The sequence below is a fragment of the Gymnodraco acuticeps genome, unplaced genomic scaffold (assembly GCF_902827175.1).
Source record: "Gymnodraco acuticeps unplaced genomic scaffold, fGymAcu1.1, whole genome shotgun sequence".
Lineage (NCBI taxonomy): Eukaryota > Metazoa > Chordata > Actinopteri > Perciformes > Bathydraconidae > Gymnodraco > Gymnodraco acuticeps.
In genome coordinates this window covers 1,436,103-1,724,460 of record NW_022990341.1, presented here as the reverse complement: position 1 = coordinate 1,724,460, position 288,358 = coordinate 1,436,103, and the positions used below count along the sequence as shown (strand labels likewise).

The 288,358-nt window shown below is 41.0% G+C and overlaps 14 protein-coding genes and 1 pseudogene across 29 annotated transcripts in view; 10 read left to right on the top strand and 5 right to left on the bottom strand.

Moving 5' to 3' along the window:
- The first annotated feature begins 25,961 nt into the window (after window positions 1-25,961).
- Window positions 25,962-44,025, top strand: LOC117550977 (vitamin D3 hydroxylase-associated protein-like). 2 transcript variants are annotated; one of them, XM_034223611.1, is made up of 16 exons: window positions 25,962-26,208; window positions 26,736-26,953; window positions 35,777-35,890; window positions 36,219-36,359; window positions 36,713-36,846; window positions 37,458-37,664; window positions 37,744-37,784; window positions 37,870-37,994; window positions 39,320-39,445; window positions 39,568-39,665; window positions 39,871-39,970; window positions 40,128-40,171; window positions 40,283-40,322; window positions 40,414-40,522; window positions 42,831-42,976; window positions 43,125-44,025. In XM_034223611.1, the coding sequence occupies exons 2-16, from the start codon at window positions 26,744-26,746 to the stop codon at window positions 43,245-43,247; spliced, it is 1,758 nt and encodes a 585-aa protein (XP_034079502.1). In that variant the 5' UTR covers window positions 25,962-26,208; window positions 26,736-26,743; the 3' UTR covers window positions 43,248-44,025. The 2 variants fall into 2 exon arrangements, with proteins under 2 accessions (XP_034079502.1, XP_034079501.1); XM_034223610.1 differs by having other exon boundaries at window positions 26,730-26,953.
- A 15,763-nt stretch (window positions 44,026-59,788) lies between these two features.
- On the top strand, window positions 59,789-62,811 carry LOC117550902 (annotated as a pseudogene).
- A 9,052-nt stretch (window positions 62,812-71,863) lies between these two features.
- LOC117550900 (cytochrome P450 2J2-like) lies at window positions 71,864-87,493 on the top strand. Its single transcript, XM_034223482.1, has 9 exons — window positions 71,864-72,269; window positions 81,144-81,303; window positions 83,350-83,499; window positions 83,595-83,755; window positions 83,913-84,089; window positions 84,562-84,715; window positions 84,815-85,002; window positions 85,086-85,227; window positions 86,223-87,493. Exons 1-9 carry the CDS (start codon window positions 72,075-72,077, stop codon window positions 86,402-86,404), a joined length of 1,509 nt encoding a protein of 502 aa, XP_034079373.1. The 5' UTR covers window positions 71,864-72,074; the 3' UTR covers window positions 86,405-87,493.
- On the top strand, window positions 72,750-75,825 carry LOC117550901 (piggyBac transposable element-derived protein 4-like). Its single transcript, XM_034223483.1, has 3 exons — window positions 72,750-73,488; window positions 73,951-74,939; window positions 75,215-75,825. The coding sequence occupies exons 2-3, from the start codon at window positions 73,952-73,954 to the stop codon at window positions 75,685-75,687; spliced, it is 1,461 nt and encodes a 486-aa protein (XP_034079374.1). The 5' UTR covers window positions 72,750-73,488; window position 73,951; the 3' UTR covers window positions 75,688-75,825.
- A 3,887-nt stretch (window positions 87,494-91,380) lies between the features above and the next one.
- si:ch211-221n20.8 (fibrillin-2) lies at window positions 91,381-109,066 on the bottom strand. 7 transcript variants are annotated; one of them, XM_034223474.1, is made up of 23 exons: window positions 108,917-109,066; window positions 108,327-108,488; window positions 108,156-108,210; window positions 107,901-108,080; window positions 107,199-107,375; window positions 106,202-106,378; window positions 104,860-104,979; window positions 104,597-104,737; window positions 103,685-103,810; window positions 103,340-103,372; window positions 100,323-100,445; window positions 99,537-99,659; window positions 98,986-99,108; window positions 98,449-98,571; window positions 97,821-97,943; window positions 96,856-96,981; window positions 96,111-96,239; window positions 95,570-95,662; window positions 95,371-95,466; window positions 93,524-93,621; window positions 93,110-93,205; window positions 91,765-91,866; window positions 91,381-91,446 (listed from the first exon to the last, which is right to left on the bottom strand). In XM_034223474.1, the coding sequence occupies exons 2-20, from the start codon at window positions 108,453-108,455 to the stop codon at window positions 93,572-93,574; spliced, it is 2,247 nt and encodes a 748-aa protein (XP_034079365.1). In that variant the 5' UTR covers window positions 108,456-108,488; window positions 108,917-109,066; the 3' UTR covers window positions 91,381-91,446; window positions 91,765-91,866; window positions 93,110-93,205; window positions 93,524-93,571. The 7 variants fall into 7 exon arrangements, with proteins under 7 accessions (XP_034079365.1, XP_034079369.1, XP_034079368.1 ...); XM_034223478.1 differs by having other exon boundaries at window positions 107,199-107,372; XM_034223477.1 differs by having other exon boundaries at window positions 108,327-108,485.
- A 1,635-nt stretch (window positions 109,067-110,701) lies between these two features.
- ghrhrl (growth hormone releasing hormone receptor, like) lies at window positions 110,702-139,488 on the bottom strand. Of its 3 annotated transcripts, none has more exons than XM_034223642.1 (13): window positions 139,337-139,488; window positions 127,026-127,131; window positions 126,443-126,550; window positions 124,659-124,750; window positions 123,675-123,778; window positions 121,705-121,837; window positions 121,427-121,580; window positions 118,999-119,059; window positions 116,728-116,797; window positions 115,542-115,633; window positions 114,711-114,840; window positions 113,134-113,175; window positions 110,702-112,058 (listed from the first exon to the last, which is right to left on the bottom strand). In XM_034223642.1, exons 1-13 carry the CDS (start codon window positions 139,385-139,387, stop codon window positions 111,957-111,959), a joined length of 1,245 nt encoding a protein of 414 aa, XP_034079533.1. In that variant the 5' UTR covers window positions 139,388-139,488; the 3' UTR covers window positions 110,702-111,956. The 3 variants fall into 3 exon arrangements, with proteins under 3 accessions (XP_034079533.1, XP_034079534.1, XP_034079535.1); XM_034223643.1 differs by having other exon boundaries at window positions 124,659-124,744; XM_034223644.1 differs by lacking the exon at window positions 127,026-127,131 and having other exon boundaries at window positions 139,337-139,471.
- Window positions 139,489-142,862: 3,374 nt separating this feature from the next.
- fyco1a (FYVE and coiled-coil domain autophagy adaptor 1a) lies at window positions 142,863-164,164 on the bottom strand. 2 transcript variants are annotated; one of them, XM_034223544.1, is made up of 18 exons: window positions 164,097-164,164; window positions 161,763-161,864; window positions 160,830-160,936; window positions 160,552-160,677; window positions 160,142-160,248; window positions 159,203-159,346; window positions 158,438-158,525; window positions 155,783-158,185; window positions 154,149-154,241; window positions 151,980-152,098; window positions 151,717-151,884; window positions 150,623-150,772; window positions 149,283-149,512; window positions 148,413-148,566; window positions 146,724-146,816; window positions 146,419-146,629; window positions 145,237-145,346; window positions 142,863-144,465 (listed from the first exon to the last, which is right to left on the bottom strand). In XM_034223544.1, exons 2-18 carry the CDS (start codon window positions 161,821-161,823, stop codon window positions 144,381-144,383), a joined length of 4,449 nt encoding a protein of 1,482 aa, XP_034079435.1. In that variant the 5' UTR covers window positions 161,824-161,864; window positions 164,097-164,164; the 3' UTR covers window positions 142,863-144,380. The 2 variants fall into 2 exon arrangements, with proteins under 2 accessions (XP_034079435.1, XP_034079436.1); XM_034223545.1 differs by having other exon boundaries at window positions 161,763-161,861; window positions 164,097-164,151.
- Window positions 164,165-165,198: 1,034 nt separating this feature from the next.
- Window positions 165,199-167,218, top strand: xcr1a.1 (chemokine (C motif) receptor 1a, duplicate 1). The gene is made up of 2 exons (XM_034223565.1): window positions 165,199-165,287; window positions 165,493-167,218. The coding sequence occupies exon 2, from the start codon at window positions 165,509-165,511 to the stop codon at window positions 166,517-166,519; it is 1,011 nt and encodes a 336-aa protein (XP_034079456.1). The 5' UTR covers window positions 165,199-165,287; window positions 165,493-165,508; the 3' UTR covers window positions 166,520-167,218.
- A 670-nt stretch (window positions 167,219-167,888) lies between these two features.
- LOC117550914 (uncharacterized protein PB18E9.04c-like) lies at window positions 167,889-170,327 on the top strand. The gene is made up of 6 exons (XM_034223512.1): window positions 167,889-168,008; window positions 169,014-169,209; window positions 169,319-169,464; window positions 169,565-169,659; window positions 169,761-170,074; window positions 170,317-170,327. The coding sequence occupies exons 1-6, from the start codon at window positions 167,976-167,978 to the stop codon at window positions 170,325-170,327; spliced, it is 795 nt and encodes a 264-aa protein (XP_034079403.1). The 5' UTR covers window positions 167,889-167,975.
- On the top strand, window positions 170,090-173,342 carry LOC117550973. 3 transcript variants are annotated; one of them, XM_034223604.1, is made up of 9 exons: window positions 170,090-170,316; window positions 170,442-170,495; window positions 170,579-170,638; window positions 171,062-171,142; window positions 171,245-171,336; window positions 171,443-171,501; window positions 172,211-172,381; window positions 172,491-172,522; window positions 172,644-173,342. In XM_034223604.1, the coding sequence occupies exons 2-9, from the start codon at window positions 170,460-170,462 to the stop codon at window positions 172,749-172,751; spliced, it is 639 nt and encodes a 212-aa protein (XP_034079495.1). In that variant the 5' UTR covers window positions 170,090-170,316; window positions 170,442-170,459; the 3' UTR covers window positions 172,752-173,342. The 3 variants fall into 3 exon arrangements, with proteins under 3 accessions (XP_034079495.1, XP_034079494.1, XP_034079493.1); XM_034223603.1 differs by lacking the exon at window positions 170,090-170,316 and having other exon boundaries at window positions 170,469-170,638; window positions 172,647-173,342; XM_034223602.1 differs by lacking the exon at window positions 170,090-170,316 and having other exon boundaries at window positions 170,469-170,638.
- Window positions 173,343-178,744: 5,402 nt separating this feature from the next.
- On the bottom strand, window positions 178,745-183,148 carry si:dkeyp-82a1.6 (torsin-1A-interacting protein 2). 2 transcript variants are annotated; one of them, XM_034223588.1, is made up of 9 exons: window positions 182,934-183,148; window positions 182,520-182,642; window positions 182,247-182,420; window positions 181,618-181,716; window positions 181,365-181,427; window positions 181,133-181,267; window positions 180,876-180,992; window positions 180,723-180,773; window positions 178,745-180,627 (listed from the first exon to the last, which is right to left on the bottom strand). In XM_034223588.1, the coding sequence occupies exons 1-9, from the start codon at window positions 183,010-183,012 to the stop codon at window positions 179,843-179,845; spliced, it is 1,626 nt and encodes a 541-aa protein (XP_034079479.1). In that variant the 5' UTR covers window positions 183,013-183,148; the 3' UTR covers window positions 178,745-179,842. The 2 variants fall into 2 exon arrangements, with proteins under 2 accessions (XP_034079479.1, XP_034079480.1); XM_034223589.1 differs by having other exon boundaries at window positions 182,946-183,148.
- On the top strand, window positions 183,036-190,149 carry zgc:112962 (uncharacterized protein LOC548348 homolog). 3 transcript variants are annotated; one of them, XM_034223591.1, is made up of 9 exons: window positions 183,036-183,270; window positions 184,233-184,310; window positions 184,438-184,536; window positions 185,236-185,298; window positions 185,419-185,523; window positions 186,325-186,462; window positions 187,501-187,635; window positions 187,823-187,984; window positions 188,852-190,149. In XM_034223591.1, exons 2-9 carry the CDS (start codon window positions 184,274-184,276, stop codon window positions 189,607-189,609), a joined length of 1,497 nt encoding a protein of 498 aa, XP_034079482.1. In that variant the 5' UTR covers window positions 183,036-183,270; window positions 184,233-184,273; the 3' UTR covers window positions 189,610-190,149. The 3 variants fall into 3 exon arrangements, with proteins under 3 accessions (XP_034079482.1, XP_034079481.1, XP_034079483.1); XM_034223590.1 differs by having other exon boundaries at window positions 183,037-183,270; window positions 184,435-184,536; XM_034223592.1 differs by having other exon boundaries at window positions 183,191-183,270; window positions 184,500-184,536.
- Window positions 190,150-190,440: 291 nt separating this feature from the next.
- olfml2ba (olfactomedin-like 2Ba) lies at window positions 190,441-199,045 on the top strand. Its single transcript, XM_034223586.1, has 8 exons — window positions 190,441-190,856; window positions 190,966-191,229; window positions 191,490-191,597; window positions 192,279-192,404; window positions 193,301-193,529; window positions 193,990-194,937; window positions 196,482-196,658; window positions 197,930-199,045. Exons 1-8 carry the CDS (start codon window positions 190,695-190,697, stop codon window positions 198,541-198,543), a joined length of 2,628 nt encoding a protein of 875 aa, XP_034079477.1. The 5' UTR covers window positions 190,441-190,694; the 3' UTR covers window positions 198,544-199,045.
- Window positions 199,046-199,218: 173 nt separating this feature from the next.
- Window positions 199,219-248,557, bottom strand: atf6 (activating transcription factor 6). Its single transcript, XM_034223587.1, has 16 exons — window positions 248,337-248,557; window positions 245,283-245,359; window positions 243,717-243,792; window positions 240,008-240,105; window positions 238,684-238,807; window positions 236,635-236,835; window positions 234,829-234,998; window positions 224,066-224,251; window positions 223,841-223,932; window positions 220,391-220,540; window positions 217,981-218,076; window positions 217,258-217,360; window positions 215,748-215,812; window positions 214,581-214,692; window positions 209,398-209,482; window positions 199,219-200,970 (listed from the first exon to the last, which is right to left on the bottom strand). The coding sequence occupies exons 1-16, from the start codon at window positions 248,434-248,436 to the stop codon at window positions 200,774-200,776; spliced, it is 1,932 nt and encodes a 643-aa protein (XP_034079478.1). The 5' UTR covers window positions 248,437-248,557; the 3' UTR covers window positions 199,219-200,773.
- Window positions 248,558-263,528: 14,971 nt separating this feature from the next.
- rxrgb (retinoid X receptor, gamma b) overlaps window positions 263,529-288,358 on the top strand; it is a 35,901-nt gene continuing 11,071 nt past the window's right edge. Inside the window, 2 exon segments of the mRNA XM_034223531.1 lie at window positions 263,529-263,842; window positions 284,858-285,072. Coding sequence (XP_034079422.1) covers window positions 263,779-263,842; window positions 284,858-285,072 — 279 coding nt within the window. The 5' untranslated portion in view covers window positions 263,529-263,778.

Here is a 288,358-nt window from a genome sequence, read left to right as displayed (position 1 = left end):
TATAGAAAATGTTTTAGATCTTTGAGTTCATCTCAAATGGGAGCAAAAACAAAAGTGTTGCGTTTATATTTTTGTTCAGTGTATATACCATACTATTGCACAGTAGCTTACTGTTTATACCACAAAGTCACAAACATTTACAGTATGCAACCGTATTTACCAAAAATTGTAGATTACTATCAGAAATTATCCATATTTTTACAGTAATTTGTTACAGTGCAGTTTTCTGTGTACTGTTCAGAATAGTTTGAAGCCTTATCCAAGCCTTATCCATGACTATAGCATTATAATTAAAAGTCCACCTTTTAATGCTTTTTTAACTTTGTGTTTAAAGCAGGTATCTCTGCTGTCAGCTAAAATCAAGATACACTAATATAAGTATTATACTATTTGCATAATTAAATTATAGTGGGGATTAAGACATATATTTTTCAAAGTCATGTACTCCAAACATTTCCAATAATTCACAAATTCAACACGTTATTATGGCTATGGGTTATTACACAGTTTAGTTGAATACTCGATTCTGATATGTCTCGCCTGGTCCTTTTTTTCTTTTATGTCCTCAATATCTGCCTCCCTTGTTTTAATACTGCGTTTGGGTCCTGCCTTACAAATCCCAAATCCTTATTGTTATGAACCCACTAGAGATGAGGAATGCAACACACACCAGATGGTTTTGGTAATAATTATAAGTAGGTTTAATAAATAACAAAAAGGGCGCAGATTTACTGGCAAACAACAAAAGGAGGACTCTAGTAAGTGAGCCTATTTACACACATGAAATCAATACTAATTAAAACTGCGGTCACAGACGTGCACGCAGTTGTGGGCGGGCCTTCGCATCCGAGCGCCTGTAGGGGAGGGTCGCCGGTCGTCCCGGCGTCAAGCAGACGCGCGCGTGTCCTCCGAAATGAGCCGTTCGTCATTTCTCAAACGTTCGGGTCCCGGGCTCCCAGGTCTTCCGGCAGCGACCGGGAAACGTATGTGGGCTCGCCGCCTCGAAGGAAAACATATTTCCGTAAAGGCTCGTCGACGATCGATTATCGCGGAGGCTGTCTGGAGGAGCCTTAACCGTGGCGTGCGGTGCAGTGGGTTGTGCAGACGTTCTGCCCTTGACCGTTTGTTTACTCGATAAACGCATCTCCTCTGGATATTAGGCCATGTATGTTCCATACCAGTGGAGTTTGCTTTTTGTTGTTGTGTTTATTGATCAAAAAGCAAACCTTCAATACAGCTGTTATGTGGTCAAGGTAAGTAAAGCAATGATTGAAGCTGTGTATTGGTTAATATTAGCGTATGACTTAAAATGTAGTCTCAACATATGTATTGTACTGTATTACAGGATGAAAGTCATCAGATATAATTGTAAATAGCATGCTATGTAATTTAAAAGATCCTGTTAGCAGGGCAGTGGTGTTTGTTCTCGGCATGAAAGAGGTCTCCATTCCATTTCTAGTAAGACATGTAGGTGATTAGGTAAGGTGTGGGTGAGAAGAGAAATGAAGACAGTTTGTATGTGAAATGGAAAAAAAATGTATTTGGGCTTGAAATAGTGTATGCAATGAAACGGAATGATTGTTTTTGTCTGGGAAGTCAGATGTGTTATAGATTAGGTATAGAATATCTGGGAATGTGGATTGGTGCTGATAACGTCAGACCTTTTTGCTGACTGTGGAACAACCTGTGGAAATGACTGTAAAGTAAGTAGGGTTAGGTGCAAGATGTCACAGAGTTGGTTAGTGTTTGTTGTGGATGGAGTTGACAGTGTTGAAAGCAATGGTGTGCCTCTCCTTGTGTACGCATACATAAAGACATAACATATATATAGTCACACATTACTCCTAACAAGTCACTCTGGTACTGACAACAGTTATGTGGGACTCGGCAGGGATTAAGGCACTTTGTATACCTGTCCCTGCTTCCGTTGTGTACACACACACACACACACACAACCAAATCACATCAATACCAAGAAATTACTGTGAGTGTTCTTTGTCAGTTACAGAAATGGAACTGTTGAAGGTTAGGACTGCTTGGGTATGAAACATTGAACTGCTTCATGAGTACTGAAGTACATTGGCTTGACTTTGGTTTCTGACAGATATTGAGTTGTATTTGTGACATATAAAGATTGTAAAGATTAGTAATATGTTTATGTGATGACTTTGACACATTTAAACTCAATGAGGAAATGCAGTAGCATTCACGCTAGACTTAGCTTACATGGTGCCGTTGCCCATACTAAACAGATACATGCCTATTGCACAGCTAGTAGGGCTGCACGATATTGAAAAAAACTGACATCGCGATTTCCCCCCCCCCCCCCCCCCCTGTGGTATATATTGCGTTTTTTTTAACCTGTTAAGTCCCAAAGTCCCGGCGGGTCCTTTATTTTTTTTTTTCACGACACTGTGTCTCAGGGGATCTTAATATTTAAGAACCTATTAATGTGTTATACCAGATTAACGGAAATAATCTCAGCTAACTGACGATACAGACCATTTTTACCAAAACAAAACACAAGTCTCATAAGAAGCATCTAAATGACCCCTGAGCGAAAATGCTAACGCACTTTGGCACAGAACTCAAGATAAAAGTACGCTTATTACTAGTTATTGTAGCTGCACATACAAGATATCCCATTAAAGCTGAGGTTCCACAGATTATTTAGGTATATAGTATCATCACTGAGTGATCCGAACTCGGACAGGGGAAGCAAATACAGACATCACAACACGTACCTTTACGTAGCTTCGAGGGGAGATGTCTCACCGTAGCTGTCAATCTGATCAAAAGACGTGTTCAATAGCATTACAACGAGAAAAAACGCGGCTGAGTCGGTTAATCCATAGGTTTTTAACGTCTCTGTATAAAATAATTATTTCATTTATAAACCATAATTCCATTTGTATGTAAAAATCGCAGAGCAAAAGTTAGCTGCTAATGGTAGCTACCAGAGTGGCTGCTGCTTCCGGTCTTGGCTATGTGGCAGTCCAGCGCAGTCTAACACACACACATTACCAAATAAGGAGTGAGAGTGACGCGTAGCCAAAACCGGAAGCTGCATACACTCTGGTGGATACCATTAGCAGCTAACTTTTGTGCTCCGATTTTTACATAAAAATGGAATTATGGATTATAAACAATTGCTTCAAAGCCACATATACATTATCAACCTATGGATCAACCGATTCAGCCGCTTTTTTCTCGTTTTAATGCCATTGAACACGTATTTTGATCAGATTGACAGCTACAGTGAGACAATCTCCCGTAAAAGGTACGTGTTGTGATGTCTGTGTTTGCTTCCCCTGTTGCGAGATCGGATCGCTTAGATACTATACTTAAATAATCTGTGGAGTCTCAGCTTTAATCGGATATATTGTATGTGCAGTTTCGATAAGTAATACGGGTATTAACCCTTCGATTTCGAGAAAACTCTGTTATCCTCTTAGGCCCCACGGACCCGAAATCGCGTCATTTACAGGAAACAACGTCTAAGGAACCTTAATATTTAATAAACTATGAATATTTTATATCCATATAACGGGAAAAAACTCATTTAACTGATTGTTTTCATTTTTTTTTTTTTAAAACACACAATGCTAACAGTGAGCCTAAATCAGACCGGCTGTTCTCCTCTGTTTACATCCTGCTGGTTTAAATGATGTGTTCTATTGTATTGCATAGAAAGATGTGTTACTGTTCTGCTTTTAGTGGAAAGACTGTTTGTAGTCGTAGATAGAAAAACAAAGATGGAAAACATTTCACCATACATTGTTTAGGACTTTTATATGTATTGGGTGTTTATGGTTCATGTGGGAAATTAATAAGCAGAGCTGTTGCTGGTAAATTTGTGTGCCATCATAATAGCAATGTGTATACAGCGTTTCGTGAATATCTGGAAAAATATGCGAGTAGTTTGGAGTCATTTGAGAGATGTAAATCGTCAAAAATAGCTGACGTTCACCCCGATTGAGCTAGCAACTGTTTTATTCGCAATTTAACATGATATTGGATATGGGCTTAACTTGTCCTGGACTGGAATTTTTCCGATCTTTTCCCGAGGACGTGTTTGCGAAAATGCGCTGAAAATGCATGAATAACACAGTTTTTTCAAAATGGCCGACTTTCTGGGGGGCGGGGCTAATGGAAGCTATTTTGAAATATGTCCGCAATTCTATCAGTAATGTCTGTGGCAAGATTGGGGTAGTTTGGAGAAACTATATGCGACTATCGCACAATAGGGGGCGCTACTGAGCTGGTGTACAAAAACGTACGTTTTTTTTGTACAGTCTGGAAAAAGACGTGGGTTGTGACGTGTGTTTCAAGTTTTGCGTCCGAAAGTCATTTTAGCGATTTTGTGGCATTTAAATCGTCAAAATTGGTACATGTTCTGTTAGCTTACGAGCTCCCCGTTTGAGCAGTCGACTATTCATTCGCAATTTAGCATCACATTGGATATGGGCAGATCTTGTCCTGGTTTGGAATTTTTCCGATAATTTTCCTAGGAGAAGTATGCGAAAATGCGCTTAAAATGGACATATTTCAAAATGGCCGACTTCATGGGGGGCGGGGATAATGGAAGCCATTTTGAAATATGTCCGCATTTCCATGAGGAATCTCTGTGCCAAGTTTCGGGTAGTTCGAAGAAACTATATTTGATTACCGCACAATAGGGGGCGCTACTGAGCCATATTTGCTAAAACGTACGATTTTTTTCAACAGTCTGGAAAAGGTTGTGGGCTGTGACATGCGTTCCGAATTTAAAGGCCGTAACTCATTTTTTCCGCTACTTATGGGTCGGTAGTTTTTTTAACCCTTCGATTTGGAGACAAAACTGAATAGGACACGCCCACATTTTTCATTGGTTGTGACCCTTTAAATCTCAGTTTATACTCACCCTGCCAGTATGTCTATGACAACTTATATTTTTTTAGTCCATCGGTTCTTGAGATATACATTAGTTGTGTTTTTAGCGCCCCCTATTGTCCGAAATGAACATGCTTTTGTGTGCCTATTCCCCAAGACACACTGAACCTATCCACCGAAATCTGTGATATTTGGATACATTTTGGATTAATTGTGAGCATTTATGTGTAGGCCACACCCTTTTGCTAATACGTTTTGATTGATGTCGGCCACATTTTTCCACACCTCGTGCTCATTTTGTACGGTAATGTGTCTGACCCTCCATTGATGCTGTGCACTAAGTTTGGTTTGGAAAATCAAGAAATTGGAATTTAAGTTAATATTTCTATGTTTTTCACATTATGCTAATAATAAAAAAAATCAAAGTAGGCGGAGCTTCGGGATTTCATAGGGATTTTTAGATAATATGTAGAGCTGCTGCACCCGGATAAGTGTGCAAAATTTCAGGTCCGTCAGACTTACGCTGGGACTTTATAAATGTGTTCGAAAAACTGAATGTTCACAGGTGGCGCTAGAGAGCAAGTTTGAAATTTTTCACGCATCGAATCCAGAATGTCAACATTTTCACCCATCCTGGCGGCGTTGCCAAATGTCGCTAAATGAATAGTGTCGCAAGCACCTCAAAAACAGGTCGAAAGTGCAGATCAAGGAAAATAAGAATAATAATTTTAAGGATTTCAATAGGTCTTTGCACTTCGTGCTCAGGCCCTAATAATTTTAAGGATTTCAATAGGTCTTTGCACTTCGTGCTCAGGCCCTAACTAAAGGAAAACTAAACACACTAGGCCTACTCTAGACACATATATAATCACAACACTAAGCAACGTATATGATCACACGACTCTACTACACTAAACACGGACCACACGAGCCAAACACAGTCTAACAGCTTAATCTAAGTGTCCACGACACAAGAGAAAAATACCAGAGGGGTCTGATCACAGCAGAGCCTGAGTCCCGACCATAGACTGTATATATAAATGGACGTAGGGTCCGTGACGTCACCCTTAGGATTCTGCAGAGTTGCCGTGAAGCCCTTAGTAGGCGGAGTCGGCCACTAACGGCTCAACAGTGACGTCAGAGTTCAACTCCCGCCTTCTCCAGCCTGCTCCAAATAAGGGCAAAGAGGCGGAGCCGAGGCGGGACCTCCTGCCACCGAGTTGGAAGTTCCAGAGCTAGCTGAAGCTACCAAGCTACGCTAACATGCTCCCCATCTGCACACTGCCGTGGCATTTTACGTTTCTAAGGTAAGCGGACATGAAACTATTCAGCAAAACTATAAATAATAATCTAAGTTATTGAGTTTTTAGCATAATACTTCAGAATCTTAAAACCCCTTAACGTTTGTATGCAATTGTGCTAAATTCAACACTGGAATCAAGCAAATATTAATATGTTTGCATGACATTAGTTATTTATATTTTGATATCACTTAACTATACGTTTAATACATTTAAGTCAAGCTAAGGTACATGTGATGGTAGCTAGTTAGTGCTCTTAGCTGTGAGGCCTCCTCCAAACAGCATAATAACCAGACTGTATAATTCAAACTAAGTACCAGTTCTAGATCCTTGACTTTAGACAAACAATTCAAAAGACAACATGTATTTAAAGACCAATCTTTATTTGAAGGTGCCTCTTAACCTGAGATATTAGTTATACAGTAATAGTATTGACAATCTAAAAAAACTGAGCAACTCAACAGTCAACTTTATGTTTCTTATTGTCTAAAGCATTTATTATTTTCATTTTCCCCCTCTCATATTCAGTGTGGACGGATTGAGACAGCGTGGTGTCCAGAGAGCTGCAGAGACTTCAGGGAGAAACCTCCGTGTGATGGACGTCCAGTCTGTTGGTTTGGAGAGGACTGAGGGTCTTTCCTCTGCGAGGAGGACCAGGGCTGATGAAGGAGCCCATGCTGGGCAAAGCTGATACCAACTGCACAGGCCTAGTCTGTCACTTTATTTGACTAAATGTGTTTACTTATACATTTAATAGGTTTACACCTTCTGTCAATATGTGCTTTTTATTTAAAACATTTGATTAACTTTTGGTTCACATTTCAATAAATTGTATTTGTATTTGCACTCCTTTTGTCCATTATTCTTACTGAAAATGTTAGATTACACATTCACATCTGACTGAAGATTGGCCCCATTTATTTGTGACGTTGCAAACTCTGCGGTACAAGGCACAAGTGATGTGAAGCTCATAAAGTGAGGCAAATAGAAATAATCAGCTGATGGAGTGTAGATGTGGAAATGGCTGCATTCGATCAGCTGACTGTTTTTACAATATAAGTAGTTTCTTAGTGAATGTCCTGTACTGGTCTTAAAATCTCATAACATCAGCTTTTAATGTTCCTCTTGGATATTCTTCTTGACCCTCAGAGAAGGAGAAAATGTCGTGTCTTTCAGGCATGTCCTTTCCTAACAAAAATGACAGGAAACATAAAACATATTATTGCAGAACAAGTGTGTTATTTATGAAAGCGGTGTGTTTGTGTGTTTAGGGGCTGTAGATATAATTATTTTGTAATTGTAATGTTTTTTTGTTTTTTTTAACAGTGAGCTACAAAGACAATCAGATTATGAATGAACAGTATGAAGTTCATCAACATTGAAATATATGTTATTATCAAAATAATATTGAACTGTTACAAAACGTAGTGCAACTGTAGAAGCTTGCTCTGTTGTCTCACTGAAAGAATAACTTTTACCACGTTTTTTACAGACAATATTGAGAGATAAATAGTAGCAGTTCTCACTATGTGTTGAATATCTTTGCCATCAATACATTAAATTAGAAAGCTGACAGTCATATTGCTAAATATCTAAATGTAACCTTTTGCATGGAAAAAACCCTCAACTTAACTGATGTGTAGGTGATCTAGTATTTAGTATTGTTTAATGGAATACATATCAGTGTATTCAAGTCAATACTTCATTTATTTAAACCAATATCTTTCTTGATTCTTTGTACAGTATGAAGAAAAGAGTCTTTGTACCTGTGCTGAAGTTCACTGCTGTGAGGAGTCCAGTTCTGTCTCTCACTCTCTGGTCCAGCCTGTCTGCATCACCTGGACACCTTAAACAAACAGATATATATGTAAAGTACCATGTGTACAAACAATATAACTTATTCTCTTCTGTTGAACATGTTGGATTGTGTATTGTCCGAGTCAGGGTCCTTTTTATTTGACTGTAACTTTGGATGTTGTGTTACCAATGCTTACTGTTTATTTGATACCCATTTGGTAATGCAATTAATAAAAACAACAAGGTTTGGGTTCGTTCTTCAGATGACTGTGACGTTAACGTGTAAGCTCAATAATGAACTCCAGCTCAACCAACCAGGGGCGTCGCCTGGGGTAGGCATCCGGGGCTTTAGCCCCGGATGTTTTTTCTTTAGCCCCGGACAAATTCTCCCTCAATAATATAATACATTAACCTACTTTACCTATAGGACGGACGGCAGAAATGTAATTTCCCATGTTCAGTGAATGCAACACAGAGGCAAAGACGACGCCACCGGACCAATCAGAGAGTTGCATGGAAATAAACGTGTTTTATTGGCTGACAGGTACGTACCTCTCCTCTGTGACAATGTTTAAACTTTAAACTGTCAGCCCCGGACGCGGAGATTCTGAAGATGGACATTAGACATTTCTTTAATAAAAAAGACGGCAATTCTCAAGTGGTGGCTCACACAACAACCCCAGAGCCACCACCTGAGCCAGATGAACAAGGTATGTACCTGTCAGTAAACTTACAAGTTATGCGAACATGTAAGCAAAGCATACATTATAGCTACGTTGACGTTACTTTGAATCGCGCGGGTAAGCTAAACCGTTAGCAAGTAGCTATAGCTAGCCAGATATATTAAATAAACACTTTGTCATACAATCTAAATGTTGTGTTTTTTAGCGTTACTTGGTGATTTCAAAGAAAGCTGTCTGGGAAATGTTGACTTACTGTCTGTGTTCGACATGAAGCTAGAAGCTGCCTTACAGTAGTACACAGTTGATCCTGATTCCTGAGTCCTGTCAGTTAAAGTGTTTCATAGTTAGCTTAGCTAAGCATCAACCTAGCACTGAAATATATATATGGATGTTATGTGACAGTATTTCTGAGAAAAGGTCAGCTGAAATGGTGGCATGCCACTGCTTTACGTGTCGACAGCATGTTTGAACGTATTTGCAGCAGTAAATGTGGCTGTCTGGCCACTGACGTTGCCATAACAACACCTGCATTTAAATGTGCAACCTCTTTTTGTGACAGATTTTGCATGAAAATATAATTCTTCTGATTTATATTTCCTATTGACAGCTAGTTTCTATGTGAACATTATGAGATGGACAGCCAGCTAACAAGCTTTTTATACAAATATTTCAGATCAAAGCTAATCCAGTGGGGCTCCTGAAAGGGAGCAAGGGACACTATGCTCCCAAATATTAAGCCTTGACCCGCATCTTAAAATTGATATGATCAAAAAATGATCTGCATTGTCAGAGGCCTTTTTTCCTCATTATCATGTCAAATTGTACAGCTTTCCTTAGTGTTGAATGCAGAAATATGACTATATTAGAGTATTAAGTGAAAATGACTATATTAAAGTTTTAAGTAAATATATTAAGTGAATTACTCAAACTGCATTTGTATAGGAATGATTCTGTCCTATTGGCAGATAACTACTCTAACAGTGATATCTACAAGAGATGTAAATTTAACTATTTTCAATTGGTTAGTATTACATTTTGTGACAGTGTGGTGACACTCATTTTAATGAAGACAAATTTGTGTATCTTGAAATTCATTTATTTGACAGAGCTGGAAACTGATTGACTTACATACTTGTTTGTGTTTACCTACACAGTCATCACAGATGAGCCAAACAGAGTAGAGCAGGGGTACTCAAATACAAATCTTAAAGGTCCAAAATAAATGTTTCAATAAGACAAAGGTCCGTTTATTACGGTCTTTCAAACTTTTAAACAATTGCAACAAGATTCTTAACACGAGGTTGCAAAAACAAAAATAATCTGTATGCAGCAGTTTTCATTGTTATTGTGTCTGTGCTTGACCCCTCAGAGTCGCAGTGTAAGAGCTGCACAGTTATGAATAAAGGCAGCTGCACCCTCTTTCATTCAGCATTCCCATTATTGCTTTATAAATGTCTTGCCCCCTTGTGTGTCCACTGAGGTTCGTCAGGCCCAACACATCTTCAACAAACTCCCCCTTTGCCTCATCATAAAAACTCACAAACACCAGCAACTGAGCATTGTCAGTGGTGTCAGTGGACTCACCCACAGCTAAGGAAATGCACTGTGCATTTTTTATTCCATCACAAAGCTGATTAATCAAATCACCAGCCAGTATGTATGTTCTTCTGGTTGCTGTGGAATCTGAGAGGGGGATTTGCTTGATTTGACCTGTTATTTCCTCTTTTTGTTTGCCTTCAACATGGTCTCCATCAATTCAGTCATGCATTATTTTATACTTCAGTTATTATCCAGTGGAAAGCCCTTACCTACTGGCCTAGTTAAATCAAAGTGGTTACTTTATTTTGGCTGGGCAGTGAAGTTTTACACACCGTCTTATTTGACTTTCTCAGGACTTAAAACAGTTTTTTGGGGGCAGACCCCCTCAAAGAAAAAAATATATTTACACACGTAAGGTCATCATCTTAAAGGTGGGGTAGGTAAGTTTGAGAAACCGGCTCGAGATACACTTTTTGTTATATTCCATGGAATGCTCTTAACATCCCGATAGCAATGAATATCTGAAGTATTTGACAAAAAATCCATAAAAAAATGTCATCTGTGGAAGCCGTGGTACTGTAAAAAGTACAACCAATCCGTTTAGCCGGCCCGGCTAAACGTATTGGATTGCCGCCCTGTCTGTCAGCCTTCCATCTCGTGTACGCACAAATGTATCTCGTGCCCTCATTGGGCGTGCATTGCAGCAGTACTTCAATGACTCGCCAGGCGGCCACTTTCACCAGTCTGCAGACGTCATGTGCGCGTTCATGTGTGTTGGAGGAGGTGCTCTGTAAGGAAGTCTGAAGGAAGGGGCGGATTCTTTTCGGCTGTGTATTTTCAAATTTTAGTGCACTCGAGCCGGTTTCTGAAACTTACCTACCCCACCTTTAATAGTTGTGTATGCTCATCCATGAGCAGAGCATCAAGTTGACATGTCTATTACAGCTGAATGCGGCGATTACCATTTCACAAACGTATTAAGATCAACAGCTTTAGAGCGTTTTGATTCAATGCTGAGTGCAGCCAAACTGACAGTCTCTTCTCTGTCATTGTAGACCGCAAATACCTCATTCCTTCAGTGCTTGGGTCCGAATGCTTGTCGTTTTGCGCCGTCCAGTTCAAAATGAAATCGCCGCCAATCGTATGTCCACACTCGCGCCAGGACCGGGGGACGTGCATGACGTGCATCTTGTGCTGCATTCACTTGCACTCGGACATTAGAGACTTTCTCTCATAAATGTCCGATGAGCCACAACTTTTCTTTCAAAACAAAGCTGCCAACTGGGGTGGCAAGGCCTATTTTTAGGGTGTCAGTTGCCACCCCGGTAGGTGAAACTAGGCTACTAGCTACAGTACAGATGGAACTAGATGAGCTGTTAACTCTCGCTCTGAATTTTGTTTTTTTCAATTCTCGCTCTGACTTAGACAGGTTGAAAGAGACACACACATTTTTCCCACCCGCATTCCGCGAAGACCCGCCCTACTGTGCCTCTGATTCGCAGATTGTTTGGGGGGGAAAAACGCTGACTGGATGCTGAATGTGATTGGACCAAAGCATTGACACACACAGGTGGAACACAGTGGAACAGTCAGACATGCAGAGCGCTGTTTGCAGTGGACATAGCGGAGAATTTTGACTCTTTGCGAATGCGTTGTGGCGATGTCTCACATATAATACAGAGAGATAATACATATGAAAACTATAATTTGCTCAGAGTCCGGAGACAGTGGTGGTTCGGTCTGGATCCGAACCGGAGTCCGTAGTTTGAGGATGCCTGGAGTAGAGGATGAAGAAAGGAGAACAGGAGAAAGGGACACACAAGAAGGAGATGCAACAGACAAGAACGACAATGGAGACAACAATGAACAGGAACACCAGAACAGACAAGAGTCAATGAGTAACATGACTGATTTAGGGACTGCAGATACAGGGCCAAGGCAAGTGAGACATCACTGCTTTCCATCCAGCATGTTTGGCCAGCAAAAGAGATCATTTCAACCGCAAACAGCAAGAGATGAGGGATTATTATTTCCTCCTTCCATCCTTTTTTTCTGTTTAATCTGATTACTAACAACTTCTAATAATTTGACATAGTTTATGATTTAATTGGAAAATGAAGTGTTTTTAAATAATAAACCCATTTCTGATTCTTTGATTTCTTTTTGATGGGTGTTGAGAGATGTATCCATATCTCTTAATGTTGCTCTCAAAGTGCACAAGATTGATGCTTTTAACTTCAGTATTTAAAAAAAGTCTTCCTGGGGGACCCCAGAGGAGGTGAGTTCCCCCCAAAATAGCACTATCTCTGCTTATGTAACTCCGGTGTAGTGTCCCCTCGGCAACAGATCACTCAGAGCTGATTACTTTCCTGCATTTCAATGGACAGCATATAAAAAGGACACGTGAGCTGCATTGCTTAAGAGATCCTCTCATGCTATCTCTTTTACAAAATAAGTGTCCAGTCAACAACAAAAGTATATTTTTCACAAGCAATGTGAAACATTAAACTTATACAAACTGGTGTACAAAACTCACATACCTGCGTTGGTCTCCTGGAGTGTCTCTACTCTTTCTTCTCCACATCTCTTGTCCACCATCAGAGATTGCAAACATTTCAGAAACAGCTAGAGGTAGGGGACAAACAACTTGTTCGCTGGGCATGTCAAAAACCTCCCTGCTTTGATCAAGACTTTAGGGAGCCTTTCAGCCCCTCTAGTAAAGGGACTGGAAAGCAAGCTTTGAAAATGCAGTACCATCTACATGCTGTCATGTTCCAGACACTGCTCTCAACCACTCAGGGCCTGCACAAATACCTGCAGAAAGAAACAATTGACTTGGTGCAGGCAGTGGATTACAAAACAGCAGTTGAGAACACACTGAAAAGTTACCGAAGTAACGAGAAAGCACATGAGGTCTATGACAAGACCAAGGCCCTGTGCAATGATCTTGATATTCCCGAAACTGTGACGCAGAGGAAGAAGCGTAGAAACATGGAATACTTTGTAGTCAAGGCATCATGTGGAGCAATGTGAAACATTAAACATAAATAAACTGGTGTATAAAACTCGCATACCTGCATTTCAATGGACAGCATAAAAGGACTCGTGAGCTGGGTTCTGGTGCTCAGATTAACTCTTGATGATCACGTTGATAAATCATATAAAACAAATAGCCAATCACACTAAAAACATGTTGCTGTGACTGTGAGCATTAAACAATTAACATTAAACTAAACAAACACAACAGTACGTTATTGTCCTTATAAAATAAAAACATACATTTTGTCCACTGAGATAATACAGGCACCTTACCCTCAAGAGATCCTCATGTGCTATGAGAATCTCCCACAATCCATTGCCGTAACAAAGCTTTTTGTTTGTGACACCAGATGGCGCAATTGTGTATGTGCGTGTGGGGAGTCTTGCAGTAGAAAATGTGACTGTAGCGCCGCCACTGTGGGCTAAGCCCCGAATGTTTCCAGGTCCAGGCGACGCCCCTGCAACCAACCATATTGTAATATCTAAGTAATCATCTTGGAATATGACATTAATAATTGTAATATACACACATCTTATTGTGAGGTTGATTTCACATACACTACTTCGACATTAGCTTGTCTACATACTTGAGCATAGTAGTGATGTGTCGGTCGCGAACGAGCCGGCTCAAAGATCCGGCTCTTTTAAGTGAACGACGGGAGCCGGCTCTCGCCCGCGAACGAGCCATTTTTGCGGAGGGATCTAGATCGGCATGAAGGCACATTATGTAATGTGCAATGTGCACATTATCCCGCTTATTACATGGCCACATTCTCAACAAAGTAACGACATGACTCCCAATATTAATGGAAATGCTTTTATGGATTTAGAAAATGATTTTAGTGATTTAAAAAATAGTTTTATGTATTGATTTAAATTGACATGCATCCGCTAAGAAAAGTAATCCGTTGTTACTGTTTGAACTAACGTAGCAACGGCAGGAACTGCTTCGATAGTGTTTTTGAGGAGCTTTTTGATTACAGATTTGAAAACATCGTTGCTTGCTTTAAAAGTAGCACAATTCATTATGTCAGACCTTGGAAAGTATCTAGATATCCCTGCTCTAATGCCAAAGTAACTGGCAACTGAATATGTGTCGCCGTTTGATGTCTATGTCTGAACCGCTGCGTAAAAAGGAGGGTTTCTGCCCCATTACTTCTCTTCTTACTTCTATAAAAATAAAACACGGAGGACGGAGATTCTCCCCCTCTTCTGACAGCCCAGCAGCTGATCTCAGAGCACGCTCCCCTCTCCTGCAGGGGGGCGTGGTCAGCTGCAGCTCACAGAATCAGCCCTCTGCAAAAACAGCGCTGGAAAGAGCAAATAGAGCGAAATGAGGCATGGCTAAAATGCAGGATCTTTTTGGTATTTTGAAGGAAAAAAAAATATTTATATACTTTATATAGGTCGATACAGTAGCCCCTTTTTTAAAATAGTTTTATAGGTGTTGCTATCTGTTTTGTGTAGCGTGGTTCTACAAGCAAGTCAATGCATTCATTGGGTGGTATCAGAGAGTTGCACGTGTCTGTAAATGCAATGAAAACAATTGGCCACAGCAAATCATTTATATTAAACATGTAATTTTTACTTTTGAATACTTCAGTACAAAGGATGTATTGAATAATTTAAGTGATATATGTGTACACATATAAATCATTAGTCAAAACAGGGCTACATTTGATTTAATTAAAAGGTATAATAAGTGGTAAACTGAAGAGCCGTTTGGGAGCCGAAAGAGCCGGCTCTTGGTGAGCCGAGCCAAATGATCCGGCTCACCAAGAAGAGCCTGAATTCCCATCACTAGAGCATAGCCAATTTAAATTAACCTTAGATGCATACAGTCCTACCTACATAATAAAATATCTCTAAGAATGTAACCTTATTTTATCAACCTCAAACAGAAGCCGTTTGTTCAACAGTATTATCCCACTTAACGCTTAACACTTGTCTATTTCGTTTTAACCTTTATATATACAGTCTATGATTTTAACTTGGAGGCAACGATTAGCATCGTTAGCACCGATGTAGCTACCACTAGCTTACATGCTAACACCAAGCCTTACCATTAATTACGTAGCTGATTAAAATCATTAACACATAAATAAAGCACTCGAATTTCACTTACCGCAAAACCGCATTCATGCACCGTCTGTTTTAACCGCAGAGCGAGTCACAATAGTCCGATATATAAGCATGAAGAACAAACAACCACGGCCGGCTACAAGTTGTGTTTCCTGGATGAGCTGAGCAGGCAGAGTCCCTGTAGCTAGCTTTACGGAGCAGGTAGCAGAGAGACAAGAAGCTAACAGCGGCCGGCACTTGACAGAGCCGCCACTCAATGTGACCACGCCCTAATTTATGCACACAATTTAAGACCTAATATAAATAAAAGGGTCGCGTTAGAAAACAATTCACTCACAGATCCATAATCATGAAGGTGGAATCTAACTATATCGATAATAAAATGTATGGAGCCAGGGGTAGAAACATGTTTTTTTCTGCTGTAAAATTGGGCATTTTAAGATGGGGGTCTATGGAAATTGCTCCTTTCTGCAGCCATCGCCTATCGGCCAATATATGAACTGCAGTGTGTGGCACTTCCGTATTGGCTTCCCGGCTCTACCCAAGCCCCCAGGAAGTGCGCCGGACTCAGATGAAAATATTTGTGCTGGCCAAACGGCGGTACTACACTTCCGTTTGGTTGCCAGGCCCGGAAACACTTTTTCCCATTGACTTACATGGGGAAAGAGTGGTCTGTAACTCGTTGGATAATTTTTTTTAAACTAAATAAACTACCCAGTATGAACACTTGTATAGCCCTTATTAAAAACATTCGTTCCTCAAGTTGTAAAAATGTGCTAATAACGTTATTCTGAGAGTTATTTCCCTCTGCATTATGAACGCGCATCTAACCCAAGGGACCGCGCCGCCCGGCACGTTGAAGTTACGTGTCCCGACCAATCAGAGCACACTGTGCTCACAGGGAGGGTGGGGCTGGAGCTATTGGAGCTACAACGAGCCGTTAAAGGCAGAGAGTGAAATTCAGTGAATACACGTAGTTTACAGAGATGCTGTATGAGAAACCAATGTGAGTTGCGTTTATCTTTACCCCTGGATAAGAACGGATCCATATCGTCTTACTGCCATCCCACGGAGCTGTAATAATGGATATATTGCACATGTTTGCTGTAATTCATTATCATACTACATGGGCTGTATGATTAAATCTTGTACCGTAAATGTTGTATTAAATAAAGTTAATATTACCGACATTATTAACGTCCCTGTAGCTTCGTATTGCACTAAGAAGCTTATTGCACTGTATATAAATAGGCTATATATAAATATATATATATATATATATATATATATATATATATATATATATACAGTGCAATAATTATTTCATGCTAAATGAAGCTCTGTTGGATATCACTAGATCCTGTTACAGCGTAATATAAGTACATAACGATTGATGTGTACATTAGCATCATTACTAGCTAGCCGCTAGCTGCTAACTGCCGCCTCGTTCATATCAAATCCATGATAACAACAATTCATTACCATGCTGTCATGAACGCGCGGTGCTGTTACGTGTACGCAAATTGACGTGCTTGATGTGAACGAGCATTTTGGTTAAAGTTGCGCATGCTCTATGAGTGCACATACGGGTACTTCTCAGGCATGCTGGGTAATCTGTGACGTTTCACTCTCTCAAAAGTTGGGCCATTTTATCATCATGCGCTAATGAGCAGCTCTCATAGGAATGAATGAGGCCCCACCTCCCACGCTGTATCCAGTTCTTATTATACATCCATGGCTCTACCCCACAGTTTGCCGCTTGGTCCCGACTGATAGTTTTCCCCAGGCTTTGTAGTCATCTCTGGAAGGTGTGTGCCGGATGTACGCGGGGATTGGAGCCAAACCCCCAGGAAGTGCGCCGGACTCAGATGAAAATATTCGTGCTGGCCAAACGGCGGTACTACACTTCCGTTTGGTTGCCAGGCCCGGAAACACTTTTTCCCATTGACTTACATGGGGAAAGAGTGGTCTGTAACTCGTTGGATAATTTTTTTTAAACTAAATAAACTACCCAGTATGAACACTTGTATAGCCCTTATTAAAAACATTCGTTCCTCAAGTTGTAAAAATTAGCTAATAACGTTATTCTTGAGAGTTATTTCCCTCTGCATTATGAACACGCATCTAACCCACGGGACCGCGCCGCCCGGCACGTTCATGTTACGTGTCCCGACCAATCAGAGCACACTGTGCTCCCAGGGAGGGTGGGGCTGGAGCTATTGGAGCTACAACCTTATTATACATCCATGGCTACAACGAGCCGTTAAAGGCAGAGATGAAATTCAGTGAATACACGTAGTTTACAGAGATGCTGTATGAGAAACCAATGTGAGTTGCGTTTATCTTTACCCATGGATGCACAATAAGAACGGATCCATATCGTCTTACTGCCATTTCACGGAGCTGTAATAATGGATATATTGCACATGTTTGCTGTAATTCATTATGATACATGGGCTGTATGATTAAATCTTGTACCGTAAATGTTGTATTAAATAAAGTTAATATTACCGACATTATTAACGTCCCTGTAGCTTCGTATTGCACTAAGAAGCTTATTGCACTGTATATAAATATATATATTGTGGTGACACGTTATTGGACATAATTCACCTTGCTTATTGTGTTGCCACACGGACCCTTTAGTGGGGAACACCTGTAGCTTTAGCTGCCATTCCTGCTAGCTCATCAGGCAGAGCAGTGCATGTGTTTACCTCTCTGAAAGTAATGGATAATAAAGATTGGAACTCCATTCTTAATACACCGCCTCCGACTCTCTTTTCACGGCACTACACTGGTGACCCTGACTTTTCCGAGAAAGTTTCCGGAAAATTAACGAACATGGCTGAGCGCGATGTTTTCATAAAGCTGCCGGAATTCTGGGAGCATGCCGCGGAGGCATGGTGGAGGCACATTTCGCCTGCCGACAGGTCCGTGACGGGGACCTAAAATACTACCATGTGGTAGCAGCGCTGGGGAGCTCCACGTCGTCCAGGTTGGTGGGATTCATCGCAGCCCCCCCACATCATGGCAAATATGAGGCGATTAAGGCCCTTCTCCTTAAGACATTTAGCTTATCTGCTAAGGAGAGGGCCCACCAGATACTTGACATTCAAGGCCTAGGAGACAGCAAGCCATCCCAGCTAATGGAGAAAATGCTAAATCCGCTAGGGGGGTTAAGATCCCCGGATTTTATTCACGGAGATTTTCCTGCGTCACTTGCCTCCCCGGGTACAGACGGCGCTGGCCAACACGCCTGTCACGGAGCAGAGACGTTAGCCGCGACGCTCAGCGGCCCACCGGCAGTCAAGAAAGCGTGGCGGAGGCCGGACACGGCTGTGGCTAGCCGGCGTGGAGACGCCGGAGAGTGTGTTTACCACGCACGTTTCGGGACAAGGGCGAAGAGATGCATCGCTCCGTGCAGCTACAAACCCCCGGGAAACGGAGGGGCCGGCGCTCAGTAGTGGCTCTGAGCGTCGGCGGCACGTGCAGGCTCCTCTTCGTCAGCGACAGCGTTTCGGGGAGCCTGTTTCTGTGTGACACAGGCGCTCAACGGAGCGTAGTTCCAGCGTCGAGTGAAGACGTCGCCCGTGGGGGGCACGGACTGCGATTGACGACGGCTAACGGCAGTCCCATTCGCACGTACGGCGTGAGGCCTATGTGTTTGTGCATCGGAGGACAGCGTTTCAGCTGGGATTTTGTGACAGCGGACATTTCTTTTCCCCTCCTCGGAGCGGATTTTTTGTGTGCTCATGGACTCTTAGTGGACGTTAAGAATAGGCGTTTGGTTGATGCCTTAACGTTTTCTTCCCTCGTGTGCACACTTGGCAGCGCAGCGTACGACGGGCTGTCAGGCTCGCTGTCAGGTGCAGACACGTTTCTCAGACTGTTGGCCGAGTTTCCAGACCTGTCGCTACCCACCTTCTCTGCGCTTACCACTAAGCATGGCGTGGAACACCACGTCACTACCGGGGGGCCTCCTGTCTACGCCAGGGCCCGGCGGTTGAACCCTTCTAAGCTGGCTGTAGAGAGGGCGGAGTTCGCAACCATGGAGCGCCTGGGCATTGTCCGCCGCTCCGACAGTCCTTGGGCTTCCCCCCTGCACGTCGTTCCCAAATCGAACGGCGGGTTCCGCCCGTGCGGGGATTACCGCCGACTCAACAACGCCACTACGCCTGACCGCTATCCGGTGCCGCACATTCAGGACTTTTCGGCGCATCTGGCCGGTACGGGGGTGTTTTCCAAGGTGGACCTGGTGCGTGGATACCACCAGGTGCCCATGCACCCCCTGGACATTCCCAAGACAGCAGTGATAACGCCTTTTGGACTTTTTTGAGTTCCTGCGGATGCCTTCTGGACTCAAGAATGCCGCTCAGACGTTCCAGCGCCTGATGGATTCGGTGCTGCGGGACCTGCCGTTTGTGTTTGTTTACCTCGACGACATACTCGTCGCCAGCGCTTCAGTGCAGGAGCACCTGTCCCACCTCCGAGCCCTTTTCACACGGCTCAACGAACACGGATTAATCATCAATCCTGCAAAGTGCCAGTTCGGGGTGTCGGACATCAATTTCCTGGGGCACCGCGTCACCAAGGGCGGTGCGACACCTCTGCCAGCGAAGGTGGAGGCTGTTGCGGCGTTTCCTCGCCCGCTCACAGCCCGGTCGCTCCGTGAGTTTCTGGGGATGGTGACTTTCTACCACCGTTTCATCGCCCGGGCCGCACACATCATGCGGCCGCTGTATGAAGTGTTGAAAGGCAAGACCCCCGTCCAGGAGATCGACTGGACAGCAGAGGCGGACGGCGCTTTTGCTGAGGTCAAGACCGCGTTGGCTCAGGCGGCTTTGCTGGCACACCCATCATCTACGGCTCCCATCTCCATCATCACGGACGCGTCAGACTACGCGGTCGGCGCAGTGCACGAGCAGTGGGTGGAGGGCGCTTGGCAGCCGCTCGCCTTTTTCAGCCGCCAGCTGACGCCTAGAGAACGCAAATACAGCGCCTTTGACCGGGAGCTCCTCTGACTTTATTTGGCCGTGCGGCACTTCCGTTTCATGCTGGAAGGCCGTGAATTTACGGCGTTTCTCGACCACAAGCCGCTCACCTTCGCCATGTCAAAAGTGGCGGAGCCTTGGTCGGCACGTCAGCAGCGGCAGCTGTCCTACATATCGGAGTTCACTACGGACATTAAGCACGTGGCTGGCAAGTCGAACCTGGTTGCTGATTGCCTCTCCAGGGTCGTCATCGGTGCCGTCCAGTTGGGCCTGGACTATACTCGCATGGCGGCAGACCAGGTCACAGATCCCGGCGTCCAGGCCCTGAAGGTGGAGAGCGCGGGGCTGCGCTTGGAGGACGTGGTGTTCGGCAACGCGGGCATTACTCTCCTGTGTGACGTCTCTACGGGCCTGGCGCGGCCTGTCGTCCCTGCCAGCTGGAGGGGGCCTGTGTTCGAGGCTGTGCACGGCCTGTCACACCCCGGCGTTAAACCTTCGGTGCGTTTGGTAGCGGCGAAGTTCGTTTGGCAAGGACTGAAAAGGGACGTGAGGACTTGGGCCAGGGAGTGCGTGGCTTGTCAACGCGCTAAGGTGCACCGCCACACGAAGGCCCCGTTGGAGCGTTTCCTGGTGCCTGAGAGGAGGTTTGATCACGTCAACATTGACCTGGTTGGTCCGTTGCCTTCCTCTCAGGGGTTTTCCTACCTCCTCACCATGGTGGACAGAACGACCCGTTGGCCGGAGGCGGTTCCGCTCGTTTCGACATCAGCCGCAGACGTTGCCCGGGCCTTCATTGCAACGTGGGTGTGTCGTTTTGGCACCCCGTCAGACATTTCCTCAGACAGGGGCTCTCAGTTCACGTCCGAGCTCTGGAACGCTGTGGCAGGCGGTTTGGGGGTTAAGCTGCACAGGACTACCGCTTACCACCCTCAGGCTAACGGCCTCTGCGAGCGCTTTCATCGCTCCATGAAGGCGGCCCTCAAGGCCGGCCTTACGGACGGTAACTGGGTCGACAAGCTGCCCTGGGTGATGCTGGGCCTGAGGACCGCACCTAAGGAAGATCTGCAGTGTTCTACAGCGGAGATGGTCTACGGTCAGCCGCTGAGAGTTCCGGGGGATTTCCTCCCAAATGCATCGGCTCCCTGGTCGGCGTCGGCCCAGCGGGCTTTCCTGCGTGATGCCGCTGAGGCCTTTGCTCCGATCTCTACTACTCAGCACGGTACTCAGGTGTCCCAGGTTCCCGCAGAGCTCCGCTCGGCGGAGCACGTGTTCATCCGGCACGATGCGCACAGAGGCCCCCTGCAGCCCCCTTATGATGGGCCTTTCCGGGTCTTGGAGCACGGGAACAAGCACCTGGTGGTCGACCTGGGTGGCAAGGCCGAGCACGTCTCGGTGGACCGGGTGAAGGCTGCTCACCTGGACTTGGACCAGCCTGTGGTGCTGGCTCGACCTCCGCGACGGGGCTGCCCCCCCGGCCTCGTCCCCTGTCACGGATTTAAGACCTGTTGTTCCGGTCCCTCCCCTTCCGGGGGCCGCACAGGCGGGAGTCACTTTTCCGACTCCCGTGCTCAGGAGTCGTGGGGGTCGGCGTGTCGTTCCTCCCCGCCATGCTGATTTTGTTTATGTGTGAATTCTGGGGGGACACGTTATTGGACATAATTCACCTTGCTTATTGTGTTGCCACATGGACCCTTTAGTGGGGAACACCTGTAGCTTTAGCTGCCATTCCTGCTAGCTCATCAGGCAGAGCAGTGCATGTGTTAACCTCTCTGAAAGTAATGGATAATAAAGATTGGAACTCCATTCTTAATACACCGCCTCCGACTCTCTTTTCACGGCACTACAATATATACAGTGCAATAATAATTTCATGCTAAATGAAGCTCTGTTGGATATCACTAGATCCTGTTACAGCGTAATATAAGTACATAACCAGGGGTGCACATCACTTTTTTGCCCTGGTTCTCAAAGGAGCACCTGGAGATGTTGCTTGGTGCTCATCCTTAAAATGAAATAAATAAACCGGTCTTTATTTGTCAGACACACGGCACAGAACACACAGAGGTGAACACAGAACACACATGCAGAGGCGAACACAAGACAACATTAGCACGACCAGTAATCCTACAAGCTGTCATCACTGTTCTCCTGACTGTTCTCCTCACTGTCTTCCTCTCTGTCAGACATGGTAGCTGATGATGTAGGCCTACTACTTTCTCTCTGGTTGAGTCTGCGATTAGCTGCTTGCATCCACAAGTCAACAGCTGGTTTTGGGTCGAAAGTCCAGTTTTAAAAGGATATTTTTGGTTACTGTCCTATAGTAGCCTATACATTGGAATGATTTCAAACCTGTTTTTCCCAATAATTATAAAGGAGTGCCTTGAAAATATGTGTTTACATAAATTGTGACCAAACCGTTTGAACTATCTAAACACTCAGAGTCCTTTACCTCACTGAGCTGTAGTATCAGCCTCTCAGTCTGACTGGAGAGGACTCTCCATCTTCTTCTTATATCCGCAGCTAGCACCAGATTCTAATAACAACAGCGCCGCTACCGGTGCACCCTCCCTCTCTCCCTCGCTCACTCGCACTTTGGCTGTGAGCTGCGGGCGCCAGACAAGCCAACATCCCCCATTTTCATCACTTACAGCGCCCATCGTACAGGGCAAATGAAACGTGTAACCGGGGTGAAAAGGGTGTTACATTTACTTAATTATGAATGTTGTTACATCAAGGCCGAAAATTAGGATGAGCACCAACGGTCAAAAATGTTTTTTTTCCCTCCCAGAACTACCAGCGCAGCGCCTCCACAGATCTGGCGCCCTAGGCGAAAATCAACGCCAGTGCGACGGGCCGGCCCTGAGTTCATATGCAACTCGCAAATATCTTTCTCTCTCTCTCTTCTCTCTTTTCTCTTCTCCCTTCTCTCTCCCTCTCTCTCAATGTTGGTACGCAAATGCGCCTTTTTTCAAATGACCCGGTGCTCTTTTTTTGGCCGACGTGCGCATGCGCACATGCGCACCAGTTATGTGCAGCCCTGTACATAACGATTGATGTGTACATTAGCATCATTACTAGCTAGCCGCTAGCTGCTAACTGCCTTCTCATTCATATCAAATCCATGATAACAACAACCATTACCATGCTGTCATGAACGCACGGTGCTATTACGTGTACGCAAATTGACGTGCTTGATGTGAACGAGCATTTTGGTTAAAGTTGCGCATGCTCTATGAGTGCACATACGGGTACTTCTCAGGCATGCTGGGTAATCTGTGACGTTTCACTCTCTCAAAAATTGGGCCATTTTATCATCATGCGCTAATGAGCAGCTCTCATAGGAATGAATGAGGCCCCGCCTCCCACGCTGTATCCAGTTCTTATTATACATCCATGATTGGAGCGCGTCCGGCCTGGCGTGCTCCAATCAGAGTCTTCGGAGGCGGACCAGGAAATGGTACTCAATGATGTTAGGGCAAGCACACAAGCCCCCAGGAAGTGCGCCGGACTCAGATGAAAATATTCGTGCTGGCCAAACGGCGGTAAAACACTTCCGTTTGGTTGCCAGGCCCGGAAACACTTTTTCCCATTGACTTACATGGGGAAAGAGTGGTCTGTAACTCGTTGGATAATTTTTTTTAAACTAAATAAACTACCCAGTATGAACACTTGTATAGCCCTTATTAAAAACATTCGTTCCTCAAGTTGTAAAATGTGCTAATAACGTTATTCTGAGAGTTATTTCCCTCTGCATTATAAACGCGCATCTAACCCACGGGACCGCGCCGCCCGGCACGTTCATGTTACGTGTCCCGACCAATCAGAGCACACTGTGCTCACAGGGAGGGTGGGGCTGGAGCTATTGGAGCTACAACGAGCCGTTAAAGGCAGAGAGTGAAATTCAGTGAATACACGTAGTTTACAGAGATGCTGTTTGAGAAACCAATGTGAGTTGCGTTTGTCTTTACCCATGGATGCACAATAAGAACGGATCCATATCGTCTTACTGCCATCCCACGGAGCTGTAATAATGGATATATTGCTGTAATTCATCATCATACTACATGGGCTGTATGATTAAATCTTGTACCGTAAATGTTGTATTAAATAAAGTTAATATTACCGACATTATTAACGTCCCTGTAGCTTCGTATTGCACTAAGAAGCTTATTGCACTGTGTGTATATATATATATATATATATATATATATATATATATGTATATATATATATATATATATATATATATACGGTGCAATAACTATTTCAAGCTAAATGAAGCTCTGTTGGATATCACTAGATCCTGTTACAGCGTAATATAAGTACATGACGATTGATGTGTACGTTAGCATAATGACTAACTAGCCGCTAGCTGCTAACTGCCGCCTCGTTAATATCAAATCCATCAAAATAACAAATCATTACCATGCTGTCAAGAACGTGCGGTGCTGTTACGTGTACGCAAATTGACGTGCTTGATGTGAACGAGCATTTTGGTTAAAGTTGCGCATGCTCTATGAGTGCACATACGGTTACTTCTCAGGCATGCCGGGGCTGCTTCTCAGGTCGACTATTTTCATTTCCTCGCTCTTCGGTCCTCGGTCTCACCGGAAGTTGATTTGCCTGCGCCATCTTGAGTACCGTCCCATGGCTCTTATTTCTGCCGGAGGACCGAGGATCGAGGAGCGAGGAGCGATAATCGAGGAACCACCAGACCATCCTCAGATGAAATCCTCAGATACTCGCCCCGCCCCCTTACTGTGTATCGCTCACTGATTGGACGATGCAGTGCATGCACTGATCTCATGCTTCTTGACATGAGAGCAGAGTGAAGAAAATACATGAACCTCACGGGAGTCACTCCTCAGTTTATACCGTGTTTTGTTTCAATTCATGTTTCATTTAGTTACAAATATGTGATATATCTGAACAACAAAGTGGTCAAAAATCATTTTTATTCATTTGTTGGAAACATTTTCATGATCGCTTTTTTCGTTTTACATTTTCATTTATTGTCATTTCCATTCAGTCAGTCATTAAGTGCTATTAAAATGTTAATGTGCTACATATCCAAACAAACAAACAAACAAACAAAGTGTGCAATCCAATGAATGTTAATCTAACTGGGTTTTGATAGTTAACATATCTCTTTTTCTTCTCTCAATTATTTTATTTCTTTTGTGCACTCTAATCAATATTAATCAAACTATTGTTCGTTTATACATTTTAAGAATGGCGTTTATCTTTTTTGAGAATGAGTTCTTATTTTATTTTATTTATTGGGATCTACAACAGATGATACAAATGTTTGTGTCAGTAAATGTGTACTAACAGAGGCGGGGGTGTGTGTGGAAATAACGGGGACAGAGCTGGCTGCTGTCAGACGATCAGCTGTGCAGCGTCATCACAAACGGACGTCGCTTCACGTGACGCTCCGGAGGAAAGGACGTCCCATTGCTCTTAAAACTCATTTCCCTGCTTCTCGTGGTTTCCTTGCGTCCCTCCATGCTTCCCTGGTGGGAGGGACTAAACGCAGGGAAACGACGCAAGTGAGGGAAGCAAGGATTTCATTTAATCGACCTGAGAAGCAGCCCGGGTAATCTGTGACGTTTCGCTCTCTCAAAAGTTGAGCCATTTTATCATCATGCGCTAATGAGCAACTCTCATAGGAATGAATGAGGCCCCGCCTCCCACGCTGTATCCAGTTCTTATTATACATCCATGCAAGCACACAGCTGACGGTAAACGGGACGGTATGGACCGGGGAGGCGACGGCCGTCAAACTAATATATACCATTGTATTATCACCCTGAAGTGAAATAAGTATTTGATACTGGACAGTTTTTGTTTTATTCTTATCTAAAACATTATTATTCTTATCGGAAAATATTTCCCCAACAAGAGGTACGTGAATAATTCATATGACAGTGCTTGAATATATATATTTTCAAACAATAGAAATTGAAGGTTGTTAGTTTATAGTTTATATAATTTATAGTTTTATTGTGCAATTTATATAAAAGACTTAGATAGGTACTTTATTGATCCCAATTTGGGAACGGTTTGTTCTCAGTGTTATAACAGTAATTAACATTGATCCGTGTATCACACTTTTAGGAGTTAGGTGCTTGTATTTTAGGGATTTAGGCCTGGAAAGTCATTGAATTTGGTAAGGTTTTGAAACCCACACCCATTTGTGGCGCCCCCTTCCGTGCCTCAATGCAACAGCTCTATAGAAACCTATTATCCGGGTTCACGCCCTTGCAGTTAGTTTGTATGGATTTACAACGTTTTATTGACTCCATAGGCTAAATGATTAACACGATGAATCTTTGACATAACTCTTCTTCCGCGCCAAGTTGTTGATGTCTCCTTTAAAGCCAGCAGCTCACACCCTCAGCATCAGTGTGTTTGTTTTGTTTGAGCCTCAGTTAGCATCATGGAGGGCGTACAGCGGTATCTGGAGAATGTAGAGCCCCGGACAGCGGCTCTATTTACGTCTGCAGCCTGCATGATAGGGACCGTGGTGGTGCTGCTGCAGAAAGGCTACACTCAACGGGAGGCAAAGGCTAAGATCCAGAAGGCACATAACCGGAGGACCGACAGCCTGCAGCGGGCTGAGCATGCGGTGCTGCAGTACAACAAGTCGGTGAGATTTCAACACAGACAGTTACTAAGTGGATTTTGTAAGGATTTATTTAGCCCTGAGAGCAGGATAAACTGAAAAGAGTCAAGGGAAGCTTATAAAAGTTAACAGCATTTAATTAAACAAATTATGCGGTGATATACAATGAAATGTGCGAGTTGGTGGCTCCCCCCTGCCAGCTGTTGGTCCCGTTTGCGTTGGGTCAGCTGGAGGAAGAGGTCGATTCTTCCTGTCCATCCCGGGTTATCAACCAATTTACTCAAGTACTGTACTTAAGGTACATTCTGAGGTAGGCTACTTGTAGGCCTACTGAGTATTTCCATTTTGGACTTGGAAAATTCAGAAGTACATTACATTACATGTCACTTGTTAGACGCTTTTATCCAAAGCGACTTACATACTCAATACTGTGGGCAATCCCCACAGGAGCAATTTGGGGTGAAGAGTCTCAGGGACACAATGACATGCTGACTGCAGTGGGGTTTGAACCTTTGACCCCCTGATCCCAACACCAAGGCTCTATCCACTGCACCACACGCCTCCACAGTACAAAGTGTACATTTACTCCACTACAGTTGTTAAGTTCCTTTAGTTACTTTGCAGATTTGGATTGATGATGTTAAATATAATTAACACTTATATCAGACTTTAGTTACACCTGGAGTAAATTCACAAGCTACCCTGCAGTATACAAAGTCATTATAACTATTATATTATAAATTATAACATACTATTATAGATTAAGATATAAAATGAGCTCCGGCTTTTGAAGCTCCAAAATAGAAAAAATTAACACATTAGTGAATCAATAATGAAAATGGACATTCTTCAATACTTTTTGGTGATTCAAGTATTGAACTGAATGTTGTTACACTGGTTTTACTGAATTACAAGATGAGTACTTCTTTCACCACTTTTCACACTTTTCCCTGCAACTTAATTATAATTTTTAAGATACATTTTGTTCTTTTAATTACACTACACTTTGTTGTTTACTTAAAGGTGGGGTAGGTGCACTTAAGATATTCATTGCTATCGGGATGTTAAGAGCATTCCATGGAATATAACAAAAAGTGTATCTCGAGCCGGTTTCTCAAACTTACCTCCCCCACCTTTAATCACATTTGGATTAAGAATTCAATCTACAGTGTATCATGTGTTATTATAAATTACAATGACTAATCAATAATCACCAGATTTTATCTGCTTCCTTTCCAACTATTCAATTTAAACATGTCTGCATTGAAAATGGTCTAACAATTACTGTAGGTGTTTGGCAGAAAAGTAATTTATAACTACTTTGATCACCAACAAATATTGTCATTTTTAAAGTAAAAGTCCCCAAATTCCTATATTAGGGCTGCACAATTTTAACAAACAAACATATTTATTTTGACTGTAATTGCAGCTGCAATTTGATTCGCGACATAAGAGGGAATGATTATTTTGTATACATTATTCACATAATAACTGAAGTTACCTACTGTAACTCCAGCTTCTATTAGTATTGGCGTAGCCCTCTAAGGCTATTGGGTAATCCCCCTGCGCACCCGCGCAGCACTGAAACACTTGTAGTCCACGCCCACCCGCAAGGTGGGCCCCACCCTCGGGCTCCCTTCCGGTATAAATAGGAAGGAGGCCTGACAATCTGCTCCCACACAAAACAATTTTTCTTCAGCTATTCGTGGAGCCAGTGGGGCCCAGAACGTAGAGGGCTACGCCAATACTCATAGAAGCTGGAGTTACAGTAGGTAACTTCAGTTCTATTTCGTATATGGCTTCGCCCTCTAAGGCTATCGCTATTGGGTTAAGGGTGAAGCATGATGTAGTCTGCACCCCACTGGGTCCGCCCGGTACAAGAAGCACAGACACACCTGCTCAGATAATAACCCATGCCTATTGCGTCATGCGTAATGGCGCATCGCCGTCCCTGGAATATAGCATAACATGAATATTTTCCATGAGGGGACGAAGGCTGGGAACAATACATACCTGCCGCTGTGAAAAAGTAGAGACGAAGGTCATACTTTGCCCAGTGACAAAAAGAGGGGGAACAGTCAACAAGTCCTCCAACTTGTTGTGTAAATATTTTCCAAGGCCCATAACTTTGACCCAGTGTATCAGTTCAAACTGTCCTGACTGAGCACAGGCACCTGTAACCTTGGCTGCTGTGCTCTCAGTGTTTTGTCTCCCTGTTCCTGCCTGTTGGCGTCAGCTGATAGAGGTGTTATCATTCTATCTTGTTATGCAGCATGTTGATGATGCTCTCTGAACTAGCTAAATACATGGGTCTGGGGTAGAGTTCTTCAGAATTGACGTGGCAACTCTACCGTGAAGTCAGAACCTCTGACTCTTGGACTTGTGATGTGAATCCTCCGGCCGTTAACTCCAAATAAACCATCATGTGTTTGACATCAAAGCTACTGCTCTTCCCGTGTCTCCTTCCTGAGTCGGTGACTCCCACTGCATAGCTACACAGAAGTTTCCTCTACACAACTCATACGACCAAATATGCCGATTGTTAAAATCCTCTCTCTGTAAAATCCTAAATTGTAGGTTAGTTTGGCCATTAAAACGCTTTTTGATTAGATTTCTAGCGAGAAGTGTATATTGTACTTTTAGAATCCACGTCCAGTCGATATGTAGGATATATAGTTTGATAGATATTACGAAGATGATTTGAAGTATGCGGCAGCCTCCATGTAAAGTTATGGGTTGAAAACAGTATTTCCGGTCTCAACGTTTTCATAATAAAACCAATGATCAAATGAACATTTAATAAATAAAAAAAAGGGGCGGGTCCGCTCAGTGAAACGATAACAACGAAACATGGAGGAACAGAAGTCTGCGTTTAGTGTGTGTGTAGAGGTGTGTGTGTGTGGTTAAAACACATCAGCATGCGGTCGCTCTTAGCCTTTCTAATGATTCTGAAGGTAAACACAGTGAAGGCGGTGCGAAATGTCTTTAAAATAAAGTCCGAGTTCGACATTTTAATTAATTAATTAATTAATTACCTTTCCAACTCCTCATGCAGTTGACTGTTACAGGTCTATAGAGGTTCATGGTACAATGCATAAGCTTCAAATCGAGAGGCTGAAACTGTATTTTCCTTTACCGTTCTGTTTTAATTTCACCATAAAGTTAATAGTCATATTATGTTTGATATTATTATGTTTTATTAACTACACCACTGGTTTTTTAACCCGCGCCGCCTAGTGGTTAAAGCACGTTATTGAATTTTGTTGTTGAATACGTTTTATTTGATGAAAACATTTAAATATTAAGAGTAGCCTACATACAAAATTGAAAATTTCAAGAAGATACTGTAGTGATCTCTACAATAAAACAGTTTAGTGCAGGACGTCCAAAGATATTAACAGGAGGATGTACAAAACAGACCAACTAGGCTTTATTTAAACATTAAAGATTACTTTAAGATAAGGTCTTCTTTTGAATAAGAAAAAAACGTTGGGGTTATCCACAGATAAATATGAAGTCTGACAAAGTACTTAACGTCCAATATATTCCATAGTTTATTTTGGCACTTGACAATCACCTTCCCTGAATTTGAGTCAGGTGTAACTAAAGTCTGATTTAAGGGTTGTTTATATTTCACATCATTAATCAGAATCTGCAAAGTAACTAAAATAAATGTAGTAGAGTAAAAATACCAGGTTAACCTCTGAATTGTAGTGGAGTAGAACAAAGTAGTATGCTGCTGTTACAAAAACATTTCCCAACTTGGGATCAATAAAGTATATCTTATCTTATCTTAAGATGATCGATGGCTACTGCCATATTTGCAAAATTTGCCTCTGAACCTTGACAAGTGCATGTTTCAGGCTTATCAATGAACAACAGGAGGGGTCACAGACATAAGACCAGCTGTTAAATAAAGCTCTTCTGACCTTAGGTGTCATGTGGGTATATTATTTCACCCATTTATTAATTATATGTTTTACATTTGATAACACCACTGTGTTTCGTATCCCCTAAACCTCCAGGGTGTACACAGTTTAATACTGGCAACTTCTAATTGTGGGAAATACGAAAACGTCTTATAAAGAGACGTGCCATATAATGTTGCTAAACACTCAATAGCCAGCATGTGTAGTTCTGGGGGGGGGGGGGACCCGTCCAATTCCAGTTTTGGAAAGTCTGCCGTGGTTCCATTCCATTTCAAAGAGCTGTTGACGCTCAGCGTAACCTTGTCGCACTGCCACTCCAACATCCAATCACAGGGCTTGATGACTAATCACGGGGTTTGTAAAGCAAGGCGGATGTTGTAGTCCCAAACGATAGCTGGGGATTCTGGGTAGTGTAGTGTCTTCGGAAACTGTAGTGTCTAAACTCCTAAAAAACTATTTGTTTCTCTGAATCGAAGGTTAAAAACACAAAAGCATTGTACACCATTTAAACCAATCAATATTGTGTATATAACAAGGATAAACTGATGTTTTTTAGTGGATGAGTAATGCAGATATCACTGTGTAATCATTTGACAGTGAGGGGAATATATCCGGTTTTATTTTGAAAACTTCGAGACCGGAAAAACTGTTTTCACCCACGCTAACTTTACATGGAAGCTGCCGCATATACACGTTATCCTGGCGAGACCTCAAATCATCTTCGTAATATCTATCAAACTGTAGATCCTACACATCCACTGGACGTGGATTCTAAAAGTACAATATACACTTCTCTCTAGAAATCTGGTGAATGGAGGTGTGTGCAGTGCTGTCCACACGAGGCGTTATAACGGCGCTCATGGGTTTATTATGACCGTGTGTAGGAGGCGTAACTCGGACAGAGGAATGCCGCGAGCTCTGCAGGTTATTAACAGAGGTTAAAACCGGCAGGCTTCTGCAGCGAGCCCTGCTGTCTACTTAATCAACAGGTTAGTGGCAGCTGGCTTAATTACCGGCTCTGCTTCCTCTGAGGCTCTCGCGGAGCAGACCAGGAGCGGGGGAGCCTCACTCCCCTTTGACTCGCCGCCGGGAGACCCTGTCTCTGGGGTGGCGGGGAGCGGAGACGTGGGACGGAGCCCCTGCAGCCGCCGAAGGGCGAGCCTGACGCCGAGGCGGTTGCTGTGGGCGTTTCGCCGCTTGCGGCCTCCTGTGGACGCCGCGGCTGCTGCGGGCGTCTACGCCGCTGTGGGTGCTCAGCAGGCTGGAGCCAGCTGACATGCTGGCGAATGCCGTCCGCCTGTTCCGCGGCCATCTTCATGGACTCCACCATGGCGTGGAACTGGGGTCCGAACAGCCCGTCCGGGCTGATTGGAGCGTCCAGTAGCACTTTTCTGGCCGTCTCCGTAACAGACGCCTGCTGCAGCCAGAGGTGGCGCTGGATCTGTGTCACCCACGCGGAAATCCTTGCCTGGGAGACAGCGAAGGACGCGCACAGAGTGAGCGCCGTGCTGGCCGCCTTGCTGATTTCCTCTGCCTCGGTGGTGGACCGCTCTTCCAGCGTCACCACCGAGTTGGAGAGCAGCGCAATGTTATTCTCCGCCGCCTGAAAGGCACACTGGTGCACCCGGTCGGCCTGGCGGGTGACAGACTGGTCTCTGGGGGAGCTCAACGTAGGGCGCCGTCCGGTGATTATGTTGGCCTGTCTTACCCCAAAAAACGCCGTCAGACCCGGCTCCAGAGAAGGGGTGGCTAGGAAACCAGCATCTGTGAACCCCTCCACCTTGGTGAGGGGAACAAATGTGGCCACTGTAGCCTTCAAGGTCCTCGGTTTTGCCTCCGCCCCCTCCTGGAACCTCCTGATGGCCGAGAAGCGTGGCCATATCGGGTCACTCCTGACCGTCTGCAACCGCGAAAAAACTCTGGTCATGTCGTCCGGAGCACACCTCTCCTGAGCTAGGGGAACGGGGAGATCTCTGCTGGCGGCCGCCCTGCGTATGATCTCCGGCAGTTCCCCTAGGATGCCACCTATCGCCGGTAGCGCTGTGGTGACGGAGAGGGGGAAAGAATGTTCGGCCGCCAAGCTGGCATCCTGCTCCGACTCTGTCTCCCCCGTCCGGTGGAGAGGAGGGAGGGGAGAACCGAACGGTGAACCGTGGAGGGAGGCGGGGTAGGAGTTGTCGGACTCTTGCCCGGCACTCGGCCCCAGGGACACGAGGCCCCCGTCCGCAGGCTCGTAAGCCTGGACGGGACAATCGTCCTCCTCGGCCGCAGCAGCAAGAGCGTCCGCTCTCCGCTTCCTGTCACCCGAGGGGAGACGGGCACAGTCTGTGCATGCTACCTGCTGGTTTAGAGCCGCGTACGCGTGCTCTGACCCCAGGCAGGATTCGCATACTGTGTGTTGGTCATAACTCATTATGAACCCAGAGCCACATGAGGGACAATCTCTCACAATTGTTACTCATGTTTACTCTGCAATTGAAGTGTTTCTTGTGCTTCAGTAACGGTGTGCTGAAGAAAAGAGGGAGCAGATTGTCGGGCCTCCTTCCTATTTATACCGGAAGGGAGCCCGAGGGTGGGGCCCACCTTGCGGGTGGGCGTGGACTACAAGTGTTTCAGTAACCTTAGAGGGCGAAGCCATATACGAAATAGAAGTCAGTGTTACAAGCTGGCTCTGCTTGTAACAAAAAGGACAACAGTTCCACACAGGAGTTGCCAAAAACAATCATTTATGTATCCCAACGCGGTGGTTACAACCAACAATAAAACACAGAGGAGCGGTGGCCTGGTGCACCGAGCAGGGCAGCCGAGAGAGAGCGAGAGCCTGTTCTGCAGCCCTCTTAAATAGTGGAACCAGGTGCCACAGGTGGGTCTCATCACTGCTGATTACAAGGAAAACCCAGGTTACAACAGCACCACATGGTGGACAACCACAGGGTTTTCACCCCCCTCCCCCATACAAAAAGGGTCCCCAAGACACTGATAGATCAAATTATTAATAGAGCTTATACTTACATAGACTAAATTAAACATAGCTTACCCGGGTGTAAATGTTACCTTATTTTACCACTGCCTAATTTCCATATTCACCAACTCAGCAACTTGTTACATTTTCGGGAACCTTTGAGATGTCGGATGTCTAAATGGAAAGGCTGTAGAAACAGGGACCATCTCATTAACCGCTGGTTTGGGTTTGGTGATTTCCTTGGCGGGGTTAGTCCTGTCTCATTCTGACACACAATCACTCGCACACATACAAGGTATAAGGAGGTTTAATATGTAAGAGTGTGTATGAGTTTGGAAATGAGGGAGTGAGAGAGAAAGAGAGGGAGAGAGAGAAAGAAAGATATGAGGCGAAAACTGCGACTTGCTTTAAACCAAATCTACTGTATATTGTTGTCTCTTTACACACTGTACATCCAGACACACACACAGACAAACACACACATTTCTCAGCTGATACCACTCTTCCACATCCATACCAACACACCTACATCATATTAGTTGCATACATGTATTCCAATGGCTGGCAGGGCCCCATTATATTGAAATTGAACTATTTTCCTCCAATATAAAACCCTGACATTATAAAATGCATGATTATATACCGGTATGGCGGAGAGATCAAAATATGTGGTTATAATGGGAGTGGATGGGACATTTTTGTCCGTGAGTGGCTAATGTGTGAGTTTTTTGTTTAATCTGATTCTGTGCAAAAACTAATAATCCACCAAAATCAATGTTGTTGCTAATCTTTGACATATCCAAGACTGAAAAAAAAAAAGAGCCAGTCCCCAGATATGTATGTTATGGAAAATAACTAATTTTCTCTGTTTTCACCATGAAAAACAACAGCGGTTTCATGTATTCAAAATGGCATTTAAAGGGTTAAAATCCTGAAAATGATTACATTCTTGGTATTTTTGATTAGGGCGGAAGTTGCTTTAAAGATTCAACCCGAAAAAGTTGTGGAAAAAAAATTCCAAAAATAGATCGAGAAAATAGCCTTGTTAGAAAAGACCAGGCCATTTGCACCAACACAACCAAAGTTATTGCAAAATGAAAAGTGAAAAATTACCCATATGGACAAAAACGTCCACAGTGATACCGGAGGGTTAAAAGGATTTTATTTATTTTTTTAACTCTGGAATACCTCTCCCCTAGCTAACTGCCTACCCAATACTAACTATCTTGTCTCACCCTAGTCTTCATGCATGCCACGACAGGTGTTTTAAACACTTACCCAATGACCCGGTAAAGCCCCAGTGAAGCTGTTACTCACCAAGACAGCCACGGACGTGTACCCATGACAAAAATGTTGAATCATGTTTATGCACAAAAATAACAAACCAACAAGCTCCCCTAAAGGAGATGTTGCTTATGCCTATCAGGAAAGGTAATTCCAAAGCTACTCCTTAATGCCCTACACCAGGAACAAACTGTCTACACAATCAAGGCAAACAAATCAAGTAAACAAATATCACCTGGTTCTTGGCTCAGACGAACCCCCATATGTTACAAGCTGGCTCTGCTTGTAACAAAAGGACAACGGTTCCACACAGGAGTTGCCCAAAACAATCATTTATTTATCCAAATGCAGTGGCCTGGTGCACCGAGCAGGGCAGCCGAGAGAGAGCCTGTTCTGCAGCCCTCTTAAATAGTGGAACCAGGTGCCACAGGTGGGTCTCTCTTACAACAGCACTACATGGTGGACAACCACAGGGTTGTCACAGTCAGATATACATAAAAAATGATTATGGTGTGATTTTTTTCTTTTTAAATATTACATCCATGAAGAGCTTTTACATACTTATAAAAACTTAGATAAAAAGTAAGTATAATTATTGCCTAGTGTCCGAATTCACTTTCCACACATATGTTTCTACTGAATGCCTACCGTGTGTTTGTGTGTGCCCTCTAGCATCCAGAGACCGACTCCGCTCTCATCCTGACGCTGTCTCTCTCTGAGCTGACAAAGAAACTGCAGGAAGGCTCGCTCAACCCTGAGGAGGTGTTTTACTCTTACATGGAAAAGGTGAAAAAACATAACACAAGTCATACCGAAGAAAAAACACCTTTATTTTTTTCAAAATGCCTCGTAGATCTTAGTGTTACTCTTTAAGGTTTTCATCCCAAAACTGATATTTAAAACTTATCAGCAGACTTGTGTCTAATTAAAATAAATGCAATACATATATATGTTCAAGGCTTGTTGCTTAAATCGTCTATATGCACTGTTACAAAGTAAATATTGATGTACTTGCTTGCACATTTCTATATGACTTTCATGGTCTATAAAACCAAGCTTTTGGAGGAATGTGTTTGAAAAGGACCGGTCTGTGCTGTGTTTCCTCTTCCCACAGACTCTGGATTTGAATAAAGATCTGAACTGCTGCACTGGGATCCTGTTGGAGAGTTTCGATCAGATGAAAACTCTTGACTCTAACAGGAAAGGTCTCTTGTATGGAGTCCCAGTTAGCATCAAAGAAAACTATGGATACAAGGTATTCTGTAGTTGTGTATTACACTCGTCTTTCAAATGCTTTATTTTCATAAGCATAATAGCTACAGTGTAGTTTGGGCGATGAAAATCTTTCGTCTCAGGCTCTTCCAACAATGCAAAATTGTTTTGGAAACAGTGATCCAGGATTAAATTAAGGTTAGTTGATCAGTGATGAAGTGCAGGTTAGGTAACCATGCTCTTTGGATTTAGAATTGAATGATGCTATCTGTACTCGCATGTTCTGCAAATGATTATACATTCAACCCCTATCATGGCAATCATTGATAAAGCTTAGTTTGATGAGTTGATGCTCTCTTCTAACCATTCTCTTTTGTCTTTGTTTTACATCACAAGAATTCCGAATCTTCTTGTGGTGTTGTCATTAATCTGGACCACCCTGCCAAGAAAGACAGCGTTCTTGTTGAAGTTCTGAAGAAACAAGGGGCTATTCCTTTTGTGAAAACAAACATACCCCAAGCCCTACTAAAGTAAACATGCTTCTTGCCCGTGCTTATGTTCTCGTGTGTGATTTCTTTAAAGAGGCCCTTTTATGTTCATATTTGTTCCTCGACTGTGACATGTTTCCATGCTTTAATGAAGCACCTCTTTTCACCCTCTGTCTGAAACCAGAGCCCAGTCTGCTCTGATTGGTTAGCTAACGTAGTGATGTCACTATGTTACAGAAGTAAACAAAGGAGTCCAATGGAGGCGTTTCAGGCTGGGGGGGGGAGTGTGTGGGAGAGAAACTCTCCAGAGGGAACTGTTGAATTGTAGCCTTTGCAGACCATTATGCATAACAACCTACAGTATATAACACACTCCAGGAAAGGGGAAATCCCCAAAAGCCTAATATGGCCCCTTTAATTCCATGAACCTGCCAGGGACTGCAGAGGAAAATGTGCCTCTTTGGCTAAATCTGGCACATTTACAGGATTACAGGAAGTGCTCATGTTTATTAATGTGCATTGTCCTTTCGTGAATAAATAAATAAAAATATAATTTCTTAATAAAGGTATAAAGAGTGAACTGTGGTACAGGTGTGCTCTCATGTAATTATGTTTTGATGCTTATGTGTTTTTATTTTTGACCTAATATCTAGTTATGAATGCAGTAACCCTATCTTTGGGCAGACCTTGAACCCGCACAACCCCCTGAAGACCAGCGGAGGATCCTCCGGCGGGGAGGGGGCTCTCATCGGGGGAGGGGGCTCCCTGCTGGGGATGGGCAGTGATATAGGGGGTAGCATCCGTTTACCCGCCTCCTTCTGTGGGATCTGTGGCTTCAAGCCAACTCCAGGTCGACTCAGGTGAGTGTCTCTGCTTCAGTAGGTTTTGGATAATCATTCATTACATTAATATGTTTTCTTTGTTTTGTGTCTTATTCAGTACACAGGGTTTGAGCTCCATTTATCGAGGGCAAAAATCAAGTAAGTTGTATCATCATTGCCTATATACTACATGTGTTGTCTGAAAATCATTGGTTACTGTTTCCTATGTTTCTCATTACATTAGTGCCGTCTTGTGCTGGACCCATGGCGAGGGATGTGGACAGTCTGGCTCTGTGTATGCAGGCGCTGCTGTGTGACCACATGTTCTCTTTGGACCCCACTGTCCCACCCGTGCCTTTTAATGTGCAGGTTTGTCCACCTCAAAATAGGTTTATGTAACAGACTACTTCTTGGCTGGGACCCTTAACCTGGACAGACATGTTGTTTGCTGCTGCTATGGATTTGCTCATCTTTTCAGTGAGGGGGCACAGTATGCTTTGTGACAGTTACAATGTCAAATCAATCAGTCAAATACCCAATATCACAAATTACACATTTGGCTAAGGGGGCTTCACAGTGTGTACAATGACACACGATGTCCTTAGACCCTCACTATGAATTGCAATTAATGTGGGGGAAACTTGGGGAGAGCAATAGAGGAGGATCACTCTCCCAGGGCAATAGATAGTGGGTGTTTCTCAATGCGAGTAAAGCTGCTCCAGAGCCACTATTTCAAGCATACTACGTCATCGAGTGCCGCCGAAGTACTGTTCCAATCTCCAGCATACTTGGAATTCTACTGAGCCCGGCGTGCTTCATTTGGAGAAATTTCGAGGCTGCACATGTGTAGACTCCACAGTCTTAAAATCCCCACAATGCTTTGCGCACGGACCAGGCAGGGCCTCTCATATGAAGCACACCTGCACACTTGCTCGCCTGTTCCATTCCTTGTTTTCCGAGGCTAGGAAGTATTCTTGCCTCGCTTCTGAAGCAAGACGCCCGGAAGACATGTGCTACCAAGCAAGCGTACTCGAGATTGAGAAACACCCAGTGTGTGTCTAGATAAAACAAGATAATTTGTAACACTCATGCTTCTATTGGCCAGTGCTCCAACACATTTCACATAATAGGCTAAGGGGCGGGACATCTCTAAGCGGTTGACCAATCACAACAGAGCCGGCCAGCTAACCAATCAGAGCAGACTGTGCTGCAGCACAGGCAGTATGAAAAAATAAAGAGCTTTGTGAGCATTAAAGCATGGAAATAAGTCACAGTAGGGGCACAAAATACAGATATGAATCTGAAAATAAGCATATGTAGCCTACTCTACACTGTAGCTGTATAAATTACATTAAAATCTTTAAACCGTTGAAACTTTTTGAATCAAACTGTTCACCTTTTCCTTTACCTAGAAACTACTTTAGGCTACTTAAGTAAAGCTTTTAAATAAAGAAAAAACTTACTTAAAGAAAATGCTTCCTAAAAATATATATTAGTGACATTTCATTTTTTTAAATATACATTTTTTAGAATTTTTATAACAGTGGATACCAAAAGTTTTTACAACAAACAAAAGTAATACCTACACATAATGAAAGAGAAGAAGAGGAGAGAAAGAAGCATGTTGTGTTTGTATTGTTTCCACTCGGATGTCCCCCTATCGATTTGACAGAATGAAAACCTTTTGTCCTCAGATTTACCAGAGCTCCAAACGTCTCCGGATCGGTTACCAAGAAAGCGACGGCTACACACAACCGTCTCCAAGCATGGCCCGCAGCGTCAGAGAGGTCAAAGCTCTGTTAGAGGCAGCAGGGCACACGGTAAGACTTCTCCACTCAGACACACGGACACTGTATGATCTACTGCCACATAACATATGTGATGTGAGCCCTATGTTATTAATGCTGTTACCTTTTCCCCTGTCTGTCATTCGTGCCTGTAGTTGGTGCCCTACCGTCATCTGAATCTGGAATACGTTCTAGCTGAACTGGTTGTAAAAGGTATTCTGGCAGACGGAGCCACCACTCTGCTCCAAAAACTGTGAGTTAGAATCACCTTGCAGATGGAAATTAGCTATAAAATATAATCTGGCATAATTCATATCTTTTCTTTTCTGAAATTAATTTGTATGCATGGTCCTTGTTGAAATAACTTAACCTGTCTAACTATACCAATGAGCCAAGTTACAATCCCTATGAAACCGATAATGTTGTGTGCTAATGAACGCTTATATTTTCTGTTTCAGAGAGGGCAGCCCTGTGGACCCTTCTCTCAGAGCACAGATTGTACCGTACACTCTTCCTATATGGTTGAAGAAAACCCTCTCATTTCTGCTCAAGCCCTTTGTGAGTTCTCACCCTCTGACAAACATGCATACAGGCTAACATTATATCCTCAAGGTTGTTGAGTATAAAATTGGTTTAAATATTTATTTGGTAGATATTTCCTTAAACAGTTATTTTTTTATTTGAACGGTTTTTATGTCTTGCTTTTGTTTTTCAGTCTACTCGGGCTTCCGTTGTTCTAGGAGGTCTCTGTGGAGTTGGGTGAGAAATTAACTTAGTTCGTCATCGGTTTGCACTTATGGTTTTGTTACATTGCATGTGATGGGCAAAATGCAAAAAACAAACAGATTGTTTTGTCTGCCTTGTTTTTAGATCCATTCAAGATCTGTGGAAGCAGCATGCTGCAGTTGAGGTACTGTTAGTTGTCGGCTAATAACGCTTTTGCATCTAGGAATGCAGAACATTGAGTTCTCATTGTTTTTGCTCAATTGTGTTCTCATTAGGACTACATTCAGGAAACGATAGCAGAGTGGAGGAAATGCAACATAGACGCTCTGCTGTGCCCTGTGACCGGACCGGCCTACAACCACCTCTTCTGCGGCAAGCTCACCAGTACGGCACTCAAACTACTTCTATACTTAAAGGGGACCTATCATGCAAAATGCCCTTTGTGATGTCTTTTATACATAAATATGTGTCCCCGGTGCGTCGGGGAACTCACGCAGCGTCAGTACCCAAATCTCTAAAAACGGGGCTACAACGGAGCTGATCCAGATTTGCGTTCCAATAGTCCATTTAGCTTAGGAACCTTCCTAACCAAGTGAAATGACCCGGAAGTCCCTCAGTGGCAGCCATGTTAAGTGCCGTTCCAATTCTCTAAATGAAAGGAAAGGAGGTTTCAAACTTCCTTTATAACCTCCTTTAGCTTAGGAACCACTGGACCTCCCTTGACGAAAGGAGAGGAGAAAATGCTGCCCCACAATGCATTGCAGCCGCAGCATTTGCCGCCACTCAACAGTCGGCCGTTCACGGAAACAACCGATTATGACCGAGAAATTATATCATGAAAGTTACGGTGCTTATTAAGCATTTTAAAATGTATGTGGTAAGTTGCCAAAGTGCTTTGTTCTGAACGTTCATCAGTATTATAATCAAAAAGAGAAATATGAACGTTAGTTTTTACTGAAATGATCAAATAAAGTCAACATTTCACAGTGTTTACTGAGCTGTGTGGGGTTTGTTCAACTTTTAAAAGATGTTTGAATGGTGATATACACAGTGATAGATGTTAAGGACTAACGTTTATAATAAATACATTTGTATTTATTTTAAGATCTTTTCATAGTTCATACAATCATACGTATTGGGATCATTTGTATTAATGTGGACCGGAGGGAGAGGGTGACGAGCATAAGTTTCATTTCATTTTTTATTTCAATTCCAACTTTGGTCATGAAGAATATGTTTCTCTGTTGTCCACGTTCATAAAGCAAAGTAACAGAATCAGAGCACGGTGCAGAGTCTCTAGATGAGTTTACAGTAGTCCCTCGTTCTTATTAAACATCCATGTTGTAGTCCGCTGTATAGAAAACTGTAGTTTCCATGGTTTCCCCACAGCAGCAGACGCACAAAATGACGTCCGCTGGCGCATCATAAACACGTCGGATTCTCTAAAGTACCGCAGTCTCTTCTCCTAAGTCCTTTTGAATTCTCCTATCCACTATCCCTTAACCCCGTGACGTTTCACTCAGAGGTCAAGGAATAGATGATAGGGTTAGAATTTAGGAGCTGATTTTTGGATTATTGGAACGCAACCCAGATTTCCATCCGCTGTGACGTCGGCGGACCCACAGAAATTTGCTTTCAGAAATAATGCCTGACGTGTTTTGGACGTAATCTCGTCTGTGTTTACATTAGCTAGCCTCGTTAACACTCAGAGCTAACATGTACTGTAGAGCACGTGTTTAAAAAGCAGGAAATAAAAAAAGGAACTTACCTTGTGATAAACCCGCAAGAGAAAAGGCATTTGAGCTCCATACTGTTTCAGAAATAATCCTTGACGTGGTTTAAACAGGATGGCGTTTTATCACAACCGAATTTAACTTTATCTCTGGTAGAATTCTGATCTGTGATTAGCTCCGCCTCCTCGTCTTTTCTTTTTTTCAAGCTAAGGACCCAAAATCTGCGTTTCTCTAACAGGGCTGCAAAAGAGGGATTTGAGCAGTATGAGGCATGGCTACAATGGGTGATCTGTTTGATATTTTGAAAAAAAAAACTTCCAGACATGTTTTATATAGATATGGCCCTACAATATATTTTTCAAAAATAGCATGATAGGTCCACTTTAAGTTCAATAAAACTTAACTTAATAAAACACTTAAAAAAATCAAAGGAGAAACTCCCTCGGGAGGGAACTTTGAAAAAACAATAGTACACAGTACAGGAAAGGGATAATCCTGTAAAGCATAATAGGGCCTCTTTAAATCTTGTTACCTTGCTCGGATAATTGATTTGTGGCATAATGATTTTGCCTGAAATGGTATTGCCAAATCTCTACCGGTGGACATATTTGAACCCAGTAAATATATGTAAATATATATACATATACAGGATGGTTTAATGTCCTAGACAAAAAGGAGAAATATTATCTGTGTTAATTATTGAACTTTAAAACACTTCATAGGAAGGCTATATAAATAAAGGCTTACATGGTGTAATAGTATCCGTCCATTCATTCAAAGGTTTTTCCTCATATTTGTATCAATGATATTCAGTTTTGGCTGATACTTGATAGTAGAGAGGGCAATGCTGTTGTATTAGCAAAAGAGCTATCTCCCTGCAACAACAACAACAACAACAACAATAATATTACTCCTCTTCTTCTGTAACCTGGTGAATAACCTATTATCTGTCCTTCCAGGCGCTGTGTCTTACACGCTGATTTTCAATCTCCTACAATTTCCTGCCGGAGTTGTTCCTGTTTCCACTGTGACGGCAGAGGATGAGGAGGAACTGAAGCACTATAAAGGCGTTTATCAGGATCAGTGGGACAAGCTCTTCAAACAGGTAAGACACTCTGATGTGACTTACACAACAGTTGTTCCATACAGCACTTCAAAAACCTTCAGTGTGAAGCCGTAGTTCTGCAGTTGGTCAGTAGATGGAGGCAGGAGACTTTAGTGGTTCTCTGACTGGATGTTGTGTTTGTGTTCAGGCTGTGTGTGGAGGCGAGGGTCTGCCCGTGGGGGTGCAGTGCGTCACTCTGCCGTGGCAGGACGAGCTGTGCCTGCGCCTCATGAAGGAGGTGGAGCAGCTGGTCAAACAGAGCAAAGCGTAAAGGAGGACACAGAAGAAGTATGAGGAAAAACACAATCAATGTTTGGGAGAAGGAAGTGCTTTAATATTAGGAGTTTCACTGTTCTGCTATATAAGGATTAACTCAGGCATTTTCTGCTCATTGGCTTTTTTAGATCCATAATTAAGATTTGATAAATGTTAAAGGGAATATTCATGTTTACTGATTTGAAAACGGTACACCTTCTTTGTTTATCTGTTCGTTAACATTGTTTTAATTTGTCTTGCACTACTAAAACATGAACTTAGCTTTTACTGCTTTTAAATGTGGGTTTTCTCCAGAAGTTTTTCCTTGTACGATGTGAGGGTCTAAGGACAGAGGGTGTCGTATTGTCATACTGATATTCTGTACAAACTGTGAAGTCCACTGAGACAAATGTAACATTTGTGATATTGGGCTATAAACATTGATTGATTGAAATGAACAGTGTTACTGACATTGACAGGCTTGATTATAGGGTGTTTCGGCAAAATTCAGCATCCTGAACATTGAACATGAAACAGTGTTTTTTCAGTTGGCATAATGTTTAACATAATATCGCATGAGAATGAAATACATGCTGGAAAATAAATTGACCTCACAACAGCGTTATGCAAACAGTGCATAGCAACCACACACACAACGTTTTGTGAGTTAGGGTTTATAATGAATAATGTTGGCACCTAATTCATACAGTATGTGTCTTTTTTACAAGAACTGACAGATTTCTGTGATGTGATGACAAAAAATACAATAAAATGACTGATTTATCACAAGTAAACCATTGCTATTATTGGTTCCAAAAATAGAAATGTTGAAATGTGGTTTAGGCGGTGGTGGCGAAGTCGATAGGGAGTTGGCTTGGCAACTGGGAGTTCAAGTCACCAGTTCAAGTCCCGGCAAGACCAAGTGCTACCGAGGTGTCCCTGAGCAAGGCACCGTTCCCTACTATGCTCCCCGGGCAGATGGGGCTAATAGCCATGGAGCCCATCTAGGAGAAGGACACTGAACTAAAAACCAGGACTGAGAGGAGTTGCGCCCCCAGTCCTTAATCAGCATAGTAAAGCCAACCATGAAGAACAAAGTCATCCCAAAAATCCTATACGGAGAACCGGGATGACGTAGCGACGATGGAGGGCTCGTCTGAGGACGACCTAGAGAGAGAGGTTGGTACCAGATATCGATAATGCACTCTGTACAGGTAAGAAATAATCCTGCGTTCCTTCCTCTGCTCACCTGTAACATCACATGTAATGGTTTCTTTTGGTGTACCAGTTATAAGTTGATATTTATAGTATTTAAATCCTGCACAGTTAACATGTGTTGATAAGGAGTGTTTAACAAAAGGAGCTTATAGAGTGCTCTGTCCTTCTTCTTCCTCTCTTCCTCTCCATCACTGTGCCAGAGAGTGTGAGTGATTGTTGTCCATGCTTTTACAGGAAACAGAAAAGAGATAAAGGCAAGGCAAGGCAAGGCAAGGCAAGGCAAGGCAAGTTTATTTATATAGCACTTTTCAACACAAGGCAATTCAAAGTGCTTTACAAAAAATGAAAGAGATTAAGAAAATGGCATTTAAAATCAGTCATTAAAAAGAAAAGCTAATAAAATAAACATTACAAGAAAAAATACATGGATAAAAGTTACAGTGCTGTCAATTAAACATTAAAAGAAAAAAGTACATGGATAAAAGTTACAGTGCAGTCTAAGATATGAATAGTTCAATTAAAAGCAGCGACAAAAAGAAAAGTCTTCAGCCTGGATTTAAAAGTAGTAAGAGTTGCAGCGGACCTGCATGTTTCTGGGAGTTTGTTCCAGATATTTGGAGCATAATAACTGAACGCTGCTTTACCATGTTTAGTTCTGACTCTGGGGACAGAAAGCTGACCAGTCCCTGAAGACCTGAGAGATCTGGATGGTTCATAATTTAGCAGGAGGTCAGAAATGTATTTTGGGCCTAAACCATTCAGTGCTTTATAAACCAGCAGCAGTATTTTGAAATCTATTCTTTGACACACAGGAAGCCAGTGTAAAGACTTCAGAACTGGAGTGATGTGATCCACTTTCTTAGTGTTAGTGAGGACTCGAGCAGCAGCGTTCTGAATTAGCTGCAGCTTCCTAATAGATTTTTTAGTGAGACCTGTGAAGACACCATTGCAGTAGTCGAGTCTACTGAAGATAAAAGCATGGACAAGTTTTTCCAAATCCTGCTGTGACATTAGTCTTTTAATCCTAGATATATTCTTTAGGTGATAGTAGGCTGATTTAGTAACAGTTTTAATGTGACTGTTGAAACTCAGGTCAGAGTCCATGACTACACCTAGATTTCTGGCTTTATCTGTTGTTTTGAACATTGCACACTGAAGCTCAGCGCTAACTTTTATACGTTCTGCCTTGGCTCCAAAAACCATTACCTCAGTTTTATCTTTGTTTAATTGGAGAAAGTTCTGACACATCCAGTCATTGATTTGTTCAATGCACTTACTCAGTGTTTGAATTGGAGCATAGTCTCCTGGTGAAATTGTTACGTAAATGTGTGTGTCATCTGCATAGCTATGGTAACTTATTTTGTTGTTCTTCATTATCTGAGCCAGTGGTAGCATGTAGATGTTAAAGAGAAGAGGCCCCAAGATGGAGCCTTGAGGAACCCCACATGTCATATTTGTCAACTCAGATGTGTATTTACCTATAGAAACAAAGTTGTTTCTGTCCTTTTAAGTAGGATTCAAACCAATTCAGAACTGTTTCCGAAAGTCCCACCCAGTTTTCCAGTCGGTCTAGTAATATGCTGTGGTCAACAGTGTCAAACGCAGCACTGAGATCTAATAATACTAACACTTGTAGAGGAAACTTCTGTGTAGCATGCAGTGGAGTCACCGACTCAGGAAGGAGACACGGGAAGAGTCGGAGCTTTGATGTCAAACCACTGTGATTTATTTGGAGTTGGTACCAGAGTATTCACATCACAAATCCAAGAGTCAGAGGTTCTGACTCCACGGTAGAGTTGCCACGTCAATTCTGGAGAGCCTCTCTCTTGCCAGCCCATCTAACTGGTTTCGCAGAGAGTAAACAACATATTTGAGGAGATAGCCTAAACAGTGTGGGAACACAGAGCTACTTGCCTCGGACACTTATGACCTCGAAGATTTTACCTTGGAGTCCACAAATACAGAGAAGGAAGTGTCCCAGTGTACCCACAACACAGACCATCTGTATCCCAGTATTGACCGGTCACAGAATGGGAACAATAACATTATTGGCTAAGCCGCCTGTGTCCTTAAAGAAGGTAAACAGACATCGAGGTTTGTCCTGTATGTTACTAATTGGCGTCTTATGATAATTATTTCCACAACAACACTGAAGTTCTGCCACTGTCTGTGTTTAAGTGGATGTCATTAAAGACCTTTACAAGAGCAGTCTCAGTGCTGTGGTTTGGACGAAAGCCTGACTGGAACACATCGAAACAGTTATTTAAATGCAAGAAATTACTCAACTGTTGAAAACAACTTTTTCAATGATTTTACCTAGAAATGGGAGGTTTGATATGGGCCTGTAATTGTTCATTACTGAAGCATCTAGATTATTCTTTTTTAAGAGCGGTTTAATGACTGCAGTTTTCAGGGCCTGTGGAAAAATACCTGAGTGAAGAGATTTGTTTACTATATGAAGTAGATCTGAGGCCATGCAAGGCAAAACATCTTTGAAAAATCCTGTTGGAATAATATCAAGGCAGCAGGAGGAGGATTTCAGAAGTTGAATAATGTCCTCTAGGTTTTTATCATTAATCTGATGGAATTGTGTCATGGTGTTTGAATTGATGTTAAGTGGACACAGAGACAACACATTTGCTGTTCCTGATGCAGAGGCACTGACTGCTTGTCTGATTTTCTGAATTTTGTCAGTGAAAAAGGAGGCAAAATCATTGCACGCCCTGGTGGATAGAAATTCAGAGGCTACTGACACTGGGGGGTTAGTTAGTCTGTCGACGGTAGCAAACAAGGCACGTGCGTGGTTTTTGTTTTTGGTAATGATGTCAGAGAAGAACGATTGTCGTGCGTTTTTCAATTCCAAATTATAAAGGCCAAGTCTCTCTTTATAGATTTCAAAGTGAACCTGGAGATTTGTTTTTCGCCACCTGCGTTCAGCTTTTCGACATTCTCTTTTTTCTGTTTTCACGGTCATGGCCTTTCTCCATGGAGATATTTTCTTGCCAGACACTTCCTTTACCTTAGTTGGAGCAATGGCATCTATAACATTTTTAATTTTTGAATTAAAATGATCTACTAGCTCATTTACTGAGATGTTGGCAGGGGCAAGTGTGGAAGAGAAATTCTGAGTAAACATTTCCCTAGTGTTTTCAGTTAAATATCGCTTTGTGGTTACCTCTTTTTGAACATTTTTGTGACAGAAATAGAGCTCTCAAAGAAAACACAGGAATGGTCAGAGAGTGCAACATCAGTCACCACAACCTTAGAGATATTCAGACCCTTTGAGATAATTAAGGAGACTAATGACACATGACGCCTCCATCTACAAGGCCGGCGCACCGTGTCGTCATATTGTGATTTCCCTGTGCTATTGTAAATATGTGTTTCTGTTGGGTTTACATACATTTACATATGTTTTAAAACTCTCCTGGGATGGGAAACCATTAGGGACAATGTTAGCTTTTCCGATTACAATCGCCCACGTTTGCTCCGCAGTGTCATTGAATGGGAATGGCCGTGTGCGAGCGGCGGAGGAAGGAGGGTACATGAGGCGAGGAGGGGAGCTGGAATTGAGAGGTTGTTCTTAGCTTTATCTGTGGCACATAGAGAGAGAGTGTGTGGCTCTCGCTGTGCCACTCAGTCAGGGAGCATTAAGCTTTAAGAGGCAGCGAAGAGATTCAGGTCTTCAGAGGGAACTTGACATTGTTCATAAATCCCTCAGGATCTGAGACAGAGGCAATTACACCAGTGGCGTTTCCTCCTGGAGGCCAAGGGAAGCCAGGCTTCCCCTGTTTTTTCAGATTGTAGTTATAATTTTAATAAATAAATAAAAAACACTTAGTTTAGTTTCGAAATTTTTTGTTGTGTGTTGCTGCCGGCCCGTTTCTCCCCCATTCCATGCCCCATTCTCATTGATTATTTTACAAAGAGTGAAACAGCGCCCCTCTAGATGTTATGGTGAAACAGTAGATTGCACAGACTGGAGGCCAGCCGAAATTGGCTTCCCTTGGTGAAAAAAAATTGAGGGATTGACCAATCAGACAAGGCTCACGTCATGCCCCTTCCAACCTGTGATTAGTCAGGGCCATGCCAAGGGAAGCCAGAGGCGGCTGGCTTCCCTTGCCTCACAATCCAATCAAATCGCATCAATTTAGTGTTGCAGTGACGCATCCTAAAACCCGGAAGTAAGCTGCGCTCGGTTTCCCTCGACAAAAAAGCAATGGGATTTCTCCATAGGATTTTGGAAAATAGCTCTAAATAAGGTCAGTGGAAAACAAACCTGTTTGATAAATGCACGTTTTGTTCAGTCGGATAATATCCACATGTCTACCTTACTTTTATTATTTTCGAATCATAAATCTAATCGATATAAGATATATGAAGGTGCTGTGATACTACTGAATTGACCTGGGCATAGGCGGGGACTCAGACAATTTCAGGGTACAGCCTACTATTTGGGGAGGACACAGGTGCACAGCATTAGGGATTGGGAATCACCAGAGGGAAGCCACACAGTTTTTCAACCGTGCGTGTTTTCGCTTATTTTCTGTTTGTTTTGAGTTAATTTCGGTTTATTTCTTTATCACAGTTAGTTGTTTAGTTATCAGTTAAACACCCGGCTCTTGTTTTGCTGTCATCATCCTGCAATCCAAATAAACATCTTAAATGCACTCAAAGAGAAGACCTGATTTGCTGTCAACACCACACGTCTGGAAAAGCTTCACACCATATCCCTCACTGGCAAATATTTGTTGTTCGGTTGCCTTTACACTTCTTTTATAACCTCCTTTAGCTTAGGAACCACAGGACCTCCCTCACCGAAAGGAAAGGAGAAAATGCTGCCCCACAATGCATTGCAGCCGCAGCATTTGCCGTCACACAACAGTCGGCCGTTCACGGAAACAACCGATTATGACCGAGAAATTATATCATGAAAGTTACGGTGCTTATTAAGCATTTTAAAACGTATGTGGTAAGTTGCCAAAGTGCTTTGTTTTGAACGTTCATCAGTATTATAATCAAAAAGAGAAGTATGAACGTTAGTTTTTACTGAAATGATCAAATAAAGTCAACATTTCACAGTCTTTACTGAGCTGTGTGGGGTTTGTTCAACTTTTAAAAGATGTTTGAATGGTGATATACACAGTGATAGATGTTAAGGACTAGCGTTTATAATAAATACATTTGTATTGATTTTAAGATATTTTCATAGTTCATACAATCATACGTATTGGGATCATTTGTATTAATGTGGAGGGAGAGGGTGACGAGCATAAGTTTCACTTTCCTTTTTTATTTCATTTCCAACTTTGGTCATGAAGAATATGTTTCTCTGTTGTCCACGTTCATAAAGCAAAGCAACAGCATCAGAGCACGGTGCAGAGTCTCTAGATGAGTTTACAGGGTTAGGGTTAGCTGTAAGGACAGGTACCATATAATTGTCTTCAAAAGCTTTGTCTATGTCGTCACACGTTTTGGCGTATCCTTCGATGTAATGACAACCGATACTAGAATAGTATCCTCCAACAGTCTTTTAATACATGTTCTGGCACTGTCGCCAATTTGGGCAATTTCATAGTATCGTGCTTTTTCTCTCATTATATTGAAACAAAGCTCTGCCATTGCTTTTGGTATTTGCTCAACACATTCGCAGCAGTCGGTTAGCGGTAGATGTGATAAGATTATTATGATCCGGTAATGGCTCTACAACACCATCAGCATCCTCTATAGTTAGTTGAAATTTCTTCACTTTGTTCCTTTTTCTTTTCACCTTCCTTCTTTTTGTCTTTTTCGTTTTCCGTCCTTTTGCCCCTTTTCTTTTCATTCGCATTCTGCGTTTGCGTTTCATTTTTCTTTTTCTTCGTTTTTCTTTACTTTTTCTTTTCTGCTAATTGTTGTTTGCGATCTTGGCGAGTGGTATGAGATATATTGTTTCTATAAAGGTTATCTATAATACCATCTTTTAAAGAAAGATATTCTTCATATGTCATTTTATCATAGTCCTCTTTTGTCCTAAAGACCTTACATGGATATAATATAGAGGAGAGCTCTTCTTCAGGAACATCCTCTCCCCTACTTTGTAACATCCAGTCATTAAGCCCATATCCGTTATCCTGGTGATAATAAGGGTAGGCTACATCAGACTGGGTTTTTCTCAGATCCATGGCTAGTTTTCAACGGTCGTCTTACTGGGGTCCTTAGTTTTAGATGATTTGCTGAGTGGGGTGGGACTTATTGCGTTGAGTGGGGGGACTCATCTGTAGAATTGAGAGTTTCTTTCATCAGTATAATGTCCCTCGCTGTGTGACTCTTTTAAAAAAAATGTCACCAGTATAATGTCCCTCGCTGTTTGACTCTTTTTAAAAAGTTCTTTAAGGGCTATTGTTATTTTGGTTTATAAGGGGGGTAGGAGTTCAACCGTAAAAATGCATAGGATAAATTACTGTGGATAAATTACTGTGTCTTAAATCTTTAACTGCATACACAGTCATTTGTTTACCCTCTTCATTATACACCTCTGTTATAAGGAAGACAACAGTGCATGTGAAGGACTGTAATACACATATATCAGACACGCTCCCCTTGCTATAATGAAGACAACAGTTTTTAAATGTAAAAAACACTTTTTTAAATTATCTTTTTTATTTCCTATTTAAAAAAAAAAAAAAATGTTCACACCCCAAAATCAATAGTTATACTGATTGTAGCATCCCCAGGACCGTCTCCAGCTTAGAATTCCCCAGATTACTGGAAATATCATGGAGTTTTTTCACTTCAGTCAAAAATATTCATGTGTATGCTGTTTTTGACACGGTAAGGACATTTTCAAGTCTCTCCTTGAGGCGTCTGCAGTTTTTGAGCTTGTGCAGAAAAGCCTCCGAAGCGTGTCGGATCCTCCGTTCATCCTCGCAGATGCCTTTATCAATAAGACTCTGGTCAATCACAGTAGTGAAGTCGGCGAGCCAAAGTCTTTTCATTAACGCGTTGTAATTGTTTCTGAAGAGAAAATCGGGCATGTCATTCAGACAATCGTGTTGCCTCTGGCCGGGGTGACTGACTCGGCATCCGTTACATATTTCTTCTCTGTACCAATACAACACCCTCTCCAGAATATGAACCAACTCCGATTTCACTGTGTCCATAAACAGAGACGTCTTGGCCCCAGGAGTAACATCAGCAGCAGTAGTACTGCAAGATTCGGGTGTCCAAAATGGTGGTGATGATGGTAGTCCAGGAGTCTGCTCCTGGCTGCAACTCGCGGGGGGAGTCTTGGTTTTTCTCAGATCCATGGCTAGTTTTCAACGGTCGTCTTAGTGGGGTCCTTAGTTTTAGATGATTTGCTGAGTGGAGGGTGGGACTTATTGCGTTGAATAGGGGGAGTCATCTGTAGAATTGAGAGTTTTAAAAAAAGTTCTTTAAGCGTTGTAGCTTTTTCATCTATCATTTCCAACCAAGCAGCAATAGGTCAAATTTAAGAATAAGTAATAGTTTGTCAAGATTTTACGGAAAAAGTCAAAAGTATAGTTTGTCAGAAATATGGAAAAGTCATTGTGTACAAATAGTATGTTGAAAATCAAAAGAAAGAAACTCAATTCATTACAAATTAATTAATATTTTACCCAGTTCTAAAGTTGTGCACCCCTTAAAGAAAACCTCATTCCTTACAAAGTACTTCATATTATACCCTTTGTTAAGTGTTGCGTACATCAAAGTGTATCTTGGTAGCAGAAAATAACTAAAATATTTAAGGTTATCAGAAAAAAAAAGTTTATCTGAACAAGTGTTTTTTTTTTTTTAAACGGCCATTAAAAGAAACCGAATTCCTTACAAAGTACTTCATATTCTACCAGTTGTTAAGTGTTGCATACACCAAAGCGTGTCTAAAAGTATCTTAGTAACACAAGAAAAGAGAAAAAAGCATTGATGTTAACAAAAACTGGATTGTTCCACTGAAATAATAAATAAATAATTTCAAAAGTGCCTTTTAAAAGAAAATGTATTCATTTGATTTTCAGAAATGTTTAAGGTTTTGCATACATAAAAAGCGTATCTTACAGTTCCTTTGTGAGAGAATTACACACAAATCTGCAGAGTGTCCGTAAAAAGGTCAAAGATATGTTTACTGTATTATAAAAATGCTTGTCATGTAGGCATACTGGAGATGGAAAGGCTTTAGTCAGTGTTGTAGCTAAGATTCTTACCGTTCCAATGATGTATTAATAATAATTGGATACTTGGATTTATATAGCACCATTCATGAGACCCAAGGTCCCTTTTAAAAAGAAGAACAGGAGTAGAAACAAACATAACAAAAGGCAGTCAGACAAAACAACAAATAGATTTGGGGCCAAAGGCCTTGGCAGACAGATGGGACTTGAGGGCCTTTTTGAAGGCGTCAAGCGTGGGGATGTTGCAGATCTCCGCAGGGAGAGCGTTCCAGAGAGTGGGGGCTGCCATACTGAAGGCTCTGTCCCCGAAGGATCGCAGGTTGGTGCGGGGGGCCAGAGTCTGAAGACCGCAGGTTCCGGGGTAGGGCATGTGGGCAAGCCAGTGTTTCATTGTGTACTTTCAACTACAGTATATGGTCCGGCAAGTTCAGCATTCACTGTGATGAATATAAAATAAGACACTGATACCGTTTTCCTCAATGAACATTTATTGAACAGAACATCATGTGGAAAATCAGAGCTGGTCAACTTAAAAAAATATTGACCTGCAGGAGTTTAAAGCCTATTTTAAAAACTCCTCGGGAATCTTTCACAAGTCCTTCAGCCTTTGGTGCATTTCCTTCTTGGTGAGGTCATGAGAACAAAGTTCCATCTCACTGATAAGACAAGATGATATAAAGAAGTAATATATGTAATATTATAAAATCACATGCATCAGGGGTTGTACACTTTAATGCAGGGGAGGGGAGGCCTACCATTCACCTGGGTTACTTGGCTCTACCCAATAACTATCATTTAACTTTAAACCACATTTAAAATAATATAATTACACATATTTACATGTATACAGTATAGCAGCTAATACATGTTTTAAATAAAAAACATTCAAATGTGAAAGACACCTTCAATTAATATTTAAAACTTACACAAAATCAGATTCTTGTAAAAATTAGAGAACATGCATTGTTCCATCTGTCAAGCTAAGATATATACATATATCTTAGCTTGACATGCTAACTGAACCTGAACGAGCATGTTCAGTTAGCATATATGCTAACTGAACGTCGAGCATGTCAAGCTAAGATAAGGTGACCAGATTTTCAAAATTAAAACCGGGGACATTTTGAGTTCAAAATCTCATTAACATATCCAATTTTCTTCACTGTTAAAGAAAAAAGGAGGACCATTCTGGTTCAATGTAATTCGAACATTTTAACTGTTGGATACAAACAGAAGGACGATAGCGCATGAGACTTCAAAGGTCTTTAATTTTGAAACTGCACATCAGATTGTCCAGATTCTCTCTGAGTGACTATATGGGGTGTCCTGCTATCACCCTGAAGTGAAATAAGTATTTGATACTGGATAATGTTTGTTTTATTCTTATCTAAAAATAGAGGGATGATAGCTCATATGAGACTACAAAGGTATTTTATTTTGAAACTCTACATCAGATTGTCCTGATTCTCTCTGAGTGACTATATGGGGTGTCCTGCTATCACCCTGGAGTGAAATAAGTCTTTGATAATTTGACAGTTTTTTATTTATTCTTGTATAAAAACAGAAGGACGATAGTTCATGAGATTTCAAAAGTATTTGATTTTGAAACTCGACATCAGATTGTCCTGATTTTCTCTGATTGACTAGATGGGGTCTCCTGCTATCACCCTGAAGTGAAATAAGTATTTGATTGACTTCGAATGACTCTTTGATTATGGACGATTTCCATTAAATAATAATCAAAATATAGATGGACAATAGAACTAATTTGAGATTTTAAACAGCATACATTTGAAATTGTGCTTCAGAAAGTAATGTTATTTTAGTAGTGTTGTGAGATGTTGAAATGAGTCACCCAGTGGAAATGTCAGATATGTCTTCATAACTGTATCCTTACATTTTACATTCACTCAGTTATAATGTGGTAGTTATACGTAGTTTTTTTAAATTATTATTGATCACATTATATAGTACATATTTCTTAATTTAAGCTCCAGGGGACCCGAGGAAAAAAAGTGTCTTCCAATTTCCTTTTTTTTGTGATTTCCTACCTATTTAGGGTTAAAAAAATATCTTGCAATTTAGACTTTTTATTTTATTTTATTTTAAAATGTTACAGTATGTCCACTGTAGAGGACGTCGGGACCATATTAGTTCGAAAAGACAGCCAAAATTAACAGATGGACTATGTAACGTATTATGGTTATAGAGTGATATTAATACACCTTTATTTAAAACATGAATAAGTCATTGATCTGAACATTGCTGTTTATTTGGTCAATACAAAACTAGCTTGTTTTTTGGTGAATCTTTCCAGATCTTCAAAGACTTTGTAGTCAATGTACTGGGAAAGTACCTCATTGACTCCAGTCAGCACGGGCTGTAGGGTCATCTTGACTAGTTTTATGGATGTTGTCTCCATTTGACCATGCTCATAGAAACAAAGCTTGCATTCCTGAGGCAATTCTCATTTTTCATGGCTCCACTTAAAATAAAAACAACAATAAGACATACGTGCTACTCTTGGCCCACAGGGGCCATGTCTTTCCAGCTCGTCCCTATCTGTCTCTATGTGATCTATCTGTGCGCTCATGGAGCCTCCTGCATCTTTCCCCCCCCTTCTTCTTGACCCTCTTCTATCCCAGGTGTGAAAGCCTCATCTCTCTCATCATCTGAGAGCTCCAAATCTGAATCTCCCTGAACTATCTGGTACAGAAAATGTCTGCTTCAGTTCCGTCTCCTGCAACAATATTGAGTCATAAAGTCCATGAAGACGGTCCTGACGTCCACTAGGATGGACATTTATAAAAGGGCTGTTATTTGAAAACTTGAATTATTTAATTGCTTTCAGAACTAATTATATAGTTCCTCACATGTTAATAAACAAGAATATATATGATTTTCATGGTAAAAATGACAATTATTCAACAATATTTGACTTCTCCTCCTGCTTCTATACAATTTTGTTTTTCGTATGCCAGCCATTTTGGATGAAAAGAAAGAGGAATTTCCCAGCATGCAATTTTAACCAATGACATATCACTGGAAAGACCAGGATGTCCTCTGGACAGCACATCAGGGATTGATAGAGTAAAAGGAGATGCATGTTAACATCTCCTTGGAAGATGCATGTTAACAAAATGTCCACTACAGTGGACATTTTCAATGGGCTGGGTCCCAGGAGGATATATGAATATGTTTGGTGTGTTTTTTAGGTATATTTGCTTTTGACAGAGTAAACGCTTTTATTTTGAAGCCAGTTTTGACAGGCCTCTACCGTAATGCATAGGATATTCGCGCACCGCAATACAACGTGCGGGCTGGCTTGACTGTGTTTTCCGAAGTGGGGGCTGGCTTGACCACAGTCTGTAGTGTTTACCCAGTGCTTCCTGACATGAAACGTTTTATTTCACGTTGCCATGTGTTTTTAACGCATATTAAAAAACGGGGACATTTCCGGGGACAGTTTCAACCGGGGACAGGGCAATACAAACGGGGACGTCTGGTCACCCTAAGCTAAGAGCTAAGATATATATATATATATAAATTATATATGTTTTCCATTCCTTTACATTTAATATTTAAAATACAAATCAGCAAAATAAACACAATTACACTGCGCTAAACAGCCACATCGACAAACAAACGAGAACCTAAATAGTATGTAATTATATCTAAAACCACAATACGTTAATTACCTGTACTCGGTGCGCCATATTGTTTGTTGTCTGTCGTCTGTAAACTTCCATGTCTCCTTAAATATCCTTGCGTCAGCATCTCACGTGTTGGGCGTGCTCTCTTCTGACTATGGTCAGAGCGGAGGACTGAGGAGGGGAACCGAGGAGAGAGGAGTGGAAGCAGCAGGCGGTTAGAGAAATGAGAACTCCTCTCCTCTGAGCGGTCATTTTAAAGAGACGTCCATTAAAGGGATAGTGGAAATGGAACCTCAAATAGTTTCGTTTTAACTTATATACAAGCATAATTACGTACCAAAACAATCACACCTGATTAAAAATATATAATAATTGCCTTACGCATGTTAGAAGCACTTTATTGCAGCTTCCCCGAAGTTTTTTAGAAACGAAATGTTCGACTCAGTCAAACCGGAAGTGACGAAAACTTAGGAAGCCGATACGATAACAAACCATGGCGTCTATGCAGAATGAACGTGGAAGGGCAAATATACCAGACAAAGAAGAAGGATTGTACGAGGTATCCAGTGATGATAGCGAGTCAGAAACATCCTCTCGGCTTTCCTACGAAAATGTTGTTTTAGGAACTGAATCTGAATCCGGTTCAGTAAGCGACGATGGTGACAATATTGAGCCAGACGATGGACCATTACGTCCTTATTTGTTCGAGCCCGAGCCCGAGGTGATGGTTCACGGCATGGACAATGGCGAGGATGACCAGGACCAGGCGCCAGATGATGCACCCCTACGCACAAATAATCTTGACTGGTAGGTCCCTAAGCATAGCTCACGCATCTTAAGATCACCTGTAGCCTTTACAAATATTAATCATTGTTAACCAGTTAATCCCGAAGGTCCCCCCAGTGGACCCCTCCCACAGTTTTTTCTCTCTCACATGTCTCAGGGCTTCTTAACATTTATGAAACTATTAATGTTTCATACCCTTTTAAAAGGTAAGAAACTCCGCTAACTGACAATAAGAACAATTGTTAGCTAGAAAAAACACAAGAGTAATACCAAGCCTTTGAATTAGCATTGAGCGAAACACACAACACACGGTAGAAATGCCCTTATTACTATCTTAACTGCACAAACAAGATATACGATTTAAAGCTGAGACTCCACAGATTCCACACATGTAATGTCATCACTGTAAGACCTCGAATTCCTGGAGCTATCAGCCAGAAAAGAGAAAGTAAACAACATCCGGTTCCAAAAATATTACAATAATTACGTCTTACCTTTTTTGATTTGTGATCAAAAGTTGTGTTCAACGGAATAAAAACGCATCTCAAGGTTAATCCAATGTCGTTGTGTCACGTAGAATTGTTTACTGATAATCAATCATCATATTTATGGCAATATACTCGGTACCATAATAAAGGTCGGCTATGCACATAATAATTCCCACAGAGCTGTGAGCACTTATACATGTATGTGACGCTTTTCCACTCATCTTCCAGTTGTCGGTTTTCCTCTGTTGAAATGGACCAGCTGTGAAGGTGGGGGCGGGGCTTTTATACGCGAGTAGTGAAAACACTTCCGCATAGTCTGCTCTCGTGTATCCTCCCTTTCGTCTCCTCCCGCACCCCTCCTCGACTCCTCCTTGTGCATTTCAGCTATTGGGACGTCCTTCAAAATGGCGTGTCTTGATCGATTTCCGGGTCAAGTCCCGGAGGAGGGGAAGAGAGGAAACTGAAATGCACAAGAGAATTAAGATGTTTAAATAAATGTGTGTAATAAAACTACCAGCAGAAGCAATCTGGAAGGAAACCCAATAACCCGTGTCCTCATTGCTCCTGTCTCACCTGCTCATTACAGGTATCATTACTGTTACTGTGGTCCTCATATCGGGACCCGTAATCTTGGTCAGAAATTACCCTATCCTGTCATTCACACAGCTATTCTACTAGACAAATGTATGTTTGTTTCAGTTTAACTTTATTGGAAATATTCCTGTGAACTCGTTGACTACAGTATCACACAGACAGTCCTTATTATTTGACAATCAGTGACAACCTGACTGTAAAAAGTGTTCTTAATATTGTCACCATTTCAAGAAGTTTTATTAATTTCAGCTGCCATACACATGCATGACAAATAATGAATCCATTGCAAATTGTATATACTTATGAATATGTGTTCAAATTGTAAACATTTTAAATATAGTGGTGATTAAATAAACTTGTTGTTACAGTGATGTCCCCCTTTTTATTTTAACCCCTTTTGGATGAACTCGAACACAGACTGTGTCCCAGGTCTTATCGACCATTATCAGTGCATGTCCTCACTAATGTTCTTGTGGGTTGGTCTACAGTACATTACCTTAGTAAGGTGTTTGGTATGGGGAATAAGGGTATTTAAAGGGTCTAATTATCCTAAATCTAATAAGATTTCACTTGCCAGATTTACATGATTGAACAAATTATATTCCTATCTGCAAAATTTGAATAATTGTTTACGGGTCACTGATGAACTGTTTTTGATACCATCTTTATGTATAAAGAGGGCAAGGTCCAGAGCAACCAGTAGTCATTTGCTTTGTTGCAAAAAGTCAATAATATCAAGATAAAGGTACACTACATTATATTAACAGGTCCTGGCAAATAAAAAACAGCCTTTATTTCAGGGAAGCAAGGAAACACAGGATTCAGTTACAAAGGCTCGGACCCTGAAAGCAAATGGATCCTAATCATATTAGGGCATTGCGTTCCAAGAATGCAGGGTTGTTGGTTGTTCCTAGAGTCTCTAAAAGTACAATGGGAGCCAGAGCTTTTTCTTATCAAGCTCCACATTTGTGGAATCAGCTTCCAGTTTGTGTTCGGGCGGCAGACACCCTATCCGTTTTTAAGAGTGCGCTTAAGACCTTCCTTTTTGATAAAGCTTATAGTTAGGGCTGATTAGATTCAGCCCCTAGTTTTGCTGATATAGGCTTAGTTTGTCGGGGGACTTCTTCCTTCTCTCTGTCTATACCTGTGTACTCTCATGTTCCGATTAACCCAGCTTCCCCAAATTTCTTTCTTTTTGGTGTCTATATACGCCGGGATCCGGAGTCATGGATGATCCTGCGGTCCTGTGTCCTGGATCCCGAGCCCTGGATCTTGAGTCGTGGCTGTGGTCCTGGATCATAGGTCCTGGATGGATATCCTCGTGGATTCATCTTCCTATTATACACACATGCATTTCCAAACATTTGGACTACCTATGTTGCAAATGTATTATCTATTCAATTTACACACGGCATCTATTGCACGTCTGTCCGTCCTGGGAGAGGGATCCCTCCTCTGTTGCTCTCCCTGAGGTTTCTCCCATTTTTCCCTTTAAACTGTGGGGTTTTCTCTGGAAGTTTTTCCTTGTACGATGTGAGGGTCTAAGGACAGAGGGTGTCGTATTGTCATACTGATATTCTGTACACACTGTGAAGTCCACTGAGACAAATGTAACATTTGTGATATTGGGCTATATAAATAAACATTGATTGATTGATTTCTGTATTTGGGTCCTATGTTGACTGGGATGTTAACAGCCTGCTGCTCTTCTCTGTAATCTTCATCCTCACTGCGGATTACTTCAAGAACCGTCAGCCAGGCAGCTTCCCTCCAGGACCAAGGGCATTTCCCATTGTGGGCAACATATTCACTTTGGATTACAGCAGGAACCATGAATTTATGACGGAGGTAGATCGATCAAATATTAAAGATGCAGCTTATAGGTCTGTTTGTGATTTGTGTTATATGAAGCATCATGCTCTTCCTCTTCTCTCACAGCTAGCAGTGAAATATGGAGATGTGTACAGCCTGCGAATGGGCCAGTCGTGGGTGGTGGTGTTAAACAGGTTTGAGATTTTAAAAGAAGCTTTGGTTAATCAAAAAGACAGGTACCGCCGAAGTAACAGACAGAGAATTAGCACTTTTGATACAGGGCTGAAACAGAGGGATATAGAGAACAGAGATGATGTGGGTCATTGTGCAGTCATTACCTTGGAGGAGTTCCAAGGAAACTTATACTGAATTCCTGGTAAAACCATCACCAAAGCCAAATGAGTCCACACATCATGGGTGTGAGTGCTTTTTATCAGTTTTGAGGAAGTCACACACCCTTTCATTGGAAGAACATTGAGAAAGAATTGTGGTGCAAGAAGTAAAAAAAAAGCAGGACACACACACACACATATACAGTCTCCTAACTATTTATCAACTTTTCAGATTTGTATGTACTTCATGTTTAACTTATTTTGGTGTTTTAGTAATGGGAACTCGTGGAAGCAACAGAGACGCTTCGCACTAGTTTCAACCCCTCGTAATTTTGGATTTGGCATGAAGTCCATTGAAGCAGTCATCTTGGATGAATCCACACATTGCTCAAAAGTCACTGATGTGCAATATTATGCACATTTATAAATATGCAATTTACATGGAATGTTCTGTTTAACTGTGAAGGCAAGCCATTCAATCCACACCTTTTCATCAACAACGCTGTCTCCAACATAATCTGCTCGCTGGTTTTTGGTCATCGCTTTGAGTACAGTAATAAAGAAATCATGCAATTGATGGAGTTGTTTGGCAAAAGCCTCCAGATTCAAGCCTCCTTTTGGGCACAGGTACAGTATTTTCCATTTTATAATTAATAAAATCTTTATGCTGTGTACCTATTTTGTGCTAGACATTCCTCATTGTGAGAGTTTATCATTCATGCCTGTTTGCACAGGTATCTAATATGTACATAAAAAGCTCAACATAAAGAATGCACATGTTGCAAATGGATCAATTTGTATGATTTTTCCATTATTTACAGTAAAAACACCATCTGAAATGCCTTATCAATATGCAGTGTTTTTTCCAATCTGCTCTATACTGTTCAGCTCTTCAACTCGTTCCCTCGGCTGATGAGACGTTTGCCAGGGCCTCATCAGACAGTCCAGCACATGTTGAACGATGTGAAGGAATTCATAAGAGTAGAGATTCAGAAGCACAAACAGAACTGGGATCCCTCAGACCCAAGAGACTACATCGACTGCTTCCTGAACGAGATTCAAATGGTGATTTTCTCTAAATGTAGCTTTGTCATTCTTATAATGTGTTGTTCATAAAAATGCTTGTGGTTTCATTCCTGTTTACATCATATCCGATTGTTTTGCACAGTTGTTAGCATATATCAACACATGTGTTTACTTAGGGTAAGGTGCAGGCTGAAGATGCTTTTCATGATGAAAACCTGGTTATGTGTGTCATATGGATCTGTTTGTGGCTGGATCTGAGACCACTTCAACCACCCTGTGCTGGGGTTTCCTCTACATGGCAAAGTGCCCTGAGATGCAGGGTAAAAGTCAACACATTTTGTGTACTTACTTGATTATGTCCAAATGTGTGATGATATGACAATACAAAGATATGTAATGTTGGTTGGAGTAAAAATCTAATCAAATTAAAATCACAACAGACAGAATGGAAAGTGTCACGAACTTGGAAACAGTAAGGTATTGGACTCAAATGCACGACCCGGGAGCCAGAGGAAAAGCATAATTGATATACTTTATTTGCACAAAAAAGTTAACTAAAGGAAATCGCTCACAACGTGAAGGACTAAATTTAACATACATTTCAGGAGCAAAAAAAGGCATTGAATCCAAAGCAAATGCTGAAGAGCAGAGTACTGGCATGGGGACAGGACAAGACGAACTGACAAAGAACAAAGGGAAACTGGGAACTATAAACAAAAGGTAACTGGGCACAAGTGGAAACAATCAGAGGTGGGGCTGACGCTGATGAGGGCGGGAGACACACACCAGGATAGGAAGTGGAAGACTTTAACATTTTTGACGGGACACAACAGAAAGTGTCTATAACAGCAGTTCCCAACCTTCTTCAACTCAGGGCCCACATATGAATAAAATGTTCACGGCCCACATTCAACCATAAACAATACGGAGGCTAAATAAAGTTCTGATTAGTCAATTCAGAACATGTGACACGTTGATCCAGTAGTATAGAGCGCTGTCAAGGACTGTAATGCCTGTTGCTAAGGAGGATCAAGAAAGAGAAAGGAAAAGAGGTTGAAATAAAAAAAAATCTTTTAATAATGAAATGTTTCCACACAAATCATAATGTTTTCAAATTATTTGGCGGTTCACTTGCAATGCCTTCGCGGCCCACTAGGGAACCACGGCCAACAGGTTGGGAACCGCTGGTCTATAAGATGTTCTATTCCAGCATGTTAATGTTTCAACGTCGGCCTGTTCCCATCCTATTCCACAGCAAAGGTCCAGGCTGAGATAGACGGAGTGATTGGAGAGTCCAGACAGCCGTCTATGGAAGATCGTCCAAACATGCCTTACACTGATGCCGTCATACACGAGATCCAAAGGATGGGCAATGTAGGTCCTCTCAGCCTGCCTTATTTCACCAATAGGGAGATCCAGCTAGGAGGCTACACAATCCCAAAGGTCAGTATATGCAATGTCTAAAGGCAATTGTCACCAATCTGACAACAAATAACTGACACAGACGGACCCCGACTGTTGCGTCGCCTCGCGTCTCTGCATTTTGGCCAAGTGTCGCACTGGAACACACCGCAAAGACTTCAGCCGACGGCCAAGAATCACGTACAAACTGTGCATGCGTGAGTGGCAATAACTCTCCTTACCAGCAGGCGGCGGTAGTGTGTATTCGTCATTCAAAAGAGGCAACAACCGGAAGACAGACTGCGTGATAACCGAGAGAAGAAGAACAGACTGGCGTCGGCCCGGCTGAAAAGACCCGACGGTGCGGGACACACCAATCGGAGTAGGGCGTGTCAACGATAGTGGGACACAGCATTCCCACTATCTGTTATGCTACGCACACAATTCTTTATTATTCCGCCGGGTTATTTTGCGCTACTTCTCCTCCCGCATTGAACATCGCAGAAACTCCGTTCAAACATCAAAACGTTCAGCTCGGTCGGGATTCGATGGCTTTTACTTTTATCATTCATAACTTTCATAATTCCAGAGATACATCCCATAATTCATCACATTTTTAACATGGAAGTCAATGGAGAAACTCTTCAGACTTTAACAATCTTCATGCAACTTCAACTGCTAACTGCTCCTTCTTCAACTGCTAACTGTTCCTTCATACTTTCACTCAGAAACCTCATTCCAACTTTAAAATGTTACACATCTTTCTGACATTATTCGTGTAACACAACTTTTAAATCTAGTTCTTACTTTTAGAGATATTAAACATTGTTCAGACCTTGGTAAAGAGGCCTTCTTCAGAGGTTCTTCAGTGCGTGATGTCACAGCTAGAGTGGAGGACAGATTTAATTTTGCCTTCATATTTTCTTTTAAACCTGCCATAATTCCCAAATCCTACATTCCTGAGACATAATTTTTCATGACAAACTTAGGAAAACATCTCGTAGCTTGAAAAATAAAAAAATTAAGCAAAAATAATTAAACAAAATGCTTCTTGAGGGCATGAAGTGACAACAACTTTCAACATGTCTCCATTAAACCCCATTGTAACTTCAGCCTCACCTTTCCCCACCACAGCAGCCGCACACCTTTTGTTAATCTGCCAAAAAGGCCACATTATTAACCCGAAAGTACACAAAAAGTACACTTCAGATGCTCAAGTTCCTTGACATGCTTCACACTTTGAAATGTCACCGATATCTGTTACGGTTCTTCAACAAAACGTTCACATGTAAAGGCCCTGACACACCAAGCAGTCACCAGAGTGACGCCTGCGTCTTGGCCAAGTGTCGCACTGGAACACACCGCAAAGACTTCAGCCGAGCACGTACGAACTGCGCATGCGTGAGCGGCAATAACTCTCCTTACCAGCAGGCGGCGGTAGTGTGTATTCATCATTCAAAAGAGGCAACAACCGGAAGACAGAAGAAGAACAGACTACGCTTTTAATTGAACTATTCACATCTTAAACTGCACTGTAACTTTTATCTTTTAATGTTTCTTTTATTATCTTTTCTTTTTAATGACTGATTTTAAATGCCATTTTCTTAATGTCTTTCGTTTTTTGTAAAGCACTTTGAATTGCCTTGTGTTGAAAGGTGCTATATAAATAAACTTGCCTTGCCTTGCCTTGCCTTACGTGATATAAACAAACAACAAATAGCGTGTGCGTTCCATTTTTACTCTCGTCTATCGAAAACATGTTTCGTGCGGTACTGGAGCTATCAGCCATTGGAGTGTTGCTTGTGGAAGACATTCTCAAGCAACCGTTTTGCTTCTCATGCACTGATTCGCTAGCTGAACAGCCAATCAGAGTGATTTCTTTGTCCGACTGCCTCTGGCCGACGCACAACCGAATCGGCCGTGCGTCGGTCATGAAAGGCCAAATAAGGCGTGTCACGGCCGACGGTGTGGGACACACCAAATTGAGTTTGGGCGACAGGGCACGCTTCGTCGTCCGACTAACGAAAACGGCCGATTTCGGCCTGGTGTATCAGGGCCTTAACAGGTTTATCTCTCATTCAGAACAATGAAAATGCTCTCCACTCACTGATCACCATGGAAACCTTTGATCTCTGGACACGTTGTTAGCTCAAATATAAACACCTCTGTCATGGAACACGATGATGTCATAACTCCAATTGACATAATTAGAGCAGCAGACTAATGACGTGGTCACTGGAGTTTAACAGACTGTCTCAGCCTATTATTTTCCGTCTGATGGAGACTTCATACTGACTTCAACATGTTCCGCATATTTTAGACATTATTGGTGATGTATGCTTTTAGTTCTAAAGTTTTCAGTTCAAATATTCTGCTGCTTTTTCATGCATTTAGACTTTTATTTTCTTGTTCTTATTTCACATTCAAGTCCCCTCTATTCATGAACCCTTTAAAGTACTCAGCCACACCACTTATATACCAGGTGCGACTGTTGCTATGTGAGTTAATCTTTCAAATACAAGGTTGCTTGTTTGATTCAAGCTCTTGTCAATATATCAAGGTATTTATCCCTAACATTTTATCAGCTAACTAATGACACACACTCAGAGGATCTTTATAAACGTTTTAAGTATTGCACATCTTTAAACATGACTCGTATAAATCACTTTTAAAACCAGCGATGCACGACTACACTGTCAGCTTTTCTAAAATAGAAACTTCAATGTTCACATCTTTCTAAATGATTTTACTTTTCAATGACCTACAAATAATCCTAATAATAATCCCATTTTCAATCTTCCAACTGTTCATATTTTTTGGTCAATTAACAAACCTGTTACAAATGTGTTGTTCAACCAATTTGAGCCTTTGCCACATTTGTTTGAATTATTTATATAATTCCTACATAATGGGGAAGCTTCCCCATTATGTACAAGTCTTTGACTAGAAAATATGTGAATTTCTAAATATTTAATGTCAATCCCTGGTTTTGGTTCTAGTATGTTCACTGTACTGTAGGTTATTTAGTGGGAATGCTGATACATTCGCTCTAGCAAAGAGTTAGTGAATATATCTTAATGGTAGTTAGCTTTAATTTTTCATGACATGCCAGTGGGTAAACTTGAAGTTTTTATTTAATTGCATTGTATTTAAGTGTGTTCACCAGTGGGCTCTACACGATGGCTGTGAGACCTCTCGTTTTTAAGGGTATTTTAGCTAAGCCTGGCTAATTTTCAAGTTGCAAATGTTGTGGAAATTCCACACTTAATTACCTTCTGGTAAGAAAAGAACAAATATCCAAGCTTAAACCAAAGTTGTGTTATTTAATAAAGAGTTATAGCATTTAACAGAGTCAATCATATTTCCAGCTGGAAATATGAATATGAAATAAGCAGGCCCTGCTCGTCAGACCCGGCGTCATCCAGGATTTGGGCCCACTGTTTTTAATCAGGGCTGAATAATTGTTTTATTATTATGTTCAGTGGCGGCGCCAGGGTATACTGGGGTAGGCTACAGCCATACCAAGAAATGGCTTAGCCCCACCATGAAAAATGATTTTAAAGTAAGCAAAATAAAGTCTGCCAACTCGCGCGGAGTAAATTGCACAGACAGCAGTAAATACCGAAGACTAAACGGTTTGAAAACTTTTGTCACGTATAGTGATCATCTTCTCAATAGAACATCTTTGATAATGTCTTCTGGCCAATCAGAATCACGATAACGACGTGGTGTTGTTGCAGGAAGTCCCGACGGAGAATACTTTTGCTGTAGTACATCTCTATATACATCGATACAACATTACGTGTTGATAGAAATCAACACATAATTAAATAAGACCCCACGGTTTGATGATTGATAGGTGTGTGGGCTGTCTTTCATTTTGATACACAGAACAATGGGGGTTATCCACAATGTAAAGTCATTCACAGTGGCCTGTGTTCGTCGTCCATAACATACGCCTGCCCATACCATAACCCCACCACCACCATGGGCCACTCGATTCACAACATTACCCTCCCTAACCCTACCCCTCACACCAGATACTGACTGGTTTTCGGACCCCCCCAATAAAGCAAAAATGCACGTTTCAGAGTGGCCTTTTATTGTGGCCAGCCTAAGGCACACCTGTGCAATAATCATGCTGTCTAATCAGCATCTTGATATGCCACACCTGTGAGGTGGGATGGATTATCTCGGCAAAGGAGAAGTGCTCACTATGACAGATTTTTTCAGATTTGTGAACAATATTTGAGATAAATGGTTATTTTGTGTATTTAGAAAATGTTTTAGATCTTCTGAAATGCTGTTGTGTTTTGTGAAATGCTGCGGCGTTTTGTGAAATGCTGTTGTGTTTTGTGAAATGCTGTGGCGTTTTGTGAAATGCTGTGGTGTTTTCTGAAATGCTGTGGTGTTTTCTGAAATGCTGTGGCGTTTTGTGAAATGCTGTAGTGTTTTGTGAAATGCTGTAGTGTTTTGTGAAATGCTGTAGTGTTTTGTGAAATGCTGTGGTGTTTTGTGAAATACTGTAGTGTCTTGCACTTCAGGGCCACCGTACCATATAATAGAAGAGTTACGACAACGGAAGTCCAAAAACGGTTATCGTCACGTGGTTCATGTAGAAGAGGATCGTTCCCCGGAAGTTCATGGCGGGCAATGTGAATGCATTGATAACAGGAGATAGAACTACGATTTTTGGTAATTATTAGTGAATAAAGGTTTTGATTTGCAAAATGTATACAACAAATCGATATGTGTATGTATTTACATCAATATGTTTTTAAAAATAAAATAGAATTTGCTAATATTAAGTGATAATATTAGGATTAGTGTGAACAACTAGTTTACATGTTAGGCTAACAGTGCCTTGGTTAAAGAGCCTGTTGCTGTTTATTTATAGCTTTGAATTCTTTAAAACCAATAGTATCTTCTTAAACTTGTATGGTAGTCAGGAGCATCACTTTCTAATGTTTATTGATATATTTAGAGGGAGGGGATCTAAAGTAATGCTTTAAAATTCAGATTAGATTAATGTCTACCATTTTTTTAAATTCATGGTAGTTTCAGTAACCATGGTAATTGAGGACACAAGTTATCTAAATGACTATTGTCATCTTTATGGCTTTCAGAAAGGACAGGAGACCGACAGGTGACTATCAAAGGACTAGCAGCAGCAGCAGCATGATGATGTTAAATGTGTTGTTTTAGGAACATCCATTGCAAATACATGGAATTCAATAAACATTGAATAGCATATCATGCAGTTTGTCTGTGCCTTTTCCTCCGTGTTGTCCTGGTTTGCTGTGCTGCCTCCTAGTCGCCACCATGGTTTGCTGTGCTGCCTCCTAGTCGCCACCATGGTTTGCTGTGCTGCCTGGGGATGCTCCAATCGCTCAGAGAAAGGAGTACGAATGTACAGCTTCCCCACTGACACAGAGCGGAGGAAGCAGGAGCAATTTCACGACCAACAGCAAAAAAATATGTGATTTATATACAAACACTGCATTTGCACTTTTTCACAAAACGAAAACCACACCATTGGGAAAGCTTAATGTTTTGTTTAATACAAAAAACAGGGACAGGCTTGAAAAACACAGAGTTGAGACTCAGGGTGCAGGGTGAGGGTCTCAGTGCAGGTATTCAGGCTCCATTGAATCCCCCTCTGGTTCTTGTGCTGAAAGAGGGAGTAACAGACAGGAGAACGGGTTATACACACCTATATAGCACACCTATTGGATGGGAAATTGCCTTGGGGAGATAAGGTGTGGTCTTTGTTCCCAACTGAAGTTATGGAACTTTATTATTTGTGAGTTTAACAAAGTATGACAAATGGCATCAGTAACAGATGTGATATGAATTTCTATAAAGTTGTCTCACATTCTTGGTCATATTTTATATACAGTATGTAATGAGTGTAACATGTCCAGTAAGTATAAAGTGTTTCCTAATACTGTGTATTCAACCACTATGGAATATGTATGTGGGCAGACAAGATTCAGACACAGTTGTTCTGTGTGTGAAGTAACCTCAAATCACTCTGCAGGCACATTTTGATGCAGACCAGTTTGTCAAGACTAGGCTGAGAGCAGAGGCTATACCCACCATCTTCGTGCATCGCCCTGTGGTCAAAAAGAGAAGGGCCCCTGCACCACGATTCACCCCGGGACCTGTATCTACAAAGCCCATAGCTCATGATCACAGCGATAGTGTGAAAGGTGACACAGGTATAATAAGTATGAACTCTTAGTAACAAAAGTAATATTTCTTATTTTTAAGTGGTATAATATTTTAAATGTTCGAACATTTACAGTGCCATGTCTTCTACTTACATTAGTCTCAAAGATTGAGGGAAGAAGGGAAGGGATCACTGCCCTCCACCTGCCAGAGGAGCGCAAACAACAAAAACAAGCAAGGTGTCCCGTCATGTACCTGGAAGTTTGGGTTGGCCAAATGGAGTAAGAGAGGGACTTGAAAAACCTTGGTGGCTGTCTACTCATGTTGTTACAGTTGTCTTGGTTACAGCTCTCAAGTTTTTTTTTGTGCCATTTCCACATCTTTAGAAAATATAAAAAATTGAAGTGAAATCAACCTCGTCTCTGGAGAACAAACTTTGATTTCTCTGTCTTGTGAGTTTGCAGTCTTGCTCCTCCACCTGTAACATCACTGCCCCTCCACCTGCCATACAGTAGGTTACTAACAAGATTACTTATATAATACAGTGATAGAATACATGTTTAGTATGCTTACTTATATAAAACAGTCGTATTAAACTTACCTTGTGTTTTCACACTCACTTAAGTTCCTCTCCCTTTGCCATCAATCCAAAATCAGCTGAGCTGCAACATTATACAGGCAGGTAATAATCAACATAATCACAAGGACACAATATGGCTCTGCTAAAAACACTCACTCTTACACGCACCAAAGTTATATTTATCTAATATTTAACTCCCTCCACCCCCGCATACAATCCCGTTTAGAAGCCCCTCTTCTCTAATTCAACAACGTTGGACCAAATAGACATTAAGAGAACGGAATTTACAATTAAAAGGCTGTTCAACGTGTGTTGCTAACTTGCTTCGGTATCCTAGCTTGATCTGTTATCTGTAAACGTTCCCTAAATCTACTAATTTAGGGATAATCCACTGACATCCTTTAATACACATGTTCAATTGAATCAGATGTACTGATAATATCCGCAATATAAATCTTTAAACTTCTTCTTACCTTTAAAAGTCCGTCACGAACGGTTATTATGCTGCAACTCTACCGCTCTGCTAGCCTTGGCGCTAACTTCCGGGGAACGAATGAGAGGCTCCACGATCCGCCATTGCTGTAAAAAAGTGGTCCATTGGAGTGAACGGAGATGTCATAACTCTTCTATTATACGGCTCTGGTCCGAACATATCTGGTACTGACACCGGCTCTCTCACAAACTCCTGCTCTGTGCGCAAGCAGACCGCTGCACACGCTCTCTGCCTCGCTCAATCTCTCTCTCTCCCTTTCTCTCCATCGCTCAACCTCACCCCACCTCTCCACCCTGTGTGCGCTCAAGTTTGCCTGCGTGCTTGCCCAAGTTGGCACAGCGTTACAAATGTGCCACAAAACCAACCAATGGATGAAGCCTATAATAAGACCGTCAACAGCCTTATGGCAACCTAAACCCCCTTGACAAATCTCGAGATTTCCCGGGAAATGTAAGTTTCGGGATGGGCCGGCCATGGTACATCAAATGCCCGCCCAGAGACGTATGTCTGCCGCCGGGTCTGGCACTCGTAGCACCAGGATCTGACCCCGTTCCACCTAAAAGCAATGTCATTTATACAGATGAGACACAGGAAGGAAGACAATCCACATTACAGTCCCAAGAAGGGTGGGGGGCAGACAGAAGGGTAAGCAGTGTGTTAATTACAACCCTAACATCCATCTGCTAATTGCCTGACAATGGTCAGGGTGACACCCTTCTGTCTGAGAACATATTAAAACTATATGTATACATTCCCAGCACAGCAAACATGTGTTGTAGGAGCTATACAATCAGCTGTGGTCTAGAGAGAATAATCAGTTAGGTAACAAACGTACAGCAACACAATATTCATATTAAAGGCAATAAAGATATTTTATACTTGCAAGTATGACGTCTCCTCCAAAAGAGAACGTACTGGTCTGAGTGAAACAGGCTCTCTTTATAAGAGGACATCAAAGCAGATTTACATTACAACAACATTCTGGGAGGCCAGCTGTTACGGAGCGTCCACACTACAGCTTCAAAAAAAGCTTGGAGCTGGGCGTGTCTGAAGCTTGGGGATTTTATTCAAGCAACGCGACCAACAACCAATCACATGTATCTCCCGCCCCCGACATACAAAGCAAAAACCCCCGGGGATTTTATGGGAGCAATATATATATATAAACTCCCAAAACAGGCGAAAACCTACCAGTTTCACCCACTGTCTCTGCTACCTCCCTCCATGCCTGGTTCCTCCGGTTTGTATCCCGGTAGGTGAAGAGGGTCTGGTCATACAAAACCGGGTGATTTGCTACGGCGATAATTAGTTTCTCCTCCATCTTTTTTTGAAATATAGAAATGAACCGCGGGATATCTCTCCCAGCTTAGACGCGGTTTGATTGGCTACGGCTTGATCTGTCAGATTTTCCGAAACGGGATTTGATTGGCTGGCGCTGGCTACTCCGGCGTTCTGACGGCGGAGACCGACCGCTATGCTACCCACAATTCAGTTCGGCGAAAAAAAGCGGCAACGTGACGTCACCCCATTCAAAGTGAATGGGCAGATTGAAGCTGTCGACGCTGTCGACGCTGTAGTGTGGACGGGCCGTTACCCCCTCTGGCACTGTATGCAAAACCATCACAAACAAGACAATGGGATATACCCCTCAGACACATATGCAAACACCTCACCCCCTAAACACGTCTGTTGATCGTGGGATTACATGTTCTGACTTAATTATTCAACATTAGGTGGGGTATTCATCTTTTCTCTTGTGCAAAAACCCTGGGTGAATAGAGGATAAGTAGCCTACAAAGGATTAAACTGTTACACAATACAAAATCATGATAAAGGTCACGTAGTTCTTTCAAAGAAACTCATTGTGATGTCACAAAATGTGTGTCAAATGCAGTGGTTTAAAAGGTACATTCTTCACTTAAGTGCAAGATCTGAGCACTTCTCCACCTCAAATGTGCTTTCAACCTGTGTTTCACCGGAAATGACACCGCCTCTTTTGGTCAGGAATCAAACAGCCAACCAGTCCCCTAAAGAGGTGTAGCCTGCATGATGTCTCTTTGATACAACTCTGAAGCGAATACAACCAAACCCGAGTGGTTCCAGAAGCTGTTAATTGTAAGGATGGATCTATCCTGGGCTTTCTCCGTGTGTCTGGACAGCCGCAGCCTGCTCCTCTTCACCCTGGTCCTCCTGCTGGTGGCCCTGGGTCTGAGGTCCCGTCGGCCCAGAAGCTTTCCTCCAGGCCCCTGGGCTCTTCCTCTGGTGGGGAATATGCTCTCTCTTGACTTCAACAATCTCCACAACGACATGACCAAGGTAGGATTGCAATCCGTTTATGTTTATTACAGAGGAAAAAAACAGATAACAGTCATTAACCTTTAGTTGTTTTTTTAAGGTTAGATCAGGGTTGCCAACTTTGGGTACCTGCATGGCTGGAGTGAGATTTTGATATCATGGGTTTAATTACACATATGCGCACTAAATGACTGCTATCGTGTCAGCAGCGGGACCTTAGCATATATATAGGATGCATATACAATATATACAAATACACAATATTGGACACAGACTATAAAGGGCACACAGTTTCATTTACTAATGAAAGTCAAACACGTTTCCATTATATATTGTCCAAATATATTAATTAACACAGTCTCACTCTCATATACTCTTTGACTCTATTTTGGTCTAGTAGAACAATAAGCAGCAGACCTTTACTTTTTTATCATTTCTACTGGATCTTAGATCTGCGCATGCGCAATACGGGTCGGGGATTGACCAACCGGCTCCCACTGCTCTGCTGTCTGTTAACGTTGTTAACCCTTTGATACACAACATGGGTCAAAAGTGACCCGACAGGGTTTTAACCCTTTGATACACAACATGGGTCAAAAGTGACCCGACAGGGTTTTAACCCTTTGATACACAACATGGGTCAAAAGTGACCCGACAGGGTTTTAATTGTAAATATCTTTGCAATAAATTCATTTTACCATTCAGAATTCCAGGAATTCCTCAAGTAACTTGTTTTTGATCATCACAAATTCTTATTTTACTTTTTACTTTTTTAATTTTTTAATAAAAATCATTTTTGTACGACCCCTCTAAAACACAACATGGGTCAAAAATGACCCGCATTCATTTCCTATGTTATTTCATGCATGGCTGTGTTTCTTTGCTATATCTTTTAAAATCTATGTATTTAACCATTTAATATTGCAAAGTATTCATTAAATATCTTGTTTTTGATGACCATAAATCATTTTTTTTTCATTTTCTCTGTCTATATTTTGGAACTAAAATAGGTTTTGTATCACTACATCAAGTTTCCACACATGGGTCAGAAATGACCCGTGCAAGTGTGAATTTGATAGGAACCTTTGATTTATAAAATGTGTGCAGTTAGGAACATTTTTACTGTGGACAACTTTTCACTTGTCAGAATATGGCGCTGGTCAGAACTAAACAACTGGACAACATTTCACATTCCACTCTTGTCAGAAGGAAACAGGCTGCGTCTTCAGATCTGATTCATGTAAGTCTTGTTTTACAATTGTTTTACCTAAGATAACTGCACATAACATTTGAACATTATCCTTACCTGTTGGGAAAGAGAAATATTACATTAGCATATTCTATTCTAGCTAGCATTACATTAGCATATTCTATTCTAGCTAGCTAATGTTAGCTTGTGTTAGCTAGGTCCATTCTAGATCGTGGTCGCTAATATTAGCTAATGCATACATGCCAACTCTCTTGCCAGATCATGTATGAAATGTAATCATGTCTTACACAATAAATACGCTATACTATTTTCAACCCATTTGTCAATCTGGAAATACATACATAATAATAAATAAATACATTTAAATACAGTCATATAAAGGTATAAGCTAATGTCAGCTAGGGCAACAAAATAAAACTTGAATTAGAAAAGTGTACTGTATAATTTATCAACTGATGTTGTAAATATTATTTTGATTTTCTTCATCCACAGTATGGCTCGTCACACTCATTCACGTTTCACGGCTGAAATGGTCATCGAGATGTTACATCAAGAACAGGATAAGGAAGATGGAGCAATCCTTGATTCTGACTCTGAGTCTGACCTCTCTGATGATGACGTAGACTATGTGCCACAGGGTCAAGCTGAAGTTGCTGGTGATGAAGAAGACTCCTTGGACGAGCTAGAAGACTCGTCTGATGAGTCCTCTGAAGAGGAAACTCAGACCCAGGCCAATAGGCTAAGTAAAAAGGGGTCTTACTGGAATGAGCAACCCCCCACTCAAGGCAGAGCAAGAACCCATAACATCCTGAGGAGGTGTCCAGGACCCGTATCTGGTTCAACAATCATTTCACCAAAAGATGCCTGGGAGTTGTTCTTTAGTGATAACATCATAGAGGAGTTTTTAAGATGTACTAACTTAGAGGGACGAAGAGCCGCAGCAACAAAAGGAAAAGAGTGGAGATGCCTCGACAAAGTGGAATTCACGGCATTTATTGGTTTGACCCTCCTTGCAGGGGGGGACAAGAGCTGGGATGTGGCCTTGCGGGAGCTCTTTCTGGATCCCCTGCAAAATCCGATGTATAAAGCCACCATGGGGTTCCACAGATATGAGGATATCCGCCGCCTCATACGGTTTGATGATAAGAGGACTAGGGCTGTTAGACTGGAAACAGACCACATGGCTGCATTCAGATATGTGTGGGACTGTTTCCTGGCCAATTGCAAGAAAGTGTTCGTCCCCAGTGATTGTGTCACTATAGATGAGCAGCTTGTGCCATTCCGTGGAAGGTGCAAGTTCTTACAATACATGCCAAGCAAGCCAGCAAAATATGGGATCAAAATCTTTTGGATGTGCGATGCAAGGGCCCATTATGCATTCAATGGCATGATCTATACAGGGCGACAGCCAGGAGAGGATGTTCAGAGGAACCTTGGCGAGAATATTGTCCAACAGTTGTCCAGCGGAATAAGACACACAGGTGAATATAGAATACAGAGTATACATACAGTGAATATACTCTTGAAGTTCTAGCACAATATCTAGATCACTTTTCCACTCTCTCATAGTGTCTATTTCATTTTGTATTACCATTGTGAGAAATTGATTAATTTATAAGCATAGAATGGAATAAAATACAATGCAGTACTCCATAATAATAATAATCAATATTCCATCAGGTTTATTTTAATGTTAGAATTTAGAGAATTACATGTTGACTAAATTGACCATTAATGTTTTTTGTTCTGTTCATAGGTCGCAACATAACCATGGATAACTTCTTTACCAGCATTCCTTTGGCTGAGAAGCTCCTAGAGAAGAACCTTACGCTTGTGGGGACTCTTCGCCAGAACAAGCCAGACATACCACCTGTCATGAAGCCAAACAAACTGAGAGAGAAGTACAGCTCCAAATTTGGATTCTGTGGCAACATGACAATGGTGAGCTATGTCCCGAAAAAGGGGAAGGCTGTTGTGCTGCTAAGCACAATGCATGATGACACAGCAGTGGATGACCAGAGTGTTAAGAGGAAGCCAGAAGTGATCCAATATTACAACCACACAAAATCAGGAGTGGACACAATGGATCAAATGGTTCGCACGTACACCTGCAAGCGGAGAACACGGAGGTGGCCCATGGTGCTCTGGCACAATGTGCTGGATGTTGCCACCCTCAACGCCTTCACCAGACACTGCACAACACCCTGGTTACATGGGTGGTGTGACTAATGCACGGCAGCTCTTCATAAAGGAGCTGGGCAAAGAGCTGGTCATGCCACACATGAGAAGACGCTAACACTAACAGTTCAAAAAGTTCAAAATTAATTTTATCAGTTGTACGGTGTATGCTATGTGTGAGTGTGACAAAGTGACAAATAAACATTTCAAATATTAATTGTGTTATTCTTTGGTCCAAATCACTGCTAAAATGTTTTTTGACAAAATCATTATTATAGTATGTCTTTTTTTTTTTTAAATACCACACTTGCATACATGGGTCATTTTCGACCCATGTCTGTAAACTTGATGTAATATTATAAAAACTATTTTTAATGTAATAATTAACGAAGGAGAAACAAAAGTAATGATTTAGTGTTTTCAAAAACAAGATATTTAATGAATATTTTGAATATTTAATGATGAAATAAGTTGATTTAGAAAAATATAGCAGAGAAACACTCAACCATGCATTAAATAACACTGTAAGTCAATACGGGTCATTTTTTACCCATGTTGTGTCTTAGAGGAGGTTTCCATAGCTTGTGTATCAGAGGGTTAAGAGTGGTGGGGGCGGGGAGGGAGCGGATCGACAGCTTGAGCAGCTGTCAACTCAACATTGTAAATAACCAACTAAAAACGATAGCCGGTTCATCTTGTTTTTGGCGTGAGAATAGTTTGGGCAGCGTGAGAGCGTGAGATTGAGAGTGAAAGCGTGTGTGATTGATTGATTGATTGAAAAGTTTATTAACAGCTTGTATATTGGGTACAGTACAGTACAGCTCAAAACATACAATTGTTAAGGGGATGCAGACCAGAGAAAGACTTTTGTCTTGTTTACATCAGGGTCCCCCATTTCCAATTCATCATGTCATTTAAGACATATAAGACATATTTGACATACAGATGGCTTATTTACAATTTACATACAGGTGGTTTTTTACATACAGATTGCTTATTTACAATTTTCATTTTAGATTTCGTTCTAATACATCCTAACCGGACATTTAAGACATACCAAGTCTACAGATATACAGTTAGTAACAGAGTCTAAAATGCGAGTATATACATAGATGGGGGGGGGGGGGAAGCTGTCCATTGAACGACAGGTTGAGATTTGTACCATTACCGGGGCCAGTTTTGCAATGCTCTCCCCCGAAGGTGCTCTTTAAGAGAGGTTTTGAAGGTAAGTATAGTTTTACTTTCCTTTACAGTTGTGGGAAGAGCGTTCCACCTTGATGTGGCATAATTGCGAAACGTGTATTCCCCCTTTTTGTGCCAAATCTGGGTTTCACATGATTTGTGGAGCTCCCTCTGGTGTTATGATCATGGTATTCCTTGACCTTTGGGAAGAATTTTGACATGTACATGGGTACCATAGAGGTGTAGTGGATCTTGTAGACCAGTCCCATTGCAAGTAGCTGTACTCTGTCGTCTACTCTAAGCCATCCTAGGTTGTCAAAGTGGGCAGAGGTGAGGTGGGTTCTAGATGAAAGGTCAAGCAGTAGTCTGACCAGTTTATTTTGCGATGTTTGAAGTTTTATTTTTAGCGCCTTGGAGGTGCTATGGTACCATGACGTGCAAGCATAGTCATAGTACCCTTGAATGAGTGCTCCTGCCAGAGTTTTCAGGGTGTTTTTGTTAACCAGAGAGGAGATCCGGTATAGGAATCACGCCAGATGCGTGAGAGTTGGCAACCCTGCGGTTAGATGTAATGCTGCGTTCACACCGGACGCGATGCGATGTTTGGGGGCGGCGCGATTACATGTAAAGTCAATGCAGAGACGCGATCAGACGCGAATTCGCTCCGACGGCGCGCATGAAGCGGTGGACGCGGCGCGAATCACGCGATTGAGGCGATTGAAGGGGGCCGCGTCAAACGCGAGAGTTCAATTTTTTCAACTCGAATTCACGTGACGCGTTCTCGCGGAAGCCAATCAGCGGTGAGGATCTCAGCCTGCCGTCACTGACGTTCAACCAGAAAACATCAGCCATTAGCTGTTAGCAGTTAGCACACAGAGATCACAGCTCCTCATATCTGTTCAGAAACTGTACAAAAGTTAAACAAGAACAAACCACAGACTGTCTGTGTCATGGCGAATACAGTCGCTGGTTTATTTATGTCTGTAGGCCGTTCTTATGAGTGTGGCGTGAGCATATACAACGTTAGCTTAGCCTGGTTGACCCAATCTCCATTCAGAAAACAAGCATTTTAAAAGGTTTTTCGCCTGCCGTCTTGTCTGCAGACTTGTCAAGCATTAATTCATGATTTTTACTAACCGGTATCAGTATGTTGTTACGTCGGCATCATTTAGAAACGTGTATTATAATTTAATCACGGTAAAATATGTTCATTTTGTTGTAGTTGTAGCTCCCGAGCTAGCGCGTCTTGTTTGAATGATGCGAGTAAACTCATCTGGCAGCCGCGGTGAAACTCGAGCGACTAGAGCGATGCGATAGGAGCGTTTAGAGCGAAGCGAATATTCGCATCGCGTCCGGTGTGAACGTAGCATTAGACAGACATTTACGGTACGTCCACACAGCAGCGTTAAAAAAATCTTCCAACGCATCTGCCCATTCACTTTGAATGGGGTGACGTCACTTTTCCTCACTTTTCGCCGAACTGCATTGTGGGAAGCAAAACGGAGATTTCCAGGCATCTCAGGATTCAAAAGTTTAGCAATGTTCAACGTTTGAATCTTCTGAAGCTTTCGGTGGAAGCGTTAGCCAATCAAATCATATGCCAATACAAGCTCTAGCCAATCAAACCGCTGCTTGTGTGTCAGGGGCGGGAGATTCATGTGATTGGTTGTTGGTCGAGCTTCAGACACGCCCGCCGGTAAGCTTTTTCCAAAGCCGCTGTGTGGACGTCCCTCTACTCCGGTTCAGTTTCACAGACGCTATCTACAGGGTTTCACTTAGGGATCATCAACAAATGATCGTTCTAATGACTAGAAAACAATGTAAAACCTCCATAGTGAAATGACCATATTAGTAAAAAGATATGCTCATGATTTTGATAAATATGTCTTGTGCATCCTTCGCGTCGAAAGGAGCCAGTTGAGGTGGTTCGGGCGTCTAGATCAGTGGTTCTCAAACTTTTTTCAATAATGTACCCCCTTTGAAATTTTTTTTTAGCCAAGTACCCCCTGATCAGCGCAAACACAATTCGTTAAGGAAAATGCTTATAAAGAGGTAGCCTACAGTACAGCGCTGCACCATCGGTGTCTGATTTATTAAAACAACAACCTTGTAACTGAGAAACACTCCATCACTAAATTCATGGCAAACCAATTTTAACATCAAGCAATAACACTAAGACGACATTAGTTGCATTGAACTGATCTTTTTAATAAGTTGTACAATGTAGTGAGATACATGTGCTTCACTGAGGATCTTTGTCATTCTGACAGGGAGGCAAACTGCAGTTATAACACAGTTTTGAAATATGTGTAACTCTGTTCATATAAAACCCACACTGCTCAAACTTCCTTACTTTTCCTAAAATTGGTATATCTATTTATTTATTTATTTTTGGGGCGTGGGGAATGAAGAGAAAAAATATATGAGCATTTTATGAGCATGGGATTTTGACCCGGCCCTCCTATAAACATATGCATAATGCTGCGCTATACTTTGCAGCCACACGCCGTTGCCAAGCAACGCTTATTGTTTAGGTCCATTGATAAGCAGGCAGTCATATCATTAGCTAGAACTAGCTAGATCTGATAGATTTGGACATAAACGCGAGTGAAGTCTAACCGGACGCGAGAGAGAGATCAGATATCAGATCAGCTGCTGCTGACGGAGAACACGCAGCTCTGCATGATCACAGCTCCGTCCGCTGTGACGGACCGTTGAGTGGAGCAAAATACACTAAGAGTTAGACCTAACACACTTAGCTAGTTTATCTACTCTGGAACTAGCTAAACTAGTTATACATATATTTATTCTTTCCTGTCGGGTCACTTATTACAGGTTCAGCGAGCTGCACGAGACTGACGGGCTGTCAGGAGAGGGAGAGGAAAAGAGAGCACCCTGTTTATTGTTCCCATTTTATTATCCAGAATTACTGTAAACCTTTGAATAAAGTAGTTAATCTACTATTAGTAGTTTGTTTAAATGCATTACTTATGTTTTTTTCTTTCTCATTAACATAAAATAAATCTCACGTACCCCCTGCAGTACTCCAACGTACCCCTAGGGGTCCGCGTACCCCCATTTGAGAACCACTGGTCTAGGGGGGTGTTCCAGGCATGTCCAGCTGGGAAGAGACCGAGGGGTAGACCTAGGACCAGGTGGAGGGATTATATATCTTCGCTGGCCTGGGAGCGCCTTGGGATCCCCCAGTCAGAGCTGGTTGATGGGGTCAGGGAAAAGAAAGTGTGGGGCTCTCTGCTGGAACTGCTACCCCCGCGACCCGACCACGGATAAGCGGGAGAAGATGGATGGATGGATGGATGTCTTATGCATATAATTATATCATTCACTTTTTTGATTACTGATGTAATGATTTTCTTTTACAAAGATATTGAAGTTTTTTCAATATCTTCTATGTCTTGAAAATCCATTTCAGATATTATTACTACAATGTACTCGGACACACGTTTTTTAAATGATATTTTAGTGCATCTTCTCTATTTTATACATATTGTTATGAAGTTGTTTTCTTTTTTATAAACTATGGGATTCTTTCAATAGCTTCCATGGCACATGACAGTAAATGGAGCATTGTATACACTAAACAAAAGGACACACCTGTTTTATCGTGTTTTAGTCCCGCTTCTATTTTCGATAAATATTTCTATGAACCTTTTCTTCTTGAAGATATTCATATGAAATAGAAGTTTGACTGAAATACAATAAAAATACATGTGCCCCTCTAACCTAATCTAATCTAGAAAATATATCTCAATTAAATTGAGCTGATTTTTATAAAAGTATTAGAGGCGGTTTGAAATCCAATAAAGACAATACAGTGCAATACAATACAATTGGGCATTGACGTGGCGTCATTATGATAAGGAAGCTATGAGAAATATAAATAGCTTTGAATAGTTTTTCAGCACTGAAATCCAATATAAAGGGGTGTGTCCTGCTCCAGTGTAATAATGCAATGCTGCATTGTTTTTGGATTCATTAAGTCAGAGGATATGGAAGCTTTTGAGAAAAATCAAGACTTTTCAATGTAAAACTGCAGAATTTTACTGACAATAATCGTATAAAATAGAACCACTAAAATCTAATAAAAAGAGGTTTGTCCTACTTGTCCAATGTAGTAATACGATGCTGTATTGTATTTCTCACTGGGTCACCTGACATTAAAGCTTTTGAAAAACAAATAAACACTCAAAAGTCATTGTAATGTTATTTATGTATTTCTCCTGTCTTTGGGCATTTTCAAAAAATTCAAGGTAAAAGCTTCCTATTTGCTTTCCTCCCACTCACTTGTGTTCTCCCTCCCACAGTTGGCAGAGCAGTATGGGAACGTGTACAGCCTGAAGATGGGCCATGTGTGGACGGTGGTGTTGAACGGCTTCAGCACTCTGCAGGAGGGTCTCAGCAAAGGAGATCACATGAGCGACCGCCCTGCTTTCCCCATCCATACTGATGTGTTGCCTGATCTAGGTAAAGCACTTTTTCTATCCTTGTAGGAGGGAGGTTACCTACCTCATCAATTATTTTACGTGTACTAATAATTAGGGCCGGGACTTTAACGCGTTAATTAAGATTAATTAATTACACAAAAATTAACGCGTTAAAAAAATTAACGCATTTTAATCGCACTTATTTTTGCACCGCGGAACGTTTCTCACTGGATGAGTTTCAGGCGTACCGATTATACTGGAGCACCAACTAACGTTCATGACTTCAGACAACAACAAACCACAGTGAACAACAGTGGGAAATGTTGTTTTAAAAAACGGACGGATGGAAGCTTCGATAAGAGCACGGTTGTGTGCAAATTATGCAAAAAGGAATTCGCATATCACCGCAGCACATCAAGCCTCAAGTATCACCTCAATGCAAAACATATAGCAGCTAGCGTGGAAGCTAGCGTGGACGTTAGCCTCTTTTATCGCGTTCACACCATACAGTCTATGGTTCACACCAAAAAGAGCCGGTACTAAAATTAGTTCATGAGAACCTTTTTACCCCCACGAAAGTCCCTGCTAGAGAGCAGAGAGCTGCTAGAGAGCAGGGACTTTCGAACGGCTCTCTTGTGAGAAAAGAGCTATATTTCTGATTGGCTGGGCGGATTGCAAACCACGCCCCGTAAAACTCCCAAAAAGTTTGGTGAAGCCGCCATTTTATTATCCTCGCATTAGCATTATTAGCATTAGCATTAGCCCAGCGCAGAAACGCAGAGAGACTAACTTATGGCAACACAAAATAAAACATGGGAGCGGTGGAGATGAGGAGGTGTCGGCGTTCTGGCGATTTACTCGGAAGGCTTCAGTAGAAGCTGCTGGGACTCCCAGCAGCTTCTACTGAAGCCAGTCCCCAACTCCGGGGACTTCGGGCCGGGGACTTTGGGCGGCAGTATACGCCGTGAAGTGGTTTGCGGCCTGCCAGTAAACCCAAAGCAGAAGAAGAAGAAGTGACGTCAGCGGCTTCATTTGTTCTCATGAACTAAGTTCTCATGAACCTTTGTGGGAAAAGTACTGCGGTGTGAATGCGCCTAATGGTATACTAAAATCCATGTGAAAAAAATTGCTTCTCACTGTTCTCAGGTCAAATATTTATATGCGATTAAAAATGCGATTAATTTCGATTAATTCATTACAAAGCCTCTAATTAATTAGATTAATTTTTGTAATCGAGTCCCGGCCCTACTAATAATACGTAACAATATTTACACGGATGCTTTCATTATCAGTTAGCAGCGGTGTGGTTCATATTTTTACAATTTTTTGATTTTTACATTGCCTTTTTAGAGAGAAATCAAGTCATAGATTTGATTAGAACTTACTGATAATTAATTAATAATCCTAACATCTGATGTATTTACAGTACATTAAAACATTCATTTGACACTTATAACATTACTTTGCAAGGTACGCACAACCAAAATCAGTCTGTAAAAGCAGAATTTGAACACTGTTTCTGTGCTTCTACAATATTTTATTTACTGTTCGCAGAAGTTTTATTATACTCATAAGACTGTTAAACACCTGAACTTTTGAAAGAACATCGATAACATTCATCTGTTTGCAACTTATATATATCGATATTCCAATTACTTGTAGACTATTCTGCACTATTTCTATTATATTATATTTTTACTTGCACTATTGTATCTGTTTTATTGTGTTGCGCTGTTGGAGGAGCCTGGGACCTAAGATTTGCATTGTCATAACTACACTGTAGTTACTGTATGCACACATGACAATAAAAGCCTTGAATCATGGTGTGTGAAGAATAGTGACAGGCAATTATTTTGATCATACATTTGATGTCCCAATATTGCAAATTGTGGGACATCATATTGTGAAAGTTTTAAAATATGTTGTTGATTATAAAAACTACGGTTAATCATGTGTTTTTATTTGTTAATTTGGATATAAACTTAAAGATGCGTTTACTTCTACATACAGACTGTTTTTATGTGTCTCACTTATGTCACAAGCTGCATTTCTAAAGTTTTTATCTAAATTCACTTTTTCTCATCAGGTATTGTTTTTGCTAGTGGATATTCGTGGAAGCAACAAAGGCAGTTTGCCCTCTCCACTCTCAAATACTTTGGTGTTGGCAAGAAATCACATGAATCTTCCATACTGGAGGAATTTAGGTACATGTCCAAAGAAATCGCTAGTCATAAAGGTAAAGTGTACACATGTCTAAAGGTATTGAGAATACAGAAAAAAGCCTATTACTGATCACACTTTTCATTTTGATATGTTTGATCAACTGTCCAGGCAAACCCTTCAATCTACAGTTTTTAATGAAGAACGCCGTCTCCAACATCATCTGCTCCCTGATCTTTGGCCATCGCTTTGACTACAAGGATGAGAAGTTTCTGCAGTTGATAACGTTGTTGGACAAAGGGGTCCAGATTGAAGGATCCATTTGGGCACAGGTACATCCTTTCAAAACTATTTCAATCTTACTTCAGTGTACTGGTCTTGTTCCTGCATCTGGACACTCTTTTAAGTCTCTGATAGAGTTGAGTGTTTGCTCTTTGATACACATTTGCTCTAAGTCTTATTTACACTGTATGATAATGATATCAACAGCTGTACAACTCCTTTCCTGTGCTGATGAGGCGTTTGCCGGGGCCACACCACACTCTTCAAAAGGGTTATCGTGATATAATGGACTTCATAAAAACAGAAATTAATAAGCACAGGGAAGACTGGAACCCCTCTGATCCTCGAGACTTCATTGACTGTTTCCTGACTGAGATTCAGAAGGTTAGTGGACAAACTACGAGCAAATCAACCAGATACTAGCTGAATTGATAATATTTGTTTTGTTTTGCCTTATATGATTGTAAACCCAGATGCTGAATTGACAGTTTTTAGGGTTTCCTTAAGGCTGTGGGAAATCGTCATTGTGATTTTTAAAAATAAATTGACAACATAAAAGAAAATACAATCATTAGAAGCACTCTTAGTTGGACTTAATATTATTCAAATGTAAGTTAAAATCCAAAAAACGAAAAGGATTGCTATTTAGCATTTCAATGTAAAAACTGTAGTAAAACAATTATATATATTTATGAGAAATATAAATTAAAATGAATGGGCTCTCTTTGATATAATGACAATTAGGTAATCATTGTTTAATAATCCATTTCTTTCCCTGCCTTCCCCCCACACTAGACATTTGTTTGTAAACTGTACCTCTAAATTGACATCACAAGTGCATTTTCAAAATGTTCAGCATCAGGACAAGAGGGATGATGAGCTAGACGCTTGTTTTGATGAAGGCAACCTGGTGAAGTGTTCGTTTGATCTGTTCGGAGCTGGCACTGAGACCACCTCCATCACCCTGCGCTGGGGTGTGCTCTACATGGCAAAGTACACCGAGATTCAGGGTATGAGCTCACACATGAGGACAAGAAATCATCATAAGTTATATTGGCTCGTGTGTCTTGTCTTCCATTCATTCTCTCCTTGGCTCTCCTGTTGCACAGAGAAGGTCCAGGAGGAGATAGACAGCGTGATTGGACAGTCCAGAGAGCCGTCCATGGAAGATCGTCCAAACATGCCCTACACTGACGCCGTCATACACGAGATCCAGAGAATTGGAAACGTAGTTCCTTTCAACCTGCCTCATGTGACCAACAAGGACGTTCAGATAGGAGGCTACACAATCCCAAAGGTCAGTTCTCTAATTCAATATTTACGCAAATTGAACAACTATGTTGCATCTTCATAAATTACCATTATGGTTCCAATCACCAGGGAGTTATAGTAGTGCCCAACCTGACCTCGGTGCTGTTTGACAAGAATGAGTGGGAGACGCCCAACACCTTCAACCCAGGACACTTTCTGAACAAGGAGGGGAAGTTTGTGCAGCGAGCTGCTTTCATCCCTTTCTCTGTGGGCAAGTACCTTTTCTAATATTATATAGTGATGGTGCAGATAACCAAATCAGTGGTTGACTTTGATACACTGGAATCCTTTTAAGTAATATATTGTTTGTTATTATATAACATAGGTATTCAAGTTTAAGTTAAAGTTTCAAATATGGCCAGGTGAATATTAGGTGTAAATATTTCTTCTCAGATTAAATGTTTGTGTTTAATTCATAAAGATTGGCTTTTCCTGTCGAAAACAATCAAAAGTAGGCCTACATCCTGCAATGAACGCATAACAGGAACAAAAATTGGCGTTTACTGCACTGATTAAAGGTGGGGTATGTAATTTATTTCAGAAACACTTTTTGTTATATTCCATGGAATGCTCTTAACATCTCGATAGCAATGAATACATGAAATGCTTTGACAATAAATACATTAAAAAATTCATGACCAATCATTTTCACGGCCCGGCTAAAATAACTGGATGGCCTAGCTGCCTGTCAGCCTTCCATCTGGGCAAAACTTACCTCGTGCCCTCATTGGTCATGTGCCCGTTCGTGTGTGTTGGAGGAGGGGCTCTGTAAGGAAGTCTGAAGGAAGGGGCAGTTTTTCCGGTTGTGTATTTTCAAATTCTTGCACACTCGAGCTGGTTTCTCCAAAATTACCTACCCCACCCTTAAGCTCTGAAAACCTATAACACTGTCCCTGACTGTTGTGTCTGGCTATCGACAGTTAGTTTGGTTGGACAGTTGTGTTTGTTAAGCTGGAGTGAAATCACTTGATTCAATTTATTAGACTTTTTGATAAATGTCGGTAGATGCAAAAATATTTTTTACATGTGTAAATGTATAAATGTTAGTAATACTCCCTAAAGCCTGTTAACAAACCTTCATGTTTAATGTCGGTGAGGCAATTTTAAGTAAAACTGAATCGTCTCAGGTGAAGATAGCTCAGATGATAAATTGTTTCTTTTTTTTACTTATGTATTTGCATTTCTCTGATTATGTTTTTGCCGCAGGTAAACGGGTGTGTCTCGGGGAGAACCTGGCCAGGATAGAGCTCTTCCTCCTCTTCACCTCCTTCCTGCAGCGCTTCACCTTCTCCATGCCTCCGGGTGTGGAGGCTGTGTTCAAGCCCCGTGTCAGCATCTTCCTCTCACCCCAACCCTACCAAATCTGTGCCACTTTACGTGAAGAGTGACACACCTCATCAACACAATTTCCAGAAATATTAGAAAATATTCATTTATAAATATTTCTTGGAGCAGAAAAATACGACAGCGACGATGTAATTGCTAATGTTTAGGATAGATGTTGCCTATCTACATTGCACGTCCAGCAGAATTAGAGCTTTATTAGCATTCATTGGTATTTTCAATTTCAGACCAATATACACCCTTGCTTTGGTCTCTAACAACTTACCTTAAAACATATGGATGTATCGCTTAGTTGTGGTCTGCCATTTGATTATTTTCGGGTTAGGTGGAGGTTTAAGATAACAACAAAAACTGTATAATCAGGGATTCAGGGTCTCTGTAGACCGTGTTGTTTCTTTTGAATAAATGTCTTATATACTGTAATTGTACGAGGAGACGCATTAAATATTGTTGTGGGTCTGCAAGGTCTTTATTGTTAATTGTGCCTTGTCCCCTGGGGTTTCTTAAAGGCACGCATGGATTTGTATGACATTTAAAAAAAACAATATAATACAACTTTTTATAGTAACATCTGTAAAACCCTAAAGGAGGAAATCTCCCACGACATCTGGAGCTTCTGAATCAAAGAAGGTCATACTAAGGCCTCTTACATAAGACATAAAGAAATGCAATAGGCTAAACAAGGTCACCAAACTGGGTGCTAGGTAAGAGGGCAGATATCAGGACAACACGGTGATAAGAATAAAAAAGTCAGCCACACTGCAGTTCTGTTATATTGTGAGTATTTTAGTCAGAAATGATGTAAGCTTGGTCAGAAATTACCCTATCCTGTCATTCACACAGCTATTCTACTAGAAAAATGTATGTTTGTTTCAGTTTAACTTTATTGGAAATATTCCTGTGAACTCTTTGACTACAGTATCACACAGACAGTCCTTATTATTTGACAATCAGTGACAACCTGACTGTAAAAAGTGTTCTTAATATTGTCACCATTTCAAGAAGTTTTATTACTTTCAGCTGCCATACACATAAATGACAAATAATGAATCCATTGCAAATTTTATAGACTTATAAATATGTGCTCATGAAATTTTAAATATAGTGGTGATTAAATAAACTCGTTGTTACAGTGATGTCCCCCTTTTTATTTTAACATAACAGCTGAGAGAAGCCACAACACCCTCTCATTCATCCAATTTCAGTTTTTGTGTGTTACCCAAACTGTTGTCTGTGTTTACAACATGGCTCCTCAGCCCTTCCTCCCTGGACACTGTGTTTTGTAGCCCACCATGTAGGCCTGCAGGTACACACGAGCCTGGTTCAGCCTGGAAACACAAACACAAAACATTTAATATTATTTTAAATACTCACGGATCTAACTTCACCTTTAGTTATTTTTAAAGAGGACATACAATGCTCATTTTCAAGTTGATATTAGTATTTATTTAGTGCCTCTACTGTGACATGTTTACATTCTTTAATGTTCAAAAAGCTCTTTATTTTTCTCATACTGCCTGTGCTGCAGCACCTCTTTTCACCCTTTGTCTGAACCCAGAGCCCAGTCTGCTCTGATTGGTTAGCTGGCCGGCTCTGTTGTGATTGGTCAACCGCTTGGAGATGTCCCGCCCCTTAGCCTATCACTTACGATGTTTTGGAGCGCTAACCAATAGATGCAAAAGTGTTACATACTGATGTTACTATGTTACAGAAGTAAACAAAGGAGTCCAATGGAGGCGTTTCAGGCAGGGGGGGGGGGGGGAACTGTGTGGGAGAGAAACTCCCCACTTTTTTGCTTTTTCAGAACAATCACATGCACAAAAAACCCTAATAACACACTTCAGAAAAGGGAAAACCCCAAAAAGCATGATAGCGCCTCTTTAAAATAATGGTCAACACATGCTGCTACTACCTTTGTATTTCATAAGGCAATTATGTTTCATTCTGACAATAAATAACTATTAACTGATTGAATTAGTGATAGAAGTAGTGATCTAAATATGAACATCGATAGCTCCACCATCTTCAACTTTATGAACTACCTAATCAAGATCTAGAGCAGTGGTTCTCAACTGGTCAGGCCTCGGGACCCACTTTTTTCTTTGTCAATACATCGCGACCCGAAATGTTGAACCACTCAAATCTATTCAACAAAAAATCGTGCTATATATACGCTTTTCAGCATACAATATTAATTAAAGTGAAGTACAGTGCATATATCCCTTCACAGAACTAAAGTATGCTTTAAAAAAAGGTTTAATGAGATGATGGAATCAAAGCTTAAAGGTGGGGTAGGTAATTTTGGAGAAACCAGCTCGAGTGAGCTAGAATTTGAAAATACACAGCCAGAACAAATCTGCCAGTTCCTTACAGAGCCCCTCCTCCAACACACATGAACGCGCACATGACCAATGAGGGCACGAGGTAAGTTTGTGCACAGATGGAAGGCTGACAGGCAGGTAGGCCATCCAGTTATTTTAGCCGGGCCGGCTAAAATGATTGGTCCACAGATGACATTTTTTTATGGATTTTTTGTCAAAGCACTTTAAGATATTCATTGCTATCGGGATGTTAAGAGCATTTCATGGAATATAACAAAAAGTGTATCTCGAGCCGGTTTCTCAAACTTACCTACCCCACCTTTAACTGTATAACATAAAAAGGCACATGTGCTGAAAACCCAACCCCAGAAGGGGGGGTCTGGGGGGATTCTCCCCTAGGAGATTTTTATAAATACTAACATATAAACTACGCATTCTGGTACACTGAGAAGAAAATAAATAAATCTATTACTACCCGATATTTTAATCATATTTTATGCCATTGTTTGTTTTTCACTTTGTTCTAACAGCTGAACTTGCTGCTCCTCACGGAGAGAAGAATAAAGAGGAGATAGTCTGTGTGAATTACTTTAAATTGTGGGTAAGGTTAGATAGCCCCGATTGTTCTGTGGCTTGTCAATCATCAAACCGGGGGTCATATTTCATTATGTGTTCATTTTGATCTGAAGTTGTACCCAGGGCCGGCTCTAGACAATTGAGATTTTAGCTGGCGCCCCACCAGCCAGAAAATTATACAATAGAAAAGATAAAGATCGATAGAGTATCCAAGGAATACACAATGGTATGGGGGATGGACGTCACATCCTCTAGGGGGGTCCGGGGGTATGCTCCCCCGGGAAGAATTGTTTGAACATTTTAAAGTAAAATGCTTCAATCTGGTGTACTTTGAGCAGAATTACTACTAGATCTAGGGGGTACAACTCTAAAACACCCATATGAAAAAGATCGGTTTACATTTGAATAATCAAATAAGTATGTGAACATAACCAATAACCTACCATAGCCAATAACAAATAAATGTAACTTATTTTATTTTTGTTGTTCATTCATATCTTATTTTACTTCGTTAAATTTTTTTAATTTATACATATTTTTTTATCTCCAGTTGTAAACGATATTTTTGGTTTACTGTCCTATAGTATGCATTGAAATGATTTCAAACCTGTTTATCCCAATAATTATAAAGGAGTGCCTTGGAAATATGTGTTTACATAAATTGTGATCAAAACGTTTGAGACCCACTGAGATAACTTGGACTAAAGTTAACTATCTAAACACTGAGAGTCCTTTACCTCACTGAGCTGTAGTTATCAGCCTCTCAGTCTGACTGGAGAGGACTCTCCCTCCACATTATTGTAGAAACATCTTTTTCTTATATTCGTTAGAGCAGCTAGCACCAGATTCTAATAACAACAGCGTTGGTACCGGTGCACCCTCCCTTTCTCCCTCGCTCGCTCCCACGCTCGCATTTTGGCTGTGAGCTGCGGGCGCCTGATAAGCCAACATCCCCATTTTCATCACTTACAGCGCCCATCGTACAGGGCAAATAAAAAGTGTAACCGGGGTGAAAAGGGTGTTACATTTACATAATTAAGAATATTGTTACATCAAGGCCGAAAATTAGGATGAGCACCAACGGTCAAAATGTTTTTTTTTTCATCCCAGAGCTGTCAGCGCAGCGCCTCCCCAGATCTGGCGCCCTAGGCGAACATCTATAACGCCAGTGCTACGGGCCGGCCCTGGTTGTACCCATGGATGTATAAAGAATAGTTCTACCGCAAAGTTATTCTCCGTGGGGACTTCCGGCAACAATCTTGATTCTGATTGGCCAGAAGACTTGAAAAAACATCAGCAAAGATGTTTTATTGAGAAGATGATCACTACGTGACAGAAGTTTTCAAAACCGTTTATGGTCTCCGGTATTTCCAGTCCAACGCCTACTGCATGCACAGCGTTAGAAAAAAAAGATACTTTTTTTTTTCAATTTTCTTTTTCTTCACTCACACATCTGCGACCCACTTAAAACGGGTCCACGACCCACTTTTGGGTCGTGACCCACCAGTTGAGAACCACTGATCTAGAGGATGTAATAAGAAAACAAGTAAGAAACCTGTATTTAGTGCAGAGCCGAATCCCCAGGGGTCCGCAGCGGTCCACGTAACTCTCCCTGAACGCCTTTCTTACGGCTCGAGCCCTGCTGACCACCGTGGTGACCACAGGGCACGTCCTAGGACACAAACACACATTCATAACAATACAGTCAATAAGTCATTATCATAATATAAATCATATGACATTTTTACATTTGCACAGATTCATTAATACTTGAGAGAAATTGTGAAAATGACATGATCAGTGTTTAAAAAGTTGTGCAATTGTTAATATAATTCCGAATTGTATTTAGTTTTAAAAATGTGTTTTACTTTTATGTATGCACCATGACATCAAGTCAAATTCCTCGTACGTGTCAACCTACCCGGCAATAAACCTGTTTCTGATTCTGATTCTATAATGTGCTTGAGTGAAACAAACTTCCTGAAAAGGCAGACCAGTAATGAGCAGCAGACAGACCACACATGAATGAATCGTGGTGTTATTTGTGTATCTTGTTGTTGTTGTTGTTGTTGTTGATACTCACAGCTTCTCGCAGCGCAGGCCTGCCGTCCCCTCTGGACAGGTGCAGGTGTTGTGAGGACTGCAGGTGGCCCCGTGTTGGCAGGGCGGCACACAGGGCGTGGTCAGAGCTGCAGACACACAACACACAGCAAGAGTCTTAATGCAAGGTGACGGCAAAGAAAAGGTCTCTTAAACAAACACACACACACACACACACACACACACACACACACACACACACACACACACACAAACACATACACATACACACACACACACACACACACACACACACACACACACACACACACACACACACACACACACACACACACAAACACATACACATACACACACACACACCACACACACACACACACACACACACACACACACACACACACACACACACACACACACACACACACACATACACACACACAAACCCGTTTCACAGTGAATTCCAGTATATCCTTTGACGCAGCGGCACCTGTTGAGGCCGACACACACTCCACCGTTTTTACATGGTTTGTGACACTGAACGGGCTCTGAGGGAGACAGAAAAACATGCATTTAGATGTAATGGATCATCTTTTAGTGATATTGATGCAGGGGAAACTGGTGTTATGACTGATGAACAGTGACCTGGATCAGGGGCCAAGACAAACTGGACTGCACACTGACTGTTTGTTTTGAATACAACATGAGGAGGGAAGCCTTTCTCTTTCTTTTATTCACTATTAAAGATCCAACTCTGTTATACTCTGTAATCCCAAAATAAACCATCTTGAGTTTTTACTTCTGACCACACTTCAAGCTGTAGTGTTGAACACTTGTTATAGACGCTGTAAATTAAGCAACTTTCTCAAATATCAGTGAACATTAACTTTAGATATTCTGGTGCGGCTCTACAGCTCCACTTATTGGCAGCCTGTAGAGCTACATACTGTATCCAACCTTATCGGCTTATTTTAAATAAAGCCATGTCTACCAGGACATAAACATAATATTTTCATCATCAATTTATCTGTCAAGTAATTTAAAAGGTTGTCATTGGAGACAGTTAAAAGCGAAAGATAACTGGAGATCAATTACAAAAACAAATATGTAAGAAATAGCAACAAAAAAATCTCTTTTAATCGCTTGCCCTTTTTTATTTCTGTTCATTTACTTCTGGCAGCTCTATGTTCTTCAGTAGTAATGTTTTCTCTACCTTTCAGATTGTTTCAATTGAAGGGGTTTTTAGAGGACTAAGAACAGCGTTTCACAAAAAAGACACATCTTTGAAGAAAACAGACCAAAGTTAATACAGAAAAGTTCATCAATGGAAAAAAGACAAAACAAAATACAGAAAACACAGGTTAACACAGGTTAAAGCGAACATCACTGCTGTCTTTGTCCCCCAAAGAAAATCTGCATGAGGCAGCAAACACAAAATAATCTGAAAACAGGAAAACTGCTGCATCCATAACTAGTAACAACCAAAACCCCATTTTGTTCAAAGGCCCAATTTCTGGTGGAATAATGAAACCTCACATAGTGGCTTCTCTAGGAGGTCAAACCTGCCTCCTGATGAAGGTGAATTGAACTTTGTGTGTAAAAGGTAACAGGAGCTGAGAACAAATTCAGCACCTCGTTAAAGTAAAAGCTATTAGAAGTCATATGGTCTCATTGATTCAAAACACGTTCTATTCTGCAGACACAGACAATTAGGGAACAATTCTCATGAGATATTCATGAAATATATGATAATATTATTGCTTGATTGGTTTTGAGTAAGTGTAATGTCACCTATTTGGCAGCGAGCTCCTTGCCAACCACCAACACATGTGCATTTGTTGACATCCACACATCTTCCCCCGTTTCTGCAGACAGGACTGCACAAGGCTGCAAAACACAAACACACACACACACCACACACACACACACACACACACACACACACACACACACACACACACACACACACACACACACACACACACACACACACACACACACACACACACACACACACACACACACACACACACACAACACACACACATTGAAATAGAAGTGTTTATGTCGGAAAAAATGTCATTTAAAGTAACATTGTGTTGTCCAAAACATGATTTGTTTTTCCATCATGGTACAACACATTTTATTAGACCTGCATGGTGGCTGTAACTGGAGCCAGATGTGTTTTGTGCTTCTGTTACTCACGCAGGAGGCACTGGGGGCCGGTGTAGTCAGAGGGACACTGGCAGGTTTTCAGGCCCCCACACAGCGACCACCGTTAGCACAGGGCAGCTCACACACCGCTGAGAGAAGGACGATAAAAATGTGAGCATCTTGTAACTTTTTAAACAACAGGATTTTTTTTTGTTTACTGCATTCTGCTTTCTTTACTAAAATAGCTTCTATCCCAGCATGCTTATAGACTCTGCAGTGCTTGCTTGTACAGAAGTGATGCATAAAAGCTGGAGTGCAGAGCTTTTGTCTCCCCTCTCTGGCCGTAAGAGTAATTACTATACGGGGAAATGTGCCAATAGCCGCTTTCACACCAAGTACTTTGCCGTACTTAGTGCCGGCACTTTGTCTGGGGTACTAGGGTACTAGTACCCCAGGGCACTAAGTGCAGATCGCGTTCACACTGGAATAAATCGGAGATTACGCAAATGAGCCGCTGACGTCACTTCGTCTTCTTCTGCTTTGGGTTTACTGGCAGGCTGCAAACCACTTCACGGCGAGTACAGTAGGTGGCAGTATGCAGTGCACCTTAAAGTTGTTTGCAATCCGCCAAAAAAACGAGAGAAGAAGAACTTCACGGCGTATACTGCCACGCCCACCTTCCGACCTCAGACATGATGGAGATGGAGTTGACTGAAGTTGTGATTTTTGTGCTCATGTTATACAGCTTTGTAACTGGGTTATTGCAGCCAACTAGGGATTTGACACAAATGCGGAGCCACCCATCGAATGCTATAATTGCAACGCTGGTTCAGAATCGAAGGCGTTTAAAAAGCCTTGAGAAAAGGATTGGACGACGAAAAGCACGCACTATGGCCATATTTCGCCGTAGGGTAGCTGATTCTGATTCCACTTTTTCTGTCTGAAAATCTGTCCCCTCTGTGTAAAGAGATTCTGAAAGTTTCAGGAAAAAAGATTTGCTCACTTTTTGTCCTGATCCATTTATATAAAAACTTGGCGAATTTGTGATGTCATAATGTTTTTTTGTCTTGTGTAACCATTAGCCAATCACCAACCAAGGTAAGCCCCCCCCCCCACACCTTATCACCTGAATCTCCTCCTAGAGCACTATTGTGTTCTTTTTAACCAAATACCTCTCAGAGGGGCGTGGGGAGGGGCTCCTTATTTGCATCTAAAGTAACAGACAGAGAATCAGCACTTTTGAAACAGGGCTGAAACAGAGGGGATTATGGGATGCTGCAATCAGAGGTTGCGCTAGACTTTTTCGCTGCCCGTCATTTTGACGGACAGGATCGTAAAACTTCCGTCAAAATCCAGAATTACCTGTCGGCCTTTACACAACTCTGAAGAGGGGGGGGGGAAGCATGCTCGTGAACTGTCAACGGGGGGGGGGGGGAACGTGCACAGCGTAAAGCCACAACTCACAGACATTTCAATGATTTGTACGGCACAGTTAGGTTTGGAAACGGTATAATTTCCTTTTTGGAGAGCATGCATAACACCGGAGCCTCGCTGCAGGGAGACTTTGGCGCTGTTCCGAGTTTGTTCTAATCTGTCAAAATGACGGACTGCTTTCAGATTTGTCCGTCATTGTTAAAAAAAATCCGTCATAGACGGAAAATATTTGGTTAACGCGACCTCTGGCTGCAATGCATGATCTGTTTGGTATTTCAAGCCAAACACTTCAGAGACATGTTTTGTATATATCTGAGACCTACAATAAAGTAATGAAAAACAATATAGGGGACCTTTAAGCTTAATCACTGTTCCATGCAATCGTTTGGCAAAGGCTTGAATGTAAGGGACTTTCCCTATATGTAAAAGTCACTGATTCAGCTTTAATGTCAGAGGTGAGGTACCTGTGTGGCATCCTGCTCCCTTCCAGCCAGGAGGACACAGACATTTGTTCCAGCGCATACAGGTTCCTCCGTGAGCACAGGGTGGGGAGCACGAGGCTGAAACACATCATCAACAATAGTCTATTTCTCACAGCAGCAGTAAATAAATATATACACTTCTACATCAATGTTCTCCATGTCAAATAGTCAAGTTTTGTACCTGAGCAGCCCAGTCCAGGGTAGCCTGGAGGACAGTCACAGCTGTTTGGAGCCACACACACTCCATAGTTCTGACACTGAGTGTTACACACAGCTGTAACAGCAGGGACGTTAATAAGCATTTTATAATATTTAAATCCTTTAAAAAAACAGACTAAAGCAGTTCCTTTTGCTAATACTGTTGTAGGGCTGGGAAATATGTACGTATTATGTTGATATTGTGATATGAGACTACATATCATCTTATATTTTTGATATCGTAATATTACAAAAGTAGAGAACAATACAGTAAATTGATGTCGTTTTTTTATTCACTCAGTCATGATATCCTCATTACTGATGATTATTTACCAACAATCTCATTGTGTTCATATTTTTTAAAGCCCCAATAGTCAACCTTACAATATTATTGTAATATGATTACTTTCTCAATATTACACTTCCCCATACTGTTATCACTCATCCACATTTTGGTGGATCAGAAACATTTAGGTCCATTTTGTAAGCTGCCAGACATATTTTGTGTTTGATGTTTGACTCACGCTTGCACTTGGTGCGGTCGTCAGTTTGAACCTCGTAGCCCCCCCGGCAGCTGCAGTGAAACGCTCCAGGATGGTTCACACAGAGCTGCTCACAGCCTCCGTTTGTAAAGTCCCCGCACTCGTTCACATCTTATGACAAAAGGTTAAACAGTTAAACATTTCACAACATTAAAAAACACATATTATCTATGCAGTCTGTTCATTTCCTTTATGGCTCAGTGACAAGGAATGCTCGGCTGCTCACACACAGGCTTATCACACATGAAATTTGGCCGCAGCTAAACTGTTCAGAGTCATAAGGTCAATTATCAAATTTCGGCATTGGCCTTTTAACCGAGATACAGTTTATTTTAATTATCAACCTGGCACAAACTAAATAAAAGAGAAGTTGAGTGCAGCCATTTAAAGTCCTAAAAAGCAGTACAAAGCAATACACATTTGCAAATGAGCCTCTGGGGATCTTTGTATGGCTGTTTCATCATAAGGTTGTTTTGATTGTGAAGTCTGAAGGCATACAACTGAGTTATTTTAACATAAATACTTGAAATAAAAGAAAATCCTATCTAACGTTGCTGGATGTTAATGACCTCAAATGAAATAGCATTAAATGTTCCCAAAATCCTTTTAAAATGATGGTGAAATGTATAGACAGCTTAATTTCTGGGAGGAATTAAGTTCAGTCGAAGCCTACTAGGTCAGCAATTTAAAAACAAAGGTGGCAGTGAGGAGACAAAATGGATCTGACCGACGCAGCTCCTCTGGTCGTCGCCGAGCTTCCAGCCGGCTGTGCAGCTGCAGCGGATCTGACCCTCCGCTCTCACGCTGCAGACGTGTTCACAGCCACCGTTTCTCAGCTTACAAGAAGTGACATCTGTACAGGTGAAGAAGAAAAGGTTTTAACACTAAGTGTTTACAGATTATAATACTGGCTTGGGCAAAACTAAATAGATTCGTCAAGTAATAGTGAAATGACCTAATCTTACATTTTTCAAGCCAAAATGCCCCAAAAACCTTCTAATTCCAGACTTTAAATTGTGAGATTATTACATTGTTTTAATGTTCCAATTAAAATGCAATTTCCTTTAATAATATATATACTTTTAGTTGATAAATCACTGAAAGAGTGAATCGGCAACTAATCAACAATGAAAATAGTCACATTTAAAAATGACAGACCATATGAAAAAAGTAATAAAAATAATAAGTTAAAGCTGCTGTTTTAAGTATTTTTAAACAACTATTTAAACTACTTCAACCATTTGATCTGATAATTAGTGCTACTGTAACCAGTCCTAAAGAACGAATTATTGACAGAGTACATTTCTTTAAAGCTGTGTTGGATGGGCATCAGTAAAATCATGGAATACTAAAATGTAAGCAGTTTGACTTGCTATTTGATACGACTTTACATGATAATTAGTTGCAATTCATATTTCATAATTGATATTTGTCTATGTTGATGTCACACATTGAGCTGCTCTGATGCAAGTCAAATGTCAGACTTGATCTGACCATTAAAGGGTTATCATATCCTATTGAAATATTACATTACATTACATGTTACTTGTTAGACGCTTTTATCCAAAGCGACTTACATACTCAATACTGTGGGCAATCCCCACACCGACATGCTGACTCCACTGTGCCACACGCCTCCTATGAAATAGAATGCTTAATAATGTGATGTAGACACTGAAATGAGAGACGTACTGATGCAGGTGTGGTTGTCGCTGTGCAGCAGCAGGGGGGCAGGGCAGTGGCAGATGTGTCCTCCTGGAGAGTTGGTGCAGGTTTGAGAGCAGCCACCACGCTGGAGCTTACATTCATCAATATCTGAGCACACAGAAACACACACAGAAACTTTTTTTTTACATAAACTCACATATATAATATATATCAATATTCCAATTACTGTAGACTATTCTGCACAGTTTCTATCATATTCTGTTTCTATTATATCCTATTTTATTTACTTGTACTATCTTATCTGTTTGATTGTGTTGCACTGTTGGAGGAGCCTGTGACCTAAGCAGGTTGTCATAACTACACTGTAGCTATGTACACAGGACAATAAAAGCCTTGAAACTTGAAACAAGGTAAACATCTTTTTTGAACACCCATATTTCTGCTATGCAACACATTTCTCACTTTCTCTTCTCACTAATCCTTCAAAATGTGCCATTACGAGAGCCGTTTACATAAACAGACACACACAAAACTGCGAACATGAGATAGCATATTCATGGCAGTTTTCTTCTCTCTGCATGCTGGTAAATCAGCCGGTTTAAATGCCTATAATGAGTAGGTAAACAGTGGGAAGTGTGGCTGAGTGACTGACCCACGCAGGTGTGGCTGTCGATGTGCAGCTGGTATCCGGCCCTGCAGGAGCACTGGAAAGATCCCTGAGTGTTCATGCAAATGTGATCACAGGTCCCGTTCACTGCCAAACACTCATCCACATCTGTGGGATCGGAAACATTTAGTTAGCTCTTCTCTAGAGGCACAACACGACTCCATATGAAAGGCTCATTCTACAGTCGAACACTTTTTACAATTCATTTTAGAACTCGTTTTCAAAAGCTTAGAGGGTCAGGTGAGTGGGGTTTCAAAGAAGGAAATGTTAAAAGGAGGCAGCTTGTTTGGATCAAGAGACCAAAAAGGCTTCTTTGGATAATATACTGAAGAAGAGAAGATCCCTTTGATGATTAAACTACCCCGCACTATCAGAGGCCTTCAACATCATTTGAATTGGTTACAATGTCTCTGGTGTATGATAACATTTTGATCCACTGTTCCTTCACGTAGGAAGAACTGTTCCCTTCTTCACTTAGAGGTGTGAATGGATCGATACCTGACTCCTGCTCCAGTGTTTTACCTGTGCAGGTGAGTCCATCCTGCAGCAGCTGGTAGCCTGAGGCACACCGGCAGCTGAAGCTTCCTGGTTGGTTGGAGCAGTTGTGTTGGCAGTGGCCGTTGTTCAGAGCACACTCATCAATATCTGCACAGAAGGACAATCCTAAAGCACTCGTCTCTGGAGAGTGCTGTGTGCCCAAGTGCTGCTGGCACACGCAAGTTGCATGACACAAGTATCACTTCAAAGTCAAATTCAACTTTATTGTCAATCTCAACATATGTTTGTACACACAGAAAGATGGAAATACTGTTTCCCACAGTCCCGAGGTATAAAATAACACATTAAAATACAAGAACAATTATAACAACAACAAAATAACCGTTTACTTCAAGTAAGCAGGATATAACAAAAAGATGATGTGCATAGAGCAAAATATTTCCATAGCAGCGTAAAAGTGACTGGTGCTGGATTTGTTGTGTCTGTGTGTGTGGGGGGGGGGGTGTTAAAGTTTTTGGATACTGTGAACCACTAGTGGCAAGACCATGTGGAAAAGACACACACTGCTTACCCACCAAAACAAGAGTGGCCATCTCCATTGAAGCCCTGGTAGCATTGGCAGAAATAAGAGCCGATGATGTTCCCACAGCTAGCGTTGATGTCACACCCGTGATCACCTGACGCACACTCATTCTTATCTGCAAAGACAACATACTCACACACACACACACACACACACACACACACACACACACACACACACACACACACACACACACACACACACACACACACACACACACACACACACACACACACACACACACACACACACACACATCACTTCAGGGGACATTACATTGACTTACATGCATTTCCTGGAGACTTATCCTAACCTTAACCATAACCAACAATTGCCTAACCCTAACCCTTAACCTTAACCTTAACCTTAACCTTAACCCTAATCCTAGCCAAGTCTTCACCCTAAAATTAATGATTCCCCCCATGGGGACCTCCAATTTGTCCTCATAAGGGAGGCGAGTCCCCACACGTGACTGTGTAAACAGATTTAGGTCCCCACAAGTATAGTAATGCTAGGCCACACACACACACACACACACACACACACACACACACACACACACACACACACACACACACACACACACACACACCACACACACACTTTTTAAAAACCAGATCCGAAGATCATTACCATCTAATAATCATTAGTCAGCCACTCGGGATCTTTTGAATGAAAGATATAACTGCAGGCATTAAACCACGCGCACACACAGAGTCTGACCCCATCTACAGGAAACTAATTTCCCGTGGACGGACATTCAGCACTAATTACTTACCTGCGCAGTGTGTGCCGTTTCCCCGGTAACCTGGTCGACACACACACTTGTAGCTCCCAAGCGTGTTCTCACACACACCCTGACCATCACACACCGCAGGACTCTCTGAGCATTCGTCCATATCTGGAACACAGGAAGAGAATGCTACATAAAGTGTTTACATTTTTCATTCACTTGTTACTCTGACATAATCTGCAAAACATTATTACTGAGTGAAAAAACAACTGTTGTGCAATCCACCCTTATGTAACTGAATCATTTTCATGTCAACAAACCCCAGTAGGATCCCCCCTAATAAATCTTGTTTCTGCAACACTACGGGGATATGTTGTTTTAATAGAGGACAGTACTTCACATTGTCCAACTCTTCATTCACTACTCTCCTAAAGCCGTTTGTAATTATAGAAATATTATTAAAATATGGGTAGAAATAACAAGATATTACTGGAAACTCTTTTTAAGAATGTCCGCTTAACCCTTATAAGATTGCGTTAGCCAACAAGTGCAAAATCAAATCGATATCTTTCAGTACCTTGGCCTAACTCAGAGGCCATCCTTAACAGTACTTCAGGAGCATTACATACAGAAGGGAGCTGTGGTGGTGGTCGTGTCATTATCCTGGTCCTATTTGTTTAACTGTTTTGTTTTGAATTGCATCGCGTCTCTTTACTTTGTCTGATTCTCCTCACCTGCTACCCTTGTGTTTTTGCATGCCCTCCCCAGCAGTGTCCTGTCTTTGTGATTACCCCTGTGTATTTATACTTCTGTCCTTCCTTGTGTTCTCTGTCAGTTTGTGGTCAATGTTTCCCTGGTGCGGTTCGATTTGTCACTGTGTCTAGTTTCCTGTCTCCGCCTGAATCTTGATTTTTCTCGTCTGACCTCCTGGTTCTACAACCTGTGTTCTCCAAGTCTAACCAATTAGTTCCTCGTTTTGTTTTGCTGTTATCTTTTGTTATGTTTCAACTTGCCTGCTCCCCTTAGTATCTTACTTTTGTACCAGCTTTATTTCAACAAAGCACTTTTTTATACCTGACTCTCTCTTCAGTACACGTGTTGGTTCTGCCTTTCTTACCTCTGTGACTTCAGGTAATGTAAAAAAGTACCTCTCTCGAGCCAGAGTTTGGTTTGTCCATTCCAAGCTACAGTAGAAACATGGCAGACTCCTTGAAAAGAACCTGCTTCCTACGTAGTTATAAAGGGCTCATTTGTCCACTCATAAGATTAGTTTGTGCAGTAGTTTAGCCCTTATAGGAGGGATAGATTTCAAATGTTAAGGAAACAAAAACGCATTTCTTATTTTCAGGTGATTATACTTGAATGAAAACATAGCTATGAATATTATATTTCATTTCTGCTAATATACACTGAACAAAAATATAAATGCAACACTTTTGTTTTTGCTCCCATTTTTCATGATGAACTCAAAGATCTAAAACATTTTCTAAATACACAAAATAACCATTTCTCTCAAATATTGTTCACAAATCTGAAAAAATCTGTGATAGTGAGCACTTCTCCTTTGCCGAGATAATCCATCCCACCTCACAGGTGTGGCATATCAAGATGCTGATTAGACAGCATGATTATTGCACAGGTGTGCCTTAGGCTGGCCACAATAAAAGGCCACTCTGAAATGTTCAGTTTGATCACACAGCACAATGCCACAGATGTTTTGAGGGAGCGTGCAATTGGCATGCTGACAGCAGGAATGTCCACCAGAGTTGTTGCCCGTGAATTGAATGTTAATTTCTCTACCATAAGCCGTCTCCAAAGACGTTCCAGAGAATTTGGCAGTACATCCAACCGGCCTCACAACCGCAGACCACGTGTAACCACACCAGCCCAGGACCTCCACATCCAGCATGTTCACCTCCAAGATCGTCTGAGACCAGCCACTCGGACAGCTGCTGCAACAATCGGTTTGCATAACCAAAGAATTTCTGCACAAACTGTCAGAAACCGTCTCAGGGAAGCTCATCTGCATGCTCGTCGTCCTCATCGGGGTCTCGACCTGACGGTTCGTCGTCGTAACCGACTTGAGTGGGCAAATGCTCACATTCGATGGCGTCTGGCACGTTGGAGAGGTGTTCTCTTCACGGATGAATCCCGGTTTTCACTGTTCAGGGCAGATGGCAGACAGCGTGTGTGGCGTTGTGTGGGTGAGCGGTTTTCTGATGTCAATGTTGTGAATCGAGTGGCCCATGGTGGTGGTGGGGTTATGGTATGGGCAGGCGTATGGACGACGAACACAGGTGCATTTTATTGATGGCATTGTGAATGCACAGAGATACCGTGACGAGATCCTGAGGCCCATTGTTGTGCCATTCATCCACGACCATCACCTCATGTTGCAGCATGATAATGCACGGCCCCATGTTGCAAGGATCTGTACACAATTCCTGGAGGCTGAAAACATCCCAGTTCTTGCATGGCCAGCATACTCACCGGACATGTCACCCATTGAGCATGTTTGGGATGCTCTGGATCGGTGTATACGACAGCGTGTTCCAGTTCCTGCCAATATCCAGCAACTTCGCACAGCCATTGAAGAGGAGTGGACCAACATTCCACAGGCCACAATCAACAACCTGATCAACTCTATGCGAAGGAGATGTGTTGCACTGCGAGAGGCAAATGGTGGTCACACCAGATACTGACTGGTTTTCGGACCCCCCCAATAAAGCAAAACTGCACGTTTCAGAGTGGCCTTTTATTGTGGCCAGCCTAAGGCACACCTGTGCAATAATCATGCTGTCTAATCAGCATCTTGATTTGCCACACCTGTGAGGTGGGATGGATTATCTCGGCAAAGGAGAAGTGCTCACTATCACAGATTTTTTCAGATTTGTGAACAATATTTGAGAGAAATGGTTATTTTGTGTTTATAGAAAATGTTTTAGATCTTTGAGTTCATCTCATGAAAAATGGGAGCAAAAACAAAAGTGTTGCGTTTATATTTTTGTTCAGTGTATATCACACTACGCACGGGCCCTTTAAGCTTTGAAAGTGCATCATACCTTGACACACGTTGTAGTCTTGACACACAGGACCTGAGATTGGAAGTGCAGAAGAGTCACAGAGAAAACACAACAAGATGAAAAAAGAGGAAGCGTTGGGAGGATTTTAGAGCACAAGAGAGGAAATAGGTAATTAAAGAAAAAGTGAAGGAGCAAAAGAGTAAACAAAAAGTAATAACAACACAGGCAAGCAGCAAAGCAGGGGATTAAAGCTCTTCTCTCCTGCAAAGCCTTTCTGTCAGCAGAAGTTATTAAGTCTGGTTTAACTCTGGTTATTAGAAACACCCGATTAGATCTGTACATCAGTCTGACCCAGAGGAAGGGAAACGTTAACACCGGACTTACCCACGCAGGCGCGGGCCTCGGCTCTGAACCCCGGCCGGCAGCGGCACGTAAAGCTGCCGGGAATGTTCACACACTCGTTACCCAGCTCACGGCGACACTGATCCTCGAAGCTGCACTCATCCACATCTGTAAGAACGTGGACAAGAACTGTAATAGGAACACTTCACACTCCCGTATGGATTATATGGCATGGTGGTCAAGTATAATAACACCCCATATCCGGTCAAAGAGGAAGACATTTAACCCCTCACTGCTTCCCCAGGCGAGAAATACGAGATTTTGATGTATTTCGTTGACAGGGACAATACAGTTTAACCCTATGTGCCCCTATGTGCGATTTAACATGTACAGTTTAGTTGAAATATAAAGCTTTAAGTGTAATTAAAACAACACGTAAATAATTAACAGCATTAACCAGAAACTAGAAACAAAGGAATCAAATTAAACCCTTTTTATTTGTCACACACATGTCGTACTTCGGTTACTTTTAAAAAAATATGGAATTAATTGGATTTTAGTTGGTAATGTGTTTCAGAATTGACAGCTCTTTATGGAGAAAGCTGATCGTTGTTCATCAACCATCTACCATGCTCATAATTCCTCTGTTATCATCTTTCACTTTGGATATTTCTGAAAGAGGCTCTGGTGCTAGACTGTCAACCCATTGAACAGTTATTAACGTAAGCAGATTTGGCCTTTTTTGTATTCTGATGCTCTCGGACAGGCTTTTAATTAATTATTTTCTGAGTCTAATTGTACTAGCATGTAATGTGTGATTGTAGATGGTTTTACTGGATATGAAAAATAAGAGAAAATCACAGAGTCCATACAGCACATATCATGCTCCTGAACATCTCATTATACTTCCACATTCTACAGCCATACACCAGATAACATTAACATTGGCCTCACCTACACAACTTCGTCCATTTAGAGCCATTACATATCCTGCAGGACACGAGCAGGTGAAGGTGCCGGGTGTGTTTCTACATTCAGCATCGCCGTGACACGCCTGCAGGCCAGTCACCGCCGCCAGAGCACACTCATCTATATCTGTGACAAACATACAGAACACATGCATTTAATATACGGCAAAAGGGCAGGAAAATGATTTCAAACATGCACTCACACCCATTTATTCTTTCTCTCTCACACACACACAGATAATGACGCACCCTTGCACCCTCCAGCACCCATCAGGTAACCACGGAGACAGCTACAGGAGTAGGATCCGGGTGTGTTAGCGCAGTCGGCGTGGAGACCACATGGACCCCCCGCTTCACACTCATCAACATCTGTCGAGCAGAGAGAAGATAATGTGTTGCATCTAACGGACATCGCTGTGTATAAAAATAGGTGCTACAGTACATGATGGAAAATATTACGTGTCAAATCCTTTTTTTGTGCATAAAGAAGATTATAGTCAGAGAAGTTTGGGTTGTCTTCTTATAAAGACTGTTCCTGGTACTTTTCCTGGCATTATCGAAATCTTCTGTTTTACTTGGATGTTGTTTTTTGTTTGGCTGTGTATTATTGCTGAGTTCCTGCAAATAATAGCTTTGAATCGTTTAAATAGTGCTGCAAGGAGAGTTATCGAAAGTTTTTGATAATAGATTTAACGTTTAGGGCCAATTTTAGGCCCAATTGTGTTTTTGGAGGTTTTCCTTTCCAGTAGTGTGTTATTTAGGTTTTTGTGCATGTAAATGGTCTGCAAAGGCTAAAATCACGAAGTTCCCTCCTCATATTCATTTGATTATACTTGGGTTTGAAAGACATCACCATGTACATTTAGGGATGGGTGGCGCAGTGGTCTGTGCATCTGATCATCAGATCAAGGGGGGTGCTGGGGAACTCCAGTTCGAAACCCGCTCCTGCCGCCACTGCGTCAGGCCGTTGTGTCCTTGGGCAAGACACTTCACCCGGATTTGCTCCTGTGGGTAATGTCCACAGTACATGTATGATATCAATGTGTACTTGTAAAAGCGCCTCGATGACTTCGAGGCGTGAAGATGGACAGTGTGGCGCAGTGCGCTGTGCAATGATCATCAGATCAAGGGGTGAAACCCGCTGCTGCTGCGTCTGTAAAGCCGGTGTGTCCTTGGGCAAGACACTTCACCTGAACTTGCTCCTGTGGGTATTGTCCACAGTGACCATTGCATGTATAAAAAAATATGTGTGATATGTATTTGTAAAGCGCTTTGAGCATCTGGAAAAGCGCTATAATAAATGTAAGGAATTATTATTATTATTATTACATTGAATGTCCCATACTGTCCAGACTATGATGGACCTTTTGTCACTATTTTCTGACCCTTATCAACAAACTATTTATGTAAAATAATCAAGAAAATAATCTTCTCATTTAATTAAGTCAGTTGCAGCCATATTCAAATGCAGAGTAGAGACTGCTTGTCATTCTTCAGTAGCCTCATTTGTATACTTTAATTACAATTACTTCCCTTATTGAATGCAGAACTAGTATATTAGACATCACCTTCAGTTAAAGCCTCTCCTCACCTTTACACCCTGCGGCCCCCTCCAGAGTGAAGCCCCCAGGGCAGCTACAGTTGTCTCCGTCCTTCACCATGCCAGATGGACAGCTGCAGACGCTGCTGTTCTTCAGCTTCACCTGGTTCCCCGGACACTGAGGAGGAAGACTGGTGCTCGGAGGAACTGTGGTAGTCAGGCGAGCTGCTGATGTAAAAAGAAAAAAGGAGACATTTTAGGAAAATCTGAAAAGGTAAAAGAGAACACAGCAAAACAAAAACACTCTCTTACAGGACGTCTGTGGCCTGATATAATAGGTAAATAGGTATATTGTCTGTTACTTAAGCCCTTGTGAAACTGTAAATCTAACAAAGAAGATATACTTCGAACTATTGTGTTCATTAGTGAGTCTTCAAATTACGGTTGTATACAGTAGATAGTGTTACCTTTAGATGGAGCCACACTAACTTTTAACACTGTTTCCAGTCTTCTTTACATAAAGCTAAGCTAACTGGCTGCTAAGTGTAGCCCCCAAATGAACAGACATGAAAGTGGTATGGACATTCTAATCTTACTTTAAAACACAAGAAGCAATTAAACAGATTCTATATTTAAACTTAAAAAACAGGACCCACAAACTTAAAAGTTCACTTTTGAAAGGTCAAATAAAAAAATGAATTTGGTAACATTATTGGATATTAAGTCTATTGAGGTATTTATTCTGTATGTTGCTGGGTAACCGATTACTGTAAATACATAATATTTTTACCATGGCATCAGAAAATGTTTCATATATAAATCCCAGCTGGATTCTTTCCCGTTTTCTGTAAAGCTATCACAGGATAAATATGTAGATTTAATTAACTAACCCATACGTGTATATATACAATAATTGACGCCCTAGTTTGAAATGCAGAGTGCAGACTGCCTACCATTCTTTAATGGCCTAATTTGAATACTTGAATTACACACATTTTAATGCAGTTCTGATCACCTTCAGTTAAACGCTCATTCTGCCTCTCCTCACCTTTACACCCTAAGGCCCCCTCCAGAGTGAAGCCCCCAGGGCAGCTACAGTTGTCTCCGTCCTTCACCATGCCAGATGGACAGCTGCAGACGCTGCTGTTCTCCAGCTTCACCTGGTTCCCCGGACACTGAGGAGGAAGACTGGTGCTCGGAGGAACTGTGGTAGTCAGGGGAGCTGCTGATGTAAAAAGAAAAAAACTAGACATTTTAGGAAAATCTGAAAAGGTAAAAGAGAACGCAGCAAAATACTCTCTTGAAGGAAGTTTGTTGGTTGATATAGTAGCTAAATAGGCGAATTGTCTGTTACTTTAGCCCTTGTGAAACTAGAAATCTAACCATCGAGATAAACTGTCTACTGTTGTGTGAGTTTCAGAGGTGCTGAATGGTAGATTATGTAACCTTTAGACAGAGCCACGCTGACTTTGACCTGTTTCAAGTTTTATAAGCTATCACAAAATAAAGATGTATATTAAGGTAATTAACCGCTTGATCTACATGAGAATTGAAGCCCTGATTTAAAATGCAGAGTATAGGGACTGTCGACCATTCTTCAATGGCATTTTAAAATGCAGAGAAGAGACTGCTTGCCATTCTTCAGTGGCCTCATTTATATACTAAAATTACAATTAAATTCCCTAATTGAATGCAACACTGGCAATTTAGACATCACCTTCAGTTAAACTCTGGTTCTGCCTCTCCTCACCTTTACACCATGCGGCCCCCTCCAGAGTGAAGCCCCCAGGGCAGCTACAGTTGTCTCCGTCCTTCACCATGCCAGATGGACAGCTGCAGACGCTGCTGTTCTCCAGCTTCACCTGGTTTCCCGGACACTGAGGAGGAAGACTGGTGCTCGGAGGAACTGTGGTAGTCAGGGACTCTAAAGCTAATGTAAAAAAAAAAAAAGTTGTAAAAGGAACTGAAAGGGTAAAAGAGAGTGCAGCAAAAAACAAAAACTCACCTGTGCTCGGTGTAGGCTCACTGAGATTTCCAATGACATTTTCCATCACCTGATTCTAAAAAATGTAGAAACCAACACATTGATTTTAACTAATCCACCACATCACATCCAATAAGAACATTTCTAGCATAAGAAGCTAAACACTCAAGGAGGGTTTCTCTGGTCACTGGCCTGGCTCTTGGTGTGCTCCGCCTCTGGGTGTTTAAAGACTTCATTTTCATTTTCCTCTGGGCTGTTCAGAGGCTCAGACACAGACAGAACCAGCAGCAGGGCTGACAGCAGAGTCCTGAGGAGAGGCATCACCTGAATCTGTGTAGAGGAGGGGGTTATCTGCTGAGGAAAAGGAAGAAACCCCTCAGAGTGTTTCATAAATCGGAAAAGTTCAGATGAGAGCAGTTACCTAAGGGGAAATAGTTTGGAGCTAAATTGGACTCAGATGATGAATTGTGTGCAGATGCAGCCTTACAGTGCATGTCCAGGCAGGCAGAACAACAAAGGGTTAAGAGCACCCTGTTATTAAGTTAACATCACCCACATAACCCCCCCCCCCCCCCCCCCCCCCCCACACACAGAACAAAAGAAATGTACAGCAGCTGCAACAGGATTTACATTGAGCACATTGAAATTGAAAATATGAAAGCCACAAGAGCGACAAGAAACGTTGTTAAACATATAAACACGCTACTTCCGTGGAACTGACTTATAGAGTTGGCTAATGATGCGATATCAGAGTAAGAGTGCAACAAACTGAGCCAACTCACCCGGGTTAGATCTACTCGCAGTAATGAACCGGGTTGTGTCTCCAGGAGTTAGACGGAGACAGTTATCCAGATGCCAAAAATGCCCGTCCTATCTTCTCCAGATGCGGGGACTCGTGCAGCCTGAAGCAGCTCTGTGTCAGTGTGGGGGGGCTGAGGCTGTAGCAGTGACTCCACATCCTGTCTGAAAACTCTGCACTTCCCATTCCTCAAATCCCAAACCAGCGCTAAAGTGGAGCAGCAGCCAGGCCCGCAGGCGGATCACTGTCACCCTGCTGCCGCCTCTGAACCCTGACATGCGGGTCATAAAGCAGTCAGAGCCTCGGTCAGCCGGGGAACCAGGGAGGTCAGAGAGACTTCACATGCGAGTTCATTAGGTTAAAAAAAAGCCTATTACACCCTGCCTGATGGTGAACATCTGGGGGGCTTCATATTAGAGGGAAACTTTCCTTTAGGAAGTTCAGAGTACATTTACAAGAAGGCGTTTTACTAATTGGGGCTGCATGATTGCGTATTAAACACTAGTGAGTCATTTGTAGGCTATAGCCATTGTGCAGAAGTGCATTTTGCATCATTATGTTTGATCACATGACACACACTTTATATCTACTGTGAGGACAGAGATGGGAGAATAAGCCTTGTATTCTGCTGCAGCAGCCAACAACCTGGAATAATCTGCAAACGTAATTTGAGTTTAACCACAATGGGATTTTCCCTTTCCTGTCGTTTGTTGTTTAGGTTTTGATCTAAATTGTATTCAAAGGCTAAAATCTCTGTGTTCCCTCAAGAGGGAGTTTCTCTCCCCCCCCTGAAAAGCCTCCATTGGACTCCTTTGTTTACTTCTGCAACATAGTGTCATCACTGTGTAACACTCCCACTTCTATTGGCTAGCGCTCCAACACATTGTAGGCTACTTGATAGGCTAAGGGGTGGGACATCTCTAAGCGGTTTACCAATCACAACAGAGCCGGCCAGCTAACCAATCAGAGCAGACTGGGCTCTGGTTTCAGACAGAGGGTGAAAAGAGGTGCTGCAGCACAGGCAGTATGAGAAGAATAAAGAGCTTTTTGAACATTGAAGCATGGAGACATGTCACAGTAGAGACACTGAATACAAATATGAACCTGAAATGAGCGCAATACTGTTTAAAACTAATAAACAGTACTCTTTAATTATACAACTGGTACTAGTTTAACTGTAAATCATTTTAGATACATTGTCTAAAATATGTATTCAAACATATACAACAATATAAAGATTGTTAGCTTGAAAATGGTTTTGCCATTGCTTTAATGATAACATTTATTAAGGTTTTCCATATGAAGCACAACTGTAATTTTACTAAATACTCTCATATTGTTTTTTCTGAATGACATCCTTGGAAATGAAATCTACATGAATAACTATGATTTCAGTATTACATTACATTGCATTACATTTAGCTGACGCTTTTATCCAAAGCGACTTACAATAAGTACATTCGACCAAGAAGACACAACAGGTATCAGTGATTAGCGATTAGATAATTGATTTGACATTTCGTAGCTGCCAGCTGATGAGATTGCAGAGAGCCATAATCAAATCAAATCAAGTTTTATTTATATAGCACATTTATAAACGATTTTTGGTCGAGCCAAAGTGCTGCACATATAATAAAAATAGCCTACAGTAGAGACACTTTACTGATAATGAATCAGAATAAACATATTTATGCTTTAGCTCCTTCAAACCTGTTAATTTCACAAGGCAATACAACATCACAAAGAGAGGCACAAGAATAGCAGCAACTTCCAAATGTAACAACAGAGAAAGGTCTGACTTCTTTATACATTCAGTTTACACAAATGCTTTGTTTACATAAAATAAACGACACTAAGAGTATTGTGGCTTATAACACATACAAAGCCTGAACATCCATTTTAATTTCTAACAAAAATAGATCTGTAAACAAATTATGGCACTCACATATCAATTTGTATCGTTCTTCATATGCAGTACAAACCGCTGTATAATGTCAGCATCATATATATTGATGTAAAATAACTTTAAAATAATTACCATGATAAAGTTTATGTTCATGGTATTGTGTTCATGACATCAAACCATACAACAGGTGAGAAGCTGCTCAACTCTCATCAGTGTGTCAACGATCTAAAGGTTACAGGTGCAGGTTACACTGAACAAGCGAACAAAAAACACACACATATAGCAGCTGACACTAATGTGTATCATGAGCAGACTTTAAGATATTCATTCATTAAGCTGCTATTAAGGTATTAATTTGTACGCACTTTGAATTAATATATTAATATATAAAAACAAAGAAATAATTTTGCTCAGTGAATAAATATATACATACACACTTACAGTTCATCTCCCTGTGTACTAAACTCAAAATAATCAATCTAAGTTCAAATATGAATTATGTAGTACAATGTTATACTGCTGTTGAATTATATCAGTAATAACCCATTTTAATTTCTGTTTGAGTCAACTGGGTGATTAATATTTTGTGTATATTACATTTTCAACAGGTTACGCTACAGCAACAGTGATAAATGGAATTTAATCTACTGTATCTAACTTTAGCATCTACATAGAGACGACATCCACCACACTCAACAAGATAGTGTTTTTCTTGGTTCCTAAAAACCCATATCCGGTGAAACGGTTTACATAATTGATTATTCCTTAATCATCAGGGTAAGCGCTCAGCTTCACATACTCTTTATTCTTTACTAAAACCAGAGAGGGGCCCGAGGAAATCTGGAAGGTGAAGTTGTTGACACAGTGACTCAAGGGAAATTAAATTGGCAGGATCTGTTCTAAAATGCGTGTGGATAATGTCATGAAATGTTATCCTTCTTTCTGGAGCAGTCTTTAAAAAGGTCATCTTTTGAATGGTTTATAAACGTACAGACGTGGCATTAAACCACTATTGTGCATACTGTGCAGCCTATTGCAGAAAATGACACACACAAAGGCAATCCTGTGGGACTTCACAATGAGCAGAGGAGCTGTGGGTGGAGGGTGAAGACCATCACTAGAAGGGTGTGTCCATCTGACTGCATTTAGCAGCTGGTGACACCACACCATAGCTCCGCTCCAGCCACCTCAGCCACTGCATGTGCACCTCTTTCTGGACCTGTCAAGCGAACATAGACATACAGAAAACACAATATTGAGAGGATTTCAAACTTGTAAGATGATGCAGTTGCAACTCGTATATGAGTTTGAACAGTTATGTTATTGGTTTATGATTTAAAAAACAACAACCATAGCATATACTGTGATGTAATATACTGAAAAGCAATAGTTTGACGTTTAAGGACACACGTTTACTTTATTTTTTTTGAGAAAGTGTAATAATAAGATTGATTCCCCTCTCATATATTTCTGTTGTATGTAAGCAGCAGCTGGTTAGCTTATAGCTTAGCACACAGCTCTATCTGTCCAATGGTTACCCGTACCAGACAATTTTCCAAAAATATTAACGTATTTCATTAACTTCAAAGTACACACAATTTGAAAATGTATTTCCGTTTCACCACTCAAGTCATCTAAGGTATTTATTCGCCATGTTATTGGGGTATAGGTGAAATGTAAAGCATTAGATATCATACATTTCCCTAAAACATCCTTCACTAATAAACCCCAGCTGTATATACTAATAAAGGACTGGCTTATCTAAAGCCAGTTGAGTAGCACTTGAAATGTTTGGCTCTATGAAACCTGATGTACTTATATGATTCTGTTTTCTTCAAGGTTGTGTCTTCCTGGTCGAATGTACTTATTGTAAGTCGCTTTGGATAAAAGCGTCAGCTAAATGCAGTGTAATGTAATGATGTAATGTATTGTTTTACTCGATGTCTTGAATCTATCAGAGGATACAGATTTGGATTCCATTAGTGTGTGTAATAATTAAGTGTCTTCCAAGTACTACCCATGAGGCCCTAATACACAAGGCAGATGAGTTATTGTGTACTGAGACAGTGTCTGTGTACTTGCTGGTTAAATATGTTCTCAAGGTCCTTTGCTTATGCAATGAGGGAAAGAGAGGCGTAAATTATATAGTTTTTTCAGCCCTGAAATCTCTGACCCACTCATCCTCACTGGTATCATGTTACTCTTGTTTATTATGCAACAGAGAGCTGTAAATTATCCGCGTGCTTTGTTGAATATGTAATAGTAAATACATGAGTGTTGAGGCTTGTACTGACCTCTTTATTGAGAAAGCAATAGAGGATCGCAACAAGGAGCCCCTGTAAGAGAGATGGTTTTAGTCATACACATTTAGGAATAGTCCACATCATTAAAAGGGTTCATAGCCTAAATATCGATTGACAAATGACAGCTTCAAAGAGCTGGAAAAGTAAAAACAGGTCAGGAAAACTCTGCCATACAGACAGTATAATGACTGTAATAAATGTATAATGTGCTACTATAAGCAATGTATACTCTAAATAAAAAGCTGTAAACGAAAACATATAGAATTAAATTGGACTTACTTGTTAAACTCTTATACTGTATAACCAAAAGCCTAGGTCAGAGCAAATGATGCACCTTTGTTACTAGCCTACATGAAATACTTGTGGGACAATTACTATTAATAATCTTTAGAACAAATATGCAAGACCACCCCAGCATGAGTTTCTTTATCACTTTGGTGATCCCTTGACTCTAACAGCTCGAATTTCACTTCAAGGCAAGGCAAGTTTATTTATATAGCACCTTTCAACACAAGGCAATTCAAAGTGCTTTACAAAAAACGAAAGACATTAAGAAAATGGCATTTAAAAACAGTCATTAAAAAGAAAAGATAATAAAATAAACATTAAAAGAAAAAATACATGGATAAAAGTTACAGTGCAGTTTAAGATGTGAATATTTCAATTAAAAGCAGCGGCAAAAAGAAAAGTCTTATTTAAAAGTAGTTGCAGCGGACCTGCAGGTTTCTGGAAGTTTGTTCCAGATATTTGGAGCATAATAACTGAACGCTGCTTTTCCATGTTTAGTTCTGACTCTGGGGACAGAAAGCTCAAAACTTTTTTTTACAACCAAATACCTGGTAAAGTAGTGGCAATCCCAGCTTTTACTGTAAGTGCAAATTAGCTAAGACTACAGGCTACCTGAAATGTCAGCATGTTCATAATGCTGCTCATTAAAGCCACACAGTTAGCATGGCTGTAGACTCTAAGCCTGGTTTACATAAGCTGTCTGGGAGAAAAGACCATTTTAAGTTTAAGTTGTATTACCTTATTCAATAGATTTGGTAATGAGCACTTCTAATTTACTGCAAGTGCAGAAAAAAAAACGAATCCAATGAGTCTTTAACGTTATTCTCAATAAATAATGTCAACAATTGATCTAATGTATTGTTTAGAGTTGTAAGAGTTTTCCATTTATATAGCCCTTAAAAGGCAAACAACCCAAAGAGGTTAACAAAGAAACACATAGACCAACATACATGAGTGTGTGTGTGTGTGTGTGTGTGTGTGTGTGTGTGTGTGTGGTGTGTGTGTATGTGTGTGTGTGTGTGTGTGTGTGTGTGTGTGTGTGTGTGTGTGTGTGCGTGCGTGCGTGCATGCGTGTGAGTGTGTGAGTCTGTGTGTGTGTGTGTGTGTGTGTGTGTGTGTGTGTGTGTGTGTGTGTGTGTGTGTGTGTGTGTGTGCGTGTGTGAGTCTGTGAGTCTGTGTGTGTGTGTATGTGTGTGTGTGTTTTCATGGTATTTGAGCAGGCACAATATCTTCCTGTCAGCATATTGAGTGTTTATATATATGTTTATAGGTGTGTGTACCTGAAAGGATCCCATGCAGAGCTCGATACAGAGGCGCAGGTTGACATTGAAGTAGTCAGGCAGAAAATTGAAGACCATGTAGTGCGTACCGAACAAAGGGATGAGGAGGAGGGTCGACTTAGTGAGGCGCCTGTTGCACAGAGGGGGGGGGGGGGAGATGCAGAAGGTGAAGCTACCACAGGGAGTCTTTCTGTCTAATCTGAATGCTACTCTGGTTAGCATCCTCTACGCAGACACGCTAATCTTCAGGTGCCAGGAGAGGAGAGGATGTGTGTGTGTCTGCCAGTCTGCACACAGTGTTGTTGATGAGGTGCAAGGTGAGGCAGGTGCGTCGTTCAAAGTGAGGATAAACAAATGTGAGTGCACAGTTAATGTTCTTATATGGGGAAAATATCACTCTCAATTACTCTATTTACATGCCTTTGGTATCTCTTTTATACAATTTGCATATGCATGATGTCCCTGAACACTTTCAGCCAATTAGTTTCATTTACAAATTGTGATTCAATGAGGTGGAAAGGTAGACGTGGCCAGACTGACTAGTTTGAGTTGCAGTAGTGAGTGACTGAAGAATACATAGCAGAGTGTGGTGTATCAAACGTTTTCCCTCAATTTGCATCTCTCCCCACATCAAAGTGTCGCAGTAAAAAGGTTTCAAAGAGAGTGAAAACGATTTGAAAATGTGTCCGTCAGACTTAAAAAGCCTAATAGCTCAAGATAAACAAGTAACACAGCCGAATATTGAAAATCCAACTCTGTGTAAGATGAAAGTGAGACATGGTGTAATGACTGAGGGAGGAGGTACTGAATGATTCTGCAGACAAACATTACCTGTACTGAGACGAGTTGTTGAATTGGATCAGACGAGGATTCAGTTTCTGTATCAGGATCCTGATGATGTTCATGAGGAGCAGGAAATTAACCTGTTGATTCAAAGGTTACGAGAGAAAAATTAAGAAATGAACACTTAAGGGTAGTGGTGGTCTATGGATAGTGAGGTGGGCTGAAGATCGGAAGGTTGTGAGTTCAAATCCCACCAGGAACACCACCACTAGTGTGCCCTTGAGTAAGGCACTTAGCCCTTAGTTACTCCAGGGAGAATGTCTCGGTAATTGTAAGTCGCTTTGGATAAAAGCGTCAGCTAAATGAAATGTAATGTTAACAATTCATGTTTGCTGTTACCGTTTATTAAATCAAATAACTGGTTATATCTTACAAAGCACTGTAACTTTTATTCTTGTTTATGATATGTGTCTTAATCGTTTTCACTTTTTTAAGGTTGTATTCTTGACTTCCAATGAGTGTCTTTAATCAGATCCAGAATGACTTAGGGGGTGCTGTGGCTCAGTGGATAGTGTGATGGACTTCGAATCAGGGGATAGCAAGTTCAAGTCCCACTGCAGTCAGCATGTCGTTGTGTCCCTGGGCAAGACACTTCATCCCAAATTGCTCCTGTGGGGATTGCCAACAGTACTGAATGTATGTAAGTCGCTTTGGATAAAAGCGTCTAACAAAATGACATGTAATGTAACTTAATGAGTTCCTCAAAAGGGACATCTACATTGTTACAGCAAAAGACAATAATGATAAGACGAAATAAAATATTATATAGTAAAAGGGGAAGCACATGTGAATAGAAATGTAAAATAAAAAAAGAATTACAAATTCCAGGTATCAACAGGTAAGTAGCAGTATTATAAAAAGCAGTTCAAATTCCTTTGTTGTTGAAATGTGCTAAATAAATAAACTTGCCTTTCCGTGCCTAATGAAATAAGACTTTAACAGGTACTGGTTTAATTTCCACTTGCAATAAGTTGATTATTGAATACTGTGATAACAAATATGGGTAGCCAAGTGTGTAATTGATTAGGATTGATGTGAGGACACAAAAAAAAGGTCCCATATAATTTCTCATCTCTAAAAAGAAAGTAAACATCTGCATAGCAATCTGTAATCTGTCTCATGCATTGATAAGAGCCTGTCATTTAGCTGGTTTCCGCACAATGTGAGCATTTACCGCTATAGACACAACAATCGGTCCCTTGATGATCCACCAATAGGGCGAGTCCTCGTTGATATCCCAGCATCTAATATAGAAAGACATTATGAAATGCGCGCTTGAGTCCATTTGCAGTTATTTCAGGGTGTGATGTACAATGATGGTAAATCAATTCATAACCAGCAACAAATAGTAATGAGTACAAAGTGAGTGCAAATTACACATTTCCTCGTAAGGGTTTTTTTCTTCATCCTAAACTGATGCTAAAATGCTAAACACTGTTGTTAAGTTGCTGTGCTGTAAAAATAACATATATTTATAAGAAATAAATGGGGCGAAGCCTGCGAGCTAGTTCAGGCAGTCAACTCGAGCACTTATGCTGCATTCATACATAACGCCCCTTGCCGCTCTACAACTAACCAAACAGAGTCTCCTTAATAAGCCGCTGTGGTGACTACCTATTTAACCACTGGGACATAATTCAAACTTGGAACTACAGTTGCGGTTATTGTTCCCATACGGACATGTTATGGGTTACCTATAAATAGTGTGTGCCCTCTTGGCTCTCTCTCTTGTTGCCCCGGGCTGCGACCCGACAACATGTCCTTTGCAGCTTGTGAATAAATTACTATTCTTGCACCTTCCTTGCACCGCCTCTGACTCCATATCTCTCGGCACTACACCGCTCTATTTAACCTGCCAGATCTCTCTCTATTGCTGCAGCTACTTCCAAGTCGCTGCTGCTTGCCTGCCCCACCACCCCAGCTTCCACCTGTAGGCTCGAGGGGTTAGTTATTTAAAGGAGACATGTCATGCTTTTCCGGTTATCACCCGTCCCCTTGTGTGTTATGAAGGTTTTTATGCATGTAAACGGTCTGCAGAGTCATAAACCCTCAAAGTACACCCTGTAGGGAGTACAACTCTAACCCAAAACGCCTCGTTGGAGATTTCTCATGTTCTTCCTGGGCATTGTGACGTCCCAATACCCAGTAGCCACGCCGAGAGCTATGACCAGGCTGATTGGTCCAAATGAACCAATCCACGGACTTCCTCACACACACACACACACACCATCATCATCATCCACGGTCACTCGTAGTCGAGTATGACTGTCCTCCTTCTTGGTCCTTGTGGGTCTTCAGGTGGGCATAGAGGCCGATTCTGGACCCGATTATTCTTGTGCAATGTGGACAGGGGAATGTAGTGGTGGAGGGTTTGGGTTGGACCTGTTTGGTGGTTGATCTCTCCTTCCTGAGTCTGCGCTTGTCTTGTGCAGCATGGCAGAGATCATCATTATATAGTGCAGCACCCTCACGGACAAGGTTTCTCCAGGACGCCCTGTCTGTTGCCATGTCTTCCCAAGCTTTTAGGTCTATGTGGCACTTCTTTAGGTTTGTTTTTATGTTATCTTTGTACCTCTTCTTTTGGCCTCCAGGGGCCCGTTTCCCTTTAACATGGCCAGTCCATCTGAGCTGGTTTTAGGCAATGGTGGCAGTGATGGTGGGAATGTCAGTCTCCTCCAGGATGCTGGTGTTAGTGCGCCGACACACACACACACACACACACACACACCACACACACACACACACACACACACACACACACACACACACACACACACACACACACCACACACACACACACACACACACACACACACACACACACACACACACACACACACACAGCTCTGCTGATTTCTCCTCCCTGGCTGCAGGCTGATAACAGACAGTTGGGATCGCGGCGAAATTCTCTCTGCAGACCCATTCTCTCTGCAGACCCATTCTCACAGCGTTTATCAACCTTTTTCTTACTCAATATCAAGCCACACTTATTGTTTTTACTTCGGCTGTGACTTTGTGTGTGCTCAGTATGAGTTTGGCTGTGTTTCGATGTGTATCGCTAAACAAGGAAACCACACCTCCACGGAGCTGTGTGGGGGATGGAGCTATTGGAGCTACAACGAGCCGTTAAAGGCAGAGAGTGAAATTCAGTGAATACACGTAGTTTACAGAGATGCTGTATGAGAAACCAATGTGAGTTTGGAAAATTGCACAATATCAATCTATTCTAGTAGACCTCAACAATGGAATTATGATCAGTGGAAATGGCCATGACATGTCTCCTTCAATCATCACTCATCGTGCTATGTGTATCTGTGGAGTGATGAGGCCCGAGCCTAGACGCCAAACTCAACTATATGCTGCTTCTAATAAATATGTTAAAGAAACACGTGAGTTGTCTGACTGAACTGTGCTTGTGGCGATATAAATGGGAGTGTATACAAACTCTGTGTCCTCAAAATACACCCTGGATCCAATCCACATGACGATGAAGAGCACAGGTACACCTTTGGAAAAGCAGAGAAGCAAAACTAATGTCAGGGAGAGGCAATCAATACACATATTCATAGAGTTACCAGAGTGTGAGCCGGTTGAATGACATCCTTTGCAATATCTGTATTGATTTATTCAGTAAGAACTCAAAGCAAAGGGAATATTCTTTGCACTACAGATCTACAATATGTCTATTCCCTGCCTTGCAACCACTAGGACAAATTGCAGTATTTCTATTGTAATTGGGGAAAGTTTAGTGACAGAAACCACAATTTAATACATTAGCAGTGACTGCCATAGGGGTTCAAACTTTGATTCTGTTTGTTTCCTAATTACAGCTGATGCCATCGAGCCATGGCAGTTTCTGGCTGTTCAAAACTAAATCTGTCTGCCTCTTGTTGTCCCTAAAGACTGCTGGATCACAGCAGGACTGGAATACAAATCTAACTGTCCTGCAAAACGGGGTTTAAATCAGTCATCTGCTTTCTGGGGAGGAGGCATAATTAAAAGCACATCTTAGGCCCCATGCCATGATGTTGATGAGAGTGGTCAGTGTGATATATTTTAGCACTATGTTTGGAAATAAAGAAAAATAATAGAATTATTGGGAAATAATTCAAGGTGAAGAGGACATATTTTTGCTCTTTTCACCCTTGGTTAGCTTGCCGGCTTTGTGGTGATTGGTCAAACACTTAGAGATGCGAAAATGAATTGTCTATAATCATTTGTAGATTGAAACATAAAGAAACTGTTCATGTGAATTGAATTGGCAAATAGTTTCCAAAATAACTGGAAACTGCAAATCATGCAATGCGACTTTGTCTGCACCCTGAGAAGAAGAACAACCTGAAGCATCAAATTATAGACATATTAACAAACACACATCTTTTCTAAGATAACAAATATCAGAAATATATTCTGTGCAACATGTACTACTTGTTAGGGAATCATTTGCTTAGGTATTCAACATTCGACACAGTTCATCATTTTCTCTTCTCACTGTCTCCTTTCCCACGGCATAGGTCTACGGCCTCTGTATTGCTGCTATCTCTCTTAAGGAGGGGCAGCTTGGGCGCATTGTTGTTGCCAGTCTATGACAGAGCACAAGCCGCCATGAGGTAGTTTACTGTTCAGGGACTTAGGCTCCCTGGCGCACATTCTTTCCTATGGACGAGAGCTCTAGTTAGATTCAGGGTCCATCATTGTTTAGTCTCACTGATAAAGAATGTTGATTATTACACTCCGAACTAGTTGAAACCTCGAGCTACAGAAAGAGTTCTTCAGAATTGATTTGGCAGCCGCTGTGTCAACTCGTGACACACCACCTGTCTTGTCAATTCTCCGGCCGTAACTCCAAATAAACCGTCAGTGTTTGCCATCAAAGCTCCAGCTCTCTGAGTGTCTCTCTGAGTCCTGTTTCCAATTGCTTCAGAAGTTTCCCCCACACTACTAAGCTGCATGAACAGAATAAACAGTGTTTTGCTTACAAAAACCAACAAAGACTATTCAGGCAACAGTTATATCTTAGCATGTCTCTTCTTCTGTATAAGTGTAACTCGCATTGAGCTGAAATACATGTACAACTCAAGTATCTGTAAAATATAAATAACAGTCTTTTTATTTTTCTGTTGGTGTACTTTTTTTAACCCTTAAATCACCCGTTACCGACAAATGTTTTCTACCTTTTCCACTGCGGACCAAGTATAAAATAAATATGCCATATTTTTAGGATATCTCAAAAACTAACCAAACTCAGTGTGGAGCACAAATACTTATTCAGCCTGAGGTTATTATTTCTATTATTATCATCATAGAAATATGAAAATCAGCACAGACTTCTATTTTGTAACGAGTCAAGGGTATTAGCCAAACTTAGCCTCTTAGCGATTTAAAGATGTTCCAAACCACTTCAAGGATTATTTCTGAAACAGTATGGCGCTCAAATGCTTATTCTCTTGCGGGTTTACCACGAGGTGAGTTCCTTTTTTATTTCCTGCTTCTTTACACATGCTCTCTCCAGTACAGGTTAGCTCTGAGTGTTAGCGACGCTTGATAATGTAAACAAAGAACATATTACGTCCAAAACAGGTTGAGTATTGTTTCTGATAGTGCCGTGGGTCCACATTTCTGATATTACGTCATATTGGCAGCAAATCTGGATCAGCTCCGTTGTTCCTCCCCCGGTTCTAGAGATTTGGGTACGGAGGAAAAGAGAGAGGGTTTTGTTTTCGGACACTTTGTGAGTTCCCTGACACACCGGGGACACATATGTAAAGGACATTAAGGCATGTTGCATGATAGGAGACCTTTAAGTTATAGGAAGTGTTGTCGCTCAGTCAGCGTAACATAAGTGGAGGTAACTGCATATTAAGTTCTCTCACCCCATCCCAGCAGGCTGAAGCCCCAGAGGCATGGACGACTGTGATAAAAGGACGAAAGCAGCAGGGAATTGAGGTAAAGCGCCTCCACCAGGAGCCAGAAGAAATTGGACATTACACAATAGTGACAGAAGACCACAGAGGCCTTACAGGCAACCTGGAAAAAAGAAAGAAAGGAAGACACAGAGTGGATTATAAGGAGGGATATGCAATGAGATCAATGGGGAATCTGCCGATGGGAATTTCTTTATGCAACTAAGAACCTCTTTTCATTCTCCTACCGTGGAAAGGGTGCAGTGGTTTGTGTCTTCACTCGAGAAAAGAGTTGCATCCTTTATGAACACAGCCACAGCTTTCAGGATAAATGAGATGAAGAGCTGGATGTGAATGAAGTTCCTGGCACAACGCAGCCTCCTGTTGAAATATCAGGTAAGATACATGTAGTAAAAGTACGGCAGTGTTGTCTGATGCACAGACGTATCAACACCAAATGCTGTGATAAGCATATAAGTTGTCCAAATGGTCAAAATAAGTTCTGCTTCACAACAAATTGTTTCAGTACTTTGTTACGCTTACTAATAGCTCAATATGCCATGGTGTGCATGTTTTGAGAGGAAGTTTACACATTATATCAGCTCAGAGATAAAGATTCAGACCCTAAGAAAACCAAACCAGTGAAAAGGCCTAGTGTAAGGTCAAAATCAAAAACTGATAATTCAAAAAGACATGCAAGTTTTGATATTGCGAATTTAAATAGATTACACCAACAACTGATTAATGAAACCGCACAGCTGCACACAGAAAATGTCATGAGGGCTTTCTCTTCGCTTTGTTATTTGGCCTGGCTGTGTGGGATGAGAAGACCCTTGACTTTGTGCCAATCAGCTGCTAAGTGGACTATATCAGCTGTTAGACCATGTTAGATCCATTCATGTCAACGAGGGTCCAAATCCAAAACAGGAATTATTGAAACTGAGAAGCATGACACAGATAAAGGTGAAGCACGTATTGGATTATGAACGGAAATGATGGTATTATTCCTCATAACACCATGTCAACGGATTTAATTATAGTTATTTTTAGTTTTTTACTTTGACTTCTCACAACAGAAACGACCCTCTTCCACACATTTTGAGAAATATGTTTATATACTTTTTAGGCAACATTTAGTTGAGAAAATCAAAACCTGAAGCTATAGAACCAACCAGATTACACTATAGCTAGCAGCTAAGAAAGAAATGTACACAATGTAAACACAACTTTGCGTTTTCACATAACTGTTTGGGTACGAATTTAAAAAGTAGGATATACAACATTTGGAAAATGTAAAGGTATTGGTTTAATCACTTTTTGTACTATGGGGAGCACCAGGCTAGCTGCTTCCTCCTAAACTAAGCTCAAATAAGCTAGTCACCTGTTAGCTCTTGCTTGATTCTTAGAGTAAAGAAATAGGTTTCATTCTTCTCTTCCTACCCTTGACAAGAAAGTGCAAGCATAATCCAAATTAACCTATTTCTTTATTTATTTTTATTTGTTACTTCTCACAACAGACACGCCCTCTTCCACACATTGAGAAATATGTTTATATACTTTTGAGGCAACATTTAGATAAGAAAATAAAATCCTGAAGCTATGGAACCAACTACACTGCAGCTAAGAAATGTGCACCATGTAAACACAACTTTGCGTTTTCACATAACTGTTTGGGTACGAATTCAACAAATTAAGTCTCTAGCTGAAATGATGTGGAAGGAGTAGCATTTGAACAGGATATTGCATTTTTGGAAAATGTAGAGGTATTGGTTTAATCACTTTTTGTACTGTGGGGAGTACCAGCTCTTAACTCCTGATGTCAGTGTATTATGCTAAACTAAGCTAATCACCTGTTAGCTCTTGCTTCATTTTTTGCGTAAAGAAATATGTGTCAATCTTCTCTTCTTACTCCTTGACAAGAAAGTGCAAGCATAATCCAAATGAATCCTATTGTGTAAAACTATACTTGGACAACCTTTTAAATGTGCCAAAGGCTGGGCCCACACTAAGGCCACTAACTGAGTGAGTGAGTGTCATTCCCAGAACGTTGGCTAAGAGTGCCTTGGATTATCTAGTTTACGAGCAATAATATGTTCTGATTGCTTTTGCTTCGCTCTCTGTGGTAAATGGACTGAAGGGTTATCTCAAATGTACTGCACGCTGATAGAACTGAATTGAAGTCTACCAGTCTTATTTCTGAAATGTAATATGTTCTTACCTGAAGAGCAACAGGATGAACACAGCCACAGCCAGCACCGCTAGAGAGATGCTGTAGCCCACGGTGTAAATCATCTTCACCGTGGCAAAGTATGACTGCTCTGTCTGAAAGGAGATGGAAAGAGAAGATTTAGCATAAAACAGGATAATACTCCTAGTGAAATAAATGTAATATCTCAAAAAGGCACCAAATTGCAGAGACGTTTAGGACTCATTTGGCTTGAAGAGATCAAAAGATGCTTTAAAATGTTTTGGTAGAAGCGCTTCCTGGATTTAAAATGAGGTTCTGTTCGGATAAGGATATATGTAGATGTGTAATCACAGGAAAACTCCTGTACTCCAAAAGGTATTGTCGAGACGTCTGTGGCATTAAAGCATGAACGCTTTCTCCATATTTTGAGATATAACATGAATAGCAGTCTATTGAATCGACTCCAAAAAGCTACTGACATCATCACTTGTCAGTAGAGACTTTACACGATAGGAAGACTTCAAAGGTATTTTTTTTAACATACAACAAAAGCTCTTTCTCTAAAGCACCAAAAGTAGTTTTCTGATGATTATCCTCCAAAAGCACTGTTCAGCAAGATTAAGCCCAATCCTCTTTGTGAAATAGGATAATTTCCGCTATTACCGGATGTGTGACATTTGTTTCAGTCACTGCCTTGCAAAAGCATTTTTACATAAGACACATTTATAATATCTAATTAGAATAGATTTTCTCATCTGCTTCTGTGAGGCAGGTAGCATATATGTTTAAATCTAAACCAGGCTAAAAAGAAAATGGAATATGGGCAATTCAAGTGTGTCAGACTGTCCAATTATTTTTACAAGAACGTTTTGTAACACGGTATATTTATTTTTTAATTTAGCTTGTTTTGTCTCCTTGTTCCTTTTGCTTCTCTTCCTGTCTCGACCCCCACGCTCTCAATTTCCCATTCTGCGATCGGACGTCTTTATCTGCTTCGCCCCTGGCATTTCTCACCTCAGGGATGTCATCATCCACACTGCAGGCGATGTGGTACGGGGGGAAAGCTCTGGTCCATCCTCCGCTGGTGCAGTTACGGCTCACTGAACCTGCGGCGAAAGGTCAAGATATCAAAGAGATATCGACCATAAAGAGATCACCTTCAGATTATATTCACCCACTTGTCGAGATGAAGGAAGCAAATGTTTTTAACCTTCCTGGGAATGTAACAAAACCATTTCCAGCAGGGCCAGGAACCAGCATTTGGGGTATCTACGTTTTCTTTCTCTCATCTGAATGACACGCCTCCCTCGGTCGTACACTGTTCCATAACATTATCAGAATGATGTTGCACTTTTTGCTGATCGAGAACTGCACAATTGCACTAGTTATCAATGACGGTGAACCCTTGTTTGTTGTTAACGATCTTTCTGACTATCCTTCAATATAACATGAATGCAATATTTGGCAAGGCAGGTTTATTTATATAGCACCTTTAACAACACCTTTTGCTTTACAAAATAAAATAAAACATTAAGAGCATTTAGATTAAGCATGTAGGCTGAAAGCACCACTGGTTCTAAGGACAAGTGTTGTTTAGAAACTGTTATATATCCTCACCAACACATTTTACAATGCATTTTTTGCTGATTGACAGCACATGATTGATGTCCTCTCTGAGCCTCTTGGACCAAAGTCTTTCTCTGTAACATTACATTGGATTATTTGGCTGTTTTGACCCAAATATGGGTTCAACTTTTAGCCTGACATGAAGTATATTTAAGTCTGGTCTTCAACCTTCCGAAATGTTCCCACACCACTCCGCTCCTCCGCTCCCTTCACTGGCTTCCAGTAACTGCTGAATCCACTTCAAGACACTGGTACTTGCGTACCATGCTGTGAATGGATCTGGCCCTTCCTACATCCAGGACATGGTTAAACCGTACACCCCAGCACGTGCACTCCGCTCTGCATCAACCAAACGGCTCGCTGCACCCTCGCTGCGAGGGGGACCCAAGTTCCCATCAGCAAAAACACGTGGGTTTGCTATCCTGGCTCCAAAATGGTGGAATGAGCTCCCCATTGACATCAGGACAGCAGATAGCTTGCACATCTTCCGGTGCAGACTGAAAACTCATCTCTTTCGACTCCACTTCGAGCGATAGAATTACTAACAAAGAATTGCTAACAAAGCACTTATATACTAACAAAGGACTGGCTTATCTAAAGCCAGTTGAGTAGCACTTGAAATGTTTTAGCTCTATGAAACCTGATGTACTTATAAGATTCTCCTTTCTTCAAGTTTGGATCTTCTTGGTCGAATGCACTTATTGTAAGTCGCTTTGGATAAAAGCGTCAGCTAAATGCAATGTAAAAGTGCTGTGTGATAACCTCTTACTGTTTAAAACAATAGTTATCTCGTGATATTGAATCCTTGCTTGTTGTTAACAGGGGAATCTTTCTGTCCACTATAGGGCCCCTCACTGAAGACTCTTTTTTAGAAACTGTAACTTATATCCTCGCCAACAGATAACGCAAAAGGTACTCCTTGTTTGCTCATTTGTAAAACAATTGTATGGGTTTCCCAATCCACATACACTTCCATCGCTGCTAATCTATCTGTTCAGAAAAACTCATTTGATTTCAGTCAACTGTGACATGCCGGTGTAATAAATAAATAAACACGCTTCATGAAATGATCCGGATCGGAAACACTCTTTCATTAGAGCAACAATGTCCCTTTTGACTCCCGCTGCTCTCTTCATTATCACATCACTCCCCCCTCCTGCCCTTTTTGTCACCTGTGTTGTTGCTGAAGAGGGAGAAGACGGCAGGACATCCTCTCTCGACGGTTTCCCCGACGGCTGCGTGAGGCCAGCAGGCCACAGCATCCCAGAATGGCTGACAACCTTTTCATAAAGAAGGTTTAAAACAAAAAAGTTAGTTGGGTATCTATCAGGGTAGTACATCAAAAGAGAAACTCCATAAAGAGGTATTTACATGCGCTTTGCTCTGTCATACACCGCCGACACAAAGTTAAAATATATATGGGGAAACAGTGAAGGTAAATGGGGTGTATAATGCACGATACCACCAATTACATTTTTCAAAGACATAACATCTGCCTCTTTTTAAATTGTATTAAGACAAGGATGAGGAAGTACTGTAGGTTTCAAAGCGAGACCTTTCACTTGAGATAGATTACATACATACATCATTTTGTAACCAGCCGTAATGGTCTCCTATACAGATGCTACACAGTGATAGATCACCCAGTGCAGTGGGGACACTGTGACAACTGATGACTATGCAAAGCAATTATTCCAGCTTAAACTCTTGTACTCAACACGCCTGGATTCAAATGGGGGGGGTGAACACACACACCTTCTGAGCTGGTGTTGCCCTGCTCGACGATGAACTGATGGCAGAGACGCTCCTCTCTCTCCAGCTGGAATATTAACTCACATTCAGGGTGAAGGCTCGAGAAAACCTGGAGTCAGGAAAGAAAGAAGGAAGGAAGGAAGGAATGGAGGAAGGAAGATAGGAAGAATGAAAGAGAGAGAGACAGAGTTGAAGGAAGGAAGGAAAGTAGGACGAATGAAAGAGAAAGAAAAACAGAATCAAAGGAATGAAGTAAGAAAGGGTCGAAGGCAGTATAGGAAGAACAAAAGAAAGAAGGAAGGAAGAAAGGGAGGATGAAAGAATGAAAAAAGAGAGACATAATTGAAGGAAGGAAGGAACAAAGGAAGGATAAAGGAATGAAGGAAGAAAGGGTCGAAGGTATAGGAAGAACAAAATAAAGAAGGAAAGGCTTGAAAGAAGGAAGGAAGAAAGGGAGGAAGGAAGATAGGAAGGAAGAAAGGAAGGATGAAAGAATGAAAAAAAGAGAGACATAATCGAAGGAAGGAAGGAACAAAGGAAGAACAAAAAGAAAGAAGGAGGAAAGAAAGTAAGGGATGCTCTTTTCGACATTGAATCAGTGTCCACTCAGTCTTTAACCTCTTCTACAACGCACCCCCGATACCGGGGGGAAAAACACGTCATCTGCAGGAAACAGCATCTGAGGGCATCTTCAATAAAACTATGAATATTTGATATCCATGTAACGGGAAGAAACTCAGCTAACTGATCTTTTTTATTTAGTTTTTTTTTTTAAAAACACATAGCTAGCGCTGAGCCTATGAATTAGCCACGAGCGAAAAATGCTAACGGTTACCATAACTTTGAGAAAAAAGATGATTAATTTAACCCTTTTAGAAGGGAAGATATGGTCATTTGTTCTGGGAATGTCATTTTCGAGCTCAGGGCTTAACAGGTTAACTCCATACAAATGACATTTCATCTGTAGGTCAAATCATTTTAAATGCAGTAACTCACTTTTCCTTTACTGTGACCTCCTGGCAAAGCTCACCTGTTCCCTCTGTGGCATTAACTAACACGATCCCTCACTTCACTCCACAGAGAGGGGGGAGTGTATTGAACCCTACATGATTGCATCCTATGGACAGAGATGATTGTCCTGGCCTCCGAAAATTGTCTCTCTATCCATTTAGTGCCCGACAGAGATCATTCTGTTACTCTGCTCATTCCTCCGGTTCCCGATGCCAAATAAAAACGGAATAATTGTGTTGGCTGAAATGTATCTAAGACTAAAACTAATAAGGATGTCTTGTTTCTTGGAGAGGAGAAGGAAGGATGTAAGGCGGATGTTGGAGAGTAACGTGGGGAAGAGGGTGGATGGAGGGAGTCTGCACGAAAAGAGGTTATGCTTATGAAGACTGGTAATCATATGTTTGGCTGTACTGTAAATGTTGTGCATGTGGGTGAAAATAAACATCCATCCATCCATCCATCTTCTCCCGCTTATCCGTGGTCGGGTCGCGGGGGTAGCAGTTCCAGCAGAGAGCCCCAAACTTTCTTTTCCCTGGCGACATCAACCAGCTCTGACTGGGGGATCCCAAGGCGCTCCCAGGCCAGCGAAGAGATATAATCCCTCCACCTGGTCCTAGGTCTACCCCTTGGTCTCTTCCCAGCTGGACGTGCCTGGAACACCTCCCTAGGGAGGCGCCCAGGTGGCATCCTAACTAGGTGCCCGAACCACCTCAACTGGCTCCTTTCGACGCGAAGGAGGAGCGGCTCAACTCCGAGTCCCTCCCTGATGACCGAACTTCTCACCTTATCCCTAAGGGAGACACCAGCCACCCTGCGGAGAAAACCCATCTCGGCCGCTTGTATCCGCGATCTCGTTCTTTCGGTCATGACCCATCCTTCATGACCATAGGTGAGGGTAGGAACGAAAATGGCCCGGAAGACCGAGAGCTTTGCCTTCTGGCTCAGCTCCCTTTTCGTCACAACGGTGCGGTAAAGCGACTGCAGTACCACTCCCGCTGCTCCGATTCTCCGGCCCATCTCACGCTCCATTGTTCCCTCACTCGAGAACAAGACCCCGAGATACTTGAACTCCTTCACTTGGGGTAAGTACTCATTCCCTACCTGGAGTGGACAGTCCATCGGAACTATCGGAAAATAAACATGTTTTCCATAAAAGAGAGGTGATAGGGTCATATACATCACATTCATCTGGCTGCAACTAATATATCATATTCCAATACGTGTTAATAGACTGTCCTTGCACTATTTCTATTATATTTTATTTGTATTACTTGCACTATTTTGTCTGTTTTAGTATGTTCCACCATTGGAGGAGCTTGTGACCTAAGAATTTCATTGACATATCTACAATGTAGCTATGTTCAAATGACAGTAAAAGCCTTGAATCTTGAATCTCCTATAATAACGGAGAAGGCACAACCTTTTCTCTTTAAGGTCAGCCGTTTATGACGTATATGGATGTGTTTTTGAGCATTATTGCTTCCAAGCCGGATGTTGTTGTTGACAATGAGACGTGTAGATAGAGGAGGGGCTTTCTTTGATCATTGCATTACTTACTAAGGGTATAAAGCACAGTATGGATATGAATGTAAAATGCTTGTGTTTGTCAGAATGGGTCCATCGGTGGTGAAGGGTTTCCAGATGATAGGAAGGCAAAACAAAGGAGTCGAAGTGGCAAAACTGGCCAGATGTGAGTCCAATAGATCAATCTAAGATCACAATTCATCTTCCAGTCCATCAGCAGGGTGGTATTGGCAAGTGGAGGATCTTTTGTGAATAATACATTATTAAAAAACTATACACGATTAAATGTGCTTGATGTAATTTCTGCATTACAAATATTTTCCGTTTCATTTCATAGTTAAATAATTTAATGTTAGGTAATCCACTGATGAAAGCTGACAGTGTGCTCATATCCAACTCTCAAATCACTGAGTCTCTGAGGATCTTTAAAGTGTAATTGATGTTTTATCCCATGCTGCTGGTTGACTTAAATGGCATTGAATGTAAAGGTCAAACAGCAGGCAGCCGTAAGTCTGAAACATGCATCCTGTTTCTCATCCAGCAGGAGGCGACTGTCTCACTGTATAGAAGTATATGAAGAAATTACCCTACGTCTCGTGGAGGCGTGTGGCGCAGTGGATAGAGCCTTGGTGTTGGGATCAGGGGGTCACAGGTTCAAACCCCACTGCAGTCAGCATGTCGTTGTGTCCCTGGGACTCTTCACCCCAAATTGCTCCTGTGGGGATTGCCCACAGTATTGAGTATGTAAGTCGCTTTGGATAAAAGCGTCTAACATGTAATGTCTCACTTGACTTATTACCGCAGTAAACATATTCCTGTTGCATTTATGGTCTCAATCTTAGTCTATGAGCAAATGTAACACATGAGAATGGCCTGCACACTGTACAGATGTATTTGTGTAAAGTGCGGCAGCCTCAAGTTTATAGGTACTTTAGTTGAGAATTTGCCATGAAAAAGTAGTAGAAATATCTCTCAGAAATGTTCACGTATGGGAATATTGATTAAAACAAAAGCTTTTCAAAGCAATCATGTTCTTCAAATAGTGTCTAAGATTGTGTAGGATGATGCGGCAAGAATGAAGAAAGTGTTTGTCTGCGTGTGTGTAAATAAAAAGAGAGAAGCAAACACACAACATTATGAGAAAGATTTGCATTCAGTTTTTTTATAGTAGGAGTTTAGAGGCTGCACGTTGACACTCTATTTTTGTTTGAGAAGACGAATATTAATAAACACAGAGGACAACACAGAGGAAAAAACACAGACGTTTGTAAATACCTGAGGGAACTCCTAATGAAGGGAAACTTCAAAGGCTATACTCTTTTGGGATCACACACACTCCCTCTGGAGAGTTTCCCCCACAGCTTTCTGAATGCCTTCCAACAGCATGAACTAATTGTGTGTTGTAAACATTTCCATTAAAAAGATCTTTGAGTTACTCTCAGCAACATCTGCACCCAAACTAACCCACCTGGAGCCATTTCATGGAATTACATGAATGATTAAGCCTAGATATAACTTTTCATCATCATAATGTTGTGCATAACATTTGAACTGGGTGGAAAAAAGGTTTGGAAATTAAGAATTAAATGCTAAATGTGTGCTGGCAGGGCACATGCAGGATGTTTGCCCAAAATGCAGTGTTGTAGTCAAGTCACCAATTCACGAGTCCAAGTCACTCTCGAGCCCCCACTTTTCGAGTCAGAGTCCAAGTCCGAGTCACCCAGGGAGAGTCGGAGTCGAGTCCAAGTCTGAGTCCAAGTCCGAGTCCAAGTCCGAGTCCCAGTCCGAGTCCAAGTCCGAGTCACCCAGGGAGAGTCAGAGTCGAGTCCAAGTCCGAGTCCAAGTCCAAGTCCGAGTCCCAGTCCGAGTCCAAGTCCGAGTCACCCAGGGAGAGTCGGAGTCGAGTCCAAGTCTGAGTCCAAGTCCGAGTCCAAGTCCGAGTCCCAGTCCGAGTCCAAGTCCGAGTCCCAGTCCGAGTCCAAGTCCGAGTCACCCAGGGAGAGTCGGAGTCGAGTCCAAGTCTGAGTCCAAGTCCGAGTCCAAGTCCGAGTCCCAGTCCGAGTCCAAGTCCGAGTCACCCAGGGAGAGTCAGAGTCGAGTCCAAGTCCCAGTCCGAGTCCAAGTCCGAGTCACCCAGGGAGAGTCGGAGTCGAGTCCAAGTCCCAGTCCGAGTCCAAGTCCGAGTCACCCAGGGAGAGTCGGAGTCGAGTCCAAATCCGAGTCCAAGTCCGAGTCCAAGTCCGAGTCCAAGTCCGAGTCCCAGTCCGAGTCCGAGTCCAAGTCCGAGTCACCCAAGGAGTGTCCGAGTCGAGTCCGAGTCATCATTACCTGTGTTCGAGTCCGAGTCCAAGTCCGAGTCACCCAAGGAGTGTCCGAGTCACCCAGGGAGAGTCGGAGTCGAGTCCAAGTCCGAGTCCAAGTCCGAGTCCCAGTCCGAGTCCAAGTCCGAGTCCGAGTCCAAGTCCGAGTCACCCAAGGAGTGTCCGAGTCGAGTCCGAGTCATCATTACCTGTGTTCGAGTCCGAGTCTGAGTCACCCAAGGAATGTCCGAGTCGAGTCAGAGTCATCGTGTGCGAGAATTCACGAGTCCGAGTCGAGTCCGCGTCAATCAGTGCGTGAGTCCGAGTCGAGTCGCGAGTCCCGAGAATCGGCACTCGAGTCCGAGTCCAGGACTCGAGTACTCCATCTCTGCCAAAATGTAGATGTTTTGTCATCATGATTAGGTTAGAAAAATATAAATCAGTAGTTTCAAAAGGGCGTTTAGATTCAAACATATTAATTTCTTTGACACACTGATAAATATTCCTATAAAGTGCCGGTAGATAAAAAGCTAATCTCCTAATTTAATCGAGCTATAGTTGAACAGGTCCCTCTAGAAACACAGTCGGACTTCGAAAGTCACATTAAAGCCAAAGCATTTGAACGGTTTCAACACAAAACGCTGTGTATCCAATCAAAAATAAAGCTGCGCCTTGAACTTCGTCACAATACAATGAAAATTGCAATGTGTTCTGGACCGAAACTCGTCTTTCATGTTTCTCCAAAGCACCTCGGCCCCTTTCTCCTCGATTTGTTACTTCAACATGTTCCCAATATAATAACACACACACACATTCACACATAATAGTTTTTTAGAAAAGAAAAGCTTGTGTTTGTAACATATAACACACCACTTTATACAGAAAAGTAGTTGTAAATTACACACAACCCTCCTGAGAGTTGTAGCACAGGAAACATGTTTTCCCCCTATTTTCTAAAAATAAGTCGAAAGATAATGCAACCATCTGTCCCTCCATCAACGAGGAGCAAACATTTTTGAAGGCAACATGAGAAAATCGTTCCTAATGCAATGCTAATAACTTAATGAGAGGTGTCATTGTGCAATTTATGCCACAATTACTGCTCTTACTGTTCAAAGACAGGCGAGGGAGACAAAAAAACATGGTTTGCACTGCCTCCTGTATAGCTGGTTGGTGGTAAGTGTGTTTCAAGGTGGGACATGTTCTCTGATAAACTGTAGCTGTGTTGCATTTAAGTGTTGAGTAGAAAGAGCCAGAGTTAGGGCATTTATATTCAAAGCAGAAAGACGTGTGCACTCATGTTACAATAAAGCACATTGCACAAAAACACCAGCTGAAAGGCACACCATGGCTTTTCTGTTCATATACAAAGGCATGCTGTTAAGATATTTCATTCTACACAACAATAGTGTGCAGGTGAGAGGAAGCAAGGCGGGAGGGGAGGAACAAAGCAAGAGTCAATTGTTGCATGCATTTGAACTACTTGATGGAATAAAGGAAGATACTATGAAGCATTGAGACATAATAAATGGACATCAGGGTACAGAAAGATGGGGGGTTGCATAAGGTAAGGCTGGATATTATGTACCATGAAACAAAAAAACGAAAGGCCACTTCACGCTGCGAGGTTAGCGTGCAGTCTGCTGTAAAATGTTCTCTGAGAGCCCATTATCCACTAACTACCCCCCCTAAAAAAAGAGGCCATTGAATTTGGAGAAAATGAGGTGCACTTTTATACTAGCCGCCGCTGAACTGTGGCACAGGAGAGAAATATATAAAAGATTCAAACAGAAAGAGAGCACACAACAGTCTCTGAAGTTCGGTGAGGAAAGGAATTGTTTTACATATCATAAAATATAATGATATGGTTTATTCACTATGCACTTTATATATTCATCGTACAAATGCAAGAACTCCCTTCAAAAAAGGAACTATATATAGCCTATTGTATTTAAATATGTTGGTTACTTGTGAAGGGATTCAGATTGAGTTCAAATCTATATATATTTGGGAAAATTCAATATACAACCAAGAAGATGACCAGACAAATATTCCTCTCTAAAGTTTTGTATGAGACACAGAAGGACATGAGGGAGAAAGAGCTCTTACACCTCATTAAAACAATTATTTTGCACATAAATTAAGTTAATAACAAACACAATCAACATTAGAAAACAAGAGCAGCTAACATTCAGAAAGAACTGATGTGCCATAACATACTGGATGTTCTGATTCAATCATACCTGCACATTCTAAAAAGATCGTGCTCCAATGGGCTTGTTTGTGTTTCCTTTTGAAATGTGTGTGTGTGTGTGTGTGTGTGTGTGTGTGTGTGTGTGTGTGTGTGTGTGTGTGTATGTGTGTGTGTGTGTGTGTGTGTGTGGTGTGTGTGTGTGTGTGTGTGTGTGTGTGTTGTAATGGACTCTGGTGGTTCATTATGATTCTCCACAGTCCTGAGCAGTGACAGTGAATGGACTGAAGTGATGAGTTTCTGAACTGTTCCCTTCTCTCTCCGTCACACTGAACATGTCCGCCTGCTTCTCCCCTCTCTATTCTGTTATGGAAATTAGAGAGGTGGCCGTGTAATAATAACCCAATAAAGCTGTTTTGGTACAAATAAAAAAGGGCTGCTGGAATGGGGATATCGATACGAGTGTGTACGGTTTGTTGCACATCTTACTTATCACGGTTGATTTGCCAAGACAAGGCAGCACAGCAGACATAGTGAATACAACTGTAAAATCACAAAACTATAGTCACTCCAAGTTTCCGGATTTCAATAAAGTGTGTGTGTGTGTGTTTGAAAATAAAATAGCTAAACTAAATAAGACTAATACTTCTTTGTCTTTCACACACACACACACACATTACATTACATTACATTACATTTAGCTGACGCTTTTATCCAAAGCGACTTACAATAAGTACATTCGACCAGGAAGACACGACCTTGAAGAAAACAGAATCATATAAGTACATCAGGTTTCATAGAGCCAAACATTTCAAGTGCTACTCAACTGGCTTTAGATAAGCCAGTCCTTTATCTCACACACACACACACACACACACACACACACACACACACACACACACACACACACACACACACACACACACACACACACACACCACACACACACACACACACACACACACACACACACACACACACACACACACACACACACACACACACACACACACACACACACACACACACACACACACACACACACACACGCACTGTGAAGTCAACTTGAAAAATCCTCACAGGAGATCAAGGGGTTAAAAAGTCGGGCTGATTGACAGAGTGGCAGCTGTCTGAAATCAGTCTCTAATTGCTAATCAGCGTCGCTGCACCTTTAAAAGCAACGCACCTGAAAGAAGGGAGTAATCAAAGCTGGAGAGGGACAAACTAAAGAGCGTGCGTCCGTCCAGCAGCAGCAACGAACCAGCAGAATAAACGTCGAAGAAGCAGCACTGGTGCAGCCATAAAAAGCTGGAGAAGCGGCCGGTGAGAGACGAACTGTGTGTTTAGTTAAGTCATACAAACTTACCGTTCATGGCGCACGTTAGAACGTGCGTTCTAGTTCAGTGTCATTTGTTTGTTTGATGTCCTCAAGCTAAAGCAACATGATTGTTGATTTAAAAACGAGTGTGTTTTGTTTATTGAGATATGTAGATTGGTAAAAACGGTTTGCATGCTGCTAAGAATTCAGTCTATTATATTTGCATTTTTAATGAGACTGCATAAGTTAAAAACTGTTTAAAACATCATTCATAAAAATACATTAAGAAAGTAAGAACAATATTCACAAGTGTTAAAAAGTAATGTAAAGCATGTATTTTTTCATTTATTATTTGATGTGCATTGTATCTACAGTAATTATTTTTTATTTTTCATTTAAGGTTTTTTTACCTTCCAACTTCCAACCTAACAACATAAGCTGTACTGCAACAACAAATACCAAAGTAAAGAAGAACTCAAAAGAAACAAAGTTGTGGTCATTGTACGAGTGAAACCCAGTGAAAACCTCCTATGGACTGTACCATCCCTTTCAAGCAGGGAAAACTGCAAATATACCCAAGGGCTTGACACACACACACACACACACACACACACACACACACTCCACTTGTTCACATTATACAATCACATTTTTGGTGTCATTTTATATATATTGTTGTTATTTATAAATGATTTAATATATGTAAATCTAATGTTCTCTTGGCAACCGACTTTCCTTCAAGGCCACCCAACTCTCAATGAAGAGATGAGGCCCCCCCCCCTCTTAATATTTCCACATTTTATGACGTCCGCCCTTTGTAAATCTCCGCCTGCTCTTTCTTCTGAGGTCTGAGAAAGTGCTTTTCTCCTCTTAACCAAATCCTGACCTTTACCACGAGTCTCTTGGTGTTTTTCTCCCTGGTCTCTTTTCAGTTTGCCTCGCTTCATGCTGTCGATAGCTTTCCTCTCACCACAGATGACAGATTTGTCCTGTCTTACAATAAATCCAAAGTCACTGTAACCTGGAACCCAGCCCATTGAAAATGTAGTGGACATTTTGTTAACATGCATCTCCTTTTACTCTTTTGAGCTACTCTATCAATCCCTGATGTGCTGTACAGAGGACATCCTGGTCTTTCCAGTGATATGTCATTGGTTAAAATTGCATGCTGGGAAGTTCCTCTTTCTTTTCATCCAAAATGGCTGGCATACGAAAAACAAAATTGTGTAGGAGAAGTCAAATATTGTTGAATAATTGTCATTTTTACCATGAAAATCATATATATTCTTGTTTATTAACATGTGAGGAACTATATAATTAGTTCTGAAAGCAATTAAATAATTCAAGTTTTCAAATAACAGCCCTTTTATAAATGTCCATCCTAGTGGACGTCAGGACCGTCTTCATGGACTTTATGACTCAATATTGTTGCAGGAGACGGAACTGAAGCAGACATTTTCTGTACCAGATAGTTCAGGGAGATTAAGATGTTGAGCTCTCAGATGTTGAGAGAGATGAGGCTTTCACACCTGGGATAGAAGAGGGTCAAGAAGAAGGGGGGGAAAGATGCAGGAGGCTCCATGAGCGCACAGATAGATACATAGGGACGAGCTGGATAGACATGGCCCCCTGTGGGCCAAGAGTAGCACGTATGTCTTATTGTTGTTTTTATTTTAAGTGGAGCCATGAAAAATGAGAGTTGCCTCAGGAATGCAAGCTTTGTTTCTATGAGCATGGTCAAATGGAGACCACATCCATACAACTAGTCAAGATGACCCTACAGCCCGTGCTGACTGGAGTCCAATGAGGTACTTTCCCAGTACATTGACTACAAAGTCTTTGAAGATCTGGAAAGATTCACCAAAAAACAAGCTAGTTTTGTATTGACCAAATAAACAGCAATGTTCAGATCAATGACTTATTCATGTTTTAAATAAAGGTGAATGTATTATTGTATTAATATCACTCTATAACCATAATACGTTACATAGTCCATCTGTTAATTTTGGCTGTCTTTTCAAACTAATATGGTCCCGACGTCCTCTACAGTGGACATACTGTAACATTTTTTAAATAAAAGTCTAAATTGCAAGATGTTTTTTAACCCTAAATAGGTAGGAAATCACAAAAAAAAGGAAATTGGAAGACACTTTTTCCCCTCGGGTCCCAGGAGGGTAATGTAACCCTTCGAGAGTGAGCTCCTTTCTGTTTTCATACGGATGAGTCATCAGCACGCTCGGACATTTCATCGGATTCATTAAATACTGATGCTCTGATAGTGGAGGACATGCCGAAGAAGAGAAGAGTTTAATAAAGCAGGTCATTTCAGTTTAAATGATGCACAAATACTGAGACGCTGACTCTCACAAATAGTTAAGATATAAAAAATCAGGAGCAGAATTCTAAATCAATTTAATTTGTTTAAACTCTCAGAAAAGTGATCAATTGAGACACTGCCGAGGATCAGTGTCCTTGGCAGGGGTTCCATTCCCTCTGCCTCCTTTTGATTATCTTCAAAGTATCTGATAGCACGCAAAAAAAAAGAGCAAATCTTAAAAAGAAAACACCAAACCGATCATTGCAGCATTACCCATAATCCCCTCTGTTTCAGCCCTGTTTCAAAAGAGCTGATTCTCTGTCTGTTACTTTAGATGACAATATGGAGCCCCTCCCCACGCCCCTCTGAGAGATATTTGGACAAAGAACACAATGGTGCTCTAGGAGGAGATGCAGGTGATTAAGGGGGGGGGGGGGGGGGGGGGGGGGTTACCTTGGTTGGTGATTGGCTAATGGTTACACAAGCCAAAACATCGTTATGACATCAAGTGGCCAAAATCTGATCAGCTCATTTTCAGACAGGTTTTTATAGAAATGGATCAGGACAAAAAGAGAGAGAATCTTTGTTCCTGAAACTTTCAGAGTCTCTTTCCACAGAGGGGACACATGTTGATGTAGAAGAGACATGAAGAAGTGGATTTTGCATAATGGGTGACCTTTAAAGTTTCCAGTTGTAGTTTTGTTATGATTTTCCTATGCATGTTGAAATCTTATTATGACACCATCAGAGCAGATGAGTCTTGGCTGCCACCTGTCAACATTGGCCCGAACACCAGGTTGGGAACCAGTGATTCACAGCATTGCCAAGTTGTAATATTATTAAGGTGGAGACTTAAAATTACCCAGTGGGTTTTCTAGCTCTCCCTGTTCAGAGAATTTCTTATAATTTTTTTTAATGGTGAAACATAAACTTGAAATCCTTGTTCACATGTGTGGTCAATAAAGTGTATTTATATTAAAGGTTAACATATAATCACACCCCACAGGTCACACACATGCACTAAATCTCCAGCAGACGGATTTTAATTACATTTGAAAGATAACATTAACACATGTTCACACTTTTAAATAATACAGAATTGGAAAATCCATGCTGGTGTGATGGGATATTGGCATTTTTTTCTTAGATTTAGAAGACAACACACACTCACGTAAGACACACACACCTCCAGACCCACCCACACATTGAATAGTAAAGACTAGAGACCCACACATACACACTTTATACTTATTCACATCACATTCATTGGTGAGCCTATGGATCAAGTACTCATGGCTTTAGATCAGTCTACTGATGCCCTCCTGCAGAGTAGTTTATTATGCAACACATGCTAATGATAAGAAAATGATCAGCTGCAGATCAGGATTCTGCAGACAGACAGACACTGGGGCGCGCACACACAGTTTGTTTGTTATGATGATTTTGATTAAAGCTCAGTGAAAGCAAAGTAATTCAAATGCAAATCTAGGAGAGGAAAAGAAAGAGAAATAGGTAACATTTCAAGATTTCTCGTTTTTGAAACACATCAGCCAATTCCCTGCAAAAGAGAACCTAAAGTTTTCTATGTGGCAATAATAATAATAATGTACCTTTTTTCATTGTTAACAAAAGGTAAGTTAAAGTATCACTCACAGTTTGAGGCAGCCACAGAGAGAGCAGGATCCCTCCGATGAGACGGGACATGTTGTCGGTTCCTCTGTACAGAGCGGAGTGGAGGTCTCATCAATGAGTCTGCTGCCCCCCTCCTCCTGCATGTGAGACCCTGCTCTCTGCACAGGTGTACATACAACACCAGTCAAGCATGCAGCAATACAGGCGTAGCATTTCCTGTGTATTCTTTCAAAATAAAAATCGCATTCTCAAGATATCGGTAGGAAATGGATAATGTCTACATTGGTAACATCTACATGCTACCACTGGCTCAGATAATGAAGAACAACAAAATAAGTTACCATAGCTATGCAGATGACACACAAATGTACGTAACAATTTCACCAGGAGACTATGCTCCAATTCAAACACTGAGTAAGTGCATTGAACAAATCAATGACTGGATGTGTCAGAACTTTCTCCAATTAAACAAAGATAAAACTGAGGTAATGGTTTTTGGAGCCAAGTCAGAACGTATAAAAGTTAGCGCTGAGCTTCAGTCTGCAATGTTCAAAACAACAGATAAAGCCAGAAATCTAGGTGTAGTCATGGACTCTGACCTGAGTTTCAACAGTCACATTGAAACAGTTACTAAATCAGCCTACTATCACCTAAAGAATATATCTAGGATTAAAAGACTAATGTCACAGCAGGATTTGGAAAAACTTGTCCATGCTTTTATCTTCAGTAGACTCGACTACTGCAATGGTGTCTTCACAGGTCTCACTAACAAATCTATTAGGAAGCTGCAGCTAATTCAGAACGCTGCTGCTCGAGTCCTCACTAACACTAAGAAAGTGGATCACATCACTCCTGTTCTGAAGTCTTTACACTGGCTTCCTGTGTGTCAAAGAATAGATTTCAAAATACTGCTGCTGGTTTATAAAGCACTGAATGCTTTAGGCCCAAAATACATTTCTGACCTCCTGCTAAATTATGAACCATCCAGATCTCTCAGGTCTTCAGGGACTGGTCAGCTTTCTGTCCCCAGAGTCAGAACTAAACATGGAGAAGCAGCGTTCAGTTATTATGCTCCAAATATCTGGAACAAACTCCCAGAAACCTGCAGGTCAGCTGCAACTCTGACTACTTTTAAATCCAGGCTGAAGACTTTTCTTTTTGTCGCTGCTTTTAATTGAACTATTCATATCTTAGACTGCACTGTAACTTTTATCCATGTATTTTTTCTTTTAATGTTTATTTTATTAGCTTTTCTTTTTAATGACTGATTTTAAATGCCATTTTCTTAATGTCTTTCATTTTTTGTAAAGCACTTTGAATTGCCTTGTGTTGAAAAGTGCTATATAAATAAACTTAACTTGCCTTGCCTTGCCTTACATATTCCTATAGCTATGGAAAACAATGTACCAGCCACCAATAGGAATAATGGAAGTCTAATGACCTATTTGTTGCACGATTGTGAAGCGAAACGTTTCTGTATTTTATTTTGAAGGCCAAGAGGAGTTTGAAGGTGTTTTGGCAAGCTTTACAGCTGAGGCTGTGTTGGTTAGTGAGATTCTCAACATTCAACTCTCTTCCTACGTACCTGAGCCTGAATGTGTCGGCAAACACACAGTTTTGGAAATGGTCTGGCTGGTATTTTACTTTACTCGAACAGAGATATAAAACAGGAGATAAGCCAGATGAAAAACATATGAGTCTGAGACTTTGATGGAGAAACAGTGTTTTGTTTGAGTTCACATTCAGATTTCTCCTTTATAGATTGATAATTGTATTAATTTGTGCAAACGTCAATTCATTTAGTTTCTCTCCCACACACTCCCCCCTGCCTGAAACGCCTCCATTGGACTCCTTTGTTTTCTTCTTGAACATAATGACATCACTCAAGGGTGTAACTTTGGTTTGAGAAGTGGGGAGGACACAAAACAGCGGGTCCTCCGCAATGAAACATTGTTCTCGATTTAATTCCATTTCCTGCCTTTCTACAAATATATATTAGGGACTATGGTGTTAACTAATCCACGAAAAATGTGTAGTGTATATAATGAGTGTGCAAACTTATCTATCCATGAACCTGTATTATTTGTGATGACCTCACATCCTATAGGGGGGTCCGGGGGCATGCACCCTCGGTAAGATTGTTTCTTTAAATTGAAGTTAAAGGCATCAATCTGGTGCACAAATTAAGAGATTTATGGATACAGCTCTCAACACTCATATGAAACAGAACTGTATATATTTCTATACTCCAAAAACCATTAGAATATGCTCACAATAACACATTATTGATACTTCTCTCTCCTATCTTTATCATACCTAGTCTGCATTATTTCTTTTTATTTATGCATATTTTACTAATCACTCCCCTTTCAAACTGTGTTTTTAATTGTTTTACTGACATTGGAATTATTTTTTTAACTTATTTTGAATAACTATATTAAATAGATGGAACTATTTGTTTAGACCAAACCGTTTGAGACCCACTGAGATAACTTAGACTAAAGTTTACAATCTAATCACTCAGCGAGTACTTTACCTCCCTGAGCTGATGTTATCTCAGCCTCTCAGTCCGACAGAAGAGGACTCTCCCTCTCCTTATTGTTGAAACAGCTTCTAATCTCTGTTAGCTCCGAGCTAGCACCAGATGCTAACAACAACCCCCGTGTCTCTCTCTCTGTCTCTCTCTCTCTCTCACACACAACATGCGCTCCTGCCCATAGACTGTATATATAAAGCTCCTGCCACACACACACAGACGCTCCTCCGTGACGATGACCACTTGCGTTTTGAAAAGTGGGGGGGGACACAAACAGGATTTTGAAAAGTGGGTATATCCATGTCCCCCCACATGTCCCCAGTGGAAATTACGCCCATGACTATGTACCACTTGCACTTCTATTGTCTAGCTCTAGCACTCCAACACATTGTACAAAATAATCTAAGGGGCGGGACATCTCTAAACGGTTGACCAATCACAACAGAGCCGGCCAGCTAACCAATCAGAGCAGACTGGGCTCTGGTTTCAGACAGAGGTGCTGCAGCACAGGCAGTATGAGAAAAATAAAGAGCTTTTTTACATTAAAGCATGGATACATGTCACAGTAGAGACACTAAATACAAATATGAACCTGAAAGTGTGCAATATAATTATTGAAGTTGTATTTGTATCATAATAAATGCAATAAAATGCATTCATCATTTTTGTCAGTCAAACTGTAAATTATAATTTGATAGATAAAAACAAAAATATATCCAAATCAGTAAGGTGGAAAATGTCCATAATGTTTTACCGTTTTCAAATAGTCCTGTCAACAATTCAAAAGTCACATTTACAAACAAAAAATTCAACAAATATTTGAGAAACGGGAACAAATCAAATATTTGGCATTTTTCAATTGACTAAGTGATAAATGTGGCTTACTCTGAGATCATTAGCAGAACAGGCTCTGGCATAAGCTCACACAAACGAATCATATTCACCGAGTATTATTCTGGATATATCTCGTTCCGTCGTTCCAGATGTCACACACTTAACGAGACAGATTAGTGGATGTCGGCGTCATCAATCTCACATTTTATTCATGTTTACTGGATGTTTGACAGATCTATTAGTCACACTGAGTGCCTGTAGTTATGATTCATGCATATTACACTTCTTCAAAAATGATCCTTCAAGATCGGCAAGTAGAAAAATCTGACAAAGATACTGTACACTTAACAGATTCAGTATTGTTTGTAACAAATTGTAAAGTAATGATCACAAAGTGCAGCTCTGTAATGAAAATATGAGCCTTTGCATAGAAATTGCACAAATATATACCCATTAAAAATATAAGAGATCTTACTATGAAGCTAGAAAAGATTTCATCAGCAGAGAGATTAGCCCTTGCTTTTTTAAGTAGTGTACGGATTGAGCTGGATCATTTTTTTCTCATTACTTTGCTTTAAAAGAAACATTAAAACATAATAAAAGCCATTTGATCATCGAGAGTACATTGAAGAGGGTTTCCTAAACAAGATGCCCGGGATTACAATAGAATCCAAATGAAAGTCAAACTTAAAATAAATGCTGATTTGTGATTTGAATGTCACTGATTACGTTTTTACAGAATGGTATCAACTCGTACCAAGTGTCATGTTTTATGTCGATGCTACAAAAGCAAAGTAATCCCTGGCCATCAGAGATAATAGGCACTTTAGAAGTACAGTAGCTGATTAGCTGACAGTTTTTAATATACTTTTAGTGATCATTGTAATGACACCAGTCATTAATGAGGTCCTATAAGCTGGATGGAGAAAGCTGATTTGTATTCTCCTGACACAGAAAGTAAGATGGCAGTTTTTCTTCTTTCTCTTTCTCAAAAACATTAAAAATAAGGACATGCTACAAATAGAGGACACTTCAATGTCCCACTCCTGAGATCTGCACAAAGTTTATACGGTTTCTTATAAAACAGATATTGTAATTTTCCGGGTCTAGTTTTGTATATTCCTGCGCTAGCAACGTGCAAACGTGTTCAGACAGGGTCATTAATAAAGCCAGGGGCAAACCTTTTGTCTGCACCTTTCTGCTTTGAATTCTTTGATTTAAAAGATTGCACAACAACTGACCGTACTTTGTCAATTAAAATAAAATATGTCTTGGGTATTTTGCCAATAAATACTTATACTAATGAAGTAATGATACTACTGCATTCCCTAACATGATGTTTGGGAAAAGAGAGATCAATAGTAAGACTGACAAAAATAAAAGGAAGACAAAACGTCTCAAACGAAACCAAAAGCTAACCAAACTTGGAGTACATATTGTATATTACTTGGTGGACATCTATAAAAACACACTAAAACATTTGTCTTCCTGTTTCCATCTTGTTGACAACACCTCACTTAGGCCACAGTTAAAACATGGGGACACCTAAAAACAATAAGACCACAGACTTAAATAACACAATCAAAAATGGAGGCATAAAATACTTGGGTAAAAACAATTTTGGAGAAAAAGAGGTAAAATAAATTCCTATTAATTAGAAACTGTCTGAATTTGCCATCTTTGAGATCCTTTATATCATCCATGTTCAGGGGAGTCACTTCCATCGTAGATGATGGGTCTCTCCATGGTCAGATGGTAGAAGACCTTCTTGGAGATAAACCTGTAGAAAGAGGGTTTCCGATCAGAATTAATCATCAAAGTTAATGCATTTCTATAATTAATATGCTTCTCCCCAGTGTGCGAAATACCCGTCAATAATCGTGGGGGTCCCCATCTCCCGTTTGTTGCTCAATATACCCGTCGAAGATTTCTCAATATGCAGTAGGCCTATACAATATTCCATGGATGCAAGCCAAGACAATCAGTAGACTATAGCAGCGTTTCTCAACCGGGGCGCCGTCTGGCGTCTTCATGGGGTGCCGTCAAATAATTCTATATTCTGACGTTCATATGAATGAATACGCGACCGTTAAAGAGCCGTCTGTTTTCCATTCTATGCGAGGAAAGGCTTTTGCCAGCCAAAACAGAAGATCTTTGTGAATAAATGTTGAATTATGAATGTATCACCTTGGTTAAAAAAAAACGAGCTACAGAATCATTTTCTTTGCATGTGTTTCTCCTCAGCGCTGAAGAAGCACACTTGGCTGCGCAAAAGCTCTGCGAGGATTTGAGGCAGAAACTCATCACAACAGAAGCCGACAGAGCAAACCAGAGCATGAAGATGACTGCAGAGATCGATGATGAATTATGAATACTGGACATAGTAAGCTTAAAAACATTTTAGTGACCATTGTAAGTGACAAATACATATTATAATTTGAGACCCCCCTCAAATGTTGCTGTTGAGGCTTTCAGGGGGGCTCAGGTGTTAATCGTATTTCGCACGCTGCTTCTCCCCCTGAGAGGAAGAATCGGGGCAGAGGAGATGTACCGTGAGTAGGAGTTGTCAAAGATGAGTGTGTAGAGGCCGGCGTTTCGGACTTTCAGCTGTCCCTGAATTGTCTCTTTATGGGAATTGCAGCGAGTCAGAGGAATCAGGACCTGAGAGAAGAACAGAAACATCGGCATGAAGTGAAACTCAATGTTCAGATAAAAACATTCTGTCTAACAACTCTCGCCTCACCAGCCTATTTATCTATAATACTCTATTCTCGTTTTAATAATATGCTGTGCAAACAATGTTTATGTTTGACATTGGTTAGCGCTTCAACACATTGTACGTGACACGCTAAGGGGCGGGAAATCTCTAAGCGGTTGACCAATCACAACAGAGCCGGCCAGATAACCAATCAGAGCAGACTGGGCTCTGGTTTCAGACAGAGGGTGAAAAGAGGTGCTGCAGCACAGGCAGTATGAGAAAAATAAAGGGCTTTTTGAACATTAAAGCATGGAGACATGTCACTGTAGAGACACAACATACAAATATGAACTTGAAAGTGTGCAATATCATTCTTTAAGTTGTTTTTATATATACAAAAATAAATGCAATAAAATGCATTAATAGCATTTTTGTCAGTCAAACTGGAAATGAAAAAAAAATCTATACAAATCAGTAAAGTGGGAAATGTTCATAATTTGACCGTTTTCAAATAGTCCTGTCAACAATTCAAAATAAAAAATAAATCAACAAATATTTGAGGAACAAATCAAATATTTGGTATTTTTGCACAAAAAACTATTTTCTATCAATTGACTAAGTGATAAATGTGGCTCATTTGCAGAATATAATATGTTCTTAAATGTAATATATTGTTAATTCCAACTCATTTTGAATTATATTTATATTATATATCAAAGGTAAATATATTAAGTAAATATTGACATGAGTAGAAGGAGAAGTTTATGAAACCAAAGGTTGTTCATTACAAACCCTGACATTTAAAGCGCAGGATGTGTACCTTAACCTGCTGAGCAACACTGAAAACCTGCAGGGGGTTTTCCTCCGTCAGTGATATTTGAAAGATCAAGCAAATAGCAAAACACTGCAGGGGTCTCCTAAGACACAGGGTCAATCCTTTGTGTCTGTAAATAGCTTTTGAGTCTGTTTTGAAGCAACTGCCATTTGAATGGATGAGCAGGAGTACAAGACAACACATTTATCTTTGACGTCTACCTTTGACTGTTCCACATGAACATCAGCTGATTCCCTGTAAACGACACTGAAGGAGATGCTCTTAGGCTCCGAGGAAAACACCCAGCTGATGGTTGGCCCACGGTCACCCACGGCAACAGTGATTACACTGTAACAGCTGGATTTGATGAAGAGCTCCCGGGAACCTTCACCAAACCCAGAAATATCGTCAATGCTGAGAGGGACAGCCATCCTGCAATAAGAACACCATTTCAAATGAGTTTTCAGTGGCATTTAAACCGAGTCTCTCATGAGTTACACACTTTAAACCAGAAGCCAAGACTCACGTGACTTCTCCGGATTTGAGAATGTTGATTTCTGTATCCTGAACAGTGGGAACATGGTCTTCAGGGTTATCAGGGGTCACATCTCCGGTGCCTCTGCAAAACACATGAGTGATATATATACTTTTTAATGCAAATAACTCTTCAACGGTAATGATTCAGAGCTATAATAATAATTTAACTACAAAAATAGAAAGCATCCTGATGTAGGCACTAGGCAGGATAGGTATTGCTGTCTTGGGGATAAACTACAGATTCATATTGATGCATTTAAAGAAGAATATGCATTTTTGTAGATTTGATCCCATTTACTTTATGCTTAACAAATTATTTTGCCTTAAAGTGAGTTCAATCTAAGCACAAGTTAATTTAATGTTACCTCACCGTGCTCCCAGTTATCTCCGAGGTACATCTTTGTAAATGTTTTGTTCACATATTTAAGGGTTACCGCATTGAGTACTTCCGCATAAACATGTTATATTTCAATCAAATGAACAACCTAACAGTAACACATCCATACTTCTGCATCTTCCTTCCACCCTGAAGTTGCAAGAAGCAAAGGCACTGATCTGTTGTTGTTTAAAACTGAATGATAATGGACACATTGATTTTATATTATCAATAATAAGGAACTAATTCAGTTCCCAATGTCCTACTTTGAAAGGTCAAGAAGTTAAGGTGAAAACAGCCTGGAAGAAAGCCTTGTTGTGTGTCTGCTTTATAAGCAAAGTAAGATTTGAAACCTAATTACATTTCTCATGAAACCATTGTATTTTTTATATTCTAAGATCATCCAGAGCTTCACGCAGTATTTGGGATTTTACAGGCTCTGATTAGTCATAGACACACACTTAATGAATGTACTGTGTGTAGATGTCACACTGCTTGGTGCAGTTCACACCGCAGTACTTTTCCCACTTTAGTTCCGATATAGTTCCGAAATGTCGCGTTCACACCAAAAAGAGCCGGAACTAAAATTAGTTCATCAGAACCTTTTTTACCCCCTTTTCAGACTTTCGTGGGAGAAAAAGGTTCCTATGTCTGATTGGCTGGGCGGATTGCAAACCACGCCCCGTAAAACTCCAAAAAAGTTTTGTGAAGCCGCCATTTTATTATCCTCGCATTAGCATTATTAGCATTAGCCCAGCGCACAAACATAGAGACTAACTTATGGCAACACAAAAGAAAACATGGGAGCGGTGGAGATGAGGAGGTGTCGGGGTTCTGGCGATTTACTCGGAAGGCTTCAGTAGAAGCTGCTGGGAGTCCCAGCAGCTTCTACTGAAGCCAGTCCCCAACTCCGGGACCGACTTCCGGCCGGGGACTTTGGGCGGCAGTATACGCCGTGAAGTTGTTTGCGGCCTGCCAAAGCAGAAGAAGAAGAAGTGACGTCAGCGGCTTCATTTGCCTAATCCTCCCTCAGGGACTTATTCCGGTGTGAACGCGATATGAACTTAGTTCATGAGAACTAAAGAGTTCTCATGAACTAAGTTCTCATGAACCTTTGTGGGAAAAGTACTGCGGTGTGAATGCGCCTATTGGCTATATAGGTCTGGATGTTATCTGTGAGTGTAAACCTGAAATCAGTACTAAGTTGCTGTAGTATATCAAAGTGAGGGATCTGACCTCAGGACAGAGACACCGGCTGAACCAGGTCTCAGTTTTCTGACCCTACATAAATACGACACTCACATATCCAGCGCTCCTGGGGGCCGTGGCTCCTGATCTCCCTCCAGAGAGCCCCCTGTGGTCTGGGACACGTTGTCACTGTCGTAGACGCCGTTCACTTCCTCTTCTGTGATTATGTCAAAAACCCCGTCATCAGATTTTGGGCTGGGGTCTGAAACTGGAAGAAACAAGAATATATCAATTACTGTTGGACCACTACATATTCTCATGGTATAGTCTTAGAAGCACACAAAATACATTGTGCATGTACAGTATACATTAAAAGTCCCTATTATACTGTTTTTCATCAATATATTACAGGTCTCAGATATATACAAAACATGTTTCTGAAGTGTTTGGCTCCAAACACCAAACAGATCATTGTAGCATCCCATAAACCCCTCTGTTTCAGCCCTGTTTCAAAAGTGCTGATTCTGGGTCTGTTACTTAATACGACAAAGAGAGCGAATATTTTTTTCAGAATCTCTTTCGACAGAGGTGACACATATTTATATATAAAAGACATGAGAAAGTGGATTTTGCATAATAGGTGACCTTTAAACCATCCTAAATGAACGTCTGATAATGGGCCCCTACAAACACATGTACTGTAACATTTTGCAGCTTTCCTTTATTTAGAATGAAAGTTAAATAGCCTCCTGTCAGAATTGAAATGTCACCATCTTCCCGTTTTGTCTACTAAACAAGAATCCTACGGCAAATACTTCTATCCTTGTTCCTCTTTATGAAGAAGTTAGTCTTTCCACTTCTGCTTCCCAGTTAACTGGCTACACACGGCCTGAGAACCACAGCAATCCACTTGTGGGTGCTACCTTTAAGTTAAGTGTGCAGTGGTCAGGTTAGCATGTGTTTTCTCCCCAGCTTGCCTCTCACCTGTGACCCTGGGAGTGGGTTTATACGGGGCTGGTTCTGGAGGGGGCTGGGGTCCAGCTAAGGGTGGGGGGGGCTGAGTGTCTGAAGGACTCAGCTCCGCCTCTGTGAACCTCTCCACCACCGCGCTGTGCTGGTTGTAGCAGTCCCTGCAGCAGCGCTCCTTCTTCCCGCTGTGCTTAGTCAGCACAAAGTTGTTGCTGCAGTAGTAGCAGAAGATCCGACCACAAAGCCTGAGAGAGAAAGGGTTTTAATCCGTTTCAGACATTCACGTAGTTTAAAGGTCCCCTATTATACTGTTTGTCATCAATATATTACAGGTCTCAGATATATACAAACATTTCTCTGAAGTGTTTGGCTCCAAACACCAAACAGATCATTGTAGCATCCCATAATCCCCTCTGTTTCAGCCCTGTTTCAAAAGTGCTGATTCTCTGTCTGTTACTTTAGATGAAAATAAGGAGCCCCTCCCCACGCCCCTCTGAGAGAGATTTGGTTAAAATCAAATCAAATCAAGTTTTATTTATATAGCACATTTATAAACGATTTTTGGTCGAGCCAAAGCGCTGTACATAAAATAAAAATAGCCTATAGTAGAGACACTTTACAGCAAATACAACAGCACAGATTGTTCAGAATATCAGTATGAGAAAAACGACACCCTCTGTCCTTAGACCCTCACGTCGTACAAGGAAAAACTTCCAGAGAAAACCCACAGTTTAAAGGGAACATGGGAGAAACCTCAGGGAGAGCAACAGAGGAGGGATCCCTCTCTCAGGACGGACAGACGTGCAATAGATGCCGTGTGTAAATCGAAGAGATAATACATTTTACAGCATATAGACCGAATGTTAGGAAATGCATGTGTCTGTAATAAGAAGATGAATCCACGAGGATGTCAGCTATAATCCTGTGAGAGCCATCAGGGAAGCAGCATGACCAGACCCAAGGCAGGACCGCAGAGACAGGTTCAGCCACGACCCGAACGTCCATGACTTCGGGTTCTTTTTAACGACAGTTACAAAGAACACAATGGTGCTCTAGGAGGAGATTCAGGTGATAAGGTGGGGGGGGTCACCTTGGTTGGTGATTGGCTAATGGTTACACAAGCCAAAACATCGTTATGACATCATAAAGTGGCCAAAAATCTGATCAGCTCATTTTCAGACAGGTTTTTATAGAAATGGATCAGGACAAAAAGAGAGAGAATCTTTTTTCCTGAGACTTTCAGAGTCTCTTTCCACAGAGGGAACACATGCTGATGGAGAAGAGACGTGAAGAAGTGGATTTTGTATAATAGGTGATCTTTAAAAAGGAGCAACCTAAGGCCCACTGAAGCCCACCTGCAGTGATGTCTGCGCAGCCACCAGGTGAATTGGCCCTTGCAGTCGAGGCAGTTGGTGGTCTCTTTATCGGACCACCAGTGCTCCTCTGCTCGCATTTTCTGCTCAAACTCCAGAGCGTCTGACTTCTGCCACAGAGCATCTTTGTCCCTGGTATTGCACAAAAAGACAAATGCAAGTTGAGTGTCATTGACTGCTGTCTTAAGGGGGGACATTATCATTTGAACTGAAAGGAAACACAATGAAACTTTCACAATTGATTCCTGAACATCTTTGTTTGTATAACAAGTATTCTGAAATGTTAAAATGAACAAAAAAGGTATCTTTTGTTATAAAATATTTGTAAATTTGCAACAGAACAGATATCTGAACATTGGACAAAGCCAGGACAAAAAAGTGCTGTTTAATTTTCTTGGCAAATAGAAGTCATATGTTTTTACAAAGGGAATGTTGTGTCTGTCTATCACTTCATAAATCAGAAAATAATATCGACAGCAACAAAATCTAATTCCATCCTGTTTTAGGAAGAACATTCGACATGATATTATAATATTAAATATAAAACATAATTAACCTTGTGGTGTTATCTGTGGTTTATATGGTATGCTTCCCATTTATTTGAAGACTGAGCCCATTTGATGTGTTATATGCACTTTGACTGAACTATTTTTCCTTTCAAATATCCATGTCATTTCACACGTTGTATATTCTTGGTACAACAATGAAGGTGTGCCTCCTATTGAACAATGAAAGGCTTACATCCTGTGTGCACCTCCCAAAGGAGTTGACTGTAATCACTGAATTTGTGTTTCATCCCTTACACAGTATCACTCGCTCAATCGCTTTTGAGATAACAATGAAGAATATGTTCCACTTCCCCTGTCATGTTGGCCTCTGCTTCTCAGATCTTATTTTCCCCCATCATTGTCAAATATAACAACATGAGAGATACTCATACTGGAAGAAACTATTCAAAAACACACACACCTATCAAAGAGCAGGCAGCAACTGTAGGAGGTAGACATCCAACGAGAACATGACCTTTAACCCCTTTATTCATGAAGAAACGCAGCTGTGACAGAGAAAGGTCGTACCTTATCAGCTCGATGAGCCGCTCTCCAAGGTTGCCCTTCGTCCTGTTGAGGTCATCGATCTCTGCAGTCATCTTCATGCTCTGGTTTGCTCTGTCGGCTTCTGTTGTGATGAGTTTCTGCCTCAAATCCTCGCAGAGCTTTTGCGCAGCCAAGTGTGCTTCTTCAGCGCTGAGGAGAAACACATGCAAAGAAAATGATTCTGTAGCTCGTTTTTTTTTTTTAACCAAGGTGATACTTATAGGTATGACTGGAAATAAACGCACCTGGTTACAGCATCCCTCAGCTGCTGAATCTCGCTCTCACTCTCACGGATGGTTGTTTGTGTCTGTGTGATGTGAGCGTCTCTCTCGCCAGTTAGGTTCAGGTACTGCTCATTCAAAGCCTTTAAAAACATTATAAGAACATGCATAAGAATGTCAAATTAGTACATTAATCTCAATAATTTAAGTTCCATTGTTGTTCTTGAATTGGTTCTTTTGAACACGGCTGGGTTTAATTAAATTGTAGGAGTCCTAAAAATAATTAAGTTTTGCTCATATATATATTGAAGTATATTATATATCAAAACATGTGATTAAAACATTTTTAGATAACATTCCCTGGAGTGACCCAGAGTCAATTAAATCCAACAATCAAGTTAATCACAAATCAAAATTATAATCGTATTACACTGCTGTTTCAAATCTACCTAATGCAATCAAAGAAATCAATCGATATACAAAAACAACCTGAAAAAAGTCATATAATCACCTCCTGTTGATGAGTATTAAACAAACCATGTTTCTGTAATGATGTCCCTTGTGGTGTGTAACTTTTCTCCATCCCTGTAAATCCACTTATGATAAAGCTGCTGTTGCTCCAGGTTATGTATACTGGAGGACGTTGCACTTTTGACTGCGTGACCCATGTTTGTCTTTAGACTAGAAGTCAGTACATCCCACTTTTGTTTCTTTCAAATGATACTCTAGTTTTATATGACATGTTTCTCCTTTGCAAAGATTAAAGAACACATTCTTCCGTCACCATGTATTTACTTAGGTAGTAGATAGTAGGGCTGCTCAATTAATCGTATTTTAATCGCGATATTACGATTATGGCTTGCAACGATTACGAAAACAATGTAATCAAAATAAAATGATTTTTTTTTATTATTACTTTTTTTATTTATTTTTAATAATCTTTTTTTTTTTTCAGTTGAATTATTACGATGGAGTATTAGGGCCACACTTAGAAGAAAAAAAACAGAGAGATTTCGAGAATAAAGTCATAGTTACGAGAATAAAGTCGTAATATTACGAGAGTAAAGTCATAATTACGAGTTTAAAGTCGTAGTTTCATAAATGACTTGAGAAGGAGACAACAGGAGCGTCCTGCAATAAAATGAGGAATGTGGAGCATCTTGTGAAGTAGTACTTTAGTTTAGGTTTCTCAAATAACGAAATACTTAATCTTTTGGCACATCAGCATCAGATTATCATAAGTATTAGAACTTTGAAAAGGTTGTGTAAGAAACTATGTCTATTATTTCGAAGAAAGAACCAAACGGACTTGGAGGAGATTGTCTCCTTTCTGAAGGAGGAAATGGCTGGTTCTGGCCGACTACAAGGCTATCGTTGGTTACATCTACGAGCTGTTCAAAGGGGATTTGTTGTTTCACAAGAAACGATGAGACTTGTAATCAAGGCTTTGGATCCAGAAGTAGTCGAACGATAGCCTTGTAGTGGAATCGGAATGAGCTCCCCATTGACATCAGGACAGCAGATAGCTTACACATCTTCCGGCGCAAACTGAAAACTCATCTCTTTCGACTCCACTTCGGGCAATAGAACTATTAACAAAGCACTTATATACTAATAAAGGACTGGCTTATCTAAAGCCAGTTGAGTAGCACTTGAAATGTTTTAGCTCTATGAAACCTGATGTACTTATATGATTCTGTTTTCTTCAAGGTTGTATCTTGTTGGTCGAATGCACTTATTGTAAGTCGCTTTGGATAAAAGCGTCAGCTAAATGCAATGTAATGTAATGTAGTCGGCCAGAACCAGCCATTTCCTCCTGCAGAAAGGAGACAATCTCCTCCAAGCCCGCTTCTCAAGTCACTTATTAAACTACGACTTTAATCTCGTAATTATTACTTTATTCTCGTAACTATGACTTTATTCTTGTAATATTACGACTTTATTCTCGAAATCTCTCTGTTTTTTTTCTTCTAAGTGGGGCCCTAATACTCCGTCGTAAATTATACTTAAAGTTCAGGGTAATCAACTGTTAAAAAGATACTGTTCAAATCTTTTTTCTCCAATAAATTGATGTTTTCAAAGTAAATGGATAATCGTTTTTAATAATCGTGATATCAATTATTGACCCAAATAATCGAGATTATTATTATTATTATTATACATCACTGTATTTGATGGTTGAAAGACACAAACCTCTATCTCAGACACTTTGTCCTGCAGGCTGGACACACTCCTCGTCTCCTCCCGCAGCTGGCCTTTCACCGCGTCCAGCTGCTCATTAACGCTCTGAAAAACAAGAATGTAATGCTTACATACAGTATTGATGCTATGTTATGTATGCACCACGACATCAAGTCAAATTCCTCGTATGTGTGAACCTACCTGGCAATAAACCCCTTTCTGATTCTGATTCTGATGTACCCTCACATAATTGAGAGGGTTTGCATGCTAAGGTTTGTTAATTAGCAAACACACAATGCAGCTGAGGCTGATGTCATTCGTTTACATTTCCCCGCTGTGGGACTAATAAAGGATTTCTGATTCCTGAGTTTGACTTTTGGTCATAAACCAAGTATGGGGCTTGATCAAAAGCATGGGAATCATTGATATTATGGGGGATATGAATGTCTGTACACAATTACATAACAATCTATCCAAAAGTTAGGATATTTTATTCGGGAATAAAGTGTTGGAGTGACATTGCGATCTCAAGAGGTCACGGATATGGATATTTTGAGCACTACTTTGTACACCTGGCATTTACATGTGATTTGTATCTGGTTCGCAAGGGACTCTCTTCTCTGGCAAAGTGATTTAGAGACAACTGACGTCCTTGTGTGGAATTGCTTCCCTTAACCTGGGACTCACAAGTCAGCCTGCTCCGCCTCACTCATTTGCATATTGATGTATGATCACATTGTGGGTACAATCAAGCCATAAAACTAATTTAGATAACAGGTGTAAATGCAAAGACCCATGGATTGGATGTCATTGCCCAGTTAGTTAACAAACTCAGATACAGATTACAAGGTAATGTCAGGTGTGAATGGAGCCAATAAACTAATAACTATCCAGGACACTGGATCATCTATCCTGAGTTCTGGATTTGAGTCCTGGACTTCGAGTCGTGGCTGAACCTGTCACTGTGGTCCTGCCTGACTCTCATCATACTACTTCCCTGATGGCTCCCACAGGATTGTTGACATCCTCGTTGATACATCTTCTTATTATAGACATGCATTTCCAAACATTTGGTCTACCTATGTTGTAAATGTATTATCTCTTCGATTTACACACGGCATCTATTGCACGTCTGTCCGTCCTGGGAGAGGGATCCCTCCTCTGTTGCTCTCCCTGAGGTTTCTCCCATGTTCCCTTTAAACTGTGGGGTTTTTCTCTGGAAGCTTTTCCTTGTACGATGTGAGGCTCTAAGGACCGAGGGTGTCGTATTGTCATACTGATATTCTGTACACACTGTGAAGTCCACTGAGACAAATGTAACATTTGTGATATTGGGCTATATAAATAAACATTGATTGATTGATAACTAGTGCAAAGAATAGGCTTGCCCAGTAGTGAGTGTTAATGTTGTTACACAGCGTTTGGGAATACACTTTTTAAAATGCTTGACCACCTTCACTGACATTGTCATGCAATTCTTTGGGCCAGAGCGCCTTTATGGAAATATGTGTTGATAGGGGGAGATAGAGGGGATGACATTGTCTGAAATGCTCTGCCAGCTAAAGAGTTGAACCCTAATACTTGGCCACAGACACCCGAAATAAAAAACCTGCCTGCTGCAGCTGACTCGCTTCTGACCGACTCACCTTCATCTGGACCTGATGACTCATGCTCTCAGAGCTCAGGTGGAACTTGGCGGCCTCCACCTCCTCCTTGACGCTCTGCATTTGGTTTTTGGCGTTGTCCAGCTGCTTCTTGAGCTCCATGATACTCTCTGGAAGTTTCTCCTTCTCTGTCAGCTCCTCTCTTAGTCTGGCATTCTCCCGCTGCAGCTCTGCCATGCTCTCTTCTAGTCGCTCCACCTCTTTCTCCATCTCCTGGATCCTGGCGGCGTCCCCGGCCCAGTGCTCTCTAGCCTCCTCCTTTTCTGCACCCAGCTTACAGATGGTGATCCCAAGCTCTGCCATCTCAGTGTTCGCTCTGTGCAGACCCTCTCGTATCTCGCCGTTCTCTGAGGATAGCCGGCTGTTTTCTGCCTTGAGTTTGGACAGCTCTTCGCGGATGGCCGCTGCAGAGATGGACAACTCTGCACAGGCGGCTACTTCTTTATCACGCTGTTCAATGAGAACCCCCTCTTTCTTCTTGCAGTCCACTAGCTCTGTTACATGCTTTTGATTCAGTGCCTCAGTCTGGGCTTTGAGATGCTCGGTCAGAGTCCGGAGCTCATCTCTCTGGGCCTCCGTCACCTCCAGTTGTGCTTGTGATTTCATTTTTTCTTCCTCAGATCTCTGTACCCGCACCCTGAGGTCCAGAGTCTCTGCTTGCAGCCTGGACACGTCCTTCATGCACACCTCCAATTGGCCTTCAAGTTTCCCCGTCTCTTCCTGGTTCTCCTTCACTTGCACCGCGCTCCTCTCCAGCTGAGATGTCTCCATCACTCGCTTCTCCGAGGTAACCCTTTCAATCGTTTTTGTCTGCTTAGCACAAACTGCTTCTGCGTCAGATTTGGCGATCTCCAGCTCCTTCTCCCTGGTTTCAAGAGATTCCAACCTGGACTGCAGCTCAACAAGACTCTTCTCTTTATGTTCTAGTTGCGCCTTTTTGGCTTCGAGCTGTTCTTGAAGGGTGGTTTCGTTCTTACGCGAGACTCCTAAGTTTTTCTCCAACTCTCCGATCTGCGCGTGAACACTCTTCAGGGCGGCTTGCATACGGCTGAGAGCTGCTTTCACAGTGTCCTGCTCCTCCCTCACACTCTGGTTCTCCTGCTCCAGATGCTTTGCGGCCATGTTGGCTCTCTGCAGACTCTCATCCAGCTGGCGGTTCTCCTCACGCAGATGCTTCTCCTTTTCATCCACCGTCATCTTGGTGTCGTCCATCTGGCCACGAAGCTGTTTCTCAGAAGCTCTCAGAGCAGCTAATTCAGTCTCGGTCACTTTTCTGTTTTCTACCATCTCCTTCTTCATCCCCTCGTTTCTCTTTTCTGTTTTTAGCAATTTCTTATTTAGCTCTATTAAGTTGCCACACTGAGTCTTGTATTCTTCTATCTTCGCTGCTTGTCCTTTGACGTTTCCCTCCAGCTCAACAAGGTTATTGGTCAGTTTGTCTCTCTCTGTGATCAGGCTTTGGTGCTTGGATTCTAGCTGTGCGTCTTTCTCCTTTAGCTTCCCCTTAAGGGCAGTGACTTCTGATCCTAAACCATTAGACTTCTTCTGCATTTCCTCTTTGTCTTGCTGTGCCCTCTCCTTCACCTCCTCCATGTCCTTCTCCTTCTCCTCTAGGGATCTTTGGAGGTCCTGCAGTTGTCTTTGGAGGTTGCTTGTCTCCTTCTCTCTCACTGTCAAAGCCCCCTGCAGCTTATCAAGAGCGCTGCACTGTTCCTCCACTTTCACCTGCAACTTTGCCTTCTCCTCAGATGCAGATGTTACCAATGCTTCTAGTTTTGTTTCGCCACGCGTTGCTGCTGCTTCCTTCAGTGTCAGCTCTTCCTCTAGCCTTTCTGCCTGTCTCTTCTTCTCATCTGCCTCAGCTACAGCATCCATCTTCCCTCTCTCTGCCTCCTTCAATCTGTCCAGTAACTCATGGATCTTTTGAGCTGAATCAAAGTGACTGGTTGCCTGCTGGCCCTTTTCACTCAGCACGCTGTCTAATTTGGCTAGGAGCTCTATGTTCTTCCCCTCAGCAGCTGCCAGCTTTTCCTGGAGCAGTTGTTGTTCAGCTTTTCCCCCAGTCCTGAGTGCTTCCACTTCTCTGGAAAGGGCCTCTTCTCTTCCCTGCAGAGCATTCAGATCTCCCTGCAAGCCCTGTTGCTCCTCTTGGGCAGCGAGGGACACATCCAGCTGACTCTGGAGCTGCACCACTACATCCCTGAGCTCAGCAGCCTCCTCGCCCAGCTGCTGCACTTTATCTAGGAGCCCTCGCTGCTTCAGCTCTGATTGGTCCAGCTCCAGGCGAAGGTCTTCAGCTGTGCTGGCCTCTTCTGTGCAGGATTCGTTCAGGTCATTGAGCAGATTCTGACCATAGTCAGGGCTGGAGGGGAACTCGTGGGCTTGCTAACAACAAGGAAGGACGAGAAGGAGAGAGATGAACATCATGTATTTTAAAGGTCCCCTATTATACTGTTTTTCATCATTATATGATAGGTCTCAGATATATACAAAACATGTCTCTGAAGTGTTTGGCTCCAAACATCAAACAGATCATTGCAGCATTACCCATAATCCCCTCTGTTTCAGCCCTGTTTCAAAAGTGCTGATTCTCTGTCTGTTACTTTAGGAAATGACAGGATGTAGTTTGAGTGTTACCTGGGAGTAGGTGCTGGCCAGACTGTTCATACTGGAACTGCGACTGGGTGGTTTCCACGTGTGGCCAGGTGAGTTTCCCAGTGTCCTCCTGTTGATTAGAAAATAAATATAATACTGTACTCCAAAGGTGGTTTATAGGAAGGCTTGTACACACCTGTAATCATTTTGTAGATATTGTTGTACTTTTACCTCCTTTTTAAGTTTTGTGTCATTATTTACTGTCTGAGCTACAGTATATATTGCTTTAATATTATTTAATAGTTAAACATAAATGTTCTTGCTGTTTTTGTTTATAGAAAATGTATTAGATTCAAGATTTAAGGCTTTATTGTCATATGCACAGTAGCTAGTGTAGATATGGCAAGTCCCAGGCTCCTCCAGCAATGCAACATGAATATATATAGGACCTAAAACAGATAAAACCAACAAACATAGTGCAAGAAATAACAGAATGCTTTTATTATGAAGGCATCTTTGGGCACTTGGTGATTCGGGCACCTAATAATTGTATATATTGGAGACAGGAGATGGTGGGAGTAGCGCATCAGTAGGCATATCGTTTTTTACCAGGGTGAAACAAAGGCACAGGGAACACATTGTAAACGTAGTACTTTCGGATGATATTGGATTAAAAAATGTACGAAACTGCCATCTTGTCTGGACTTGGATCATTCCTGGATACAATTCGCTATCTTGTTCCTCAGCGGCAGTTTAACTTTTGAGATGAATTTCTGTTTTATTTCTCTATGATTTTGCTACCCTTACCTTGCAAAAGTTGGCCAGGAGGCATCAAGATCGTGACCTCTGGAAGCCACATCAAACTGGACCTCATTGAGCTCGTACAAGTGATTGATTATGTCAACACTCAGATGGGGCTTCAAGAAGGGGCTCCGTGCATAATACCAGTCACTGTGGGAAGAGGGTAGAAAGAGGTCACAGTAGGTAATACCCAAACGATAAGAAACAAGGATAGTGGCTAAAAAAGGATCTTTCGTCACATTTTTTGACAACATTTTCTTCTCGATCAAGAAAGGCACCAAATATCAGCTGTGTGCCTCTTTAAGATTAAGATGTTCCCTTTTAGTTGTGTATTTTATGGCACAATACTAAAACTGCAGAACTCTACAATCTGACATCAAAAATGTGATTGAAAACAGGAACTCAATTCTTCTTTGTTATGTTTTTTAATATTCAACACTCTCCTCTCTACAGCTACTCTCTACGACTGACTAGTACTTTAAAAGAAAGGGGAATTGATCTAATCAAACTGAACAGAACATGTTCTGGTAAATGAAATGCAATTTATTGTAACGGCCCGTCCACATAGCGGCGTGCATTGAAGCTTGCCGGCGGGCGTGTCTGAAACTCAACCAACAACCAATCACATGAATCTCCCGCCCCTCACACACAAGCAGCGGTTTGATTGGCTAGAGCTTGTACTGGCATATGATTCGATTGGCTGACGCTTCTGCCGAGGCTTCAAAAGTTGAACATTGCTCAACTTTTGCAGAGAGCCACGCCAGCAAAGCTCCGCGTCGCTTCCCGCAATGCAGTTCGGCGAAAAGTGACGTCACCCCATTCAAAGTGAATGGTGAAGCTTTCAACGCACGTGTGGACGGGCCGTAAAGCTGTTTCACCGTGATGCAAAAACAAATGCTGTTCTATTTTTCTAAAAAGGGACTAAATTGCTCCCATATCATTTACCTGGTGACTCTCTGGTTCATCAGGCACTGCTGCAGAGTGTCGGCCAGGCGCTGATGTACGAGGGAGTAACGGATAAACGCCCGTCCTTTCCCCAGAGATGTCTTCAGCTAAAGCAGAAGAAGACATTTTTTCACATAACTTCATAGACTAACTGCACATCAACGTCATCTACACATTTCTTCTAACAAATCTATTAAAACAAAACGGGGAAAAAACTTAACATGTGACAACTAATTGTTTCTATATGTTAGAGTTACAAGGTTGAAACACATTAGCTCCAATACTTCAATTGATTTATTGGGTGTGTTTTGGGCCTAGCATATTAGAAGCTCTGAATACAACGCAAAAAAAGTTACACAACAGGCTTTTTGTGCGTGTGCACTTCTGTCATGTCTATGGTGTCTTCCTACCTCAGGGATGGATTTGACAAAGCGGATCCCATCATTGGCTCCTTTGATTTTGGCCAGGCAGTCAGTGAAGTACTCCCAATAATCCTTCTTTGTACCAAGAAATGTGGCCTTCTCCTTCTGGTCAAACTGAAAGGTGAACACATATATAGAAACAGTTGGAATTAAAAACTGAAGTTGAATGTATGTCATTTTTTAGGCATATATATATTAATATAGTTATTAATAACAACTTCCCTAAGTAAGTCATGTCATGTCTGACAATTAAAGCTGAATCCCACCTGTAGTAAGTATTCCAGTTTGTAGGATAACTTGTGCAGGTTGGTACTGTCATCTGTGATTGGCTCCCCACTTTCCCTGTACTCTTTTGCAAGCTCAGCAACAGCATCTGAAGTTCACATAGTTTAAACAAGAAACAAAGGTCAGTCATTAATAACACAGTATGTATACAAACAGTATGCATGTAGATTCACCCTGGTGAAGACATACAAGAGGCAAAGACATAATGCTTATTAAAAAATGAAAGGAAGTGATAAATACAGTATATTAGGGAAGGGAAGACGGAGAGAAACAAAAAGACAGACAATTGTTATTTCCTTAGAATAAACCTAAAGTCACGTGGCCCAAAACAGAGTCAGAGGAAATTAATAGAATTGCATCACTGTAATATTGTCCCATCTTTGTACACTTTGCTTACACACAAACAGCCATAGTGCATACATCTCAAATGTTTTACACTATTAAGGACAACTAGTCTGCAAATCAACCACTTGCCTCGTATCCATCGCAAAAACTGGAAGGACACCTGTGATGGGTGTATCCTCAGTATGAACTCTCTGTCACACTGCATGCTGACAGACCCTCCACCACACCCTTTTACAGCGACATGAGCTCAGACGCACACTTTCTCGAATAACTTGACATCCAGGAAAGGTCAGATAGTTCCAGGCGAAAGATTTTGCTTAGAATTGAAGTTGAAATCAGGTCTAGTGATTATGAATCTTCTTTCACCTCTCTCCAGTCACACCATGTCAGCTGCAAATATCTGACTGCAGCCAATCTATTCATTCACAGACACACACAGACACACACACACACACACACACACACACACACACACACACACACACACACACACCACACACACACACACACACACACACACACACACACACACACACACACACACACACACACACATAAAGCTGGCCTACCGTGCAGATCTCTGATAATCCTCTGTAGTTGGCTCTCCCCGACTGTCGCCCCAGCAGCCATGGCCCCACCGCTCGCGGGGTCACAGGGTCACACCCAGTCTGCTGAATCAGAGAATCAGACACGGTCAGGAACAAAAGCTGGACACGAACGCTCCGAAATCTACTGTACTCTCTTGTGGCTGCAATTTATGAGCATGGGCACACTTTAATGAGAGGTCCCATGATCAGAAATTACATTTTATTTTATTTATTTATATGTTTATTCCACACATGGCAGTTATTTTAAAACAAGATGTACACTTTACAAAACACGTACACTTATATATTTATTTTTTTCATAGCGCATGGTGGAAAGGAGCAGGGAGAAGAAAATCTTATTATTTTTTTATATTAATTAAATTAATTAATATTGGACCTGCCCCTTCTTACAAAAAAATTATAACAACAAAAAAATATAGAAATAACCATTAAAAAGTAAAAACAAAGCAATATTCTTTCAGTCACAGTTGCTTACAAATACTGCAACATAAAACCAGAACACAATCAAAAGTCAACTTCATATTATCTAATTACACTTTCTTTATACATTTTCTTAAACATAAAAAATGCCTTACAGCCCTTTAAATCATTCGGCAAAGAATTCCACTTCTTTACGCCAACTACAGAGACACACATCTGCTTTAAAGTAGTACGTGCAAACTGATGCTTCAAATGTAATGTCCTCCTATGATGCTCATCCTCTGAAATTATCATCGTGTATGACAGTATACTAAATGTCACTTCACACATTTTTCAACTGTAATCCTGTATTCCAATCCGTCAACGATGCACTTTTGTTTTTATAACATTCAGTGACGCAGACTATAATAACTAAAAACATCATTTAAATGATTTTAAAACTGCAAAATCAACGGATGATAGCCACAGAAATATATTTTGAAGACTGGAGAGTAATGGTCCCAAATGGAGGCGTGTGCACATGTGATTACAGTAAGAATAGAGAAATAGTTACAGACCTGATAAAAACTTAAAGACACAGGATATATCCTCCATAAAGTCTGACCAAATATACTTTTGAACCCACAGGAGAAATATTTGCAACAAAACGTACAATCCCCATACTTTTATATAACTACACATTGTGTGAGAGGACGTGAATGCTTTCAAATAAAATCATTATTCACAATATAGGAATTATTTGTATGTTTTTGACTTGTACACAGACAGTGTTGTAAAGTAACTAAGTACATTTACTCAAGTACTATACTTAAGTACAATGTTGAGGTACTTGTACTCCACTACATTTATGTAATCCCTTTAGTTACTGTGAAGATAGGATGAATGATATGAACACTTAAATAAGACGTTAGTTACACCTGGACTTAATTCCCAAACTACCCAGCAGTACAAAAATAATTTAATTAGTTCCACCACCACCAGCTATGATAAACATAATAATGCATACATAATTAGAATCAAAACATATATGTATTATTACGAAATATAATTATGTAATTATATGTATATTATTTCCATAATAAGTACTTGATTTTGACGCTATTTTGTACTTTTACTTACAGTAAGTAACATTTTGAATACAGGACTTTTACCTGTAACATAGTATTCCTACTCTGGTACTTCTACTTCTACTCAAGTACAAGATCTGAGTACTTCTTTCACCCCTACTTGTACATAAAGTCCTCTAGTCCATAAACTATGTATACCATAAGTCAATACCTCTGATAAACTACACAAAAAATTATAACATTCAGAGAGGAATGTGACTGGATAGTATGTGCAAAATGTTACTGTGTCCTCCTCCTGCTGAACACTCCTGTTAGTTAGCTATGAGGAAGTAAACAAAGCATGTAAAATATGTTGTATGCCTTCTTAATACAACGTTATAAAAGTGGCAAAATACTGGAAAAACCTGCATTTGAATACTTCAGCATTCACACTGTAGTTACGTTAGCTAACGCACTTTACGTTACGTTTTTGTTTAGCTAACGGCTAACTTAGCTACGTTAGGTTTCAACAGTTTGAAAACATCAACAATAGTTTCACAACACTAACGTTAAGCACTAATATTTAATTTCGAACCTTAAAACCGACAGACAAGAACAAACAGCTGGCAGCTCAATCCTTTAAAGACACTTGTAAATGCTTTGTGTAGCTTTTACAGTGACGTTAAATTTAGCTTTTACTCAGTTAACCTTTGGCAGGCATTTAGAAAATAGCAGTGACATCTCCAACAAGCGATACTTTGGATAGTCGAGCGTGTTTATAGACCATTTCAGATGAAATATGTATAAAAGAATAATAACTTTGACGTACTTTTACAGATGTGACTCAAGTCCATAACAACACAGATCGTTTAGGCGTGCATACAAACTTGTTTAAAGTGTCACAATTGTAACAATGTTAACCAATCACAGAGCGCCATCTATCTCTTCGACCAATGACTATGAGCTTGGTAGGCGGGACCCTTAAGGTAGTTTGGTTGTCGTAGCAAAGTAAACACCGATGTCATGTGATAAATGACAACAACAATTTATCCCACTTTTCTGTTGTCCTTTGTTGTCTGTTGCACATCTTTAAAGTATATTTAATGTAACTGCAATATTAATTTCGAACCGCTAAACCGTTACTTTTAAAATGTATGTGTATTTTATCATTTATAAACACCATCATCTCCAACACCCGTTTATGTGTTACATACTATACAAGTAAAATAGACTAACATTTAATAATACGATTCAACGCTGGTCAATTGGTCCCCTTTTTTTAGGACGCAAATTGATTTTACACTAATACTTAGCCTGTGTGTTTTGTTTTCAGCAGATGAGCTGGTTGCATTGTGGGAAATGTAGGATCCAGTGATTGAAAGCTTGACCCACACTAAGGACTATAAATCAGTGCATCTTGGGCTCTGGTTTATCAATTTGTATCCATCTATAAAACAAAACAAAAAAAATACACACAAGTGCCCCAATGTCATGTAAGTGCTGTAGTACCCCTTTTTAGTTTCATAGCTCATATCTTCTTTTCTGAGGTTTCACTATGCTGAATTCCCAGATAATACACACCATGCATATAGTGTTTGTTTAACTTGACACGATTTTAAGTCATCCGACTCAGAGATGTCTTTTAAATTCCTAGTTCCTATTAAAACATGTTTACAGTAAGTGCTGCAGATTATCTAAAGTAAGTACAAGTTAATACACAAGTTAAAAACAAAACAAAAAATCAGGCCGCTGTATTGGGTTAACACCGGAAATCTAGATTAATATTTAACAATTCGGGCTCACAAAAAAAAAACCATTCCATTTGTGTTTGTTTGAAAATAAATCCGCAAATCCAGGTGAGCTGAGGACTTGAACACATGTCAGGCTAGTACAACAAAACTAGGAACAGAAAACACTGCCTCACTTGTCACGAGATTACAAAAGCTACAACTTTTTTAGATTCCTTTGGAGTAGCGAGAGGCATCACGTCCAACAACACATCAGTCCCGCCAAGCAAGAGGTAGGTCCTTTTAAAAAAAATCTTGCACACTAAATATATTGATGTTGCAACATAATAATGTCTTTATAGGAGTTCCAGTGTAGCATGATGTTGAATGCACCCTCTTATATAGACTCAGAGTTCTTGTTAAAAGACCTTTATTATTTGTACTCTTTTTACAGTGACATTTCTTGAACCTGAAGTAATGCACATACTTATTGTCTAGGTTCCAGTGATCAGCAATGAATGACTCTTTGAATATCAGCCAGTATGACGAAGACTACGAGGATGAAATGTGTGAAAAAGGCGAAGTGGTCCAGTTTGGGTCCATGGTCATTCCTGCGTTCTTCTCTGTTGTGATCACACTGAGCCTCATAGGAAACATCCTAGTCCTTGTAATTTTGGGGCTGTATGAAAACCTCAAGTCTCTCACCAACATCTTCATCCTGAACCTGGCCATTTCCGACCTCGTTTTCACCTTCGGTCTCCCCTTTTGGGCCATTTACCACATCTGGGGATGGGTGTTTTCAGAGGCCCTCTGCAAAATTGTGACTTTTGTCTTCTTCATTGGGTTTTACAGCAGCATCCTCTGCCTCACCATCATGACCATCTACAGGTATTTGGCCGTGGTTCACCCTCTGTCTGACCTGAGAACACTGCAGATCAGCACCGGGGTTTATATGTCTTTCCTTCTGTGGGTAATCAGCATCGGAGCAGCCGTGCCCTCCCTCTTCTATAGCGCCCTCATTCCGATCCCCCACCAAGGTGAACACTCTGTGGGCTGTGAATATGAATCTACTGTTTGGAAAAGCATTGGTTTCTCCCCAGAGAATGTTATCTTCTTGGTCACCTTCACAGTCATGGCTTTCTGCTACATTCAAATACTGAGGAGAATCTCAAAATCAAGATCCCACACGAAGAACAGAGCCGTGAAGTTGGTGTTCTGCATCGCGGCTGTGTTCTTCCTGGGCTGGGTGCCGTACAATGTGACCATCTTTCTGAGGATCCTGTCTGACAATATGGTTGAACCATTTGAGAAATGTGAAGCAAGTATCCAGCTGGACTATGCCTTCTATGTGTGCCGGCTCATTGCTTTCTCCCACTGCTGCCTGAACCCTGTCTTTTATGCGTTTGTTGGGGTGAAGTTTAGGAGTCATTTGAAGTCAATGATGCATCGCATGTTTATTCGCCAAAGTTCTGCCGAAGAACAACATGTTCGCATGCAGAACTTCTCACGTGGATCAATGTACTAGTTGCTGTTTGAGTACGTAACTTCCTTGCATTAACTGTTGGATTACTGATCTAAAGAATGACTGATTTCAGGGTACATTTGGTAAAAAATCCATGGTAAAGTGGTTCAAATGTTGAGGTTTGTAGCAAGCGCCAATATTCACTTCCAATGTTTCTGTGTATTGCTACATATGTGTGTCTACATATAAACCAGTTTCCTAATGTGCTTTGTAACCTGAATGTATTCGTGGTGAATTTCAAAGGAGGCACATGAAAATTTTGTTCATTACTGGCAATGGAAGTGAAGCCATTATAGTAGACGTATGTTCACAGAGTGCCACGTGATTTATTATGGTGATGTTGATGAGGAGTTTTCATGTATTACTGTAATTATGGTTGATAGTGTACATATTATGCAATGTGTCATTTCATACAACAGCCACAGTAAACTCTGGTTTTCCATATATTACAATAATGTAAGATGTTTGTAAACAATGTATTTGTTGATATGTTTCTGATAAATGTGTAGATTAGTGTCGAATAAAACTTGATGGATGTTAATGTCAAACATCTCTAACATATGTAGATGTAATCAGTTCCTCTCGGTTAAAAGGAAGCAGACATATTTGGATTTCTTTATCTCTCCGTGCTGTAAATAAACACAACGATATTTTTTTCTTCTGACAACATACTTTTTAATAAAGGTTCATATTCTTCTTCTTCTTCTTTTCTTGTTTTTTTTTAATGAACCTCTACTAAATGAGATGTAAATGACAAACAGTTATGTCTATTAAAGATGTATTAACATGTTTGGACACCACTCTCTGTGGACAGGAGCAACATGTTAAAACTGTTTTTTTGTGCCTTTAACATATTTAACAACAAAACAATAATAATACCAGGAATTTAATATGTGCTGCAGTCTTTGAGTTCCACAAGTCAGACCAGCCATATATTTTTCTCAATAAATGGACCTCTGCCACTTCAATCTGGACACACTTTTTCAAAAGTGTCCAAGTGATCATAATTATTTTTAAATTGGCTTTGCTAAATCATTATTACCTGACGTCGCATTGATAACGTAAAGAAGATCAAACCAATATAATAGTCATGGTGGGGAATATATTCAGATCACAAAAAGAAAGTGGCACAGAAAAAAATATATGAAAGTCCAAGTATCTACAGTAGACTACAGTTTATAAGGAACCAACACACTGTTAGAAAACAACACGATACAGTTTAGAGATATGAGACAGGTCAAAGCAAAGTGGAACTACTTTCTTGATCATAAACTGCATGTGGGTGGGTTCAAGTCGTGCACTTAGATTGCCCTTTACTGAATAACTTCCTCCTTCAGGCTGTTTTGCGCTGCTCTCTGACCAACACACTGCACACCGTAGAGGAAGGAGGATCTGAGGTTTTCTTAGAGGGATTAAACAGTGAGTTTTAGTAAGGTGTGACATCTCAACTTCTGGTTTCATGGTACCGGACCTTGTAAACAAATATTTGAAGGTAAGAGTAAAGGGTTGTTACTCTCATTGTGCTTTTACTGTTATTATTCAATACTGGTCTTAGAACTTAAATTAAACAGTGAAAGCAATCGTTAAAATGCTTGTTATTTACTTTTAGCCTTAATTTAGTTTGAGTTATTCCTATTTTCCAATACAGATTCCTACACACATTTCATATTACTAATTCCAGAGAACTGCATTTTTGGCTATCAGGTTAAAGAGATGAAGTAATTTAAGGGTGTTTTAATGTATATTGGGTTGAAAGTATGGGTTTTGTAGCTCTGTTGTTGTCCTGTTTCAAAATAACAATGTATGTGTATACTTATGGTACCAATGCATCCAATGAATATTATTATTTTTTAATATTGTTTGGTAGATTTCTAAATATTTCAGTAACATTAGTTATCATTTTACTGCTGTAGATGTTAAAGGTTTTTATATTGTAAACTCCTTTATATAGTCTTTGGTAGTTCAATATACAGAAGTGCATCGTATTCAATAAAATAATCTCATTGTAGGGTCACTATCCTGTGAGAACCACATTTCTCTAAGAAGTCACATTTCCATGAGCTCAGAAAAACAGCCCTGTTTTCAACTTTGTGAAGATGCAATTCCCAGCTGTTCCAACCAGCATTTTAAATCGTCTTTTTCTAGCTTTGGAAGACTGCAAGTTTTCCTGGACACACATATTAACTTTCTTCACTCTTCAGATTGTCCGAAACATTCAAATTCACAATCACCAAATTTGGTAGTGCATTGTTTTCATCGAACAGGAAGGGGATGAACAATTGTAAACTGCTAAGCTACTAAAACTGTGAGACAACTGTAGTGCAGTAAAAAGAACAGCCGTTACCTCTGAGATGTAGTGAAGTGAAGTTGCATATAATAGAAATACGTAAGCAAAAGCACAAATACTAAAGCACATGAGTAAATAATTACATTCCACCATTGATTCCCACTTTCTATGTGTTTACGAAAAAGGTTGATGAAGTCTTTTGTTTTACAGATGTGGTTGTGGATTTTGATTAGCCTTGAGATCATCACAAAGGTGCATGGGTATTCAGATGGTATATTCCCAGAGTCGTGTGACTCTATGTTACCTGTGCATACAAATAGAAACGGGATATTGTATAAACCCCAGAGTACTGACCCACCCTTTGAGATCACATACGATCCCGCCCCACATGGACAACCTATCACAGGTACAGAGAATATTTTCCTGAAGCACTATTCATCTTTGTTGCAGTTACTACAGTGTTCATTTTCTGTTCCTCCCCTTCTCTTTGATAAATCTTCAAACCTTTATCCAAGTTTATCTCAAGAGCAAGCAATCCAATAAGTTCACAGGATTTATGTTGGAGGCTCGAAAGACGCAGGACGTAGTAGGCCCTGCTGTTGGGAAATTCATCATGCTTGATTCTCGTGAAACTCGACTCCTGTCGTGCCATAGTTCACTGGTAAGACATCATCATTATCTCCAATCCTATTTCATTAACACTTTTAAATGAACCCTATAAAGCTACTTCTGGATACTGTACTCTTCTCCTCTCGCCTCAGGACAACGCTGTTAGTCAAAAACTCGGTTCAGAAAAGCGTTTGTTCAAAGTAAACTGGACGTCGCCACAGGAAAAAGACTTGGACTACACTTTTAGGTATTCGCACACTTTGACTGTCCTTCATGATTCAATATTAGGCCTTCCACATGGAGCAAAATGATTGATATTGACATCTTTGCATCCCTGATATGTTGCAGAGCCACATTTCTTCAGTATTTTGAAACTTTCTGGGAACCAATGGATTTAGATGTCAAGTTGTCATCACCAACAACAACTTCTATGCCATCTACTACATTGCCAACTACTACAACTCCAATTACTACAAGTACTACAACGCCAATTACAACAACTCCAATTACTACAACGCCAATTACAACAACTCCAATTACTACAAGTACTACAACACCAATTACAACAACTCCAATTACTACAAGTACTACAACACCAATTACAACAACTCCAATTACTACAAGTACTACAACACCAATTACAACAACTCCAATTACTACAAGTACTACAACGCCAATTACAACAACTCCAAGTACTACAACGCCAATTACAACAACTCCAATTACTACAACGCCAATTACAACAACTCCAATTACTACAAGTACTACAACACCAATTACAACAACTCCAATTACTACAAGTACTACAACGTCAATTACAACAACTCCAATTACTACAAGTACTACAACGCCAATTATAACAAGTACTACAACGCCAATTGCTACAAATTTAACTAAATTACAGGTAAGCATTGACACAGAAGGACGATTCGATTGAGCTTTTTTTATTGTGTGGAAATCTATTCATTAATAAATGAATATCAATATCTGCATTTACACAGCTCCACACTTTTCTTGTTTTTTCCTCAGGAACTGGGTACTGTATTGATGATTGCTAACAGTGTTTTGGTGGCCGTCAAAACGGTATGATTTTCTATTAATTTATGCCACCCGGTAAAAAAATTATAGCAGAAGATGAATTCCTGTCTCATTGCATCTCTCCACAGGAACTGCCTTTGTTAATAACTCTTCTCATCAACGGACCCCGTTTGTATCATCTAAATAAGGTATCCTGTGAGTTTTAGGGCTTGTGTTGTTTTCTGTGAGTCTTTTGTGCATCGGTAGGTAGGTCATTTGAATCTAGTGCTTAAATTAGCAATTAAAACGATATAGAGAGGTAACTACAGAATGTAATTACATTTAACGATTTTTGGAGGGAAAAAAAACAGGGGTTTCGTTTTATTGTATAGATTTAATGTCGTTTTTGGTCATATGTATTTTCTGTTTATTGTTTTGTGCATTTATTTTTATTCACTTTTAGGTATGTACTTTTTAAAATGTAATTGAATTTAAAAGCCCATATACTGGGACAAGCATTACAAATCAGAATAGGCTTTAAATATTATGGAGAAATTGGCTAAGCAAGTTTCCCTAAGTGAGTACTATTAATTATTTACAATAATTGAAAGTTAATATTAATTATTTTGTAGGTGAAGATATTAAGCTGTGTGCTTTGTGCAGCCGTGGAGATACCTGCCTTGGTCTTGTTTTCTTTGGCTGATACCATTAACGTGAGAAATAGTTCATGATTTACAACAATTCTCCATATCTACATCCACATTTAAACTGTATAGGTACTATTTAATGTGTGTGCGATCTGTCTGCATGTTTAGGTCCTTTTCATTGCTCTAGTGTGTGTTGCAATAGCCTTTAATTTATTGGAGCTGTTTATCGTCTGTCTCCGAATTGAACCCAGTCATGAACTGTAAGTCCAACTTCCTCTTGACTTCTTCTGCATTAATATTTGACTTTACCCTTTCATCAACACTTTTATGCACAGCTGTTTGTGTTTGTCTTTTCTTCGGTTCCAGAAAGGAGATCAGTGAGCTTATCATCAAAGTGTGTTCCGTCATCCACTGTATTTTTACAAGTAAGTGTATATTTACCAAATGTTAACAGATACTGTAAACATATTTTACTCACTTGCCTATCTGAGAATACTTTTTAAATGACTTTAAAACAATAGTTTGACCTTTTGGGAAATACTCTTATATGCATTCTTGCCAATTCACAGTTTGTGGAACATTTGGGTATTTTACTTCATCCAACAAATACCGCTAAAGTCTGTGTGTGGGCAGTGCATACTCTTCACTTCAAGCATATGAGTTGGACACTTGTTTTGTGCCTTTTTTGGACTGTTTGAGCCAAATACAAAAATCAAAGCAGATTAGCATAATTATGTATATCACAATACAAAATGACTCCTACATATCCAGTAAAAATGGCAAAAGCTAGCAGCTAGTTAGCGTAGCTGAGCACAACTACCTAAAACAGGGTGAAACAGGTAGCCTGTTTTGATCTAAATGTTACAAAATTCTCCAACCAACACCCCTAAAACTTACAAATGTTCCTTTCATATCATACTTACTTAGTTGTAGACGTGCTAGCAGGTGGACCATTGGACATGGCCAGCTAATGCTGAGTGTACCAGCTTTCGTCTGGTCTGGAGACTCAATTAAGCACAATTTCCCAAACATATCTTAAACTAATCCTTTAAGAGACACGTTTATGATCCTTGCATAAACTCTTCAGACAGCTGCCTATGTGTTGTTCTGATTTACATTTTCTTTTCCCCACAGCCGCTATCATTTTTCTAGGTGTTTTGGAGTTTGACAACTGTGGAAATGAAAGGGAATACTCTTGGCCAGTGAAAGTGATGATGGCTTACACAGTGTGGACTCTCCTGTTTATAATATGGGTATATGTAAGCAGTATTCACAGAAAAACCATACTGGGTGGAAGCAAAATAGGTAAATGACTAGCAGTATACATTTCAAAAAATTATAATACCATGCATTAATACAGAATGGATTCTTTTGAAGAAGAACATATAATGTATGTCACTATTTTCTTTTACAGGGAGTTCAAAAAACAGAAAAGAAAGAAAAAAGGTCAGCGCCTGTCCACATCATGACAAAATACCATGTTTTAATAACTTTTCATTAACAATCGTACATTAATCATACAAATGCAACTTGATCAGGTATTTACCACTGCACCTCTACATTTCAGAAGAAGCTCAGTGCAGCAGCAGTGATTGTGATCGCTGTCCAAGTAATCTTCGGCGTTGGAAACTTGTGTTTTGCTTTTGCGGTCTCTTTTGGGATATTTTGGTGTTAGGAAAAGTAGGCCTGGGCATCAAGCTTTATTATGTCATTCACATGTGTCCGTCCCGGGAGATGGATCCCTCTTCACTTGCCTTCCTGAAGTTTCCTCCCTTTTTCTTCAGATAATCAGGGTTATTTTTAGGGTAGTTTTTTTTTTTCTTGGAAGGGTCCATTTCCAGAATGCTGTACAGAGTGTAAGGCAACGAGGAACATTTGTAATTTGTTGTATTGGGTTTGTAAATTGAATTTGATTGACTGACATTTGAAAGTTATTAATTAATTCATAAAAATGCCAATGAGACTTGGCCTGGGAAACGGAGACTTGCTGGTTCAAGTCCCGGAAAGGACTCAGTACCAATTGTGGAGTGATACCTGGAGAAGTGCCAGTTCGCCTCTTGGACACTGCTGAGGTGCCCTTGAGCAAAACAAGGAACCCTACACTGCTCCCCTGGCACCTTAAAGTAGCTGCCCAATGATTGTAATACTTGGATGGGTTGAATGCAGTCTAGACTCTGAGTCACATTTTCACTGTGTGTTGTGCATGTGTTACACTCAAATATGTTTGTATACTGACCTAAAATAAATCTATTTATCTTTATCTAAATAAAAAAATACTCAAATGTTATCATGGCGTTGAATCTGGTCTCAAAATAAAGCAAACTAAAAATTGTTTCAGCGCTTTCATTTTCCAAGGTTGGTTTAATAAATTAGGCCCTGACATTTCTTATCAGAGATTAGACAGACAGCACGTTCAAACTTCAGATATTTACTTTTTTTACATTTGTAGTAACTGTATGTATCTCCTCGTACCAGGCAAGTCCTCTGAAAGGAAGTTTTACTGGTGAGATCATCAGTAACTGTGTGGTATGTGCTTCTCTCATGATACAACTGATATACTCTGACGTACTGTATTACAGTAATAAAGATGGTATTAAATGATAATGAATGATTCACATTTTCCCTTGTGTTGAATGGTAAAGGTAAATCAATCAGATGAACATTTACTAAATAGTACTCTTTAACCCTTGTATGGTATTCGGTTCTGTGGGACCCGTTTTCATTATTTAGCTAAAGAAAAATGATATGATAAATAATTGTTTCAAACCCACACTCTATGGCCTTGGCTCATTTTCTGTGAAGAACATATATCAGAACACATTTTCAAGTGCGTGTTAGTGTGTGTGTGTTGAGAAATTCAAGCACCGAAACCTGTCTGCTCTCATATCCCCGCATTGTGTTTTGCGGGAACCGATCTTGATTTTTTTCACACTCTATCCAAACTGCAAATTTGGGGCAAGACACAATAAATAAAGCTTCGCCAGTTTGTGTCCTTATCACAACTGATCAAGATGGCCAAAAGATGCTCTGCTCAGAGGGCCTTGCAAATGATTCTGGAAGAGAGAGAACCATTTGATGATGATGTAGAGCAGGGGTGGCCAACCTGCGGCTCTCGAGCCGCATGCGGCTCTTTGCCTAGTTTCATGCGGCTCTTCAGTTCATATTGAATTTTATATGTGTGAGTTTGGGGGAGAGACACTGACTCCTGACTAGTGGTGCACGGTGTACCGATACTTGAAAGGTATACCGCGATACCCTGCCGTTAAAAACGTTACGATTCCTCCGTTTAAGAATGACGGCGGAAAGTACTCCGGTGAGAAAGCGCCGTTTAAATAAGAGCTGTGTGTGTTCAGTGCTCTGCTTCCACTCCCTGCTCTGCAGCCGTGCCTGCAGTCCCGCCCCTCTAAAGCACGCTCAAGTGCCTCCCCGCACTCGTGCACGCGCTAGCTGCCAGAGCATGTGAGAAAACGAGAGGCATGGCTGCAAGTGGGAGTGCAACTGCCGCTGCCCCTCGGCTTGTTGACAAAAAAGACGCCAGAAGCGAAATGTGGAAGTATTTTAGCAATATCTCTGACAGTGAGGGCAAGCCTACGAACACCACAAGGCCTGTCTGTAAGAAATGTATTAATTTTATTTAATACGAATTCTTGTCATTTATTTTTATTTATTGTACTCATTGTTTAAAAGTTTGTGTTATGGTTCTGGTGTGAAATAAAGCACAATAATTACATTTAAGACGGTTTCCCTTTTTTTTAAGAAAAGTATCGAAAAAGAATCGGAATCGCAATTCTTGACTTGGTATCGAAACCAAAATGTTGGTATCGTGACAACACTACTCCTGACAGTTAAACCTGATATTTAGTAGGTCTGTTAAGTATTGAATGCTGATAATTCTGACGTAATTTGGCCGGTCAAAGTTGTTTGGGCTCGGATAAAATTGCTCCGTTACTTTCGTTCCGTGTTACTTTGGTCCCGTGTTACTTTCGTCCCGGCTCTCCCTACGTGTGTATGTGTGGTGTCAGGTGTCAGTATGAGAGGATGACAGCGCGTCTAATTTTGATGTGGCCCAAGAGCCAATCACAATAATACCTGTGATGCAGTGAACCAATCACCTTTTGAGGGGGGGGAAACCTATCGTTGATTAAACACTACTATCCAGTGTTTCCCCTACCATTGTCTTGGAAGGGCGCTGCGCCCCGCCAACGGAGCCCCGCGCCCCCCCCTGAAATTCAAGGTGTTTAAAAAATATATATATATATTTTTTAAATATATATATAGCACCAAATTGCAAATAATCTATAACTACTGTCACTTTTCACATTGAACATGTGCTCTTTTATTAAATAAACTAAACGCTTTCATTTTAAGTTGTGAGTTTAGTGTTTTTGACCCTAAGAAACACTGATGCATTAATCAATAACAATAATCCACAGCTCCTCTCTCTGCTCCAGAGGATTTAAAAAATATATATCCCAATGCCACAAAAATGCATCAGTGACGTGGTTGAAATCTTGTCTTCAGAAAACAAAAAACTGAAACAAGCGGTATCAGTGACTGTGTGTTTGATGTGGCTCTTAACCTCTGACTGGTTGGCCACCCCTGATGTAGAGGAAGAGGCTTCAGAATGTGAGGATCACATTTTGTGTTTATTACAGGGTAAGTCTTACATCAGAAGTATCTGGTCATGGATATGCTTAGATCAGTACATATACAGTCAAATGTGAGAATTTGATCAATTTAAATTTGAAAAGATAAAGATATGCTATATAAGTTGTCTTAATATAATCAAAATGTGCATCACTTTGGTTTAAAGTGATGCAGATCACTTAGACTCAATGTTTACATAAAGGACTTGTCACTGCATGAGGGGTACACACGTAGTGAAAACTAGCGCTAGTGCATGTACGCCTGGGAATCTGGTGGGCCTACCAATTTACAAACTGTAAAATAAGACAACACATTCAATTTGTGTGGGCTGTGTAGGTCAGAACAATCAGACCTCCACCAGCAGCTCGAGAAGTATCATGCAATTTTTAACGCAAGCAAATTAGAGAAGACATAGTGTTAAAGGTCCCATGTCATGGCCATTTCTACTGATCATAATTCCATTGTTGAGGTAAAATACATATATATTACCTGGATTTCTGCATAAATTGGTCATAAAATGTCATCTAAGTCACAACAATAGACAAACACAGTCTGCTTAAACTAATACCACACAAACAATTATATGTTTTCATGTTTTTATTGAACACACCATGTAAACATTCACTGTGCAGGGTGTGAACCCCTAGGCTAAAGACTTCTTCAAGAGCTAATTGGAGTCAGGAGTCAACCAATCTGGAGTCCAATCAATGAGACGAGATTGGAGGTGTTGGTTAAAGCTGTCCTGCCCTATAAAAAATACACACCAGTTTTGAATTTGCTATTCTTAGGAAGCATTGCCAGATGTGAACCATGCCTCGCACAAAAGAGCTCTCAGAAGACCTACGATTAAGAATTGTTGACTTGCATAAAGCTGGAAAGGGTTACAAAAGTATCTCTGAAAGCCTTGATGTTCATCAGTCCACGGCAGGGACGTGCACAGGTAAGGGCTAATGTGGCCCGGGCAACGGCCCTTTTGAACTTTTTGGCTGACCTGCCCCTCTGGAGAGAGCGAAAGTCTTTTTTTTCTGTTGTGGCCGAATAAACATGATAAGCCCACAATTAGTATTGTAGAGTCTCGCTGCGATAAAACACACCTTGTCAGCGCTGTCATCTGCCCCCAGTCACGTGACTTTGTTTACAATCTGACAGCTGAAAGTAAAGGAAAGCCCTCCGAGTCCGGTCCGGCCTCATGGCTATGGTGATCATGTGCCTGCCTGGCTTTGGTGGCCAATCCTCGGGTCAATCTGTCCCCGGAAATGTTCCCGTTTTTAAATATGCTTAAATTGATTTTGAGTTTTCTCATGGCAGTTAGAGTATAGGGGACAAACCAGGGACTTTACTTCCTCTTGACACCGTCGGCTATTTACAAAAAAAAAACACCTAAATATAGGCTACTTGTTATTGTGCTTCTGTCTTTCTGTGTCTTTTCATCTGCTCCGTAAACTCCCTCTCCGCTCTCTCTCTTTTCTTGATCGCCCTCTCTCACATACGGGAGAACACTTCACTGTCCCGCTTCATTGTAGGATTTCTGCCATGTCTCTACTTTAGTTTGACCATTTCTGTTATTAAGTTATGGAATACTAAATACATAAGTAATTAGATACCTTACCGTTACTGCGCTCATAATGAATGATAAGAATAAGAATAATGCGTATTGAACAGGTTTAATCAATTAGTGATTTTATTTAAGGCACAGCAGTTACAATGGTCAAACTACATTAAAACAGAATTGTCCGCATTTTATCTTTAATAGTTACTAACATTAGATATGTTAATGAGATATGGACCGCAAACAATTTTTTTCCCCTGGTATTCATTTTTTTTAATAAAAAGTTCTTACGTTTTCAGGGGGGTCGGGGGCCGGCCCTTTTTCTAGTTTAGAGCAATAGCCCCTCCAAATGTCTGTGCACGGCCCTGGTCCACGGTAAGACAAATTGTCTATAAATGGAGAAAGTTCAGCACTGTTGCTACTCTCCCTATAGTGGCCGTCCTGTAAAGATGACTGCAAGAGCACAGCGCAGAATGCCCAATGAGGTGAAGAAGAATCCTAGAGTGTCAGCTAGAGACTTAAAGAAATCTCTGGCACATGCTAACATCTCTGTTGACGAATCTACGATACGTAAAACACTGAACAAGAATGGAGTTCATGGGAGGACACCACGGAGGAAGCCACTGCTGTCCAGAAAAAACATTGCTGCACGTTTGAAGTTTGCAAAAGAGCACCTGGATGTTCCACAGCACTACTGGCAAAATATTCTTTCTGTGGACAGATGAAACCAACGTTGAGTTGTTTGGAAGGAACACACAACGCTATGTGTGCAGAATCCAAAGGGTTCACATACTTTTTCTTGCAACTGTATGTCCCCTTTAAAATCTAGGTGTGCACTATGGCCGATTGAACTAACAGGGTGCAGAAAGACAGACACACATAAATACAAATCTCTTCTCACAGGGTAAACCTGTCCATGGATGGACTAACTTGTTATGTGAACATGTTTAACAAAAAGTACTTGAACAAAAAATGCATGATTCATAAATGACTTTAGATTTGTACGATTCGTATGAAGGTAACCCACCTCATGTTTACCCACGATTAAGTAGATGACTCACACAATAAGTAAACCTTGACCAAGACTTTGAGTTTCACTGGAATAATACATAGCTACTGATACAACTTCTGTTACCTTCCTTGTTTCTTACTGAAAGTGTTGCAGCATTTTTACTCTTGAGCATCATAAATGAAATCCATAAGCGGTCTTTAGTACCGAGTCTTACATCTTATCCTCTTAATAAATGATTGAACTCCTGCAGTGTTTTACAGTTGTAACTTCCTGGTTCCAAGCTGGTGTTGCGGGACTTTCCCTCTAACACAAATGATTAACAAAAGCAGGTTCATATTCTCAGTCATAGTATACATAACAAACTCCAAGTGCTCTTCAACTCTTATAAAGAAACATTTCACCAGGGTCGGACTTTTAGCATTCAAAAACTGGGCAAACAAAAAGGAAACAAACCGTGAAATTCATTAATGATTAACTCTTCTAGTTATCAAAATAATCTTTATTGAAAATAGACATGTACATGTGAGCAAAACAGAATTCATCAGAATAATACACAGGAGGCAAAGAAAAAACACTCTCCTGTATTTGGACATTTAACTTTGCAATCTTTCAGGGAGAAGCCTGGTTTGAAGTTGTCAGGATATAGCATCAAATCATTTATTTATTTCAAAGATGTTCTTACCTTCTCCATTTGAGTTATTAAGGCACATTTTGTGACTTACTGTTTTGTTTGTAAATAAATTCAATTCATACAAACAAAATCCCCCAGTAATAACCTGTGATTGACAACGTTGTAAAAACATCTGTGGTTTTTTGACAGCAAAGAAAAATATTTTTATATTCAAAATATATATACAGCTATCAAAAAATATTTCAATCTAGAAAGAGACAAAATATCACAAATATAAATATCAGAAAAAAGGGAAAAAAGGAATTAAAAATATTGATCCCAATAAAAGCCAGCACTCTTGATAAGAAGAATCATTAAAGCAAAGATTTTAGTGCAAATCCAATCGTTTACACAAGAAAATTAAATGAACAATGGGATACACATCTCCATGGGGACATTTAACAGATATATAATGTGAGCCATCAGTTTTATGAGAGATTTGATACAAAACAGTGCAATCCACGCTGATCTTTCACTATACTCTTCTTAGATGGGTTAAAAAGATGTGGAACAAAGTGCTGTTGAAACAATTAATGACACAGAACAAGGAGAAAACAAATCAATCAAACATATTGTACTAAACCTGGATGAGAGCATTTCATAACCTACTTAGGAAATGAAATGATGGTACATATCCTTATTCAAAAGCTTGTACATTTGTAAAAACTCAGTGCTGGACAACATGAGCAGTTCTTCAACCTTATACTGCTGACGGAGAGATTAAAACAACCTTCAAACATTTGAACTCAAGGTTATATGTGAAATGTAACAACACACATTATATTTACAAGTTACTTCTCTGTCTCATAGCTAATGTACGGTCCTAGGAAGAATCAGGCTGATCCAAAATGGAATTCTGACTTCTTCGTTGATGACCAGCTCGAGTCTTCAGCATCCTTTCTGCTCTACTTCCTTCTCAGACACCACAGGTAAGATGAGATGGGAGATGCGGCTCCACAGTCCACCAAACTTGTCTATGTCCATGTCATTGAAAGAAGCGTGGTTGCTGGAGCTAATCAGCTTCTCCTTGACGTACTCTAGCACCATCTCCTCCACTTCCTTCAGACTCTGGTCCCCAATGATCTCATCTTGAGGAAGCAGCACAGTAAACAACAAAAACACGCGCTTGTAGGCGGCGTTCTCATGGTCACAGTAGCGATAAAAAATGAGCGTGGAGCCTGGAGGCAGCTCCTCGAAGCGATGAATGACGGCCGCGGGTTTGTCTCCTTCAAACGCAGCTCGCAGCTGGTTGTCGATGTCCAGCTTCACCTCATCGCTGTCCTGGCTGGCTCTGCTGGCCCCGTCGATGTAGAGGACGGAGGCGTTGAGGGCCGAGGAGTACGAGGAGGCCAGCCTCTGAGCCAGGCAGGTCAGGGTCCTCTCAGCCCCGCGGCCGGCAGTAAAGATCAGACTGACCGGCTCTGTGGGCTGCTTTGTTTTCAGGTGCTTCTCCAAGTGGATCTTGCTTCTCTTCCACAACTCAGAGTGCTGACTGGGGAACTGAGCCTGAAGGAGAGACAGCTGATCTGCAAAAATGTCCAGCTTTACAGGCGTGGATGGGTGCGTTTCACCATCTGCATTCTTCTTCATTACAGGGATGATCTTGCATGCCACTAAGACGGCTGAACCGATCAGCGCCACGAGAATAAAACGGAATAAACCCCACATGAATCCTGGAAGGAAATAAGACCATATTAAAGTCCTGCAATGAATGTAGAACAAGTATCTTTGGGTGTAAAGACGATGTAGTTAAATGTATATATCTTACCGCTACAGGAATATCCAGAGCTTTTCTTGATAGCAAGTGTTTTCATTTTCACTTGTAAAAGAAAGAAATGTCATTAAATGAATGCCAAACATGTCAATCTACACTTGATGTTTCTAATAACTGGATTTTCTTTTTAAGTTGAAGCTTCAATACCTTGTTTTTTCTGCTGAACGGTTTGTTTTTGTGTTGGAATATTATTCACACGTTGTCTTGTGCAGGATTTCTCCGAGGCTGGATACACACTCTGGTGATGGTTAACTACAGGTATACCTAAAGGGGAGTTAGAACATATTAATGTAAAAATGTGATTCTTTTTAGAGAGGTACATCAATTGGACAGGTGCTCAATGCATCTTTCCTCGTGATTTTTCAATTCTGTGAAATCTGGCTAAGTAAAAATGTCCTTTTTACCAGTGCTTTTGGCCTTAGCTTCCAACGTCTTCCAGTACTCGTCCATGCTGGTGATCTTCGGGATAGGCACATCATGTCTGTTTACCGGTGGTCTGATTTGTGCGGAAGACTTGGTGGGAGCTTCAGGTCCTTTTGCTGAAGATTTAAGTGAAAAAACAAACAAGCCATATTAGTTTTATCTTACATTGATGTAATCATTCCTATGCAGAATGAAGCTCAAGCCTTTTCCCACCTGTCTTTGTTCTTATCCGTTCTGCATCTCCATGTACAGCAGGACTGCGGAGTTCATTCAGCCCTACACAAGGGGATAGATATATGGACAGCATTTAATTAGCATTTAATTACCTCTCAAAGCGCTTTTACATATACATGTCAGTATTCACTCATTCATATAGAGGCAGAGGCTGCTATACAACGTGCAACTGGCTCAGGGAGACTAACATTCACTTAGTCACACATGCCATGCCAGCAGGAGCCACTCCTACCTTTATTTGGTATTATCCAATCTGCATCTTTATTTACAGCGTGACTGCAGAGATCCTTGAGCACAACACACGGGGATAAATTCATATCTCCAAGGGCGCCTGAAGGAACAAGAGAGAAAACCTGCCTGTGTTAGATCTGATGGTGGAAAGAAGTCCTATGAATTAAAGGTTAATAACGTCAGAGTAAAACAATCAGAGTAAACCAGGATACCTCCTTTGTCATTTGATGGCACCTGCATAGCTAAGTAAGTAAATATGAAATGTATTACATCTGATTATCACTAAGCTAAAACACCTAGTCCCTTTATTATAAAGTTGATCATGAAAAAAGGTTTAAAGAAGTTTAATAACTGGTTAATATTAACTTTTTAAATTGGTTGATGTTTATAACTTTGTGAGTTTGCAGCTATTTTGAGTTCTATACTATAGTTAAAAAAACACGTTTAAATGGTTGTCTATTGGTTGCACAAAGCAAACACTACTACGGTGTCACTTATGGATAGGGAACATCTGAAGGATTTGGTTTTCTTCTTAAATTGGATGAAAAAATAAATTGGCTGACTGAGATATTGAAACTCTGTATGTATGTATATGTATAAAAAATATAAGAATATAAAAACAGACCTAACCTTTGTTTGATTGAACTTGATGAGAGGCATGAGAGGACTGCTGTATAATATCCATTCCCTGGTCTTCATCTGTGTCCTGATCTTCATCAGGTTCCTGAACCTCCATCTCATTCGCATCACCACAGCTGTCCTCTGCTCCTCCATCCTCCAGCCGGCTCTTCTTGCTCGGGGATACTGTCATATAGGAAATACAATAATTAGTTTTTCCACCTTGGCTAGTACAAACTATGTATGACTAACGTTAGGCAAACACTGTACGTTGGAGCATCCCACCTTCATCCTCTGAGTCACTCTCCTCATCTCTGGACCCATTGACAGCTTTAACAGGACTTTGGGGTTTCAACCCTCTTCTGGTCCTCTTCATAGGTCCCCTGGGTGCCAGTTCAAAATCCAATGCTAAAGAAGGATCAGAAATACATTGTGGGAATGAGTCAACCAACTACTTGAACGTTGGATTGAACAAAGTTTGAAATAACTTTCAACATGTAAACGTGCAGCTCCATTCCTCTCTATTCCTAGTTTAAGGATCGACCACACAATTTAAGTCAGCTAACGTTGTTAATATCAGTCATCGAACGGGTTTTGCCGTTGAACTTTCAGTGAGCTTATTTCAGCTAATAGTTATTTAGCTTCAAATGCTAAGCTAGCGGAGCTAACCCTTTTTGTCACAACAGTCAGTTTGCTCACCTCTAACGTTACCTGATGACTGCCTAACCGATCGCCTCAGAAGGCGAGGCTCCTTAATTTCAGAAACCCTGGAATCCATTTATAATTACAATAAGAGCGATGCCGAAAACATCAGAGAGTCAATACGACTTTCACATACGGATAAACGATGGACTTCCCGTAAGTTGTTAGGGGAACCATTTTCGTACGCCGTTGATGCCCGGAAACGCCACATTCTCTTTATCTCCATGGAAACATGGGCACTGCTGAACGTTCCGCCTGAATGTTGTGATCTGTCAGAGCGACGGACCTAACGCAAGGTATAAGGAAGCGTTTTGCTGGACAGATGTGATCACAGGTACGTTTTTTTAGAATGAGTAATTGGATTAAACTATTAAACATATATGTAGGTGATTGAAGTTACACGACGGCAGCTATATCCACGTATCATGTTGCTAACTGTTTTGTAAACCACATAAGCCAGCATCTCTGTCAGTTGACTCGTTAGCTAGCTAGAGTTACTCAACGGTTGACGTAATTTTAAATATTCGTACGTAAAGGTTTCTATTAGTTGTGTTTCAAGCTAAGCTGCTAACATTGCTGCTAACTAGCTAACTATATTTTAACGTAAAAATGTCGGTAGTTTTACAGCAATTTCAGTAGCAATTAGCCACCAGGTATTATTTAGCAACTCGCGGTGAACTCGAAACATATTACGTTTTTCCAACTTCGAGTTTCAAAAGTAAATTGTTTGTGTTTGTATGTGCTGTCTCATCTTATCGGAAGCTTTGCGTGTTATTTATTAATTGACCTGGGAGTGTGCACACTAATCATTATTGTGTACCAATGCACCTGAGTTAGCTTTTGAGCTAATGTACATGTGTAGTCCCTGGGCAGGTTATTACCTATTGTACACAGACCTTGGTTATAACAAACAATTGGCCTAATGTTGTCGATACATTTCCAACTCAAGCAGATATATGTATGTGACGAGGTGTAAGCTAGTGCCAGAGATAAAGTCTTACTGAAGTGACCATTAATTTCGCTCTGAAGTGTGGGCATAGCTTACAAGAGGCAACCTTTGGTAGATGTTAATGTTACCATAGCACTTAAGTCAGTAGTCTATGTTTAAATTAATTGAATGAATGCAATTGAAACAAGGGGAGTTTGTTTTAAAGAGAAACCAGAAACGAATGTTAAAGCGACCCGTTGGCAGGTTCACTAAAGACTTTGGACTTTCTTATCTGTCAAGAACTAATAAATGTACTCGGGTCTTACCATAACAACAAAAGTTCTATATACCAATTTATTTCAATGCAGGTTTGAACCATCCTTCGAGTAAAGTTGCCCCATCCACAGACATGGCAGAGCAAGACCCAGATCACCAGCACACAGCAGGTACTGAAACACCAATGACAAAGGCCAGATATTAGTCATGGTGGGCTAAAATGTTTACATACATATACAACAGTTTTTACACTTACCGGTACATGATAGTTCATCATTGATTTGTTTTTATCAGAAGGGACGGAAGGAGAAACACAGTCTATATTGGATCCTGATGTTTTACCATGTAATTACAAACAGGAGAGAGATCCTGATGAAAAGCAGAATATCTCAAAAGGTAAGATATGCAAGCAAGGTCAAAAATAATCTAATCATGTAATGTGTATTTACCAAGTATGTCCCTGCATCCTCTGAACTAACTAATATGTTGTCTTTCTCACCTAACAAGATTCAGCTTCATTACCCGCAGCTACAAACCTAGAGACTAACAACTAGTTTATTATCAGTGTTTCATTTACATAATTTCCCAATTCCTGTTTGATTTGCACAGTAAACTCTTTAAACGACTATCAACAGTTTACATTTGAATATTCGTACATATATTCCATTAGTTTCATTACTGTTGAGCAAGTTTTGCTAGCTGCCCTATTAACAACTATTATCGGTTTGCTTACAGTGTCTTCTCGCACACAACAAATTCAGTTTAAATGAACCCCCCAGATGTGATTCAGTAAACCCCGGGGACTCAAAACAGACTTTTCAATGTTTTCAACTTTGAGTTTTAACAGTAGGTTAATTCTTTGTTTAAGTGCTAACAGCTTTTTTCCAATTGGAAGCCTGATATGTTATGGAGCCAAACTGAAAACAAGGGACGATTTGAATGTTATAAAAAGTGACTGCCCTTAGCCGCTCCCTTTTGACAGTTTAACTGCCTTGAGACTTTGAACATGTGAGAAGGATGTGAACAAAACCGATAAGCCTGTTCAGTCATTGGCATAATAAAAACAAGTGCTGTATACACTTTTCTGTCTTGCAGCATTGAACCAACCTTTGAGTGAAGAGCCTCCACCCACAGACATGGCAGAGAAACACACAGAAGGTACATACACACCAAATGACAAAGTCCAAATATCAGTTCTAATGGAATAGTATATTTACAAAACATTTACAATGTAGTTTAAATGTACATGATATGTCATTATATATTTTTTTTTATCAGGACGCAAGGAAGAAGAAACTAAGGCTAAATCGGATCAAGAGGTTTCATCATCCGACGACAAACAGGAAGTGACCGATCCAAATAAAAATGCACAACTCTCACAAGGTAAAATGCGCAAGCAGCGTCAAAAGTAATGCATTTATTTAATCGATTTGTATTTTACAAATGGGTTTATGCATCTACTGTGCTAATCATATGGTCTCTAATGTAAAAACCATGTATTAGGGTTTTATTTATATCATCATGTCAGTGTTTATTTTCCTCCAAAAGTATTTAAAAGACAAACATTTATGACATAAAACACTGTGTAGTGTACATGGTGAGTATTGTTTCTGCACTGAACCCGATGTTGTCACAGTAGTTTGTCAGTCTTAATGTGTCATCTACAACAATCAATAGGAAGGATTTGCAAATGAATTTGATGCAAAAAGTATGCTAAGAAAAAGCAAACAGTGTTGAACATATACCAGATCTGGAATGAAAATCAAACGGGTCAGGTCAGGTAGGAATTTGAAACAAATATTTTTTATTGATTTTCCACATATAACAAACGGCAGCGCTCAACACTCAAAAATACAGCACACACAGAAAGTATACAAAATATCAATTGACATCCAGAAGAGATACAAAATAGGTATATAAAAAATAAACATAAATTATTAAATAAAAAACTACATGGTTAAATAACCAAGAGTAAAAATGAAAACATAAATAAATAAAAACAAAGGGGGCTACTTTGTTTTAATGTCAGAGAATTCGTTCTCAAAGTAGGACAGAAACGGTTGCCAGACCTTATAGTACTTTGCGATAGAGCGGAATTTGAAACATTAGACGTCCAGTTAGACTATAACTCATACAACAATTATTTACAATACAATTACAATTGATTTCTGTATTTGTCTACAGACAGTGCTGCGGCTGGAGATCGGATGGCGCCTCCAGATGTAGGCACACCACTTCAGGCTGATGAAGGACGTTGTGGTGATTTCAACAGAAAGACACGAGGAAATGAGCAAGCGACCTCAACAGCTGAGGAGAAGTCCAGTGAGTGTTCCTGTCTAAGGGTCATAACAAGTCATTCTGACTTCCTTATCCATTGTAGTCACACGTTAAGAGACATATTACTCACTTTTGGGAAAGCTTGATACAAACCTCTAACAAGTGCCATTAGGAGTAGTGTGTAAAAGTGTTTCTTTTTATAGTCAATTTACTGCGTGCTCTATGAAGTACTTGTAGTGTGTTTCATTATGTGCAATGAGGTGACGTTCCCACTTGCATTTGCCATTAAAAAATCATCTCGGAAATATTGTTGAAATATGATATACAATGCTGAAGTCCTTTTTTGCTTTGGAATAGCAATAATATTTTCTGTGGTTGCATATGTTTTACATTCCAGGATTCAAGGCTTTGTATATAGCTACAGTGTAGTTATGACAATGAAATTCTGAGGTCACAGGCTCCTCCAACCGTTCAACACAATAAAACAGATAATAGTGCAAGTAAATAAAATAGAATATAATAGAAATAGTGCAGAATAGTCTATGTAAAATGTATTGGAATATCGATATATATAAGTTACAACCAGATGAATGTTATGGATGTTCTTTCAAAAGTTCAGGTGTTTAACATTCAAGGTTTCCTTTTGTAATTGGTTTACAAAATTATAGCTATTTGTTCAAAACAGAGATAAATGACCCACACAAATCACTGCAGGCTAGCCAATAGGTAACCTGCACTGATTTCCTTGGCATGTATTTATTCGATTGCTTTGTTGATAGCAGTTGTTTTTCCTACTGTAAGCTCCAGGGTCCTCCACTTGTTGTGGATGTTTTTATACAAACCTCCAGTCGTAGTATGGTGTTGGTATTTGCTTGTAGTGCTTTATTCAGTAGCTGCTTAATAGTGTTAATGCCCTTGCTATATTCAGGTTTGAGCTAAAAGTTGATATCTTTTCCAGTCTTAAATAATGTAAGATTAAGAAGGCAGCTCTCATCACACTGTTATACCCCACACTCTTACTGCAACTGTAAATAAACTGACTCGAACATTGCCGAGTATGTTCATCTTTCCTAATTGTATCAGGAGAACACCACACTGGGGAGAAAAAAGAATCAGAAACGATAAGCCCGCCTACTCTCAGTGAAGGAAAGGACGACCAAGTAGATGGACCAAGAGAAGAAAGCCCAGACACTAACACACATCCTGAAGCTGGAGACAGTGAGTCTGATTATTGTAAAATGTGTTATATCTTTCCATAACTTTCAAGTGCTGTTGTCTTGTCGTTCCTAGTCTTACACAACAGATAAAGCCAGCGAGGAAGCATGACGTATAGCTGCCAAGTGACTATCAGCTGTGTGGGTGTCTTTTTAGTTACGTTTTAACCAGTTTTTTCCTCATTTGTCAGATGATCGAAGCGTCACAAAGGCAGCTTTAGCTCCTGAAGAGGAAGAGGATATACCGGAGAGAAAAGACTGTCTTCAGGAAAATATTGAAACCATCGGCCCGAACACTGAGGAGAGTGATGATGCCGAAGCTACAGTTCCTGGGGTTAAGGGAAACCCTGGAGGTAATCTTGTTTCTTAGTCCTTTTTAGTGTCATTGGGGGTTTACTAACTCAGGGGTTCCCAAACTTTGCCATGCCAAGGACCCCCATATAGCATTATCCTCTGGCGGGGACCCCCCTGTTGCAATTTCTTTTTTACATGATGTGTACAAGTGCCTCCCGATGGAACATGCAGTGCGTTGCCACTACATTTGGGGCCTTCTGCCTGATCGAAGCTGTCACTCCGCCTGTCATAGCTGCTGCCCCATCTGAACACACACCCACACAACGAGACCAGTCAAGTCCGTTTGAGATGATGTACTCATCTAAAACTTGGAAAATGTCTCTTCATGTGGTCCTACCTTCCAGTGCTTTGCAAAATAATATTTCCCCAACAAAGTTGTCTTCTGAAATAAATCTGATGTATGCAAACAATTCTGTATGCAAAACATCCGTGCTCTCATCCAGCTGCAGAGCGAAACATTCACTAGCTCTCACTTGCTCTAAAAGCTGAGCAGATTTTCACTCGCAGTAGCGGCAGCTCAATTCTGATTGGCTTGAAGGGCGGTCGTGTGATTCAAAAACAAAAAATATGAAAAGATTGGCATCAAAGGACACATAGATTGATAGATATGTAGTTATTAATAACATTAAAAAAAAAACCTGTTTCCCTAAAACTTTGAGTGACCCCCCTGGCGGCCCCCCGGGGGGTCGGGGCCCCCACTTTGAAAAACACAACTGAGCAAATAACAAAAGTAAAACACAAGTTCCTTACGAGACCTTACTTTCTCAGTGATTGTCTTTTTTCACATTGCATGCATTTTTTGACACTCAATTTTGAGTAACTTATTAAGAACTCATTGACACAACACATGTGCCTTCTCTTCACAGGAGTGGGAAACTACCTGATGTTAGCTTTAGCGCTGTTATGTGTCGCCATCGTGGGACAGTATTTCTACGAACCCGAGATGCCGCCTCAGAAAAACGATGAGCGGCAGATCTTCCTCAGGCAGCTGGAAAAAGTAAAGACTCGGTTCCCTAACCAGCGTGAGGTGCTCTGGAACAGGAGCCAGATCCACCTGCTGAGGCACCTGCAGACGGCCCAGCCCACAGAGCCGGTGAGCCTGATCCTCACCGCGGGACACGGGGCTGAGCGGACTCTAACCTGCTTGGCTAAGAGCCTCGCCGCCGCCTTCTCCACCTCCCTCAACGCCTCCGTCCTCCACATCGACGGAGTCAGCAGAGCCAGCCAAGACAGCGACCAGGTGAAGCTGGACATCGACAGCAAGCTGCAGGGAGCCTTCGAAGGAGACAAACCCGTAGCCGTCATTAACCGCTTCGAGGAGTTGCCCCCAGGCTCCACGCTTATTTTTTATCGCTACTGCGACCATGAGAACGCCGCCTACAAGAAGACCTGTCTGATCTTCACAGTGCTGCTGGGGGAGGAAGAGGAGATCCCTGCCGAGGCTCGTTTGTCGACTGTGGAGGAGATGGTGGACGACCATCTCCAGAAGAAGTTCCTCTCTGACGGCCATCCTGTTGCTTTCGACAGGATGGACCTCGACAAGTACAGTGGACTGTGGAGTCGTATTTCTCATCTCATCCTGCCTGTGGCGGCAGAGAGAAGGATTGAACTTGAAGGGTGCTAAGGGAATAAATAGACACTGTTGAACATTTAGTCTAAGCACTCCAATATCACCACATGTCTCGCTGCGTGACATTCTGAGGCTAGTAGCAGTGTTTTAAAGACCGAAATGTTTCTTGCATAATTTATATTAAATATCAACACAGATGAAAGTATCAAGAAGAAATAAGACATTTACAATATTATGAAGATAATGTTATTTGTCAAATAAATTGGGGTCAAAATTGTTTGACAATAAGGCTGTGGTGCTTTAATCTTATAAAATGTAGTTATATTGATTGCTTGTAGAATAAGAAGTGATTCGCCTCGGGTATTTGTTGATTAAACAGCGCTTTCCTTTCTGATTCACAACCTTTATATATACAGTCTGTTCACAACACAGGTTTTTTTTTATTTTCACTACAAATGTATTTTTCTGCGATCCTCAAACCTACATGGCACCACATGCCTTAACTGAATCTATTTTTTAATATAGATTTGTCTTGGAAATAATTGAAAACATTGAATGTGCCTTAAAGTGCAAATAAACAGGTAATTTCAAATACTTGATTTGTTGTCATTGTAATGAACCGTGTTGCAGCTAGAGGGCGGCAGAACCACAGCTCAGACTTTGCTGCTGGGAATCTCATCACTAGTAACCAGGTTACTTTGTATTTGACCTCGAAATATGCTTGAAGACCTTACATATTAAGTTGAATCATTCATACAAATCAAGATGAGTTTAAAATGTTTAGTGTTTTTTCTTTGTTATTGATATTCACATGTGGGTTTTATATCAGAGAGGTGGCTTGATGCAGTTGAACTCCTCCTCGCGGCGATCAGGTCCGCCTCCTGCCGCCGCTCCGCTGCAGATGCCGGCTGCTCTCTCTCCACACTGATCTGCGATCACCGACGATGGACAGGATGGCCTCGCGCTATAAAGCTTAATCCCTCAGTCTGATGGCTTTTCTGGATACACCTGTCTGATTTTGGAGCCAGAAGTAGGCTATGCAGCCGTGTTGGCAGCTAAAGTGATTTGCAACAGGCTGTGCCTGCTTGCATACTTGCAACATTTTTCTTTCTTTTTGTCGGTGCTCTGTGAGCCTCACAATGTATAAATTATGCATTATCATCGGCATGTGCTGTGCGTTGTTTCCATGGTGCTCTGCAGCGCCAAAGATCTTGGGTGCAGATCCCAGGTCAGAATTCGAGGCAGAGCAAAAGGAGGGTCTGCAGGAGGAGATAGCTGGCCAGGAGAGCATCCTGTCTAAGGTAGGAGGAAATATCAATGTTCTTTGTTCTATGAACATTTTATAATTTCGTGCGTAAAAGTTTTTGATTGATCTTGGTTTGAAATACATTCCTGCTCTTCTCTTTGTAGCTGCTGGGTGATTATGACAAAGTGAAAGCCCTCTCGGAAGGCGCTGACTGTCGGTGTAAATGTGTTGTCAGACCCATGAGCAGGAGCGCCTGCCGGCGTTTAGAAGAAGGGAGCGCCACCGCGCAGGACTTCTACACCGTGGAGACTATCACATCTGGACCAGAGTGCAAGTGCGCCTGCATCGCTCCTCCGTCAGCAGTCAACCCGTGTGAGGGGGAATACAGGCTGAAAAGACTTAGAGAGGCTGGGAAAGAGAATGTCAAGGTGAAGTGTCGTCTGCTCCATTCCCCACCGATACAAATATGTTCCCACGCTGCAGCGCCCACTGAAAGCTGCTGTTTAGCCCACCTGTTGGTTTCTATAGAGTTATGGATCACTGGAGTTATGAATGTTAGATCAAATTCAGGAAAGGATAGTCCCACACTTGATCCAGAAAGTTTGGATTGGCTTGGCATAAACCTATTTTAAGCATGTCATGTCTGAATTAGTAAAGCCTTTTGACAGAATCCACTTCATCGTTTTAGCTTTCCACCATCCTGGAGCTGCTGGAGGGCTCCTTCTATGGGATGGATCTACTCAAGTTGCACTCCATTACCAATAAGCTAGTGGATCGCATGGACAACATGGAAAAGGTAGAGTAACAGTGTGCATTTTTGTTGAAAATATCTAGCAAATATGTTGGTATAACATTTACACAAACTGGGGGGATAGCAGGTGCGTTTAGGTGACTCCTGGACTCAGTATGTCCAGTAAAACCCTTGTCAGAATTTAATATAAATGTTATTAGACATTGCATTAAAACAATAGATATATTATTCTTTGGATAACTTGATTTTAAGACTAGATTAGAATTAAAAAATACCATGCTTTTATAGGTGTTTTCTCACAACTTCAAACAGCAGCTGGCCAGGGCTTGAGCCTCAGTCAAACTTTGTCCAAAACATTTCTATATTTGCATGGAAAATGTTTTGTATGTGTCACTCTTAGTCTGCCTGACATGGGGAAAACAACACTGCACAAACTGTCAGGCCAATCGCTGCATTTGGTTCTGAAATTGCTCTTTTCACAGACTTGTCTTGGCATGGGAAACACATCTGTATAAGTGATACAATTAATGGATAAATCAAGTGCATCTATGATTAATCTTACTAGTTCCAGCTGTGTCTGTCCTTGTGTAACATTTGAAAAGGTTACAAAAGTTGAAGTGTTTTAGCCAGGCAACATATACATGAAATCATTGCAGCCTATTTTCTCATTCAAAAACATGTAAATTACAACTGTTAATAACTCAATGTGTCCATGACTACATGAAGGCCGTGTCTCTGAACCATGTGGATGAGGTGAAGCCCCAGGAAAGTCCTTCAATCCAGACAAAAGCGACTGAAAGCCTTCCAACTGTTCCCTCGCCACAACATCAAGACACGAGGAGACTCAGTGAGGTGAGCAAGGCCACTGCATATCCAGGTTAGGTTTTATTATTTAGTCAGGTAATCTCAATGAGACACAGAGTCATTCTTAAGAGAGACCAAGACACTAAAAAAAACATCACAAAGTTACAGCCAGAACATTGATACAAAGACAATAAAGTATAACAACAATCCTGCAAATGGAGATCAGGTCCAATGGAGATCAACGAGAATATGAAACCCCAGATTAACCAAATTTATTTGGAAGAGAAAGTAAATTGTAGGAGAAAACGTCAGTTTTAAACAGTTTTCGGACCTACTTTTGCAGTTTGATCTACTGTTCTTAAGACAGTTGGCACATGGCATGATAAAATATAACCTACAACATGGATTTACAAATTGTCTTCCAAATAAATTGGTCCAGATAATGTGGCAAATATTTTGGTTTGTTTATAGTCCCTCTAATAGTCAGAGTACCTGTTTCTTGGCCTGTTATTTCATAGACCCAGGGCCCCTTTAATCAAATAAATAAATAAATACATTTGCTTTTGGAAAAAAGTCATTTGACGTTGTTGAGGGTACTTCAGTGTTCCAAAGTGGACATTTTGGTTCATGTTTTGCAAATGCAATCTTGATATAGTTTCTTGGTAATAGTAACATGCTTTAATTTGCCAAGCAAGTGCATTGTCAACAGTATATTATAAGTGTATTTAATTGTGAAACTTTCTTAATCATGTTTTAAGTATGTTCCCCTGTATTCTAGGTCAAACCATTAAAGTGCATCTAACTCTCATAACACTCTTTAGTCAAATGTTTGTTGATATTGAAAAACATGTAGGGCATCTAATCAAACAGATTGGTCTCACGCTAATGCTTTAGTTTGAATTGTTCACGCCTCATATTAAGTCAGTATCCATCTGTCCAAACAGGAAAAGCATGAGGAGCAGTTTATTGGGGAAAATCCGTCCTTTCTACAGACAGATGGTTCTACTCAGATCATTGAGGTCAAACCTCTGGTAACCTCGAAGACCCCGGCTAACAAGGAGGCTGCTCAGGTGCTGAAGACCGGCCCCAACGGCATGATCATCAGAGGAATGACTTTTTATAAATCTGAGCCAGATCCGATGGTGGCGGATGACGGGGATCCCGGAGAGAACTGTAAGTACAGACCCCCTTAGTCGGCTTAAATGCCATGGATTAAAAGCAGAAAAAAACTCAAATTTTCTTTTAAAATCTGCACATTAAAACGGACAGAAGTAAATGTGATCATCCCAGTTACAGCTTTCCTTAAAAGGTAAAGTATAGAATTACCCTTATACGTCCACACTCTGCTAACCATGAAACAGGATCATAGTTTGGATGGATTATCACATTACATTAATTAATTTCAGAGAATGTCAGAACATAAAAGCTTAGTGCTTCTAAACCGTCTGCCATCTGTCAGCTGCTGGATGCAGATGCCCTGCAACTATTTACGAATGGGTTCAATACTGTGGCTCTAACTGTTTGTTTGAACAGATTTGTGATTCCAGACACAGATTACTTTACAAAAATCATTTCTCATTGTCTCATTGCGCTCAGATTATTTCACCACATCTGTTCCTTTCCCCTTTTTTAGTGTTTGAATATCATGGATTCAGTGGTGATGGACCCGTTAACCTCTTCATTGAGGAGAATCTTCTTCAACACAGACCCCCGCGCCCAAAGACGAGAGCAGGACCACGATCATCTCGACCAAAGACAACAGGTCCTTCACAAGGTTCCATAGAAACAAAACCATCTAATAAACCGAAAGGAACTGAGCCCACCTCAAAAATGTATGAGTTCCCCAGCGCCATTGGAACCACAACAAGAGCCATCACGTTTGGACCGACTACTACCACACAAAAAACCAAGACGGCAGACACTGCACCTCAAACAACTCAAAGAGTCACTCAGCAAACAATCCCTTTGATGACTGAACCTGGCAACAGTTCTTTAAGCACCACTGCCAAGGTAACAACCAAAATTACAATGAACCCAACACAACCGTCTCAAATTACAACCACAAGAGATACACTAACCAAAAAGGTGGGAACTTCTACCCTGGCGGTGAAAGACCAAATCCTGACTTTACCTGGTAGCACTGCAGCTCATTCAAGCACCCCAAACCCCACCACAGAGGCTTCAACTACCAGTACCACTTCCACTATGACCATTACAACTCGTGCTGCCCCAACTTTAGCAGCAACACACCCTACAATAGCTTTAACACCGGCTACCACCACACAGGCTGCTACCACAACACCAGAAGAAGAAACTCAATCCATCTACTTTCCAGCCATGACTACCACACAGAGACTGATGACTTTGCCTCCCCCCACTACGCTGCCTTTCACCACACCTGGGACTACTTCTGCTTCAACAACCACTACCACCACTACCACCACAACCACCACTACAAGGCAGGCTGGTCCAGGCAGACAGAAATACAAGATTAGCTGGGAAGAGGAAGAGAGGGAGCATGGAAACCCGGAATCAGAAGAGCCAATGCAAAGGCAGGAGGAATCTCGCCCCAAACAACCTGGTAAGTTGACTATTTATGTTGAATAATGTAAGCAATACCTTATTCATCCACACTTTTAAAGGAAACATCTACAAAAATGTATGAGCAGCTCTGTGATACTGTACTACTGTGTTTTGAGCTAAGTGCTAACATGCTCACAATGCTAACAAGCTCATTTTAAGAGGGTACACTTTTTATCACTGTTTTGGTCTAGTGGGTTAGCATGCATGCTAGCACACTAATCAGCTCTTAAAACTGAATTCTGGGGATGCTGATGGGAATGCCACTATTTGTGTAGGAATTTGGTCATAAACCCAAGTTTTGGATTATTGAATAATTTGATCTGGCGATGGCGCAACATACAGAAAATAGCAGGATATTAGGGTTGCCAGAAACTGACCATGATCAAAATCGATTATTCGGCAGCCCTGGCGAATAATAATCGATTAATCGACCGACCCCCCCTATATTTTGGTTGAAACTAAGCCAGAAAAAAAAAAAAAAAAAAACATAAATAATAATAAAAAAATATATAAATAAAATCGATTTTTTAAAATAATATTCGATTATGGAGACTGTAACGATTAATCGAATCATCGAATAATCGCTGGCATCCCTACTTCGTATTCCTAGTATCTATTCATGTTATGGGAATTGTGGCGGCTCAATCCCCAGTTACATTTGAGTCGCCGAGAGGCTAAACTTGGCTTTAAACTGTGACGCGTTTTCGAAAAGAAAGTCCATGTTGAAGCAATATAGTTTTAAGGATGTTTAATAAACAAAATCAAAACATAGTAACTATGGACAAAACGGTCAACAGAAAAAATGACAGCACATCAAACAGGTGACTTATAAACCATGTGACAATTACTGGAAGTGCTCAACAAGCAAATAAAGGTGACGTAAATAATAATAATAATAATAATACAAATAATGAACTTGAGCTAAGTAGTGTTATGGCACCTACAAATAATACAAATAATGAACTTGAGCTAAGTAGTGTTATGGCACCTACAGGAATTTCCCCAATTATTATTAAGACATTTATTTATTTTAAAAACTGAAATGGCAACCTCATATTAGTGCCAGAAGAAAAGTCATGGGAAACTAGCAGTGAGCATGGTTCCCCTCTTGGGAATCAAATGTCTGAAAACAATTCCTTGGCTATCCTCCAACTACTTTTTCAGTCAATTGGTGGACTGACAGACCAAATAACCAAATAACATTCCTAACTCTAAAGCCACAATGCCAGTGGCTTAAAAAAACATCTGTGAATGTTTTGTACAACATCTTAATGCCAAATATATTGCCAAACAATAAGAACGCCTTTAATTTTCTTGTTAACATTTGCTCTGATTCGATGGAAATACCAAATGGAAAGAGCCTTAAAGTTTTCCATAATTTTTTGAAAGATGAATTGATATTGTTCTGTGACTGGCAACCACACCCTCCCTGTCATCCAAGCTGGTTAAAATAAAAGCCTCTAATTATTTTCAGACGCTGTGACGTACGTCTGAATGATGTTTATCTGCTTCTAAATCCTCACTTGTTGTGTCTCTTTACAGGGGAGTGTAAGGACACTTTGGCGACCATCTCCGAACCAGTAACTCACAACACCTTTGGCAGGAATGAAGGAGCTTGGATGAAGGATCCAAAGTCGGATAATGACAAAATATATGTCACTAACTTCTACTACGGGAATAACCTGCTGGAGTTCCGCAACCTTGAGGTTTTCAAACAAGGTAAGAGCCTGGTCTTGTATTCACCTGTAAGTCATCTTTATCTTTGTTTTCCTTTTGCTTTAAAGATCACGTATTATGCAAAATCCACTTTTTGTGTTGATTCTGACTTTTCAGGAAAAAAGATTTACTCATTTTTTGTCCTGATCCATTTATATAAAAACCTGTCTGAAAATGAGCTGATCAGATTTTGGCCACTTTATGATGTCATAAAATGTTTTTGGCTTGTGTAACCATTAGCCAATCAGCAACCAAGGTAACCGCCCCCCCCCCCCCCCCCTCTCACCTGAATCTCCTCCTCGAGCACCATTAGGCGCATTCACACTGCGGTACTTTTCCCACAAAGGTTCATGTGAACTTAGTTCATGTGAACTCTTTTATCGCGTTCACACCAAAAAGAGCCGGTACTAAAATTAGGTCATGTGAACCTTTTTACCCCCACGAAAGTCCCCGCTAGAGCAGGGACTTTCGTGCGGCTCTCTTGTGAGAAAAGAGCTATATTTCTGATTGGCTGGGCGGATTGCAAACCACGCCCCGTAAAACTCCCAAAAAGTTTTGTGAAGCCGCCATTTTATTATCCTCGCATTAGCATTATTAGCATTAGCATTAGCCCAGCACAGAAACGCAGAGAGACTAACTTATGGCAACACAAAATAAAACATGGGAGCGGTGGAGATGAGGAGGTGTCGGCGTTCTGGCGATTTACTCGGAAGGCTTCAGTAGAAGCTGCTGGGACTCCCAGCAGCTTCTACTGAAGCCAGTCCCCAACTCCGGGGACTTCCGGGCCGGGGACTTTGGGCGGCAGTATACGCGTGAAGTTGTTTGCGGCCTGCCAGTAAACCCAAAGCAGAAGAAGAACAAGTGACGTCAGCGGCTTCATTTGCCTAATCCTCCCCCAGGGACTTTTTCCAGTGTGAACGCGATCTGTACTTAGTTCATGCAAACTAAAGAGTTCACATGAACCTTTGTGGGAAAAGTACCGCAGTGTGAAAGCGCCTATTGTGTTTCTTTCTAACCAAATCTCTCTCAGAGGGGCGTGGGGAGTGGCTCCTTGTTTTCATCTAAAGTAACAGACACAGAATCAGCACTTTGGAAACAGGGCTGAAACAGAGGGGATTATGGGATGCTGCAATGATCTGTTTGGTATTTGGAGCCAAACACTTCAGAGACATGTTTTGTATATATCTGAGACCTTTACTATATTGATGGAAAACAGTATAATAGAGGACCTTTAATAAATCTGATGTTTATCCGTTCTTCTTGGTCCCTTCTAGGACGTTTTTCCACATCATACAAGCTTCCTTACAACTGGATCGGCACTGGCCATGTGGTCTACAATGGGGCTTTCTTCTACAACCGCGCCTTCTCCCGAGACATCATCAAGTTTGACCTGCGTCTGCGATACGTGGCCGCCTGGACGATGCTGCACGATGCTCTGGTGGGAGATACGTCGTCGCTGGGGGAGTGGCGCGGTCACTCAGAAGTCGACTTCGCCATAGATGAAAGCGGCCTGTGGATCATCTACCCGGCTCTGGACAATGAGGGCTTCTTACACGAAGTGGTCGTTCTGAGTCGGCTGAACCCCTCGGACCTCAGCATGCAGAGGGAGACCACCTGGAGGACCGGGCTCAGGAGAAACCACTACGGAAACTGCTTCATCGTGTGCGGCGTCCTGTACGCTGTTGACAGCTACAACATAAAGGACGCCAGACTGGAATACGCCTTCGACACGCACACAAACACTCAGATGACTCCCAGAATGCCCTTCACCAACAACTACACCTACACCACGCAGATTGACTACAATCCAAAAGAGGGGGTTTTGTATGCGTGGGACAATGGACACCAGGTCACATATAACATCAAGTTCGCCTTTGTAGACCCTTAATACGGGGTCGATGGTAGTTATATTAAAAAGTGAACTATGGTTTGAATGGATTGTGGATCAGTCCAGATGGCCTTCAGGATGGAGACAAAGGGGGGTCAAATGTACAAATATACTTTCGTGTATTTTGAGAAAATTGTTTTGTTCCTATTAAGATTTGTTAACCCTAAGTCTGATTCCTCAGTCAATGCATCTTGATGTAATGTATATACTGCAATTCTGTAAAAAAGCCCAATGAGCTAAACTATGTAGAAAGGGTTCAGAACTATTTTGTATCTTGGGTCAAATAACTCACAAACACATACTCTTAACAATTCCCCATTTCAATAATTGTTTTTGTTTTATACACATTTTGTATTCCTTTTCCTTTGCATCATATGCCACAGATCCTGTTTTAATGATACTATCACAGGTTTTGCCGTTGACCTTTGTCTTGTGAAAGCACTTATTCCCTTCTTGTGAGACTGTTGAGAGGAGACTGCAATAAAATGTGGAAATACTTAAACATGTCTTTTTTATATGGCTAATCTAATCCAGGCAGAAATTATGAATACAAACAATGATTTTTTCAATGGACGTAAATTGAGGCATTAGAGACAACAAAAAGACTCTTGTACTTGTATACTGTATAACAATGCAGTAAAACAATTTCCCCAAAAAGGATACGGACAAAGGAAATGTAAAATCCAGTGTTTATTTTGGTATTTTTCACAAAAAACAAAACCTCACAAGCTTCTTTAATTGTACTCTTGCTTTCTCCCAAAGTTCTGCAGTGAAAACATTGCGGTGAATCGATTTTATTTTCAAAGGAAGGAAAAAATATATAGACACAGATGGCCTGGCTTAAGATTACACAAGTAAAGAGTATTTTATGTGCATCTGTTGAGCTAAAGCTTAACCCATTGCACAATTGTGTAGCTGAAACAAACAAAAAAAGCACTTTTAGGTACAAGTATTGTATGTTTTTGTTAATCAACATATACAAAAAGGTTCTTATTCTGATGATGTATCATTTGTTTTTCAATATCAATTTTAAAGAAACATTAATATGAGGCCTTTGAAGCCAGACCTTATATTCTTATCTTACAAGTTTGTGCATTTTTAGTGCCAACCTTTACAACGAATCTGATAATAAAACTCCATCATGCAAAATAACTTGCGCTTTCAGGCCTAAGTGCACATAATAAAAGTGCAATTCAGCCCGTGGACGGAAACGTCTGGACTCAAAATAAGTTAAATGTCAAACATTTAGCTCAACTTTTAAGGCATAGACTATATTCATATAAAAAGGGGCAGGGGTCATAAATGTAATGAATATCTCAAGATGTCCACCAAGTAAAAAATCTCCTAGTTCTAATGAAAACGTTTCTTTCCCATCCACCATTTTATAAATGTATGTACACTCATTTAGATTTGTGTGGTCAATTTGAATACACATTTCACAAAAGCACAATCAGACAAAATAAGATCAAGTCTTTACAGAAGACTTTTGACAGCAGAAATTAGTGAATTGTATCACAGTACAGAAGTTGGTATAACTGTCATAATAGAAATAAATATGTAAAGTAGCTGAATCTGTTATTAATATAAGAGAAGCACAGTGCAAAAAAAACTAAATTCTTCATCATACAATGCTTAAAAACAAAGCGCCTGAAATCCTTAAACCAATGGAAACCAGCCAACAACATAGTGACAGCCTGCTAGCTTTCACAGATCACCTGACTTCCTGAGGTTGCTGCCTGTAATTAATCTGGCATCTCTTGCAGAGACCATCCCAGAACTCATTTTTCAGTGTTCTCCTCTGGCTTAGTGGCTTGTTCCCAAAATTAACAACTAAAAAAGAAAGAGTGGACACGAGGAGAGCTGCACAAGTATTTGTGTTATGACGGGGTGACTCAGGGTTCAATGCTCGGCCCCCTGTCGCTAAGCAATTACCCTTATGTGGGGCATCTGGAGTTACAGGGAGAAGTCAGAGATGCCACACAAGGAGCAAGCAGACCCTATTATAGATTACCTCCGGATATTTGCCCGGATAAAGAGTACAGTGGACTAGTCCTGACCACTTGAGCTACCTTTGTGTTGCATTAGAATCTAAATAAAAAACCTCTAGTCAGCGGGAGTTTAAAAAAAAAATGTATCACACAAAAAGAGTGTTAACTGAAGCCCCATCTTCTGTTTGTCCTCATGGGTTTTGTTGGTGAGTTATATATAATAACAGGTGCTGTTGTTGGTCTTAAGCAGACCCCATTAGCACATTGACAGGAGGCGGGGCCTGGCTGTCAGTCGGAGAGTGTTGGTAAAACGTCTCGGTGCGATTCACCCGGAGCAGAGGCGGGATGCTGGACGACCTGATGTGGATGATCCTCGTGTCCGTCACCTCACAGTCGATCTGCATCATCACCTCGTAGTCTTTGTCCCTTATGATGCTGTCTGTAACGGCAGGAAAGGAAGCAGAATGTCAGTTTTAGTGCATGGATAAATTATTCTAGTGTGTATTTGCTCTGTCAGCAGTGGGTTTATATTACAGCAGAAGATTTAATCAACTCCTCAAGGCACACATAGAGTTCGCCAAACTGTATTCGTCACCCTAATCAATGGCAGGTTTTTTGTTACACTGGATGCAGAGAGACATGATAAGAGAGTGATTTGGGATTGTAAAGGAGTATTGTTTGAGGCAGTTGGGGGGGCTGAAAACTGCAGCTAGCTCTAAAGAAAGAAAGGTGGAGGCCCGGACACACATGGCGTCCAGAGCTGAGTCAAAATCTGGATTTCTCCTTCTTAGAGATAAACAAAACAGGCCTAAACAAGAGCAGGACATGCACATTTGAGAGGAGAGAAGAAGAGTTTAGGAGAGAGGAAGAGAGACTCAGGATCCTTCAGGCTTCTTGTTGCATTTAGAGAAGAACATAAGAAACTCGGAGTTGATGACTCCGACTATTGTGTTAGGAAAAACCCCAGAGATGGCAACAAACCACAAAATAAACAAATAGCTTGTTATCAAGAGAGGAATCCATGTCCTTCCCAAGGTCATCCTGACGTGTGACCTACAAATAAGAAACGGCTTTGGCTTTATCTCGGGAAATTTAAGTTTGGACAGAGATGCTGGACGTGAGACAATGGTTCCTGGTCTCCCACAGCCTAAATTTGCTCCGTCAGGGGGAAGAACATATTTTAGAGTGGACACGCTTTCTCACTAGAGAAAGCTTCCAGCATGCTGAGGGATCCCTTGTGGATTTGTATTAACAGAAAACTTTAAAACGTGTCGCTTCCTATATAACCGTGTCCATATGATAGCAACATTCCCCATATGGAGCAACACACCTCGTCAGTTTTAGTGAGCTGTATTTAAAATGCCTGCAAAGTTGTTTAAAAAGCTGCAGTTTTTTTCCAGCCACCTGCACAAGACATCAGCTTCTTCTGATTCTGCAGGATTTCCACAGACATTTACTTCAAAGATGTCATCAGATCCTGCAGTGACAATACAATAGCCCGTTCTGCCGCCAGAAGACTCCACGGCTGTTCATCTCATTAAATGGTGAGTAGATGTAAAGCCGAGTATGACTTAATCTGCTGCTGAACTTTCTCTTTTGCACCTGCAGTGAAACTGGAACTTTTCAAATGGCTTCAGTGCTCCAACAGAAATCTCTGGAAGTCATCCTGGGGTTTTGGATTTTGTCACGCTATGTCGGTTTCAAATTAGGCCTCTGTCTGAAGGCGAGCTGGAAAAGTGATTCTCTGTGCATCTCCTTACTGCTTGATGAGATCACATTTGAATTGTTCCCCCTCAAATGTCAAGGTCCTGTCGTTGCTCCACAGATGAACCTTTAGATTCTGCTCAGTTCAAAATAAACTTCTCTGACATTACCAGCGCTTAGGTCATTTATATCCAAAAATAAATAGAAGCCCAACAGAAAAGCAGCGAGTGGAAAAGTGTCATGTGTGTAATGCAAATGTACAACACATGAGGACGAAGAATATAATGGATATAGTGTAAATTCTAATGGCCATATAGAAAAATACAGGCATGGAAGAATGTAGCAAGAAATCTTTGAACAAATATGGAAATTAATTTGTACTTCTAGCTTTATTACTGCTTTAATAAATGCGCTAAATAAATATTTTTTAAAAAGCTTTAAACTGAGCCAACCTAACCCTAACCCTACACTTTGCTCATCCATTGGTTTCCCAACTTCCCATATAATAATTGTTTTGCCAAATATACATATGTCTTAACTACATTAAAGGTCCCATGTCATGGCCATTTCTACTGATCATAATTCCATTGTTGAGGTCTACTAGAATAGATTTATAGTGTACAATTCTCCAAACTCACATTGGTTTCTCATACAGCATCTCTGTATAGTATGTGTATACACTCTCTGTCCTAAACGGCTTGTTGGAGCTCCTTCCCCCCCCTGTGCTCTGATTGGTCAGCTCGCCCACTCTGTTCTGATGAGTCTACCACCGTTACAGCGGAACATCAATGATTATGTTTTACAATGGCGTTTGTTAGCAACCAAAAAATGACACCAGTAATGACAAACAGATGAGAATGCTGCGTGGGGTCTGGCTGCCGTGTTGGCGGGACGTTGCGCGGCTCGCTGCTGCGAGGAGAGGACAGTGTGAGCTGGGTTCATTTCCTGCTTGCTGCTTGGGCTCTGCGAGACAGCGAGACATCGCGAATGGAAGGGGGGGGGGGGGGGGTGCTGAGGGGGCTGCAGCACCCCCATCTGCGAGGCTCCACTAGCACCCGAACCCCACCCCCCTGCACCCCCAAATGCGGCGCACCTACAGTGTAAGCGCGCCACAGTTTCGCCGCTGAGAGAGTGTGTGTGAGAAGCTCCACGGATTGGTCCATTATGGTCACGTCACCATACCCAGGAAGAACAAAATGGAAAAAGAGAAATGTCCAACGAGGCGTTCTGGGGCAGCATAGACAGGTATTTTCTGTGTTAGAGTTTTACTCGCTACAGGGTGTACTTTGAGGGTTTGTGACTCTGCAGACCGTTTACATGCATAAAAACCTTCATAACACAAGGGGACGGGTAATAACCGGAAAAGCATGACATGGGACCTTTAATGTATTCCTTTAAGTATCCCCTAATGAAAGAGGTAATCAATGTTAGTTTTAGTGAAATGTTGGTGAATGGAGGATTTAGCAGCTCAAGAGCCAGATATCTGGAGTAGGTGGGGACTCAAACAGAGCTTAAAGGAAAGTGAATAATTGACTTAACCAGGTGGTGACCAGAAATTCGTCTCCAAATGAATTGTAATGTTGCCATTTGTTTGATGATGTGTGCCACCGGTTTGCTAACATGTTCAGCATTATAGGGTGACGATATGTCAATATTGTGTTAAACAAATTAAGATTTATATGGTTATCTCTTTATTTGTAGATGTTATGTCACCCCTTAATCAGATTACTGTACCCATCATCAAATCCCCCACAATTAAAACAATTGCACTGTAATATGTAGGCCATAATTGTCACCATTATTCAAATGACCAACATTTCTCAATTCTATTCAGCCAACAACTCGAGAAGCTTCAATAGAGAAACCACACACACACACCCACACACACACACACACACACACACACACACACACACACACACACACACACACACACACACACACACACACACACACACACACACACACACACACACACACACACACACACACACACACACACACACACACACACACACACACACACACAACACACACACACACACACACACTAACACCAACACACACTTCCAACCGGCAGCTCTTTGAAGAAGCTGCCAGATTCTACCGTCCTCTCTGCATGGTCTCCTCCCCCCTTTTACTGGTGCCAATCTGGAGATGTTCCAGAAAGTCCCAGCGACACAGGGAGCTGGTGTGTGCTGAGAAAAGCCTGATGTCTGGCAACAAGACATCTGAGGAAACTTGAGAGAGCATCTCGAGAGGATGGTCGCTGCCAGACTGGCACAGACACTGAAGACATGTTCATGAGGGGAGCTTTGTTTTAATGTCCAAAAGGAAGGAATTCATCAGAAAGTACTATTACAAAATTACAAGGCCAATCAAATAATTGCGGATCTAATAGGAAGGCGATTACATTCACTTTCAGATCATGTGTATTTAAGTCTGCCGATATGCTCATCTTTTATCGATTGGGACGTTCTACAATAGAATGCAAGCCAAAAGCAAATGTTGAGCAACGAACCATGTTTTACTTTTGGAAAATAATCTTACAGGCAGTAAAAAGACTGCTAGCAGCTCTGTGACACTGCACTTTGAGCTAAATGTTAACATCAGCTAACACACAGAACATACTGATGTTCAGCAGGTACACTACAAACCATATTCAACATCTTAGCTGGGCATGCTAACATTGGCAAATTAGCACTAGAGGTGCTCAGATGGCAGTATAGCCAAAGGTAAACAGATCAATTAATGGCTAATACTAGCTTTAAGCACTGAGAATGATGTCACTGAGGCAAATAATCACTTGCTTAAGTTTGTTTTTCCAAGGATCAGAAGGGTTAAACATTTGGGTTGGTAAGAGGGTTCTTTTCAGAGCATTGATACATGTTTGTTTGGATTAGAGGAGTAGGAAAATCTGACCCCCTGACTCCTTCAGTGGAGCGTTGCTTTACCTTGAACCCCCACTGAAAGCTGCCTGTTGGCTACAGAGCACATGAGAGGCAAACATACTGTCGACTGCAGTGCGTCTGCCACGGTCCATCCACCTGTAGATGATGTCATCTACCAAACATTCCTCCCCTCCAAACATGTCGCTTCCACTTGATTGAGTTACTTTCAAACTCGGGAGATCCTTAAATAAACACACCCTTCAGTCCTTACGAGGAACCACCGCTCGGCCAGATATGTTCTCAGAGAGAATCAAGGCGGAGGAGGACTGTGGACACGCGGCGAGACAGAAACAAGCCACGTCTTACATCAACGTCTCAAATCTTCAATGATCAGTTATTGACCACGACAGCCCAAACGCTCACTCCATATAAGCAGAGTGTATCCATCTCCTCCAGATGAAAACCATTTAGTGACTGGAGAAGGAAGGCATTCCTGAAGGAGAGCAGCAACAGGGAGCTGGAAAGAATTATCCTCCACCGTGGAGCAATCACGCTGCAGAGAAGGGGCAGTGTTCCTGCATTTCTAAGCGTCTTTCCCATCTAAATGTGTACGTTCGCACTTCAAAGTTTCAGACAAAGACAACATCAATCTCAGATGTGACTTGAAGGCTGTCATCTGTGCGACACATTGGTCTTTACATGTTGAAAGCGGGTGTGGAGAACAGCAACCGCTAGAGTCCTTTCTGTCAGGTCAACATCCAGAAGGAGCTGTTGTGGCATCTGAAACTGAAGCTACCGTACCGGCATCTGTGCTAAAATAAAACTGCCGTTAATCTTCTCTCTAAAAGATACCACATGATCCAGCTGGCATAATAGATTCAAGAACACTAGCACCAGAAACAAGCAGGAAAATACTTTAAAGTGGACCTATCATGCTATATTTGAATAATATATTGTAGGGCCATACCGATATAAAACATGTCTGTGAAGTTTTTTTTTCAAAATACCAAACAGATCATGCATTTTAGCCATGCCTCATTTCGCTCTATTTGCTCTTTTCCAGCCCTGTTTTTGCAAGGGCTGATTCTGTGGCAAATGAGCTGCAGCTGACCACGCCCCCCTGCAAAGGAGGGGGGCGAGGTACGAGCGTCATGTTACCATGCTGTTACCATGCTGTTACCATGCTGTTACCATGCTGTTACCATGCTGTTACCATGCTGTTACCGACGTCAGAGATATTTCAAGTCTGTATCAGTCTGTATCAGATCCGTTGCAGCCCCGTTTTTAGAGATTTGGGTATGGAGGAAAAGAGAGAGGGTTGTGTTTTCTGACACACCGGGGACACATATTCATGTATAAAAGACGTACAAAAGTGCATTTTGCATGATAGGTCCCCTTTAAGTAAAAGCACATAGGACAATTGCACTTAAGGCCAACTTCGTGCATCCATGACTGATCATGCAAATCCAAGATCCTTTTCCTGAGCTAACAAGAATCTTTCCAGACCTGATATCTCTCCCTGAATGCCACCTTTGTTTGGTCATTTCATCAATTAGCTGAAAAGGAGGTCTTGGATTTCACTGTTTGCAGCTATTTCAATGGGCCATCTGACCAGCATGGACCGTAGCATTCCTCCCTGACAAGACCAACGAGAACAATGTTTACCTTCATCAATCTTCAGCTCTAACACCCCCCTCACAGAAACAAAAAAAAGTTATTTCCCACTGGCCATGTCTTCCCTAAGAGCTCATATTCCACTGACTCACTCCCCTTAGAGCTGGTTGACTAATCGAATCTGTCGCTGGTGCTTTTCCACTGACTCAGAGATAACAGAGGAACAAGAGGATCTGTTATTCGAACACCAGGCAAACACCCAACAACAACAGGCTGCCTTCCTAATTGTTCACACCCTGCAAACACAATCCCTCTTGAGCAGGTTTCCTTTCAGTTCACTGCTTGGTCAAAATCACGCCACATGATAACTCATTTCTGAATTTGGATATAAAAAAATATATAATTTTAATGAAATCTCTGATCGTCTGACTTTTTATATCTGGTATCCAGCAGATCTAAGAACTATAGAGAAAAGCTATGATGAGCTCATGGAAATCAAGAACATACTTTGGTGTTACGCCAAATAAAACAAATTGGCAACAACTGCACCAACCGAACTCCAAGGTTTTTGGCGATTACGTATTGAGATATTTAGGCGTACCTCATGCACAGTGTTTCAGTGTTAAAGTGCTTTCATTTCATTCCGTTTTAAAAAGTAAGACGTTCAAATAAAAAGGTAAAGGGTGATTGCATCTAAAATGGACTGATGGATATCACCTCCCCTTGACCACAACCAAGTGCACTTTGATTGCCACTCACTATGACAAGCTGTGGGCGGCAATTGTTCCTTCGAGAGGAAATGAAGGGGTCTAGATGAGCTCCCTCCTCCATGCCCTTTAACCTTAAGAGGACTTGTATTTGTTTTTATATCCTTGATTTTTTTAATGCTAGCTTGTAGACATCAAGTGATTCAATCAGAGTGGATGCTTAGTGTGGCATGCTCAAAACAAAACACTTACATTCTCCCAAGGTTGCAAAGACCATGAATACTTGTTGTCCAGAACAAATAACTGTAGGTGGCCAACGTATCAAAGTTGCACACATTATTTATTTCCCTACTTTCCACAGGTCTGGATGATACTGGCTAGGACTTTTTTTTTTGCTGCTTCCACGCAGAAACTCTGGATCTTCAAAGTGAAGCCAATGTGCAAGTGCCTTAACGTGCTCTTTTTAGATTGTTACTTGATTTATTACCTGAATACAAATTGTAAACATGGGTTTAGGGTTTCCAATGCTAGTTTTAAGTCTTCTTTATCACAGCCGTATCCTCATTATGTAAATGATGGTCCAATTTAGAATAAAATAGACGATAAAGCAGTGTGTATTTTCGGGTGGAGCTACCTAGTGATTGACAGGTCCTGCCACGCTGGGATGATAATTCACGAAAGTCGATTGGAAGATTTTGGTCGTCAATATATGTCTAGTTCAACGTTCGATAGCTCTAACTTCTCCTGTCACTTCTGGTGGTAAGAAAACAAGATCGGGACGGACAAAAACGCCAGACTCAAGACTTTAGAAGTAGAGTTGTCTTTGAATGACTTATTTCTCTACGGGTCTGGCTTTTTATAACCGTAAAGGTGATGGATATAAAGCCAACAATTCAAGAAATGTATTTGAGTGTTGATGACAAAAATGTGCTTACAAGGTTGTGCCAACAAGAAGGCATTTTCAAATGATTTTCTTGACCGTATAATATATTTAATAAAATAATAATATGTGTAATGTTATAACTTTGGTTAATCTGACAAAATCAACATTGCTGCCTAAATCTCAAGTTCAATATTTTCTGTTCAACAATCTAAAAAAATATCAAAGCAAAAAGGAAATGACCACACTGAAAAAGCTTTTCTCTTTTCTTTAAATGTTTGTGTCTGTGTGGTTCGGTCAGCGGCTGCACAGACACTTGACAGCATAGCTAAATGCAACAGAGAGGATAATCAGAGTCTGAAGGACATAACAGAAACTGCAACGGGCTCAGAGGGAGGTAGGGACCAAAGACCTTCCACTAACAAGACGCCAGATGTCAAAGAAATTGTAATGGCAAAGAAAATCTGAAAAAAAACTTCCATTTAAGTCGAACAGGCAAAACACTCCAAATAGATCTTTGGGAAACAAAATACAAGCATATAAAGAACACTTATCTAAATCACCTTCAAATAGGCTTAACATTCAAAATGGCAGTGTTTCAGTCTGTAGGGGATTGGAATTTGGACCGAAGGGTCGCCGGTTCACGTCCCGATCGGACCAAAAATACGGAGTGTGACTGGAGAGGAGCCAGTTCACCTCCTGGGCCACTGCCGAGGTGCCCTTGACTGGCTGCCTCCGCTCTGGCCTCTCAACTGCATGTGCATGTGTGCATATAACTGTGTATTTGTATATGTATGTTGTAAAAAGTGTGTACCGTATGTACCTGTATAAAAAACGCATGTGCGTGTATGACAGAGTGGAAACTGAATTTTGAATAAAGGTCCATCTTCTTCTTCTCCTTATTTTGGTCAAAGGAGTTTTCCTTGCAAGTGTTTTGCACCACCAGTAATGCATTGTTGTGAGGAGACGTGTTTCTGAATCTGCTCCCAGCCCTGCTCTCATCTGTTACAGCGTGTTGATTGAGCAAACCACCCCCCACAACTGTACTGCGTCTGTGCTGCAGTGCTCACCATTTATGTTCATGGCTGGCAACACCACTGACATCTTCGGTCGACTTCCTTTGTTGTGGCTGGTGGCAGGAAGAAGGAGATGATCCTGGGAGCAAAGAGGAGAAGGTTAGCGGGAGGAAAATACATCTGGCAGCAAATAAGACAGATTTATGCATGCATTTGCCAGTTGTTAATGAAGATTTGGATTCGAGTTGATAGCTTTAAAGAGATGACCTCCTTGAGGATTTGCATTAACTCCCATTGCGGTATCATTGACGCAATGGGAGGATCAGAGGTCTTTAAGAGTCAGAGAATTCCACTAATGTAGTCCTTTTTCTGTGCCATGCCCCATCGTCTGAGCAGATCAAATCAGTTAATAATCCTTCCCCTTGGGCCACCAAAACACTCATGACACTAATTAATCTAGTAGATTAATCTGGTAGAAGTCTAAGATTTAAAAGGGCATTAACCAGCAAAGTCCTGCAGTTTCTGAAGCTATTAAAAAGTAGCTTGAGTGCAATTCCTTAGACAATGGTTTTAATCTGAGCAGCACATCATCTGAGAAGGAGTTGTGGTTAAAGAGAGGAATGCTAATGTGCAAACACATGAGCCACACACACACACACACACACGTGCCACACCACACACACACACACACACACACACACACACACACACACACACACACACACACACACACACACACACACACACACACACACACACACACACACACACACACACACACACACACACACACACACACACACACACACACACACACACACACACACACACACACACACACACACACACACACACACCACACACACACACACACACACACACACACACACACACACACCACACACACACACACACACACACACACACACACACACACACAGCTAACTAGAACTGTAAAAGCGCTTTGAGTGGTGCAAAGAAAAATGCACCATTAAAATGCAGTCCATGTATGAAATCATTTATTATCTGAAAAAATACCATTTAATCTTTTCTCAGTGTGTAAAGCAAGAAAATATATTTTAAATGACATAAAAAGATTTGCCAGCCATCACCTGAAAAACTGGAGCTTTCTGTGGCTTTTCTAGCTATCGAGGGGCCAAATGAAAACTATACAACACTTGGCTTGCACAACTCAGCTGGGGTGATTTGAAAAATGAGGGGCGTTAAGGTGAAGACAGGCGGGAGTACGGTCTGAGGTCAGAGAAAGGATTACAGCCAGAAGATAGGAAGCAGAAATGTTGAAAACGTGTGAGATACAAGGACACGCGGGGAGAGAGACCATGCCATCTATATGAGATGAAGAGGATGTTAAAAAAAAAAGCACATGTGGGAGGCTTTTGTAGATCATTGCTGTCAACAAGACCGTCTTCTTCATAATGCCTGATATGATGAATTAAAGAGGACATATTGTGCTTATTTTCAGGTTCATATTTGTATTTTGTGTCTCTACTGGGACATGTTTCCAAAAATCTCTTTATTTTTCAGCACCTCTTTTCACCCTCTGTCTGAAACCGGAGCCCAGTCTGCTCTGATTGGTTAGCTAGCTGGCTCTGTTTTGATTGGTCAACTGCTTAGAGATGTCCCGCCCCTTAGCCAATCACGTACAATGAATTAGAGCGCTAGCCAATAGAAGCACAAGTGTTACATAGTGACGTCATTACTGTATCTTCCTGAAGTAAACAAAGGAGTCCAATGGAGTTTGAATGTTAGTCTTTGCAGACCATTTACATGCACACAAACCTACATATAGCACATACAAAAAAGGGAAAACCTAATAGGGCCTCTTGAAAATGACGCTAAGAAGTTGGGCTCAGGCTTCAGTGTCATACTTTGTATTTTTCAGAATGAAGGGTTTGTGTGATTTACGGTCATGGCACTGCACGGCTTTAAGGATAAGCTGTAAGCACCCAAAGGGAGTATTAAATGTGAAAAATTACTGAGTGGCGGCATGGACTGTGTTTGGAGGGTGGCAGGGAAACAACCAGCCACATTACTGCTCATCATCAGGGGACCGGAGAGCCTGTCAAGCTGACATAACAGCTGCAGCTGCCATGACAACAGGTGCATTTAGCTTGAAGCTTATGGGATACGCTACATGGTGAAAGCAGCCAGTGTTTCCACCACCTCAATGCACACTTACATTAAGCCGCAGGCGGTGAGAGAAAAACCGCAAAATGACGGGACAGAGAGCAATTCTATATTTGGTCTTTTGGGGGGTTATTTCTTCCATCGCCTCATTTCACACTTAAAGCAACAGGTGGTTTTGCATCTAAAGAGGTCTTAAAGTAACTTTGACCTTAGCATGGCCATCCCTGAGTGTTTGAAGAAACACCCGGCAGAGAGTGACCTCAACTGCTGGCGAGTAACATCCCATAATGAACCAGACGAGTTGCATCAAGGGGAAAAACGTCAAAATTGGTAGAGATTGGTTCATAATCCAAACAAAATTCCAAATGTAATCCAGAGCTTTGGCAGTGCTGTTAAAACATCATAGTGACTGGGACAGAAAACAAAAGCACGCCCGACACACACACAATAAAAAGGCAAATAAACTGTCACTCTTTTTTTGTTTTTGTTTGATTTTCTCCTTAGATAGAAAGGAGTGACGTTGTTGTTATAAAATGTGTCTTCTTGACTTCTACTCTCACATCATATTTTTGGGTTTAATTGTGGGCAAATACAAATCACTGAATAACAAGCCTGTAATCCACGATCTGTTTTTATTGCCTTGTAAAGTGCTTTTGTCAAACCCAATAAGACATCCTTGATTCCTCTAGCCTTTACAGTTTATTAAAACCAGGATAAGTTCACTTCATCATTTAATTAAAAAGTAAGTTAATCACATCCAGAAAGAGCAGGCATGAAGTAAACAAGGGCTTTCTTTCATGCTTCCTCAGATGTGATGATTTCTTGTGATGGTAATCGAAAAAGGCTACCAATTATGCAAATTACTTATCTTAATTAAAGGATTGGTCTTATACATTTCAGAAAAGTATGACCCAGTTTTCCAAGGTGATGTTTTAAAATGCTTAGTTTTTCTCAGCCCTAAAAAACAAACATTTATTATAATATTAAACATGAGAGAATCTCCACATTAAAGGTGGGGTAGGTAAGTTTGAGAAACCGGCTCGAGATACACTTTTTGTCATATTCCACGGAATGCTCTTAACATCCCGATAGCAATGAATATCTTAAGTGCTTTGACAAAAAACGTCATCTGTGGAAGCCGTAGTGCTGTAAAAAGCACGACCAATCATCTGAGCCGGCCCGGCTAAAGTAACTGGATGGCCTACCTGCCTGTCAGCCTTCCATCTGTACACAAACTTATCTCGTGCCCTCATTGGTCATGTGCGCGTTCGTGTGTGTTGGAGGAGGGGCTCTGTAAGGAAGTGGCAGATTTGTTCCGGCTGTGTATTTTCAAATTCTAGCGCACTCGAGCTGGTTTCTCCAAAATGACCTACACCACCTTTAAGTCTGACATTGCATGGATTTGTTCTCATTGATCGTTTCATTTTCTGTCATCTAATCCATTAGTTGTCTATTTGTTGCGTCTCTAAAGCTGAATAACTCTGGGTTTTTGAATATATGTCGGATAAAACCAGCACTTGAAGACATTGACTTTGGCTTTTAAATGTTGCAATGGGTACAGACCAAACAACCCTCATATCATATCACATCTATGTACATTAAGCTTCTTAACATTCACATGTAATGAAATGTACTTTTTAAATGTTGGCCATGAGGCAACCTGAGTGCAATAGGTCGCCATTGTCAGTATGTGCGTCTGTGTATTGTGTTTGTTCAAACGGTGTATGAGTGATGATATGTGTATGTATTTTAATGTTTACTTGTATGTGTTTGTATATGTACATGTATGCGCAACTGCAGGACGGAGTCTAGAACAAATGTCCTTACGGGGACAATAAAGTATATCGTATCGTTTATCAAAGTAATACAAAATAAAAACTCTCCTCAGTTTTTTTTTGGAAATTGTGATTCAACCAAAAAAATATTAAACAAAAAGGTTTTATTTTTTAGGTTCCAGTGTTTATATCCTTTTTAGTTTATGTTACAATTTTGACTACACCTGATTCAAGATTAACATTTGGAAGCATCCCTATATCTGGGTGATTCATTAAAGCAACATCTTAAGTCGGTGAGGATCAGACCCTGGAATGACTTTTATATTTAAATATTTTGAATAAAGTCAATGTATCCGAGTGTTTTAGCCCTGTAGTGTTACACTTTCTGAACCACCTCCCAGCTTTATGCAACACAAAGCTGCTTGAAACGGACGGGCGGTCACTTGACCTGCAGACGCCCCTCTCCATTGTGATCATTGGATCGCCATGCCAACCCAGAGCCAGACCTTTGTGACTTGCTTTGTGACGAGGGGTCCTGAACTTTGACCCCATGCTCCAAAACTCCCGTAGTAATCCTGAGGATTTAAGGCTTAACATCACCCAGAGGTGTTGAGTGGGATATGAGCTCTTAGGAACACTATCCAAATGTGTTAAAGTAACACATACTTATTTTATATTTGTACAAACTGTTCGGTAAATGTTAATTGGGACGCATTTGGAGCAGCAACTTCCCAGGATGATGAAACACAAACTATAATGGGTACAACTTGTTCTCTTGGAGTGAAAGTGTTTTCTTCTTCATGAAAACAAAAGCTCAATAAACTGATTTGATGATGTCCAGGATTAATCATACCGAGGTGGAAAATTAGAAACATACCGTGAGTCTCAAATGTGGAAACATTGACAAATGAATAAAGAGCGAGTAGATTGAGTGTAACATATGGTTTTGCCTCAAAATATAAAACATGTTCTTGGTGATTACAAATTGATCAAGGAAACGGGACTGCAGAGGCGCAGTTACACCCTTGGGCGAGTGAGTTTCATCCCCTCCCCCACCCCCACTTTCAAATCAGACCTCTCTGGTGAAAAACAAACCTATTACATAATATTAATGATTCATAAGTTACACTGTTTATAATTCGCTTTTTGCTTAGTATGGTCAGTTTGGGAGTAGAAATGCCATGACAGACACATGAATAGTGTGGAGTTATGAAAACTTACACTAAAAACCTTCTTAATTGTACTTTATGCTGAAGCTAATGCCTTGTTTCTTCTCTCAGATCTGTGTATCTAATGAAACGAGTTGAAACTCACCCTGCGGAAAGACACCACGTAGAAAGTGTCGCCGCGACGGTTCAGCTCGTCGAAGAAGTCGCTGTATGTGTGATGAGGAGCGTAGTAAACCTGCAGCTCGTTGCCAGGGTTCCTGATGATTAGAAATAACAGAAAAATATGAGAAACACCTCAAAGAAATAGAAAAATATTACAAATTGGGGAGAAAAGATTGACGTGTACTCATCTGAATAAGTGCTGATAATCAATGTTATGTGCCAGACAAGTGTACTACTGTATAACAGGTTTTTTTTGTATCTGATATCAAAACCCTAATATTATTTGATATGTCTGTTTGTTTATCCCCAATACAGACACACTACCTACAAGATTATTCAGGAATAAGAATTATCCACATATAAGTCAGTGCTCTCTAGGTTCCTGCAATGTGTGATTCATTTGCCAAAAAAATAGATAAAACACACAAGAAAAAAGTTTAAAAACATAAAGGCTAATAGCATTACTAATATTATTGTTTTTTAGTCTAATTTTCTTCAGATATTGTGAAACTGTCGTAAACGTTAATTATGTTTTAAGCTGTACAGCAGTCTGTGTCGCCTGTTTCACAAACGTACTGGAGTTTAAAGAATTTGTGGCCTAAATATAAAAAATCTAACTGCTTAATTGCTCGAAATCTAGATCTTTCCATTTCCATCCTGACCAACTGGCGCCCCCCCGCCTGGACTAGTTGTTGCTCTTTTGTTCTGTAGATTTGATTTACCGATTGTAAAAACTGAAAAAAGCCAAAAGTGAGGAAATTCAGCCAGAAATGTTTTTCCCATAAGCAGTTCCCCTCAGAGAGCCACTTTGCTCAAATAAAATGTTAAAACAATGAAACACTGTTTGTTGTGTCTACAGTTGCTTTACACAATCTATCTTGGTGTACCCTGTTGACAATAAACACTACAGTCAGCATTTTTAAACAAGCCTTAACTCACTGTTTTAGTTTACAACACATGGTTGGTTCACCACACAAACAGCAGTGACTGTATTTATCCTGATGGATCTACAGCGTGTTCTGCCTTCTAGATGTCTATAGATGCTTAATGCAGCTTTACAATCTAATGGAAATGATTGTAAAAAGACATTTAAACCTGAAAATGTGTTTACTTGTGTGGATCTGACACTTTGAAACAGGCCTTTACTCACTTTTCCTCGGGAGTATCTGTGTATCGGACGGTCAAAGTCTGGGCATCCTCCTTATTCTCTGTTTTCTGATGGAGAAAAGAGAAAGAATGAGCTTTAAAGTCTTTATTTGCATCAACTAACCATTAAAGCAGGATAAACTGCTGGCAAGGCTGTCAAACACTTAAATACATACTCATTACAATCAAAAAGTATTTCACATTATCTAGAAATCAGCACACACATTCCAGTCCTGAGTCCAGTTTCCTCCTAATGAATCCCACCTAGTGTAAGCTTAAACTTGCATGTAGAACCATTCAATCGAACTGAAACACAAAATATATAAAATAAAGTTATACGAATTGAAATAGACATGTGTGTGGGGCTTGAACAGCTCAAAACAGGTGAGAAATAAACACACCTTCCTATGTATTATGTATGTACTATCCATGACAATAATCTGGCAGCTACTTAGAAATCATTTATCTAATATATCATATTCCAATAACTTGTATATAGACTCTTATTGCACTATTTCACTTTTTGTATTTACTAGTGTTAGGGAAATAATTGTCCTAGACTCCTAGATATGAGTACATGACCAACCCTGACGTCTGTTATCTCCTTTAAGGAGATAGGCTGCTTCAGCCATAATGTTGTTGTTCCCATTCTATGACCGGGCAACCCTAGGTCACAGATGGTTTATTGTTGTGGGTACACTGGGACGCTTCCTTCTCGGTGTTTGTGGACTCCAAGGTGTGAAATCTTCAAGGCCATAAGTGTCAGACGCAAGTAACTCAGTGTTCCCAACTGTTTAGGCTATCTTCTCAAATATGTTGATTACTCTGTGAAACCAGTTAAATGGGCTAACGAGAGAGAGGCGCTCCAGAATTGACGTGGCAACTCTCCCGTGCAGTCAGACCGTGGCTGCTGTGACTGTTTGACATCAAAGCTCCTGCTCTTCCCGTGTCTCCTTCATGAGTCGGTGACTCCCACTGCATTGCTACACAGAAGTTTCCCCCACAACTACCACCATTTTTTCCCCCAGTTTTATTATGTGTTGCACTGTTGGAGGAGCCTGTGACCTAAGATTTTCATCGTCATAACTACACTGTAGCTATGTTCGTATGACCAATAAAAGCCTTGAACTTTGATTTAAAGTAAAAATAAAGAATGGCTATACGAACTTGGCAGCTCCCAGTGGATTAGCCCTACTGTGACAAACTTTGAAGAAATGATGGAAAAAAGGAGCAGGGGGCACTAATCCTACAGCGCCCCACTAAGTGTTGTGTTTACTTTCTCATGGCTGCCGGATTAAACCCGGCCCGGTGGAGAGAAATGAGAGGCAGCAAAAGGGGAAGGTGTGAGAGGAGGTGAAACAGTGGTGAAAGAGCAGCTTTGGGTTTGACAAATACCATCCTTTACTGTATGTGGCCCTAAAATACAGCGGGAGCAGAACTCTGAACATTCTGTTCATTCTAACACGGCCCATTAGACATGTTTTCCTTGTTTTTGAAAACATGCTGCGACTTACCAGAAAGGTCCTTGTGGGTTTGTGATTGCCGTTACTCATGCGCCTGGATTTGGTCTGCTGCACTTCATGACGGTGGACCCAGCCCCGCAACTCATGGGCCAGCCTGTCAATCAACAGGAATTAGATTTGTTTTTACATTTTAAGTCACATTTAAGCATTTTTGTGTGGTCTTTAGATGTGTTTTATAGAGATTTTGTATTATGTAGAAAGGAGAAAAGAAGGCGGTACATTAAAGGTAAATATATATATACAAAACATGTCTCTGAAGTGTTTGGCCTCGAAACACCAAACGGATCATTGCAGCATTACCCATAATCCCCTCTGTTTCAGCCCTGTTTCCAAAGTGCTGATTCTCTGTCTGTTACTTTAGATGAAAGTAAGGAGCCCCTCCCCACGCCCCTCTGAGAGAGATTTGGTTACAAAGAACACAATGGTGCTCTAGGAGGAGATTCAGGTGATAAGGGGGGGGGGGTTACCTTGGTTGGTGATTGGCTAATGGTTACACAAGCCAAAAAAATCGTTATGACATCACAAAGTCGTTAAAATCTGATCAGCTCATTTTCAGACAGGTTTTTATATAAATGGATCAGGACAAAAAGAGAGAATCTTTGTTCCTGAAACTTCCAGAGTCTCTATACACAGAGGGGACACATGTTGATGTAGAAGAGACATGAAAAAGTGGATTTTGCATAATAGGTGATCTTTAAAACGTTCATAACTTACTCTAAGCACTTGGTCCTGTTAACAGGGGGCTGGCAGGGGGCAGGGGGTCTGAGGAGGATGGGGTCCTTCACCACCATCAGGGATTTATCCTCAGAGCTACAACACGGGAGAAAACACAGATAAAAGGGTGTTAAAAAGAGAGAGAAGTGATAACTTTACCAGGCTCTCAAATCAATGTATGAATGTCAAACAAGAATCTGTTGAAATATTTTCCACATGTTTAGAATATGCTTTGAAACTGAGAGCCAACATGGCTGCTCGCCTTCTGATGGAGGTGAAACAGACGACCAAGAGGAAGCGAAGGAAGCAGCATGGCTTCAATGTGGGGACAATTATAAACCGTTTGAATTGTATTGGTTACTAATGAGTTCTAATGACTCAAATGCTCAATGCTTGACATGTGCAGAGATGGCAGATCTTCAATCGCTATTGGATGAAAGAAAAACGCTGAGAAGGGAGGTGCAGATTATAATAATAATAATAATAATAGCTTCGATTTCTATAGCGCCTTTCAGGGGACCCAAGGTCGCTTCACAAGTAATAGTGCAAAGACAAACATAACAAAACAAAAGACAGACAAACAGAACAACAGATCGATTTAGGGGCCGAAAGCCTTGGCAAACAGATGGGACTTGAGGGCCCTTTTGAAGGCTTCAAGTGTGGGGATGTTGCGTATCTCCGCAGGGAGAGCGTTCCAGAGGGTGGGGGCTGCCACACTGAAGGCTCTTATGAAAATCATACTGCATTGTATGGAGTTTACTCGACCGGAAATGCTTAAAAAATAAAGTGAAAGTGTGAAATGTTTACATTGGTTTGTTGTTCGTGGACTGTTTGTGTTATTTTTAAAGGGGCCCTTTTCGGATTTTTGTAGTGAGTTATAAAGGTTTTTGTGCATGTCAATGGTCTGCAAAGGCTAAAATCCCTCCAGAGGAAGTTTCTCTCCCACACACTCCCCCCTGCCTGCTGACATTCCACATGATAGGCTAAGGGACGGGACATTTTTAAGCTGTCAACTAATCACAAAAGAGCCGGCCAGCTAACCAATCAGAGCAGACTGGGCTCTGGTTTCAGACAGAGGGTGAAAAGAGGTGCTGCAGCACAGGCGGTATGAGAAAAATAAAGACAATTTTTTAACATTAAAGTATGGAGACATGTCACAGTAGAGACACAAAATACACATATGAACCTGAACATGAGCATGAGCATAATCAGGCCCCTTTACATTTCTTGAACTGAGGTGTAAAAATATTATCATGTTTGAGTCATTTATTGTGTAAGGTGTTTTTGCGGTTATGACTAACCCCATCATAAATGTCAGGAGAGATATGTGGCTGAGAACCCTAACCTAAAACATGCTACAGAGAAATGGTCACATCCATTCTGATTATAGAAAACGACGGATGAAGACACAGCCCAACAGTCTGGGTCGTCACTACTAAGGTGGGTTTACATGCATTATGGATTAACAGGCCTCTGCATTGCATAACTTTCCTCCTCAGAGTGACTTAAATTACAACTGTTCTACCTCTGTGAATGAATGATTATGCTCCTTGAGGTGATGATGTAGACTGTCCACAGTCGGTGCCCACCTGCGAGGGGATTAATACAAAAATGCCCGCCACCGACGTAATATCCCCCCCCGGGCCCCCTTGATCCGAGCCAACACATCGACTACGCCTCGTGTTCCCGTCTCTAAACGTTCTGGAAAAGGTTCTGCGGGACAACATGTCAGCCCACTGAGGCTTGATCATAACTCTACCTGAGGGGCCGGTATTAACCTACCCGCACACACACCTTCCTGTTCAGTGGGACCCCCAGATTAGGTTTCATATCTCCCCCGTCATCCTCCTCTCTGGTGCGTTTGCTGCTGTCACCCCTTTTGTGAAGGCTAATGTGTTCCTTCCTGCCTGACTTGCCGGGAAACCTGACACTGCAGCCGAATGTTTTGCATTAACATGTAACATACCCTACAGAGAGATCTGACAGAACGCAGACTGGCAATGCCATGCAGACGCTCTGACCACCTTGCAAAACACGGCTTGCAGGACAGGGGGGTGGAGGTATAATGTACCAAACAAGAATGTTATTTATGCAATTTACAAATGGACCTGTACGCATTTTTAAAATAGAAAGAAAAATATATAACCCTTTAGGATAATAAACTGTTACTAGTTATAGAAAGCTGGATGTCAAACAAAGTCTGACCCTAATTTCCCAACTTGTTACTCAAAGCTAAAATGCTAGCCTACTAGCCTGGAGGCATCTGAAAAGCAGACGTTTAGATAGAGTTTGCAATGTTTACTCGTGTCGTAATGAGCTGTACTCGTTCAGACTGAGCCTCGGCACAGGTGCATCCGTGCCATGGCGTGTTATGAAAGGTGTGGGGGGGGGGGGGGGGTGAGCTCATTACCTGTCGCCCGTCTCAGAGGGGCCAGGGCCGAGAGAATCGGGGTCCATCCCAGCCTCAGTTTCTGCCTCCGAGGAGAAAGCCAACAGGTGTCTGCCGCCTTGCTGCAGGGACACATCTCTGAGCTTTGAGCCAGGGCCACCCTGGAACAGACTGAAGAAGAAGGAGACAGATGAGGGGAGAAGGAGAGACAGGTGAGGCCAAACCAGGACACTAAGAAGGGGAGGAAACACTGAAAAGAAGAACAGGGGAATGGACTTAAATAACTGCTGAATTCCACGTGGCCCACATCCCGTGCACAGGAGGGGAGGGCAGAATCTGAACTCTGGTCCAGACTGCATAACACAAAAAAACACACACACACACACACACACACACACACACACACACACACACACACACACACACACACACACACACACACACACACACACACACACACACACACACACACACACACACACACACACACACACACACACACACACACACACACACACACACACACACACACACACACACACACACACACACACACACACACACACACACACACACACACACACACACACACACACACACACACACACACACACAACTCTGGGTGGCATTCTCGTTTCAAAAGGGATCCACCCGTGCTCAAAAGCGGGAATACTTTACATTCCAAAGGAGAGCCCAAACACAGAACACAGATGTGAGCAACAGGTACAGACTCACACACACTTTAGCTACTGTGGAGTCACAAAAGCAAACTCATTCATGGGTCCTTTTTCATGTTTAAGCTCTAGAACAGGGGTGCCCAACCAGTCGATCAATCTCCCCGCGATCGACCGGTCGATCGCGGGGAGATTCCCAGTCGATCGCGAGATGTGTCTAAAAATAGAACAACCATATTCTGTTTTATCGTTAATGTCCTATAACATAATCTTCCTGTGCCAGAATAATGCACTTGAACGCATCAAAGCTTTGTGATTGGTCGGCGTGACCCCATGTGTCGGGGCGTGGCTGGTGGGCAGTGGGCACTATTTCGCTGACGTTGTCCGTGTCAACAGGAGTGACAGTCCGCACACACACAAGACCGCAATTATGGCAGAAGCAAAAAAGCCCAAAATATATAATTTTCACTCCGAGTGGGAGGATGATTATTTTTGTATCTATTCCAATTCAAAGTCCATCTGTCTCATCTGCAATGCGAGCGTGGCTTTATCGAAGAAGGGTGCGGCATTTCAAAACAGTGCACAAACGCTACGAGACGGAATTCCCTCCTAATTCTGCCCTACGCTCCCAAAAGGGGAGGGGCCTGAAAGGACAGCTAAATGCACAGCAGTCCATTTTCACCAGGCCCAACAACAAGAGCAAGGCTGCTACCAGAGCATCTTATCGTGTCAGTCACGTTCTTGCAAAACACATGAAGTCTTTCAAAGATGGCGAAGTTGTGAAAGAAGCATTCCTGGAGGCTGCCGATGCGCTTTTGGGGGACAGTAAAAATAACAGAAGCATTTCAACAGGTTTTTGATATAATAAAAACTCAAGTTAGATACCGTTATTAATCAGCTGTAAGCTGTTTGAACTTATTCATTATAATTATTGTACAAAATGGTATAAGAATGCAAACTTAAATTGATTATAGTCTATTATCAATTCAGGTTAAGAAACTAGTGTTGCTTGCATCCTATTTATTTTTATACTTTACTAAAATGCTACAAAAAAGGGTTTGATTCTATTCATTTTGTCTTTTTTATTGCACTTTGGCAGCAGATTCCTGTAGCTTCAGATTGTCTTATTAGTCAGCCTAATTTATACTTTTGTAGCAACACTATTTTTATATAATGGCAAAGAAAGGGTTCAGAGTCTTTTCTTTTTGTGTCATATGTGGCAGCACTGTTCAATGTTTCTTGAAAACATCACCCACTGTATGTGACGTGTGAATAAACTCCAACTCTGTATCAACAACACTGTTGTGTAACTTCAGTTAAATACTTGTATGTGTGTAGATTAGAAAGAGGTAAGATAAAGGATCTGCAGTATTTTATGAAGTATTAATTGTACAAAGGTCAGTTTTATACAAGTAGAAGTGTGTATTTACCTGGTAGTAGGCTCAGTAATGGCTACGCCTCTCTATTTGGACTGGTAGATCTCGGCAGACTGGCAACTTTAAAAGTAGCTCTCGGTTCAAAAAAGGTTGGGCACCCCTGCTCTAGAACAACTGAGAACATATTCCCAGCTCAGGGCACGAAAGAATATCGTTAGTCAGTCCAAAAAGTAGATCCTCACATCTTTCTGGAGAAAGCTATTCCCAGGAGAAGCAAATATTTGTATAACACAAACACAGAATGTATTGTTATAGTTGGAGTTGAACCTAAGTTGATTTTGTGGGGTTACGCCATCTCTCCATCTGCTAGCTGGGTGAAATAAACCCTTTTCCCCAGTGAAGTTTTACATACGTCATTTTGATTTGCCGTGTTGGTTGATATTATAGGCAGAGATAAGAAACACTGCCATATAGAAATGTTTGATCCTTCTTTTGAAGCGTGAAATGATTTTCTTTTTACATTTGTCAGTGGTAATGTTAACTTTTCCTCTAAACCCAGGGCGGTGTTCTGAAGCTGATTCACCCGTTAGTCACAAAGTCCGATAAACTCTGGCAGCAACAACAGAGGAATGGAAGATTCACACAAGAGCCAATTGGCTTTGTGATGAAGTATTGTCGGGTTCTTTACTTTCACTCATGATTGACTCTTACAGTATGTGCATGAATGGGCTGCAGTACTTTGGGTTGCACCACAAAGGTTACTGTTAAGATCAGGTGCCTTTTAAGGACGATCAATATGTATGAATACAATCTTTTGCATTCATTGTTCATATTGTTTTCACAGCATAAACCGGTTTTTATTAACTATTGTTTAATGTAGGCGCATTTCCAGACACCCAAAGTCACCTTAAAATGCATGAAAGAAATACTCTATAGGTAGACACAGCAATTGTTATACATAAATCGCTGATAGTAGTAGGACTTTTTATTTTATGCCGATGTGTTAATAAAATGTCCCAATCAGAAACACTTTAGTCATCCCGGAGCAAATCGTTTTTTTGTGGCAGGGCAGGGGATAATTAAAATATTTCTGATTCTGATTATAAAAGTTTTTCTCAACTGCAATATGTGTGAAGTAGATTTGGGTGAATGTGCTTGAATTGGAAATGCTCTTCTCTGTTTTCAATCAACGTTTGTTGCGTAATGTCTCACACGAGGGGCGATTTCCACAATGACTCATCGTGGGGCTTCCCATTTGTTTTCCTGCAGTAATCAAACTCGTGTGCATCCACAGTTTGTTGCAGTTAGCAGTAATCTTCTTGTATCTCAAACTACCGTGTGCCAACATCAAATAGTTGAGTTTCCACTTTAAGACACACAGAGAGAGATCTGTAGTCCCACATTATGCATCATGTGCTCACCTCATTGGTCCCACATTAAGCATGACGAACACCAACACCGCCATGAGACACACGGCTCTCCTCTTGGGCGCCGTTACCTTCAGGACCGTGTTCTGTAGGAAATATCTTGCATTAAAACTCACAGATCTTATTCATGGGTAATTCTTGGGAACATTTCTGAGCTGTTGTTTTTGTGCACAGTCTTGTTGTATGAGTGCAGTCTATCAGCAGAGCAGTGCCTCTCACCTCACTCAGTATGCCCTCCAGCTGCCTCTTCAGATTGCCATTCTCACTCTTGAGCGACTCATTCTCATACAGCGCAAATTTCAGGCGACCTTCCAGCGTGAGCAGATAGTCTTTCTTCTTTTTCCGAGACATGGACGCCGACTCGCGGTTCTTTATCATGCGCTGCTGCCTCTGGGAGATCTTTGACTGCAACAAGACAAGGACAAAGAGAGAAACAGACAGACGTTATTACTCATGTCACGTATTATGTCACATGTGGATGGTTCCACTCAACGCCTCAGCGAACACCAAAGAGGGGTGGTGATGTGAGAATGTGATGATATGCCTCTCTGAGCCACCTGTTGGGTTGTAGATCATAGTTTCCTCTCACTACTGTGACATGTTTATCTGGGCTGTCAATGGCATTTAGTTAAAGAGGCCCTACTATGCTTTTTGGGGGTTTCGCTTTCCTGTAGTGTGTTATAACGTTTTTAGTGCATGTAAATGGTCTGCAAAGGCTAAAATCCATTTTTTCTCCCACAGACTCCCCCCTGTCCTTGAAACGCCTCCATTGGACTCATATGATTTTCTACTGTAACATATTGGCATCACTATGTAACACTTGCGCTACTATTGGCTAGTGGGAATCCAATCACAACAAAACCAGCCAGCGAACCAATCGGAGCAGACTAGGCTCTGGTTTCAGACAGAGGGTGAAAAGAGGTGCTGCAGCAGAAAAATAAAGAGCTTTTTGAACATTACAAAATGTAAACATGTCACACTAGATACATACAAATATGAACCTGAAATGAGCATTAATATGTCCTCTTTACAAAACACAAACCCTTTCTTTGAAAGCACCAAAACAAGTGTCTAGTAGTCAAGTAGGGAAAATGGATATAAGTGTAACAAGACAGGAGAAGTTTGAGAAGGGGAACACTGTCATGAGAAAGAAACCTCCAGTCAAAACACAGAAGAGATACTGAGTAAGGAAAATGCAAGAGGGTAAGCGGACATAAAAGCCAGGGTCGACGTTGTTATTCTAACCTCGAACGAGAACACCTCGGATGCTCCTGTTTACCACGGTGTCAGAAAAACAAAGACATGTTCAAGATGTGTCGTAAGATAAATGACTCCTCTGCAACAAATCATGGCTTTAACATCAGCCCCAAAGAACCCTTAAGTGCACACGATCGAAGCTCCTGATTTAAAATATTTACTCGGACATCCTATGAGAGGTCAGGAGGTCGCCTGCAACGCCTCTGTTCTATACGTGAAGAAAAATGTGTTTACGGAGTGTGTCACTGTGAGAAATGGGTTCACATCTGAGACACATAAACACAGAGGTACTATGTATGTTATAGGTCCGGATGCAGAAAGAAAGAAAGTTCAGGAATAGTCCATCTTAATTGCTGTAATCAGTGCCTTACACACTCCAGTTAATTTGTAAATAAATACTTTTCCTCTTTTTCTATTTAGATTTAGTTTGTTTTGCCCCTTCAAATCCGGCCTGGGACCATTTGCAGCATGTCATCCCCTCTGTATCCCCCTTTCAACAATGTCACTTAAATAAAAGGCACTGGTTGCCCAAAACAAATCTAAAAATAAAATAATAAGACTTTCCAAATGTCAAAGCAAAATATGAAATGAAATTAATTAATAAATAACACTAGTTTTAAAGCTTCCCAGAGGATATACAGTACAATAGCTATGGATGTAAAAATATAATAATTAAAAAAAATACTAAATAAAAATAAGATTGTATTTATTTGCTTTAAAAGATAAGCAAAAACTAAAATAATTGAAAAATAATTTTTTTCCCAGTAAGGATGACCAATGGGTTTTTTTTTCCACTCCAGGTCAGTGGGGTGAGGCCTGACATGTTACACAAATAGCACAGAACTTAGCATGACCTATCTCAAATTGACCGGACCCATGACTGCGGTGTTCCCAAACACCTCCTTTGACCATCCAGTCCCCAGATACCCCTCTGCTGCCCCTCTCCCAACACAAACACCCTCCCCGGAGAGAGCCTCTAAGATCCCGGGCCTAATAGCCCCACTGGTGATTAAGTTATTTGGATCCTTGTGTTTGTGTTCTGTCTCCTGAGAAACCCCTCTGTCTCCCAGCCCCGAACTGGGATCCGTGCCACCAGAGCGAGCCTGGGAACGCTGCAAGTGAGCAGTTACCAGGGAGAGAGGGAGGAACTTCACAGGGCCGAGGAGGAAATGTGGGGCAGGCGGCAAAAACAGGCCGAATGTCACATCTCAATTAACCAACCTGGAATGGGCGAGAACGTAGAACAGGGGTGTCCAAACTACGGCCCGGGGGCCAAATGCTGCCCGCGGACCATTTTGAATCGGCGCTCAGCAAATTAAAAAAGTATAATGTAATACGGCCCACAAATGAAACTTGTGCTTGTCTTATATTGTACTTCTTAAATATATATGCACAAATGTATTACATAGTAGTATTCATGCGTTAATAAGCCCACTTTTCAAATAAATTCAGTCAATTAAAGTTGGAAACATTTTGATGAGAAAAAAGGCCTAATAACTTATTTACATAACAAGCTTGAAGTACACCCTTCACATTTCCCTTTATTATAAGCAATCTGAGGATTCTGTTTTGAAGGATGAGCTGCCAACTAAATAAATGAAACCCTATGGAGAGCTGGGATCTAGGCTGTTTTTTTTTCTTAAGGCACTTTCAAGTATCAAGCATAATGTACCTTATAACTTATAACTTAACTTATGAGGCAATAAACCTCACCTCTAGTGAGTGGCCCAGCCCTTCGTATGTTTTTCTGTATGTGGCTCTCGGTGAAAAAAGTTTGGACACCTCTGACGTAGAACCTGCTTTCAACTATAAAATAAAAAGTCTGTGGGAAAAAGTCAAAGCTGCTTTTGAATAAACTGCAAAGTGGGGGGAAAACCTGCTCAACAACTCTGGATGAATGCATTTGACGAAAAAGAAAACATGGATAACAAGCCTCATCACGCCTGCTAACTGTCACAATGCTGTTGAGAATCAATAGATAGATAGCTAGATAGATAGCTAGATAGATGGATGGATGGATGGATGGATAGATAGATCGATAGATCAGGGTTCATACACTTTTTCACCAATGACTTCTCCATGACCTTTACCTAATTTTCCATGACCAAAAAAATTACTCTCTCAGCGGTACCACTGAAAATGGTTTATTTTAACATGGAACAGGAAAATAAGGTCTGAAACATGTTGTGCCCATCTAAAACAAATAAGATAGTAGGCTTACTAGCTTCTACACGCTAAAGCAACTAAAATCTCTCACCAGCAAAATACCTCGTCAGTTAAATGCCATTTTACGAATATAAAATTCCATTGTTGAGGTCTACTAAAATAGATTTATATTGTGCAATTTTCCAAACTCACATTGGTTTCTCATACAGCATCTCTGTATAGTTTGTGTATTCACTCTCTGTCCTAAACGGCTTGTTGGAGCTCCTTCCCCCCCCCCCCTCCCTATGAGCCCAGTGGCCGTCTGCGAGACAGCGAGACACAGCGAAACCCAGCCCGAACACACACACACCCGCAGCCTGGCTGGGAGTTTGTGTGTGTGCTCACACAACGACTCACAGACTCGCCGCGTCCCGCCGTCTCAGGGGGGAGAAATCGGCGGAGCTGCAGCTGAGAAAAGATTGAGTGTGTGTGTGTGTGAGGAAGTCCGCGGATTGGTCCATTTGGACCAATCCGCGAACTTAACGGCTCCGCGGACGTGACGTAACGTAACGGCTCCACGGATATATATTGGGTATGGGCACGTCACTCTACCCAGGAAGAAAACAATGGAAAAAGAGGAATCTCCAACGAGGCGTTCTGGGGCAGCATAGACAGGTCTTTTCTGTGTTAGAGTTGTACTCGCTACAGGATGTACTTTGAGGGTTTGTGACTTTGCAGACCGTTTACATGCAGAAAAACCTTCATAACACACAAGGGGACAGGTAATAACCAGAAAAGCATGACATGGGACCTTTAAATTAAATATAAATGTAAAATGTACAGTTTGAAGAAAAGTCCGGTTATAAGTGATATGCCTGTTAAGGATCTACTTTCAGCATGTGAAGGGTTACTCAGGAGGAAGTATGTGTTGGACCATTAACCTAATCCAAAGGGGAGGGGGCTTTGTTTAACAAGTTCAGGTGAAAACCCTTCCTGTTTTTACTGGAGGTCATAAACACCTATGAAAAGGTGGCTGGCGTCCCACAGGTGAAATAAATGTCCACCTGTGATGTTGAATTCTCTCTAAGAGCTATTGTGTGCTGCACTTCACCTTTTAGCAGTGTCAGGGAGGAGTGAACTACATGTAATTAAACTAATAGTTCAACTACAATTTGCAGTAGCTTGCTGCTAGTTCATTTACACTCATATTCACATAGAAATGTAACTAGTTGAATGTCATGTTTGGTCATTTAAGTGTAGTTACAGTAACTAGTAAAGCTACAAACTATTTGGGGCTATTAAAAGGAAATAACACTTTTTATTTTCTTACAAGTAAAAGAAATTTGGAAATGTTTAGAACAGTGTAAGAGCGTCAAATTACTGTTTTAAGTAAGATTTTACACATTAGTCCTCAAAACAGTGTAAAAAGTTACAAATATCTTAAAGTGAAATCTATATATGTTTTGGTTTAGTTTTGACATGTGAACAAGTGGCCCTTTTTGAAATAATCTATGCCAAATTGATGCTAATATATTTGATTATAATTTAATTTCACTTGACATTGTCAATAATTTTTTTAAACATAGTTTGAAACACTTTTTTCTAAGTGGCTTCAGTTAACCCGAACCACGCTATATTTTCGAGAGTAACAGTTCAACTTCTTCAAGTGTGAAGTAATTGGTAGCTCGCAAAGCTATAACTTCAGCTTCCCCAGCACTGCTTTTGAGATAATTGGTTTCCATTATTCTTCATTTTCAAATCCACATGTAATTAACTGTGCTAAAAATGCAGGTGCAGAGAAGAAGCAAAACAGCCTGCTGATTCAGTTCAGTTATGTCTTGTGGCTGTTTTTCTTGCACTGAAGTACTTAGGCTACGTTAGTGGAGAAACTGGTATTTTTTTATGTAGCTTTCCCTCTTCCATTAGAAATATTAGAGCAGTGTCTAAAGAACTGCCTTGCTTTGTCAACGACATTTAAAAAGTATATAATTGTGCACTTTGTATTGAAACAATGGTTGGTTGGATGGATGGATGGATGGATGGATGGATGGATGGATGGATGGATGGATGGATGGATGGATGGATGGATGGATGGATGGATGGATGGATGGATGGATGGATGGATGGATGGATGGATGGATGGATGGATGGATGGATGGATGGATGGATGGATGGATGGATGGATGGATGGATGGATAGATAGATAGATAGATAGATAGATAGATAGATAGATAGATAGATAGATAGATAGATAGATAGATAGATAGATAGATAGATAGATAGATAGATAGATAGATAGATAGATAGATAGATAGATAGATAGATAGATAGATAGATAGGTACTTTAATGATCCCAATTTGGGACTTTCACTGCTGCATCAAATTACAAAGAGGCAGGTTTTACACATTAGGGCGAAAACAACCAGATGCGGAGAAATAAAAAACATGAGCTCGAAGTCCAGGGAGCTGAAACATTTAACCCATCATGTGGTAAATTGTTTAAATCACTGGGAGCATTTCATAAAGAGCCTAGTTGATACGCCCCAAACATCTATGATAGATTTCCCTCTTTATGAGTTTTGAATAATGAGACAAATGTGTAATGGTTTAATCAAGCTCAACTCAGCTCTGTCAACACTAAGCAATCGATTGCACTGCTGTCTTTCTGTACTGCTTTAACCTGTAGCTATCTTCTTACTATGTGATATTAATGTTATTTCGTTTTGTTTTGTCTTTTTTACTAGCATCTCCCGTATTATAAGCCTCTATGTTGCATGTTTTTAATGATTTCATTACACTTTTTATTTTTTTAACAGGAAATGTTATGCTATGCTTGAAGTAATGTTTTTTTTGTGCCTCTACTGGAACATGTCTCCATGCTTTAATGTTCAAAAAGCTCTTTATTTTCCTCATACTGCCTGTCTTTTCACCCTCTGTCTGAAACCAGAGCCCAGTCTGCTCTGATTGGTTAGCTGGACGTCTCTGTTGTGATTGGTCAACCGCTTAGAGATGACCTGCCTCTTGGCCTATCACGTACATTTTGCTGAAGCACTAGCCAATAGAAGTGTGAGTTTGACATAGTGAGTCCAATGGAGGCTTTTAGACAGGGGTGAAGTGTGTGTGAGAGAAACTCCCTCTGGGGGGGACTTTGAGACTTGAGCCTTTGCAGACCATTTACATGCACTGACTTAAAACCTACATATACATAAATAATACTTATTTTTAAGGTTGACTTCACAACATCTGTCTAATGACTACAGAGGATATTTGCCTCGTGGGTTACTTGTCACATTTACAGAAATATCTAAATAAATTAATAAATACTAAACCGTCCTTGTTGGAGGAAGGGTGACTCTTTGTAGGATCTAGCATCACACCACACTTTTGCTGGGGTCCCATCCTGTAAATCCTCCTAACCTACAAATGGGAGGATTTGTTTAGGCCTGCAATGCCAGGCTGGACTGTTTTCCAGTCTTGAACACACACGCACACACAGAAAAACACACACACACACACTCATGCACAGCTAAATCCCTGGCAGTATAGGAGCTCATTACATTACAGAGACCCAATCCCTGATGGCTGTTTACAGCTGTCGCAAATGCTTCGTCCTGCACAACACCTGTCTGCAGCATGTAATCGTTAGCAGCCGTTTAACTCCCCGGCTTATATTGTCCAACGTTAGCCCAAAACAGAGTACTGTAAACTACGTGAACAGTGACACACACAGACAGACTGTACATACAACATGTACCAACACCTGGCAGTAGCATGCCATCTTTAACAGGCATTTTACACATCCCCCGGCCCACCTCTGCGCTGCAGCCAAACCACAGTGAGGTTATAAAGTGAACACAGCTGCAGTGGATCCTAACACACACACTTTTACACAGCGAGACACAGCTCAGGAGCTCAAGGCCACAGAAACAAAGTACCACCTTGGACAGTTAAACAAAACACTTTTGTTCACAAATGAAAACCTGGATTCATATATGACCATTAGCTTGTAGTGGCTAATGTTAGAATAGAATAGAATCCTGTATTGTCATTATACAGGTATACAATGAGATGAGTAGAGCTACTCCTTTTTTTAAGGTGCCATCAAAATACAAAAACCAACAAGAGACGTACAACACTCAGCAGGAGACAACATACAAACAAGCATTCATACTTCAATATTCAGATCAAGTTAAAGTGCAGGAATATATCAGTTTAAGTAAAATAAACATGTTTGAATATATATATATATATCAATTGTGTCTGTGCATGCTGGAGTTCAGTGCAATTATTGCTCTGGGGAAGAAACTACCACTTTAGACAGATACTGCGGTGTTAGTAATGTTATTGAGCCACCGAATGTTTGACTAATTGCTTCTTGAGCTATGCAACACTATATTTGACCATTTACTTTTATTATCACCTCTGCAAGGGAGATTTCAGTTTGGTTTGGTTGTTTGTCTGTTTCGCAGCAGATTTAGAAAAAGACATCCTGATTTTCATAAAACTTGAGAGGAGGAAGCATTGGCCAAGGGAAACAAATTAAAATGTTGGAGCTGATCAGAATTGCAGGGCGGACACACAAATTATTTCTCATTTAATGTAACCGGCCTTGGTGGGAGGTCGGTGATTTGCTTTCTGAAGCCGTTCTAGTTGTCATTATTTTTCTCACTTCTGGCTAACTGGTTGCCCTTTAGCTAAACTTACATTATCTTGCCTTAATCATTACTTAGATGATATGATTCTGCAATATCAATGTTTTTTCCCACATTCACCCAACCATGTTTAAACGATTTCATCACTCTCACTTGAGAAATGATTTGAGGTCTTGGCTTTAAAAATCAAGTATTATTTTTCTTTATAATTAATGTGTGCGGTCCCTCCCCTTTAATCACATATTGTAAACTTTACTGACTTGGTAAGCTTTACGAAGGCTGAGAGGCATATTTGCTTTGGCTTCTAAAGGTTGGCCTCGAAATTGTTCGCCGGGTCTGGCATGAAAAGTGTTTTCCAGACTAGATTATCCAAGAGATAATTGGACAAGTTCCTCTCGGGCCATTAAGGGCCGACTATTTTTACAGCAAGAAGTCAAGTTTAACCATTTATCAAACGAGAACTTGGTCAATTTCAGCTGTGATTAATTATTTAAAAAGCCCGATGGAAAACATTGTTAATGTCAAGATAAATTGAGCAGACTGGTAAAATATAAGAGTGAAACATTAAGTTAAGGATTGGAAATGCATCAGGGCCACAGAGTGATGACTCCTTTAAGATGATGATTGGATCCATTTTCTGTAATCGTTCCAGTGTCACCACAGCAATCACCGCACAAGATTTTAGCAGAGATTCCACGAATGTGACACATATGGTATTCCTAATTAAAGGGGACACTTTATCAGTGCTTTAGAACACATATGTGGGTATCTGGAGTGCATACCAATCTACAGAGTGGGAAATATGACAACCCAGTCAGTTTTTGTTGGCTGTTCAAAAAGTCATTTAGGTCTGGCTCCTCTTCCTAAGTCGCTTGCAGGCCAATTAGAAATGAACGTGTCCCATCTGAGTATCCCGACCAACATCCTAAAAAATTACCGTTGAGTGTTCAAGAGACATACAGGAAAACAAAGCATTTCAGGGGCAGAGAAACATTTTTTTATCTAATAGAAACCCAAAATGTAAGTATGAACCTGAAATGGGTGTAATAAGTCCGCTGCAAAAAACATCACTTCCTGCTCCCCTCTATGCATTTTTCAACTTCCCTTCCACATTAGTTGCAGCTAGCCAAGGAGTGGTAAATGCAGTGAAAGTGGACGTTTTTCTCACACTCTAAAAAAGCACAAGACAAACAGAGGAGAAGACGGAGTGAGAACATGTTCCTCAACTCACTAAAGGTCAGACATGAGCAAGTCATCAACTGTTGTGCTGGAGACCAACGCCAGAAACAACACAGAGGTTGCTGAGAGTCACGGCATGGCTCTAACTTTGTGACGGAGCCTGGCGATTCGGACAAGCAGAAAGTAACAAAGAATCAGATAATCAGAAACACAGGCTAATAATCCAGCCTAGGGTCCTTAACAGGACTCTCCCACTGAAAACAAGACAAGCACGGACAAAAGCTTTTAGGAGAGATCTCGAGTTTCTAAAAACAACACAACTTCTTTAATTGAGTTTTTATTAGACCCAAGAGATATTAGTGCACAAGGAAGCGATAACTGAAGATCAGGAAGCTGTGTGCTAACGTTGCATGTTTTGATGTCTGTCCTGACATCACCCCTGATTGCAACACAGTGTCCTTCTATGACACCATTCACAGTCTGCACAACAAATAAATGACGTGCATCTTTCCAATGAAGCTCATCTGTGGGTGGTTTAAGGCTTTGTGAAAGTCAAAGAGGCTGAGACTGTTGATACTGTACTAATCATGACAACCAAATTCATTTAAGATCACATTTTTTATATTCAACTACCAAGCAGCGGTTTGCGTGTTGACAACATGGCCAAATACTTCAATGTAATGTTGTATATTTTGGCCTCATTTGTGTCTTCCCAGGCTGGCATGGCCCATGAAGTTTCATATATTTTCCTTCAGTATGGAAAAATCGTCACCATCTCAAATAATAAAAAGCACTTTATTTTTATAGTTTCACGCAGAATTTAAAAGTAATGGTTTGTGAAATTAAAATAAATACTAAAAATGGGGAAAGATGAGTGATTTTATGACGAGCAGGTTCCAGTCCAAGTGTGAACATGGTAACCACAAAATCATAGTTACAAAGGGCAAGTGCGCGCACGCCCATGGAGCAACTAAAGCGACTGCAGGCAAGTCCCCGCATGTCAAAGCAGACACATGGAGACACTTGAATGTACTATGTCGTCTTATGAAGGAGTATGACCTTCAAAAGATCTGGTAAGCAACTAAATCTGGTGACCTACAAATACAATATATCAAGGATGTCAAGAATGCTGTGTTTGAGCAATCAGATCTCCATTTCAATCTGGGTCTGGGAACGTGACACTACTTCATCTACTGATTGGCTTTCTTTGTGAACAACATCCCATTTGTGCAACCAAAGGGAAACATGGAGTACCGCCCAATGATTGTGGATGTAACCGATCAAGCTAATCTGAGTGGCCTGGAAACATCTCAAGATCTGATCAAATAAAAGGTTTATGTCACGGGGCTAGTGGACATATAAAGAGAGATGTATGGAACCGTCTGGAGCCAGAGCCCAGTCTGCTCTGATTGGTTAGCTGGCCGGCTCTGTTGTGATTTTGTCAACTGCTTAGAGATGTCCCGCCCCTTAGCCTATCACAAACAATGTGTTGGAGCTCTAGCCAATAGAAGCGCAAGTGATACATAATAATGTCATTATGTTACACAAGTAAACAAAGGAGTCCAATGGAGGTGTTTCAGGCAGCGGGGGAGTGTGTGAGAGAAACTCCCTCTGGAGGGAACTTTGAATTTTAGCCTTTGCAGACCATTTACATGCACTAAAACCTCTCTCATGTACACCCCCCTGTGGTAATACCACAGTGCAGCTCAACAAGTAGGAAGAGTAAAGAGATAAAGAGTTTGGACTCACATCATCATCTGAGGAAGGGGAGCGAAGCGTGAGTGAGACCGACGGAGGAGCAGCGAGGGGGAAGGGCCTGTCCTGGGTGAGCGTTGGCATGGCGACCACATTGGCGGTGATGGCCCCTGCTGTCTGGATCTGAAGCACCTGGGTTGGCTGAGATAGCACTATGGGACGTCCTGAGAAAGAGAACGCAACACACAGGTCTTAGCCATACTATAACCATATTTTGACTGTGTGATTACCACTGAAAAACTCTGACTGTGTTTATGTGTGTCAGTTTGTTTTCATGTTTATGTTCTTATCCCACATTCGTTTTGCCATCTTCTACAAACACATTCAACCTGATATTCTATGCAATCTGGAATCAACATCAGTGTGCCTGAGAAAGACCCTCCTGCAGCAGATGGTACAGTCCTGCTCCTTAAACTCCCCTCACAACTGGTGACCTACATTAACCCCTTGTCTTTAACGGGAATCTCTGTGTTTAAAGTACAGGTGGAAAAGATGTTTACCATCGTGACCTATGGTCTTGAACTTCCACATTCCAAACTGAGAGGTGTGCGAGGTTTATGTGTAGGAACACGCATAAACCTGTGTGCTGACACACATTCAAAATGGATTATGGTGTAAAAGAAAAAAAGCAGCACCTTCAAAAACATGATATTCTCCATGTTTATAAATGTGCTGTTAATGCAGGAGCCTACCAGAGTGTAACCCACCAGTGAGATTGTGCCAGGAACCATTCCTCAAACGGACCCAGCGACTGCTAACACTAAACAACCCGTCATTACTAATCGTTAGCCAGACTTGCTAATGAAAGTGTGGTGCCAACAAACAGGCTCAACATCTGTAAGAAACATTTATGAGAATGAAATTAAAAGAAATGTAATACCTCAGGAACACCTGTCTGTTTTTAGAAATACCGGTCAAACTCAATAAAATGTAGCTCATCAGTAAATACCTCCAATGTCTTTCCTCCATCTGCCAGTATAAAGCCCAGAGCTCACTCCTCCGCTGTGAATATTTCAGAGATCTTAAATCATGGAGACTCGTAACACTGAGCCGGCTTGACTTCCAGCCGGGGCCCTAAACTTGGATAACTTGGCTTAAGCTATCTGCCATCTTGGCCCTTACCAGGATGACAGTTGAGCCAAGTTCAAACTCAAGTGGAGGGAGGTCAGATGCTCCACCCTCCTGGGTCCCAGGCAGTGACATAAGTATTTACGTTGGCCTAAGTGCTGCTGATGTAACCAGATTGGTTAACTGGGGAGACTAAACCACAAAAACTAAATAATTGTTTTTTTTTATCCTTTCATGAACAAATTACCATAATAGCTCATGAATAGTGTTTGGTTTCAATGTGGGTTATAAAAACAAACGTTCTCGCTTGTTTATCTATAAAGGCTGATTCCCAGCATTGTATTATTTCTCAACCGTAGCCCAAATGTAAACATATTTTGTTTAAAAAAGAAGAATTATACGCTTTTAACGTTTGATTTACTTGTTATAATTTAACCTTTAATGATTGCAGCATGGAACAGTGATGACTGAAGCTCACTGATGAGAATAAACTAAGGTTAAAGCACCATCTGCTGGCCAACACACTACAATTTAAATGATTGTCTAAGCAAGAATGACAACAAAACTCATCAGACACAAACAAACAGTACTTATAATAGGTTGTCTTTCAATTGAAATGACTCTAATTAGAGAACAACACATTGCTTGGTCACAATTCCAGTGCCGTGATCTGATGCAATACAGTGTGAAGTGATGCAACGTGTCTCTGTGTGTTGCAGTGAGAGCTCTGACCTGGAGGGGGCGCTGGTTGGATGCAGATCGGAGCTTGTTTGATGACAGGCAGCACAGTGGTTTGCAGGGGCTGGATGATGATTGTCTTTGTCTGCAGGGGGGCAGCATGAGCGAGGGGCACAGCTGTAATCAGGGGCTTCGGCTGGATAGAAACCTTTGGGCCAATCTGAATCGGCCTCTTGATTGGCTGAGCTTGTCTGGCTGTTATGTGGATGGGGGGGGTTGGGTGGAGTGAGAAGAGGAAACAGTATTCAGGTTAATACAAGCAGAAGTGGGAAGTAGTGGAGTACAAAAACGTTGTTACTGTACTTAAGTACATTTTTCTGGTATCAGTACTTTACTCCACTACTTATTTTTCTGACGACTTTTTACTTTTACTTACATGTTGAACACAAATACCTGTACTTTCTACTTCTTACATGTTGAACCCAAATACCTGTACTTTCTACTTCTTACATGTTGAACCCAAATACCTGTACTTTCTACTTCTTACATGTTGAACACAAATACCTGTACTTTCTACTTCTTACATGTTGAACACAAATACCTGTACTTTCTACTTCTCACATGTTGAACACAAATACCTGTACTTTCTACTTCTTACATGTTGAACACAAATACCTGAACTTTCTACTTCTTACATGTTGAACACAAATACCTGTACTTTCTACTTCTTACATGTTGAACCCAAATACCTGTACTTTCTACTTCTTACATGTTGAACTCAAATACCTGTACTTTCTACTTCTTACATGTTGAACACAAATACCTGTACTTTCTACTTCTTACATGTTGAACACAAATACCTGTACTTTCTACTTCTTACATGTTGAACACAAATACCTGTACTTTCTACTTCTTACATGTTTAACACAAATACCTGTACTTTCTACTTCTTACATGTTGAACACAAATACCTGTACTTTCTACTTCTTACATGTTGAACACAAATACCTGTACTTTCTACTTCTTACATGTTGAACTCAAATACCTGAACTTTCTACTTCTTACATGTTGAACTCAAATACCTGAACTTTCTACTTCTTACATGTTGAACACAAATACCTGAACTTTCTACTTCTTACATGTTGAACTCAAATACCTGTACTTTCTACTTCTTACATGTTGAACTCAAATACCTGAACTTTCTACTTCTTACATGTTGAACTCAAATACCTGAACTTTCTACTTCTTACATGTTGAACTCAAATACCTGAACTTTCTACTTCTTACATGTTGAACACAAATACCTGAACTTTCTACTTCTTACATGTTGAACTCAAATACCTGAACTTTCTACTTCTTACATGTTGAACCCAAATACCTGTACTTTCTACTTCTTACATGTTGAACCCAAATACCTGTACTTTCTACTTCTTACATTTTCCAAACAGCTGGTTCCTTTAGTCTGAATGTGTGTTTGGTGCGTGATCATTATTATGTAGAGTCATTGCGTGCCTATTGATTTGAACACGATCCGTGTATCCATCACTTCCTGGTCTTCTCTAAAGAAGAGGGACCAATGAAAACGTTGTCATGTTGCCGTTGTTCAGCATGGAAACATTCATTAGCTAACAATGACATTATTGTTCTATTAATATAAAGGGAGCCAGGTACTCTTTAAAACAGCTGGTAGTTATGGGTACTTTTTACTTAAGTACATTTCAAAGCCCTCTTTACTTTTACTTGAGTAAAGAAGTTTAGTCAGCACTTCTACTTTTACCAGAGTATTTTTAAAACGAGTATCTGTACTTCTACTTGAGTAAAGGATGTGTGTACTTTGCCATCTCTGAATACAAGGAAAGGCTCTGTTAGCTTAACCCTAAGCTCAGGTGAAGAAATGTGTATTTTTAGGAGCTAGTTCTTTTCCAACATTTGCCAGTATGTTTTTACTGAGAGAGACGAGTTCTTCTTTGTTCGTTTGGTTGATTGCATCCCAGAATGGTAAAAGTCCAGAGGTCAAAAATCCCCACTGGATTTTAAACAAAGCGTAGAAACATATTTGACAGCTGCTGAGCGAGCAGATGTTTGGTGGTGGAGCTGCCTCACCTCGCGCCGTCTGGCTGTTCCTCTTCGGAGCTTTCTTAGCTGGAGGAGAGTTTACAGAATAGCTGCTGGACTCTGAGCAGAAGGAAACAGGAGAGAGCTGAGATTGTGGAGATAGAGCCTCGTCCTGGAGGGGAAACAGAGAAGATTGCTGTCTATTAGATATTGGACCTCTTTTTTCGAGACATCAGATGTGAAAAAAAGCATGGTTGTAATCCTGTGGCAACGTCATGTTAACCCCTTTAACAGTAGCACTGAATCATTTCAAATCAATGTCTAATGGCAACCACTTAAGACATAAATAATTACAAAAGGATTTCTGTTTTTTGTGGGAAATCGTAATATTTGCAACATTAATCTCATTTGGATTTAAAATAATATACAAATGATCATGGTATTATTGTTGCGAGGATCTGTACCATACACAAAGGTGTTTCAAGGTGTAGAATAACATTTTAGGCCAGGACATCTTTGCAGCAGCACAATACTTTGTTCAGAATGGCAAAATTGACGAAATTGCACCTCCTTAGATTTGGATATTGCACCTGTCCATATTGACAATTTGATACAATTCTGATAACTTCATCAACCCTTATACAAAGTTGAATTATTATGACTTCTGCTGCTCAAAAATGCACATTTGTAAGCTGTGTCAGTTTTTGCACAAGGGCCTAATATTGTCATCCAACAGGCTTCTAATAAACACATTAAGTCATAGTAGCTTTTGGGTCATGATGCTAGCCTGCAGTTGTCATTACTCATCAACAACCTTCCCAAGAAAGTAGAGAGCCCTGTCTGACAAAATATGATATGATTGCTGTCACATCAGATGAAATATGACTCTAGTGTCCTTGTCAGTATTCAAAGACTCCAGTAGACACATGTGTCCTTGGATTCAGTCAGGGTGATACAGTAACAGAGTATTGGTGCACACAGTGTTGGGGCTAGACAAAGATGTAACCCCTGTCCTTGTTTTGACATTGTGAAAACATCTGCCTGCTAAATTATGCTAATATAGCTAAAGTTGTCAGCACCTCATATTTAACGAAGGGGCGGGGCAGCGCTCAGGCAGGCGGCAAATTATTAACTTGACAAGGTGTTTAAGGCTTTTGTTAATAAGTGTCTAAAGTGTGTATCCAAAAGTGAAGAGCAGCTGTTAATGTTTGGACACCATCTGGATGGAGCTTTTACTTGTCCCAACTGTGCACCAAGAGGGGAGCATATTTAAATACCCACAGCCGATAACAATGGTACACATTTGCATTGGAAATACAAGTCAAATACCCAAAAAACCGAGGAGGTCACAGTGTTGAAGACAGTGACTTACTTGTAGGAAGTATGGGGACAGGGCCTCCACAGAGCCAGGGGAGGGGGCGGAGCTCAGAGTGTGAGCAGGTGACAGAGAGTCCACGCTCACCTCACCATCTGGATGCACAAGGACAAAGACGACAACAAATCTGTCACATATAGAGGCTTATCTTCTTTGGCAGAAAGGATTTACTATCACTGTTTATTTCCACACATACATTCAACGATAAACCCTTTCTATATCCTTTGGTTTATTTAGCATAAACCACTGTGTCCAATTTGTTCACACTTCAGGCTTTCAACATCTTTTAACTTTTAAATCCAAGCACTTTCAAGAAAAACTAAACTAAAAATGACTCAGGTCATCAAAGCCTTCATCCTCACATTAAAATGGTAACTATAAATGCAAGTTGTCAGAATTACTTTATATCCACTTCAATCTATCACACTCCCACACATGCACACAAACACAGGAGACAAGTAGCCTAAAGAAGTTCATCTTCACCATGTGATCAAGACTGTCATAGCAAATCAAATCATGAAGCAGCCATGCAAACATTAAATGTGTGGGGGAAACTTCTGAAGCAATTGGAAACAGGACTCAGAGACACGAGGAGAGCTGGAGCTTTGATGTCAAACACTGATGGTTTATTTGGAGTTACGGCCGGAGAATTGACAAGACAGGTCGTGTGTCACGAGTTGACACAGCGGTTGTCAAACCAATTCTGAAGAACTCTTTCTGTAGCTCGAGGTTTTAACTAGTTCGGAGTGTAATAATCAACATTCTTTATCAGTGAGACTAAACAATGATGGACCCTGAATCTAACTAGAGCTCTCGTCCATATGAAAGAATGTGCGCCAGGGAACCTACGTCCCTGAACAGTAAAGTACCTCGTGGCGGCTTGTGCTCTATCATAGACTGGCAACAACAATGCGCCCAAGCTGCTCCTCCTTAAAGATCAAATGCAAAGCTTCCAAATATGCTACATTTTTATAGAAATGTTGTTTTTAAGACTGTCTGTATTTTTTATTTAATTTAAATCAAGATAATACACCCGAAAAAAAAGCTTTTTATTGATACAAAACTCGACCCAAAGCCGTCTGAATTTCTGACATGTCATTCCCAGCAGCCTCCGTGCGCGTGACGTCCTTTTGTACAAACAGTCTCTGGGCCAAATATCCCGACTCGGCAGTCTCCTGCGCTGTTCACATGTCAGCGGTGTTTTTCGCTCATGACTGGTGCAGAAAACTCTGAATTATATCCGCGAAATCACGCAAAACATGGGTTATTGTTGTGCTTTCGGATGTACGAACGGTGCGGGATCTGGGAGAAGTTTTCCACCACCCCGCCCTTGTGGGCGAGATTTGTCAATGTATGTGAATCCTGCTGGGGTGATTTGATTTAAACTAAAATAGTCCAGGGTTTTTTGCCATGTTTCGGTCAGATACAGAAAGTCCAGGTTATTGTCTTTAATGAATTCATTCAGAATGTGGCTTTTATTGTGGATGGAGCGTGTGTTGAGCAGGGCTGCTCTGAGGTGACGTTGCATTGGGGGGGGGGGGGTTGTGTGGACCGGGGGGGGGGGGGGGGGAGATTGGTCAGATTCACGTGTTGTTTGTTGTGATGGCGTAGTGTGGGCGTGTGACAGGACCGAATGGTCGGGATGGAGTGTGGCGACGTGGAATTAAATAAAAACGTCCGGCCAGAGCGGCAGAGCCTCCGTGTGGAGGACGGCGTTTGCGGAGTATTTCATTATCTGCGAGGATGTCCATGCAGTCCGGACGCAGGCGGTTATTAAAGGAGTGGAGATCTGACAGGGAGTAGAGCGGCGGCATGATCCGATGAAGTGGCGCTAGCACGGAGCTAGCTAATGCTGGGGACCCGGGCAGCAGAGACCAGGAGCCGGATGACCGTGGAAGAAGGAGCGGTGTGAGTCCAGATAAAATGAGAATTATAATCCACAGCATATCAGGAGAATCATTCCAGTGGTTTCCAGAGGAGAATCGTAGGAGGGGCTGACAGCCTGGTGCAGAGTGGGAGCCGGGTGACCAGCCTACTAGCTAGTTAGCTAGCTTGATAGTCACCGGCTGTAGGCGGCAGGGAGAGACGATGTCAGCGGGGAAGCCGGCTGATCGCAGCGGGATGGGAAGACCCACACGAGCCGTGGAGTTAGGGTGGAGTTGGGGTGGAGACAGAAATGTTAGCTCAGCAGACTTCAGGGAGCCGAGGAGCATCTAGGTAGCAGCCTGCTAGGTCCGATAATGCTAGCTAGCTAGCGGGCTAGGGACCGGTGAGCAGGAAAGAGCCAGCAGGTAGGAGATGACAACACAAATATCTGTCTCGATTCGATATAGAGATGCTGCTATTTTTGCTGATGACTGACGTTTCAAAAGTAGAGAGCCAGACAGGAGAGGTTCTGATCTGGACTAAAGAACAATATTTGGGGCGGAGGAGCGGCGAACAAACAACGCCAGCACCCTCGGCGACCCGGGAAAAATAATCACCTACAATCAAGTCAAAATACTTTAGTGGTACTTTAGTGGTTGGATGTCGACAACATACTCCAGATCTTGGGTGGCCTCCGACTCAGAATCAGACATGATAACGAAACTAAGTTGTACTATCGGCGGAAGCAGCTGTGAGCGATAAACCAGGTGGAAATATGTTTGTACACTCTGACGTCACGCGCAGCGCCATCTTGCGGAGACGAGCGTATTTAATGGCTGAGAAATAAATCGTCGGACTTGGTGTTGGGGGTTGACTATATACAGTCTATGGGTTGAACAAAATAAATATTACGCATTGCCAGAAGCATATTATCTCCGATTTTAATACTGCAATATCTTAGATAGTGTTGTAGCTATATGATTTCGATTTTACTGGCAATTATAAAAAAATCTTTGCATTTGATCTTTAAGAGAGAGCAATACCCAAGGCCGTAGATCAGTGTTTCTCAAAGTGTGGTTCGCGGACCACTGGTGGTCCGTGACCGCCCCCTAGTGGTCCGTGAGTATATTGGTAACATTTCATATTGGAAATTAATTAAAGTTTTCAGCACTCGCGGGAATATCTCTGCAATGGAGAGCTTAACTTTAACTTTCGATTGCATGATATAGCCCAGCGCAACACCTTCATCAAACATGTTGCCACTTGTTTGTACCATTTTCAGGCGATTTGTAATCTGTTCTAGAAAAACGATGTGATTTTGGATATTTGTGGAGTTAGGTGGTCCGCAAGTGTTTTTTTATTGGTTAAGTGGTCCTTGGTGTGAAAACGTTTGAGAAACACTGCTGTAGACCTATGCCGTGGGAAAGGAGACAGTGAGAAGAGTAACCCTAACCCTGATGAACTGTGTCGAAGGTTGAATACCTAATTAAATTATTCCCTAACAAAATGTACAAATGAAAGTCACTTGTTTTGTTTCCTTATATTTCGCACAAATTAAAAGGCAATATAGAACTGCTCTTTCCCAAATGTAGATAATTAGATTTTTTTTTATTGTAATATTGAGTTAAAAACAAATGCTTTCAATAATTGGTCTATTGGTTATACTTAATGCTTCAAGCTTCAGAAAACAAAAGTTTACCTAAGAATATTCTATCAGCCAAATCACATTACACGGGTTACATCATGGAAAATATATATGAGATGGACATTGGAAAGTTCAGACTTTTCTTATTTTATGCTGAAAGGTGATAACCATGTCTTCACAGATGTCAACATGTACCTGTGCAGCTGCTCCCGTCAACTTCCTTCCACGGCAGTATGTCGATGTCAAAGTCCAGGTCTGAACCCTCATTGGCCTGAGACATCAAAGAAACACTTTTAAAACAAAAGACTGGCAGATTGGGAAAAGATGTCTGACTAATGTGCATATAATAATAATAATAATCATAATAAATACCGCAATAAACCGTATTTGATTTTGTATTAATTTTAGGGCTGTCAGTCGATTAAAATATTTAATCGCGATTAATCGCATGATTGTCCACAGTTAATCGCAAATTAATCGCACATTTTTTATCTGTTCTAAATGTACCTTAGAGGAATATTTTTCAAGTTTTTAATACTCTTATCAACATATGAGTGGACAAATATGCTTTATGCTAATGTTTATTATCATTTGAACAATGACAAATATTCTCATGAATATTAAACAACCTCTGAACATTACAAATATTCGCCTCAATTCAACCTGGAACCTCTCTCATACAATAATACAACACAAATGGTGTGTGTGTGTGCGCGTGTGAGTGTGTGTGATGGATCGTTGGAGCTATGTGCAACTCAAGGCATATGCTCGAACGGGAGCTGCCTGGACGCTGCAATCATGTTGCGCACTATCCGTGCTGAGTGTGCTGACTTTTCGTACAATGTCCCACTGTCTGGCTTCCTGCATAAAGTCAAGTGCTCGGCGCAGTTGTGGCGAAATGTCGCTCCTCTGTTTTCATTTAAACAGCTCCATATCCGTTAGCGCAGCTAGCTAGCACCAGATGCTAACAACAACAATGCACGTAAGGTCTCTCTCTCGCTCGCTCGGGCCACACATACACACACCCTCCCGGTCCTCCCAACAGCCAGTCGGTGCCTGCCGGTGAGCGTGGAAGTGTGGTCTGCTGCAAGCAGGCAGCAGGAGCGGGGCTGTCAGCATCAGCTTGTAGATGGTATTTTAAACTCGATGCGCTCTGAAACTACAGGGCGGCCGAGGAAAAAAAATACACATGCGTTAATCGCGTTAATATAATTAGTGGCGTAATTTTTTTTTTGCGTTATTAACGCGTTAACTTGACAGCCCTAATTCATTTACATTATTTAATTTCATATTCTCATCTTGTACATATCCCATATTCTATTTACATGTATATAGACTTTTTGCACTACTTTTTTTTTAATTTATTTGTTTATTATATATGTTGCATTGTTGGAGGAGCTCAGGTCAGAATAATGTCATTGCCATTTCTACACTGTAGCTTTGTGCATATGACAATAAAACCTTTGAATAATCACTATATATGTTGTTGTTCACTGAGCCATGCATTTGTGACAATTGCAGAAACAGGGACCATTGCCAAGAATTCCTGTTCGTCTCTTAAGTATTCCTGAGTACACCTGACACCTACAACGTAAAACATACTGTTGTTCCTGTATCACATTACCTTACATAATATCATGTTTTATAATGTAAGCTAATAGTGCACCTGCAGCTGTGGCTCTCACGGACGGTTAATAACCACCATTATTTGAGTTTCAGGTTGACAAATACATTTGCATACTGAGAGGAAGAACTACTCACATAGCTGCCATGCTCCAGGGCCTGAAGCAGCTCTTCTGCATCTCCCATGTAGTCGAGCTCATCAAACAGGCTAATGTCTGTGGAACAACAAGCATGAAACATCTAGTCAAAATGCGGTCACACAGATAAACAGACAAATCATGGCTTTAGATTTCACATATCATGATTTATCCCAGCAACAATGATATGCACTCATATATATGTCTGATTAAAACAAATATCCAATGTGGGTATGAACTGGCAAATAAGGATAGTGTATAGTAATTGACGCTGTTTCTACGTAGTTGTGTAACTGTGGGCATTGTGTCCATAATACATGTTTATTTTTAAAGTCGATGCTGATCAAAACGACCAATTTTAACAATTTCAATGTCCGATAGTTCACATGATGCAACTGTCTTTTACTTAAATAATAAAAACTGAACACAAATAGTTTCTGTAAAATAAATGCTAGGGGAAAATGTAAATAATAAATGTCATGCTCAAATGTTTCTGGCCTATTATTGATAATCAGTCGCTGGTTAATTTGGAGCTGTGGGTCGCCAGTTCAACATGTCGAATGAGATTGGGGGCAAAAATAAATCCTTCGGGTTGGCTGCTCAGCTTCGAAAAACAGCGGCCTAGCTTCAGACAAGGGGCTGACGCAAAGAGAAGATGGCAAACACTATTTTCATTAGACAACTTTATGTCGTATGATAATTGGGTGCCACTTTACAATAAGACTACCCTTATAAAGGGTTTATGAATAGTTTGTAATTCATTTATTAATTAGGTTGTGAATACTTTATAAATCATTAAAAAGCTTATATATGACATGAGATAAACAGGGCAACTGTGACCGGTTGCTTGCCAAATAGTGAGCCCACATCTATATGTACTGCTAAGTCTTATATTGGCTACTTAGCTTACTTCGTCTTCTTCATTAACCAGCATCCTTGGTATATGTTGTTCACTGAGTTGATTCTCGCTAAGTAGTCAATATAAGGCTTAGTCATCTTGCCAAATAGTGAGCCTGTGTTGATGTTAGAACTGGTTTATAAATGGTTCTTAATGATTAATAAAGTGTTTACAACCTAATTCATATCCTAATTATAACCCCTTTATGAATCCTTTATAAAGGGTAGTCTTATTGTAAAGTGGTACCCGATAATTCTAACTGTCGGATATTAGGCTAATTGGTAAGTTAGAATCATAAGAACCACTAAATTCTACTATTTATGTATCAAGTCTACATAATGCCGCCGCCTGGTGGCATCTATCATTTTTAGATTAAACCACGCCCACGTCTGCATTAGCGTAGCTTTGCACTACTGCGTCACGGGTGTATAAAGAGAACGCAAATAAAAGAAAAATAATAATAAAGGAAAATAAAATAAATAAATTTTTTATAATAATAATTGAACAAATAACATATTTTAAAAATATATATTATATATTAATATTGAACGATTAATCAACATTTATTCAGCTATGCATAACTGTGTTCTTATCTCACATTTAGAAGCGACTGTAGCTGTTAAATTAATCTTCCGTAGGAAAACGCAATCGTCAAGCGGAAGTGGGCGTGGTTAAATCAAAACTGGGTCGGAAAAACTACAGACGCGGCCTGGTGTTACGGAAAGTTATTTCCTGCCACGCATGCACAGAACATATGTGATATTTGTAGGTTGGCAGCCTTCACACTGGAAAAATAAGAAACTGTAAATGTATGCAATCATTTATGGCATTCATAATTAATATCTAATTCTTAACTGTAAATTGTTTTAATTTATTTAACATTAGAAATGTATTAGTCTGGCCAAACTTTTTCTGTTGAGATTCCCGGAAAAGGGAAATTACTTTCCATAAAAAAAGTTACAAGAACACATTTCTGTTGGGAGGGTTATGCGCCATCAGTACGGACGTCAAATGTCCTGTTTGCCGTACGTAGCTGTCCAATATTGGACAGCCATACAGGACGGCTTGCGCAGTGCAAATCGGGGATACATGCAAGTCGGGTGGTCACAGTTGTACTGGTTCAAATCCTGGTTAAAAATTCGAATGTTGTGCTCGGTCAAAACTTGTTATTTTATGCATCAGCACCTTGTATCTAAAGTGTATGGTCAGGAGGACCTTAGGCATTTTCACTGTGTGTATTATGTCTAGGCGTATTGCTGGTTATTTTTTCACAAAACAACCAAACCCAGCAGGTCTCATCCATCAACATACTACAGCGAACGTAGCTAAGCTCAATGCTATCTGTAGCTAAGACTCAAAGCACATGATAACAAGACATCTCTTCACGTATGTAAATACAGTCTATGGTAAGTACGAGCGTTGCAACTTGTCATAATATGTAAACTAAATGCACCTTTATGTATACTAATAAATATATCTGATTTGGTTACCTAAATGTTGTTAAACTCTGCTTCACTCTATGGGTCTGTCTTGTCTGTCTATGTCACCTGACGTCAATTTAACCATGTTAAATACACTACCTATAGTAGCCTACTATAACAGTCACCTTTAGCTTGTTTGCATGATAAAAACCACAGCAATATCGGTATACCTTTAAAACAGTACAGTATACTTTTACAGCCCTACAGTACATGTTATTATAAAAGACAAATAAAACCGTAAACAATGCTAGAAATTCAAAAACACCACCTGAAAAATACAACTCACAGCCCTGCCATGTACATGAAATCAATTAATACAACCACATTTATCAAACAAATAAAAAGCCAAAAATGGGTTTTTAGACTTTGTGTCTGTTTAAAGCCTAATTAATGGTTATTATTTACATTACAGATCAGGCTCAGCAGGTTAAATCAGCACATAATTTCCTCATTTACTACAGCTAGCTAACGAAATGCTAACTGTATTTGCTATGACATGAAGTGGATGTAAACAGTACAACATCAACCTTCCGCCAATTTACGAGTGTCTTTTTAACGGCAACCTTGTCACAAGAAACAGTTAAGAGTCATATATATTTATATTTATTATGTATATCTGATCTGTTACCTCAATTAAAAGCTAGCTAACGCTTCTTTCCTGTTTGGGTTAACTTACCCCACTCTCCTCCCTGGTCGATAGACATTATCCCTGTTTCACTATCCATCCCGGGGTCTTTTTGAAGATTTTCTAAGTATAACGCCAAGTTGGTTGACATCCTGTTTACAATGCATGAGTCTATTGTCTCAGAAAAACAAGCGACGGCTCATAGGAATGATTCATGTTGCAGCTGTTAGAAGAGGAAATGTCCTGATAGATACACGTCTGACTTAACCGTAAATCTACGGGTGCCACCGAGGGACAAAAGTGCGAAACCACAGTGTTGGGAATTAACCGAATTAACTAGACACTGGTGCTGCCTAACCAGTCCACTAGGCAGCAGTATACAGTAAGGATACTGCACTGAAGGCTGTTTGCACCACAGTTGACCTCTTCGTTAAAATGATTAGTGGTGGCACTGAGTTCATGACCGAGCAGAGGAGATGTATTTGAATTGTGCTTAAAAAGTGTGACTTGCTGGTGATTTGTTATTGAATAAGTAAGTTATTTAAATTGCCCCCATTTTGAAAACGTGGCTTTCTTAACTCTTGGAGTATGTTGTTCAGAATCCCTTTATTAGTCCCACAGAGGGGAAATGTATATTGTTACAGCAGGATAGATAGAGACGATAAGTAAAAATATCACACTGTTAGATAAAAGGGTATGCATATAGTATTTAAAATGAAATAAAATAAAAGGAAAATGTACAGAAGTACACATTCAGGGTAAATAAGTAAGTTAGCAGTACTTGTAAATTCAAATAGGAGCAATATTGCCGTATACTGTGTGGTAGAGGGTTGATTGCAGTGGTAAAATAAAATAATATATTTAACATCTCCTGCTGATTCTTGTTGGAATGGACAACCTATAAGTAGCAGCCAGTAGTAACTATTAGCATAATAAGTTATGTTGCACAACAGTGGTTGACATGAGACATTGATTCTAAATATAAACTGTATATGCAATTTTGCTTAAAAACAATGATTGTAAACTAATGTTGAGTCAAGGATTTCTCACATTAGCTTAGTGAGCTAAAGGCCTAAGTAAGAATAAACAGTCTCTTTATGTAAGTAGCACTTAAAATGTTTGGATTATTCATAGCTAACGTACTTGAAGAATTCTTGCTGTTCTGAATTTGTATTCTCTTGGTTAATTGCACTTATTGTGAGCTGAGAGAAAAGAGGGGTCGATACCTGATAGTCTTATTGATTGATACATTTTATTTCGAAAAAGTAAAATAAATAAGAGAAATTAAAACAAAAAATTACATTTACAACAACAACAACAACAACAACAACAACAGCATTAGCAACATAAACAGTCCCACATCTAGTGTTCGAAAAGGAGTGAGAAGAAGTATAATTTATTTAATCTCACCCCCTTGTCCCTAAATTATTTATTTATAATCTATAATCTGCAATAATTATCATTATTATTCATTATTATTGTTATTATTATTATTATTATTATTATTATTATTATTATTATTATTAATCTGCTTTACCTGTTGATTGACATATATACATATACACATATGTACACACATACATACATAGTCTCTTATATTCTTGAAATTAAGTCAAACTAGCAAGTGGACTTCGCCTGTTTTCAAGCTCAATAATCAATTTTGGAGCTTGAGTTTTAAACCCGCATGGATAAATTGTTTTAAAGGGGATATTAGTTTAAATCAATTTCAAAAAATGAACATGATTGAAAGTTCTGAAAAACTGTAACGAATGAGATTGTAGTTTCAAAATTCAACCAGTAAGTTGACCATAAAGAGTCCCATGAAGAAAGTTTGATGAAAACCTTTTTAACAAAAACAGGTGTTTATCAGGCACGGAGGCTCTATTTCAATACACTATAGATTTGCATCACGGGAAGTGTGGTATGCAACCTTGTTCATGTAAAAATCATATCTCTGCCCCAACAGTTATTTTAAAATAGTTATTTGAACTATCTTAATATATTTATAATTAAAAAAAACAACATTTGGTACAGCCCCCCCCCCCCCCCCCAGGTAAAACGGCTCTGGTCACTTCTCTGCAGGTGGAGGATTCAGGGGGCGTAGGAAATATAAAAGAGACCCTAGAACATCTCAGCTGTTCACCTGTGGGGCGTTCAGATGCGTCCTCCTATCAGGAAACATGCCAACATGATGAGGAAATGCAGGATGTTTGTGTTGCACTGAGATGTACGTAGCTGTGTAATTTTAATTAAGTGCAATAATTTTCTCCTAGATTGAAATTCAAGAGATTTCATATAAAGCTGTCTTCATGACTCTTAAAGAAAATCCCTGGTGTTTGTTGACGATACCTCTGTTGAATCAGAATATTAATCATTTGAACCAGCACACTTAAATGTCAGTGCACATATAATTTGATCTCTTTTGAGTGCCTGTGATTATAGAACAAGATGTTTTTGAACTGCTGCTACTGATGTTCACACATATAGATCCTGTGGGTTGTGTATACACTGGATACACACACGCACACACACACATGACATATTACACATTTGGCCTAAAGCTAAGTCAGCTTCCTGTTGAATGCATTCCAAAAAAACGGCTTCATATCCGCTCTATCCGTAAACATAACTCATCTCATGAGAAAGACATGTGTCTGCCGCAGAATAAACTCTCTTCCACAAGGTATGCTTTTAGACTTTGTGACACATTGTGTGCTAAAAATCCGTGGCTGCACCTAATCCTTCGTGAGCATTTCAAGTCGTAGTGAGATTAACCTGAGATGGTCCGGCTGATTCCCTGGTTCAGCACCACTCTGAGAGAACAACCCCCAGTCTGTATTAAGTTATTAAAGCAAGGTAACGACTAATATAGAGGTCAGCCATCTGCCTGGAGTCTGCAGTTCACAATATAACATACCCCTAATCAACTAATGTAAGCTATCTTGTTGCATGAATCAGTGCTTACGTGACCGTGTGACTGTGCACTTTGTTCAAATCCAATGTTGCCTTTCACGTCAAAGTAAAAATGTCAAACGTTCCTTGCAGATCTTTCAAATATAAGCCGTGTGTATAAGGCTTTATCACATGCCCTGGTGGTAATGATAATGCACTCGTATGGGATTGGAGTGGTGTGGTAGTAGTGGCGTGTCTTTAGTCTGCGGATAGTTCACGGCTCATCGTATTGATTGTGTGTAAAGCCCCTCAGCCCAGATACTTAGATTAACAGTTTAACCCGATTTGTTTGGAGAAGGCTTTCACGGAGCATTTGGGTAAAACGGATAAAGAGCTTTGGACACATTGTTCATGAAGCTGCTACAATATATTTCATTTATTTGTATAGTTTTTTAGAACAAATTAACCCTAACCCTGTTTATTTTTGTTTACAATGAAGCAGAATGTAATCATTATTGCAATACTAACCAAGACTTGTACAGTATTTTGAATGATAATTCAAGAATTAGGGTTAGGTATGTACAAGAAAAATGTTCGGGGAAGATTGATATGTCAGAAGGATGTCAAAAGAAGCAACTTCAGAATCAGAACCCGTTAAGTAGGTTTCTACATACATTTCTGTACAGGATTTTTGCTGTTGTGTATAAAGGTGCTTTCATGAACACAGAAAGAGCAATGACATTTAAAATAAGAGCGAAAATAATTGCAAAACTATTATGGAATAAAGAAAGGTAAGCATAAATATATAACAAAAAGAAATACAATGAAAATATCACAAATTACTGTGAAGAAAATATGTACAATACATTTGATTTCAATGTGGAATTAAAAGTGTTTGTAATTTGCAAAAATAAAAGAATACAAAAATGTTCACAGTACAGAGTATAAGAAAGAGTTTGGAGAGTTCAGATACCAGGATAATTGCAAAGATTGCATTAACGTAACGCATTTAATAAGAAGAAATATCTTCTCATGGCATCATAATAGTAAATGCAATGGGGGAAATTGGTGACAGTCCTGTTTTAGTTTAACCAATTGCAAACATTCCAAACAATTGTACAATTTAACAGATAATCATGTCAAGTAAACAAAACCGCAAACAACATCTTTGTTCTTTTCTGGTAATCTGCTCAGAAGATGTCTGTGTCTTTCTCAGAACACAATTTAAACCCAACTCAAGCACTTAACATTTGGGCGCTTTCTGTCTGTCATTATCTGAAGTCATGATGATAAAGCATTACCTGCACATTAGAGAGAGGAAGTGAGGTAAAAAAGAGCACTCAAATCCAATTATTAGCAATCTGTTTTGGCTCAGAACGTTCTGCCACTACGATCCAACCATTTATGGCTGCTGAAAAAACAAAAAGATGTAAAGTTTAGAGCTGATTTTCAGTGCAGGATTGGAAACAGCAACTGTGTGTAATACATTTAAATGATGCCAAAAAAGTGACACTGAGAGATAACACAAAAAACTAAGATGCACAAACTGTCAGAATGTGTGCATTATTACAATTGCTCAATTTTGATTTCTGAGAAAATGATTTGTGTGTTCCCATCGGCAAAAACACGTGGGTTTGCTATCCTGGCTCCAAGATGGTGGAATGAGCTCCCCATTGACATCAGGACGGCAGATAGCTTACACACCTTCCGGCGCAGACTGAAAACTCATCTCTTTCGACTCCACTTCGAGCGATAGAACTTTTAACAAAGCACTTATATACTAATAAAGGACTGGCTTATCTAAAGCCAGTTGAGTAGCACTTGAAATGTTTTGGCTCTATGAAGCCTGATGTACTTATATGATTCTGTTTTCTTCAAGGTTGTGTCTTCCTGGTCGAATGCACTTATTGTAAGTCGCTTTGGATAAAAGCGTCAGCTAAATGCAATGTAATGTGTGTCTTCAATTCTGGTGTTTTGGCCACTTGTGAAAGACAATCTTGTTCTCCCCGGGTTCTTTAAAAATAAATAGAAATAAAGGCCATGCTGTCACACACAATGACCGTAGACAAAAGCCCCCATGCTAGTGATCAGACAATGTAAACCAAATTAGGCAGAAAAGGAGGAGAAAGAAAAGTTAGGTGGTGGTATTTGTGTGTCGCTGGGCTTTTAATTATTTACCACCACACACATCCATGTCATTTGGCAGAGGTCTGTTAGTGTGACGACAGCCTGTTTCCAATCAGGCGTTGATTTCTGCAACATGTTTTTCTTCAGAGAAACGAAAACAGAGTTCATCTAGATGTTGAAATAGGGTCTGGATATTTTTGTGCAATTGCTTCTTTTTTCTTTTTTTTTAATACTTAGAATAGTTGACATGCATAAACAGGGAAGAAGTATTCTCTGCTGAACCACTAGCAGTGAAAAGGAGCGAGGACAACGAGCTTCTTCTTCTGAGCAAAGAGAAACCCCTTTTTGCAGAAGGCTGTTCGAGCTACATTTCATCTTTTGTGTGCCAGATTGATGACCTATGAGATGGATGATGTTCTGTAGTGCTGTGTAGCATTGTCTTATCCCGCCCGACACAAAGAGGGGGAACACTTATCATCTCAGGCTTATGTATGGAGCAGGGGGCAGGGGTTGTCAGAATTGTGAAGAGGGTCCAGGAGGGTTGGGGGTGGCGGGGGTCCCCCAGATAAAGCGTGGTGGAGATGGGCTAATGACAGCGGAGGCAGATGGAGAAGGCCGTCTCCCATGACTACGCAGCCAAAAACCTCCATCCTGACGCCAGAGAAGGACGGATACAGAAAGGGAAGGCGAGAAATAGAGGAATGATGCCAAAATGAGAGAGAAAAGTAAAACAAGACCTGGTGTGTGTGTGTGTAGGTGTGAGTGTGTGTGTGTTTGCAAGCCAATCTCCATTATGGCATGCTGTTTTAAGGTGTCTTTAAACAGGCAGGTTATTGTTTGTGTTAGCCTTTTAGCTGCACGGTGACTCGCTGGTGGCCCGGTTAGAAGAGCTTGGTTTAGGATTAGGCTTTGTGACATTGTTTGGTGGGAATGGTGGTGTGAATACAAAGGGATTAGTGCAAAGGGTTGCTTCATTGACTGTGAGTTTGTATGTGTGTGGGGGGTGGAGGGTGCTGAAGTTGATGGATGAATTGAATGACCACCAAAAGAAAACATTTTGCTCTAATTAGGCAAAAACAAAATAAAAAAATGGCGGGGGGAAATCAATAAAATGTGATAGAAACAAAACAGTTTAAACGACATAGCAAACGTTATTGATGTTGTGACTTATTATAAAAGAGCAATTAAATATGAATAAATAAACTGTAAAAATGTGGATTCAATTTTTTCAAAGGGCCACCATTCATGAAAAGAGAAAAACACACATGTTTTCCTGAGTTCCCACGTTCCTTTCCTGATGCATGGAGAGGAAGAAAAGCCCTACAGAATCACCTCAATGCCTTGAACCATGTGCCACCATTAGGGATACACAAAGAGAGATCTGACAAATGACCGTTTTAACGTCCCTCTTTGACTTTAATGAATTTATACGTTATCTGGCCCCCTAATGGAGACTGCGGTGGAGGGGCTGGCTGCAAGGCTATAACAAATGAAAAGCTCTGATTAGTGTAGAATGAGCTGAGAAAAAAATGCCATTCATCTTGGTTAGCATCCTCCTGTGCTCTTTTATGGGCCGCTGTTACAAGGACGGTGGAGCCGGGGTTGGCTGTCCCATTAGCGGCCGCAGAGTGGTCAGCGGCCCGGCGTTGACGGAGCGTCTGCCCGCTCCGCAGTTCAACGCTGTGAATGCCTCAATGCGGCTTGACTCCTGAATAACCTTCCGAGGGACCGGGAGCCTCACCCCTGCATGACCCCACTGGAGAGGGGTGTGGGGGGACTCCGGGGGGTACCCAGACCAGGACTCCCAGCAATAGGTAAACACTGGAGGGATCCCCTCAGAAAGAGACAGCAGGAGAGTTAAACAGTCAATTTTGATTTATAAGCCTTAAATTGGAATAGATTTATAAATTATAAGCCTTAAATTGGAATAGATTTTAAGCAATGCCTGAAATTAGATTGTTTTGGTTCAATAAAAGGCTACATGTTCTACTCACACTAGCTAAAGGTAAAAACTGGAGAGATCCCCGAGACGCAGAGTAGCCTATAAACTGTGTACATTTCCATTTTTATATGCATTTAGTTATAATACATTTTAAGCAATCCCTGAAATTAGATACTTTTTGTATAATCACATAGCCTAAGCTACATATTTGAAATGATAATTTGGTAGCTTTCTTCTCATACCCACACTAGCAATAGGTAAACACTGGAGTATCCCCTCAGAGAGAGACTGCATGAGTGTAAAAAAAGTGTACATTTTTAAAGCATTCACTTATAATAAACATGAACTTATATGAATATATTTTATCTGGTTAAATAATAAGATACATATTTTTAAATGATCATTTGAAAAGCAGCTTTCTTTTCAAATTAACATTTCAGGAAATGTAATACAACATGCAAATATTGACATTAAATGTTGATCACAATCAGTGTAAAAAAAAAATCCCAACTAGATAAAAGCAAGCCTTATTAGGTTATTAAAGATAATCTAAAATTGTATTTATATGCTATTAAAACTTGCATTACTATTAATGTTTAAATTAGCTTTTTAGACTTGCTGGCTGCAGTGGTTTTCAGTATTGAGTGAGATGTTTTCAGATTCTTCTGCGAGAAAAAAAACACGTTGCATCTAAAACCACCACCATTTTTTTTCTCTCTTTCCGTTTTTTTGTCGTGATTCCAGGAACTAGCTAAACATTTTACTGTAAACACATTGCAACACGGTGTGTCTGCAGGAGGAGATGTTTCGTCATGATCGTGTTGGAGCTTGATATCAAACCCTGTTGTCATTGGGAGAAGCCCTGTTTGGCCGCCCCCCCTCGCCGGGCCCCTGTGTGGAGCCGCCTCGCAGAGTTCAGTCGGGCTGGGAGAGGAATGCGCTGGGATGCGGAGCAGCACCGACTGTAGGAAATCGACGCAACAACTCGCACAGTATGGAAAGCAATGATCCGTATTTACACCTCAGTAAGTACGCCCTCGACGGTTTATTTTGAGCCCAGTTTGGCTGCTGTGCTCCCCGCGAAACTGCTGCATTTTGTTTTGACTTACAACAGAGAGGGTTTGTTTCATGGCGTCTTCTCTCCAGCCTGCGAGCTGTGCGGACTTTAACCACCGTCTGTGAATCCGTTGTGTTGTGCTACTCGCTGTGTTAATAATCGTTTTGCAACTGTGCCAATTGAAACGAAAGCCAAATACAAAAGTCAGGTGATCTTGGTTGTGCCGGTCAGACAAGGTCAGAGGTTGGCACTTTAATTGCGTTTATGTAATTTATGGTGCTTGTCGCGCGTCTCTTGCTAAACTGTTTCAGACAGAAACACTATTTATTGGTCTGGGAGTGCCCTTCAGATCCACAGAGAAAAGCATGGTACAAGCGTTGAGAAATGGCGGATTATTAGTGATAAACAAACTTGTACTTTGTGGTAAAACAACAAGACGCGCCCAGGTCAGCGCTGTGTTCGGTCAATGACAGCATGATGAGATTTTGCTCAGTAAAGATGAACTCTGCTCTGACTGGCTGACAAATGTGCCCTTGAACCAGCTGACCAGCAATTTTTATATTTTTTATAATCATGATTTTTTTCGTGGGACTCTATGGAGTTGCAACATGTGGGCCACACACTTTACAAATCCTACTTACAGTGAGCTCCATAAGCTCCAGGCCTGATTTTCTAAGGTAAATCTTTTTTAGATTAGACTATCTGGATTGAATCTGGGGCTGTGAGAGCTTCACTGAGTCACACACTATATGCATCATTTATCATGTGATGTTTTTTTCTCTTCCTCAAAGATTGTCAAACCCCTCTGCAGGAGAGATATACCATGTGCTCCTAAACCACTGTCTTCTGTGAGGGGGGGATTGAATAATAATGATGTGGCTTTACCAGTAGACATCTAAAACTGGTATTTGAAGATAAAACCGTGCAAACCCCTTTATGTTATCACGGATATCTCGGCACCATTTTGAGGGGCTGAAAATTGTTTCCATAATGAATGTGGCTCCCAGGGGAGGGACACAGACATCTGGATGGGAGAGCATGCAGAGGGGAGCTGCAGGAGTAACAGAGCCGCCCCCCCCGGCTACAGGCTTTCTTCTCTGTCTCTAAAGACTGACTCTGATCAGACAGCAGTGGCATCTCAAGTGTTATGTAGATCAGGACAGCATCAGACCAGTGCATCAGTTTGTTCATGCTTTATTATTAAGTATTAGGGCTACAACTAACCCGTCTTCCCATAAAATATCAATCTGCACATGATTTTCTGAGTAATCAGTTCATCTATATATTCTGAGAAAATAATGACATGAGTCTGAATGTCCGTCAGTCAAAAACCCCAAAGATATCCACTTTAATATAATGAAAACTAAGGAAAGCAGAACATCTCCATGTGAGAGGCATAAAGCAACATTGTTTGTGCATGAAAAATTGCTTTAACAATGAACTGGCAATTATGTTTCTTTCCGTCAATTAAAAGATAAGTAGAATTATTGTTGCTGATTTATTAGATGTTTGTGAGTCATGTAGTCTCCTGCTGATACATACATCTCTGTTTACAGCTAGAAAAACCTATACTGTTTTGCAACATTTCACTAACACACTATAACTTTGCTGGTCAGTGAGGCCTTTTTAATTACATTTCCTGGTCTATATGACGTTTTTCAAGTTAGAAAGTATAGAAAGTTATCATTATAAAAACAGCTCATCTCCAAAATCTGATTAATGTTGGTTTCAAGAATTTTGTTGTTCCATTATGATCCAACAGAAATGCAGTTGCAGCTTTCCCATCCCACAATTACTTGCAATCTGGGGCAAATGTTAAATATTTGTAATTTGTCTTTCTTCTGTCTCAAAGTAATGGTAATAAAATACTATCAGTTGAACCCATATGAGGACAGTTCTTATCTTTTAGGGCATTCATCTTGTAAAAGCTTGCAGTCAAACCACTAAGCTGTTTCTGAGTGAAAGCCACAACCACTATTTTCATTTGTTCTTGTTTTGTCTCTGTGTTGGCCACCAAGTATGATTTATGATGTATTTTTGCATCAACAGCCCACACACCAAAATATGTATGAAAACAGGTCCATAAACACGACTCCCTTCTTGAGTGTGAGAGGACCGCTCAAAGATGAATCTTTAATTAGTGTGCGGCCAAGGCGAAGAAAACTGATGATTGTGTTTGCTGCACTTTTCCCAGAGATGTTGTGTTTCAGCAGGTTTGATGCAAGCTTTAAGTAGAATCAGCATTTTTCTCTGTAAGCACTTCAGCATTTTTTTCAATTTTCTGTCAGTGGAAGTGATTCTAGAGACGCTGACTAGCACCCACTCGCTAATTTTGACAGTAAGAACATTTTTAGCTTGCAGATCGGGGGAAGTCATGGCAAAAAGAAGCACGGGGTGGGAGAGGGAAGGGAGCAAAATAAAGGGGAAGTGTGTTTGGGGGGGGTTGGAGAAAAAGGTCACTCTAGTTGATGTTAACTCTCATCACTTGCCAGGGGTCAGTGATTCACCTCTCAGGACACACCCAGAGGCAGAGGACACACACACACACACACACACACACACACACACACACACACACACACACACACACACACACACACACACACACACACACACACACACACACACACACACACACACACACACACACACAGTCTCACACTTATGCCAAAACTTCACAGCTGCATATAGACACAGCTCCTATATCCTTAGCTTAATGCACAGCGAAATGTCACAGTGATATCATGTGACTTAAAGAATGTGGGTGGTTCTATTAGACGGTGAAGTGCAGCAGTATAGTATTAAACCGGCTCTCCAACAGCTTTGACCTCCCTCTTCTGCAGAGTTAAATAAACCACACAGGTAGAGGGGTGTGGCTCTGCAGGTATTTACTCAAGAATTCAACCAGCAGTGCCGACACATGAATTAGCACACAATGCACACAATGGGTTTATTCCCAGGCCCTTTTTTGATTGAGTGTGTGTATTTATGTGTCTGTGTAAAAGAGGCTTCTCGTCCTGACTGTGTGAGTGGGTGCTAATTGTGAGAACAGGATGAGGGGAGAGAAGGAAGGAGGCCATTCTCTGGGCTAATTGCCAGTAATTAGTCATTAGTGAAGAAGGTCAGAGCCTTGATTTAATTCCAGCTTTAATCAAGCAAGAGAACCTTGAAAGGCCCGCGGGCTGCAGCGGTGTTAGGTTATGAGATGTTTATAGCTATTTCCTTGCTAATTATGCAGCAACAACATAAATGCCACACATGGACGCACAGCAACTCTAGTTTTCCACGCAGTGAACATTAAACATCCCTCTGATCTTGAGCATCCCTTTCAGTGTGCCTTTAATGAATGCATTACGCTAAGGCATAACAACAACATATATGTTTGAATACATTAGGGTCTCCTCCTTCTGTGTAGGAGGAAGAAGAAAAAGAGGAAAAAAACATACTTTATTATTCCTCAGCAGGGAAATTACTTTTTTCACTCTGTTGTGTTTACAGACTTGATATACACGAACAGAGGATATGCATGCACAAACAATACCATGCAGGATATGGGAGTTGGCAAAGCGACGAGGCAGCCAGTTAGCGGGCGCCCATAGCAGTTGGGGGGTTACTGTAGGTTCCTTGCTCAAGGGTACCTCGGCAGTGCTCAGGAGGTGAACTGGCACCTTTCCAGCTACCAGTCCACACTATTTGTTTCCGTCTGATCGGGACATGAACCAGCGACCCCTCGGTTCACACGTCTTTTTTTCTCATACTCATACTCCTCTTTTCACCCTCTGTCTGAAACCAGAGCCCATTCTGCATTGATTGGTTAGCTGGCCGGCTCTGTTGGGATTGGTCAACCCCTTAGAGATGTTCCGATATCTAAAATACTCTTAGACTGAACTCAGATGGTTTTATGTTATGATAATATTGCACTGTGTTATTGATTCATTAACATGTAAGCAGTACTTTAAAGGTAGGGTAGGTAAGAATGGAGAAACCAGCTCGAGTGCGCTAGAATTTGAAAGTACACAACCGAAAAAAATCTGCCCCTTCCTTCAGACTTCCCTACAGAGCCCCTCCTCCAACACACACAAACGCGCACATGACCAATGAGGGCACCAGATCAGTTTGTGCACAGATGGAAGGCTGACAGGCAGGTAGGCCATCCAGTTACTTTAGCCGGGCCGGCTAAAATGATTGCTCGTGCTTTTTACAGCGCCACGGCTTCCACAGATGACATTTTTTTATGTATTTATTTATTGTCAAAGCATTTAATGTATTCATTGCTATCGGGATGTTAAGAGCATTCCATGGAATATAACAAGTGTTTCTGAAGTGAATTACCTACCCCACCTTTAATGTCGTAGTTTGTTGAAGTAGAGCTCATTCTACTTGTCTCATATTGCTTCAACAAAGTCCGTCCATTTCCTTTGTTTGCCTTTGGAACATTTCTCAATGGCCCCCCAGCTCTGTTGGTGGTGTTGGAGTTTGTACCATGTTATCTTGATTCTGGGGTCCAGTGTAATGCAACTCCTAGGATTGCTTTAATGCCATTTCTGAGTACATGGCCAAACCAGTTCCACCTTCTTTCATTTAAGTATGTCATATTGCGGGGTGACTGTGAAAGGTTATCATCCGGGATGGTCAGATCAAATGTAGGAATCATATTTGGAAGGGAATATGTTGTAACCCTAACCCTGCTGATATTTATTTATAAACTGATCATAGGTTTTGTATGTGGAATCATAATGTAGATTACTAGTAAATTGTTAAAGTCTTTAAAGATCTAGTATAAAATAGCATAAGAGACAAATACTCAAACAATGGAGACATGTGTAAGTGAATGTAATTGCTGTGTGTGGTTAAACAACGTCCTTTGAAGGCTAAAACCAAAAGAAAATAAATCAATTCTCTGGATGGATTGTTTGCTTGACAAAGAAATGACTTGGGCTGTTGGGACTTGTCATGAGCATTTGTCATTTTATAACTAAACAATAAGTCACTTCATATAAATAAAGAACAGATTTATTACAAAGGAAAACAATTGTGCAACTTAATACCCAACTATAAGCACCATGGACCACATTAACACCATAAATCTGATGGGCCTGATGAGAGGAGCGTTATGGCTCGGTGAGTTACTCTGACTAGTCAAAGGGTCCATGGCTCCATGCAGTAGCTATAATGGCAACAACAGGTAAAAGCTTAGAAAATGATGTCTCATTAAATCCCTCCATTAAGAGACGTGAAGCATACCTCGCTTGGCTTTTTTGAGTTTCTCTTGAGTGCCCTTTTAGTGTGCTGCTGCTGTCTCACACCCACATGCATTAATACAACACAAGCACACAATGCTGTTTGGAAGAAACAACATGTTTTTCTGCTTAATGCTGTTTTTCATTAATATTCTTTTTCGACTGCCTTTTCCCAATATATCTTTCCAACTGATATGTTGCATTAAAATATCCTTCCTGTTCAAAATCACTCCTAGCAATGAGGGGAGCACGTAAAAAGAAAGTGTCCTCTTGAGATCTCTTCTCTGTTTCAGTATCAAGCCTAGAAGATGAATCATTTGTAGACATAAGTAGACATGACACCAATGACAAAACAGTGGTTAGATTATTAGTCAGTTCATATTAAACTTTCAAGAGTGTGCCAGAAATGTAAGTTTGCCAATTGTCCTCCTCCCACGTCTTCATAGTCTATGACACATCCATGAATGCTAATTCAGGCTCTCAAGGTTAATTTGGCGTGTTTGATTTGGGCCATGACACATTATTATAACACGGCATGCATTTAAGAAGGACTGTATTATTTGAGCTTCTCCCTGCGGATTTGTTCAATCTGAATGAGCAGCAGCAAGTGTCTCTTCTCCTTCTCCGGCCTCCCTTCTTCTCCTTCTCCGGCCTCCCTTCTTCTCCTTCTCCTCCCTTCTTCTCCTTCTCCGGCCTCCCTTCTTCTCCTTCTCCGGCCTCCCTTCTTCTCCTTCTCCGGCCTCCCTTCTTCTCGCCCAGTCCCTTGCCAGCTTACTGTCACGGAGTGAGATCAGGTTACTGGTGGCCCTCCTTCAAGCACTGTATAGACATCTGATCCAGCCTCATGCAGGTGCACCGCACAAGAAAACTCTGTTGAGTCATGCAGCTAATAGATGCACACATGTCGGGGAAGGCTACTCAAGTTTTAAGTGCTATCTTTTAATCCAAATGTTCGTTTCCCAAGCATGGGGGGTAGATTGGGCGAACATTTGATAGGATGGCAGGATAGATTAAAAGGAGCAGCTGCAGACAAAAATCAGTGCCAATTTTACATTTACTGGCGAGGGCTATTTTCTGGTGATGATATGACTTACATCCATTGCCAAGTGCAGTATGTATGCTGCATCTGACACTGGTGACCAAAGTTGAGTTAAGTGCAGTTTGTTGCATTTTATCACTATTTTTAAAGCATTGAAACATTCAGACAAAGCATTAGAACCATCCCTGCGTGCAGCTTATTTAGGTTCGCTTGGTGTTTGTCATGTATTGTTCTTCATTGCCTTTAAGGTATATTTTTGGCCTGGGCTTGCATCTGGGTTTTCACTTTGCTCCTTGTTTGCTTGAGCATCCTAGAGCTCTGAAACAGACAATTCCTGACTTCCTGGAATGCTATAACACTTGTTAAACACACAAACATACTAACAATGTGTACTTCAACATGCTACAACAGAACCATTAAGCATGCATGCTTGCACCACTATTTCTTGGCAAAGGGGGACACCGTTATGTGGGAGATAGACAGAATTATTTAGCCTTTGGCCACTTATTGTCACTTCCTTTCTCACATCCTATTTATACCACCTATATTTAAGTAGGTGACTAATACATGACAAAAGGGCAGGAAAGAAGAAATTGACACATAAAAGTGTCGTACTGTCTTCCCACGCCCTCCGGTCTTGCTGCCTTTTAAGAAGGAGTAATGTGAAACTTCTGGTGGGGTACACTTGTACACCCACATAATCCTCACCTCCCCGTGCCCAGACACCCTGTTCTGTCACTACTTAACAGGTGGTCCTCTGTACAGCAGATAGCTTTACCAGAGAGAGAGAGAGACTGATGAGAGAGAGGAGAGATGAGGAGAGGAGGATCGAGAAGAGAGAGAGACGAGAGAGGAGGAGAGAGAGAGAGAGAGAGAGAGAGAGAGAGAGAGAGAGAGAGAGAGAGAGAGAGACGGTCTGAGTGAGCGGTATAAGAGCAGCAGTCTCTCAGTAAACAGTTCCTGTGGGATTGATCTCTGCGGAGGGATAATCTGTGTAATCCTATAACCGGCGCCGGTGGACTCCGCCTCTTTTACGCTGCACTAACGGCACGCCCCTTTTCAACATCGACCCGTCTGCTCGGTCCTGAAAAGTACACACATAATTTTTTTCCGTTTGTCACCGAGCCAACACTCGTGTCTGAGTCCTGGTTCTGAGTGACTGCCGTCTTGCCAGCGCCACTCTTGCCCCCTGAGACATGTGGCACCCTGTGGCATCACCCGCACCTCGAGGCAGCTCAGGGAAGGAGAGTTTTGGACACTGTGAGTAGTTGAGTGAGTTGTCTGGCATGTGTGTTTGTGTTGTTGGATCAGAACAGAGTGTATATGGTGGTGGACGGTGTTGCCTTTCTGCACAGCTGTTGCACTGTGATTTTGCACAGAATTGGAGCACGTAATGCTAGCGCTGCACAAATGCACTACATGGTAAAGCCTCTAATCCCTGTCCACTCTATGGACAAGTTGAATGTATTTCTGCAGCCGGAGAAACCGGCAACAAACAGAAAGATTTGTAAACGTATTGCCTTTTTGCTTTTCCATATAGATAAATCCTCATTGTGATACATTGCTCCAAGGACTATATTTTGGTTGGTTGCATCTTTAAGATACATATTTCATGATCTGATCGACCCCCAGCAGCTCTGTTCCTATACTTTCTAAACCCATTGATTCACGGTAACCGATTGTGACAGGTACAAGGCTTTGCTGTTGTTTGTGACTCACTCCAGTTCTCAGATGTGGTCAGCGAGGATGCCACTCAACTTAAAAGGACGCTTCCAGCTCACATTGCCGTGTCCTTCACTATCAGTTTATCTCTCAACACTTGTCCCCTCCCCATCCTGCTTTCTCTCTCTCGCTGTCCGCTGTCTGCCACCCTGCATGCATCCTTCCATCAACGCTCGCTCTGATAAGCTTTTTCTGCTTTTCCCCCTTCCTAAGTGTATAGAGGTGTTGATGTGAGCTCGCTTGCACACATACTGTAGTCACCATATTAACTGGCTCACTGTGTGTGTGTGTGTGTGTGTGTGTGTGTGTGTGTGTTTGTGTGTGTGTGTTTGTTTACATGTGTCTCTTCACAGTCAAACTTGAGGATGTTCATTCAGTCCCCATTTCTTGTCTGATGTAAGGGTAGAGGAAACACTTTCAACAAACACCTTTTCAGATGAATAATTCTGTCCACATCTCATCTATACCCTGGAGTGTGAACCATCCACACTAATCCTCCCCTGCTGCATGTACATGATGGACATTTTCTGTTCTGATCCCTCCACTAAAAGCACAGCGGGGCAAACAGCTGTGATCACAACCATAATACTCATAGTCACTCTGCAATAATATGGACAGAAAATTAAAGCAAGGGTGATCCTTTTGATCTCCCATTGAATCCTACAAATATTGCAGTTTCATAAAAGTTTAAAAACATTGATTTTGGTAGAGGTTTTGCATGTTTTCACCTATTTTACATTAACTCTAGGGGTGTAACGGTTCACAAACATTTCGATTCAGTACGTACCTCGGTTTTTAGGTCACTGTTCGGTACGTTTTCGGTACAGTAGAACAAATTATCACATAACATAAAATATTTGTTGGGGTTTTTAATTATTATTAAACTGTGAATAATGTATTCACTCAAATAAATACAAAATATAATAAAATAAACATTAAGGTGCAGCATTTCGATGAAGTGAAATAATCTGTATTCAAACTTTACTGTACTAGTACTCACAAAACATAAAATATTTGTTTTGGGTTTTTAAATTATTATTAAACTGTGAATATTCACTCAAATAAATACAAAATATAATTTGTATATCGCGTAACCAATTTTAGTTGAACAATGCCGACAAACAGCTTTGGTTCGGTCCACCTGTCTTTGTCCGTCATCCTTGTACGTAACTGCGAAACCAAAATGTTCCCAAACCGGAGACTTCAATGATGCTGGAGGATTTTCGAGCTCAACTTTATCTGCGTTCGCCACTTCGACAGTTCCTCAAACTACTGACTACATTTGAACGCATCCCTGTGACCAGCTCTCATAGTATGCCTCTCGTCCAATGAAATGACTTGCTCGCTCTATGACGCGTTGAACCCATAGAGGTTGAACCCAATGTGAGCAAATTAAAGAGATTACTTCCAAAAAGTTTTTCACGTTCTCAATTGTTGACGTTTAATGTTATATTAGTTCGGTACACTTCGGTACACACGTGTATACCGAATATTATTTATTTTTTATTTAACCTTTATTTAACCAGATAAAAGCATTGAGATAAAATCTCCTTTTCAATGCTGACCTGGCCAAGAAGGCAGCAACGTTACACATAACACATAACACAAACATACAGAGAACATAACTAAGAAAACAAAAGCCGAACTGCATTGTGGGAGCGTTGCTTCGCTTTGTTCGCGTTCGCTTTGTTCGCTTTGCTCACGTTGCTCGCTGCAAAAGTTGAGCAATGTTCAACTTTTGAAGCTTCGATGGAAGCGTCAGCCAATCAAATCATATGCCAGTACAAGCTCTAGCCAATCAAACCGCGTGCCCTTGTGTCCGGGGCGGGAGATTCATGTGATTGGTTGTTGGTTGAGTTTCAGACACGCCCAGCTGCAAGCTTCAACGCACGCCGCCGTGTGGACGTTGCGTAAATGAAAGAGATTAGGTTTGTATATTGATTTGGTGTCTGTCTATGCAAGTATAATGTTAAACTCGTCTTTGTAGAGCCTTGATTCTACTTGCTGATTCATGTAAGTAATCAGAAAATAAACCTGGACGACGAAAAAAACAAGCAAATGATTCATGTTGGGTTTTTTTTCCAGCTTATTTTGAGTCTCACATTGTAGCTGTAGAAGTTAATAAATCCATGGATTTTAATGTTAGCTTTATTTAACCAGGATTGGTCTCATTGAGATTAAAAATCTCTTTTTCAAGAGAGTCCTGGCCTTAAGAATGGTTACAGCATAGTTACAGACTCTTTGAAAACACACAGTCACAACACAGTCAGAACACAGTGGCTTGCTTCAAGGGCAGTTCATTTCATTTTTTCATTTCAATCTTTATTTCAAACAGATAAAAAAAATAACAAATGTGAAAACAGAATACCGTATTGTTAAAATACAGTATTTATCCACATTCATGATAATATTTATATATTCAACAAAAAAGTCTTCATATTAATAATAATAATAAATCATGTGTCCGAAAGGGAGCAGGAGGAAGCAAAGCTTATTAATTCCCACCCCTTACTTGATCAATGATTGTCCTTTAAATCATTATGCAAGTTATTCCTACATACATTTATATTTATACATACATATACAATCATTTCTCATCTTCAATCACCTCTCTTCATTCTCATAGTTTTCCAAAAAAGTGTTTCAGCACATCCTTTTAAACTGAATTATGCTTGTGCTTTGTTTTGACTCCTGCTCCAAACCATTCCATAAAATCACCCCACAGATTGTTAAACTCATACTTCTCAGAGTTGTTCTGACCTTGAGTTGTTTAAAATGTAGATTTCCTCTCAAATTATACCCAGTATATACAGTTGAAAATGAGTTAAAAAAGTTAAAGGGGTAAAACATGCAAAGCCGGTCCTTTTAATGCCTTAGCCACGCTAGCACCAATGATATATAGATGGCAATGTAGGTGCGTGAGTCGATCCACCAACACTTACCGTAGGTCTCTAGACTGAAATATCTCAACACCTTTAGATGGATTGCGAGGACATACCATAAGTTCAGATATCCTGATAACTTTGATCTTTCCTCGTGTGGCACCATGATCCGGGTCCACTAGTTTATTGGTTTATGAGCAGAGCTAATAAAAAAAGTTGAATCCAAGGCACTGTCTACTACAAATCTTAGATTGAGTTGTACTTTTAAATGTACATTTTTGCACATAGTTTAGATTCCCTGACGCCCTAGCAAAAGGTTTCTGGGGACATATTACTTTTATTCGGAACAACTATGCTCTTACAGCAAATGTATTAATCTGTATTCTTTGGCGGCAGTCTTAGCAACCAATGAAATGCATGATATTGGCCGTTTCCAGGTTAAGGCAGCCTACCAGGGCCCAGTAACACCCATACTTTCCAACACATTTGGAGTAGCTTCAGATAAACAGCTCTCGTGAAACCTCTCAAGTGGTGGAAACAACTTGTTGGTCTCATGCATTACTTTGAGGAAGATGTTCAGTCTCCCATTTGTTCCATAGACCTTTTTGCCATTCCTCTTTAAGTAAAGCCAGAGCGGTGGGTGTTTAGATTGCATGCTTCATGTACTTCAGTATGTATAAATCTGTTTCCATTTTCCATTTATCAGCACGACTTTCTTTCTCTTCAGCTCAGGCAAATATTTAGCATTTGAATGATTAAGTCCTCTTAATGTTTAAATGTGTTCCTTATATTCAGTCATTAATACTTAAAGTGTATCTTTGTCCGTTGTAGGACATCATTTATTTCCAAGTTTTTCACATGCCACAAGTTAACTGTAGATACTAAGCTGATTATGTAGTAGCTGACTATCTAGGATCTTATCACACATCCAAAGGTCAGGTTGTGTGTGTGTGTGTGTGTGTGTGTGTGTGTGTGTGTGTGTGTGTGTGTGTGTGTGTGTGTGGTCTAGCATTACTATACTTGTGGGGACCTAAATCTGTTTACATAGTCACGTGTGGGGACTGGCTTCCCTTATGGGGACAAATTGGAGGTCCCCATGAGGGGAATCATTAATTTTAGGGTGAAGACTTGGTTAGGTTTAGGATTAGGGTTAGGGTAAGGGTAAGGTTAAGGGTTAGGGTTAGGCATGTGTTGGTTATGGTTAAGGTTAGGATAAGTCTCCAGGAAATGCATGTAAGTCAATGTAATGTCCCCTGAAGTGATGTATACATGGTATGTGTGTGTGTGTGTGTGTGTGTGTGTGTGTGTGTGTGTGTGTGTGTGTGTGTGTGTGTGTGTGTGTGTGTGTGTGTGTGTGTGTGTGTGTGTGTGTGTGTGATGCTAAGGTCTGCAGTGGGCATTCAGTCTACCTGTGTGTTTGTTTTCCAGGACTGCTTGCTCAGCTTGTTCTGTCTCTCTGTTAGCTCTTGTTGTTAAAGCTCCAACCTTTCTTATCGCTTGAAAAACAATCTGTATCTCGTCCCTGTCTCAGCCCTGGCCTCAAAATCAATCCTCTGCCTGTGTCTGTGCAAAAAGTCTCCAGTGTTTGTGAATGTGAGGACACGACAGCCACCGCACACATATTGAAAATACAGTATGATGATGTACTTTATGTTCATTAGCTTGCCTGGCATTTTCTTTTTTATGTTTAAGGCTTTGCTTCAGGGAAACTACAGAGCAAGACGGTGCGTGGATAGAAAGGGAGTGCATGTCTTTTCTTTTCGTGGAAAGTGTGTGAGTTCACTAGAGAGTTCACAACGGGGCAGAATTGAGGGTCAGAGAAGTTCAGCAGCTCATGTGCTCGTGTTGTCACAGCCGTCTGTCGGAGAAACATTTCTCTGTTTCAACAAGAGAGGAATGCCAAAGAGCATTTGTTTGTTTTTTAAATTTGGTTGATCTTATATAATAGGCTATATTTATTTTGGCTGTCAAAAAATGCAGTCAGTAAATGGATCCTTCTTGAGGAATTCTTGTACTAAACAGCTTTAAGTCTCCTCCATCTCTCTTAGGTATGAGCTGTCTTTGGCTCTTTTCTGCTGTAACAATGTAAATGCCCCCTCCGTGGGACTAATAAAGGTATTCTGATTCTGAATAACCATTTGTATCTCCTAAATCCCAGCTGTGAAGAATACAACCTGGGGCTTTTCCCAATTGATGATCTAATGTTGTCAGCCAGGTGGAGAGATTAGTGTGGTGGTGGGATCATGTGAGCGTTGGGCAGAGATGCTGTTTGGGATCAGGACAATGCCCTCCCCCATCCTCCCTCAGTCCCCTCCATCCATCCATCCATCGCTCCCTTCCTTCCTATCCCGCTCTGTCCCCTTCTCTTCGTCCCCTCCTCTTCGGCCTCCCACCTTCTTGACAGCTGGCCCGCTGAGCTGCGGATACTTAGTTACCCGCGGATAAGAGGATTTGCTGACACAATTGATCAGACATCAACCTCATTTAGCACAGAAATGAATGTTTGAAGGGTGCCGATTTTGCGTCTGTGTGCATGGAATACTTGTGGTTTTTTAATGTAAATGACGACGAGTGTGTGTGCATGTAAGAGTCCATATCTGGCGCTCTGGAGCTGGTTTGGCAGTAAAGAGATTTCTTAATTATGTGTTCGCTTTATCTAATAAGCTTTCCGTCTTATTACCTCATTACCTCTCTGGCACTTGGACACTGTTGGCACTAAATATGAACATTACAGCATGCACTAATACCGCAGACACACAAATAAAGTATTAAACATATCAATGCCTGCATGCGCTGAGGATCCAGCTTATTAGGGACTAATCTGATGGATATTGAGGCTTGTGTTGTTGTTCAGGAGTCAATCACTCGCCCCTCCCACACACCAGTAAACACTCCCAGCGCTGGTCTGCTCTCCAGACAGGAGATATTATTAGCTAGTGGGCCACGAGCTTATTGAATTACCACACAGTGAAGTGGTCCATCCAGCCACTAATTACCAGAGAGGGATTTAGAGGGTTTGTGGTCTGTGAAGGTTCTGTAAACCTGTTGATCATCACATCAGTGGGATACAGCGGTGGCTTAGTCTGCTTCAAGTGTGAGAATGAAATGTATTTGACAGACCAACATCAAAATAATCTATAGCATTCAGCAGCTGTTTGGTGATGTTGATGGTGAAGGTTAAGATGATGTGGCATTGGTTCTTCCGCCAACAGGAAGTCAGATTTAAAGAGGACATAATATGCACATTTAGTATTTGTTCCTATTTGTATGTAGTGTCTCTACTGTGACATGTCTCCATGCTTTAATGTTCAAAAAGCTCTTTATTTTTCTCATACTGCCTGTGCTGCAGCACCTCTTTTCACCCTCTGTCTGAAACCAGAGCCCAGTCTGCTCTGATTGGTTAGCTGGCCGGCTCTTTTGTGAGACACCCCTTTAACCTATCTGGTACACTGTGTTGGAGTGCAAGCCGACAGAAGCGTTAGTGTTACAAAGTGATGTCATTACAGTGTTTCCCACAGATCTGAAATATACTTGGGCGGGTGGTGGTCATTTTGTATAATCATTTTGCGTAAAGATGGCACTCAAGGGCACACTAGTGGTGGTGTTCCTGGCGGGATTTGAACTCACAGCCTTCCGATCTTCAGCCCACCTCACTATCCATTAGATCAATCACTACCCTCTCAAATGGAAATATGTGTTTACATAAATGGTGACCACACCGTTTGAGACCCACTGAGAACTTAGACTAAGTTAACTATCTAAACACTCAGAGAGTCCTTTACCTCACCTGAGCTGAGGTTATCCCGAGCTTGAATGACACACAGAGACCAATCAAGGGCTTTGATTTATGATCTCTATGACAGTGGCCATGTTGGCAGGCCACATCATGTAGACAGCCAGTCACCCTGTGTGAGGCAGGCCACTTAACGAGGCGAGATCAGAGCAAGGGAGCGAGGGATCATTGTCCACAAGTTAATCGATCGCAGATGGCGTCGTGGTCACGGACGAATAAAAATAAATAAATAAATAATAAAAAAATAAAAAAATGGGTCGCGAAATATACTTGGGCGGCCGTTAATATACCTGGGCGGCCCGCCCAAGTATAGTCTATGTGTGGGAAACCCTGCATTATGTTACGGAAGTAAACCAAAGAGTCCAATGGAGGCATTTCAGGCAGGGGGGGCAGTGTGGGAGAGAAACTGCCAATCACCCTCCATCGTTTTAAAGCTATATCACAGTATATATTTTGCATTTTGTCCAGTACTGTATGTGGCGCCATTTTGTCCTTGCTCCATGTGTGTCAGTTTACATGTATCAGTATGTGGAGCACTGGATATATATAGTTTATATCATATATCCAGATATAAATATACTGTAGTTTGTGCACTGATGTCACCAACTCTTGTTTATTTGATATGTCTATGTTACATTGGTTTCACATTAGGACTCAACCCTTAACTGAATCAACAAACTTGCCTCCAACAGATCAACCTTGTTAAACAAGTTTATCTAAAACAAATTCAGGACCATATCAGATGTGAGCCAACACATGAAAGCAAATATGCTGATGTAATTCTTTCTTTCATAAGTATTTGCTACATTTACTGCAGCTTTGGTTACTGCAACAGTTTATCACAAGTAGTGTAAATCATTCATTGAATTTATCAATCTTGAAGGTCTGCTGTGTGACACGAGGCGCCGGTGCTTCACTTTGTCGGCTGTGTGTGAACCCGGTGGAGTCGTTTCTGAGAACGATCAGTGTCACTCAGGTCTCCTGCAGATAGGAGCTTTTGTGAACTTGGTTCAGGAGTTTGGCAACAGGCGATCTTTGATTTGCGACGCCAGCGGTCAAAGGTGCCCTTCACTGCTCCGTCTCTTTGTTTTCTCTCAAATAGATGCAGCAAGTTCAAACAGACACTGAGAGAGAAAGGAATGGAGCTAAATCTGTGTGTCTTGATCCTTCTAGGCAGTCTATGATAGGGTGACCAGACGTCCCCGTTTTCCGGGGACAGTCCCCGTTTGTATTGGCCTGTCCCCGGTTGAAACTGTCCCCGGAAATGTCCCCGTTTTGTATACGTTAAAAACACATAGCAAGGTGAAATAAAACGTTTCATGTCAGGAAACACTGGGTAAACAGACTGTGGTCATTCAAGCCAGCCCCCACTTCGGAAAAAACAGTCAAGGCAGCCCGCACGTTGTATTGCGGTGCGCGCATATCCTATGCATTACGGTAGAGGCCTGTAAAAACTGCCTTCAAAATAAAAGCGTTTACTTGGTCAATAACAAATATACCTAAAAAACACACCAAACATATTCATATATACTGGAGCTTAAATTAAGAAATATGTACTATATAATATGATCAATAATAATTTAAAACAAACTACGTATAACTACCACATTATAACCGAGTGAATGTAAAATTGAAGTATACAGTTATGAAGACATATCTGACATTTCCACTGGGTGACTAATTTCAATTGATGTTGACACCATCTCACAACACTCCTAAAATAACATTACTTTCTGAAGTACAATTTCAAATGTATGCTATTTAAAATCTCAAATTAGATCTATTGTTGATTATTATTTAATGGAAACGGTCCATAATCAAAGAGTCATTCGAAGTCAATCAAATACTTGTTTCACTTCAGGGTGATAGCAGGAGACCCCATCTAGTCAATCAGAGAAAATCAGGACATTCTGATGTAGTTTCAAAATAAAATACTTTTGAAATCTCATGAACTATCGTCCTTCTGTTTTTATACAAGAATAAATAAAAAACTGTCAAATTATCAAAGACTTATTTCACTCCAGGGTGATAGCAGGACACCCCATCTAATCACTCCGAGAGAATCTGGACTATCTGATGTACAGTTTCAAAATAAAAGACCTTGGAAGTCTCATATATGAGCTATCGTCCTTCTGTTTGTATCCAACAGTTAAAATGTTCAAATTAAATTGAACCAGAATGGTCCTCCTTTTTTCTTTAACAGTGAAGAAAATTGGATATGTTAATGATATTTTGACCGCAAAACTCTAAATGTCCCCGGTTTTAATTTTAAAAATCTGGTCACCTTAGTCTATGAACCAGAGGTGGGAGTAAGTCCTACATGTGCAAGTCATGAGCAAGTCTCAAGTCTTGACCTACAAGAGAATCCTGCCTTCTAGTGGGTTGCCAGGTTTGCGCGCATGGCGCTATAATCACGTTTTTCGAAAAAACTAAACGTAATATCTCACTACAAAAACAAACGCAAATATTTAATTTTAAACAGTCAAGTCCTTTCAAGTCATCTATCTCAAGATTAAGTCAAGTCTCAAGTCATGAATACCAAGTCAAAGTCAAGTCAAGTCTTTTATCAATGTTAGTCAAGCAAGTCTCAAGTAAAACAATATGCGACTCGAGTCAAGTCATGAGACTCGAGTCCCCACCTCTGCTATGAACAGCATCCTTTTAAAGCTTTTAAACATACCTTCCTCTGCTGTGTGACGTGTGATATGCCTGTACATGTCAGAGGCTTCATTGTGTGGAGCTGATTCACATAGAATAGAGAGGGGACAGCCGGTTTAAGCGGGTCATATGAGGATAGGCCCCTTTGAGCCGCTCTGGGCCGATTTATGCTTCCACCATGTTGGCCTCCTTCCACACATACATGCAGACACACACACTCCTCTCTCAAAGCATGCTCAACTCGCTGGCTATTTCTTCTCAGGCATCCCACCAGCTGACTGTGCATGTGCTTTGAGCTGAGCTCTCCTGTGTAGAGCAGCTTCATAAGACCATCAAGTCTGGACAAACTAATGCAGCCTTCTTTGGCTTCGTCTCCAACTTGCACATTATGATTTATAGCTTTAAAATAGGAACTCTGACTCTTATTTTATTATTGATCTGTTTGGTCCTTTTAAATCGGCTAATATAGAACATTGCTTTAACAGTCCTCTGAGCTCATATGGTACCAACAGTGCAAATGTTGAATTGACAATGCTATAAAACATCATGAAAAAAAATTCTACACAAAAGCTGGAATAAACGTTTATAGAGGTAAATTGTTGTCAATAAATCAACTAACAATGTTCAACTTGTATATTAGTTATCTTTTTACTAGAAGGATACAAATGTATGCATATTTGGGAGCAGAGCATCTTGAAACAACATCTGGACTTGATTGTGTGAGTGTTTGTCTTAGTTAGTGATTTTGGGCTCATCCTGTTTTCAAGCTTACGAGAAAAATGCAAGTTGTCACTACAACAAGCAAGAATATAAGCACTCAAGTGAGTTTAGTTTAAAAAAAATGCTTGGCCTCCTATCTTTCTCTCCGACAACCTTTATCTTGTCATCTTTCCCGTCCGACCTGTTCAATCATTATACTTATCAGTCTCTGTATCTGCGGCGGCACGTTGGGAACATTTTGGCTGGAGTGACGATACCCTTGTTATTATATCTCCTACTCAGCACTTCCAGAATAGAATAGATCTTTACGAGCCCTGGAGAGAATTTGTCATGCACATAAAGAGAGGGGTCAGTGCACAAAATCAGACACAGTACATGCTGTACTGTCCTCATCCATTACATAAGCTCGTTATTTAGGTGAATCCGCTCTCCAAAAAGCTGCGGATAAACTCCCGCTATTGTAGAATTTAAATCCAGGCAGTAGCGTTCATTTTTAAGGGTTTGGTGCGTTTAAAATTGTATTTGACTACAAAAGCGTGGGTCCAGTAAGCTCTGGAGAAGAGAGTGGGAGGCCCAGATACATATTTGACTGCCAGGGTTCACTAATGGAGAGTTGGAGAAAGGGGCGAACGAGAGGGGGGATGTAGGCTATAGTCTCAGTGCTAAACAGGAAGTTACACAACATCTGCTCCTTGGCATGGTAGAGAGGGAGTGAATGGCCAGCTGTGTGTTATACACTGTGTCCCCGTGTAAAAAAAGTGCTACATCCAGGCAGACAATTTGACATTCCTCTCTGTTTCCCAATTCCTTGAAATGTGAAGGCATCTTGCATTGCTCAAACTTTCCATTTCCCTAAAATAGAACCTATGCTTCTCCTATCGAGTGCAGACGAAACTAATGGCTGCTGCTAATCACTGGCAGAGGTTATGCCTCACAGCAACGTTTCAAAACTATTGCCACGGATTTAGCAAGTCTTGCAAAAACGCCTGCAAACTGAAGGCACAGGCACAAACAGTCAGAACGATATGTTGTGGACACAAGCAATTATTTGACAGACGCAGACACATCTATGCAAACAAACTATGAGATACGTTCCTGGGACAGCTACTGCCTGAGGGCGAGTCAACGTGTTTTCATCTCACAGTGACAAATGACTACCTTATTTGTCTTTATTATGAAATAACTGTCTCAAAAGGATTATAAAAGCAGGAATGACACCATGTAAATGTACAATTAATATAAAGAAAAGAGTATAGTAAGAGGTGAAATGCATTTTTCACACTGTATGAACTCTTCCTGGTGTGTCTCCACCAGTCATTATCTTTACAAACACGTGGGAAAGTACATTCACTACTGTGGATGTCCAAACTAGTAAAACTAGTTCCTCCGCACATGACTGCATCACCAGGAGTTAGATCGCCAGCCAACAGCATAGGTCTAATTATAGAGATATGGATGTTTTATGATGAGAAAATTATAGAGCTGAGGTTAAAAATGACTGAAGTGGGTCTTTGATTAGAGGTTACATTACGCAATCATTACAAAAATCAAGCCTTTTTAGGATTCCATTCCCATTACATGTCATTTGTTCAACCCGGTATCACGGCAAGACGTGAACATGTGTCGATTTACCATGCTGGGAGACGTGAACATGTCACGGTTTCGTCCCCTTCAAACGTGACAGCTACACGGTATTGTTAACCCATGTTAACCAGTGGAGAAATAACCGGAAATACCAAGCAAATGCTCCCCCGACGTAATGATTTATTTTTTCATAGTCACACTCGATTACAGCGATTTTCTTGTTGCCCCAGCTGGTCGACACCTCTTTTAGCATAAACAAAGGCTACATTAATGTATTAAATCGATGTTAATCCATGCGTGTGGATGTGGAATTAACGGACGTGACGTTGTGCGATTGAGTTGCCAAGCAACAGCTTCGGTTCATGTTCATTTACAAACTATTAAAAAATAAATCATTACGTCGGGGGAGCATTTGCTTGGTATTTCCGGTTATTTCTCCACTGGTTAACATGGGTTAACAATACCGTGTAGCTGTCACGTTTGAAGGGGACGAAACCGTGACATGTTCACGTCTCCCAGCATGGTAAATCGTCACATATTCACGTCTTGCCGTGATACCGGGTTGCATTTGTTAGACGCTTTTATCCAAAGCGACTTACATACTCAATACTGTGGACAACCGGCACATGGGAGACATTTGGGGTGAAGTGTCTTGCCCAGGGACACAACAACATGCAGTGGGACTCGAACTTGCTAGCCCCTGATTCGAAGTCCAGCACACTACCCCCTGAGCCACAGCCTTTCCATGTAATGAGGTTATAAGATAAGAGTGAGAACATTATACATAAAAAGGTACTTTTGTATCTCTGTTGGCTCATAAGTGAGTCCAAAGCTCTCTTAGACTGGGAATGGCAACAGGGAATCTTTGCTAATATATCATGGATTTTCAATTGGCATTGAACTGCATTTCTGTTAGAAAGATCATTTATGGCAACATTAACTGTCATACAAGGTCTTTTGTGCAGAGGTATACTTTTTATGTTAATAAAGATGATATTTATTGCTGAAAAATAAGAACATGAATTTAGTTTGCATCTTTAAAGTAAACAAAACACAGAGGCTGTTCATCGTGTGCCATGCTACCTACACACACACAAATTATTTGACATTTAACTGAGGACAGCGTTGGGCCCAGTATCACACTGTGTATCAGAGTGGGTGTGTGGAGGGTGCACTGACACAGAAGCAGAGGCGTATGCATTTTCTGAGCATTCACATTAGTCCAAAAAATGTGCATATGGTGGCATGTCACTCTTCATCAGTGACATTTTGCTCAAATAAAAACCGTTTTATTCATGTCTTTGACTCACCGTCATTAGCCCAGAGAGGTGCTGCTTTCTTCTTTACATCAGTCTACATCACAACACAAGCATTTACAGCCTGTGGCCTTTGTGTGTACGATGCGTACCGTACATTTTGTTCCTTAGGCGTCAGAATGTATGTATATGTTGGTATTTATTGATGATGACTGAATGTCCTCGTAACTATAGCACATACATGAAGTTGCCATGGAGGCCTGTTACTCAGTTGACTGACAGCTTTCCTAAGTAAGTCATCCATGTAAATGCCAGCCTGTCAGTTTACATCAATGGATGCAAAGCAAAGTCAGCACCCTCTGACCAAAATCTAGATGGGCTTCACTCACATGTTGCCATATTTACACCTCACTGACTGACCAATGGCTCAGGTAATCTACAAGATATCTTCAGATTCTCAGATATGTCAATTCATATGGTACCTCTCTATTTCTGTCACTATTATCAGAATATTTTACTGGTCTTTTCAGCGTCTCATTTTTAAAATAAATGCCTGTTTGCTTTGTGTCTTTTGGATGTATAAGGTTTCTGTTAGTTAACACTTTTGTAAATTTAAACTTTATAAGGTGATAATATGTCATGCCCAGGCCATATTTCAGCCACCTTGCTATTAAGATTGCCTTTTATAATGTCCATCAGTGTTTCGTGATCACGTGACTTGAATTTTGAATTGAGCCGTCCCTTTATAGATACTAGGGTTGCGTTCCAATAGTCCATTTAGCTTAGGAACCTTCCTAACGGAGTGAAATGACCCGGAAGTCCCTCAGTGGCAGCCATGATAAGTGCTGTTCCAATTCTCCAAATGAAAGGAAAGGAGGTTTCGAACTTCCTTTATAACCTCCTTTAGCTTAGGAACCACTGGACCTCCCTAACCGAAAGGAGAGGAGAAAATGCTGCCCCACAATGCATTGCAGCCGCAGCATTTGCCGCCACAACAGTCGGCCGTTCACGGAAACAACCGATTATGACCGAGAAATGATATCATGAAAGTTACGGTGCTTATTAAGCATTTTAAAACGTATGTGGTAAGTTGCCAAAGTGCTTTTTTCTGAACGTTCATCAGTATTATAATCAAAAAGAGAAATATGAACGTTAGTTTTTACTGAAATGATCAAATAAAGTCAACATTTCACTGAGCTGTGTGGGGTTTGTTCAACTTTTAAAAGATGTTTGAATGGTGATATACACAGTGATAGATGTTAAGGACTAACGTTTATAATAAATACATTTGTATTGATTTTAAGATCTTTTCATAGTTCATACAATCATACGTATTGGGATCATTTGTATTAATGTGGACCGGAGGGAGAGGGTGACGAGCATAAGTTTCACTTTCATTTTTTATTTCAATTCCAACTTTGGTCATGAAGAATATGTTTCTCTGTTGTCCACGTTCATAAAGCATAAAGCAACAGCATCAGAGCATGGTGCAGAGTTTCTAGATGAGTCCCTCGTTCTTATTATACATCCATGTTGTAGTCCACTGTATAGAAAACTGTAGTTTCCATAGTTTCCCCACAGCAGCAGAGGCACACAATGACGTCCGCTGGCGCATCATAAACATGTCGGATAGTGAAAGTGCATTCGGATTCTCTAAGTACCACAGTCTCTTCTCCTAAGTCCTTTTGAATTCTCCTATCCACTATCCCTTAACCCCGTGACGTTTCACTCAGAGGTCAAGGAATAGGAGATAGGGTTAGAATTTAGGAGCTGATTTTTGGATTATCGGAACGCAACCTTGGGCTACAGTCGAATAGTCCATTTAGCTTAGGAATCTTCCTAACGGAGTGAAATGACCCGGAAGTCCCTCAGTGGCAGCCATGAGAAGTGCCGTTCGAATTCTCTACATCAGGGGTGCTCAACAAGTCGATCGCGATCGACCGGTCGATCGCGGGGAGATTCCCAGTCGATCGCGAGATGTGTCTAAAAATAGAACAACATATTCTGTTTTATCGTTAATGTCCTGTAACATAATCTTCCTGTGCCAGAATAATGCACTTGAACAGCTAAATGCACAGCAGTCCATATTCACCAGGCCCAACAACAAGAGCAAGGCTGCTACCAGAGCATCTTATCGTGTCAGTCACGTTCTTGCGTAACACATGAAGTCTTTCAAAGACGGCGAAGTTGTGAAAGAAGCGTGCCTGGAGGCTGCCGATGCGTAATAAAAATAACAGAAGCATTTCAACAGGTTTTTGATATGATAAAAACTCAAGTTAGATACCGTTATTAATCAGCTGTAAGTTTGAGTTTGATTGAACTTATTCATTATAATTATTGTACAAAATGGTATAAGAATGCAAACTTAAATTAATCTCTTTCATTTTTTGTAATCTCTTTCATTTTTTGTAAAGCACTTTGAATTGCCTTGTGTTGAAAAGTGCTATATAAATAAACTTGCCTTGCCTTGCCTTGCCTAAATTGATTATAGTCTATTATCAATTCAGGTTAAGAAACTAGTGTTGCACTGCCTATATACACAGTGATAAATGTTAAGGACTAACGTTTAATAAATACATTTGTATTTATTTTAAGATATTTTCATACAATCAGACGTATTGGGATCATTTGTATTAATGTGGACCGGAGGGAGAGGGTGACGAGCATAAGTTTCACTTTCCTTTTTTATTTCAATTCCAACTTTGGTCATGAAGAATATGTTTCTCTGTTGTCCACGTTCATAAAGCAAAGCAACAACATCAGAGCACGGTGCAGAGTCTCTAGATGAGTTTACAGTAGTCCCTCGTTCTTATTATACATCCATGTTGTAGTCCGCTGTATAAAAAACTGTAGTTTCCATAGTTTCCCCACAGCAGCAGACGCACATTCAGGACGTCCGCTGGCGCATCATAAACACGTCGGATAGTGAAAGTGCAGTCGGATTCTCTTAAGTACCGCAGTCTCTTCTCCTAAGTCCTTTTGAATTCTCCTATCCACTATCCCTTAACCTCGTGACGTTTCACTCAGAGGTCAAGGAATAGACGATAGGGTTAGAATTTAGGAGCTGATTTTTGGATTTTCCGACCGCAAACTAGGCTTGTTTGAGACAAGCGAGACCTGCGCAATTGCGATCAACGTCTTGCTAGTGCGTTGCATGATGGTTAGTCATTTTTGCTCTGGAGGCTCGCCTACATGAGACGTTGAAATCTCGCGGGACAAAGACGCCCGCAGACTTGAGAGCGAGGCGGCGAGGCGGCGCAGTTTCTCTCCACGGGCTGCGGAAGCGAAATGCTTGATGGGAAACGACCAAGCCCCCAGGAAGTGCGCCGGACTCAGATGAAAATATTCGTGGTGGCCAAACGGCGGTACTACACTTCCGTTTTGGTTGCCAGGCCCGGAAACACTTTTTCCCATTGACTTAAATGGGAAAGAGTGGTCTGTAACTCATTGGATAATTTTTTTTAAACTAAATAAACAACCCAGTATGAACACTTGTATAGCCCTTATTAAAAACATTCGTTCCTCAAGTTGTAAAAATGTGCTAATAACGTAATTCTGAGAGTTATTTCCCTCTGCATTATGAAGGCGCATCTAACCCACGGGACCGCGCCGCCCGGCACGTTCATGTGATGTTCATGCGTTTACCTTTACCCATGGATGCACAATAAGAACGGACCATACTGCCAGCCCACGGAGCTGTAATAATGGATATATTGCACATGTTTGCTGTAATTCATCATTTGTAAAATATTATACATGGGCTGTATCTTGTATTAAATAAAGTTAATATTACCGACGTAGATTACGTAGAGACGTAATTCCCTGTAGCTTCTTATTGCACTTGCAATATACCATTAAAGGAGTTGAACGTTGCTGTTTGCTATTACTATAATACCACACAGGGATAAGCCAGAGTTTACAACCTTTGCATGTGGGCACAACACGTTTTGACCCAGATGAATTAGCTATACCATATGATATCGCCCGAGGAAGTCGTCATACTTATACATATATAAATAAGAATATATGTGTCAAAGCTCTAATCAAATTAACAGTTGTATTAATTATACTTGTATATATATATATATATATATATCCTGTGTTGTATATTTATACACACAAATGAACAACCTTGTGTGTGTCAAATAACAAGTTTGTAGTGTTTATTTTAGTGTTGTTTTATGCTTATCCACATTTTGATTTCAGAGCACAGGAGAATGCTGGGCACAACATAAAGCTCAACAGTGAAGCTGGCAATGCTGAACAAAACCATCACTAGATCCTGTTACATCAGCGTAATATAAAAGTACATAACGATTGATGTGTACATTAGCATAATTACTAATGGCTCGGACGTTACACTAGCTAGCCGCTAGCTGCTAGCTGCTAACTGCCGCCTCGTTATTCGTTCATATAAAATCCATCATAACAATCCAGAACGCGCGGTGCTGTTACGTGTACGCAAATTGACGTGCTTGATGTGAACGAGCCTTTTGGGGGCGTGGTTAAAGTTGCGCATGCTCTATGAGCGCACATACGGGTACTTCTCAGGAATGCTGGGTAATCTGTGACGTTTCACTCTCAAAAGTTGGGCCATTTTGTCATCCATGCGCCAATGAGCAACTCATAGGAATGAATGAGGCCCCGCCTTCCACGCTGTATCCAGTTCTTATTATACATTCATGGAAACGACTCGCTGGTATCTCGAGCTGAGCGCTCATTGGTGGTTTTTACCCCGTGCTGCTGATGAAACTCTCCAATTGGCTCGGCAAAACACATTTTTTGTCAGTTTTACATCGCCACTTCCATTCACATTTTTCATCATTGTTCCACAATGTTTATCATCATGAAATTAATATCTATATATTTTATACTAGCCTATACTTGCACTGCTTACCGTTTTCATACTTTATATATCTTAGCATATTCATACACACTGTTCATACTGCTCACAGGCTGATATCTAGTGTATTCATACCCCTCACTGTTTATTCATCATTCAATTCATTCTATATTTTATTCTGTAGATTGTGTACATTACTTTTCACTTTACTGCTTGTTGCACCTGGTTAGAAGCTAAACTGCATTTTGTTGTCTCAGTACCTGTAATATGTGCAATAACAATAAAGTTGAATCTAATCTTGAGCAGGAACAAATGTATTTACTTAGTACATATCTGACATTAACGATTAAACACATGTGTGCATTCTTTATAAATGCAAACCGAGTCAAGCCGACTCCGGAGGTGGCGGTATGCACCTTAAAGTTGTTTGCAATCCGCCAAAAAACCGAGAGAAGGAGAAGAAGAAGAAGCCGACTCCGAGCTGTCCGACTTCAGGCGAGCTTTTTGAGACCTCCCCCGGCTGCGATCGGCTATTCTCGTCTACTTTTGAGGCGAGCCGCAGCTCGTCTCAAACAAGCCTAATATCTCTTTCCGTATCAGTGATTGAAATTTGGCTCGGCTCACTAAGAAGAGCTTTTTTTTTTTTTTAATTTATTTTAAATTATTTGGGCAATACATAATATACAAAAGTTCCGTTAATATTACACAAAACACACAATGCATAAATATATAATATCTTAATTTTACCACGGAGCCTCAGTTTCGCCGCTGCGAGGCTCCGGCGCTCGCAGTTCACGCGCGTGCTCCACTAGCACCCCCCGTCAAGGCTCGCCGGCAGTACGCTTTCCATCACAGAAACTAGTGATGGGAATTCCGGCTCTTCTTGGTGAGCCGGATCATTTGGCTCGGCTCACCAAGAAGAGCCGGCTCTTTCGGCTCCCAAACGGCTCTTCAGTTTACCACATATTATACCTTTTTATAATGAAATCAAATGTAGCCCTGTTTTGACTAATGAATGATTTATATGTGTACACATATATCACTTACATTATTCAATACATCCTTTGTACTGAAGTATTCAAAAGTAAAAATTACATGTTTAATATAAATGATTTGCTGTGGCCAAATGTTTTCATTGCATTTACAGACACGTGCAACTCTCTGATACCACCCAGTGAATGCACTGACTTGCTTGTAGAACCACGCTACACAAAACAGATAGCAACACCTATAAAAACTTAAGCATAGACATTTAAAAAAAAGGGGCTACTGTATCGACATTTTAAAATTATATTTAAAGAAAAGGCCCTGACAAAACAGCAGGGCTCTATTTCAGTAACTATTAACTATAGAAAAAAAGACAGCAACAGCTGACATCAAATCTTTGCTGAGCCTAAGGATAATCATAAATAAATAACATAGTGAAAATAAATATATTGCAATGCTCAAAACAGCAGCATCCAACAGTCTCTAATCCTTGGATATTACATGTCACTGCATGCATGCACGGAGCAGCTGTAGCGCGGAGATCATCATTCTGTCTTGTATTACTTAACACAAAAAACGGCTCGTTCGCGGGTGCGAGCCGGCTCCCGTCGTTCACTTAAAAGAGCCGGCTCTTTGAGCATCACACATCACTAACAGGAACACGCTTTGCTGGCGGCGAAAATAATCCCAACAGACTCCTTTGCCCCTCCAACAGAGAGATGTCCTTGTCCTTTTTCCTTTTCGTCATTTCAAGCGATAAAAACTCTCGATCTTCTCTCGAATAATCGTCAAATGACGGCAAGACGCCCCCCTGGCGGAAACGCTGATGTCCATCCATTTGACTATAAATAAAACTCTATGTTTATTTCAGACAGAAGAAGGTTAAGAAGCATGTGCTCACTTGTGTAAATAACTATAATAATTTACATTAAAAGACGGTACTCTTTGCTCTCATTTCCTGCAAATAATGAAAGCCTTGTCTTAGCAAATGAAGGAATTGTGTCCACAGAAAAGTCTCTAGGGCTTTTATGTTGAAATGGAAACGGTTTTAGTTAAAAATAGTTTTTCATGTCTATGTCATATACTCTAGAAGTACGGACATTGAAACAGTAGAAATGTTGCTGGTATGATGTCAATATACCATCAATAAATGTCACCTCAAATCTCTGGATGAGCTGCAGCCGAGCTGTACATTGAGTCGAGATAAATACGTCAGTGTTGTGTCAACAGATTATTGTGCTGGCCACAAGTGGACAAAGACTCATTAATTGCACGTTTAAGTAATATCATCGGTAAGTGTTGGGAAAATACTGAATGTACTCTTCCAATATCAGAGTAGCACATGATAACAAAGGCCCTACGTAGCTGTGTACGTGACAGGATGTATGATTACCTAGAAGAGCGTCAGGACTGATTTAGGCACATGATAGCTGTGTGACAACGATTAAAATGATGATTCAGCCTCTATGGAGATAGACAAGCATGATCACTTCTGACGTGGGCCTTAGCTAATCTAAACACTGTAACTGCTTTGAACCGGTATACATGTATCGTGTGACTGTGTAACTCCCTCTCTTGTATATCAGCATGTGAAGGACACTGTTCAGGAACTAGTTGTACCAAATGCTCTGTATGTGATACTTCCATTCTTGAGAGGATAATAAATACATGTTTCCTGATATTGAAGCTCAAGCCGATGACGAGAGATATTTTTCTAACAGTAATCATTTCTGCTTTCAATTATATCTAGGTGTATGTAATCAACTGGTAACTCAAATCTCTTTATCTTGTATCTCCCCACCGTTTAACAAATTCTTCCTTCTCTTCCAGACTCTTCGGGGCCGATGACCCACACTCACCCTCCTCCAATGGGAGGCATGGTGGGCCACCCGTCAGTCATCAGCTCCTCCAGGCACTTACCATCCCCGATGTCAATGAACGGCCTGGCCTCGCCCTACCCCGTCATCACCTCCTCGATGGGCTCGCCCTCCATATCGCTGCCCTCCACGCCCAACATGAACTTCGGACCCCTCGGCAGTCCACAGGTGAGGAAATGTGAGGGGGTTTTGATGGTCATCAGATAGAGATGGACTCTGTCTTAAAGGTCCCCTATTATACTGTTTTTCATCCATATATTACAGTGGTGAACCGTGTCTATCACTACTGGACCTTCTGTAGACTCACATATACCTTGGTTGAAGGATATTCTTCCCAGAGACCCAGAAAAATATCTGTTTGGTTGCATTTTTTTTCTAACACAAAATCATTCAAATGCGTAGTGCATGGACCAAGAAGGACAAACAAATTAACGTAACACTGTAATATCACAGATCAACAACGCAGATACGATTCTCATTTATTTCCATTTTATTTATATAATTAAATCGATTTTTTCTTTGTTTTTTCTGAGTTTTCCAGGGTATTCTCTAAACAACTTGAAGGTGGATTCAGGTGATAAGGTGGGGGGGGGGGGGGGGGTTAAGGGGGGGGGTTACCTTGGTTGCTGATTGGCTAGTTGTTACACAAGCCATTGCATGTATAATATATGTGTAATGTGTGTATATGTAAAGCGCTTTGAGTAATTGAAAAAGCGCTATAATAAATGTAAGGCATTATTATTATTAAGCCAAAAACAGACAGGTTTTTATATAAATCAGGATCAGGACAAAAAGTGAGCGAATCTTTTGTCCTGAAACTCTCAGAATCTCTTTACACAGAGGGGGACACATGTTTATTTATAAATACATGAAAACGTTGATTTTGCACAATAGGTGCGTGGCCTTTAAAATGCTCTTTTTTTAAGGAACTATTTGTGTGATTTTCACTTGAAATAAAATGTTGTAATTCACCCTGTCACTTTAACCGCTTGTTTTTACCATCTCTTTTCAAAGTAAGCTTCTTAGTTAGTTCAAACTAATTAAAACAATAAAAAAAACATTTAAAAACATCCAGAAAGACGAGTAGTTATAAAACAGCAACGTTCTACTTATCCCTCAACAGAGGTTCACATTCCTTTAAATTACCACTCTCTGCAAGCGTCGTCCGTGTCCAGCTATCATGGTCTTTGGCCCGATCACGTGCTTCTCATTCTCAACCTCCAACTGCAGACAGGAGGTTGAAGGTTAGGCATATCCAATGTGTTCGGCTGGCATACCTTGGCTTTGCTCTCTCTCCCAAACCTTCTGCTGACCTTTAAACTTCTCGCCCTAAAGGTCATCCCTGAGTTCTGTGTTACTGCTGTCATGCGAGGGGACTTAAGACGCAGGCCGTCTATTAGCCCTTTAATGGATTACTGAGAGAAAGGGGAAGGAGAATAAGGAGCAGCGGCCATTTTCCACACTCTCTTCACTTGTCAATTTTTCTCTAAGTCTCCTTTTATGGTTCCTCTTTGGTTATGATACTTAAGTTCTTCATGAACAGCGCCTTTCACTGTGAGCTGCATCTTTCAGATCGGATGAATACTAGACAGAAACGCCCTTAAGACTGCCCTTTTTTACTGTCTGGCACAAAGACTTGGAGGGAGAAGGCTAATGGAGCAGCTTTCTTTAAGTGGTCTTTTGAATGATCTACAAGCCCCTCAGTGCTTTGAAGATCAACCGCACATACAAAGACACACATGGAGTGAGTGCTTCAGCTGCTGGATCAGGGCCAGTGCTGCAGGGCACAGCAGACAATGATATACATTGGTTCAATCACAGTATGGATCTGTGCCTTGAGGGGCGGCCATGGTTGATACGATTGTGTAACCATCTTTTCACCGCTCGCCAACAGCCAGCCATCAGGCTCCCATCAGGTCATCGTGTCATGAAACATCTTGTAGTTCATGGGTGAAATGAAGTTCATGAGCTGGGGCTGACAGGAGCAAATTCAATATTTTAGTTGTACATTCATGCTGGTTGTATTTATGTTTGCCGCTATCATCTTGTTCATTGATTAGTTGTAGGTATTTAACTCCATTATGAAGTAAATGTTGATTGCGTTTAAGATTGTCTCCCTATTCGCTCGCTTTCACTCTCCAGTATGTCTGCCAACGCCAAATCACCCGACAAAGCCAGTTCAACTAAATGCAGTGTTACTTGTACAGTTCTTCCAAATATTTTACAATTAAAGTTGCAAATGTGTGCCTTCACTCTGCATGTATTTGCATAAAGCTTAGTGGTTGTGTCAGCTAGGGAGAGACAGCAGGTCCAGGATCAGAGGGGGAGTCCCCATGCTGCTGCCAGAAAAGCCGTTGAATGTGAGAAGCATTAGGATTGGATTACAATATAATATGTCTGTAGATATTTCTTGCTTTTTCCCTGATGGTTTGAATAAGTTGCTAAATTTAGGCTCTGAGGGAACAGAAATGGATCTGGTCTTACTGGTCTGGTTTCTCCACTTTAAAATGCATAATCCTTATTTTCTGGACTTATAAATGTCTGTCATATCTCCATACAATTGAGTAGTTTGACTGATAGTTAAAAATAAAGTGTCTTGTTTTTCTTAACTGATAATATGAACATTTGTTTGACCAATTTTGTTTGCACTTCATTGTAAACAAACCCATTACCAACACATATTCAATATTAAAGGGGCCCTATTATTCTTTTTGGAGTTTCCCCTTTCCTGTAGTGTGTTGTATAGGTTTGTGTGCATGTAAATGGTCTGCAAAGGCTAAAATCCCAAAGTTTCCTCAATAGGGACTTTCTCTCCAAACACTCACACTAGAATGAGGCCAATTTAAGTTATGTTTAACTGGTTTGTATTGAAATATATGTGATGATAGCCTCACCACTCATCAGGCTTGGAATTTCGTCATTTTAGGGGCAAGGCCATACCTTCCCGTTCACATTTTTTTCAAGGGCACAAAGGCCACATGACAGGGCACAAAGGCCGTTTGGTTAAATTACGCTGGGCAATCAACATGACTGAAAAGTGTAGCACTAACGTCAACACCAGTCATTTTACAAATGGCTGAATAGCAATAGTGTTTCTTTAACGTATACGTTAAGTTCAGCCATAAACCACATAAGTCAGTCATGTATTATATCAAAACCGCTTAGCAAGAAAAATACTAGATTCAAAGGTGACAGCTATTTGCTAGCTTGTAGAAGCAACACTAGATGTAGACCCCTTGAAGGGAAGACGTTAGCGCTATCCAAACTAGCTAGCTATCGCTAGTTTTCATGACAACATGTAACGAGTCAACTTTAAATAGGCTAATACAATGGTAATTACCTATCAATAGTACTTTCTATAAACACGTAAATGTTAAGTCCTTTCAAATACTACCACATACTTCAGTTAAATCATATCAAAACAGCTTGGTCCGCTTGCTTACCTTTGCTTGTC

Coding starts and splice junctions, on each gene's coding strand:
- LOC117550977 (XM_034223611.1), top strand. CDS start 26,744: ATGGAGGGCGTACAGCGGTATCTGGAGAATGTAGAGCCCCGGACAGCG. Junction 36,360..36,712: donor AAGAAAACTATGGATACAAG/GTATTCTGTAGT, acceptor TTACATCACAAG/AATTCCGAATCTTCTTGTGG. Junction 37,995..39,319: donor CCGTGCCTTTTAATGTGCAG/GTTTGTCCACCT, acceptor TTTTGTCCTCAG/ATTTACCAGAGCTCCAAACG.
- LOC117550900 (XM_034223482.1), top strand. CDS start 72,075: ATGGATCTATCCTGGGCTTTCTCCGTGTGTCTGGACAGCCGCAGCCTG. Junction 81,304..83,349: donor TGATGTGTTGCCTGATCTAG/GTAAAGCACTTT, acceptor TTTTCTCATCAG/GTATTGTTTTTGCTAGTGGA. Junction 84,716..84,814: donor AAAGTACACCGAGATTCAGG/GTATGAGCTCAC, acceptor CCTGTTGCACAG/AGAAGGTCCAGGAGGAGATA.
- LOC117550901 (XM_034223483.1), top strand. CDS start 73,952: ATGGCTCGTCACACTCATTCACGTTTCACGGCTGAAATGGTCATCGAG. Junction 74,940..75,214: donor CAGCGGAATAAGACACACAG/GTGAATATAGAA, acceptor TTCTGTTCATAG/GTCGCAACATAACCATGGAT.
- si:ch211-221n20.8 (XM_034223474.1), bottom strand. CDS start 108,455: ATGCCTCTCCTCAGGACTCTGCTGTCAGCCCTGCTGCTGGTTCTGTCT. Junction 103,811..104,596: donor AAATGGACGAAGTTGTGTAG/GTGAGGCCAATG, acceptor ACGTTCTTACAG/ATGTGGATGAGTGCAGCTTC. Junction 93,622..95,370: donor GGGAGCAGGATGCCACACAG/GTACCTCACCTC, acceptor TCCTTCTCTCAG/CGGTGTGTGAGCTGCCCTGT.
- ghrhrl (XM_034223642.1), bottom strand. CDS start 139,387: ATGTCCCGTCTCATCGGAGGGATCCTGCTCTCTCTGTGGCTGCCTCAA. Junction 116,798..118,998: donor GTGTATTTTGAGGACACAGA/GTTTGTATACAC, acceptor TTTCTATATTAG/ATGCTGGGATATCAACGAGG. Junction 114,841..115,541: donor AACAACTCGTCTCAGTACAG/GTAATGTTTGTC, acceptor TCTGTGCAACAG/GCGCCTCACTAAGTCGACCC.
- fyco1a (XM_034223544.1), bottom strand. CDS start 161,823: ATGGCTGCTGGGGCGACAGTCGGGGAGAGCCAACTACAGAGGATTATC. Junction 160,937..161,762: donor GATTATCAGAGATCTGCACG/GTAGGCCAGCTT, acceptor TGTGAACTTCAG/ATGCTGTTGCTGAGCTTGCA. Junction 146,630..146,723: donor CTCAAATCCGGAGAAGTCAC/GTGAGTCTTGGC, acceptor TTCTTATTGCAG/GATGGCTGTCCCTCTCAGCA.
- xcr1a.1 (XM_034223565.1), top strand. CDS start 165,509: ATGAATGACTCTTTGAATATCAGCCAGTATGACGAAGACTACGAGGAT.
- LOC117550914 (XM_034223512.1), top strand. CDS start 167,976: ATGGTACCGGACCTTGTAAACAAATATTTGAAG. Junction 168,009..169,013: donor TTGTAAACAAATATTTGAAG/GTAAGAGTAAAG, acceptor TTTGTTTTACAG/ATGTGGTTGTGGATTTTGAT. Junction 169,210..169,318: donor ACATGGACAACCTATCACAG/GTACAGAGAATA, acceptor CCTTTATCCAAG/TTTATCTCAAGAGCAAGCAA.
- LOC117550973 (XM_034223602.1), top strand. CDS start 170,516: ATGCCACCCGGTAAAAAAATTATAGCAGAAGATGAATTCCTGTCTCAT. Junction 171,337..171,442: donor ATTGAACCCAGTCATGAACT/GTAAGTCCAACT, acceptor CTTCGGTTCCAG/AAAGGAGATCAGTGAGCTTA. Junction 172,382..172,490: donor ACTGGGTGGAAGCAAAATAG/GTAAATGACTAG, acceptor TTTCTTTTACAG/GGAGTTCAAAAAACAGAAAA.
- si:dkeyp-82a1.6 (XM_034223588.1), bottom strand. CDS start 183,012: ATGGATTCCAGGGTTTCTGAAATTAAGGAGCCTCGCCTTCTGAGGCGA. Junction 182,421..182,519: donor GAGTGACTCAGAGGATGAAG/GTGGGATGCTCC, acceptor CCTATATGACAG/TATCCCCGAGCAAGAAGAGC. Junction 181,428..181,617: donor TTGGATAATACCAAATAAAG/GTAGGAGTGGCT, acceptor CCCCTTGTGTAG/GGCTGAATGAACTCCGCAGT.
- zgc:112962 (XM_034223590.1), top strand. CDS start 184,274: ATGGCAGAGCAAGACCCAGATCACCAGCACACAGCAG. Junction 185,299..185,418: donor GGCAGAGAAACACACAGAAG/GTACATACACAC, acceptor TTTTTTTATCAG/GACGCAAGGAAGAAGAAACT. Junction 187,985..188,851: donor GGTTAAGGGAAACCCTGGAG/GTAATCTTGTTT, acceptor TTCTCTTCACAG/GAGTGGGAAACTACCTGATG.
- olfml2ba (XM_034223586.1), top strand. CDS start 190,695: ATGTATAAATTATGCATTATCATCGGCATGTGCTGTGCGTTGTTTCCA. Junction 191,230..191,489: donor CTGGGAAAGAGAATGTCAAG/GTGAAGTGTCGT, acceptor TCATCGTTTTAG/CTTTCCACCATCCTGGAGCT. Junction 196,659..197,929: donor CCTTGAGGTTTTCAAACAAG/GTAAGAGCCTGG, acceptor GGTCCCTTCTAG/GACGTTTTTCCACATCATAC.
- atf6 (XM_034223587.1), bottom strand. CDS start 248,436: ATGTCAACCAACTTGGCGTTATACTTAGAAAATCTTCAAAAAGACCCC. Junction 223,933..224,065: donor TGGAGGGCATACTGAGTGAG/GTGAGAGGCACT, acceptor TATTTCCTACAG/AACACGGTCCTGAAGGTAAC. Junction 209,483..214,580: donor ACGTGGTGTCTTTCCGCAGG/GTGAGTTTCAAC, acceptor CTTTGCTCCCAG/GATCATCTCCTTCTTCCTGC.